This window comes from Monodelphis domestica, chromosome 7, assembly GCF_027887165.1.
Source record: "Monodelphis domestica isolate mMonDom1 chromosome 7, mMonDom1.pri, whole genome shotgun sequence".
Classification (NCBI taxonomy): Eukaryota; Metazoa; Chordata; class Mammalia; order Didelphimorphia; family Didelphidae; genus Monodelphis; species Monodelphis domestica.
In genome coordinates, this window is record NC_077233.1 from 18,034,223 (window position 1) to 18,287,661 (window position 253,439).

At 40.8% G+C, this 253,439-nt stretch overlaps 2 protein-coding genes across 7 annotated transcripts in view; one reads left to right on the forward strand and one right to left on the reverse strand.

Annotated features, from left to right (window-relative positions):
- DENND6A (DENN domain containing 6A) overlaps positions 1 to 26,155 on the reverse strand; it is a 57,859-nt gene extending 31,704 nt beyond the window's left edge. The window contains exons 1-7 of the mRNA XM_007499962.3: positions 25,822 to 26,155; positions 10,263 to 10,301; positions 10,143 to 10,185; positions 5,106 to 5,218; positions 4,441 to 4,521; positions 2,775 to 2,880; positions 1,042 to 1,121 (exon numbers count right to left, since the gene is read on the reverse strand). Coding sequence (XP_007500024.1) covers positions 1,042 to 1,121; positions 2,775 to 2,880; positions 4,441 to 4,521; positions 5,106 to 5,218; positions 10,143 to 10,185; positions 10,263 to 10,301; positions 25,822 to 26,100 — 741 coding nt within the window. The 5' untranslated portion in view covers positions 26,101 to 26,155. The remainder of the gene's footprint in view (positions 1 to 1,041; positions 1,122 to 2,774; positions 2,881 to 4,440; positions 4,522 to 5,105; positions 5,219 to 10,142; positions 10,186 to 10,262; positions 10,302 to 25,821) is intronic.
- Positions 26,156 to 74,635: 48,480 nt separating this feature from the next.
- Positions 74,636 to 243,526, forward strand: SLMAP (sarcolemma associated protein). 6 transcript variants are annotated; one of them, XM_007499964.2, is made up of 21 exons: positions 74,636 to 74,993; positions 146,064 to 146,211; positions 152,643 to 152,715; positions 156,011 to 156,047; positions 172,377 to 172,439; positions 177,030 to 177,125; positions 177,491 to 177,562; positions 178,021 to 178,161; positions 180,868 to 181,005; positions 182,850 to 183,018; positions 202,160 to 202,219; positions 208,724 to 208,804; positions 209,085 to 209,144; positions 220,230 to 220,352; positions 221,439 to 221,513; positions 225,664 to 225,984; positions 232,996 to 233,113; positions 234,748 to 234,919; positions 239,165 to 239,299; positions 240,876 to 240,965; positions 241,662 to 241,797. In XM_007499964.2, the coding sequence occupies exons 1-20, from the start codon at positions 74,796 to 74,798 to the stop codon at positions 240,957 to 240,959; spliced, it is 2,364 nt and encodes a 787-aa protein (XP_007500026.2). In that variant the 5' UTR covers positions 74,636 to 74,795; the 3' UTR covers positions 240,960 to 240,965; positions 241,662 to 241,797. The 6 variants fall into 6 exon arrangements, with proteins under 6 accessions (XP_007500026.2, XP_007500025.1, XP_056660257.1 ...); XM_007499963.2 differs by lacking the exon at positions 240,876 to 240,965 and having other exon boundaries at positions 241,662 to 243,526; XM_056804279.1 differs by lacking the exon at positions 220,230 to 220,352.
- The last annotated feature ends 9,913 nt before the right edge of the window (positions 243,527 to 253,439 follow it).

Here is a 253,439-nt window from a genome sequence, read left to right on the forward strand (position 1 = left end):
AGATTTTGTATGAGCAAAATTAATGCAGCTATTAAGAGAATAATTTGTTAACTAGGAAGAAAACCTTTCTTTGTCTAACAAATATCCTTTATAAGGATCTGATGTCTCAGATATATGGATAATTAAGAGCACTCTATAAGATTAAAGTGAATTTTCAAATCAATAATTCAATGCAATCTGATACATAAGAGAAATGTCAATGAAAATGACCCTGAGGTTTTATCTCACCCCAACAAATTGGCAGAAAGGCAGAATAGAGCAAGAGACAATGCTGGAGGGGCTGGAGAAAGCCAGGAACACAAATTCGCTGTTGCTGGAAATGTCACCTGGGAAATCCTTTCCAGGAAGCAATTTGGAATTATGCAAAGAGAGGGTCTAAAATGTTCTCACCCTCTGACCCAGAAATTCCAGTGCTAGGTGGATACCCCCAGGAGGTCAGTCTCAGAAAGGAAGGCCCCAAATATGCCAAAAATACTTAGAGTAGCAGCACGTTCTGTAGACGTCCAGAACTAGAAACAAAGTCGACAAGCACCTGCTAGGGCATGGCTAAACAAATGGTGGTACATGGATGACATAGAATATTACTACGAACATGAGCATGAAGAGAGAAGCCTGGGAAGACATAGGAAGTAACAGAAAGTGCAGCAAAAACAGAATCAGGGAGACAACACACACAACTCCAACAACGTGACCGGAGAGAACAATCGATTGTTTTGACGTCGAGGCCGTCCTACTGTGAGACAAAAAATGTGGCAATAAAAATGTATTTTAAAAACCAAATGACATGCTTAGAATGGTATCGGTGTGTTGTCTAATCCCACAGAACCCTTCTAATGTGTCTGGATGCTCAGTTTTCTGTAGCCATCAGGCTCCCACGAGCAGGAAGGGATGTAAAGATGCTCATACAAACCCTTCACATTCCTCCGGCAGAGGAAAGCAGGGATGGCCTCGGCTCTGGGTGGGATGTTAAGAACAAAATTCATGTTTTGTTTTCTCTAATGTCCAGGCTAAACAGAAATAAAGAAATGATGAGCCAATTACCTTAATAACCACCCCCATAATGGGCAAGTGTAATGTTTTCCCTGGTACTGGGGCAGGCCAGCGATCAACATCATTACAAGCTAGAAAACAAAATGAAATATCTCATTTGTATTAAGTGAAACAATTAAAGAGTTTCTAAATACATAGTTTACAAAAAAATGATAGCTAAACTAGTATCCATTTATTTCATACGACACATAAATGAAAAACACCAAGGGCTGCAGCAACTGTGTGGCGTGGTGGATAGCACAGGAATACTGTTGGGCCTAGAGCTGGAAGAGCTGAGTTCAAATTCTGTCTCAGAAACTTACAGCTATGTTACCGTGATAAGTCACCTTACTCTCTTACCCTCTGGCTGCTCATCTATCAACCTGGGACAACAACCAAACCCAGACATCCCTAGCTTGTTCTAAGGATCATAACATGCTCTGTAGAACTTGAAGCACTACATAAGTGCTAGTTATTATGATTTATTGATATCATTATTGTAAAAGATAAAAATATTAAGAAAAGATAGTGGACCCTAGTGCAAACATCAACAATATGGAAATAGGTTTGGCTCAAGGACACATGTAAAAGCCAGTGGAATTGACTGTTGGCTATGGGAGGGGGATGGGAGGAGGTAAGGGAAAAAATATGACTCTTGTAACCAAGGAAAAATATTCTAAATTGACTAATTAAATAAAATTTTCAAGAAATAAAAAATAAATTGGTGTTAGATGAGGATCCAGTCGTGGCGTTCAGCACAAAAATACTGTGCATGCAGTAACTACAAGAGAAATTTTCCTGAGGACAATAATTACTTGATGAAGTTCTCTCAATAACAACAATAAAAAGGTCTTTTCTTGAAAAAAAAAGAAAAGAAAAGATAGTGGGAGGAAAAGCAGGACTGTCCGCCTTTGATTCACATACCCAGCTCACTCTATTGGGATGGAAAGCAGTGCCTCAATTTCTAGAAAGCAGCTAAAATTCTTACGGAGGGAGCCACATGGAAAATAGCGAGGGAGTCCCCCAGCTAACATCATTCCAAATTCAGCCACAACAGGGATGAAAAGACCTCCCAGGAACAGTGAGTTAATTCCATAGAAACGATAATATAAATAGGGAATCATCTAAGGGGGGAGGAGATTCTCCAATTAAAAACTTTATTCTCAGGCACTAGGGATCTACTGAAAACTACAATCGTTGGACAATCATTTGAAAGCAATGCCACACCCTCTGGACCGCTGATAAGAGAACTGAGGAGGAGGGGAAGTATTTTGGCAACAATTCAATATTTAGATCATCTTAATAAAAAAGTTCCATATATTTCACTCTAATTCAGTATTTTTTAAAAGGCTAACATGGTCTAATATTTTCAGACATTTATCAAGTTACTAGAAGACGCCTAACTCTCTCTTCTCTCCTTTAATTCACAGTTATTCAAATCTTCACTGACTGATTTTCAGAAGGTTTATTTTTCATGAAAATGTTATTGTTAAAGGCGGCAGCTGGGTAGCCCAGTGGATAGCGTGCCAGGCCTGGAGTCAGGAGGTCCCGCGTTCAAATCTGTCCTCACACACTTCCTAGCTGTGGGACTCTGGGCAAGTCATTTAACCCTTTGCTGATCTTCTGAAATCCTGTCTAGGAATGACCCTACGTCCGAAGGCAAGGCTGGGTTGTTTGTTTTTTTACTTTGCAGTTAGATGTCTTTTAAGGCAGCAACAAGGTCACCTCAACAGTGCTTTACTCACCTGCCTCCAGGTACGGCTCACTCTTTTCGAAATACTCGGGTGCTATCTGTTTAAGCACGGTGTGGAAAAAGTGCGTATACGGCAGCTTGCTGATCAAAACCAGGGACTAGAAAACAAGGACACGAAGTCAGCCAGAGCGGAAAGCTCTAGTCTTAGTTGGATCTCGCTGTCACTTCCTGTACTCGGCGTTGCTGGAAAGCCCTACTGCCCAATGCACGGGGACCCAGACCCGAAAAGAGGCCGGTTTTAAAATGGAAATGAAAGCAGAATGGCCACAAAAGGCCAAAAGACGACCCGAGGCTCTCTGTCAGGCAGTCCTGATGGGCCACTTAATTAGAAGCAAAAATCTAGGGAGCCGTTAGAGCTTGAGGGCGGTTCAGGAAACCAGAGAGGCAGCCCCAAGCCCAGCTTCTGCTCCCACTCACGAGGGGCCCCCAGGGTTCTCCCAAGGGGTGCTAAGAATAAAGGCCCAACGAGCAACCACTGGCACACAGAGATGCTGGGGGCGTCTTCTCCTGCCTCCATGTCACTCCGGCGGCAGGACGAGCTCTTGGCAGCTTTAACTTGGATCTGACGGGGGTCAAACATGCTTTTCCTGGAAAGGGCCATCCCCAACAGCTCCAAGATGGACGGGCAGAAAGGACTGGGCAGCCTGGACAGGTGTGGGCTCCGTGGACAGAGAAAGCACTCTAGGCACCCCCTGCTAGGGATGTTCTAACAGGAAGTGCATCTTTATTTATATTTATATTTATAATATAATATATTTATATATATATATAATTATAATATATTTATATTATATATATATTTATATATATTTATTTTATTAATATATATATATATATTTATATTTATATGGTTTGTTTTTAAAAAGAAAGGGGAAAACCACCCCAGATTCAGACTAGTAAACAAGTACGTACAAAACAAATCCGTTAAAATAAAATAAGAGGAAAATTATATGTATGTACGTACAGATGAAAGGCAGCATGGACAATAAACCCTGCACTGTCCTGGGTTCGAATCCTGCCTCAGCACACCCTTACTGTGTGGCCCTGGACAAGTCACTTCATGTCTCCGTGTCCCCGGGGAATCTGATTCTGTCCTGAAGAGAAGGCCACATTATGCGCTGGTAGCGGGGGTGTCCTCACCGAGGAGGAGTTCTCTGTACCCAGGAAACACAAGAGTTCTGCAGGTGACACGCTGCCTCTACCCCGTGGAAAGAGGCCCCTTACAGGCTGTTTCCTTCTCCCTCTACAAAGGGGATGCTGTGCGCAGGACGCAGGACGCACTTCGTCAGTATTTGGTCGGTCACTAAAGTGACCGCTAGAAGAGCCGTACGGCACAGACAAGAAGGCAGCGGCCTCCCAGTCTCGCCCAGCCTCGGACCCTCCCAGGCAAAGCCCTCGACGGCCCACAGCTTCCTCGTCTGCAAAGCACTGCGAGGACCAAAGAGGTCGGCAGACAAGAGCCACGTTCTCCTGACTGAATCCTCACCCTCCGGGGCTGGCCCAGCACACGCGTGTGCGACGTGCTTGTGGCACGTGCATGCACGTATGAGTGTGTGTGGCAGAGGAGTCGCACGAGCGGCCCCGCTCAATTCTGTAACTGAAATGCTCCTGTTTAACTTCATAACAAAAAAGAAATGTGTTAAAAGAATATAAATTACCTTCTGAAAGTAGCCCCTTTTTAGTGTTTTATCTCGAACTTGTCGGAAATACACATAACCATAAAAATATGCAGGATCTTTCTGCCAAAAAAAAAGTAAAATAAAATTGCTTTTTATTTTTTATTTCAGTAATTTTTTAAAAATCTGATTCCTTTGAACACCAAAAGATGAGGCTTGAAGAGTCATAACTAACTCAAGCTTATGTCTGAAAACTAAAGAGTAGAATTCTGGACTTGGTTTTGCTTAATCTTATCCAGAAATAAAATAATTATGTGACTAAAATGCTAAAAGACAGCAGAAATGAATAAGAAAAATGAAAGGCCATAGAAAATACAAAGCCTATCTAGTAAAGGTTTTTCTTTGTGTTGCCTCAGGTGATAATCTAGTAGTAAAAAGCACCCTTGCTCAGACAAAGGGGCCGTTGACTGGGCCCAGACCAATTACATTCTAACGTCTTCCTGAAGTTTTCAGTGACATTTTAATCTGTCAAGAACTTCTGAAGGTTTCTACAAGCTCCTGAAGAATCCCACTCCTTCCTTCTGCAGCTCCTCTAAGCATTGCTATAATGCAAACAAAAGCCCAAGAATTCTGCCAAATACGACCATGTATACAGCTGGAGATGCATAAACACACAGCTGATGCCAACCATTTCCGACTTTTCTAACCTTCAAATACACAGGTGAATCTCTGTCAAACTGGTCTGGGATACAGCGCATTGACATCCTCCGGCCAGATGACTGTCGAAATCTGAAACAAAACTGTGTATCTCCAAGACAGCCTAATGGAAACAAAAACAAAAAGGGGAAATTGAGGACAGCTCAGCCTCTCATTCTACTTCTAAAAAATCACAGAATTTTATAGCTAAAATTAGCCCCACCCGCCCATTTTACAAAAGAGGCCCTGAGAGTGTCAATCTGTGACCAGGCCAGGACTAAAGCCTCAGTTTGTCTACATCATGTTTCTATGGTTGTTCATTCTCCTTTGAGGTGTTATATACTTTCTTAAAAAGTGTATATATAACTCAGGAAGAGAACAAGCAGTAAATCAATCACCGTCTTCATTCCAGATTTATTTCTGACACTGAAGTTTTCACGGACACCCACTTAATTTCACAAACTGCTCCCCAACTTAAAGTAATTTATCTAAAAGCCAGGCCAAAACAAGGGTTAACAATGTTAATACCATTCTTCAGCCCCTCAATCCTTAACACATTTTCTGAAGAAGCTACAAAGGGATTCCAAAGGACTCTCAACTAGATTAGCATGAGGACTATCAAACGTTCTGGCTACCTGGGCAACAGTCATTTGTCCTATAGCTGAAAACAAAGAGGCCTCCATGAAGGTTACAAAAAACAGAATTTGGGGCTGCCTAGATGGCCCTCTGTGATGAACCCAGAGGACTCCCAGCTTCTTCCACCCTTTTTCCCTTAGTGAAGCAGATCTCTGGAACCATGTGGATAAGGGGGGAGTTGGCATGACAGCAGGGGAACAATTACTTCCCAGAGTCTCCATCCTGGTAGAATGGAACAGGGTTTAGGGGATGTGAGACAGAGTGTCCAGGCTCCTTCCCAGAAAAGCCTGGAGGTGCCCAGCTCACTCTCCTACATAGGCCTTCCTTTACCAACAAGGAAATCCCATTCTTGGGAACTCTGAGACGTCTACCTTTCCTACGACTGTTTTCACAAAGAAATTAATTAGCAATTAGTTGCTAACTGCTCGATTTCCAGGGTAAGGAAGACCTGTCCAGGACCCCAGGAAGCATAACTAAGAATGGGCGAGGACCTGAGCTCAGTCCAGTCCCACACCCTCCTTTTAGGGGCAGGAAACACATGCAGACTGAAGTGAGCAGCCTTCTCAGGTGCGAGGGATGACAAGCATCCTAGGGCCTACATCCAAATATAAAACTCAAATCTAAACTGGCTGGGTAACCTGGGGAAAGTCTGGGCAAGGCTCTAAGGCTCGACTTTCAGAGAAGATGCCAACCAGCACGGATGGAGGGAGTTTCCTCATCTGGAAGTTCCATAGACTGTGGCTATCACAGGTATCGCCTTTACTCTATTCATAGCTTGAAAAGAAAGAATTCAAAGGGACTTTTGAAAACACACTGCTATAGAGCAAGTGTTATTACTAAAAAAGATTACACAGAACTTCTGCTCCCAGTGATGTTTTTTCTAACTCCTCCACTAACAGCCAAGAAAATCCGCATCCAGCATCTGCATGTCCCGCCCAGTGTGTGGGAGAGCACCGAGAGCTGCTTTGGTTTTGTTTTTTCTATATTACTCAAATGTCTGGCAAAATCCAAATGAAGGGGGCTGGGGGCAGCCTTTGGAAAACTGACTTTTCTACTGGAGGAATGTTTTGTATGTTTCCTTCTTTGAGTAAACTTTAGCTGTGGAAATAAATTCACTGAAATGAAGGCAGTGACTATGGTTAGGTTATCTTCCTCGATGACTTTTCTGGTTTAAAAGTGCCAAGTCATCAGGGTTGACTGGGGCCAACTTCTGGGTGGCCCCTTCCTTTCAATGAGGCCTTAGAACACGTCACCACAGCACGGGGGCGCTTATCTGGAAAGCTGCTTTTGGAATACTCAAAAAGGAGTACTATGTAGTGAGCCTTTGTTGAGGCCAATTTTCTCTGATAAGATTTCTAGGCACTGAAGCCTAAAGTTCCTCGTGTTCCTCTGATTCATCCTCGTAGGAGGCTGTAAGCTCCTTGAGGGCAGGACCTGTTTTTCCTTTGCTCTCTCCCTTCCACGCACTCAGAAGGCATCTGTAGAAAGAGCCCCGGGCTTAGGTTTCACACACACTGAGCTAGGAAATGTCTGTCGATGCCTAAAGAAAAGGTTTCTTTCATTCTGTCAGTCTGCACACACAGGACACAGGCAGGAAGGCTCCTGGAGTGGGAATCCCCAGGTCCAAAGAGTGCTAATGAGCTTAAATAAGGACAAGGGCCTGGCAGGCATCTCTCTAAGCTCTCAGTCATAAGCAAGAAGTGGAAATACTGTGTATTAGATGGAAGGGTGGGGAGAGGGGGAAAGCCTGGGGGGAGAGACATCTCTGGAGACTTTACCAAATCTTCCCAACCTGACATACATCTAAAGCAAATTTTTTTGACTTTTGGTAAATGAATGCTCTAAAATATTCTATTTTTTGTGCAGACTCCATGAAACCTAAACTCCATTTTTACTGTTTCCAGAGGCCTGCAATCCAGCTCCTGAGTTTCTGCCCACAGCAATAAGAGCTATTTAGGGATTTTTTAAAAAGTAAATCCCTTCCAGAGCTGTCAGAGACCTAACAGGCTTCATTTAACAAAATACGTGAAAAGCAACGCACTGTTCGGAGTCCCCAAAAAAGGCTGAACGACAGCACGTGCCAGAGTGTGGCCTCTCGGCTGCCTGCACTGGGGCCCATTCTACGGCCCCCCTCCACACTCCCAACCCCACTTTTCCAGAGGGATCGAGTTTACTCGGATGGACTGTGCAAACCTCAGGGGGGATGGGTCAGAGGGTCACAGGAGCAGCCCAAAAAAGACCTGACGGCCCTCTAGGCTGGACCTTTCCTTTTTTTAACCCTCCCTCCAAAAAACAGCCACTAGCTACAGTCTGCACACATGGTGATAACAGGGCAGACAGTCTCACCCTGGGGGTCCGCATCTACTTGAGTCCTAAGCCTTGGGCCCAGGCATGCTCTCAGGCCGGGAGGAGCCAGAGGCCAGGCCGGCAGAACACGAGCTGGAGAGGCCGAGGCCAGTCCTATCTGCGGTCCAGGCACTGGCCCCACGAAGTCCAGACCACACGACCCACTAAGACACGGAGAGCTCGGTGGGGAGAGTACTCACACTGATGACATCACACATCTTTCTGAAGTACTGAAGGATTTCTTCAATCAAGAAAAAGGGGACATAAGGGACAGACCCCAGCCTCACTTTCCTGAAGTAGACAGGGTGAATAAAGGGTTAACTCAAAAAATACTACTAATAAGTCAATATTAAAAACTAAGAATCACTATTCCGACGCCTCGCTCCACAGCCCTGGCGCCAGGGGAAGGGGGCATGGCATCCTCTTCCATCTTGGTATCACCAATAATAACAAGCATTTCGGGAGCACTTCAAGATTTGCAAAGCATTTTACAGATGTTGTCTCATTTGAGTCACCGCCACTGTGGGCGGTAGGTGCTATTATCCCCATCTGAGGCAGGCAGAGGTGAAGGGTGGGGAACTAAGAAGGGGTCCCTGGCCTTCCCAACAAGCCCCCTCGTTCACAGAGCCGTCCCTTCCTCCGTGTTTGTTGATATAAAGAAGGTAGAAGGAACCAAAATGTCCAGCTACAGCTCACAGGAAAGCCACAAGGGCTGCCTGACATAGTGCCGTTAGCCACTCAGGAAGGCGTCACGTGGAGCTTGCTTAGCTTGTGGGAAGCCGAGTTCACCGACTATGGGAAATGTTTTGGGGGTTTTTTAAGCTTATTTATTTAATTAATTTAGACTATTTTTCCATGGTTACATGAATCGTGTTCCCCTCCTCTCCTCCCACTCCCCTCCCACAGCCCACACGCAATCCCCCTGGGTTTCACATGTGTCATTGATCAAGACCCATTTCCATATTACTGATGTTTGCACCAGGGAGATCATTCAGCGTCTACATCCCTAACCATATCCCCTCGACCCATGCGACCGAGCACTTGTTTTTCTTCTGTGTTTCTACTATGGGAAATGTTGTTGATGTTCAATCACTCTATTTTTCAGAAGTGCAACTGCAGCCCAATGGGGAAGGCGTCTGTAAGCCTAACCTACAGGCCGTCTGATTGAGTAGTTACTAGAGTTACTGTTAATCTATAGACAACAATTCTAAATAATTAGGTCATTCTGATAAAGGGGCAAGATGGACCAATGGTTTATAATCATTAGAAACCCTTCTAGAATCTCTTGAGGGCAATAACACATGTTTATCGTTCCTAATTTTGCAAGAAATGTTACTAGTCCATAAAAATGTCCACAAAGGAACACCAATTTTATATCACTGATTTTAGAAACGATCATAGAAACTATTAAGAAGTTACAAATTTACAGCAAAAATTCAAAAGCATGGAAAAAATAGTTAAAAAAACAAACCAGGGAATATTGGAAATGGTCTTTAAAGTTCCCCCAATCCAAGAAGCAGAATTCTTATTAGAGTTCTTTAATTTTATAAGAAGCTGCATGCTAAAACACGCTTGCTTCCATGGCTACTGTCCCATCAGTGGGTGGCTGGCGGGAGCTGGAAGAGGAGGGCAGTCAGAAGGAGAAGATCCACATAAATAAGCTCCTCCGATGAATATGCCTCTTAGTGGATCTGCCCTTATTAACCCAAACAGAGCCCAAAGGCTGCCCATGAGGGCAAACTTGGGAAACCCATCTGAATGCAGGAACTACTGTAGCTACTCCATTAACTTGTCCAGCTTGCAGTTTCTGGATTTTGTGATGCCTCACTCTACCCTTAAAAACATCACAGAAAAAATGTATTCTTTAAAGTGAAATCAAACCCAATTTTCCTCTGAGAACTTGTGGGAATGCTGCGCCGCCCAGCAGGAGCAGACCATCTGAGCTCGATCTCATCTCCCTGGACCAGACTCGAGACCAGAGAACTCCCTCCCTGTTCTAGTCTAGACAGGCCTGGGCTGGACACCAAGCACACACACATTTAGAGTGATGCAATTAAAAGCATTACCTGAATTTGAATCTGGAAAAGACAAATAGCAAATATTCGTTTTCTGAAAAAGAAAACAAAAGTTATATGTGCTGCCAAGGAATCCAATGGAAATGAAAGAGGTAAAAGACAAAGACTTACTTCTTTATCACTAAGTTTCGAATGCTCAGGATAGATTACCTATAAAACAATGCATAGAGAAAGAATTAGAAAAGAAAACCATCATTCACACTCAGCAGATCCTTTAAAATAAATAACAAGGAGAGCAGCTGGGTGGCTCAGTGGATTGAGAGCCAGGCCTAGAGATGGAAGGTCCTAGGTTCAAATCTGGCCTCAGACACTTCCCAGCTGGGTGACCCTGGGCAAGTCACTTAACCCCCATTGCCTACCACTCTTTTGCCTTGGAAACAATACCAAGATGAAAGGTAAGGGTTTAAAAAAAATAATAAAATATAAAATAAAATAAATAAAAACAAAATTTCACATAGATCTCATTTTTTCTAAAAATCAAAGAAAAAGACACAAAGAATTAAACTTATGCTTTCCAATGAAAGCCCCCAGAAGCCTAGCGAAGAAGACTGGAGTTTAAAAAAGACTAGCTCAAACCTGCCTTGTGAGAAAACAAGCCACCAATTAAACCATTAATAATCTAACATTCCTCATTTTCCCCTTAAAGTCACCTACATTTGTGACAATCTGGTGTAAGGAAAAGAGATGTGAATTGAGAGCCACAGGAGACCTGTTTTCCAGGCCCAAAAGAGATGGGACTCGAGAGCCACGGGAGACCTGTTTTCCAGGCACACCTCTTTCTGTACAAGCCCTGTGAGCTCATACAGATCTCCGGAGCTCCCAGCACCTCCAATGTTTACAAAGGAGCTGGCTCCCCCAACTCTAAATGCCAGGCTCCCTCAGCATGGCTGTGAAGATCATGTGGCACAATGTCGGGTCCAGAATGGCACCAAGCCAGCACCACAGACCTTCAAGGCTTACGGAGTTGGTAGCCACCTCTCTATCCTGTAATAAATCAACCTTTGCTGCAAGGGTCACTATTCATAGGATCAGAAACTTGGAGCTGGATAGAGACTCAGAGTCTTCTAGTCCAGTTTGTATAGGAAAGGAAACTGAGGCCAAGGATATGAAGGAAATTTCCCATAGTGTCACAGATGGTAAGTCAGGGCAAATGTGACAATCAACTTTTTACAGATGAAGAGATTGAGGCTTGGCGATAAAGTGACTGTCACACAGTCACTGAGCAGCACACCCAAGAATGAAAATGCTCTTCATGGCCAAAGGAGTCTTAAGGCAGAACAAAGTGTGCCAACTTCCGCTTCATTTCCTTCATGAGTTTTCTATGACTTGTGTGCTGTGTCTTCTGTCACAGACGAGCAGTGTGGAAATACGTATAGCATGAAAGTGCTGGGATAACCTAGATCAGACTATTTGACACCCCTGGGCGGGGAGGACTCCTGAATCATAAAATATCAGAAAACAAGTGTCAAAAATTATTTCTACATAGAATTGAAAAAAAAAATTAAGTACAAACAGGGGGCAGCTGGTTGGCTCAGTGGATTAAGAGCCAAGCCTAGAGATGGGAGGTCCTAGGTTCAAGTCTGGCCTCAGACACTTCCCAGCTGTGTGACCCTGGGCAAGTCACTTTAACCCCCACACCTACCCCTTACTGCTCTTCTGCCTTGGAATCAATATGCAGAACTGATTCTAAGACAGAAGGTAAAAGAGTTTGTTTGTTTTTAAGAACAAATAATGGCATCTCTACTACATTCAGAATGAAAAATACCAATGGAAAATGCCTTCAAGGTATTATGGAAAAATATATTTGAACATCTAGCTAATTTATACTTTGAGCATAACTTGAATGTAATATAATATAAACTTGCACATAATTTGAGGAACTCCTCCTATAATTTTTATAACTGTCCCAACTTTGTTCAAAAGTGATCCAATCCTGATGGAATACTATTGTGCTCAAAGGAATGATGAACTGGAGGGATTCCATGTGAACTGGAACGACCTCCAGGAACTGGTGCAGAGTGAAAGGAGCAGAACCAGGAGAATGTTGTACACAGAGGCTGATACATTGTGGCACAATCTAATGTAACTGACTTTTCTACTAGCAGCAATGCAATGATCCAGGACAATTCTGAGGGACTTGTGAGAAAGATGCTCGCCACACCCAGAGAAAGAACTGTGGGAGCAGAAACACAGAAGAAAAACAACTGCCTGATCACATGGGTTGATGGGGATATGATTGGGGGCATAGACTCTAAACGATCACCCTAGTGCAATTATTATCAATAATGTAGAAATGGGTCTTGATCAATGACACATGTAAAACCCAGTAGGGAAAGAGCATGAATCTTGTAACCATGGAAAAATATTCTAAATTAATTAATTAAATAAAATTAAGTATTAAAAAAAGTGATTCAATCCTGATTCAATCCTCAACCAAACCTGAGTCTTTCCTCTCAATATTGCTGTAAGGTAATAACTTCAATATTCAAACTCTTTAAAATGAGAAACCCGAAGCTTGGAAAGCCTGGGCGACTTGTCCCCATTTTGGAGATGGTATGAGAGGCTGCATTACAGCAGAGAAAGAGCTGGCCTTGAAGTCAAGAAGTCCTAAGTTCAAGTCCTGCCTCTACTGTCAAACTCAAACAGAATACTTGGGGGAGGAGGGAAGGGGGACACAAGCTAACTTAGAAAACCACAAATCAACGTTCTCTCTGCTGCACTGCATTTGTATTTATTTTATGAAACATTTCCCAATGACTTCCACGTGGTGAGGTTTCTGTTCTAGGCATTTCTCTAAGGCAGAGGTATCAATAGGGCCCCGGGATCCAAATAAATGGCACTGGGAAAGCCTTACCCACAGACAATGTTTCAGCTGGTTTTTGAAGGCAGAACATGGACCCAGATGTCCACGTGACCCCACTGTGGAGCCTCAGAAGCAGCAAAGGGGCTGCCTTCCACTGGGACCACATTTCCTCCATCACTGCTTCACAGACTTGTTTGCCTCAGAACGGCTTTACAGGCCTCCAAGAGCCTCTGTCTAGGTGGGCTTTGTCTCCTGAAAGTGACCACACGAGAGGATCCGTTTGCCTGTGAGAGGCTCTTGGGGGTGCACGGGGCTCCAAGGAGCACGCTCCGAGACCTGCTACCCTGAACCAGGGAAAAGCCTAAGGCCTCCTGAGAATCCCCAGCTTCAGGGTTCTGTCCTACACACTACAAGCCTCTTTCCAATTCCCCCCTTTCTTGAATTTGGGTGGTTAACAGGATCGGTGTCTCTGACAAGCAAATGACTTCCCTTTTTATGGCTCATTTGAGAGTAATCAATTCAGTCAAATCAAAAAGCCTTTTTTAAGTGCCTCCATAACAGACACGGTGCTAGGCACTGGGAGCAGAAAGAAAGCAAAACCAGTCCCTGCTCACAAGGAGCTCAGTCTAATGGAGAGTCTGAAAACGACTCTCCACAAACAAAATACAGAGGCGCTAGACCAGAGGTCATCATAGAGGGAAAGGCTGGAATGGAGGAGGCCTGAGGAAGGCTCCTTGCAGAAGGCAGCACTTTAGTTGGCACCGGAAGGAAGCCAGGAGGCAGAGATCAGGAGAGAGAATCCAAGGTCTAGAGGGCAGCCACTGAAAATGCTTAGAGTTGGAGAAACACTGTTGGCAAGAGGCCAGAATCCCGGATCACGGAGTACATGGAGGAGAATAAGTTGTAAGACTGAAAAGGAAGAACTTTAAAAGCCAAATGGGATTTTATATTCAATCTTGAAGGTAAGAGGGACCCACTACAGTTTAATGTGTTGGATTGGGAGGGCAGCTGGATAGCTCAGTGGATGGAGAGCCAGGCCCAGAGATGGGAGGTCCTGGGTTCAAATCTGGCCTCAGACACTTCCTAGCTGTGTGACCCTGGGCAGGTCACTTGACCCCCATGGCCTAGCCCTGACCACTCTTCTGCCTTGGAATCAAGACACAGTATTGACTCTAAGATGGAAGGGAAGGGTTTAAAAAAATGTATTGGATTGGGAGGAAGAAGGGGAGACAGCACAAGGAATTTTGTACTTTTAATATGTATGGCCGACATCTCGGAGAAGGAAAGCCTGCGAAGCGGCATTTTCGCCAGCAAATCGAATGCTTTTTTAAGACCGGCCATTCCCTGTTTGTCAAAACAGAATCCATTCTATGTTTGGTGAGACACGTCCTGCGACTCCCAGCGTGTCTTGTATGCAAGGTAAGTCGTTGTGAAGCCTCTGCTCAGGGATTCGCTTCCAGAAGATCAAAGCCAATTTCTCTCCTCTCAGTCATGCCCATCTTCCCAACCCAGGAGTCCACATTCACTCGGTTGGGGGGATCTCCAGGCTCGTCTTAACCCAGTTTTCTTCTAGTCTTAACAGGACACAAGGGTTCTGCCTCCAGCCGCCATCCCTGCGGGCCTCCCCAGGCCTCTAACCCCTGAAAAGCCTGCCGGGCAGCCCTTGTGTTCGTGGCTCCCGCCCACACTCCTCGGGCACTCGGGGAGTCTGTAAAGGGCTGCCCCACTCGGCCTCGGTGGAGCCTCCTAACAAAGCACCCGACCAGCCCGTCACCCTGAGGGGGAGTCCGAGAGCCCCGGACATCAGCGGATGAGACTGACACAATAAGCGGCAAAATTCCAGATCACGTGACTAACGGGATGGTGGGTGAGCCCCGAGAGGGGCAGCAGCGCCACGGACAGCCATCCGCAGACCGTGAGGGCCGGGCCAGAGCTGAGCGGTCTCACTTCCTCTCACAGGGTCACTAGACCAGGGTGAGCAGCCTGGACGAGGCAAAGCGGGCGGTGCAGAGCCTGGCCCGGACACGGTCGTCCTAAAAGGTCCCCAGTCCGGAGCGTCCTCGGCCAGGGACGAGGCTAACAACGGCTCGCTTTGGGGCATGTTCACCTGGCCCTGCCCTGAGCACTTCACAGTCATCCTTTCGCTGATTCCCGCGGCGCTGGTATCCCCCTCTGACAGAGGAGGACGAGGCAGAGACTGAAGGGAGGAGTGCTCCCCAAGTGCGCCCCGGGCACTGGGAAGGGTGCTGAACGGGGACCCCACGACCGGCCTGAAGCGCCCCCTAAGATGGCCCGTGGGGCCAGACCCCGGTGCCAGCGAAGCACTGGTCACCCGGGCAGCAGGGACGGGCGCTTTGCTCTGCCCGTTTTAGTGCCGGAGGTGGCCCAGCGCATTCCTGACTCGTCTGAGTTAGATCGATCCTGGGAAGGCGTTTTGTGCAGAACTGCTCGGCTCTCTGTTGAGATGGGTCTGTCCAACTCGGTCGTTGTGGGGGCCGGTGGGGGGTCCTCTGAGAGCGGGCCAGCCGCCGGGCTCCTGAAGAGACTGGCCGAGCTGCAGGGGAGGAGAAGCTGAAAGAACCCTAGAGTCCGGGTGCTGCCCCCAAGAAGGGGGGCGCACAGACTCTCGTTCCACATTAGCACCCAGTATCCGAATGACTTGTATGGAAGACACATGTCACTCGTTCTGGAAGTGGAAGCCTCAAAGAAGACTTTCTGAGACGTTCCAGTTGTCCAAACACACAGGCCTGAGTCCAGGAGCCGGGAGCCCCCCCCGGGCGGTGGGCGGTCTTGGGGCGGGGGATGACCTCTCGGATCCCAGGAGTCACACTCCCTCTCCGGCCGCAGCCCCGGCTTTCAGTCCCCCCACGCCAGCTCTCCCCACGAGGCCACTGTTGTTTAGTTAGGGCTCAGCAAACCTCACTCCAGCTGAATAACCAGGACATTGGAAAGCCCCTACCACGTTCCCCTCTATCACAAGAAATTACGTACATCAAGTAACAGGAAAAAAAGGTTTCCCACCCCTCACTGAATGAAGACTTCAACGCGTCTGGTATTCGCAGATAAGCTGTGGGGGTCCCGAGAAGGGGCCGGATTTGCCCAAGGTCAGTGACCTGCTAGGAAACGGATGAGGCAGGATTCGAATCCACTTCTTTAGGATTCCAATGACGTCCTTCTATCCACTACCAAGGCTACCTTGCATGTAAAATCTTCCTTTCAAATCACTGCCTGAAGTCAGAACTCCCAGAGTTCAAGGTGGGCTTTTCCTTTCCTATCAAAGATCTGAGGCCCCCCTGAACGCCTGACGGCGTCCGAGCCAGTCCCTGCCAGCCCTCAGGGCCTGGGTTTCCTGCACCAGGGCTGTAAGCAGGATGACGTCGGCCTCCGTATCTCGCTCTCGGGGCATCTGCCCAATTCTTCCCGTTTCTGATATCAACATGCACTAAGGGCAGAGGAATGATCCATAAAGGGTGACTCAGTGGACCGTGCTGGGCCTGGAGACATGAATTCAAATCCAGCCTCAAGACTCTCCCTGGCCCTGGGATCGATGTCTGACACAGGCTCCAGGGGAGAAGGGAACGGCAAACTACGCCCGCATCCCTGCCAAGAAAACGCCCCGGACAGCTCTGGTCCAAGGAGTGACAAAAAGGAACGAGACGGAGCTACCGAACCCCAAAAACCTGCCAACAACTCGCAGGCTGCGCCGCATCCCACCATCACGGCCACCTTGTTCCGGGGCTGCCTGCATACCTCCGGTGGGCGAGAATCCAGTCTGGCCAACAAGGCACCCCCTAGAGGGGACTAGAGGCAGGAAAGAGAACCCCGAAAGAGAAAAGCCCCCCTCCTGGCCCTCCAGGCCACTGCCAGCTCGCCTCTATTCTAGGGCTCCCTAAGCCTGCAGGGCCACACGAGCAGGCAGCAAAGCCCCACGGTGTCGCCGGACACAGAGACCGAGCCCAGGCCAGGACCGGAGCTCTCAGGCCGCCGTCTTCCTTGAACTGGCCCACCTGCTCTCTTCCCTCCCCTCCTCTTCCTGCACGCCCATTCCCCGAAGAGCTCCCGGCGCGCCCAGCCTTGGCTGCCGCGCGGCCCCTCGTCGGACCTCACAGGGCTGCTGCTGCAAAGCACCCTCCCGGCCCGGCCCGGGGGACGGTTCTCAAAACGGGAGGACGAGTTTCCACCAAATAGAGCCTCTTCTAAAGCAAGGACCACCCGGACAGCCTTCGTGAGTGTCCCTCTGCCGCAAGGACAGTCCCCGCGTCGGGCTGCAGCAGCACAACTGCCGTCGGAGAGCCAGCGAGACTGGCGGGAGGCCCGAGGTTCAAGGCCTGGCTGGGAAACCTCCGGGACGCCTGTGAAGACGGCCTCGCGAGCCTCCCAGGCCCTCTCTAGCACCAACCTAGCGTCCTGGGCTGTCCCCTTGGGTTTCCCACGTTCACCATCTGGGAAGGCAACACCGCCGGACCAAGGGCCCAACCCCCCCCCCCCCGACAGAAATTCCTCCATCACGTCAGAATCGAACAAATGTCAAGCTCTAAGACAGAGACCCAGCTTCAACTTCAAGAACATAATATTGGAGGCTGGGGAGAAGACCCCGGCCAGGGGACGGGAGGCCTTGGGTTCAAATCTGGCCTGGGACATTCCCGGTGATCCTCACTTAGCTCCCACTGCCAGGCCTTTGCTGCTCTTCTGCTTCGGAGCTGGTACTCAATACTGATTCTTAGGTAAGGGCTTGAAGAAGAAACGCGTCTTAAACTGCAGGATAGTCCCTGAATCCAGTACTTCAAGCCTTCACTGAACACGTCAAAAGCATCCTTCCAAATGAGTTACAATTTGATGCTAAAAGTGGAAAGGCATAAATACGAGTTTTCATTCATTCGACATTCACAAATTTTCAATGACTGCTTATCCCCGGAGGGAGGCACAGGTCCTGCGCAACGGTGAGCATCTAGATCTGAGCCCGGCACCCTAAGGAGTCACGGCTCTCCTGGGTCTCTTCGCTTCCACCTAGCTACTTCTACAATCACATCAGTCACCCCTCAAACCACATGCAGAGTGTTTCAGCCTCAGGATCTCTGCCGTGTCCTATAGTACCCTCCCCTACTCCCCCTGCTTGACAAAACCCTACATATCCCCTGATTGACTGCTCAAATCGACCTCATCCAGGAAACCTTCTGGTACCTGAATTGATGGGCGCGCACACACACATGCATGCACACATGCATGCACACGCACATGCACACACATACATGCACACATGCGCATACACGCATACACACACACCCTATAATCTAAGAGGAATTATTTTACTGTAAGGCATTCTGAATATTCTTTAATAAGATAAAATGTGAAATCACTGTAGCATTTCTACAGCTATTCACAAAGTACTAATAATAACCAGCATTTACAAAGCACTTTTAAAGATTGCAGAGTTTTTCACATAGATGTTCATTCATCTGAGCCTCACAGCCGTCCTGGGAGAGAGGGATTATTATTATCCTCATCTTAAAGATGAAGGAACTAAAACTCAGGTTAAATGATCTGCCCAGGGCCACAAAGCTAAGCAAGGGTCTGAGGGAAGACTCAAAATCAGGTCTCCTGACTCTCAGTCCAGAGCTCTTGCCACTAAAAAATGGATGCCTCTAAAATTCATCTGATGCCATGAGATTTTTCAGGGTTATTTAAACACTAAAGATGAGTAATAATTTATCTTTTCCCTCCAAGTATAGCTTCCTCTTACTGATTCAGATGAGTTCTATAGGTCTTAAATAATACCATAAGCAACAGAGAACCATAAAAATGTTAGCACCTAAAATGGAAAAAATCCTACATCCCCGCCTTTCCTAAGCAATTTGGAGTTAGAACATGGTTTGCAAATTTCCATTTTCAAAAACTTTTCATTCTCATGCTTAATATTGCATTAACTTTTCACCCCATTTTAGTACTTAGAACACAATCAACAAAAAGAAATAACTGGAACAAGTTTTTATGGTGTGCCCTTCCCCCTTTCCTTTCTTTTTAATCAGTCTAAAAGTCAACAATGGCTTGGAAAAAGCTCAGGATATGATTCCCTGGTAGCTACCCTACCTTGAGCTCCCTTCCTCAACAATGGCAAATGGTAAATGTATAACTGGAGCTCATTCTTTCCCCAGAGCATTAAGCAGCCAGAGTTCTAGTTATCTGCATAATTACTCCAACTAGAAACAAGAAATGAACAGAACCAGAATTTTTCATTTCTCCACCAACTTCAAATGAATGTATTGTTTACTTTCTTGTTATTTTCTTAAAGCATATTGCCCCCAATCAACCAACTAATAAGCATATTATGTAGTGCCAATGGGCCAGAGCTAAAGATCCAAGAAAAAAAAAAAGGTTCCTATCCTCAAGGAATTTACCTCAAAGAATGTCGAGTTTATGTACATACCCTTTGCCCCAGAGATACCACTGCTAGTTCTTCACTCCAAAGAGATTAGAGAAACAGGCAAAGGGCCCATCTACGTTCAAAAATACTTATAGCAGTTCCTTCTGCAGGAGGAAAGAACTGGAAACTGAGATGCCCAACAATCAGGGAATGAATGAATGGGATGCTACTGTGCTGTAAGAAATGATGCAGGGGATGGCTTCAGAGAAACTTTCAGAGACTGATATGAAGTGATACAAAGTGAAACGAGCAGAACCAGAACAATTTATGAAGCATTAACAATAATAACGTAAAGAGATAAAAAAGCAAACTGGGACTCAGGAACTGTGATCAACGTGACACCTCACTACAATTCCACAAGATTCACAATGAAATAGGTTATCTACCTCCAAGTAGAGAAATGATGGATTCTGAGAGCAGACTGAAATATTTCTTGTCTCTTGTGTGTGCATTTTTTAAATAAGGCTAATATGGAAACTTGCTTTACCTGTCTATACATATCTGTGATAGGTCTTATTTTTCTTGCCTTTTGTGAAAGGGAGAGTATCGAGAGAATCTGGGATAAATAAAATTGAATTTTTAAAAAGTATTGAGTTTACTAGTTTAAAAATATTAGTATAGATATGACTTAGAACTAGATCAAAGCAAAATATGCAACAAAGGAATCAAGAGAATTGGGTTTAAATCCCAACTTTGCCACTCACTACCCAGGTCAAGTGAAGATTTGCTTATTTGTTGAAGAAAAACCGTTTTGGAAGAATCTGGGAAGATTTGCTTGGACTATTGTAAAGGGAAATAAGCAGAAGGAGGAAAACAATGCATAACATCAACACTGTGAAATGAACAATTCTGAAAGATTTAAGAAAAGTTCAAAGAAATGATTAATCACAATTCCAGAAGAACGCTACCCATCTTCCCCCAAAAGTAATGGACTAATAACATGAAGAATGAGACACATTTTTAGACATGGTCAATATAGAAATTTGTTTTGCTCAACTACTTATCTTTGTTGCAAGGGTTCTCATTTTTTCTTTTTCTTTTTTTTCAGGGGGGTGAGGAAGAGAAAGGTAAGAAGAAGGTAAAAAAATAAATGTGCAATAATTGTTTTCGATTTTATTTTTTAAAAGAGTGGGAGGAAAAGGAAGGAAAATAATTGCTTGATAATTAAAAAAATAAAAATTTCATTTAAAAAAATGAAGACAAGTAACTCACAAGATCTGAGTCTCAGTTTTCTCATCTGTAAAATGAGGGCACTAATGATCTCTAAGGAATCTTCCTGTTCTAAATCGGATTCATTCTCCCTCTCACATCAGCACACAGGGGTTCAATCTTCAAGACAACCGTAGAACTGGACTTCTTTCCCTACTGCTTTCACACACACCCAAGTCTTCCCCACCAAACCTTTACGTGACTGTCTTATCTTCCTTCTCCCTCCAGTCTAAGTCCTTGAAAAAAGCTGTCTATGCCAGCGGCCTCTGCTCCAACTCCCCACCACCTCTGGGATCAAATATAAGGCTTCTGTGTGGCATTCGAGGTGGCTTTTGAAGCTACCTTACACGCATACAAACCCCAAATCACTAGTTCAATGTCAACCGAAAAGGCCATTTTAATTCCATTCAGGGCCGAGAGAGAGAAACTGGGATGAGACTCAGTGGCTGTCCTCACTGAAGAAGTCTACAGCTAGTAAAGGCGTAAGACACAGAACGCGCCAGAGAGCTACAGCGCCTCTGTGTAAAGAGGGAAACGGCATGACCAGAGAGGAGAGTCCCGCAAGACTTCACGGAGAGGGCCAGAAAAGAGGGAGAGCACAGGGTGCAAAGGCTACCTTAGAGTACTTTCATATATAGAATAATCCTTGGATCACGGAGGTAGTCAGAAGATGCCTAATAATACTAGCCAAAGTAGTTTCTTTGTCTGTATCTCATTTGAGCCTCATAACAACCTGGAGAAGTAGGTGCTATTGTACTCCCATTTTACAGATGAAGAAACTGGCAAATCAGCGTGAAGTGACTTGCCCAGGGTCATATAACTACTAAGTGTCTAAGTAAGGCTGCATTTGAACTCGGGTCTTCCCGACTCCCAGCCTAGGGCTCTCTCCTAGCTGCTCTAATCAGACAAGGAGTCTGATTTCTTCCCCAGATGCTCAGTTCACTCCATCCTTAAATAACGGTCATGCAAACCTGCCCTCCCTTCCAACTGTGGCCTAGTCTCTCCTCCAATGCAGGACCACATTCCTAGAAAGTCACAGCCTCCTGCTTCCCTTTGTTAAACCTCTACCTTCCATCTTAGGATCAATAACTGTGTACTGGTTCCAAGGTGGAAGAGCAGTCAGGGCTGGGCAACAGAGGTTAGATGACTTGCCCAGGGTCACACAGCTAGGAGGTGTCTGATGCCAAACAAGAACCCAGGACTTTCCATCCCCAGGCCTGGCTCTCTATCCACCGAGCCACCTAGCTGCCCCCTTCCATTCACTTCTTTACCCCTTGAGATCTGGCTTTGAAGCCCCTCAAGCCACGGAAACGGCTCTCCCAAAGGTTACCAGGCCTGTCCTGATTAGTAAGCATGGCCGTCTTTCCCTGCAATTTCTAACAGTGGCAATCCCCATCCTCTGCCCCCTTCCTCAGTGAGTCCGTCTACCCCCTCCAACTGCTCTCTCGGGCTAGTTCCATGACCATTTTTAGGAAGGCAAGGCCCTGGGCTGGGCCAGGGGAAGGAGAGAGAAAACAAAAAGCTTTCCACGGCCCACCTTCATTCGTCTTTAATCTGACTGGTATTCCTACTGAAAATCCGTCAGCATCACTGCCTAGCTAGCTGAAGCCCGATGACTTACGTGGCTCCACTCTGCGATGGGACAACAGAGAGAAGCAAAGAAGTAAAGGAGAGCCTCTGCCCAACGATCCCCACGGACAGGAGCTGAGGCAGACCCCGGGTTTCAGGGGGAGCCAAGGGGTTCATGGGAACTCACCGAGGCCACAGAGGAATAATGCTCCCCGTGGATGTCAGAGGCTTCTTAACTAAATAGAAATAGAGGCAATTCCAAAAGAAAAATTGGATCATTTGGGTGACAGGAACTCGAAAAGCTTTTCCACAAGAAAATGAATGCCGTTACATTAAGAAGGGGAGTCGTTAAGTAGCCGAATGAAGGGAAAAAAATTAAGAAATTTCAAAAATTAAGTAATTAAGTCATTTCACCTAAGTATTTAGTACCCAAGATTTTAGAGAAAACTAACAAATCTAAGCCCAAAAGCCATTCCCCAATAGATAGGTGGCTTAAAGATACAGACAAACTTCACCGAAGAACCACCAATTACTAATAAGCATATGACAGAATGTTTTAGAACACAAGACAAATACACGCCAGGACCGATGAGGTGTCCCATCATATCTGGCAAGCTGGCAAAGAGGACAAAAGAGAGGATCAACTACTGATGAAGGGAGTTATGGGAAAAGAGGGACCCCGGGGCATGACTGCCAGAGCGGGAATCAGGACAACCATTCTGGAATCATGTGGATAAAGTGACTAAAATGCCCATTCCCTCTGACCCAGAGATTCCATTACTAGGCACATAAACCAGGGGGGGCACTGATGAAGGTCTCCATATGCCCAAAAATATTTATAGCAATATCTTTCATAGTAAAGTCGATACCCATCAACTGGGGATTGGCTATACAAACTGCAGAAAGTGAATGTAAGGGGGCAGCTGGGTAGCTCAGTGGATGGAGAGCCAGGCCTAGAGATGGGAGGTCCCAGGTTCAAATCTGACCTCAGACACTTCCCAGCTGTGTGACCCTGGGCAAGTCACTTAACCCCCCCCATTGCCTAGCCTTTACCACTCTTCTGCCTTGGAGCCAATACACAGAACTGATTCCAAGACGGAAGGTAAGGGTTTAAAAAAAAAAAGCGAATGTAACATAATATTCTTATAAGAAATGATAAAGATGATGAATATAGAGAAGCCTGGAAAGACTTACATGAACTGAGGCAAAAGTGAAGTCAGCAGAGCTAAGAACACAACCCACACAATGACTATAACAATGCCAGCATAAAGAACCACAAAACAACTGAAGATGAATGCTGCAGAATTAAAGAACAAGCATAGCTCCAAATAAGAGCTAGAAGACCACTTGCTGGCTCCTTCCCTCCTCCTCCACCTCTGCAGAGGTCCACAGGTGGGGAACAAGGCCCATATTTTCACTTTTTTAGATGCATTAATCAGTTTTACTGATTTCTCTTCTTTTCCCTTTTAAAAAAATGTTATTTGTGATATGGGATGGCTCTGTGAAAGCGACAAAAAATAAAGATATCAATAAAATTTATTTAAGGAAAAAATAAAAAAGCAAGCACATGAGTGGCCTCAATCCAAAGCTCGTTTCGAAGAAGTCCTTTTCTCCACTTCCAAAAATAATCCCCAAAATGATGGTTGCCCTTTGGGGAACTTTTCCCATTCAAAACTGGCCTTAATATCTTTTAAGCATATTTTATCTGAATCACAATATTCAGAGCTCTGCACTCAGTGCAAGACTTATATGGGTCCCTTCCATCCATTAAAGTTTCTGCATTCCCTAACATAGGGCCAGGTACATAGAAGGATCCAATAAAATAGTCTAAAAGCCAACAGGCTATTGGTCTTAGGTAAGAAAATCTCTGCATTAGTCAGATTTCCTCCTTCACCCTGGACAATCTTCCAGATGATCACAAGATGAAAGGAAATAAAAACCCAACACTAATACTGCACCAAACAACTTGCACCCGCCTCGAAATGCCCAGTTAAAAAGCACTCTTTTCATCTCCCAATACTGTCATCAGACTATCTCAGCAGAAAGAACAAATCAAACCCAAATTCCTTTCTGCCTAGGCACTCTGCACCAAACCAAACTGAAAACAAGACGACAGTGTTGCCTCTTCTACACCCGTCCGTTTACTTCCTAAAGATTTCAGAAGTACTCATCACTGTCAAAAAATAGCCATCAAAAGGAGAAATGAACTTAAACAGAAAATACTTGATGTGAGAGCAGCTCCAAAATTAAAGAAGCTGTAGAAGAGTGGAATGCATGAAGAATAAAAACCTGTTTCTTCATCTGTAAAATGGGGGGAAGGGGATGCTGGATGGCTCTAAGGTTCCCCTTGTGCCCACCCCCATACTGTATCATGGTTCCTTGGGCCCAGGTCTCAGCTGCCCTCTCACCTGTCCCCAACCCCAATGAAGCAGTCAAACCACAGGAGTCAGTGAAAAATTAAGCATTTATGGAACAAAGAATGGGGAATTAGCCTTTTGTCTTCATCCTCAGTCCAGTCAACGAGTGCAAAGCAAAGAGCACTAGATCTGAAGTTTAATGATCCGAGTTCAAATCTCCCCTAATACTACTTGGGGGAGCTTGGGTAAATTCCCTACGTTATCCATGCCTCAGTTTCTTAGTCTGTAAGAAGAGAGCCGTGGGCTAAAAGGCCTCTACCAATTCTAGGTCTTCTTGTGGTTCAGTCATGCCCCACTTTTCCGGACCCCACCATGGGGTTTCTGGAGTGGCTTACCATTTCCTTCTCCAGTGGATTAAGGCAGTCCCAGGTTATGTGACTTGTCCAAAGTCAATTTGACCTCCCTATCTTCCTGACTCCGGGTCGAGCACTCTAGCCACCTACATGTCTTCTGGATCTAAGATCCTATAATAAGTGGAAAGAAGCGCTCCGGTAGTCTTTTCCCACTCTGAAAAATGGTGTTCCAGGCTCGGATTCTTTACTGTGAATCCACTTATCAACTGCTTTCTTCTGCTTCATTAAGAATCTAAAGCAAACTCACTGCTTAACTTTCCCTGGGGAAAAGTCAGTCAATTCAGGGAAAGGCATGTCAGTGAAAGAGCCACTATTAATGGAGCAGAGAAAACATGCAGCCCCCTTTCACAGCCATTCTAGGCAATGACAGCTATGAGTTCAGCCCAAGTGGACCTGAGTTTGAATTCAGCCTGATACTACTTGTGTGATCTTGGCCAAGTCCCGTGTATGCGCTGTGCCCCAGCGTCCTCTGAACAACGAGAGGATCGGACCTCGGGTCTTTGACAGCTTTAGGTATGATTGGGGTGTTACCACCTGCAGTGGAGCACCAACGCTGGAAGGGGTGCAAAAGAATAGGGGGAGAGGGCTTAAAGGGGAGGGGATGGAAAGGAGCCAGAGGGGAAGAGGATGGAAGAGGGAATGGAGAGGAAGAGGACGGAGAGTGGAAGAAGATGAAGGAAATGGGGATGGAGGGATGGCAAGGAGAGGAGGATGAAGGGGTCTAGAGATGGAGGAGGGAGAGGTATACAAGGGGAGAAGAGGGGAAGGGCAGGGGAGGAAAAGGGGGAAGGGAGATGGAGGGGGAAGAGGAGGAAAGGGCAGGGGAAGGGGGAGGAAGAGGGAAGATGCCTAAAAAGGGGAAGGGAACTGAGAGGGGTACAGAAGAGAGTGGACTCACCTCCACGGCCTGACCCAGCTCCAGGTCGAAGCCCACCACGCACACGCAGTGCAGCCAGGCCGAGAAGCCGTCCCAGCGCAGCTGGTCCCGGCCCCGGCCCCCGCTTTCCTCCTCCTCCTCATCTTCCTCCTCCTCCTCCTCCTCCTCTTCTTCCTCCTCCTCCTCTTCTGTCGCGCCTGCAGCCGCCTCTTCTTCCTCCTCGGCCGCCGCCACCTCCTCCTCCAAAGGCTGCCGGGAGCCCGGACCCGGGTCCGAGCCCTCCAGTCCGCGCCAAGCCATGGGCCGCCTCCGCCGGAGACGGCTCCGGAAGATTACCCGGGGGAAGCAGGGCGCGTGCGCGAGAGCCGCCGGGAGGGAGGGCAAGGGCGAGGGGAGGGGCCATACGAGCACGTGACCTTGAGAAAGCTTTGGGGAGGGAGAGGAGGAGGAGCTGAAGAAGGAGAGGGAGGAAAAAGAAGGGCGGGAAGACAAGGAGGAGGAGGAGGAGGAGTGGTGGGAGGAGCCGGAGGTCTAGGAGGGAAGAAGAGGAGGAGGGGAAAGGGAGACGAGAAGGAAGAAACCCTTTCCCTCCGCACCTCCCTCCCATAATAAAGAATTAAGAAGAATTGATAGGTACCTGAGCACCCCGATAGGGGCTGACCCTGGTATACCACTGACAGAACTTGGATTCGAATCCTCACCCTGATACCGACTCTGTGACCCTGGGCAAAAGCCTTCAGGGATTCCATAACTTCCCTCGGAGAAAAATAGCCTCCTGGGCTCTTTGAGGATGCAGAAAACTTGGGTTCAAAACCCCAGACTATTCACAAAGACAACGTTATTATGGGGAGGCTCGTCGATCAGCTTGGACAGACAGAATTGCCCAATGCAGAGCTCTCTCAGAAGTGATGACATTACAGCTCTCGAACAAAATGGCCCCGGGGGTACTAGCAGAAAGCACGATGGAGGACATCGATGGGGCCAAACCCACTGCAGAAATTTACACCAGCCTTGAGAAATGGCCGGCCTGATATAAGGGCTTCAAAAAGGTGTCTTTGGACCAGTTCTTAATGCTAGAAAATACATCCTTGAATTGACCCCAAATCTGTGAATTCATGAGTCTAAGAAAACTCCCAAGGGCCCTGAGAATTTGCCATGGATGCCATGTGGTTGTTCAGTTTCAGATTTTTCCTGACCCCATTTGGGGATTTTCTTGGCGGAGATAATGGAATGGTTTGCCATTTCCTCCTCCAGCTCATTTTACTGATGAGGAAACTGAGGCAAATAGGGTTAAAAGACTTGCCCAGGGTCACACAACTAGTGTTTGAGGTCAAATTTGAATTCAGAAAGATGTCTTCCAAACTCCAGGCGCAGGGCTCTGCACCAGCACCCAGCTGTTTGTCAGAGATGGGACCTAAGCACGAACCAGATTTTCTGTATTCATAATGCCTCTCGGACATATACAGGATAAATAAAATCCATTATCCACCTAAATCCATCGCTAAGTCTTCTCTTTTCCAAGCTATCCCCAATTGGTTCAGCCTCAAAGGACGTGGCCGTCAGACCTTATCCCCCCTCACCTGGACATGACATTGATTTTCTTGCACAGAACGCACATGATCGCAATATTCTAGGTATAATCCAACCAAAAGCACCCAATGGGACCACTATCTCCCTTGGCTAGGAGGCGATACATCTATTAAGGCAGTCTGTGATTGGGTTAACTCTCTGGCAGCCTTCACACACTTGTGGCTCATAATACGCTCACAGGAATCTAAAACCTTCTGTCTTTTTCACTTGAAAGCCAGGCGAGGACGGCTTAGCCAAGAACATGATGGGATGTGTGCATTCATGGTTCTCCCTGCCCTTCTAGGATTACTAGACCGAATAAAGGATTAAGAGCTTTCCAAACCTCGCTGCTCAAGCTCACTAGCCAAGTTCCTGGCACTTTACCTATCTTTGGGGTTCCAAACGTGAAAAAGAATGCTGCTCCCTGAGGTGGCCCCTCTCATGGCTTTGACTTATACAAGTAAAAGAGAGAAAATGTGAATGTATCCAACGTCTTTCTTTGATTTGCTCTGGCTTAGAGCTATGAGGAACAAGCTTGTTGTCCAAAATAGAGCTCAAATTCCCCTTCCCCCAGGGATATAGGGTTACATATTTTCAAAGACTCTTTCCCCTTCTTCTTCCCTCGGCTCTGTCCATAACATGTGCAGACAGAGGTTTTGCCTTACGCCTTTCCCCAGATGTCACCGGAACATCATGACCATCAACACACACAGGAGTGACGGAGGGGAGGCAACATGCATGGTGTGATAGAGAGAGCAGAGTCCCTGGGTCCCATCCCAGCTTTGCCACTGAGAAGCTATGCGACTGAGCAAATTGATGAACCTCTCTGGTCCTCAGTTTACTCATCTATAAAACGAGAGGGTGCAATTGGATCCCCCTTGGGTCTGCCCCATTTCTACAGCTACGAGCCTATAACCCTCATTGTAACGTCATTATGTACTGTGGCATAGTTCCAGTGGTCACGTCCAGTCTTATCTCTCTATGCTCTTTAGAACACTATGACTGTAATTGAATATCAATGACTCATTTCACTCTCTGCTTTCCTTGACCTGGTCCCTGATGGTTTAAAATTCCCGTGGTCTCTTGGGGTATGACCATCCTCCTCTCCTCTCCTGTTAGCACCCAGGGAATTTCATTGAGCCTGATGCCATGCTGTGGAAAGAATATGAGATTTGTAGTCAAAGGACCTGGATTCAAATCCTGACTTTGCTATTTTTTTTTAAACCCTCACCTTCCATTTAAAATCAATATTGCAGGGGGCAGCTGGGTAGCTCAGTGGATAGATAGCCAGGCCTAGAGAGGGGAGGTCTTAGATTCAAATCTTACTTCAGGCACTTCACAGCTGGGTGGCCCTGGGCAAGTCACTGAAGCCCCGTTTCTCAACCCTACCACTCTTCTGCCTTGGAACCAGTACACAGTATTGATTCCAAGATAGAAGGTGAGGGTTTAAAAAAATAAAACCAAATCAATATTGCATATGGTTCCAAGGCAGAAGAACATTAAAAGCTAGGCTAATTAGTAACTAACTAGTTATTAATTATTTAATTTAAGTTATTAATAATAATTAATAGTTAATAAGAAGTGACCCTTGTCCGGGTTCATACAATTAGGAAGTATCTGAGATAAGATCTGAACCCAGGAACTCCCATCTGCAGACCTGGCTCTTAATCCACAGACTCACTTAGCTGTCTCCCTGGCTTTGCTCTTTACATGCCACCTATGTGTCCTGGGAAGGTCACTTAATCAGAGAGGTTAAGTGAGACCCAGAGATGATCCCAGCTTCTTCACCTGTAAAATGGGTCGGTTAGAGTAAATGTCCCTTCCAGTCCTTCTCATATCCTATAACCTCCCCTGTCTCTTCCTGTATTTCTTGAAATATAATCCTTGAGAGGGTGGGAAGGAAGACCTGAGAAAGCAGGGGTTTTTTCTGAGGACTATGGAGAAGGGGCTCCATCTTTTTGGGGTGCTGGACTCCTCTGGAAGTCTGGGGAAACCTAATGACTCCTCGAGATACAATGTTTACATGTATTAAATTCATTAAAATTCATAAAATTACAAAGAAAACCAATTAGATTGAACTAAAGATGCCATTTTTTTCCTGAATATAAATATCTCTCCAGAGGTCAGTGGAAGCCTTGTTAAGAACCTATGCTCCAAAGTGACCCATTCCTGGGCTTGAGACGGTCCCTATCCAAAACCCACAGCCCTCCCATTCCTTCTCTTTCTGATGGGTTTAACCCTTTAGCCAGACCACTAGGTGGCACAGTGGCTAGGGTGTTGAGTCTGCAGTTCAGAAAGACTGATCTGCCTGAGTTCAAATCTGCCCTCAAACACTTACTAGCTGTGACCCTGGGCAAATGGCTTAACCCTGTTTGCCTCAGTTTCCTCATCTGTAAAATGAGCAGAGAAGGAGATGACAAAGCACTTCAGTATCTTTGCCAAGAAAACTCCAAACAGGATCATGAAGCTAGATGACTAAACACAACAACCTTTTTGCCAATATAAAATTGCCTTCCCTTTTGTTAAATTTAACAAATTAAATTGTTAAATGAAATTCCCTTTTATTAAAGAGAATAAGCAAGGGCAGTAAATGAAAACAATAGAAACTGGTGCAAGGCCTTTGATTTGGGTTCTCAGTGATTAGGCCACCCTGAATTCTTCATAGGAGTTGGCTCATGTCTCTCTTCTGCCCCATCATGTTATCCATGGGAAGTCACTCTCTATATGCTTTGGAGTTGGAGCCTTCTCTAGCCCAGTCCTCTGACTGAATTCACTTCTCGGAGGAGATGACGCCCAGGAAGACGAGCCTAATTTTCCCAGCTCTATTGTTTCTCCCCTTTCCCTGGCTATGACCTCTAGAGGGTATCAGACACATCCAGTCTAGCCCTCTGAAGCCTGCATTGGTCAATCACTTTGGGTCGTTTCAGATGCTTTTTGCAGGCGGCTACTCAAGGACAGAAGGTGTATCCGAACAAGTAACAACATCTGCATCCCAGTAGCACAAACAGATGGAGGTGGTGTCACTGCAGAGGAGAGCATGACAGACCTTGGAGAGATGAGGAAATACGGTATAATTGCTCAGGAACCATACAGCACCCTTCCTTCAGCTTGTGTAGACAAGAACACTGGGGTGGCACAGGCATGCTCTCCAACATGCTTGTCAAGGCACTTATCAAGGACAAATGTGATCCTGCATCATTTATCAGAGCAGCCTCTTGGGGAAAGGGGTTGGGAGGCCCCCAGGTGGGGGGCAGACAGTCCTTTCACCCTACAGGCAGTCTACAGAGACTGACACACCCTTTGATCATCACTTGACAAGCTATTTTGGATTACTTTGTTTGCTATCTCCAGTTTCACTTTGGTCCAAAATCATGAGACAAGATGCCTGAAACCTGCCCTTGGGTGGCCTCCTAGACTAAATCAAGAAGCAATGATAGCAAATATCAATCAATCCTGGGACACGGGGCTTTCAGTGAGAAGATACTGGATCTGGCCATTACCTCTCTGGTCTTCTTAATAAGCATGAAAGTTTCTAGGGGTTCATTCATTCGGCTCTTCGCTTCATACTTCAGTACCCAATCAGTTACCACAGCTCATTGATGCTGCTTCCACCCCATCTCTCTCCCTTCTCTCTTCTCTTCTCTACTCATATCACAACCATGTTAGCTCAATATTTCTCAGCCCACCATACTGACAACAGCCACCTAATTAGCCTCCTTTCATTCAGCCTCTCCTTTTCCCATTCCATCTTCCACATGGCTGCCAAACTGATATTCCTCAAAACACTGTTCTGCAGGATGATTTCAGAAAGAGCCAGAAAGATCTATCTGAACTGATGCAGAGTGAAATAAGCAGAACCAGGAAAACACTGTACACAGGAACAGCAATACTGTGGGATGATCAAATGCAGTAGACTTAGCTACTCTCAGCAATACAACAATCCAGGACAATTCTGAGAGACTTATGAAAAAATGTTCTCCACCTCCAGAGAAAGAATTGTTGGAGTAGAAATGTACATGTATGCATATGATTTTTCACTTGTTTATTTAGGTATATGTTTGGGGGGTTGGGTTTCATAAGATTATTCACTTATAAAAATGAATAATATGGAAATATGTTTTATGTGAAAATACATGTATAACTTAGATTAAATTGCTTGCCAACTCCAGGAGGGGAGAGGGAAGAAAGGAGAAAGACAATTTGGATCACATAACTTTGGAAAATTTATGTGGAAATTTGTTATTACATGTAATTGGGGAAAAAATAGAAAGGAAGGAAGGAAAGGAGGAAAGAAAGAAGGAAGGAAAGGAGGGAGGAAGGAAGGAAGGAAGGAAGGAAGTAAGGAAGGAAGGAAGGAAGGAAGGAAGGGAGGGAGGAAGGGAGGGAGGGAGGGAGGGAGGGAGGGAGGGAGGGAGGGAGGGAGGAAGGAAGGAAGGGAGGGAGGAAGGAAGGAAGGAAGGAAGGAAGGAAGGAAGGAAGGAAGGAAGGAAGGAAGGAAGGAAGGAAGGAAGGAAGGAAGGAAGGAAGGAAGGAAGGAAGGAAGGGAGGGAGGGAGGGAGGGAGGGAGGGAGGGAGGGAGGGAGGAAGAACCATTAAAAATGTTTAAAAATACTGTTCTGACTCTATTCCTCCCCTGCTCAAGAAGTATCAATAGTTCCCTATTGCCCCTAGGAAACCCTTTACAATCTGATTCCAATCTGTCTTTCTAGGTAGGTTACATATTACTCCTTCTTCATAGCCATTTTGGCTGATTTGCTATAGAAATTCACTTTTAAAAGCATTTATTAAGTCCCTACTATGTGTCAGCATTGGAGATTCAAAGTCACCAGCAAAACAATTGTTGCTTTCCAGAAGGTTACATTCTAACAGAGATTCCACACACAAACAAGTACAGATCCAGAAAGTCTGAGGAAGGGAAAGCTAAGTGGCTCAATGGATAGAGAGCCAGGCCTGGAATGGGAGGTCCTGGGTCCAAATCTGACCTCAGACACTTCCTAGCTGTGTGACCCTGGGCAAGTCACTTAACCCCAATAGCCTTACCAGTTCTTAGCACTCTTCTGCCTTGGAACCAGTACATAATATTGATTCTAAGACAGAAAGCCAGGGAAGAAAAGTACAGAAAGAAGACGGCTGAAGCAGAATGCACTGACCACTTGGGGGAGCTGGAAAGGCTTCACAGAGAAGGTGGTGCCTGGGGTTAAAAACAGGGAAAGATCCTACAAGGCAGAGATAAGGTCTTGTGTTCCAAGAATGGAGAGAACAGCCTATACAAATGCATGTAGGCAGGTAACAGAATCCAGTTCAAGGAATGGGTCATAAATAGTTCCTTTTGGCGAGAACATCAAGTTCATGATGGGAAATGATAGGAAATAAATCTGAAAAGGTTGGTCAGAGCCAGACTGTGGAACACTTTAAATGTCAGCCTAAGGAGTCTGTTGTTTCTCCTCCAGGCAATAAGGAGCCTCTGAAGATCTTTGAGCAAGAGAGTGACCTGTTTGACTTGTCCCCTAGAAAGATTACTTTGACAACTGCATGGGAGCTGGATTCGAAAGGGCAAGAATCAAGACAACCAGTAGATGATTATCCAGTTCCGGGCTTTTGAAAGGTGATGAGGGCCTGGACCAGCGTGATAGATTTTCCAGTGGAGAGAAGAGCAGCAATGTAGGAGACTGTGTGGAGGGCAAATAGGCAAGCATTGGAAATAGATTGTGTAACGGGAGTGAAAGAGAGAAAAGTCAACGATGATGCCAAGATTAGTTGTTCTTCAGTCATTCTCAGTCCTGGCCAGCTCTTCATGATATCATTTGAGGTCTCCTTGGTAGAGATACTGGAGTGGTTTGCCATTTCCTTTTCCAGTTCATTTTACAGATAAGGAAACTGAGGCAAATAAGGTTAAGTGATGTGTCAAGTAGCTAGTAAGTGTCTCAGGGCAGATTTGAACTTATGAAGATGAGTCTCCCTGACTTTAGGCTCAGTGCTCTGTCCACTGTGCTATTTCGTGGCCAAGATTAGAAACATGAAGGATTCAGAAAGCACTATTGCCTATAGGAGAAAGAGGGGAGTTTAGAGGAAGGGTAGGAGCAAGGTTTAGACATGTTGTATTGGAGATACCGAGAGGACATCAGAAGGCGATAACTAGTGGCATGTGTTGCTGGGAGAAAGATTAAAACTGGATACTTAGATTAGGAGGTATTTGTGGGAAGATGATACTTGGACCCAGGGGAGTAGATAAAATCTCCAGGGGAAAGTATTCAGAGAGCAAGGGGGGAAAACTAAAATTAAAAAAAGTTTAAAAAAGAGAGAGAGAGAGAGAACAGGGAAAAGGGACCAGGACAAAGTCCTAGAGAATACACCAGGCACTTAATTAACATTTGTTGCCTTGACTTCACATGGGAAATGGATTCAGAAAAGGAGACAGAAAACGAATGGTCAGACAGGTGAGTGGTCAATCCAGAGAAGCCAGAGAAGGAGAGCGTATTCAGGAAGAGAACAGGATGGACAGGCTCGAAAGCTACAGTGAAGTCAAGCATGGTGGGGGCTGGTAGCCTCTTGTAGGGGGAGCAGTGTGAGAATTAAAATAAATAATAAAATATTAAAATATATATGTTATTAAAATAAAATAAATAAATAGAATGCAAAATGAATAAATGTAATAAATGTAAAAATAAATAAAATAAATAATAAATATATGTCAAGAATTATATTTGTAACATTTTTTTTAAACACTTACCTTCCATCTTGGAGTCAATACTGTGTATTAGCTCCAAGGCAGAAGAGTGGTCAGGGCTAGGCAATGGGGGTCAAGGGACTTGCCCAGGGTCATACAGCTGGGAAGTGTCTGAGGCCAGATTTGAACCTAGGACCTCCCATCTCTAGGCCTGGCTCTCAATCCACTGAGCTACCCAGCTGCCCCCTTTAACATTTATTAAAATAAAAAACTAGAGTTCAAAAGGAGCTAACTGACTCAAGCCATTGTCTTGAGAAAGAAGAGAAAGAGGGAGCAGTCACAGAAAGTTATAAACAATAATGTAAAGACACAGGTAAAGGAAAGGAAAAGGATCCTGGGAAATACAAAAGGAATTCTGGGGAATGTAGTTCAAAGGTAGAAGATTTCCACTTATACAGTGGTCACTTTTTAGGTAGAGAAGGTCCCTTGCCCTTCTGAAGGGGCTGTAGGTATCTCCTCTCATCTCCCCTAGGTGAGCTCCACCTAAGCCTAAGCAGGGGTCCTTTCCCACCCCTCCTGTGTTGTCTTGCCCTATTAGAATGTAAGCTTCCTGAGGGCTGGCTTTGGCACGGGCCTGGCATGCATTGTTATTCGACCAAGTCCCACTCTTTGTGACCCCATGGCCCAGATCGTGTCTATACTGTCCATGAGATTTTTTGGGCAAAGATATAGAAGTAGCTTGCCATTTCCTTCTCCAGTGGATTAAGACAGAGGTCAAGCAGCTTGGTCACCCAGCTAGTGAATGTCTGAGTCTGAATTTGAACTCAGGTCTTCCTGACTCCAGGCCCAGCACTCTATCCAATGTGCCACCTGGCTGCCTCCTGCCCAGCTTACTGTAAGCTTTTAATAAATTCTTGCTGACTCGACTTGGATTTAATTAGCTGTCCTCTGAGATCTCTTTTAACTCTGTGAGGCTGTGATTCCTCCATTACATTCACACACAGAAATAGTCAAGCTAAAATTAGAAAGGCCAAGAAATTTCTAAGACTCCTGGAATTCTTCAGAGATCTCACATCTCCTGATCACGTAGTAAATGCAAGGGGGAAAAAAGCCAAAATGTCCTTGCAAGTGGGTAGGAGGGGAAAAGTCAAGATTCCTAAGGCTAGGCACATTGATGACAGCCAACTGGGAGAGGCGCCTGCCATCTGAAGGATGGAGATCAAATACTATGAAAGATGGGCAGCTCGGTGGCTTAGGGGACAGAGAGGCAGGTTGGAGGTCCTGAATTCAAATCTAGCCTCAGAAATTGCCTAGCTGTGTGACCTGGGGAAAGTCACTCAATCCCTATTGCCTCGCCCTTCCTCAGTATTGATTCCAAGGCAGAAGGTGAGGATTCCAAAATAAAAGCAACCTATGAAAGTCATTATCTTTATTAAAAAGCACCAGGAGAAGGCATCATTCACATTGCTGTGGGATTTCAAGGGTCACCGGAAGCATTGTACGTGCATGATCTCATCTGTTACAGTGTCATAAGGGAAAGCATTTAGTAGGGAGCCCAGCAGCCTCTGGAGTCTCATTTGAACTTCACAACAACATTCTCTGAGCCTGCTTCTAGAAGAGCTGCCCTTCCCTTCTCCTTGCCACTGGCTGCTGAGAATCCTGGTCAGAAAAGTGGTGAGGCAGAGAGCAAAGGAGCCCCCAGCCACAAAGCACTATAAACATTTAGGCTATTATTATGGTGGTTGTTATTATTAAAGGGCACCGGGGGCATCAATGTATTAAATCACAAATCTATAATTAAGCTTAGATCCCACTGCCTGTGGGACTTTTAGCAAGTCACTGAACTTTGGCCTCAGTTTCTTCAAAGGTCCCTTCAAGCTCTAAAATTGATCTTCTCTGTTTGAAGTCACTTAGCCTCTATGGGCCTCAATTTCCCTCTTTGTAAAAAACAAAGAGGGGCACCTAGGTGGCTCGGTGGATTGAAAGCCAGACCTAGAAGTCCTGAGTTTGAATCAATACACAGTATTGATTCCAAGAAGGAAGGTAAGGGTTAAAAAAAAGAGAGAGAGAGAGGGAGGGATTGGGGCATCTAGGTGGAACAGTGGATAATGCTCTGGGCTTGGAATTAGGAAGACCATTCAAATCTAGATTCAGACACTTAGTAGCTGTGTGACCCTGGGCAAATCACTTAACCTTGTTTGCCTCAGTTTCCTCATCTGTCAAATGAGCTGGAGAAGGAAATACAAATCTTTCCAAGATCTTTGCTACGAAAATCCCAAATGGGGTCGCCAATAGTCTGACAGGACTGAAAAACAGCTGAACAACAAAATGAAGGGTTGGACTAGAGGACCTCAGAGGCCCCTCCCTTCTAGCTCTACCTCACCGATCCTACCTATGGTCCTGTTTTAATCAGGTGTGGACAGAGTATTTGGACTGAGGGGAAAGGGACACACACACACACCCCTCTTCCAGGATGCTGGCCCTTTTGGCTTATGCTCTCTTCGTGCCAATGCTGTGTATTTGTAAATGTGTGTGTGTGTGTGTCTTAAAACAAAGCTCAAGATTTAATCAGATTAGAAGCAGAAAACAAACGAGACCCTTATTTGTTCAAGAACAAGGGTCAAGCCAAAAAAGGGAAAAGAATTGGCAGCGTCAGACTGTCTGGTGAGGACAACAGAAAAGTTAAGGAGTCACCAGCAAGGAAGCTCTTTTCTTCCCCCCTCACCAATGGCTGTATGAGTGAGGACCCACCTGGCAGCCAGGTATGGGCCTCTTATTGAAGGTTCAAGGCTAAGAGGCGTTCCCTGTCAGCCCAAACTGGAAAGAGTCAAAATATTTAGAAAAACATTGCCTTTATCCTCCAGAAACTCACATTCCTTTCTTCTGACGAGCAAATTTTCCCCTCCGCTGGCTAGAGTCTTTCCACCCCTAGATCCTTGTAACTCGGGCAGATTGTCAACATTAAGTTTCAGCCCAATAGAAAGAAAACAATATATTGGGGACTGGAGGAAGAAGGTCCAAGTGTTGTTTGTATGTACACACATAAACACATATTCATGTCGATTAAATCCATTTTCCTATAGAGATCTTAGAACTTATTTAATAGGAATAAGATTTATTAAGGTTCCAATTTTTATAAATCAGCTATGGAAAAAAGCTAGATACTCCAGCAGTTCCTGGGTGATGGAGTTGCTATGCTCTCAACCCAGATCAGCAACTCTTAAGGCAACTATTCCATTCACTCGTTTTAATAGAATTTCCTTTGGGCTTTCTTAAAGCAAAAATTAAGTGGTTTTCTTTCCTGAAAGCCACAATTATTTCTACAAATAAAATGATAGAGGCTGAACTCACATTCATTTCCCATCAACGTGTAAAAATCAATTCTGAACCACTATAGCAAATGAAATGCCTTGGAGACATGTATTGCCTTTATTTTTCTCAGAGACTTTATTTTAGAAAGCTTTGCTGGGAGAATTGTTCTTACTTGACTATTTAAATCTTGACTGGGAAACAGCTTAACAAACTATGGTATACGAATGTGAGAGCAAATTATGGGGTAGTGAAGAATGACAAATATGAGGAATTCAGAGAAGGGCAGGAAGGTTTGCATGAACTGATGCAGAATGAAACAAACAAAACCTGAAAATTGATAACTACAATGATGAAAGAGAGCTGAAAGGAAGTCAAACTACCAGCCCCCTAGAAAACAAGCAGGTTGCCAGAAAACAGATAATGCAACCCTTCTCTCCTATAAGCCGAAAGGCAAGACTGTAAGGGCAGGACTCTACATACAATGCTAGACAAACCTAGGAAAGAACATTTTATATATACATTATTTTTTAATATACAAAACTAAAATATTCTATAATCATAATATAACAAGAGAAATGTGAATCAAAACATCTCTGAGTTTTCATCTCACATTCAGCACATTGGCAAAGACCATAAAAATGGGAATAGTCAGTGTTGGCGAGATCTTATAGAAAGATGACCACACTAACACACAATTGGTGGAGTACTGAAGTGGTCCAACTTTCTGCAAAGTAATCTGGAATTATGCTAGGAAAGTGACTAAACTATCCATCCCCTTTCATTCAGAGATTTCAGTGCCATCGCATATATCTCAGGAAGAAAAACAATAAAAAGAAAAATCCCAAATACACCAAAATATTCATAGCAAAAGAAAAAATGCCATTATTCTTCATGGCAGCAAAGAACTGGAAACAAAGTAGAGTCAGGGGACTGGTTAAACAAATTGTGCTGTGTCCTGTCACAAATGAAGTAAAGGACTTCTGGGCTGGAGGAAACCCTGAATATGATGAATCTCCAGAAAAGCTTGGGATGACACAGTTGAACTGATGCAAAGTGAATTAAGTAGAACTAGGAAAATAATATATACCATTACTCCAACAACGTAGATGAAAAACCATGCAAAACTGACGTGAGATTATAATGACCAACCATGGCCCTCCGAAAAGGACAGGAGAAGGCACCACCCCCTTTCCTTTCAAAAGTGGAAAACTATAGTGTGGATCACTACATATGATATCAGACTTTTTTGATGTTTTTGGTTAGTTTTGTTAAACTTTTTTTCATTTTTTTCAATTTATTACTTATTTATTCTTAGAATTCTTTAAAAAAAATTTTTTGACTTCTAAATTCTTTCCCTCTTCCAGCCCATTGAAAACGCAAGCAATGTGATATTAGTTATACATGTAGTGGTAGTCTCTTGGTGACCGAGAATGACGATTGTCTTTGTGCATTATCATCATTATCATCTATTGATGTACCCTCATGTGGCTTTGAAGTCCAAAGGCTGAGGCGCAGAGTTTGTGGCACATGGGGCCTGGGACGCCAGTTGTTATGGGAGGTGCGGTTGTGGCCTGGTGTCGGCGTTCACGCGCAACGGCAAGACGTCGACGTCGCTCATCTTCAAAGGTGGCGGCGGCCTGGTGAATGTGGGTTCGCCAGCGGCTTCTGTCAGAGGCAGCGAGTTCTAGTTGCTTTGGTGTCATGCCAGCCCACTTCAAGTTGGACTTTAGCTGATCCTTGAATCTTTTCTTTGGTCGGCCTTGTTTCCTGAGTCCAGCTGACAGTTCACCATAGAATACCTGTCTTGGTATTCGCTGTGGGTCCCTGCGGATGACGTGTCCAGACCATCGTAGCTGGGTTTGGAGGACCAGAACTTCGATGCTGGTGGAGTTGGCTCTGTCGAGGACTTCCTGGTTGGTGATTCGGTCCTGCCATCGGATCCTCATGATTGACCGGAGAGAGCGTTGGTGGAATTGCTCCAGCTGTTTCATGTGCTTCCGGTACAGTGTCCATGTCTCACACCGTACAGGAGCGAGCTGAGGACCACCGCGTTGTACACTTTGAGCTTTGTCGCGGTGCTTACACCGCTGTGTTGGAGGACTTTGGAGCTCAGACGCCCGAGTGCCTGGCTGGCCTTTTGGATCCTGGCATTGATCTCGTGGTCTAGGGACCCGTCGTTGGCGATGGTGCTGCCCAGGTACTTGAAGGTGTTGACGTTAGAAAGCTGCGTGCCGTCGGTTGTAATGCACGGCTGGTTCATTGGCCTCCCTGGTGCAGGTTGGAACAGCACCTCTGTTTTGCTGAGGCTGATAGTCAGGACAAACAGTTTTGTTGCGGTGGAGAACCTGTCCACAATGGTTTGGAGATGATTTTCTTGGTGGGCCATGAGAGCACAGTCATCTGTGAAGAGAGCTTCCAGGATGAGTCTCTCTGTTGTCTTTGTTTTTGCAGTCAGGCGGCGAAGGTCGAATAGGGAGCCATCCAGTCGGTATTTGATGTGGTCGCCCAAGTCTAGATCCATCACAGCATGTCGTAATACTTGGGTGAAAAATAGGTTGAATAGTACCAGCGCGAGGATGCAGCCTTGTTTCACGCTATTGGAGATGTTGAAGCGATCGGAAGTCTCTCCACCAGATAGGACTTCCCCTGTCATGTCGACATGAAAGAGCTCGATCAGTTTGACGAATTTTGCTGGGCAACCGAGCTTGCTAAAGATCACCCGGTCCACAGAGGGGTAGTATCTCTGGTACGGAGGGCTTGTTGTGCCCTCTTAGGGCAGCTCTCCAACCTCTGACCTTCACCTGACACCCAGCTCTCACTTGTGACTCCTAGTAGCTGCTAACATGCGGCAGCGGCCACACCCCGGGCAATGACTTCGACAGGCCGGCTAAACCTTGTGAGGATAGCCATCGGGTCGTCGACCCCTGGTGAACCAAGGCTTTGCTCACCCAGCATGTGAAGACTGCTTCGGCTGAACAGACGGAAGAAACCAACAAGAAAGTTCAACGGCTAAGAGGGCGACGCAGCAAAGCACTGTGGAGTGCTTAGGGCGTGTTGGAGCACAAAAGATAACACGGCCATCCAATGCAGCTGAGGAAGTCTCCAGGTGTAACGACTTTTTCGTACCACTGGACCCAGGCTTCCAACGCCGAGAGAGTGGGACTATCTCTGTGTATTGGCTTTTCCAGTTATACATGTGAAATCATGTAAAACATATTTCTATATTAGCCATGTTGCAAAAAAAAAAAAGAAAAAGAAAAGAAAGCAAAATAATTCTATACTTCAATTTGTACGCAGAATTCATCTGTTCCCTCTCTGGAGGGGGATAGCAGTTTTCATCATAAGTCCTTAGGAATTGTCTTAGATCTTTGATCAGAGTAGCTAAGTTGTTCATATTTTGTCATCATTATAATATTGCTTAAGTTGTTTCCCCCCTCTTTTTAATTCTTTATTAATCAATCAATTATTTTTTTAAACCCTTACCTTCCATCAATATTGATTCCAAGGCAGAAGAGTGGTAAGGGCTAGGCAATGGGTGGGTGGGGGGTGTCAAGTGACTTGCCCAGGGTCACACAACTGGGAAGTGCCTGAGGCCAGATTTGAACCCAGGACCTCCCATCTCTAGGCCTGGTTCTCAATCCAATGAGCCACCTAGCTGCCTCTCTTCTTTTACTATTTTAACTGAATCATTTTTGTTTGTGCAAAATGGGCGAAATGATAGCACCTACCTGCCAGGGTTATTGTGAGGATCAAATGCAATAATAATTGTAAAGTACTTAGCATGATACCTGGCACATAGTAAGAACTAGAATTTTAAAAAGAAGTCAAGGTTATAAAATACATTACTGTCCAAAAAATTTAAAAAGTCAGTGAAGGGATTCATTTTTTCAGTAAAAATCACTGGGAAAATTAGACAGCAAAATAACCCTAAAACCAGATCAAATTTGCATTTTATGATACATATCTAAATAAATTCCAAATGAATCAATGACTACATGTTTTTTTCAAGCAAGCAATTAGAAGAAAATGTGATGTTTAGTCATAATTATAGAGGAGAAAAAAATTTAATGTATTCATTAAATAGAAGAAATGATAGGAAATGAAACTGATACATTTTGTCACATAAAAATAACATTTCAGTACTATGAAAAGGAAAAAATGGGAAATGGGAGAAAATAATTGCCTCTGATGTAGGGGATTTTTGTTTGTTTGTGATTTTCTTTTTTCTTTTATTTAATTAATTAATTCAGAATATTTTTCTATGGTTACATGATTCATGTTCTTTCTCTCCCCTCCTCTCATCCCCCTCCTATAGCCCACATGTAATTCCACTGGGTTTTACATGTGTCATTGATCAAGACACATTTCCATATTATTGATATTGGCATTAGGGTGATCGCTTAGAGTCTACATCCCCAATCATATCCCCATTTCCCCATGTGATCAAGCAGTTGTTTTTCTTCTGCATTTCTGCTCCCACAGTTCTTTCTCTGGGTGTGGATATGTTCTTTCTCATAAGTCCCTCCTAATTGTTCTGGATCATTGCACTGCTGCTAGCAGAGAAGTCCATTACATTTGATTGCACCACAGTGTATCAGTCTCTGTGTACAATGTTCTCCTGGTTCTGCTCCTTTCACTCTGCATCACTTCCTGGAGGTCGTTCCAGTTCACATGGAATCCCTCCAGTTCATCATTCCTTACAGCACAATAGTATTCCATTACCAACATATAACACAATTTGTTCATCCATTCTCCAATCAAAGCACAGTCCTAATGTAGGGGATTTAAAAGGGGATTTCCCTGACCAATTTGGTGAACTTTCAAAGTGGTGAGCCTTGGATGGGCCTTTGTTTGGGACTTTGATTGTACCTAAATTCACTAGCAATGAGCTAATGAGTCAACCTGATGGTTGTGCTAGTCTGGAATAAAAATGGTTGGTTGTGGAATCAAGTCATTTTTATTTTTTCCCCTCCCTTTTCCTTATTCTCTTTGTGGAAACTGAAGGAGTGAAACATAGTAATTAGCACCCTGAAAATCAGCTTTGATCCCTCTTTCCCTAAAAACCAACCACTGGTCCTGAGCACCAGAATGAGCAAGCAGATACTTTCTGGTCTCTGGGCTTTTTTGGACTCTTATGGCCTAGATTCAGCCTTGATAGCAATTGTGCACATGGCCAGACACATGGCCTCCTCAGGAGAGGAGAATTACATGATAAGTCAGTCCTCTGGCGAGAGCAGGGCCAGCCTTAAAGAGGTCTGAGACCCAGCCTTCTAGGGAGAGAAAATTCCTGGACAGCATCAGCTTCTTAAGGAGAAACAGATTGTTTATGTGACCCTGTCAGAGGGAGAAGAGCAGTAAGGGACAAGAGCCATGACATAAGGAAGCGAGATACCTGAGCCTTCTCCAGTTCCTTGTTATTACCAAAAATTATTGGGACAGTACAGACCTAAATAGAATGTTGGAAGAATTAGATCTGTGAGATCTGATGGGAAAGACGTTACCTCTCTAGAAATTCCTATTTGGTTTGTTATCTACTTTTGGGGAGAAAGGAAAGTGCAAGTCAAAGTAGTATCATAAGTCTTGGATACCTGTGTGAGTCTGGGGTAAAAGTGAGTCACTGGAGTATCAAAAGAGTTCCTTTTTTTTTTTTAAGCAATCCTAAGTGTATTTTACTTCTGGGGGAGTATAAGCCCTCCTACTAGCTCCATGAAGCTGGTTGCCTAAGGGGGCAGCTGGGTAGTTCAGTGGATTGAGACAAGAGGTCCTGGATTCAAATATGACCTCAGACACTTTCCAGCTGTGTGACCCTGGTCAAGTCACTTAACCCCCATTGCCTAGCCCTTACCACTCTTCTGCCTTGAAACCAATACATAGCATGGATTTTAAGACACAGTATTGATTCCAAGATGTAAGGTAAGTGTTTAAAAATAAAAAAGCTGGATGCCTGGAGTCAAAAGGGGTGGGGGGCTCATCAGAACGTTGGGGATTTGCCCCCTTGGCAAACCCAAATGTGCTCCCTTCACAATGGGAATAAAAATAAACAGAGTAAAGCTATGAGTGTGGGAGACTAAATTGGGTCCTAGGAGAAGATGAGCCTCACTGGATAGAGAAAGAGAAAACTATGAATTATTTATGGATTACTGTGAGTCCCTTATGTTGTTTTTGCATTTTTTACCTGGTGAAATAAAGGTTATCTCGTACCTAATATGTATTGTTACCTACAGTACTTTCATGAGATCTGGCAACCTTTTTACCCATATCTATGAAGAGCTATATTGAAGCAATATTTGGAAATTTGCTGAAGAAGCACGACATCTGGAGACAACCTGGACATTTTTAACCGTGCCTGCGTGTCTATAATCTGAATCTCTGACCATGGTTTATATGGAGAGAAGTGTAACAGCCAAAATATATAAAGATTTTACATAAACCTAAGAGTAAAATAATTCCCCAATAGATAAATAATCAGAGGATGTTGATTTTTGATATAGAAATGATCAAAAACTTTTTAAAAATTTCAAACTCGGGGGCAGCTGGGTACCTCAGTGGATTGAGAGCCAGGCATAGAGAGGGAAGGTCCTAGGTTCAAATCTGGCCTCAGACACTTCCCAGCTGTGTGACCCTGGGCAAGTCACTTAACCTCCATTGCCAGCCCTTACCACTCTTCTGCCTTGGAGCCAATAAACAGTATTGATTCCAAGATGGAAGGTAAGGGTTTTATAAAAAATAAAAAAAATTTCAAACTCTTCAACAATTAGAGAATCACAAATTACACCATTTTTGAAATACTGTGTTCTATCTATTAAATTCAAAAATATAATTTTAAAATGATAAAAAAAAATTAGCTGCTGTCTGGGGCTTGAATTCAGCTACTCTGAACATAACCAGGACTTTCTACTGGGATGCAGTGACCTTGGATAGAAGAATTTAATCCAGACAAGCATTTTTGTGGGGATTAGAACAATGGGCAGGTCTATCCTAAAGCAAATCTTATTGACTGCCCCTAACTTAGATTGAAACATCTTTCTGAATTAGAGATAGCAGGATGAGGTTCAGGGATCGGAGAGTCTGGCTGCCCCCCCCCCCCCTTTTAACCCTTACCTTCCGTCTTGGAGTCAATACTTACCTTCCGTCTTGGAGTCAATACTTTGTATTGGCTCCAAGGCAGAAGAGTGGTCAGGGCTAGGCAATGGGGGTCAAGTGACTTGCCCAGGGTCACATAGCTGGGAAGTGTCTGAGGCCAGATTTGAACCTAGGACCTCCCATCTCTAGGCCTGGCTCTCAATCCACTGAGCTACCCAGCTGCTTGATTAATTGATTAATCTGGTCCAACTTGGTTAGCCACTTGTGGAGATATTCATTCATTTAAAAAAAGACACTCATCATTTGAATTGTCTACAGCACCGTGAATGTACCAAAATTATTTTTAGGACAAAATAAAATTATAAATACCAAAAGGAAATCCACACCCACTGAGTCCTCTGCCAGAAACAAAGATAAACAAATAAGGGGATCCTATGTTCCACCAGGCAATAAATGCTAAACCAAAGTTTCCTTAGATTAATAGGGAAAACTAGTTTTAGAAAAAGTTCTTTGGCATTCCATTGAGTAAGGCTTTCTGGGTGGAGGTGGGGTTATCTGGAAGTGACTGTGCTGTGTAAAAGATATCAATACAACTTTAATTAAAAAAAAGAAAGAAAGAAAACTTTCCCATAAAGTTTGGACTTTGCCATCATGACAAACACATTCTCAGTTGAGTCATTAACAGCCTTCTGGGCAGTAAAGTAGTTTTCCCCCCTGTATTTCCTAGGAAGGTTGAAGCAGAAATTTCCATCTTCCTTTTCCTAAATCATAGCATTTAAGAGCTGTCCAGGGACTATGGGCGTGGAACATTGCATACACTGTCAGACTCGGGCAATGTATTGGCTAGTTTTGCTGAATGGCTCTTTTTCATTTTCCTCTTTTAAAATCCTTGTTATGATGGTTGGCTTCCTGGGGAGGAAAGAGAAAGAGGCTGTTCTAGAAATGAAAGCGACAGGAAAGCAAAGTGATCTCTATGTAGATTACTTTTTAAAAATCATTTGAGAGCCAGAAGGGACTTCATTGATCATTCTAATCCCAACTCCTGCTTTCTACCTAGGAGGAAATGGACAGAGAACTTGTGCGCAGGGCTGGTTAATTTCCTGAGTCCCTCTATTCCTTTTGGCAGCTGCATCCCTTTGTTAGAGGCGGAAGTAAAAGAAAGTCTATTGTAACCCATTCCAATAAGGAGACTCCTACACACACTTCATCTCCCCTCTCTCATGTCCCCAAGGCGATTTGGCCCAACTTCCTTTTGAATCTGAAGTTTAATTACAGGAAGGAGTCACAATTTCTATCCCATCCCCCTTTGGGGCAGAAAGAGGATTAGATCTGGAATCTCTGCATGTATATGCAAATCTAGCCAGTCTTTAGAAAATAGACACCAGGGAAATACCTTGACTGGTCTCTGCCATCACCTCAACCTATTATCTTTTTTCTCCCATCCCTTTCACTGTGAACTTTAGAGGCATTAACACTGAATAAGACTGATGGCAGCAGCCAAGAGCTTTGCCTCATTTTCCCTCTGCTTTTTTTTTTTAACTCTTACCTTCCTTGTATTGGTTCCCAGACAGAAGAGTTGTAAAGGCTAGGCAATTGTGGTCAAATGACATGCTCATGGTCACAAAGCTAGGAAGTGTCTGAAACCAAATTTGAACCCAGGACTTCCTCTCTTCACTGAACCACCTAGCTGTCCCCTCTACTTTTCTAGGGCTTTGTTGAGGCTTCTTGTAGCCTCAAAATAATTGGCATTATGTCATGAGAGGGCTTAGATAGGTAGGTGGCACAGTGGATAAAGTACTGGGGTTGGAATCAAGAAGACTCACCTTCATAAGTTCAAATCCAGCCTCAGACACTTACCGGCTGTGTGATCCTGGACAAGTCACTTCATTTTGTTTGTCTCAGTTTCCCGTCTTTAAAATGAGCTGGTGAAGGAAATACCAACAATACCACCAGAGTGCCTGACAGAGGTCAGAAAAGAGGAATAGCAATGGATTCAAGTGGGGTCTAATGGGAAAGATGTTATCTTTTTAGCAATTCTGTGTGTTCTCCAGCCTCCCCAAAAGTGCTACCTACAGTGAGGGGGTACCTAGAGGCAGGGAAAGAGTGAATACAGTTCACTACTTTAATTTTTCTGTATGTGCAGGATTTAAGTTGACTTCAGGTTGAAGAGAGGGAGTCAGTTAGTCTTCTGAGAAGTTTTTTAGGAAGCTTCCTAAGGGGTCATTTTGTGAGTATGTTGTAGATAACCTGAGAATATGTTAACTAGCTCAGAAGTGTATTGTCGCAGGCATTTATATAATAGAGACTAGCTGACGAGAACCTAGCTTTAGAAACATTTCTCACTGGCCAGGATCTTGTTGCTATTGGAAGAACTAGGGACGCATATTCAGCAATGGAATAGTGGCAGTAGTGGAGGTGAGGGAAGAGGCAACAACTGAGTAGTGCAATGAAACCTCAATAAGACCTAGAATTGGATAATGCCCAATGGGTGGGCCTGGAACTATTGTCTTGGGTCATTTAGGGGAGTTGCTTGTTCTATCTGAGAACTTTAGAACTTGGAGTCCAAGAGTAGTGAGTTTCAGAGCCAAACGGTAGAGGAACATAGACTTGCCCTTTATTAGGACTGTGAGTTATATGGACTGTGCAGGTCCAAGTAAGTGGAGGGATCCTCTACAAGTTATTTCTTCAGTTAGGAGGGACTTCCACCCAAGCTTGTAATTGTATCTGGAGGAGGGACTTCCACCCCAGCACTGTAACTGGAGAGGAATGGAATAGTCTCTTAGAAAATATGGGGCCCACCAGAGTGCAAAGTTTACCTGAGTTCTCCTGGGTTCGAATATCATCTTTGTATAGATAATTCCCAGATATGTATATCCAGTCCTAACCTCTCTCCTTAGCTCTAGATTTAAGTTTCCAACTTCCTCTTGTACAACTTGTACAACTGAATGTCCTGTAGCAGTGATAGTGAACCTATGGCATGGGTGCCAAATACAGCACACAGAGCACTTTCTGTGGGCACAAGGCTGCCCTCCCCACCCCAGAAATCATTACTAGAAAGGTAGAGGGATTCAAGTGGAGTTGTTCTTCCCCTGTCCACTGTGCCTGATGACATTTTTTCATATCCCTCACCCCTCTGTCCAGCATCTCAGTGGGAACACACAGCAGGGAAGGTGGGCAATTCACAGGTGGCAGAGCTGGAGGGGAGCAGAGTGCCCAGGGCCACTCCCCTCCCCCTTTCTAGACTGGCTGAGGACATTCCTCACTTTATTCATCCCTTTTCCCAGAAGACCAATGGGAGTGTTTTCTGCCTCCCCTCTGTGTAGTAAAGGGTGGAGCAGGGCTCACTCAGCACTCATGGTGGGGGCAAGCATGGCACTTGGTCAAGGGGTAGGGGTGGGGATCAGTACTCCCTCTCTAAAAGGTTTGCCATCACTGTCCTGTAGAGATTTCAAACTCAACATTTCTAAAACAGAACTCCTTATTTTCCCCCCATCCCTCTCTTCTTTCTAGCGTCCCCCTTATTGGTTAAAAAAGAAAAAAAAACCCTTACCTTCCATCTTAGAATCAATATTGTGTATTGGTTCCAAAGTAGAAGAGTAGTAAGAGCTAAACAAAGGAGAGTTAAGTGACTTGCCCAGGGTAATGCAGCTAGGAAATATCTGTGATCATATTTGAATCCAGCACCTAGCCTATCTCTAGGCTTAGCTCCCTATGCACTGAGCCACCTCACTGCCCCTATTTTTCTTCCTAGTCCCTCAGGCTTACAACCTAAATATCTTCCTTGACTCTTCACTAGTACTCAACCCAGATATCCAGTGGGTTACCAAGTCTTCTCTATTTTCACATCTATCTAATGCATTTCTTTCTCTTTAATCTCAGAGCTACCATCTTGGTGCAGGCGTTCATACCTCACATGTGGAATACAGTATTAAAATAGCTTTCTGGTTGGCCTGGCTGCCTCAAGTCTCTCCTTGCTCTAATCCAATCTTCCACTTAGCCACTGGGAGAGTGAACATCTGTCCATGTCATTCTCCACCATCCCCCTGCCCACCCTCACCCCCACTCAATGAATGCTAATAATTCCTTATTACCACCAAGATCAAATATAAAGTCCTCCTTTGGGTCCTAGGAGTTCTTCATAACCTACCCCTACTTCCTTTTTGGTAATTCAGGAAGATTAAAACAGATAAAGGCCCCAGGCCAGAAGATTAAAAATAATTGACAAGGAGGTTCTTTGAGATCCAAAAAGCTCCCAGCCCAAACTCCTAAAAACTGTTTTTGTATTCTCCTTGCCCTGAGGACACACAGGTGGGTGCCAGATCAATCTTCCTGGGGACAAAGTTAACTGAAAAGAATGGAGACATGGACCACAACTTCCTACTTACAACAATCCCACCAGTATTGAGGGAAGATGGAGGTTTAACTCATGCCTTCCCAGTTCCACCAACATCCTGGTCCACCCCAAGGCATGTTTTCCTTTTCTTTCTGTCTCCATATAGAATCATTTCCCAAGTTTTATGTTTCTATAACCCCAACATCCCTTCTCTCCATTCCTATTGCACTCTCTAGTTCATGCTCTCATTGTTTTCCTCCTGGAATACTTTGAAAGCCTCCTCACTGGTCTCCCTCTAGATTCTTCCTGCTCCAGTCCAGCCTCCTAAGCCACAGTTTTAATTAATTAATATCTGATTGAAACTCTTTGGTGGCATTCAATTGCTTTGGGATAAAAGACAATCTTCTCAGTCTGACATTTAAGGCCCTCTGCCATCTGGTTTCTACCTGCCTTTCCAGACTGACTTCATGCTTTCAAGCTTCTACAGTTCAGTCAAACTAGATCACAATTATTCCCTGAATCCAACCATCTATCTGCAGTTTGCATGTGTGGACCATTCCCTTGTGCATAGAAAGCATTTCCTCTCTCTTCAGTTCAAACTCAAAGAATTCTCATCTTTCTTCAAGGCTCAGCTCAAATGCTAATGTCTGCCATGAAGTTTTCCCTGATCCATCCAGTTAAATACCTTAGTATGGGGCACTGGGATGGAGTCAGGAAGATGCTGAGTTCAAATTCAGTCCTATTGCTCATCCTGGGAGATTTTTGTCCATAAGTTTGCTTGGGGAGTGGGGTTGGGGGTGGGAGAAAGGAAAGTCTACCCAATGTTCAAGGAATCTTGCTCACTCTCTCTTGATATTAGGAAGGTTCTAGGGCAGTGATGGTGAACCTATGGCACAGGTGCCAAAAATGGCACACAGAATGCTCTCTTTGGGCATGCAGCTGCCTCCCCCCCCCCCCCCCGCCACTCCCAGGTCATTACTAGAAAAGCAGAGGGTCTCAGGCGGAGCTGCCCCCTATCCTCTCTCACTGTGCCTGATGACATTTTTTCACATCCCCCACCCTCTTCCCAGCAGCCCAATGGGAGCACACAGGGGGTAAGGTGGGTGGCTCACAGGTGGCAGAGCTGGAGGGAAGGGGAATGCTTGGTCCACTTCCTTCCCCCTCTTTACATTCCCTGAGGACATTCCTCACTTTACCCATCCTGCCCAGCAGCCCAATGGGAGCCCTTTCTCTCTCCCTGGAGGGGTACAGGGTGTGCCCAACACTCAATGAGGGGCAGGCACTGCACTCAATCTGAGGGGATGGGGTCAGGGCAGGGCCTGACACTCTCTCTCTAAAAAGTTTGCCATCACTGTTCTAGGGGAGTCCATAGGCTAGTCAGATGTTTATCTGTTATCATATGACCAGCCCATTCCCCCCAACTCATACATTTCTTTGATATTGTCCTTTATTCTACTTATTCATTATTCCACATTTATGTTGTAGCCTATTCGTACCCACCAGGACCCTTTGCATTGCCCACTGAGTGATATTTATTTTTAATTCATCAGAGACTGTAGTAGTCTATATTTCACAGTCATACAACAAAACAGCAAGGATTTGGCATTAAAAAGATGAACCTTTTGCACGATGATCAACTATGAATGACTTGACTATTTTCAGCAATACAAAGAGCCAAAACAATTCTAAAGGACTTAGAATGGAAAATGTTCTCCACCTCCAGAGAAAGAACTGAGTCTGAAGGCAGATTGAAGCAGACTCTTTTATTTTGTTTTTTTTCCCTGTGATGTTTTTTCTATTGTTTTTCTTTATTAAATGACTAATAAGGAAATAAAAATAACTTAAGACAAAAAGATAAGCCTTCCTTTCAGAGGGAAGTTTGTTCTCATCTTCCTGTTTAGAGCTGGGCCTAATGCATTGCTGATTTGAATTTAAGCTTGTCCTCCATACCAATTTTCAGAGCAATCTTTGAAAAGTGAAGGTCCAATCATTTCATCTCCCAGCTTAATAATTTTTTTTAAACCCTTACCTTCCATCTTGGGATCAATACTGTGTATTGGTTCCAAGGCAAAAGAGCAGTAAGGTCTAGGCAATGGGTGTCAAGTGACTTGCCCAGGGTCACACAGATAGGAAGTATCTGAGGCCAGATTTGAACCTAGGACCTCCCTTCCCTAGGCCTGGTTCTCAATCCACTGAGCTACCCAGCTTCCTCCCCCCACCTCCAGCTTAATAAATTTCAGTGACTCCCTATCACCTCCAGGATCAAATATATAATCCTTTATTTGGTGTTTATAACCTAGCCCTTCCTACTTTTCTAGTTTGTTTTTTTTTCAAACCCTTATTTTCCATCTCATAAGCAATATTGTGTATTGGTTCCAAGGCAGGAGAGTGGTGAAGCTAGGCAATGGAGGTTAGGAGATTTGCCCAGGGTCACACAGCTGGGAAGTGTCTGAGGCCAGATTTGAACCTAGGACCTCCTGTCTATCCCCTGAGCCACATAGTTGCCCCCCTTCCAGGATTCTTATGTCCTGTAGCCCACCTTTAACCCTCACCAACTCTGCTTTGAGTGCCATTGGCCTTCTTACTGTTCTCTATACCATAATTACCTCTGCCATTTTCACTGACTGTCTACCATGCCTGGAATGTTCTCTCCTCATCTCTACCTCTTGGCATCCTTCCAGGCCCAGCTAAAACTCCATTTTCATCAGGAAGTCTTTCCCAATCCCCTTTTATTTGAGTGCTTTCTCTCTGCTGATTATTTCCAATGTATCCTGTCTGAGGCTTGTTTGCGTGTTGTCTCCTCTATTAGACCATGAGCTCCTAGACAGCAGGAAATCTTACTTTTCTTTGTATCCCCAGTGTCGCTACATAGTAACACTTAATAAATATTTCTTGAATAACTGATTGAGTTGCCAGATCTGTCCCAGATACACACACACACACGGACAAGCTCAATGCATTCTGACATTTCTCATCCACTTGGCTTTTCCTGGGTTATAGGTAAGCCCCACATTCTTTTGGCTACTCATAAAGGTCATTTAAAGATCTCCTCAGGTTTTTGATAAGTGATGCCATTTGCACAATGGCAGTTGCACACAGGAACGTCTGAGGACTTCACTACCTAGAAGCAATCCCTCTTGACTTGAGTTCTCTGCTGGATCTTTTCCATGAGGCAGCACTGATGCTTTTTTACTTTTTGAAATTGATTGCCATTCAGCACATGGGGATCTTGTGTGTTCTACATCTTTGTAGAATTTCTCTAGAATTACTCTGCCTCTCACAAACTGTAAAGCAACCAGATTGGCCTGCTTGCTGTTCCTCATTCACGATACTTCCTCCTCCTCCATCTCAGAGCCTTTGAAGTGGCTGTCCCATTTGCTTGGAATACACTCCTCCCAAGTTTGCCTCAGAATCCCTTTCTGCCTTCAAATGCAGTTCAGGGTGTAAATCTAAAAAGTGGAGAGTTTGACAGGCATCGTCACTCACAGACCCCTCTGAAATGTGCTCTCTATTCTTGATTAACCACTTTTAATTAATTAGATATGTAACTGGTAAAATTAGTTTCTCTACTAAAAGTATTATATTTTTATGAGGTTTATTAAAGATTAATAAAGAAAATACAAAATAATACAAAAAAATACACAAATATATATTTGTATATATACACATACACATGTATATATACAAATACAATATATACAAAAATACAAAAAAAATACAAAATGCCTAGGAGGGCTGAAAGCTCATTGAATTTCACTTACTCTACATCTTAAGAGACATGTGTGCTTAGAAGCTGAAGCAGGGAGAGAGGGTGTAGGCGGTATAGTCAGTTTAAATACCCCTTTTGCTCTGGTCCAGGTAAGGACCATCAGTGAAATTTCAGGGAATTCTGGGAACTACCAAGGACTTCTGGGAATTGAAGTCTGGGGTTCAAATCTCCATTTTTACAGACAGCAAGAGTTAGCTTGCTTTTAGACAGGCTTATTTGCTAAGGTAATATAATAATGGTAGTTAGTACAATACCAAGCCTCCCAAAAGTCGGGAGCATACTTTCCCCCAAATTTAGACTGAGTCCAAGGGAAAGTGGGCTCAGACTCAGGGAACACATAAGGCAAAGGGATAACACATGAAATCCTTTTCTTCCTTTCTGAAATCCTCATGAAGTTCTCCCTAACTACAGCTTTCTGCTGGTCTTTGAGGGTCTGTGTCTATGGAGATTCCATTACCAAGAGCAATGGTAAATTCAAATCTTCCAACTTTTCTACTTACAAAACCTCTTGGATCAAAGGGGAGGGGAGAGAGATATTCAATTGTCCTCACCATTTGCTGTCCTTTAGTCCTCTTATACAGAGTCCAGCTCCTCAAAGAAACTTGACTACCTTTCCTGCTATAAGATTAAAGATCAGGATGCAATGTGGGGAAAAAAAGGAAAGGGATTCTGGGAAATGAAGTCCAAAGGTGCCAAATTCTATGTACACACTACTCAAATACTTTCTCAGATATTGTTGTCATTTAATTGTGTTTTAGTCATGTCCAACTCTTCTGTGACCTTCTTGGCAATGACATCGGAGTGGCTCACTATTTCTTCCTCCAGCTCATTTTACTGATGAGGAAATTGAGGCAAAAAAAGATTAAGTGACTCACTCAGGACCACACAGCTAGTGTCTGAAACCAGATTTGAACTCGAGAAGATGAGTCTTCCTGAGTCTAGCCTTGGCTCCCCATCCACTGCCCTAGCTGCTGTGTAATTAGAAAATCTTGTACCCTTGGACTTCATCTTCCAGCATCCCTTTCCCTTTTGTCTTCATGTTTACATTTGTTATGTGTGTATATAGTTAGATGTTTTTTTCCTCCCTCTTTCTTTTTCTTGTGTATTGTAAGATTTAAAAGAGTGGGAGCCATAAACTGTAATAATTAAAATAGTTGAGGCCATAAACTGTAGTGATTAAAATAGTGGAAGATATAAATTGTGATAGATATAAAGAGTAGATGAGTAAGTTGTGACCACAGGAAATATGTTTTCCCTACAGTGTTTTGTTTTTAAATCAAATATAAGGTGGTTGCCAGGGAAATATTCCCAATTATTCAAATATACCCAAGTCAGCTGGGTTTTATAGAGATTTTAATTAATACAAATGAGGAATTAAAGAAAAGGAGAGAAAGAGAGAAAAAGAGGAATGAGAAAAGGATAAGCCGGCCCTGGCCAGTTCTGGCCAACCCAGGCCTAAGCCCTAAGAGAAAAGATCAGTCAGTCCTTAATCACTCACCACAAGATCTGTCCAAGCAAGGATTCTAGTGACACCAGGCCAGCTCCATCTCAGCTGACTTCACCAGCTCAATCCTCAATCTGAATGTTTCAGAAAGTCCCTTGAGCTCCTATCTGAGCTCCTATTTAAAGGGCATTTTCTCCTGTGTCACCTCCCCTAAGTCCTTACATCTACTAATCACAGTGGACGTTTTTTCAAAGGACAGACCATTCTTAGTTCACACCTGAGTAGACTAAACTTTTGAGGAATTCACACCTGAGTAGACTAGAATCTCTGAGTAAGTTTTCACTCTTTGCTCCTTGTAAGTTCACAAGTTGCTTGACCTTTATAGGTACTTAGCACCCTTTTTGTATTAGTCCTAAAAGAGGCATGGCTTAAGTGTGGGTTTAAGTACTTTTCATTGTTCAGAAAAGAGTTTACAACTTTATCTTCCCCTAGGGCACGCTTAAGTATGGTGAAGTAGAGTTCTCACATTCCTGATCAAGTACCTTCACTGCCCAGATGGGGAATGGTCTTAACCCAGCCTTATGAAGTAGGGTCTGGGAATTTTTAAGGTTCACAGTATGTGGCTGGTTGAGTTCTCTCTGTTTCTCCAGCCTTTTATTTTCCTTTTTTTGCTTCATATTATTATTTAACAAATCTTATTAAATATAATGCTTGGAGTATTTTGGATATTAATTTTTAATCTACATACTGTGCCATATATTCTCTGATATACAAAGTCTCCAAAGTGGGCCCAATTCTATCAACCAACCCCAATACATTTCTTGTATTTTGTTTTTTGACTTAACCTAAATTTCTTTGTTCCTCCCAAATCAGTTGAGGGCTTCTTTACACCTGGTTTATGTCTTTGATTCATTGATTGTATAATTGCAGGAGGTGATCTCATTTGATAAAGGTAATAGAGCATGAAACCATTCAGTTACTAACCCATTGATGAATTAAGAAGTATGGACCAATCCTCTTATGCTTGCATTTAATTATTTTGTTCTCTTTATGTTTACGATAGCCATACTTATTTATCTTTTCTGTTTTCTAATAAAATGTGAGCTCTTGGGGGCAGCTGGGTAGCTCAGTGAATTGAGAGTCAGGTCTAGAGACCAGAAGTCCTAGGTTCAAATCTGGCCTTAGATACTTCCTAGCTGTGTGACCCTGGGCAAGTCATGTTACCCCATTGCCTAACCTTTACCACTCTTCTGCCTTGGAGACTCCAAAATGGAAGTTAAGGGTTTAAAAAAACAACAACAACAAACATAAGCTCCTTATTAATAGGAATTTTTTTCTTTAACCCCTTACCTTCTGTCTTAGACTCAACACAAATATCAATTCCAAGTCAGAAGAGTGGCAAGGGCTAGGCAACTGGGTTTGAGTGGCTTGCTCAGTGTCACAAATCTAGCAAGTGTCTGATGTCACATTTGAACCCAGGTCCTCCCAACTCCAGGTCTGGTGCTCTATCCACCGTGCTACAGAGCTGTCCAACAAGGACTGTCTCACTTACTGCTTTTGTGCTTCTAGTGACTTTGTACCTAGCACATAGACACACTAAACATTTACTGAACGTCTGAGTGAATTGTCTAACAGTAAAAATGAGAGCTGTCCCTTCTGAAAGGCTGCCTTCTCTCTTCCAATGCCAGCCATCATTCGTGATGTCCTCAATATGTTTGCCGATTGTTTTCATAAAACAGATGGGAAAAAATAGATAAAATATAAACATAAAACAAAAAATAGATGGGAAAGTGGAAATAGAGGTTAGTAGTGACCGAGGCTCTCTTGGGCCTTTTGGGGGTGTAATAAGGTCCTGCCTTTTGTATCATTTTCCTCAAGGAGTGAAAGAATCCATCAAGTCTTGAATGCCTCTAACAGTTGTGTCACCATTAACATGGATGATCACCGTGTGAGCTTGGTCTGATCCAGCTATTCACTCAGTGCCGTTCCTATCTTTTCTGTAAGCACCATAATAATGAGCCCTGTCATGGAGTCCAAGGGTGCTGCTTCCACTGCCCTTTAGGGGGGAAAAGAGTTTGCAAATATTTTCCTTCTTTCATCCTTTTCTTGGCCTCCTTCCATCTTAATCTTTAAATGCCCTCAGGCTGGCTTTGAACAGGTTTTACCTCCTATTGCCTCTCTCTGTCTTAAGAGAAAATACAGACTTCTACCCTCCTTCTCAATTTGATTTGACAAATGAGTGAAGTCTATTGCCGTTGGCTATTCTATCTCTTTGCTTGGCAAGTCGATCAAGTGTTTGCTGAGTCTACTCATCAAGGCAATTGGTTTATTTTGCTTAGTTATCCATACGAGGTCATTATGGCCTGTGCCCATTCCTTTACTTCTTTCCATACCCCCCTTTTCTTTTTGACATCAGTATGGAGTCGCCATACTTTCCTCTCGTAACTCATCTTTCTTCTAATTTTGAGTTAGTTTTGCTCTTTGCTTGAACAAGTCAGTAATTGGACTTTATGCAGTCAGATGATTCAGGCATGACTCCTATTTGAGCACTGAGTCATTTCCCCTGTGTTCAAACATCATCAATTTCATTTTTTGGTGCTTGCCTTTTCCTGTCCTTCTGTACCTTCCCCCATCGTCATCCCTTGAAAAGTGTTCATGGTATAGAGCTAGAAGGATTCTATTCAGTACGTGTCTCTTGGGCTTGCCTCGTTCCTTCCTTCTGACCCTTCACCTACACCCACCATTGCAGGGAAGTCACTGAGTGAAGACCTTGAATTCTTTTGAAAATGTCTCTCCCTTTTTCTTCTTTGCCACAAATTATTCAGTGAATGAGCTGCAATTGTTTTTACGATGATGGTCTTTCTGCATATACTTATCAGGAGTACCTTGCTTCAGAGTGGCCCAGTGACCTATGGAATGATGTTTCCTCTTTCTCTCTGGATGGAAGATGAAGTCAATTGGGCCCCACTCCTTTCTTTGCCTCTCCAGGGTGAACCTGGGAGTCGTCCTTCTATTGCCCTGACTCTTCCTTCTGTCTTCTGGATTGGTTTATGAAGAGCAGATCAAGATGGAGAAGAGACATTCAATTCATTCAGTTAATATGGCTGCTTGGGGTCATTGAACAAGGACCCACATTCAGAGTACCAACAGCTAGAGGATATATACACATATATATACACACACATATAATATAGCATATAATAATATATTATTAATATATTATATTTATACAATATTTTATTCTTGTAATTTTGTATAAAGTACTTTATTAGGATATAATTATATCTATTTATCTATCTATCTATCTATTTATTTATTTGTTTATTCATTCATTCATTCATCCATTTATTCATTTATTTAATTATTTAATCACTTAGCCATTTAATTATTTATTTATTTATTTATTTTTTAAGATTTATTTATACACAGTCTAAAAACCCTGGTTCTTAGCTCCTCCTAATCCCTATTCTACCATTCAGGCACTTTTATTACAAAAAGGGGCCTCCAAGGCCAACTTGATGGTTTTCCAAGATGAAAAAATTCATCACTCATTTACCATCCTATTCACACGGATCCTCTCTCTACTCTGCCAGGTGACCAGCCATTGAATCAATCGATGATTCGGACAATCAATCACAAAGCATTTAGTTGGTTCTCAGCACTGTTTCTGGGGCTGAACTTGAAGCTTTCCTGGCAGGGCAGAACCTGCCAGAACTTGTGCTCTGCTGGCACGACTTTGAGAAACCTGGGCTACCGTCAAAGCGTGATGAGGGAGGCATCAGACTAGGTCTTAGAGGCAGACGAGTCTTTTCCGCCCTCCACCCCAAAGCACCCTTCTCTTTGCTCCATTGGCCTGATGCTATGTTTTTTTTTTTTAAACCCTTACCTTCCGTCTTGGAGTCAATACTGTGTATTGGCTCCAAGGCAGAAGAGTGGTGGTAAGGGCTAGACAATGGGGGTCAAGCGACTTGCCCAGGGTCACACAGCTAGGAAGTGGCTGAGGCCAGATTTGAACCTAGGACCTCCCATCTCTAGGCCTGGTTCTCAATCCACTGACCTACCCAGCTGCCCCCCCCCCATGCTATGTTTTATCTGTTCTCTTCTCATATCCTCCTAGTAAAATATAAGCTTCTTGAAGGGATGACCAATAAAAGACCAACTCCTTGAGGGAAGAAATGTGTCAGGAATCGAATCCTGATCTACCCTACTCTGGCCTGGCACCCAGGAGGTGCTTAAGAAATAATAATAACAGTTAACGTTATATAGCACTTACTAATGTGCTAAACGTTTTGTAATTATTATCTCTTGATCCTTACAACAGCCCTGAGAGGTGAGTGCTGTTATTATCTCCATTTTACAGATGAGGAAATGGAGTCATTCAGAGATCTAGTAAGTTGCTTAGGGTCAAACAGCCAGGAAGTATCTGAAGATGGATTCAAATTCAGACACAGTGTTTTTTTTTACTGTGCTTCTAGCTGCAACAACCTCACACACAGGGACATCCAAATAGAATTTTTTTATAATTAAAATGACCAAACGATCCCAGAGAAGAGATCTGAGAACGTACCTTCCTCTCTTCCTTCCTCCTTTTCCTCCTCCCCCCATTCAACACAAATTTATTAAATGCCTTCTATGTGCAGGACACTGAGTTGGGCATTCAAACACTAAGCAGAACTCAAGTAGCTAGTCTTGTATAAGGGCGAGACAACGTGTAAAGGATTCGAGGACTCCTTCCCTGTTCCACAGAGGTGGAGTTTATGACTCTGGAACCCTTCCACAATATTGTGTCAGAATTGATAGAGGATTTTTATTGTTGTGATTCAGTCGTGGCCAACCCTTCATCATTCAGTGGTTTGCCATTTCCTTCTCCAGCTCATTTTACAGATGAGAAAACTGAGGCCAACAGTATTAAGTGACTTGGCTATGGTCTCAACTAGTAAGTCTCAGAGACCAGATTTGAACTCAGGAAGATGAATCTTCCTGACTCTAGGCCTGGCACTTTATCCCCTGTGCAACCTAGCTTCCCATTGATTGATGATTAGTTTTGCCCAAATATTGTTGTGGTTGCTGATTTGTGTATCTCTTTCTGTATTCTTTGTTATATAGGATGGCTATCAGGATATAGGGAGGGCAGGGTTACACTGGAAAATGAAGATGATATGAAAACAAAAGGTACCAATATAAGTTAAAGGATGCCCGGAAAGGCTCCTCGACTGCCTTGTGGAAGATGCCAGCAAGCTCTGTGCCACCTGTGACTTGGATTGTACAAACAAGAGGAGTTGCCTTAAGCCTCTCTCTCTAGAAGACCTCAGAACCTTGCAATTTAGGCTCACGATAGCATCTTTCGATGGGGATGTTTTCACAACCACCAATGATCTCTCTTGGATCAGCACACAGTAAATCATGCCTGCAGGAACTAGTGTTACTAAGTCTTCAGTAAGGATTTTCCCATCAGCCACTTGAGCTTTGTCTCTTTAATAGGTGGTAGATAGGGAGTTAACACAGTCTCTAAGACAAATAGGACAACTCCCTGCTCCCATCCTATACCTGATCATTACAGCTCTCCCATGCTAGGCACACCCCTTGTTTATGCCTAGAGCCTCTGCTGGGTCTTTTAATGGACTATCTTATGCCTGTGGTATTGTATGGAGTCCTGCATTTGGAATCAGGAATCGAATCCTGACTCAGACACTAGCTAGTGGTATGACCCTGGGCAAGTCATTTAGTAGATGGCTGCTTCTTACCCAGCACTTACAGGCTTTCCACAAGAGAAGCACAGAACAGACATGAGTCCTGGTTACCACCTTGGCAGGTCGTATTCATTCTCTGTCTAGGGAGCCCACACCCCTATTATGTCAGGAAAGTGGAGGCTTATCAGGGGTGTGCTCATTAATGTTTAACAGCTGGGAGAGGGTGGAGTGGAGAAAATACAACAACCCTTTAAGTTTAATCTGCTCTATGCACATTCTCTCCATCACTTTCTTAAAGTCTAGGTAATCAACAAAACAATAAATCAAACCTGGATTTGCAGCAGTTGCTAATTTCTTGAGGTGAGGATGCTCATTCTGAAATTTTAACAATCCGCTTTCTTGAGTTAGTTGGAGCTGGTTCTAGGACACCCTGTCTAGCTTTCTTCAAGCCCTAGTAAACTTTCCTCTTATCTGAGAAACTGCAGCCAACAGGACCTCCTCCTGGATGCTTTTCTTATTATCAGATATGGTACCCTATCTGTTTTTGCTTTCCAGTAGTAGGGTAGGAGAGAACCCCAAGAGACTTTTCAGGATCTTCCTTCCTTCCTTCCTTCCTTCCTTCCTTCCTTCCTTCCTTCCTTCCTTCCTTCCTTCCTTCCTTCCTTCCTTCCTTCCTTCCTTCCTTCCTTCCTTCCTTCCTTCCTTCCTTCCTTCCTTCCCCTCTCTCTGTCTCTGTCTCTGTCTCTCTCTGTCTGTCTGTCTCTCTCCCCTTTCCCCAAGGCAGAAGAGTGGTAAGGGCTAGGCAATTGAGGTTAAGTGACTTGTCCAGGGTCACACAGTTAGGAAGTGTCTGCAGCTAAATTTGAACTCAGGACCTCTCATCTTTAGCCTTGGCTCTCTATCCACTGATCCATCTCATAGCCCCAGAGTCTTTCTAAAGTACAAAGAGTGCTAGAAGTTCTTCATGCCTAAGACTCAAGCAATGAGTCTCTTGGCCTTTGGGGTCCTCAAAAGTTTCTAGGGGGGTTTTGGTACATGATCCTTGTCATAGCTTCTATAGGCTCATTCAGTCTCCTTATGTTATTATTTATCCATTCAATGCTGGAGAAGAACCAAGAGAGATCAGTGTCCCTGAAGAGAATAAAAGAATGCCAAGGAGAAGAGGGCAATCAATAGTATCAAAGGCTACCAAAAAGTCAAAGATGAAGAATGAGAAAAGACTAGATTTCATGATGAAAAGATCATAAGTAAGTAGCTGTGGGAAGAATTGCTTTAGTTGAATGATGAGATTGAAGACCAGACTGCTGAAGGTTTAAAAGAATGTAAGAGGAGCAGAAATGTGGCCTGGGATGGACAGCTTTCTATCAGATGGTAGATGGTGACAATAGTTGGATGAAATAAAGGATTTTTTAAGAATGAGGAAGATGTGTGGACATGTTTGAAATCATCAAGGAAAGAGACAGTAGATAGAATCTGAAGATTGGATAGATAGTAGACAGGTACTTGTTCTTCTGGGGGTAAGTGGTGGAAGGAATGGAGTTTTAGAAGCATAATCATGGGGAACATTTTGACAAATGTGTCCTTAATAGTCTAATCATTGGAAACCTGATCAATCTAGTTTGCTTATATATATATATATATATATATATATAACCCTTATCTTCAATCTTAGAATCTACTGTGTATTGGGGTTCCAAGGCAGAAGAGTGGTAAAGGCTAGGCAATAGGTGGTTAAATGACTTACTAAGGGGTCACACAACTAGGAAATGTCTGAGGTCAGATTTGAACCTACTATCTCCTGTCTCTAGGCCTGGCTCTCAGTCCACTGAGCCACCTAGCTGCCCCCTGGATCCATCTAGTTTGGTTTAGGGTGATTGAGGTTGTTTCAGCAAAACTCCTGACTTGAAGCCCAAATCAAATTGAAAATCTAGTTGAAAAATGTTTAACACAATAAATAAAAATACATAGATAATGTTAATTTATGGTTTTCAAAGTCAACAAAAACCTAAGAAGATCAAGGGAATTAATGGGGACAAAATGAAGGAGGGTGGCTTAGCCATTCCAGAACTCAAACTGTATCAAAAAGTGGCAACCATCAAAACAATTTGGTATTGGCTAAGAAATAGAGTAGTGGATCAAGATTGATTAGACACTCAACACAAAGTAGCAAATGACCATAGTAACTTAATATTTGACAAACTCAAAAACCCAAGCTTTTTGGAAGAAGAACTCACTATTTAATATAAACTGCTGGGAAAACTGGAAAACAATGTGGCAGAAACTAACTAGGCATAGATCAAAATCTTACTCCATATAACAATATAAAGTTGAAATGGATACATGATTTAGAAATAAAGGGTGGTACAATTAGAGGAGCCCAGAATAGTTTGCCTGTCAGAATTCTGGAGAAGAGAAGAATCTATGTTCAAATGAAATACAGAAAACATTATGAAATATAAAATAGATAATTTTGATTACATTAAATTAAAAAGGTTTTACACAAACAAAACCAAGGCAACCAAAATTAGAAGGGAAACAACAAACTGGGAAACATTTTTATAGCAATAATCTCTGACAAAAGCCTAATTTCTCAAACATATAGAGAACTGAGTCAAATTTATAAGAATACAATGCATCCTCCAATTGATAAATGTCTAAAGGATATGAATGGGTAATTTTCAGATGAAGGAATTCAAACAATATGTGGACATATGAAAAAATGTTCCAAATCACTATTAATTGGAGAAATGCAAATTAAAACAACTATGAGATACCACCTCATACCTGTTAGATTGGCTAATATAACAAAAAAGGAAAATGATAAATGATGCAGAGGATGTAGAAAAATTGGGACACTAATACACTGTTGGTGGAGCTGTGAACTGATACAACCATTCTGGAGAACCATTTGGAACCATGCCCAAAAGGCCATAAAACTGTGCATACGCTTTGACACAGCATACCACTACAAAGTTTGTATCCCAAAGAGAGCAAAGATGGGGGAAAGAACCTACTTGTATAAAGATATTTATAGCAGGTTTTTTTTTTTATAGTAGCAAAGAACTGGAAACTGAAGAGATGTCCATCAACTGGGGAATGACTGAACAAGTTGTAGCATATAATTATCATGAAATACTATTAGGTCATAAGAAGTGATGATCACAAAAACCTGGAAAGATTTATATAAAATGATGCAAAGGAAAGTGAGAAGAACCAGGATAACATTGTACACATTAATAGCAATAATGTTTGATGAGCAACTGTGAATGACAACTATTTTCAGCAATAAAATGATCCAGGACAGCTCTAAGAGACTCGTGACAGAAAAGGCCATTCAGTGCCATAGAAGAAACTGATGGAGTCTGAATATAGATTGAAGCATGTCATTCTTCACTTTATTTCCTCCATGAATTTTTCTCTAGCGTAAGGATATGTGTTTTCTTTCACAGCATGACAAATGTGGAAAATTGTATGATAACACATGTACTACCTATATCATATCACTTGCCATCTTGGGGAGGGTTGTGGGGGGAGGAAGAGAACATGGATCACAAAATGTCAAAAACAGTTATTAAAAATTCTATTGACATTTCATCTGGAAAGAAACTTTAAAAAACAAAGCCAACATACAGGAATGTGTTTATATTTGAGTTTGACATCATTGCTATAGAGATCTCTTTCTCTCTCCATATATGTAGGTGTGTATTTATATATTTCTAGTGATCATTTCTAGGTTATTCTTTTTTTAATTTACTTTGTTGGATTGATAACTTTTGTTTTTTATAACATTTTTATTTCCCAAAGAGAAATCTATCTTTCTCCTAGTTAATTAGGAAGGAAGGGAAAAAAGCCATTTATTAAGCATTTACTCTACGCCAGGACTTTGCTAAGCATTTTACAAATATCTCATTTGAATTCTCACAACAGCTCTGGGAGGGAGTTGCTTTTATTGTCTCCATTTTACAATTCAGAGGTTAAGTGACTTGCTCTAGTGGGTAACTAAGGCTGGATTTTAGCTTAGGTCTTCCTGACTCCAGGCCAGTGTTCTTTCTAACTACTGTGGCCCTTAGCTGCCTTTATGAGGCAGTGAGCCATCCCCTTTTACCCCCCCCCCCCAAATCACAAATGAAAAAGAGAAGATAAAACCCAGTTCAGTAAAATTAATCAAACTGAGTTTGACCCTGTACTCAAAGATCCATGCTCATGGCCCTCCATTCTGCAAAAAAGGGAGAAAGAGGCATTTGCTTATTTATTCTTCAGAGATAGCTTTGTTGCTATAATTATATAACATTCAGTTTCTATAGAGTATATTTCTTTCATGGACCTTTTTTTCCCTGTTCTATTTTGTACATGGGAATTGTAATTTCCATTTGCTGTTTGTTAAATTCAAAATGAAAAAATACACCTGTCCTCCTATTTTATTTCTATTGGTAAAGCCCAAGATAGCTTTTGACCAATAGTGGTCCATTTTCTGAAGGTCAGCCAGGATGGCCATAGATAGGGAATTTTTTGGTCTTAGGTACTGTCAGAGAACTTCTATGGAGATGAGGGTTGAAGAGTTGAAATTTGGGTTAGTGAAGTGTATACCCACACCAACAAAATCGCCTGTCTTTGAAGTATGGAAATAATAGTGTCTTCCCTCTTTATTATTTCCTATTTACCCTATACATGGCTTCCTTTTATATGCTGTCATTAGATTGTAAGCTCCTTGAGGGTAGGGACTGTTTTTTACCTCTTTTTGTATTCTTAGCCTTAGCTCAGTGCCTGGCACATAATAGTCATAAAGAGCTTAATGTTTATTGATTGATTGAAATAAGAAAATTATATTTTTAAGGGGGTGGAGGACTTCACTTTATAATGGTTCCTCAGTTGAACTAGCTATTTAGTTTACATTTCATATTTCTTAAGGGTTTATTTAAAAATAGATTCAGGAATATTCTAAAATTACAAACTAAGTAAAAAGGAATTGCGGAAAGATGGACAATTATTAAAAGAAATTAAATTCTTAACCAAGAAAGACATTTCCCTATAATAAATATGCACAATAGTCTATGTTGAAGATAACAGCAGATTACCACTAGATTGTATTAGAGGAGTGAATCAGATAAAGCATGGTATTCCATGTATTGGCAGATTTTAACCTACTCTCAAGCCACTGTGCTACCCAGCTGCCCCCTTAAAAGGATTATCCCTGAGAGTGCTTACTACCACAAAGGGATGTATACTTTGTCCTACAGTCATTGTGCTGGGTCAGATTTCAGGAGCCAGAGCTCCAAGATTGTGGCAGAAGCTAAGGTGTGGTCAGCATGTAATATAATACTCTGAAATCTATGCCATGCATGCTGAGCTTCCAGGAGCAGAAGCCAATTTTTCTAAGTAGTTATAGCCCAGTTTCCACTATCTTTAGAGCCCCTGGGTGGATGCCTATTGGGTAATGTGGTGGTTGGTTATCTAACCTGATCTGTCAGAGGCCAACAAGATTAAAAACCTTCATGAAACCTACTTATTTTTTAAAAATTTAGCAACTCAGCAACAAACTCATATTAACAGGTGTGGTGCTTACATGAATAGCAAGTAGTTATTTATCATAAAAAAGTAATGAATTTTACTTCAAAAGATTTTGATTAAAATGGAATGCAAAGTAGAATTATATTTAGTAAGGAGATCATATATATGCATACAAACACTTGTGTACATCTATATTTACACACACACATATTCTTCATTTCAAAGAGGACCAATGACACCATGGGGTAATGTCTTGTGAATTGTGAATTCCTGCATGTGAATTGGATTGCAATGAGTCAGAGTTTCACAGTCAGCCCCATTCTGTCTTCTGGCGTCATCAAAATTCAGTGGCAGGTCAAAAGTCAAGATGACTGGCAATGGCCCAGGTTGCAGTGGATGACCAAGCTCCAAGTACTACACAGTACCTACTTCAACTGCCTTCATGACCATTGGAACAAATTGTTCTCATCTTACCATTCCACCAGGGCAAGTCCTATATTCTTACTATATCACGTGATATGACAAAAGTTAATATATTATTATTAATAATAATATTAAGGCTGAGGTTACCACGGGCATGATCTGTTTATAGCCTTATCAAGGAAATATCAGCTATGGTTGTGAAAAGCTCATCGTTGGGGAAACAAGATCCCAGCAGCTTTGGTACTCTACCTCATCGCCATCCCGTGTCTCTGTTTTGAGGATGGAGCCATGAAGTCCCAAACCTCCATTTCTCACTCTGCTTCACTACCTTAGAACTTCTCTGACTTCGGTACTGCTCCTCCCCTTCCAGCTTCCTTGTATATGTTGTCTTCCCTCACTAGATTGGAAGATCTTTGAGGGCAGGGACTGTTTTTCTTTTTTGTATTTATTTCCCTAGCTCTTATACGGTGCCTAGCACATAACTAGGCTCTTAATAAATATTTATTGAATTAATGGATGGATGGAATAAGCATATTTTGGGCTAGGCACTGTGCTAAGTGCTTCACAAAAATGACTTCACTTGATTTTAAATAAGAACAATTCAAGATTGGGGATTTGGACTTTAAATGATCACTCTATTGCAAATATGAATGATATGGAAATAGGGCTTAAACAATGAATGATACATGGATAACCCAGTGGAACTGCTCATCAGCTCTGGGAGGGGGGAGAGAGGAGGGGAGGAAAAGAACATGAATCATGGAACCATGGGAAAATAAACTAAATGTGTTAACCAATTAAAAACAAACAAAGAAATAAAAAGAACAATTCCACACATCCCATTCCGTGAATATCGCTACTTAATTGAAGTCATCCTCTTTTAGTGCCTCCGATTTGCACCGAGGTAACCTTGATTTCCTGCAGGCCAGGCCAGTGCAGGTCCTACCAGAATAAAAAGGCTTAAAACATGTCCTCCCTTTTGGGAGGACAAGCCACATGACATTTGATAAGGCTCTTTCCAACCGACCTGCAATCAGATAAGTGTTTTAACCACAGCCACAATTAAAGACCAACCACTCAAGTCAAAGAGGGGCTGATGTTGGTGCAAGTGGGAGAAATGAGATTTGACAGATGTGTAGAAAGCGATGAGAGGGTGCTATTCCAGGAAAATGCAGGAAAGAGAGTCTTCCAGAGGAGGGGGTGTCCATAGTGTCAAGTACTGCAGAAGAGAGGACCAGGATGGTGGGGAATACACATCTGATTTAGCAATGGGGACTTTGTGGTTTTGTACTGAGCTAGAAAAAAGTGGTAGGAGCCCTTTACAAGTGATCCTCCTCCCATAGGAAGCTTGTCTGGATCTTTCCAAAGTTAATTTGCATTTATATTGTATATATTTTGTATGTATTGGGATTAAGGATTTGATCAGGGGGCCCTTGATCAATTGAGTTCCCATTTAATTAAAGAAATCATAGTAAACAAGAGTAGGTAATAGAGCTGATAAGGTGAAAAGGTGTGACCCTTTCAGACTTTGGCTGGCCCATTTGTGCCAGGCAAGGCATTGACTAATGGACCAGGGTAACTGATGTCTGATTAACAAGATCATAGAATCAGAGTTTACAGGTAGAAGGGATCTTAGAGGCTCTCAAATCCAATTTTCTCATTTTGTAGATAAGGAAACTGAGGCATAGAGAAAGTAAATTACTTTATCAAGAGTCATGCAGCTAATAATGATCTGGTGGCTAATCAGCTCTCTCCAAGCCCAATACTCAATTCATTTTATCTCCCTGCCTTTCCATGTGCCTTGTGGCCTGAATAAAAAGCAAGCCAATTCCCCTCTAACACAGTTGAAAAATGAGCCATATAGAGAGGGAGAATTCATCCTTCATTTTTCTCCTTGTGACTCTTGGAAAATGCATCAAAGTTGGGAGATGATTTCTTTCCCTTTCCTCCCATCATCAATCTTATTTTGCAGCAGAAATAAATGGTCCTAAGAAGAGATGACCGGGCTAAGGAATCTAGCTACAGAATTTAGTTGACTTGGACAGAGGGAATCAAGAGCCCAGTTCCTAGACTCCTACTCAACAGTTAGCGGGCCTTAGGCCCCAGACTTTTGCTAATCTTAGGTTATTCTGTAAGAGCATAGCAACACTCTAAATTAGGATTTCAGCTGAAATCTGGGTCAAGCTAGTAAAGATTGGGCAAAGCAGCAAGAATGCCAGGGCCAGTGAAAAGCTAATCTAGGGAATGACAGTAAGCGACTTGCCCAGCAGAGACCCAACACCCAGCAATGATGAGCCTGATAACAACTTAAAAGGTACCAGAACCCTGCAGTCCCAGAATTGCAAGCTACCTTGGCCACATGTGTTCCCTGAATGTGTGCCTCCCTGCCGGTGTACTCTATGTGCATGTCCACTCTTCCTACTGATGCTATAGAATGGTGGGAGGGTTCTTCTGTGGATTATTGAGGGATACATTTTGTTTTTGTTAAATCAGTAAATACCTTACCTTAAAGTGGTGCTCTGGCTAGCTAGAAGCAAGGTAAACACACTAGTGGGGGCTCATCAGTTATAGTTTTAAGAGGGTAGAAAACAAAGTTCCTTGAGTGAGGGGTTGTTATTCTTAAAGTTCAAGGATCCCAAAGGGGAGTTATATTGACATATGTATATGTTGTTTCCTCCTAACACAATGCCAGGCACAGAATGGGCACCTGATAGATTATTGTTGTGTTTAATTTATATAGCCTTAAAGCTTTGCGTGGAAATTTATATCTATTGTCTCATTTGATTTTTAAGTCAAACATAAGGGATAGGTACTTATAAACCCAGTTCACTTATCTTTTTATAAACTGTATTTCCCTTTTGAAAAGGAAGCTGCTGAAGGACAGGGATTTCCTTTTTGCCAGGCAAAGTCGTAGACACTGAAGACACAAAATACAAAAAGGAAATTATTGTTGTATTCTCCATCGGTGAGATACAATCTGTAAACAGAGAAGAAAATACAAAGACATACACGGATATAGCATATTACATAATGTGGGATTTGGAATAAGACAGCCCAGAACTGGATCCCAGCTAAATCCGACACACCAGCTAAATCCAAACACCCATGTAGCTTTGAGTAAATCATTTAGCTTCTCTGGGCCTCAGTTTCCTCATCTCTAAAAGCGCCCCATTCCACATAAAACCTTTCCTTAGTCCTCCAGCTGCCCAAGATAATGCACTACGTATCTTCTTTTAATTTTATTGATATTTGTTTATATAGATGCTAGGTCCCCTGATTGAATGCAAGCTCTTTGAGGGCAGAGACAATTTCACTCCAGTCTAAGTATCCTAGTCCCTAATACATACTTGTTGATTGGCTTGACTTGGATTCAGAACAAGCTGGGTTTAAATTCTGGGTCTGTGGTTTATTGTAGTGGCACTGGACAGGCCACTTCCGTTCTGGGAGCTTCAGTTTCCTCATCTGTAAAATGGGGATAATTCCCATCGTATCTGTTTCAATAACCAATTGTGAGGATAAAAGGAGATTGCATATGTATTTTGCAAATCTTAGCTAGCTAGATGTCACTATTTTTTAGAATTGGAAGGGACCCTGTTCAATTGTTTTTATGAAGTAAAAATCATGGCTTTTAAAAAAATAATTAACTAATTTATTTAGAATATTTTTTCATAGTTACATGATTCATGTTCTTTCCCTTCCCTCTTCCCTCCCTGAGCTGAGGAGCAATTCCACTGGGTATGGCTTTTTCTTGAAAAATAACCATGTATCATTATGAAAGCCAGGGTCGAACAGTAGGAGTAATCATTGGCTCTAGAATTAGAGAAAATGTTTCAAATTCTGCTTTTGATTAGTAATGCCTGAATGACTTTGGCCATGTCCCTTAACTTCTGTGAGCCTCAGTTTCCTCATCTGTTAAATGAAAAGATTGATTTAAGTGGCCTTTGAGACTCTTGCAGCTCTAAATCTATGAAGATACAAATTGCCCTTCTGATTCAGAAAAAAGAAAGAAAAAACTAACTACTCAACTTTCAGGTTTCTAAAGAACAAAATGGTGTCTTCAAAAAGATTTTTTCTTTTAGGCTCCTCTATTGTAATAAAAAACCCCAACAACAACCTGTGGCATCATAAAACTGAGCAGTGGACTATGTAGCTTCTCTGTCTGGGCTTCTTGCTTCAGTGGAAAGAAAACAGCGGAGGATCTGAATTCTAGACTCCGTTTTGCCCCAGAAATTTTTTTTGGTTGTTTGTTTTGTTTTATTTGGGGTTTTTTGTTCCTATAACTTGGGGCAAGTCCAGTCCTGATCTTCTTCTTTATCAAATGGAGGCTGTTGAATTTGGAGATCTCTAAGCTCCTTCTTGGTTCTCATCATCTATGATTCTCAGAAAAGTGCTTCACGATTTCTCCATGTCAGTGTTCTTCCTGGGGCACTTTTTATTACCTGAAAAACCAGGAGGCCAAAAATAGGTGAGTACAGGCTATGGAATGTCTCAGCTGCTCCACCCAGGACACCTGGTCAATGACGGGGTATTTCCACACACTGCAAACTGAAATAACCTCTTTATAGGAAAAGGAGGAGCAAGCTTTGGTCTTAATAAAGACAACAGACATTCTTTTTAAAAGCATTGGGTGCTTTCAGTTTGTACTTCTATCCAATCCTGAGCTAATCTCCATTTTTGGCTTAGTGGCGTTCAGTACCGACTGGATTGTCCACACGCTGTAATTACATAATTAACGTGTGCATATGTTGAGGATGAGAGTCCAGTATTTGATCATTAACCAGACTTAGAAAAGTATCTTCTTTATGTCTTGGAATTTCCTATAATTATTTGCTGGTTTTTACACTAGTGATCTTGTCAAGTAAGAATGTTGCAAGTTTCTTGTTTGTTCTTCCAAGACTGAACAGTAGCCATAATTGGGGGCTGAGAAGTGGTAACGTTGATATCCTTTCAGGGAAAAGAAAAAGGCTACTTTATTTATAAATATCACTTTTCTTAAGATTGTAAAGGGTCGGTTTTGAATAATTGCAATTTTGCATATCTAGACAGAACATAAAATTAGGCAAAGGAATTTTCAGAGTCCTTGTTTCAACATGTGAATGCTTAAGGTTAACAAAGTGTTCTCCTCACAACCCTTGTGAGATATTTATATTATTATTCCCATTTTGCAAATGAAGACACAGTGTCTCAAAGATGTAGAATTACTTGGGCAGGATCAACCAAGCATTTATTAAGCATTTACCATTTGCCTGGCACTCTACTAAATACGGGGGATTGAAAGAATGTCAACCCCCCCCCCAACTCCAATCCCCGTTATCTAGAAGCTCATAGTCAATGAGGAGCTTATGATGTCAATCAGATCTTCTGAATCCAAGGGTAAAACTCCTTCCACTTTATTGCTTTGATTAAAAAAGTATGCCTGCATTTCTCTGCAAGAAATGCTTCTTCAAGTTTGTTGGATGAAATAGTGGAGAGAAACCTTCAATAGAATGTTGGCCCTGAAATGTGAGATCTCTTAAATGACCTCCTTGGATTGTGCTGGTAGGTCCAGTCTTTTGGCAACTCAATCTCCAATAGGAGAAGGGGATGAGGGTTTGAAAATGAGGTTTTAAAGGATGGATTTTTAAAAATAGAAAGCAACTTCCAAACAGATTACTCCCTTTGCAATTATTCTATTTATTAAAAAAGCATTTCTTTTAATCAAAGAGTATATTAGTAGACTCCATTAGAAATTAGGAGACAGAGCTATTGCTGTAGGGAAAAAACCTGGGTAAAAATGCCCAGGTGCCTAAATTTAAGAATCGTCAATTTAGTGCAATGGAAAGAATACCAAAGGTGTGTGATCTTGACTAAATCACCTAATCCAGTGATGGTGAACCTTTTAGAGATGGAGTTCCAGGACTTGCCCCCACCTCACCCCCCAGACTGAGTGGCATGGCTGACCCCCCCCCCCCCCATTTACCCCACACAAGGGAGGGAGAAAGCACTCCCATTGGGCTGCTGGATGGAGGGGTGGGTGAAATGAGGAATGTCCTCCACAAGTGTGGAGGGGGGGAGGGGAGTGGCGCCAGGGCTCTGCTCCCCTTACCTCTGGTACCTGTGAGTCACCCACCTCATCCCCTGTGTGTTCCTATTGGGCTGCTGGGCTAAGGGGGTGGGGGATGTGAAAAAAATGTTGTCAGGCATGGTGGAGAGGCGGAAGGAAGGAGCTCTCTGCCTGAGACCCTCTGCCTTTCTAGTAATGAACTCTGGGAGTTGGGAGTGAGTGTCCATAGACAGCCCTCTATATGCCATCTTTGGCACCTGTGCCATAGGTTTGCCATCACTGATCTAATCTCTTGATCTCAGTGTCCTAACCCATCTGACCAATAACATCTATTCCCGCTCAAGGAATGAGCCTTGGAATTTTTCTTTCCAAGTACCTAATTCGAGATTTGGACTCAGGTTTTTTGCTTCCATATCCAAAGCTTTTACCCTAAGATCACAGAAACAAAATCATTAGGGAAGGAGAAAACTCACCTTCCTCTTTGACTACTGAAATTAGGCCACCATGATTTTTAAAAAAGCAAATAAAGTTATCTAGTAGTCCTCCAACTCTCTCCCAAGCCCTTTTTCTTTTTTTTAGATGATTTTGGTTAAGATTTTTTGAACAGGAGTCTATCTGTTGAGACTCCAAGGCCCAAGGTTTCATATGACAATAACAATAGTAAACTTTTTAGATTTTTTACAGACTATTTACAGCTTATTTTACTTACAGCTTATTAAAATGTATAGTCCCTGGACCTCAGTTTCCCAGTTTACAAAATAGGAATAGGGGATGGAATGAGAAAAGGCAAACAGGAGATTGGCCTCCATAATCTCTCTACTCATGTCTCTCTCCACTAAAGTCATTGATTTACTTTTGGAAGGGACCTTAGAACTCATCTGGTCCACTCAACTAATTTTAAAGGAGAAATTGATGTCCAGAAAGGGAAATCGATCTGCCTAAGCCATGGTCAATGATTAATGAACATTTATTGAATACCTACTATGTTCCTGGAAAGGTGCCAAGTTTGAGGGATTCGGAGAGAGGCAAAAATTCATTTGTGCTGCCCTCCACAAGTCTACAATGGACGTCTGCAGTCTAGTGAGGGAAATTAGCACAGGAAAAAGTCACATATGTACATTTGTACACACACACATATGTTTTATGACTTTGTTCCAATTTTTCATATATTTTTACAGCTAGGTGGGGAAGTGGATAGAGAACTGGTCAGAGTCAGGAAGACATCTTCTTGAATTCAAATCTAGCCTCATATGTTTACTAGCTGTGTGACCTTGGGTAAGTCACTTAACCTAGTGTGCCTCTTATTAAGTTTTAAGTTATTAAGTTTTCTTATTTGTCAAATGAATGGGAGAAGGAAATGACCAACCATTTCAGGATCTTGGTCAAGAAAATCCTAGAGTGGCAAAGAGTGGGAGGAGGCTGAAAGGACTGAACAACAAATATTTATCAATATTTACTATTTCGAAATAAGTATGATAAATTGGAACATAACTAAGAAAAGTAATAAGTGGCAGCGTCTGAATTTGAACCCACAGTCTTAAAAAGAGCCTGATGGGGGTGTGGATCGAGGGCGTGGTATGAAGTGCCAGCTTACCCTGCCACAGGTGCTTACGACAGAGAACAGAGGGAGGGGGAGGGGTCAAGGGCAGGGGAGTAGAGGGAGTAACGCCCAGACGAGATGGCCGAACTGCGCATGCTCAGCCTCTGGGTCCGGGTTCGGGGCTGCTAAGCATTTGTCCTTTGGGACCTAATTCGTCTCTCCCCCATCCTCCTATTCCGACTTTCGCTGCGCGACTTCGCCAAGCGTCGCGAGAGTGGAGTACCCACAACTAAGATGGCTGCCAATGCACTTTGCCCTTGGGTGGGAGGTTTCCCCTCCCCAAGAAGTAGCACGGGGAATCCCCCAGGCAGAGTTTTCCCTCCTCACCATCTGAAAGTCTCTCTTCATGTCGGAAAGGACCAGGGCGCACGCAGCCACGCGAATCCCCGGCCCGCTGCGGACTCCCTTTTTCTTAAATCTTCGTTGCCCTTGAGCAACATGGCGATCTGCGCTTCTCGATGCACCCCTCCCTCCCATACAGTGCTCAGCCCCGCCCCGGCCTCTCCTTGCCCACACCCAATAGGGCCCCCGCGGCGTCGGTCACGTGGTCCTGGAAGTACGGCGCGGGAGAGGGGCCGAGCGGCGGGCTAGTGCAGGTTGCGCGCTCCCGCGGCCGGCCGTCCGTCCGTCCCGCGGGTAGGTCTCCGTCAGAGTCACTATGGCGGCCGGGGCCGGGACCAGGGCCGGGGCGGAATCCGGGGTCGGGGTCGGGACCGGGGCGGAGGCGGGCCGGGCCGGCGGGATGGTCGGGGGCCCCTGACGGGAGGGCGGGCGGCGCCTCACGGCGGTTCTTGTCGCCCGCAGGTCGGAAAGTTTGGCGGCGGTGCCGCGTGAACCAGGGCGGGCGGCCGGAGAGGGCCCGCAGGGCAGGCCAGCGCGCTAGGCAGCGAGGGAGCCAGAAGCGGCCCAGCCCAGCCCCCCCACCCGGCCTCGTCCCCCCACGCGCCGCCGCGGACACGCGGGAGCCCAGCCCGGGCCGCCCCCGACGCGCGATGCGCGGCCCCCGCTAGCAGCAGCGCGAGCCCGGCTGCAGAGCGAGGGAGCGAGCGGACCCACGAGCGAGCGAGGCAGCAAGTGGAGGAAGGAGCCAGCCCACGAGCGAGCGGAGTGCCAGGCAGCCCACGGGAGGGGGGCCCTGCTCCATGCGGCACGAGCCGCCCCCTCCCACCCGGCTCGGGTCAGGGTCACGGTCACCCCGCGGGCTCGAGTGACTCCTGGACGCCCTCTCTGAGCCCCCCGCCGGGAATCTCTTCCAATGTGGTTGGAGCCCCTGGGGAATGGAGTGAGGGGGGCTCCCCACAGGCGCTCCTGCTGCTGCTGCTGCTGCTGCGGGGCTCGGCACCCCGGCCATGCCTGGACCGCTCCCAAGGTGCTGACCGACAGTGACCCCACGCGCCAGGAGAGGGGCTGATGCTGGCCTGACTGATCGAACCGGCTTGGGGGGGTGGGAAGGGACACTCGTGGCTTGGACGGGCCTCGCACAGCAGCGTGGCTCAGGAGGAGCTCCTCTTCGGACCCGGGCCTGGCTGGAGCGGGCTCCCTGAGCTGTCCTCAATGCCTTCGGCCCTGGCCATCTTCACTTGCCGCCCTAACTCGCACCCATTCCAGGAGCGTCATGTCTACCTGGATGAGCCCATTAAGATCGGGCGCTCCGTGGCCCGGTGCCGGCCGGCCCAGAACAACGCCACCTTCGACTGCAAGGTGCTGTCCAGGAACCACGCGCTCGTCTGGTTCGACCACAAGACGGGCAAGGTAAAGGGGGGCTCACTGACCCACCAGAGCTTCGGAGACCCGCCTCGTGGCCCGAGGCCCGTCACCTGGGGTCACGTGGGAACTTATCTAGATCCAAATTCTTCCAGCTTTTGGAGCTGGCTAGGAGGGGCCCGCAGGGGGAGGGCGGCTGAAGGGTTAGGCGGGGAGGCAGGGATTTAGGGACCCGTCCCTGCCGGGGGCCCTGGCCCAGGTGGCTTTGCCCGGGGCAGAGGGAGGTTCCCACGGGAGTTTTTGGACCAAAGAGCATGCCAGTGAAAGGACAGGCGTGGACCGAGGCACAGCACCCAAGTCTGGTGAGCTTCACTCTGCATAACCTCGGGAGTGGGTCCCAGCCAGGGCCCGGTCTAGCTAGCAAGAGCATTGACAGGTCTAGGACTAGTGAGTGAGTGGGAGACTTGGCAGGCCCTTGGCAGCGACAGGCTGGGAGTCAGGGCAAGAAAGTTCTCCTCTTCTCTGGCATCCCTGGATGCTGAGGTGATGGTTAGTCCTCTGGCAGAAAGGCAGCAGCAGAAGTAGCCCCAGTGTGTGGCCTCCGTGCCCACCCGCACGTGGGGTAAGCGTGAAGCCGCATTTCCAACGGCCTTACCTGCGGAATCGATTTTCCCTATTTCCTCTCTGAAAGTGTTCAGGTTGGGTGCAAATCAGACGTCCTGCAATGCAGAGGGTGGCAGAGCTCCTCCAGTCACACAGTCAGCTCTTTGCCCGCAGTACAGATGGCCAGATGGACTCTGTGCACGCCGTCAAACTTGTCAAGTGGACGTTTTCACACCACTTTTAATTGGGGAGGGCAGAGTAATTGGTAACATGAAGGCATCCTTTCGAGGACTGTGCAAAGACAACATCACAGTGGCTTAGTTGGAGATGACTAAGACTAACAGAAGTGGGCGGCTTTTTGGCTTGGGAGTTGAAGTAACATGTAAAAATGTGTACAAAAAGAGTTCTTGAAAGCTCTTCAGCCAGTTATCTTTTAAAAGGAAACCATTGGATCGGCCCTATCATTCTCCCTACAAGAGGATAATTAAATTAACTGTTTGTTAGGAAGGCCCTAATGAGCAGAATTAATCCGTCCACAATACCATGACAGGCCACATTGAAGCTCGTGGAAACAGACTTTTAGCTGGGAGTCATTTGGAATTTTGATTTTCCTGAGGTAGCGCAGCCAGTTAAATGGCCGTGCATCCGTTGGGGTTCGATGTTCTTAGGAGAAATGTCTGGGCTGAGAATAACTGACCTTTATTTCTCCCTCTTCCCTGACTCTACTCCCCTCTAGCAGCTGCTCGTTTGGGGCAAGCTGTCGACTTCAGTCAGTGCCTGGGAGCCGCTAAAGGGGAACTAACACATTTCACTTAAATACGGTCCCCAAAGGGCAGAGGGCTCTGGCTAGCTCTTTGAAGCAAATTCTAAGGAACTGTCCAGCTTCTTTGGCTAGCCTGGAGTTTGAAGAAGGAAGTCTAGACCTGGGCCCGAGGGCATCGCCTCGGCTGGGAGCAGAGATTTTGGTTCCAAATGACAGAAGAGGAGCATAGCAAGATCTAGTAGAAGGAGCTCTGGCTTTGGATTTGGTGGAGCAGCACGCCTAATGGTGACTGCCTGGAGTCAGGGCACCGGCCTCCGAGCCTGCTTTCTGGCTAAGGCCTGGGGACGTTGGGTAACCGTTAGCTTCTCTGGCCCCTCTTTTCTTTGCTGCAGATTGAGGGATTGAACTAGATGATCTTGGAGGTCATTTACAGCTTGAGGAGCTTCCTGTGAGTTTTTGAACAATACTACTAATAAAAAAATACATATACAGAATACTTTAAAGTTTGCAAAGTGCTTTGTAAGTATCTCCTGTTATTTTCATAACAACTCTGCAAGTTGGTCCCATTATATTATTCCTGTTTTCCAGATGAGACACAGCATTTCAATGACTTGCTCAGGTTCACACAGCCAGAAAGTGTCTGAGGCTGGATTTGAATTCCAGGCTTCCTGACTGCGCTGTGCCATCTCATTTAGCTCCCTCTTTCACTTAATTCCCTATGTGATGGGAAAGGCCCACAACCTCCCTGATCTGGGCCTCAGCTTAGGCCTCTAAAATGAGAGAGTTGGACTCGATAATCTCTGGTCTCTTCCGTATCTGATAGTAATAGTTGACATTTATATTGGCAATGAAGGTTTGCAAAATTGCACTTGATCCACTGATCAATCAAGCAGGCAAGAAGAATTTATGAAGTACTTCCTGTGTGCCAGAAGGAGGCAGAAGACAGTCTAGCCTCTCAGGGAGCGCATAGTCTAATGGAAGAAACAACATGTGGACAGCTTTGAATGGACAAGATGCAGACAGGACAAATCAGGGCTAATTTGGGGGAAAGGCACTAGCATGAACAGAGACCCAGAAAGGCTTTCTGAAGAAGGTGGCCTTTTAACTGGGATCTGAAGGGAAGCCAGTGGGCAAAAATGAGGAGGGGGAGAACATCATAGGCCTGGGGGACAGCCAGAGGCTGCCCAGAGCGGGGAGATAAGAAGGTCTAGTTTGAGGAGCAGCCAGGAGGCCAGAGGCACTGGATTGAGGATTGGCCTGAGAAGCCTGGAAAGATAAGGCCAGGTCATGAGGGACTTTGACATCCAAACAGGATTTTCTATTTGTTTTTGAAGTTAATAGGGAGCTACTGTGGTTGGTTTAGGAAGGTGGAACAGGAGAAGGGACAGATGAGGTTGGAAGACCAAACAAGGTTATTGCAGTTGTCCAAGATTGAGCTAGTGAGGCTCTGCCCTGTGCGGGGGCAGGGTCAGCGTGGAGAAGAGGGCCTATTGGAGAGAGAGATGTCAGGAAGGTAAAACCAGAAGGATCTGGCAACTGATTGAGGAAGGGAGCACGGGAGAGAGTGAGAAGGTGAGGGTGACACCCTAATTGTGAGCCTGGGCGACCGGGAAGATGGTGACTAGGTGGGTTGGAAAGAAAGGTGAGTTTTGGGGTAAAGATAATAATGAGTTCACTCCAGGACATGTTGAGCTTAAGATGTCTATGGAAACCCAGAAGGCAGTTAGAGGTACAAGGAGTTTGGCATTTAAGAGAGAGATTAAGGTTGAAGAAATATATCTGAGAATCTGGGGTGTAGTTGCTGTTATTCCCATTTTTCAGAAAAAGCACGAAATGATTTGCCTGTAGTCACACAATAAGTTACTGTTTGAGGCAGGATTTGAATCCAAGGCCTCCTGACTCCAGGTCCAGCTGTCTTCTATTTCCTGCTTTATTGCTTTTTGTTTCATTTGTCAACTGGTAGAGATAGACTTTTGAATTCCGAGTTTATTGTGGGCTCCTAGTGGCCTTTTTCATGTCAAACTTATCTGCAGAACATGCTATGATTGTTTTCACTCAATAGACAATAAGGATGAAGTTGAAAATATGCTCCCCCAAATGATAACCAGAGCATTTTCCAAGTCTGCCTCTGGGACTCATGCTTGTGCTGAGCCAGTGTTCTCTGTCTACCTAAAGTTTCAAATGGAGGCCGAGGAGGAGGAGTAAAGCTGAAATTGGGGCCCAGTCATTAGTGGTAAGTTGGTGTGACATAGGGACCCCTCCTTATACTGGACCCTTTGTGAGGAAGATCCAATGGACTGGGCCAGGATAGAGGCTCCAGGCTCTTTATTCTACTGCCTTTTTACCCCTCAGGGTCATGCTGGGGAATCAGGAAAGGCTTCCTGTAGGAGGTGGCTCCTGAGCTGTGAAGGAAGCTAGGGACTGAGGGGAGGCTTTGGTGAATGGTCAGGGATGGAGAGCAGATCTCTGGGAATAGCCTGCAGGCCATTTGTGCTAGGACATATTGTGAAGGGACAGCAACCTGCAGGGTTGGCCTGGGGCCAGGCTGGGAAGGACTTTTTGTGCCAAGCCCAGGAGTCTGTATTTAGTTGAGGGGCCAAGATCTTCACTGAAGGGGGCCAGACCCCTCCGTTTACTTCTTTGAAGACTGACCACAAGGTATCCCTTGGTAGAATGCCAGTTCCTTGAGGACAGGAACCATTTGCTGCTAGAATGCCAGGCATGTGGTGAGTGCTTAACATGTGCTTGTTGACTGACTGTGCTTTAGGAGGTGATTTAGGTCAATTTTGGAGTATGGATGCATGAGACCAGGGAGATGCTGGGCTGAACACAGAGGGGCCAAGAAGGGTCCACTAGAGAGGAGCTGAGGGCCCAAGCTAGGGAAGTGGGTCTGTGATGAAAGGAAAGGGGCCAGGGGTCAGGGCTCTTGTAGGAACAGAGACCCCAAGACATGAGCGGGGAGGGAAACCAAGAGCTGTGGGTGACTCCAGGCCTGTGAACCTGGCACTGAAGGGGAGGGTGGGTGCCAGAGCTGTTTGGAGGAGAGAGTGCCATTTGGACTTAGGGAGTTGGCTAGGCCCATTGTGGAGGCGAGGGGTGAGAGGGAGATCAGAAGAGAGACATGGCGGCTGGATATAGAAATTTGGGAGTCCATAAGTGACCCCTTGGAAGCTGATGATTTTGCTGAGAGATGGTGTGGAGAAAAAGGAAGGCCCAGGACAGAGCCTTGGAAAAGACTCAGGGTTAAGGTTTGGAAAATGGCAGTGATCCATCTGGGAAGGACAGTTAGGGAGGAGAAACCTCAGGAGGGTCCTGAAAGCAAAGGGAGAGGAGAATATTTAGGGAGATGGGTGGGTCATTGGTGTCAAAAGCCACAGAGGTTTAGAAGGAAGAAGAGTTGGAGAGCCATTAGGAAATTTGGATGAGGAGTAAGTGGCATAGTAGAAGCCTGCTTGAGGCAGATTAATGTACGATCATTCAGAGCTTAAGGGGTATCAGGACATAGGATGGGGATTTTAGTGGCTTTTGTTTGGAGGAGTTTGAAGAGTTAAACATTTCAACAAATGGTGGAATCTTCAGTGACTGATGCTAATGGCAGTAGGCTGATAGATAGGGTGTTTGCATTAGATATGAGTTTGAGGAAATGGAGAATGTTTATCAGGCAGTGGTTAATGAAGAATAGTTTTGAAAGCCAGGCTCCTTTTTCATTTAATTTTTAATTGCATCTCAGGATAGTGAAAAAGAAAATGCTAAAAGAAGAAATTCTTTCTGTTTAGAGGAATAACTATGTACAGGCATGAAACAGGATTAACTTTTTTTCTATCATCTTTTGGATTCTTCCTCTTGATAATACTTTTTTCTCTGACTGGTTGCCTCTTTAAAGGGATACGGCTAGGGATTGGCCCTATTTTTATTGATTTAGGGAACACCCACATGAGGAAACTCCCTCCAGCTGCGTAGGTTGGTGCTTTCTCAGCCCCTGTCACCTTAGTTACCCAGAGCAGAGGCAGCAGCCACACAATCTTGATCATGGCCTGAGCCAGGTTAATTTGCAATTGCAGTTGTGGAATATTTAACAAAATCAGTAAAGACCCTGTAAAACATAGATAATAATACTAATAAGTGGTTTTCTTTTTTCTTTTTAAATTTTCTTTTCTTTTTTAATTAAGTGGTTTTGTAAGTCATTATACAGCCTGAAGGGATCCTCATTTGGGAATTATAAGGTTCTTGTTTTTATCTGAGTTTGATGACCATTGGCCTAAAGTATCATCTTAGGTGGGAATTGAATCAGATCTTCTTGGCTCAAGCCCAGCACTGTGTCCACTGTGACACACAGATTCTTTGAGCAAAGTGACATTTCAGCTTAAGTTCTGTTGCTTTCCCCCTCTTTTACAAGTGAAAATGGTGGTGAGAGAAAGGTAGTAAGATTGATGTTCTTGATGTGAATTACTTAATATTTATTTCAGGTGAAGAAAAAAAGGATAGCAGTTAGTTTCTACTAGACCCTATCCCCAAAGAAGCCTAGAACTTTTCCTTCTAACCTCTGTAGTCTTGAGTTAAAGAGTTTTGGGTCTAAAACAGCCAGGTTCTTATAATAATCTAATACTTGTTGACCAGGCGTTTTCAGTTGTCTGACTCTCCATTTGGGGTTTTCTTGGCAAGGATACAGGAGTGCTTTGCCATTTCCTTCTTCAGCTTATTTTATAGAGGAAGAAACTGAGGCCAACAGAGTTGTGACTTGTGTAGGGTCACACAATGTCTGAAGCTAAATTTGAATTCAGGAAGCTCATCTTCCTGAGTCCAGGCCCCAGTGCTTTATCCACTGTGCCTCCTATCTGCTACTCATCTAGCATTATATGCATTTTTTAATGTTGTTTTATTCAGATAAGTTTATTGATGCCTTTTGTTTGTATATCCCAGTAATTTCTGAATATTAATCCTCTCTCTAAAGCCTCTCCCTTCATTAACCCCTTCCTGTAACATGGGAAGACAGACAAAACAGTTGTTCTAGTAACTGTGACTGAAAGTGTATGTATCATTCTGTTCCCATCTCCACTGAAAAGGAAATGCTTTTTCTTCATCTGTTGTTATTAGAATTACTCAGGCCGGTGTGATTTTCAAAGTCATTTTTCACCTCTGGGTATTTTCTACCCCAGACCTATGAGAGAGGCAGGGCAGGTGCCAGTCCCATTTGATGCATAAGGGAAAAGTACCTTAGAAATTGCAGGTGACTTATTCAAGAGGAGTGGCAGTACCTGTCCTAGATCCCAGGTCTTACGAAGAGGCCTTAAAGTAGCCCACCAGACTTTTCTGCTTAGAAGTTTTATTGTTGACTCCATATTTTGCAATTTGTTGGTAAAGAATCTTGGTGTTTTTGTTGTAATAATTGTTTTAAAAAGAGGTGTTTTGGGAGTTTTAATCTCCCTCTCCTGCTAGTGATCTACTATCTTGAACTGTAATCTAAACCATGGCTTTGTGGACAACAAAATGTCATATGACAGAATTGCAAAGACTGGGTCAGCTTCCATTTTTGACTTCTACCATTGCCCCTCTTAGAGGCAGTTTAAGGTTCCTTATCTTCTTTGGCCTCTATTTGGGGGCATGTGCATATGAAATGAGACATTGACATTGAATGGCATTGACAATTTTTATCTTTAAGACAAACTTTTTTAAAGGTGTGGTTTTCCTACAAACCTTAGAACATGGTTTAATTCGTTTTTTTCTTGCTCTATATGTTTGATTGTTAAATATGCTAATCTTTAGTTGTGCCATGAAAACATAGTTAGACATAGAAGGATTTTGTTTAAACCCTTATTTTCTGTCTTGGAATCAATATTAAATATCAGTTCCAGGGCAGAAGAGTAGTAAAGGGGGTAGGTATTTGGGGTTAGGTGACTTGCCCAGGGTCACACAGCTAGGAAGAATCTGTTTGAAATGTTTGAACCCAGGACCTCTGGTTTCTAGGACTTAACTCTCTATGCACTGAATCACCTAGCTGCTTAGACGAAGATTTTAAAAATTTTGAGATCTTTTAGGCAGATATTTTCATTTAAATTTGTAACTACAATATTGTGACTTTTGACTCAGAATGGATATAACTTCATATAGATGTTTTTTTAAGGTGTTGTGTGAGGAAGAGCATTTGACTAGGGTAGGAGTCAAGAAATTGGATTTCTAGTCTCCTGTATCACAGATTAGCTGTGTAACCTTGAGCAGGTCACCGGACTACAGTTTTTTCACCTGTAATATGAGGAGGTTGGCCTAAAAGATCATTTAAGATTCCTATCAATTTTAGCATTCCATGACTATGATAAACATGCCTGAAATGTTACTTGTATTTAATAGAATTCCATAAAATTTGTGAAGTATCCTTGTTTTTTTGCATATTGTAGTAGAAGAAATCGGCATATTTGTTTACATGTGGAAATTTTCTGTAGTAGGTTACAAAAATGGACAAATATGCTAAGAAATCTTTTAAATTGCTATTTTGCTTTTAAAAAGTAAGAAAAATGTTTATTCCCAGTAACTCTGAGATCCCTCTGATAGGCAGACAACTCAAGGATGTCAAAGACAGAAAGTAAATCTATTTACATACAGACATTTACAAAAGCTGCACTTTTGTGGTAGCAAAGTCCTGAGACAAGGTGGATGTCTGTTAGGGAGTGGCTGGACCCATGGTGGGGTCTGAGTGTAATGGGACGGTATTTGTGTTGTGAGAAAGGATGATTATTATAAAGAGTTAAGAGAAGTGTTGGAGAACTTGGGTGATCTGATACAGAACCAAGTAAACAATATATGTAATACCTATATCTCAGAAAGCATGAAAGAGAGATGAGAACAACCAATCCCCAGACAAAGGTGCCTGTACTTTTATGCTGTCTCTGTCCAGCCTAGATTGCTTCTTCATGTGCTTGGTCAGGTCTTTCCTCCCTGATTTCATCTCCCTTCTTGCCATTTTCATAACCTCCCCTTGGGGACTGTGGTGGTTGAGTCCATATGTAGTGCTTATGCTTCTGTTGCCAGTAGTGCACGTTCCATCTTGTGTTTGTTTGCTCTTCTACCAGATTCATCTATGAATGCTGGAGGGGTCCCCTGACTTAGTTGGATTTTCCACCAGGTTCTGTGTGGGTCTTGTTCCTAATTGGATCACACTTTTTGTGAGGCTCCCTGAGCTGGTGTTGCCTTTGGTGGCCAGCTCGAAGCAAATTATTGCCTGGAGGAGGTGTTTTCTGGACCCTGTCTGCCCCCTCATTCTGGGGGCAGACTTTAGTTTCGGTTACACTTTTACAAGACCCTGTGTGGTTTCTTTTTTTGCTCATTCCCCATTTTTCAGAGCTAACAGATCAGCTCTGCCTCTTCCTCACTTCTGACTCTTAGACTCCTTCCCTGAGGCCTGCCTCCTCCAGGAAGCTTCTTGATTTTGCCAGCTGTTAGTACAATCTCCTTTCTCCAATTATTTTGTATTTATCTGTTTAAGCAGTACATCCTTCAATAGAACGGAAAGTCTTCAAGGGAAGAGAGGGACTAGTTTTCATTTTTGTCTTTGGCCTGTGAACTCCTAAAGCTGAGCTTTGCTTGGAATAGATACTTCGTAGAAATGCTTGTTGGATGTAGTTGAAATTTGAATCAAGTTCTCTAGGATATCAGAAAGTAAAAGGTCAGCATCAGAAGGGTCCTGCTGAGGATATGGAGACACAGAGACGTGTCAGAAGGAGTGCTGACTTGGAAAGCAGAGGACCCACACTCAAATGCTGCCTCTTTGACCTGGGCAAGTCAGGTGATTTTTCTGGGCCTCAGTTTCTTCTTATGTAAAATAAAGGATTGATAAGATGGCTTTGTTTTAGAGGCTTCCTCTAGCTCTAAATCTGTGATCTGGGCCTTTTAGGCTAGGCAGTATTTGAATCAGTAATGTGGATGAATAGAGAGAGATGGTGTTCCAGATGGAGATCAGAATGAGCAGAAGCATGAAGGAGAGCATGAACTGGGTCCAGGAAGAGGTTAGCTGTGCTGGAGCATGGAGAAGAGTAAAGACTAGGCCTGGTTTGCCAGGGAGAGAGTCCAGTGAAATCCCCAGGTACTCAGGACTTTTGTCTAGAGTAGGTGAAGTCTCCCCTCCCAGGGGTATTGGTTTATTGCCGAGGTGAAGGGCAAAAAGGGAAGGTTTGCTTACCAGATACCTCTTTATTCTGCATTCTCTGACCCCCGGGATCTTCTCGTGATAGTTTGGATTTCTGTTCCAAGGACATTTGTTGCAAAAGCCTTTCACTTCTAATTAAGTATCTCCTTTCTACTGTTAATCTCTTTGTACAACTCAGCTGCCAAGGCTCCCTTTGCTGCAGCTCTGGCGGACTTTTCCCTGCTCTAGGTGGCAATGCCCTTCCTCCTTGTCACACCTTTCATGTAATAATACTTTCCTTTTGCATCTCTCAGATCCTTTTTGTGGGTTTATTTTGTAATGTTGTGTTTATGCATGCCTACTCCCTTGCAGACTGAAAGATATCTAAAACGTTGTCTCTTTCTCAAGCCTGGAATCTTGAGGGCACAAAAAAGTACTTTTAACATTGACCTGTCACCAACCCTTTGGGGCTGATAATTTACCATAGTGATGAGACTGGGTTCTAATAGTAAGGAGTTGGGGGGCAGGTGGCACTAGGGAGTTAGGAGTCAAGTTAACCTTTGCCAGGGCAGAGAACTCACATATCGAGAATGTGAAATTCTCTTTGCTTCGAATTTTGACACCCCCCCCCCCCCCTTAGTAACAACTAAGACAGAAGGGCAAGGGGTAGGCGAATGGAAATGATTTGCCCAGGGTCACACAGTTAGGAAGTATCTGAGACAAGATTTGAACCCAAGTCCTCCCAACACCAGCCATCCACTGTCCCAGTGCCAAGCTGAGGCCTTTTATTTTAAATAATAAAGCCTTTGACCTCTTCTTTGCTGGCTTCTCCCTTCTCTTGTCCCTTCTCCATTGGTATCTTTGCAATATATGGAGGATATAGAAGAATTCCAGCATGCTGAGAAGACTCTGTGGAAGCTTTAGGGCAAGACATGGATTAAGTGAATGTTAGGCCCTAGTGCTCCCTCCTTGGAGTGGAGGTGTCCACCAGATCAATGACTCAGAATAGAGAGGATCAGTCAAGCCCCATATTTGGGGCTGGGCCTGTGAACTTGTGCCTTATATGCAAAATAAAGAGGATAAACACAAATCAATGATACTGTTTTCCAGTTAATACTTCTGTAATTTTGGGGGACTCACACTCATTAGATGGAACGGTTGAGCTCTCAACATCCATTTCCCCCAACGGTTCTTTTGTTCTACTCCCCATCATTACACTTCAATGCCATGTTTACCACAGTGGGAGGGAAGGAAGGAGGCCCAATCATAATGTCACAGATGCAGGACAATACCTTGGAGAAAGTCTCACATAGGCAGTTGTTTAAAAAAATAGACTGAATAGAACTTTATGTGCCAGGCCATGAGCTAGACGCTGAGGAACCAATCCAATAAAAGGCCCCTTGAAGGAGGTGGCCCTGGAACTGAGCCTTGAAAGAAGCCAGAGTTTCCAGGAAGTGAGAGAGAAAGCATTTTAGATTGAGGGTACCCAGAGCCTGAAGGGGTAGGGGGTGGGAGATGGAATGTCATGGTTGGGGAGCAGCAAGTAGTCTTCTATCTAGGATTACTGGAACATGGAGTCTAGGAACTGTGACTGTTAGCCTGGAAAGATAGCCCAGACACAGGTGCCAGAGGTGTGTGTATTTTGTCCAAAAGGTATTGGGGAGCCATTGAAACTTCATGGGCATGAGAGTGAGCAGGCTAGATAGAAAGGTATAGCCTGACGTCAGGGAAACTGGTGAGGAGCATCTTGTCCTCGTACTCCAGGAGAGGTGACAGGCCTTATCTAAGGTGTTGGTGGTGTGGATGGAGATTAGGAGATACAGAGGGAGTAGAATCAATAAGAGTGGGCAGTGGATGTTTATGCCCCTTCTTTTGGTTTTTACTCTTTAGTATATGGACATCAATTTTCATAAGATCTAAAATAAGACAGATCTTTCCCCTCCAAATTGAGCAGAAGGAACACCTAGCTTTCTTTGGGTTTGCATGATCTCAGTGGGAGAGGAGTGGTCTTAGGGAGTGGAGGGAGAGCTGAGGCTGTCCACATCCCAAACATCTGGTATTGAGTTTTGCTCTAATAGAGTTCAGCCTCTCAGACCTTTTGACTTCTAGGGTTGTTGGACCCTTACACCAGGAGGTTGGAGCTCTTCTTTTAGATTTCTTTCAAAGCTTTTTAGAATTGTCCAGAGCTGTTGAATTCTTAACTTTAGAAATAACTGTAGATGTTCCTTCTCTGATCTCATTCGTGGCATGACAGTTCCATCTTTTAATACCTCTGACAGTTAGCACCCTCTGTTCCTTTTCACACCTGCTAGTGTCCCTATCCATAGCAGCTCTCTCCCCCCTGGTTCTTAGCTGTTTCTTCTCTCATGGGCTTGAAATGTGGACAATGAGATTTGTGCCAGGTGTGTGCAAAGAGAGGAGTCTGATCCATGGAAGGAGTTTACAGTGTGCTCTAGAGCTTTGAAAACATCTCTGGCCCTTTTAGCAGCCTTTTTGTGTGTGAGATAAATTAGAAGGCTAAGAATTGTTTTGTTTTCCTTTTTATGACCAAATGTGTGTATTTATCAGTGTAATTTCTGGTAAAAAACAAAACAACAACTTCCTTTGCTTTTTCTGTCACCCAGAGTCTTAAAGAGTTGACTAGAAGAAGTGAAATGACTTGTTGTGGGTCATATAGCCCATGGGTCAGAGACAGGACTCAACCAGGTCTTACTATCTTTGAGGCCATTAAGTCCCTCTGGCTTTTAAGATGTGAGTTCTCTCAAAAGGAAGTGTTAGTGGATATTGTATTTGAGATGATGTGTTTGGCTGGGCAAGTTCAGTGCCCTTCATACAACATATCTTTTAACGAAATCTATTTCTTTGAATTGGGAAACATGTATTAGAATGACATTTTAGGAAGAAAAAAACTTTACCTTTTGCTTAGTGAATTAAATTGGTTTTATTTAAAGCAGAAACATTGTTTAATCTTATTCTCCCTCTGTGAAGTCCATATAATTTGGGTTTGCTGGGTCTAATTTTACAGGTGGGGAAAGATTGAAGCTGCAATTTGCATGAAGTCATATGGTCACAATTTCGACATTTCTACCCCTTCTCTCTTATTAGAAGGCTTCCCCCCTTCCCCCAACTGTTGACTAATTGGCCAGACAGATTAACAAATTATGTTGTTTTTGTTCAGTTGTTTCATGTGTGTCCAATTCTTCTGTGATCCCATTTTGGGGTTCTCTTGGCAAAGATACTGGAATGGTTTGCTATTTCTTTCTCCAGCTCATTTTACAGAAGAGGAAACTGAGGCCAACAGGATTAAGTGACTTGCCCATTTACTCTTTAAGTGTCTCAGGCCAGATTTGAACTCATGAAGATGAGTCTTCCTGACTGCAGGTCTGATGCTCTCTCCACTGTACCCACTTTACTACCCAGCAAAATATGTGCTGATTGTCTATTCTGTGCATGAGATTAAGGTCCATTGCTGTCCCTGCATTATCAGTCAGAAGATCCTTCTTTCTTGACTTCAAAGTCAGCCTTTCTCATTGCTGCTCAACTGGTCATGAGCATGTTTCATACTCAATCTATTTTTTCTGTTTAATTTTTAAATTGTATTGACTTTTTGTTTTTATACCTATCATTTCCTGATGGACTGATTCCCCCACTGAACTCTTCCTTGTCATCAACAAAAAGTTCAGCCAAGCCAGTTGCCAGTGCTGTTCTGGTGTCCTCCTGTCTCACCACGCTTCAGTTGTAAGGTGCTGAGATTCGTCAATAAGAATTCCTCATTTTGGCCACTTTTTTCATATTATTTTTGCTTTACCTCATTTTAGTTTATTTCTGGTTATCTTGACTTGCTCCTCAGCCTCCTTGACTTGGCTCTTCCCATGTTTCTCTGAAAACCTCATGTTCATCATTGGATTTTTAACAAATGTCCTCAGTACCTTCTTCCTTTTACATTGAGGTTACTTCATAGTGACTTCCTTTTCCCATCATAGCAAAGGAAAAATGATGGAGCCAAAGGAAGGTAGGAGATCAGAAATAGCAGGGGCAGGAGATTGGGCCAGGGGGATCAAAGATGCAGAACTTTAGGGAATCTTAGAGGCCCTCCAATTGAACCCCTCATTTTAGAGCCAAGGATATGTAAGGGAGTGACATTTCTAAGTCACCCATTTTAGTGGCTGAGCCAGAATTTGAGCCCAAGTTTGAGACTCCATATCCAGATGTTTTCCATCGTACTGTGGCTCTGAATTAGTTGTCCACTTGTCAAAAGGATAAAAAAAGAAGGCTTGATGGGAAAGGAGCTGTAGAGGGAGAATCCATCCCTCTTGTTTGAACAGGTTTTGGTAAGAAAAGAGCTAAGTGAACTGAGCTGAAAGCAGGCAGTAACAGTCCTCCCTCCCCCAAACTCCCTGGGAGTCAGCCTGGATTCCTCCCTCACCTCCCATCCAAGCTGGGCCAGACTGGCCTGCCCATTGTAGGATCTCTGCCATGTGCCACCACTTTCTCTCCTCTGCCCCAACCTTGGTCTGGCCATGTCAGCCTTTGTTCAGAACTCCATTGGCTCCCTGTTACCTCCAGGATCAAACATGGAATCCTCCTTCCCCTCAACCTTTCCAATCTCTTCCCCCTGACTTCGGGTGTTCTCCCTGGTTATCCCCCAGTGTGGTGCTCTCAGCCTGGAGCACTTGTTCAAGGCCCACTTCTTTGTCAGCAAAGATGGCTCAATGAGACAGTGCTAGCCCTGGAGACAGAAAGCTCTGAGCTGAACGTGGCCTGAGACACTAGTTCTGTGACTGGGGCAAGTTACCTAACTTCTCTCTGCCTAGTGTTTTGTTTTGTTTTTAAGCCCTTCCCTTCTATCTTAGAATATCAGTTCCAAGACAGAAGAGTGATGAGGGCTAGGCTATTGGGGTTAAGTGGTTTGCCCAGGGTCACACAGCTGTCTAAGACCAAATTTGAACCCAGAACCTTTGGTCTCTAGTCCTGGCTCTCTATGCATTGAGTCACCTAGCTGCCTCTCTGCCTTAGTTTTTTCCTTAACTGTAAAAAGGGAGTAATGAGGTTGTGAGGATCAGATAAAATCTGTGTAAAGCATTTAAGCAGCACAGAGCCTGGCACATGCTAAGCATACTGACAGTGGGAGCTAAATTATTACTCTATGATGTGTTTGTTGGTTTTGTTGAAGTCTTTCTTTTTTTGTAGGGCATTACTCCTGGGCACAGGAATAGGATAAAAATGCCTCTCTCTCCCCCCAGCTCCAACACTATCATAATGATTGAGCTTGTCCAGCTTTCCAACCTCTTGCCCCTCTTGGCAGACATGGAAGAGTCTTGGTTGTGTTGTCAGGCCCCCCCCCCCCCTTAGGGTATTTGAAAGTGAAGAGGATATTAAAAGAAAAGATACCCATCAAAATTAAAAATAGACTATAGACTCTAAAATTATTATGATAACATGACCTTTAAAACCACGTTTTAGACAAAACAGATAAAATAAGTGTCTCGTTTGTTTCATAATAAGATGATGTTCCAGTCTCTTTCCTGCATTTGTTGTATTTAAAGTTAATTTCAGTAGTCCTGCCAACTTCCCTTTGAATAACAAACTGGCTTGTAAATATAGATCTCTTTGCCATGAAACAGTATGAAATTCCTTCCTAAATGAAACAGATTTTGATGTAGTGATTGCTACATGATGATACTCCATGGAGTATGGTATAGCAATGTAAGAATTGGTCTGAAATCAGAAGAGACTTGTCTCCAAATCTATTTACTCTGTGACCATGTGTCCATTACAACCCCTTTCCACTTTTTTTTCTAAAATGGGGATAATAAAGCCTTTATATATATATATGCAGTACTGCTCTGAAAATTAACTGAGGTCATTGTAAAAAGCTGTTTCAGCCCACAAAGGCCCTATATTTGTGTAAAACCTTTAAAATTTTAGTATAATCAAAATTGTCCATTTTTCATGTTGTAATGTTCAAGATCTTCTTTGGCCATGAGTTCTTCCCTTATTCATAGATCTGACAGGTTTATTTTATGCTCCTCTAATTTGCTCATGGTATCACGATACCTTTATGTCTAAATCATATATCTGTTTTAACCTTATCTTGGAATATGGTGTGACATGTTTGTCTATAGCTACTTTCTGCCATACATTTTTCCAGTTTTTATAGGTTTTTTTTTCCCCAAATAGCAAGTTCTTGTCTCCAAAGCTTGGATCTTTGGATTTATCAAACACTAGATTACTGTTGTCATTTACTTTTATGGATTGTGTGCCTAATCTATTTCACTGATCCATCACTATTTCTTAGCCAGTACCAGATTGTTTTGATGATCACCACTTTATAATATACTTTGAGATCTGGTGTGGCTAGGATATCTTCCTTCACATGTTTTTCATTAATTCCCTTGATATTTTTTATCTTTTGTTCTTTTAGATGAATTTTGTTATTTTTTCTAGCTCTATAAAATATTTTTTTATAGTTTGGTATACAAAGGCACCATATTTAACTGTTGCCTTCATTTTGTTGTTATCATATTGGAAACTTGGCATGCTTTTTGGTATCTCTACTGTCTAAATCATTGTAATCCCCCCCTCCCCCCACTTATTTGATCAGAAATGTTCTGTAACAGGTACCAATTCTGTTGTTTCTATTACTTTACCAGTAGGCAACAATATGAAGTAGATGCTTCTTATATAATGCCAGCCCATTTAAATGATTGCTACTGGGAAAGCTATTACTGTGACTTTGGTGTTGTGCGGAATCATTTATATGCGGAATCATTTATATGACTTCTTGCCATCAGTGGATGTAGCCAGAAGCGCTGGCAAGGAAAGAAAGAGAGGAATCCCACTGTCTATGCCCAAATTCACCTTGAGCTGAAATTTCCAAGCCAGTTGGGCCCTTGGAAGTCATAGGTGAAACAGGAGTGAGTTTAGCAGCAAGAAGCTGGGACTCGCAGTCTTGACTCTGCCGCTTACTTAGTTCTTAAATAAGCCTCAACGAATAGACCTCAGTCACTATGTCTGTAAAGAGCTGGACGCTTTCTCTTAAAATGTGTTTTGAGTATTGAGTATTTGTTTATAATTGAAAGTTAAATTAATTTTTAAATAAATTAAATTCTTCATAAGAAATCCAGCAGGCTTGGGTTGCTTCTCTGAACTTTTTTGATGTCCATATAAAGAAATAGCCTTTACATTAACTTTGGGATTAGATAAGACGAGGATATATTCTTCACCAGATGGATAACAGGATGTTAATTTGGTTACATATGTAAGTCCCTTGAAAGTTACTTTAAAATCATGGATAAAATTTTAGTAAAAGTTGACCAAATGGACATTTTTTTTTAGCTTTAATGATCATAAAGAGATCTTTTAGTTTTTATTTTGGGAACTATCTAGCTTTTAAAAGTAAGTTAAGAAAATATACAAACCAGGACTCAGAAACTCACATTTTAGTTCCTGAAATTAAGAGTTCATTTTAGTTACTCAACTTTGTTTCTTTTCCCATGAGTACTTCTGTTACTTTGGACTTAAGGGGGTCTATTTCATTTCTTGTCAAGTGAGTTGAATTTTAGGGTAAAAGTTATGAATACTTCCAGTGATTTTTATGAATGAAAAGGCATTTATTAAATGCTTACATTGTACCAAGAATCCTTGCTCTCAAACTGCTTAAATTCCACTTGAGGGAGGGGGCATGGAAGAGTGGGTGGAAAGTGCATGGTTACTTAGGGGATAGCAGCAGGAAGAGCCAGTGCTTGTTCTAGTCCCACCATTGGTGGTGGAGAGCACTGGAAGTACAGAATGATGTTATATTTGAACAGATAGGCAATTATTGGTTATCGCTAGGGGAATCATCTCCGAATCATCTTGTGGCAGATGTCAAAATCAACAGTAAAACTAGAAGAGAGGATAAATATATAATTGTGAATATTGCCCTCTTAATAATTACAGTCTAACCCAGTGGTTCTCAACCTTTCTAATGTCGTGACCCCGCAATACAGTTACTCATGTTACAGTGACCCCAAACCAAAAAAATTATTTTGGTGGCTACTTCAATACTGTAATTTTGCTATAGTTATGATTCGGAATGTAAATACCTGATATGCATTATGCATTCTCATTGCTACAAATGGAGAGGTTGAGAACTGCTGCTCTAACCTATTCAAGTTTATTCTAGCATTTTTTATGTTAGGAAATGGATAAAGGAAAAGATTTTGAGAGGATGCCAACATTTTCTCTAGAAATATTCAGCTATTGCCATACAATGGGAATGCCCCAAGACCCCAGCAATCACCCCAGATAAGCACAGTTTTATAATTTAATATTTTTTAATCAAGTAGAAAAACATGGCAGCCAAAGACCCATCATTTTAGAATAGAAGCCCATTTACAAAATGTTATAGATAGAAAATTATGATTGTTATTACTTTACAGAGCTCATTTTCTTTTCTGCAAGTCTTATCCAAATTTCTTTTTCAGTTAAAGAAACTCTTATTTCAGGCTCTCAGGTTTGTACCTTTGGTATGTTCTTGGCTATTCACTTGCCCATAACCCACATAGTCATTCAATTGCAAATTGTACAGTTTCTGCCCCTAAATATCTCCGACAACCTTAGTTCAGACCCCCATCACCTCTTACTGTTGTCTTGGTTTCCCAACTGGTCTCTCTTCCCTAAAGGTCTCATCTCTACACACCATCCTTTATACAAAGGGATTCTTCCCTAACTGCAGATCTAATTGTGTTACTCTCCCATTCAGTAAAAACCCACTGGCCCCTGTTGCTTCTGTAATAAAATAGGAATTTCTACTCTGTTTAACCCTTAAAGTTCTTCACACAATCTCAGTGTTACTTTGTGTTTGAGGTGGCATGTGGAGGGTGAGTGAAGATGTGTGAAGAGTCCATGACAGCAGGTATGCTGCAGCCTGGAGGCCTTGTCAGAAACAGCAAACTTAGAAGGAAGGGGGGTGGGAAGGGCTGTGGGGAAAGCTTACTGAGGAGGAGGAGGAGGGCAGGTTAAGTCTGAGACGCCTGTGGGATGTTGAGGGGGATGTATGCAGAGGGGGAGATAGAGGTATCGATGCTGCCACATCAAGGATGCAACATTGATGAGGAGACTGGGAAGGAAGTGGAGAAGAGTCCTCGGGACAGTGATAGGAGAGGCAAGAAAGAATAGAGCCCCAAAACTTGGGAGGAGAGGCTGTGCGAGAAGGGGCTGTGAGCAGTCTGTAACACTTGAGTGGCCAAGAAAGAGGAAGACTGAGGAAAAGGCAGCTGATTCAGCAAGTAAGAGAGAGCAGGTAGAGCTCAGGGGAGGGATCGGAGTCTGATGGAGTGGGATTGAGAGCAGTGGGAGGTGAGGACGTGGAAGAAACTGGTGCAGATGCTTTTTTTCTAGGAGTTTCTCTGGGAAAGGAGATAGAGGAAGGATTATTTAAGGAGGTAGGATGAGAGCGTCAAGTAGGAGATTTTAACCATTGGGGCAAATGGGGGCCTCTTGTGGATAGCAGAGAAGGAGCCGGTGGGTAAGAGAGGTAGAAATTGGGGAGAGGGAAAGGATGACTGAGTGATTTTCATGTTTTCTCCATTCTTTTCACATCAGTATGATGATGCTGTATGGCTGGGAATTATGTCCTACCATAATTTTTAGGAATCCATATTTCAGGTAGCCCAGGAGGCAAAGGAGAGCTGCACATCCTAGGCCTAAATGGGCTGTAGCAGCTTATTACCAGTGATATCTTCACTCACAGTGTTGGATGAAGATCTCCTTGATGACATGTATGATCAGAGTGTGGGGTTCAAATGGGTAAGGAGAGGCAGGATTAGCAAATAGATAGCAAACTGGAGAGGAAGGTCTTTTACTCTTTGGGCAAGCATTTGGAGGACTTCTGGAAGAAATGAACCATAGCTGTACAGGTTTGAGAAGGCTCAGAAGATAATATTTAATAGAGGCTGTACTCACATAGGTTAAATATTGAGGGAAAAATGACATTTAGGCCTATTTAAAAGCATAGAAGGTGTTCAGCCTAGTAATGTGCAGATTAAAATTTTTTAAATGTAGTTTCTATAGCATGTAAATTGATAATTCTTAAAAATTATGAAATCATGTTTGCATTTATGTATCTATTGTATGTGTATACACTATGCATGTAGAATATGCCTATTTATAGAAAAAGAAAACTTTTTCTCTGATTGCAAATCATATATTTAAGTGACAGATTAAAAAATGAATAAAAGTTTAGCTTATATTAGGCATAAAATTTTAAAGTAACTCCCCAATGAAGAGCCATGTGTAAAATATCTTCTGGTGCAAATATTTGGAACAAATGTGTGTTAATATGCTGGAAAAATGAAAGTTTATAAATTTATGAAAGGAGTAAATGGAGGTCAGAGAATATCTTTTGGAAAAAGATATACTTTCTTAGATCAAATGGATGTGGTGGGTAACTTATAGATTCATTTATCTTTTGTTTAGATAGAATGAATTAAAAAAGAGCAAAATGGAGAACTGTGAGATTGTTGAGCCATACTTAGGTGTTTTTCTTGAGTATATATTGACACAGCATAGTCTGAGATGCTTTTTACTAATTTGATAAAAGCTAAGTATTTATAAAAATTCTGCCCAATCTGTCTTGTTCATAGACAGACTTTGGGATAGGAGAATTGTAAAATGAAAGTGTATAAAAGTTTGCTTTTTACTTGTATTCTTGTTTATATGACAGAACATAAAAATCTGCACAGTCACTTCCTTATTTTAAAGTTTGCATTGCTATAAAAGTGACATTGACATATGAAGACTTGTAGATTGTTTTTCATGGCCTTGAAAAAGATGTCTATACTAGAATAAAAAAAATTCTGAGGTAAGGTAGAATCTTATTTTGGGGAATATGAACATTTTCAAGTTAATTTTAATGCTTGATTAAGTTTTAGGTAATAGAATTTGGCAAAGATTTAGATATTGTGTAAGTCTTTTCTTAGCTTTGTTTATAGTCCACTAAAACAGAAAACTTAAAATGTCTTAAATTTTTTGATAATTTCCAAATTGCCCCTCAATAAGTAACTCATAGTCAATGAGTTAAGATGTGTGTGTGTGTTCCCTTAAACTGTAGTATTATATATATATCTTTAGTGCTTATGAGATATTTTGTTGTAATTTCAATAGATAAGTATAATAGCAGTTATGTAACCTTTTAGCTTTTGCAAAGTACTTATTTTGTGTGTGTGTGTGTGTGTGTGTGTGTGTGTGTGTGTGTGTTAGTACAAAATTCCATATTGCTTTTCACTGAACCAACTCATAGCTTCATCATAGTATATTAATTTACTTCTTTTTCCTGGAATATTGAATTTTTTTCATTTTTGTTAATAAGAATTGTTAATGACTCTAAGAGTAGTGTTGCAATTTGCTTTTTTGATTTACAAATGAAATTTTTATTTTTATTATTGGCAGTTTGGCCACTTGGAGAATTTCCTCTGCTTTTTGTGTCAATACTGTTGGAAAATGACTATTGATATTTTAAATGTTTTTCACTTCATTATTTTAAATGTTAATTTTTATCAGAACTATTTAGTGCAAAGTTGTTGTCTTGTGTAAAAATTAAAATTTAGGGTAGACTGAGGCAGGTAGAAATTAGTTTCTCTCTGCAAGGAGTATTATATTTTATGAGGTTTATTAAAGGTTGAGAATTTTAGAATATACAAGTAAGAAAAAAACACGTGCCTAGGCCAAAGGCCTAGACAAGACCTCACCTACGTTATGGAAAGAGCCAGGTCTGCCCCAAAATGGAAGTCCAAAAGAGAGCACAAAAGCCTTTGCAATCAGGTTAAATTCCTTCTCGATCTCGGCCCACCTCCGAATTCCCGTGAGATTACAAAGCATTTTGGGGAAGTGGAGCAAGGGCTTGTGGGGATTAAAGTCCAGAGTTCGAGTCTATTTTTACAGTTGTCCCCCCTCCCCCAATTTTCGCCTTCTGGATGCAAAACTTTTTGTTTTCTAGAAACTTAAAAAATTTTTATATAATTAAATTTGTGTTGAAATTATTATTTAGAGATCAAAACAGTATTTTATTTATTGCTTTTCAAGTCTTTTGATTGTAAACCTAATTGAAATCAAATTTAAAATCTACTGTTTGGTTTTTAAGATTATTGACAACCTAACTCCTTTACTTCCCAGTCTTCTTATATTTGACTTCCTTTCTCATCTGTGCATTTGACAATCCAGTAGCATAGGCCTTCTTGATGTCCCTCCAATATAACACTTTTCTTGTGCTCACTGGACCCATTACCAATTGATATCATCTAACCTATACTGGACCCTCATTGCTGCAAGGTAGCTGTGCAGTTACTTCCTATTGATTTGCCATTCCACTCTCCATAACATCTATTCCAAACCTTTTTATCCCTCCCCAACCTTCCCATGACACCCTTCCCCTTTCACCTTCCTTGAAAACCTTGCCGTATACTCAACCCAGAAATTCGAGATTGTTTGCTTAGCATTCTCCCCTCTCTGTCCTCTATTTCACATCAAGACATCTCCCTTCAGGTGGCCCTTCTCCTTTCCAAAAACAAACCCTCTTCACCAACTCTTGATTCTATTCCTTTTTGACTTTTACATCAAGTTGATCCTACTCTAATATCAGCTAAGTGGTACCGTGGATAGAATATTGGGTAGAGATAGGAAGATCTAAGATCAAACTTGGCCTCGTTGCATTAGCTGTATCTCCTGAGTAAGACACTCACCCTCTGTTTGGCTCAGTTTCCTCAACTGTAAAATGGGGATAATAACAGCATCTACCTCCTAAGGTTATTATGAGGAACAATTGAGATATTTGTTAAGCATTTAGCACAGTGACTGGCATACAACAGGTGCTCTATAAATGCGTATTCTCTTCTCCTTTTCCTACCCTCCACTACCAGATCCACTTTCCCTTTTATCTTCAACCTTTCCTTGCCTATTCCTTCCTCTCCTGTTGCTTACACACTTGTCTTGTCCAGGTCTCCTTCATCCTTAAAAAACAAACAAACAAACAAAAACACCCAACCAAACCCCTAAACCCTTCTCATTTGATTCAGCTCTCCTCATTTGCTTTCTCTCCCTCTCTTTTAAGCACTCTGCCATCTGGCTTTGACCTCATCATTCCCCATCATTCCACAACATTCTCCAGAGTCACCAGTGATCTCTTCATTGCCCAATCCAGTTGCCTTTTCTCTATCCCATCCTTCTTGACTTTTCCATAAGCTTTCAGCACTGTTGAGTACAATACCCTCTCTAGGTTTGGTAATATTGTTCTTCCCACCTCTCCTTTTTTTGTCTCGCCACTCTTTCTCAGTATCTGGATTGTTCTTCCTTCAGACCATGCCCATTATCCAGGATGTGCTTTCCCCAGCTTCTGTTTAGGTTCTCTTTTTGATCTGTACTATTTTACTTGGAAATCTCATCAGCTCCCAGAGGTTCAGTTATTATCTCTAAGTAGATAATCTTCAGATAGATATGCATCCCTAATCTAAGCTCCAACATCACATCACATCACATCACCAGAGACTTTTGGACATCTCAAACTTAACATGTCCAAAACAAAACTCATCTTTCCCCTTGAAGTCTTACCTCTTTCCAGCTTCCCTTTTATTGTCGAGGATATCAGCATCCTCCCAGTCACTTGAGATCACAGACACTGGATCATCTTCCACTCTATCTTCCTCTTATTCCACTTGTCCACTATTATGGCCAGATCAGGTTTTTTCTTTCTTCTCATCCCTCTTGTACAGCTTCATCTCTCTACTCACATATCCCACTTTTTACCTGGACTTTTGAAACAGATTTCTTGCTGATCTTTCTGCCTCGGGTCTCTTCACATTCCATTCTGTTGCTAGATGGTTTTTCTAAAGCATTAGAAAAATCAGTGAACTCTAGGCATTTAGTTAGTGGCTCTTAAAAATCCTCTGTCATTTACAACCCATAACCCACTAGTATTTTCCTCTCTCTTCAGCCTTTTTACCCTTCCCCAGTTTATCTGTGTTGGCCAGTTTATAGGTCTTCAGACATGCCACTATCTCTCAAGACTGTCCCTTTTCATCGGCTGCCCAGAATTCTCTGTCCTCTTGGCTTTCTTCAAGACAACTCAAATCCCACTTTCTGCTGGAGAACTTTATCTGATCTCCCTTGTTGCCAGTGTCTTCTCTTTTCAGAAGATAATCTTTTTGTATGTATTTGCTGTGTTACCTAATCATTTGTTTCCCTCATTAGAATGTGAGCTTCTTGAAGGCATGGACTTTGCTTGTACTTTTTGTATCTCCAGTGATCCTCTTTCTTGTTTTGTCATAAAACCTCCCTTATGCATAGACCTGATAGGTAGTTTATCCTACATTCCCCTAATTTGCTTGAGATATCACCCTTTATATCATGTATCCATTTTGACCATATCTTGGTATACAGTTTGAGATCTGTGGTCTATGAGATCTATTGGTGTATGCCAGGACTGCTTTCTAGTTTTCCCAGCAGTTTTTGTTGAATAGTGAATATTTGTCCCAAAAGCTTAGATCTTTGAGTTTATCTCACACTAAGGTACAATAGTCATTTACTTCTATAAATTGTTTAATCTAATCTAGTCCATTAATCTGTTGCTCTATTTCTTGGCCCAGTGCCAGATTATTTTTGTGATTACTTTAAGATTTGTAATATAGTTTAAAATAAGGTTTGTAATATAGTTTAAAGTCTGGTACAACTAGACTGGTTTCCTAAAAGTTTTTTTCCCCTTTGATTCCTTTGATATTATTGACTTATTGTTCCTCCAGATGAATTTTGTTATGATTTTTTCTAGCTTTATAAAATAATTATTTGGTAGTTTGATTGGTAAAGCACTGAATAAGTAAATATCATTTGGGGAGAATTTAGTAACAGGTTCTCTAGCATTTTAGAGTTTGCAAATACTTTACTCTAGTTGAACCTGTGAATTAGGTACTATTAATCTCCAATTATAGATGAAGAAACTGAGCCTGAGGTGGGGAGGTGTGACTCATTCTCCTTCATACATCTGGGAAGTATCTGAGGTAGGGGTTCAGGACTTCCTGCTCTGTGTGTGCTGTGCCCCCTCCTGTGTAATCTATGGTAATACTATTCCTGACCTCAAGATCAATGCCATAGTTATAGCCTATTTCCACATGTGCTAAATTTGCTCAGCTTGTAATATGGGAGACCTTAAAAACCTTTCAAGGAGAGTTCTGACTATTTGATCATGTCAGCATTTCTGATCATTTTTTGCCTATGGCCCTCATACATCATACTGTCCTGTTCTCTTTTCCCTCTCCTTGAATGTGCCTCTACTTCCTCTGAATTGTCATGCCATAGTTTATTCATATGTCAGTAATTTGCCCCATTTGTATCTGTATACACATGTATCCAGATTGTTAGGGTAGAGAATTTGTTGATTTTTGTGTTCCCATAAAACTTTAGTTTACCTTTAGCTTTCCTTTTGTCTTAGAAGTGATCCTGCTCAGTATCTGTTTCAAGGCTAGTCCAGGGATGGCAAACCTATGGCATGGGTGCCAAAGATGGCACACAGAGTGTGCTCTGTGGGCATGCAGCTGTCTTTCCCCCTTCCTTTCCCCCAGGGTTCTTTACTAGAAAGGAAGAGAGAATCAGTGGAGCTGCTCCCCTCACCCTTTGCCCATTAGCCCGGTGAAAGTACATGGGGGTAGGGTGGGTGGCCCACAGGCAGCAAAGCTGGAGGGAAGTGGAGCACTCAGGCTACTCCCCTCTCCCTCTCTACACTCACTGAGGGCATTCCTCACTTCACTGACCCCTTCTCCCAGCAGCCCAATAGAAGGGCTTTCTCCCTCCCCTGTGTGGGGTAAGAGGGGGTGAAGTGAACACTTGACACTTGATGAGGGGAAGGGCATGGTGGGGAGCAGGCACAGCACTTAATCAGGGGGTGGGGTGGGGGCAGGGCCCAGCACTCTGTCTCTAAAAGGTTTGCCATCACCTGGCTAGAAAATTGATGTTAAATGACTAGCCCAGGGTCATATAGCCAGAAAGTATCATATGCTGGATTTAACCCAGAACCCTCTTTCTCTAGACCCTTCTCTCTATCTACTGAGCCCTACTCAGTTGCCAGTATTTATATATTCATTTCTCACTCTCTCAACATTCACAACAACCAGTTCCCCATTCCCTAAATGTTTTGTGTTTTTTCTCTCCTCAAAGGACAGTGAATTTACTTAACCTCTGTGCTTATTTTATTCCCTTTGTATCCTTCTCCTCCCAAGAACATAATCTCCTTGAGAACAAGGGTTGTATTATTTTGATACTTAATGCATTTAATTGGGGGACCTCTCTCTGCAAACAAAAAACCCCAGCAACTTTCTTTACTAGTCACCAAGCATTTATTCAGCACCTCCTATGTAACAGGCACTGTGCTTACCTACGGGGGATACAAAGACAAGAGACAATCCTTGCCTTCAAGGAGATTCCAGTCTAATGGGAGAAGCCATACACAAACAAGCTACACCCCTGATAAATAGAGAGAACCCGAAATCGAAGGGAAGTTGGAAAAGGCTTCCTGTAGAAGATGAGATTGAAGGAAACCAGAGAAGCCCAGAGGTGAAAATGGGGAGGGAGAATGTTCTAAGCAGTGAGGGACAGTCAGAGAAAACACCTGTGGTTGAGAGGTAGATTGAGAACAACTAGATGGCTGATGTCAGTGGATAGGAGAGGTGTCAGATGAGCTTGAAAAGAATGCATAGGGAATTTGCCAACCAAGGTCAACTTCTTTTGAAAGCAGAGGCCTTTTAAATTAGCATCCACAGGTACGCAACAAGATCTTGAGAGAGCTGCCCGTTGTCCAGTTTGATCCCCAGTGTGGTTTTTATAAAGATAGTTTAGTCCAACTTGATGAAACCTATGCCTTTTGCAGCTTGCTGGAAACACTGGTGGCTTCTATTGAGGCTCTGCATGTGGATCTGACCAAGCTAGCTGGAATGTATGTGCTTCTAGTGCAACACTGGATGGATTGGAGAGGGGACCATTAGTGAGACACAGATTGGAGAGGGGGCCATGAGCGAGGAGAGGGGGCTCCAGTAGGATTGCTCAAATAACTTAAACTTTAAGAAGACATCATATAGAGGTGGAAGCAGGGACCACAGGTAATGGAAGATGAATATAAAAACTCGGCATTGTCCTGTAAAAGTGGTGTTAGAAAACAGGCCAGTCAAAAGAAAGACTTTGCTGTCAGTAAGACCAAGATTTGTGGCAGCAGAAGAAAGTTTGCTGTCAATAAGACCAAGATTTGTGGCAGCAGAAGGGTTGCCAAGCTGGTGTATTCCTCTGCAAAGAAAAATGGTCCTTAGCCTGAAGAGAACAGAAAACTGTCAATAGAGAGTTTGATTTGCTAGATTAAGAAGGATTTAATAAGAGCCACTAAGCTGCTGCCCTTAGTTCATGTCCCCTGGACCAAATGAACTGGATTCTAGGGTATTATTAGAATTGGGAGGTAGGATTGATGACACACTGAAAGTAAAGATTGGAGATTTTCAAAAATAGAAGAAGAAAATAGAGACTGACTCCTGGTAGTAATAATGATGATAACAGCAACAATATATAGCATTTATATAGCGCTTTTTGTACAGTGCTGTATGTTTGTGTTCTCATTTTACCCTAAAAAATCCTGTAAGGTAGGTACTATTATCCTCATTTTATAAAAGAAGAAACTGATTTGCTGTATTACACTGTTAGTAAGTGTCTGAGACAGGATTTGAACTCGGGTGTTCTAACTTTATGACCTGAACTCTTACTGTACCAGTTAACTTCTAAACTTAGAAGTTTTCTTAAAGAAATGATTAATGATTATGTAGTAAAAGGAAACTGTGATCACAAAGAATCATTACCTGTGGTTTCACTAGGAATAAGATATAATCAACTAATTTATTTTAAGTTTTTTAAGGGATTACTAGATTGATAGATTGAGGATATCAATAGTTTAATTTATTTAGGTTTTAACAGAGCATTTGACAAAGTGTCTCATGCTTTTGTTGTTGAATAGATTAATAGGATAGGCTAGAAAAGTTGCTTGATCTAATACCAAATCATATCAGTTTAGGTCCCTTCACCAGGGCATCACTAAGGGTGTATGTCTTGAGAATGGGTTCTAGATGGACTGTTTACTATACATCCACCTTATTGTTTAATAGTAGGGGCTTACCAAGAGTTTGGAGTCCACCAATGAGATAATACATTGATGCCTAGGCTTATATGCCAAGCATATAAGGAGGGGACTGGGCAATGAAGTGTATAAAAGCTGAACTCTGGGTAAAGTAGAAGTCTGAGACCATGAAGAAGGTTTGTAATCCTATTTGTTGGAGGGAGCCAGGTCCCTTTAATAAATAGTTATCCACTTGGAGCTCTCCCTTAGTTTTATTGCAGATTGGACAAATTTCTGGCATTACAAAAAATACAGAATCAGATGCGGTTTTGGATCATGGTGACTAATGGGAATTTGTTTTGATAGGCTACAATGTACTATTATGATTAAAATTCTCTGGATACCATATCTTAGTTTACAATTTATTAAATAATGAAAAGTTGGCCAGAGAAAGAAAAAAAGTATCAGCCACATGTAGCCAGTAGCTGCCTTTTTTATGCTAATCCCAAATCAGATTACACACACCTTCTCAGTCCCTGATTCCAAGGGAAGAACATGATTTCCTCTCCCCTCTGCCAATTTATGCTCTTCATAATGTCCCTTTCCCAAGCCTCTTTGACTAGAAGACTGACTTCAGTTCAGACAAGAGGCAGGTCTTCTGGATGCTAGAAGTTACTACCATATGAAGTTTAGAACGACTGCGCAGCAAATATGCAAAATTATATATGCACAGCAAATATTCTTCTCCCCATGACTCTGCCTAGCTCATTTAATTGCTTCACTACTCAAGTGGCTTGTTTATAGATAAAAAAAGAATTTGCCTCTACCTTGCTTCAGCAAGGGGGGTGAGAAACAAGTTTGTTAGTTCAGTCTTAAGATCAAACTTTTTTTTTCCCTTTCCAAAGGTTGTCTTGGGATGCCAAAAAAGGATGCAGATTAATATTAACTTTCCACTGTACTAGTTGTTACAAGAGTTTTGTCTTTGTTTACTCCCCCACCCCCAGTGATGTTGGGGTGATGGGAGAGAAAGAAAACAAATGTTTGTTCATAAAAATAAAGGCATAGATATAATATTTATCAAATTGTAGATTTCACAGATTTAGAATGAATAATTAATATACTGACCAATAGCCACATGATTTGAAAAAGATCTTTATAGGACATTGAACCAAATTGAATATTTCAGAATTTAATAAGAATATGTAAATAAAATTTTAATCTGGATTTAAAAAGTAAAGAACTTCACAAGTACAAGTCGATAAAGATGCCTGGCTTGACAGCAGATGCTTGGAAAAATATCTGGCGTTTTGGTTATCTGTAAAGAGCATAAATCCAAAGTATCATACAATAACCAGAACTCCAATATGATCTTGTGTTGCATTAAGAGAGGTGGAGTTTCCAGGAATTTATAACAGCACTTTTTGCCCTAGGCAGACTGCGGTTAGCTAATCGTGTTCAGTTTGGGGTGCCATATTTCAGGAAGAGGATTGCTAAGCTAGAGAGAATACAGAAGAGGAAAATCATGATGGTGAAAGAAGGGCCCTGAGGTGCTGTGGAGGAAATGGAGATATTTAGCCTGGAGAAAAGAATACTACTAGGGAGGTGAGCATCATAGTTGTCTTCAGTTATTTGTGGTTGTCAGTATTTTATTAAGTCCAACCTACTTTGAAATACCATTTCACCATTTGACTGTTGTTAAATGCCCTTTGTTCTTAAGGACTTAAATCACCTCCCTACATATATTGCATATCTAACTTTTATTAGAGACACTTGATGCAAACATTTTTCCCAATTAACTGTTACTTTTCTAATTTTAGCTTCATTGATTTTGTTTTTGAAAATGATTAAATTATATGTAATCAAATTTGTCCATTTTTTATTTCTTCTTATTTGTACTTTCCTTTGTTTTTCAAGAACTATCTATAATTGGGAAAGGTATCTCATTCCCTTTTGCTTTATGCATTTAAAACATTCTGAGAAGGGATACATAAACTTTATTAGACTGCCCAAGGTTCATTGAGACAAATGCAATCTTATTTTGACTCTGGATTTTTTTACTTCTGTCCCAGCTCAGTCAGTCAATAAACATTTTTTAAGTACCAAACAGGGCAGGCATTAGGAATACAAAAAGAAGTAAAAGACCCCAAAGGAGCTTACAGACTAATGAAGGAACCTACAAGTCAAATAGAGACTAACTAGAGAGTAGTAGGAGAGGGAAGGCACTAGAATCACAACTATTGTTGCAAGGCTGCTGGTGTAGAGAAGATGGAATCGTAGGTGGAATTTAAAGGAATGTAGGACAGGCCACTGGTGGAGATGAGGAAGGAGAGTATTCAAGCCAGAGAAAATGCTCACAGTTGACAGGTGGAGTGTCTTATTCAGGGCACTGCTAGGGAGCAGCCAGTGTGTGTTGTGGAGTAAGGTGTAAGAAGCCTAGAAAGGTAGAAAGGGACTAGACTGAGGGGCTTTGAAGGCCAGTCACAGCATTTTGTATTTGATCTTGGTAGATAGTGGTGGTGATAGAGAGCCCTTGGACATTCTTGATTAGAGAGTGGCATGGTCAGACCTAGGCTTAAGGAAAATCATTGAGAGTTGAGTGAAGGATGAATGGGGGAGTCAAGGGAAAGTAGGGCAGGCGCAGCCACCTGGAGGCTTTTGCATTAGTCTAGGTGTGAAGTGTTGAGGGCCAGCCTACATCAGGTGGTCTCAGGTTCAGTGAGAGAAGGGGATATATTTGGGAGATGTTGTGATGTAAGATTGATAGCCTTGGCTACAGATGGGATATGGGGAAGGAGTGAGAGAATGAAGGTTGGACTCCAGGTCATGAATTTGAGGGACTAGGAGGATGGTGTTGCCCATTTCAATAACAGGGGAAGTGGGAGGGTTTTGGACATGTTGAAGATAGATGTCTGCTGGACAGTTTGAGTTGTCTTAAAGGAGACTTGAGAATTACCAGCCTAAAGAGGGCAATTTAATCCACGGGAGTTGATAAGAGATAACCAAGTAAAGTCATATAGAGGGAGAGAAGAGGTCCCAGAACAGAGCCCTGTGGGATCCCCAAGATTAGAGGGCATGATCTGGAGGACAGTCTGACACAGGAGACTGAGGGAGAAGTCAGACAGGTAGGAAGAGGACCAGGAGAGAGGGTGGTCTCAGAAACCTAGAGAGAATAGAGTCTAAAGGAGGATCAATAGTGTCAGAGACTACTGAGAAAAGGCAATGGCCTTTGGCAATTTAGAGATTATCTGTGACTTTTGAGAAAGTTCCCTCACTTTAAGCCTTCTGACTCTTCTGGACTTTTATCCCTTGATCCTATTGGGAGAGTACCTTTTTCCCCACTCCCACTCTCCCTTTCAGTTCTCATTTATGTGTTGTCTTCCTCCATTAGAATGTAGATTTCTCAAAGGTAGAGACTGACTCTATTGCTTATGTTTATATTCCTTATGCTTTTTTTAATTAGCACAGTGCCTGGTACACAGTAAACACATGCAAAATGCTTTATCTAACTTAATCTGTTATTCTTATTTATGAAAGGGTTAAGCCATATTAATTTCCTCTTAAGAGTTGCATCTTAAAAGTTTTGATGTGTTTTAGTCTTATTCTTTGGTGAAAATGTCTAGCTTTTTTATCTTAATCTTTTGATTTAGTCTCCATTTAAACTTGATTTCCTTCCTTTAAATATCTTTAAGTTGTTGATTTATAATCTTTATTGCATTATAGTTAGTAAGGATATGTCTAACTCTCTTACTTCTGTCTGTATTTGCAAAGTTTTTATGCTTTAGCATGTTGTCCTTTTTTGAAAAGTGACATTCACATTTCCCCCCTTAAATTTAGTAGTCACCAAAGATCTATCAGGACTATATTTCTTAACATTTTGTTCAGTTCTTTTATTTGAGTTGGTCTGAGAAGGATATATTGAATTCTCCACCTATTAGAGTTTTGGTGTTTTGCTCCTTGTAATATGATTAAATTTTACTTCATGTATTTATATGTCATACCATTTGATATATATATGCATACATATATATTGATATGTATTGATATTGTTTCAGTCAGGAGCACATTTAAGGATAATGCAATTTCTTGTTTATCCCTTTTAATTTTTTTTACTATTGTTTTAGGTCATGATTTTTTTGTTCACCTGAAGCATTATAAATTCATATTAACTATAGATCTTTATATTTTAAGCATGATTATAGTAAATAACATTGGATTTTGCTTTCTAATTCCTCCTTCTCTTCTGTTTTGTTCTTATTCAAATTCATGGATATGGTTGTTAGTTATATATTTCTCTCCATCAGAGATTCATATTTTCCCCCTTCCTTAAAAAGAAAATGTTTGTAAAAGAGAAGGAATGAGATCAACACTAATTATTTGCAGTTGAGGGAGTTTGCTTTTCTGTATTTCCCCTCTTCTCTTTCTGTACCCAGGCTCTCTTCTCTGATTCTTAGCCTTTCGTTCTTTACTTTTAATCCTGCCTTTATTAGCAATCCTCCAAAGTTGAAATTTATTTCAATTGTGAGTATTCTTTCCTTGATTCTACTAACCTCCTCTCTCTCATATTCCTTATTAAGTCCTTCTTTGTTTCATTCAGGTAAAATTGATTTTTGTGTTCCCCATACAGGTTGAATACTCATTTTTTCAGACCCTCTTAAGGAGACATAAATTTCATCCCTTTTCCTTCTCTAATGTTTTCCCCCTTATGTTCTTTTATCTCTTAAGATTATGAAAACAGAACAAAACCAACTTTAATTCTGTTTGCATTATTGAATGTCCTTTATGACCCTTGAAGACAATAGCTTTTCAAAAGTATCCTGGTCTCTCCTCCCCCTTCCCTCACATTAAATTATAAGCATTTAATCATTCCTTTAATCCTTTTTAATTCCTTAAATGTATTTTCTTTTTGTTCTGTATATTTGTGCTCTGGTCTTTTCATTAGGAACACTTGAAAGTGTTTGTGTGTGTATGTAATATCACAGTATAACAATTTACTGTTTTAATAGTAGTTGAAATGAAGTCTTGTATTTCCTTGACTGTGATTTCTAATATTGAACTCTTTTCTATGCTGGCTTTATTTCACCTTAAAGTTTTGGATTTTGACTAATGTTGCTGGGGGTTTCATATCAAATTTTCTTTTAGGAGGTGAATTCTTTCTTTATTTACTTTACCTGTTAGTTTAGGTAAAGCTTCATAGTGTAAGGGGGTAAATTTAGGGGTTTTTGACTGAATATAATTATACTAGTGGTCACCAGGGATTAATTCAAATCCCAGGTTGGGAATTTTATGGTGGTTTAATTAATATAGAGGAAAGGAATTAAGAAGAGAGAGAGAGAAAGGGGTATAAGATTTCTCCGGCCTTGCCTAAGCCAAGGGAAGTTCAGAGAACTCAGCCACAAGGCCTCCTCAGAAGATTTAATCTAGCTTGGCTTCTAGCCATGAGGCCTTCTCCGAGATGAGGGGTCTCCTAGGAGGATAGCATTTTAGGAGGTAAAGGAAAAAGGAATCAGCCTAAACACTTGCCCAGGTCGCTCAGGGAAGAGGCCTCACCTAACCCATGCTACAGAGTTTCTCCCAGTTACTTCACCAGCAAGCCGAAACCTGTCAACTTCCAAGATGCCCAGCACACTGCCACAAGCCACACCTCCAGAACAAGAGCCACATCTCCTTGAGAGAGGCCCGAGAGAGAAAGAGATGCGAAATATATAGACGCTTTTTTACATCTCTTCCTGCATCTCACATGTACCAATGGTAGCTTATAAGCTTGACTTAGGACATCCCAGGGGGTCTGTCAGTTGTTTCTTATTTGTCACTTGCTAGCATATGTCTGTCATAGGCCATCCTTCTCAACACTTAATCATTAAGTAGGGGTGTATACATTCCTGTTTTTTAGGATTTTAAAGATTTAATCAGGGTGGAGAAAATAAAAAATGCACAATAGTTTTCAGGTTTTATTTCTTGAAATATGATAACCAGGTTTTTCCTGGAGGAGAGGTGAAACTTAGAGTGGGATGTGAGGTTTTAGTTTTGACTTTGAGGCAATCCATTGATTAACTGTCTCTCCTTGACCTGTCTTTGAGGTCAGTTTTTCCTGATATTAGAGCTTTACATTCTCTTCTATTTTTTTCAGTCTTTCAATTTTGTTCTATTTCTTGTTATTTCATGGAATCAGTTAATTCAATCTGTTCCTAATTTTCAGGGAGCCTGTTATTTGTGTAAAGTTTTCCATCTTCTAATTATTCCCTTATTTACTCCAGGGCTCATATTTTACTTAGAATTAGATTTTTTACATATTTTGCTTTATTTCTTCAGGTTTTCCTTTATTCCTTCTGGACAGGCCTTTTTTTCCACCCTCCTCTGAAGCTTTGCTGGTAGTTGTAGATTTGCTTTTTTCTTGATCATTTGTAGGGCATCTTTTCTGTTTGCTCATATCTCTGTCTCCACTTGCTAATTTGGGATTTGGTATTAGGACTAGACTCCACCTCCTCCCACCTGTTTTGGTTCTGACTTCAGTTTCCTGGAGTCCTGCTCTTGGTTTCTCCTTTTTCCTCAGCTCCCTTCACACTTACCCTTTACTTGAAGGCACTTACCTTCTGGCTTGTCCACTAAGCTTGTGTTCATTCTTCTGATGGTACCTCTTCCTTCTGGCAATCTTTTTGTGCAGTCCTTAGCTGAATGAAAGCACTTCCTGGTATTTCTTGATTTAATTTCTTGATCATTTTTCATTTTCAGATTGTTGTTGGAGTAGATAGAGGAGAGCTGGGTTTTCTATTCATGCCAGCATTTGACTCAAAAGGGGGTAATGCTCCTTTTTCATTTATATCATGGTGTATAATTTACTATTATGTGAATAGGCTATAATTTATTCAGCTTGGCTGCATTCATTAAATTTATAAACTACATCAGTTGTGAATTTTTTGTACTCATTGGTACTTTTTTCTGAAGGATATTTCAGGATGAAGTACCAGCACTAGATGACAGAATCATAGATTTCCGAGGGGGAACAGAAGGGAGTAAGCATTTATATAGCATATTCTATGTGGCAGTGTTGTTCGTTGTTCATTCAATTCTATCATGTCTGACTGTGACTCCATTTGGGGTTTTCCTGTCAAAGATAATGAAGTAGCTTGCCATTTCTTTTCTCCAGTGCCTTTGACATATGAGGAAGCAGAGGCAGATAGGGGTTAAGTAAGTGTCTGGGGTCTGATTTGAACTCAGATGTTCCGATGGCAGGCCTGGCACTATATCCATTTCACCACTTAGCTCCTCTGGGACTCTGTTAAGCATTTTACAAATATTCTCCCATTTAATGCTCACAACAGCCTTGTGTGGTAGTTGCTATTATTTTGCCTGTGTTACAGTTGAAAAAATTAAGGCAGACTGATGGAATTGCGCCAGGATCACACAGCTAGTGATAAATGTCTGAGACTGGGTTTGAGTTTAGGTCTCTTTGAGTTTTGACCCACTACTGTATCCAATATTGTGCAGCTAGAAGTGAAAGGAATTTAAGTGATCATCTAGGTTCCTATTCTTCTTTTGTTGCTGAGGAAATTAAGGCCTATTGAGGTTTCGGTATTGTTCCCTAGATAAATAAATGGCAAAACTGAGATCTGAACCCATGTTGTTTGACTTAAATCTACTGCTCTTTCTAGTGCAATTACAGATGTAAATTGGACTAGCTGTGAAAGTTAATGATTTCCTGAGCCAGTTTCCTTGGGAGGTGTACTTATTATATGGGTGGAATCTAACATTTACAAGTCATTCTCAGCTGGTACAATATAATAATCTAAATCTTTTGATTTTTGATTTGACAAATTGTTAAATAAATGATAGAAATATTTAAAAGGAAAAACCTCTAGATATGTCATGTTTCATGACTGGGCAAAAAAAATAGATTGATTTTCTTTGCGACAAATTGAGTGGTATTTCTATGAAATCGGGGAGAGAAACATGGAAATATGGCAAGAAATAAGATTAAATCCTGTGTGTTAAATGTTTTTTGCTTGTTATTTCAACATGCTTGTTCAAATTTGGGATGAGTAACAACATTTTGCACATCTATCTTTGTTGGATCTCCTAATTTTTTTTCTCTCATCGGCCCCAACCTTTTGGGAGAAAAGAGTCCTTACATATTCTCTCAGTTCTGAGAAGGGGAATAGGAACAGCTCTGCCCCGAGTTCCTAACGAACTCAGGTGTGCAACTGCAATTGTGCCCACAGAGACAGCTCTATATGCCTTTTGGCACGCATGCCTTAGGTTCACCATCACAGTTATAGGGGAAATTTGATCTGACCAAAACTGAACTCGTTTCCAGTGCCATTGCCACATTCCTGCCCATCGATTTCCTTTTTTCTGCCAAGGACATCACCATCCTTTCAATATCTCAGGTTTGTAACTCAGAATTATCCTTGCCCCTCACTTTCATGTATTTATTCATTTGCCTAAATCTTACCATTCCTATCTCAGAATGTATATACTAAGCTTGTGTTGGTGAACACAGAGGAGGGGGCTGCTCCCCTCCCCCTCTCCACATGTGCCTGAGGAAATTTCTCACATCACCTGCTCCTTTTCCCAACAGCCCAATGGGAGTGCTTCTTCCCTCCCCTGTCTGAGGTAAGGGGGAGGCTCACAAGTGGCATGAGGGTGCAGTTTGGGCACTTGGTCTCTAAAAGGCTTGTCATCCTGCCCATCCTACCCCTCCTCTGCACTCAGACAGTGACCACCTGAGTTTAATCAGTTCAGGTGCTCATCACCACTTGCTTAGATGATTATAACAGCCATAAGTCTCTCTCCACTCCAGTCCATCCTACATGCTGCTGGCAAAGTAATGTTCCTGAAGCAGAATTCTGACTATATGGTTCCTCCTTCCCAGGCAACTCCACCTGTTCTGTTGCCTCAAAGATAAAATATAAACTTTTTTGTTTAAACTTTAATACTCTTTATCTCCTGGCCCTCCATCTCTATCTCTCTTTTCAACCTAATTGGACATTACTTTCCCTCCTGCTTTTCTGATACAGCCAAAATTTCCTCTTGATCTCCTCACATATGACACTGCATTTCCCATCTTTGGGGAATAAATGATGACTTTCGCATCCACCTCCCCTGTCTTGGAGTATGCCCCCTTCTTACCTCAGAGAGATTTTTTCCTCTTCTCCTCCTCCCTGAATTTTAGCCAAATGTAACCATTTTTATTTTTGCTTTTTTTCTTTTTCAAGTAAAAAGATACTTATTTTTCTTCCTCCTAGTTCTACTCCCCAACTTCCTGAAAAATTAAAAACAAATTCCTTGATAATACCTTATGGCAAAATAAATCCCCATATTAGATATGTCCCAAAGTGTCTCTTTCTGCATTTTAAGTTACTCTCTGTTTCAGGAGGAGAGTGGCATGTTTCATCTTCATTCTTTTGGACTCATGGTTTATCATTATACTAATCATTTCTAAAGTCTTTCAGAATTACTTTTCATTATAATATTATCACTATATACATTGTTCTAGTTCTTGCTTCTCTCTGAATCAGTTCATAAAGATCTTCCCATTTTTCTCTAAAATTGCACATTTCATAATTTCTTAGGACACAATATCCCATTGCATTTATATACCACAATTTATTCCCCCTAATAGGAGGACAATCCTTTAAGTTTCCAAATTTTGGCTACCATGAAAAAAACTAATGAAAATATTTGCATGTACATATGTTTCTATATATCTCCTTTTCTTCTGTCTTTTTTTTCCCCCCATAGTATAAACCTAGTAGTGGTATAGCTGAATCAAAGGCTATGAACAGTTTTTTGTTTTTCCTTTTTGACCTCATTTCAAATTATTCCCCATCAGTGGAATGGACTTGGGGTAAGTGACCTCAGCAAGACAGTCTATGATAAACCCAAAGATCGCAGCTTTTGGGACAAAAATCCACTATTTGACTGGGAGAATTGGAAGACAGTATGGGAGAAATTGGATTTGGATCAACATCTCATATCCTACACCAAGATAAACAGAATGGGTGAATGACTTGAATATAAAGAAGGAAACTATAAGTAAATTAGGTGAACACAGAATAGTATACTTGTCAGATCTTTGGGAAAGGAAAGATTTTAAGACCAAGCAAGAGTTAGAAGAAATTACCAAATGTAAAATAAATAATTTTGATTACATTAAATTAAAAAGGTTTTGTATAAACAAAAACAATGCAATCGAAATTAGAAGGGAAGCAACAAATTGGGAAAAAAATCTTCATAACAAAAACCTGACAAAGGTCTAATTACTCAGATTTGTAAAGAGCTAAATCAGTTGTACAAAAATATCAAGTCATTCCCCAATTGATAAATGGGCAAGGGTCTTGAATAGACAATTTTCAGATAAAGAAATCAAAACTATTAATAAGCACATGACAAAGTGTTCTAAATCTTTTATAGAGAAATGCAAATCAAAACAACTCTAAGGTACCACCTCACACCTAGCAGATTGGCTAACATGAAAGCAAAGGAAAATAATGATTGCTGGAGGGGATGTGGCAAAATTGGGACATTAATGCATTGCTGGTGGAGTTGTGAATTGATCCAACCATTCTGGAGGGCAGTTTGGAACTATACCCAAAGGGAGCTAAAAGACTATCTTCCCTTTGATCCAGCCATAGCACTGCTGGGTTTGTACCCCAAAGAGATAATAAGAAAATATTTGTACCAAAATATTCATAACTGTGCTCTTTGTGCAAAAAATTGGAAAATGAGGGGATGCCCTTCAATTGGGGAATGGCTGAACAAATTATGGTATCTGTTGGCGGTGGAATACTACTGTGCCCAAAGGAAAAATGACCTGGAGGAATTCCTTGTGAACTGGAACAAACTCCAGGAATTGATGCAGAGTGAAAGGAGCAGAACCAGGAGAACATTGTACACAGAGACTGATACACTGTGGTACAATTGAATGTAATGGACTTCTCTAGGAGTAGCAATGTAATGATCTAGAAAAACTCAGAGGGCATTACAAGAAAGAACACTATCCACATTCAGAGGAAAAACTGGGAGTAGAAACACACACACAAAAAAACAACTGCTTGATCATATGGGTCTATGGGGATATGATTGGGGATGTAGACTCTAAATGATCACCCTGGTGTAAACATCAGCAATATGGAAATAGGTTTTGATCAAGGACACATGTAAAACCCAGTGGAATTGCACGTTGGCTATGGGAGGGGGTGGGGGGAAAGGTGGGAAAGAACATGATTCTTGTAACCAAGGGAAAATATTCTAAATTGACTAATTAAATAAAATAAAAAAAAATAAATTATTCCCCAGATCTTGTCTGGAATATTGGACCAGCTCCATTAATAGTTTTCCCATAGCTTCTCTCAGCATTTTAATTTTCCTCTTTTGTCATCTTTGCCAGTCTGAAAGATTTGATGTTAGTACATCAGAGATGTGTTAATTTGCATTTCTTTAGTTACTAGTAATTTGGAGCATTTTTTTCTTTTCTTTTCTTTTTTTTTTTAAACCCCTACCTTCCGTCTTTTTTTGGCTCCAAGGCAGAAGAGTGGTAAGGGCTAGGCAATGGGGGTCAAGTGACTTGCCCAGGGTCACCACCTGGGAAGTGTCTGAGGCCAGATTTGAACCCAGGACCCTCATCTCTAGGCCTGGCTCTCAATCCACTGAGCTACCCAGCTGCCCCCGTGGAACATTTTTAATATGGATATTGATGGTTGTATTTCTTCCTTTGAAATAGTCTATTCACATCTTTGATCCATTTATCTATTGAGAAGTGATTGTTACAAATTTAAATACATTCCTTACATATCTTGGAAATTGCTACAAATTTCCCCCTTCCCTTCCAGTTAACTTTTTCCTTTCTAATCTTAGGAGCATTGATTTTGTTTGTGGAAAACTTAAAAATGTTAAATTATCAAAATTCCATTTAATCATCTATGCACAACTTATCATTTAAGAACTCTCCTCCCTATCCATAGATTGAAAAGATAATTTCTTTTTTGCTTTTCCAGTTTATAATATAACCTCTAATATCTAGGTCATTATATCCATTTTGAAGCTTATCTTGGTGTATGGAGTAGTTTTGTCTAAATTTAATTTCTGCCAGACAACTGTCTAGTTTTCCCAGTGTCATGGGTGTGGAAAGGATACCCTTTGGGGTTCGGGAAGAATGCCTTTTGCAAGCATGCAATGACTCCAAAACTTAGCTTAAAAACAAAACGAGATTTATTAATTTAGAAAGTAATGTTGAGAGTGGCCGGGAGGATAGCAAGGTAGAATAGCAAGATGGGGAGCAGTTCCCTGGGAGGACAGCATGAAAGGAAAGGCTGTCCCCCCAAGAGGACAGCATGGATGGAGAGGCTGTCCCCCAGGCGACATCAGTTCTGGGGATTTTATACATTCTTCACAACAGTTAGTCACTCAGGCATGAGGTGGGGTGATCATACTGGGGTCTGTCTGGGGACATAAAGATTCCTTAGTTTTAGGGGACCAACAGATGTCCGATAGGATCGAGGTGTGGTCTGAAGGTGCATCTTTCTGCCTATCTAGAGGACGATCAAAGGAAGATAGTCATCTCAGGACCCTAGAGGGGTCATTGGAATGTTTTTAGTCTCAGAGTCAGGAAAAACAACAAGGGAATTCCTCTGACAATAGTTTGCCTGGGTTTCTGGGGTACAGTGCCCATGTCACCAGGAGTTTTTGTCAAATAGTGAGTTCTTCTAGTAACTAGAGACTTGCTGCCTTCATTACTTCTTTTCTTTGATTACTTAACTTTACTCTCTTTTTTAACCAGTACCAACTTCTTTTCATGATTGTTTTTTAGAGTTTGAGCTTATTTTCCTTTAAGACAGCCCCAGGACCATCTTCTGCTTGAAGCCTTTTCTGATTCCCTCCCTACAGCTAGTGTTTTCCCTTTCAATTTGCCTTGTATTTAACTGCTTTGTTTTTATTTGCATTTAGGAACTTACTCAATTTCTCATTGGAATGTAAATGTGTGTAGAGATTGTTTCTTATTTTGTCCTTGGCTTCTCAGCACCCAACTCAGTGTTTGACATAGAGTAGGTGCTTAGCAAATGCTTTTGATTAAATAACTACCATATGATATATATATACTTTAAACTTTAAGAGAGTATATTCCAAAAATTTCAGAAAAGAATTTCTTTATAGTACTTAAGCTTTAAAGGGATGTGGGATTCTAATGAATGAAATTCTGGCCAAATATTTGATTGAGGTGAGGAAGAAAAGGGAAAATGATTTGGAGACTACTTTAGCTGTATAGGAAATGTATCAACCATCTCCTATTTTAAAAGACTTGAAAAATATTCTATTGACTAAAGGTTCAGAAACACAAAGAATAGAACATTTTGGAAAGTACATTGTCAAAATAATGCCAGTTGAAAATAACGGAACCAGAATGGAGTTCATATTACTACTATAGGAAAGGAAAAGTATATGCGAATGAATGGACAAGGAACTTTATCCAAGCTTAAGAGAAAGGATGACAAAAAGATATGATTTTAGGTCTTAAAATGAATTATTTACATGTAAATAGTTGTAAATTAAGTTTCATTGATTGTATTGATGTCCTGTGGTAAACTGGGCTAAGTCAAATTCCTCATTAAAACCCAGAAGAATTACAGTTGTTTTGAAACTTTAATATTCCAATTTGCCATTTACTCCTGTGGGTACCTTCTCTAAGAATGTAGAGTCATGCCTTTCCGTTCCTGGCCACTCTCGTTTTGTCTCCACAGGAGAGGCCCACACCTTGGATTGGGACCCTTCTTGTTCTTTTCCCATCCTGTGCATTTCTGTAGACACACACCAATCCCTTACTCTTAATGTGACCATCTCATTATTTTTTTCTTGGTCCTCATTTCTGTAGTGACACTGTTTGAACACTTCTGCTTAATTTCTCATTTGCAGTGTCTACACATGTCCTTGATCCTTTCTTCCTTATCTTTGCCTCTTTGCTTCCTTAAAGTCCTGTTCAACAGCTTACCTTTTATGGGAAGTCTTTCTCAAACTCTCTTAATTCTAGTGACTTCTCTTTGTAGTTTACTTCCTAGTTATCTTGTATTGGGTTTGTTTGTACATATTTGTTTGCATGTTGTCTCCTCCATGAGGCAGACCCTGCTTGGGCAGGGACTGTCTGCTGCTTTTCTCTGGATCCTCAGGTCTTAGTACAGTGCCTGGCATATAATAGGCCTTTAATAAATGCTCATCACCTGACTATTAATACCTATTACTTGCTTCTCCATTGCTTTTTAATCTTTAGTTTCATTTCAAAGACCATACCAGGCAGTTTTGCTGGAAAAATGCTATGTAATCTGCATTTCAAGAAGTGAATAAAATGACCCCCAGGATGTGGCTGTATCTTCTGTGGGGAAATATGGGAGGGCATGGACAGAGAGGCACATAGAATAGGCAGGTATAAATGAATTGAGCCCAGTAGGATAGCTTGGTATTATAGTGGATAGAATATTACACTTTGAATTAGGCAGATATTGATTCAGTGCTTCTAGATACTTATACTTTTCAGCCCCAGTTTTCTTTTCTATAAAATGGGTTGTAATAAAAGCACTTATAGGCTGGTCAAATTAAATAACACATATTGCACTTTTTACAAACCTTAAAGCTTAATAAGTATTGGCTCGTGCATTTTTGGAGGGATTATTCCATTTCATTTGATTATCTATTGAAATACTAGCGTTTAATATTTTTTAGTAGTCATTAAAATAAAATGCTAACGATGAGGTAAATTGGATAAGAAATCTTTTGTCAAAGAGAGAAGAAATAGTTGCATTTTAAATGAATAAGCATTCATGCCTGGATTAAATGCCTAGGTCTCCCCAAAAGTATTGTAGATGGAATTCTAGTAACTATAACTGAAAGGAGTGGCCTGGACTTTGGAAGAAGCATGGCAAAAAGACTAGAATGAGCTGTAACTTGTAATGAGTGTTACGGACAACAGAAAAGATGAAAAAAGTTAGAAGAGTGTCAGATAATTAAAGAAGACTTAAGATACTATGTGGGGTATGGGACACGGTGAGAGCCTGACAGAAAGAGAAAGGGAGACAGTAGCTTCTTTACAGTTTTGTAGTTAAAGTGAATTTGCTACTACTTTTTCTGACAAGGAAAATTATCTCTGTACTAGGAAGTATTGAGTGAAGCTATTCACTAAGGAACTGGGAATCCTAGATAACTGAGAAGAGAAAGGATGCCTGCTTGTTCTCAGGTCCACTTATGAGCACTGAACAAACTGCATCTCAGGGTATTCAAAGATCTTGTGGATATGATTTTTGAGTTAGCTCTTTCTGGTCAGATGGAGTCCAGAGATGCTAAGCTGATTTTAGACTACATTCATGGAAACCTAGTGGCCAGAATGGGGAAGGACATAGCCCTGATGTCATGTGACCTGGGTAGCCAGACCACTTTTGTAGGTGGTGACTCCTTTCTGGATGTTGTGCCTTTCTTAGTGGGAGCTATGATGGCTTTAGTCTTTTTACTCACACAATGATCATCTTCACTAAAATGCTCAGATTTATTCTGGATAGAGTACTGTGTGATCACACTGTGGACATCTTGTACTTCTGATGGTCATCTTTTGTCCTCAAAGTAGGACTTCATTTTATCCTTAAGATACTTTATCCAATGGATGCTAAACCCTCTGGTGTATCTACATCAAGAAATGAGGTTAATATGCATGAAACGACCTTGTCTAGCTCTATAATAATCTTTTCTAGGGGTTCATTAACCATCCATATTTAATATGAGAATTTTTTGAGAAATAAAATGTCATACCCAATTATTCTTTTTCCTGGTGAATTAGAGTATGCAAATTCCATTCTTCCCTTTTTAAAAAAAATTGGCATATTTTTCCTTTCTTATACCTGTGTTGTCTGGTTTTTGTTGTTGATTTTTATATCATCCTTCAGGGTTCACTGACTCAGAAGTTCTTTCCAACCATTATTTCAGTATCTTGAGATATGGTTTGTCTGTATCTGTTTACTTGGAACTCTGCACAGGAATTTAGTCTCTTTTTTCCCCCTTGGTCTCAATTCCTTACTCTCCATTTTTATTTTATCTTTTCCATCTCTCCCTCTCCATTCATTTCCTCTTCTGCCCGGGTCAAAGGTTATACTCCTTGGCCTACAGAACTGAAGTAACTGGAATTGATGGCTTCATTTTTCTTTCTAGCCTTGTGGAAAAGAGTATTTTTTTTCAGTCCAAGCTAGGTGGCCTCCATTTTTCATTTGTAAATTGAGAAGTGGACAATAATAATAGCTAGCATTTATATAGCACTTTAAGATTTGCAAAGCATGGGGCAATTGGTATCTCAGTGCATTGAGAGCCGGACTATAGATGGGAGGCCCTAAGTTCAAATCTGGCCTCAGATACTTCTTAAGTGGGCAAGTTACTTAACCCCCATTGCCTAGCCCTTATTGCTCTTCTTTGGAACCAATATACGGTATTGATTTTATGACAGAAGATACGGATTTAAAAAAAAAAGATTTTCAAAGCACTTTACAAATATTGTCTGGTTTTATTCTTACAACTGCCCTGGGAAGTACCACCACCACCACCACCACCACCACCACCACCACCATCACCATCATCATCATCATCATCATCATCATCATCATCATCATCATCATCATCATCATCATCTCTACTGACAAGGAAACTGAGGCAAATTTTAAAGGACTTATCCTTGATGACACAGCTATTAAATGTCTTGAGATCAGATTTAAATCAGGTATTGCTGAATCTAGGTCCAGAGCTCTCTCCATTCTATTAGTTAGCTACTTCTAGAACATGATCTTTGAAATCCCTTCCCTTTTTTGATCTTCTTCTTTCTCCCAATGTTAAAAAACCAAACAATCCTCTTTTTATTGCCCTTACCATTCATTATGAGTTTCTGGTAATTCTGAGCTTCAGTGCTCTTGGCTCTCTCTTTATAGGACCATCACATACTTTTACATTCATTCTTTACCTACTTTATGCATGTATTTAATGAAAAAAATCTAAGTTAGCAAATGAGCCCTTTGTACCTTCCCATTGATCTCTTTAGATAATACCCTAATTTCTCCTCATTAGAATTGCTTCTATTTATGTCTTCTAGATAGTCTTTATTTTTATTTTTCAATTTTGAGACAACTGGAAGTGAAGATGTCATTCATGGGCTTAATTTCAATGGGAGCTTTGACCTGTTCTCTTTACTAACTGGGGCCAGTTTCCTCCTGGCACCAGGTTGCAGACTGGCAATCTACCCAAACACTGATGCTGGCCTTAGTGCAGTCCTGCCTATCAGATTTAGCTTGTTTGCTGCAGTACAAAACTCCAGGGCTTAAAGGGTCTCAGGCTCCCTGCTGGCTGAGATCACAGACATGGGTCACCTTTTCCAGCCACTTTAATTCTTTTGAGAATTTTTGGGTCCCTATCTGTCCTCTTTGAAATTTGCTCCTTCCAAGTCTAAAAAATTTAGCAGGGCATTTTCTTCCTTCCCTGATACAGATTTTAAGGCCATTCCTCACAACGTCCCATCTTGGTAGCCTTCTCTGCCCCTGTCCTCTCATATCCAGGATAGAATTCTGCTGTGTATTCTACCTTTTGAGGGATGAAATTTAATAGAAACCTGGAGTACAGTAGTTGTTCAGAGAGAGATATAATGAGAAAACTCTAATAGGAACTCAGATAATGGAAGTCTCCCAACACTGCAGTATCTCACCTCTTTGTCAGAATAGTACATTTTATTGGCCTCCTTTGGTATTTGATCATGATTAGTTTTTTATTTTCATAACTTTTAAATGAAAAATTCTTGTCCTTTATCAGAGAATTTCTTATGGTTTTTCAAAACTAAATTCAAAAGTTTGCCATTTTTTTGGTTGTTGTTTATGTATATAGATTATTGTTATTTATAGTGATATTCTTAGGGCAGTGGAGCACTATTTTAAGACCTATATGGTTCAGATTTCAGCTGTTCCACTGATCTATTTATATGTATATCAGTTGTTTATTGTTGAAGTTAACTAATGGGAAAAGAACCTTAAGAAATTGACAATGAATTAAAGACCTGTGTATTATTTATTACATCTCAAGATCCTCTCCTCCTGTCCTCTGCCCTCTTCCATCCTACTCAAGTGAGCATTTTCCTTCTGATAAAGAAAAGAACAGTAAAATAGAATCTCTTCTATACTAGCTGTGTTTTACAAGAGTGTGCAGCATTGCATACCTTTTGCTTTCTACTTCTTTAGTGAACGGAATGAGGTACATTTCCTCATCTTGTTACAGAGTCCAAGATTAGTCATTAAAATTACACAGTATTCAGTTTTATTTTCCCAATGCTATTTATTTCACTAGCACAAGTGCCCTTGAAAGTGTTCTCAGAGAGGTGAACTTAATTGGTGGATATATTATTACATATATTTTAAAAAACTAAAAAATATCTATTTGTATCTGTTTATATATAAATACACTATTATGCATTCATGCCTCAATGAAGAATGATTGCCTTTTTTCTGGCTACAACCATGATAATAAACTATTTAGCCTAGTCTGGACTTTGATGGCATGAGTGACACCAGGTTCCCTTCTGGAATCCTGTATGCCTAATTGGTTAGAATTCTCCACGTTTAACCCTATCTAGATCGATTATACTGTTCTCTGGCCTGTTCTGAGCATCTGCCATATGTCCTTCCTCCACTCTCAGACTCTATGGAATAACGGCATTCCAAATCCCTCCCTGAGGCCCTCTTTTTCCTTTCTTCCCTTTTCCCTTTCCATGAATAACTCTGGGAACAGCATTTAAATATTATTGCCATTCCTGGAAAAGACATGTCAGTAGCTCTCCTCACCATCTCTGTTTTTTTTTGGGGGGGGGGACCATAATATAGTGATCCCTCACCTATGGTGGGAGTTATGGTCCAGAGACCCCTGGGTGAAAATCCATGAAGTATGGTCACTGAGCCAATCAGTGCCCAGGATAGAGAACACAGTGTTGTGGTTGGTCGCCTTTCATTCCATCAGCCAGTAGTGTGCCGTGTACAATCTCATGTTGGCAAGCTTGCGCAAGTGGTAGTGACTTATTGCATTTCTATGGTGTACAGTATGGTATTTGTCCACAAAATCTGACAATATAGCAAAAACTCTGCAATACAGAATTAGATATATTTTTTTAAAAAAACTCAAGGGATGACTGTACCTCTCTCTAGTTGTCTCTCCCCACATACCTTCCCTTCTTACAGTTTAGTATAGTGCCCAATACATAGACTCTTAGTATATGCTTTTTCATTCATTCTTTCAGTAATAGTGAAAAAAGGAGTCTTAAGACTAAAATTAAGATCAGTTTCAGTGGTTAGGTGGCAGTGTAGAAATCACGGAAAACAGTAGAGGAGAAGTCTTTAAATTGAACTTTGAAGTTTGAGGCTACTCCTTTGTAGTCAGAGGGAAAGTGGTAGGAATCCATAATGATGCTAAGATTTGAAGAGTGGAGATAGGTTAGCTAAAGGGCCTTCAGTCTTACTGTAGGTTGTTTAAAAAAAAGGTTTGGAGCAGTGGTTCTAAGATAAGAAGTTCATAGGGGATCAGCAAAAAGATCATTTGATGGCAACAAAAACTCAGCAGAGATTATATACTATGAATTTTTAGTAGGTAAAATCCCCTTCATTTTGTAGCTTGGATAGGTTTTTCCATTGGGAAATGATAAACAAAAATTGCATAAATGAGAAGGTATGGAAGGGTTCTAATTGACCTTAGTTGCTGGGGGGAGTAGTTATTGAAAGTACCTATATGCTTTCTTATTTTACAAATTAACAAATTTTATTTTTATTGTCATGCAAAGCATATTTCCATATTGGTCATTGCTGTAAGAGCATAACAACCCCTCCTCCAAATCAAACCTTAAATAAACTGATGTGAAAGACAACTCCAACAGTTGTTTCTCTGGAGGTGGATGGCATTCCCCGTCATAAGTCTTTCAGGATTGTCCCAGATCAGTGCATTGCTGAGAGTAGCCAAGTTTTCAGAGATGATCATCATACCTTATTGCTGTTACTGTGTACAGTGTTCTTTTAGTTCTGCTTATTTTGCTCTGCCTCAGTTCCTGAAGATCTTTCCAGCTTTTTCTGAAATCATCTTATCGTCTCATAACACAGCACCTATATACTCTGGACCTGTGATCTATCTTATCAATGTGACTGCGATCTCTATTGGCACAAACAGATGGCAATTTATTCACAGCTCATTCTTTGCAACTCTTAACCATGTCCCCCCATACATGATAAACTATGCATCTAGTACTGGAAGCTTTTCCTTTGGCCTCTTAACATTTTGTGGGTACCAGTAACAAAACATCCAGGCTGTCCTTTTATAATCATTCTTGGGCCATAACTTGATTTACTTTCTTCTCCAGGGTGTATATTTTCATCCTTGACTCTGCTTCTTTGGATCTAACCCAGTGGCTTTCCTCAGCTTTTCTTTCTAGTGCCATTTCTTACTCTTCAGTCAACCTTCTGGGACTGTGTTTTTAGGTCTGGATCCATTGGGTTCATTGTATTTGACTGAAAAACAACTTGTTAAAATGATTTTTACAATTTAAAAAAAAAATTTGATTCTCCTACCATTTTTTTATTTAAAGGTCCTTGAGATAAATTGACTAAATGGGATATTCTCTAAGCTTTAAATTTCTTTTATCCTCCACTGCTTGCCTATGCTTTTTTTTTTTTAATCTTTACCTTCAGCCTTAGAATCTACATATTGTATACGTATTGGTTCTAAGTGTTAAGATTAAAAATTAGTTTCTCTGCTAACGGTATCATATTTTAGAGGTTTATTCAAGATTAAGAAATAAAGAAAATATAGAAAATACAAAATAAGACAGCACGTGCAACCTAGGAGGGCCGAAAAGCCCATTCAATTTCACTTACTACATCTTGAGAGACACATGTGCTTGGAAGCAGAAGCAGGGAGAGAGCGCCGGTAGGTGGAGAGCCCCTTTAAATAATAATTTGTGATCTTGCACTCAGGTGAGACTATTGGGAAATCTGGGAACTGCCAAGGACTTCTGGAGATTGAAGTCTGGGGTTCAAATCTCCATTTTTACATAAGGCAGAAGAGTGGTAAGTGCTAGGCAATGGTGGTTAAGTGACTTGACCAGGGTCACTCAGCTAGGCAGTATTTGCGGGCAGCTTTGAATCTAGGACCTCCTGTCTCTGGGCCTGGCTTTCAATATACTGAGCCACCTAGCCACCTCCTGTGCTTTTTTCTTTGTAAGTTTTTGCTAATAGGTTTACATTCAAACCTGTTGCCTTGGGCAGCCATCCCTCTCCATAAAGGTAATTGAGGTAATTTCTAGGCTCTTGATCTCTTGTTATTTAATTTAAATGTCCATTGGTTAACCTTATGGGTAACTTAGATTGATATAATTTTTCTTGTTTATTTACCATTTTGGAAACTTGTAAATTATTTAAACATTTCAGGGTAAAGTTGCTTCATTTGCAAAATATACCTTTTTCTTACTTTGTCCCCCTTTTACTAATTTAATCTTGGCTCTGATGTGTCCATGCTCTGACTGAGCACGACTGATTCAGTGAAAATTCCCACAACAATAACAAGTCTTTTCTGGTCTGTTAGCATCATAAAGAACAAAACAAATTATATTTAATTTGTGTGCGTGTATGTGCAAAGACTATTATATCTTCCTATTTTTCTCAGAGGGAATTGTCTCATACTCATAAGCCATGGATTTCAATACAGATTAGCTTGGAAACCTTTAACCTTTTCCATGACTTGCCCCTCCTTAGTTAACTGTTTTGTTCTCTTCTTCTCGGGACTTGTCATATTGGTGCCAGACTTATTGTAGCCATCAGTTCAACTTAAAGTCTCTGCAGCTCAGATCCTTCAAACGTAAGTGAGTGATCCACCAGCCTCAGACTTACCAGCCATAGAGATTCCCAATGTGTCATCACATTTGACTCACTTTTTTTTTTCAAAGAATATGTTCACAATATAGAAGCATGAGGCTTTTGAGAATCTGTAAGTCTTTGACCTTATTATTTCTCCCTGAACCATGCTTTCCTATATATCTTCCCATCTTCACCTTTTCATACTCTTTCATTGAGGGGTGATCAAGTATCAGTGTCCAGTGACTTTCATGGTAGGGTTTTATTAAATTCTTTATAGAATTTCTCTACCACTTCATCTGTTTGGGCATAGGCTGTAGTTATTTTCATGATCTTTTTGCAAATATTACAAGAACCACAATATGTGGTGGCCAAATAGCCAGTGAAATAATGTCTCTTCTGGCTTCTTGGCATATGATAAATCCACTTGGCCATCTCATTTCTTTACCTCTCCAAAGAATAACTGTGGGGCCATCTTTCCAGTCTTCTTCTTTTTTTTTAAGCAAGCATACTAAAGGCAAGGTCAGCGTTCTAATAGTCAAATTAAAATTTGTTGATAGTCTAAAAATAGTTCTTAGTATGCTTAGCCAACATTACTGCAGAAATGGAAGAGGATTGCCCATTACTAAGCTGTTCATTATTTATTTATTCATTCATTCATTTATTTACTTACTCATTTATTTATTTGTTTGTTTTCATCAATTAATTAATTTGTTTATTAAAAAACACCAGTAGTCAGCTTACTGGTGATAGGTTTGTTTGTAGTTATTTAGGTTGTTCCTGGGGGAAACACAGGCTTAGTTTTCTTACCAAGGCTATTCTAGAAACCAGCTACCTGAAGCCTTGAAGTCCTCAGGGTGATGTCACCTTCAGACCTACTAGGGCACTGGGGTAGGGCTTTTGAAGAGAGTATTTGTTGATATGGCAGGACATCCAGTATTGGCACGATAATTTCTGGGCCCTTTTCCCTTCCTCAATTCCTCATTGTGGCAACTGCTGTCTGGTCACATAAATTTCTGTAGGAAATCAATTTCATGTTATTTGTCCATTTCACATATTTTTGCTGTTTGAATTAGTCTAGTTGCATGCTGATGAATTTTAATATCTTGATCTTGTCTTCTAGGTTTATGTCATGTGGGGTCTGACAATTTTATGACCCAAATACACAAACAGCTGATTCAAAGTTACTCTCATGCCATGTCAATCAATCATATCACAGACTTTCTGAGTTGGGAGAGACCTTTAGGACCATCTGGTCCATTCGTTTTCATGTGGAGATAGTCAAATTTCATTTGTTCTTAGTTGTTCAGTGCTTGTCATATCCAGTGCTTTTCTACTTTTTTTATTCGTTAAAAAATATAGCTATGACTCTTGAGGCCAGCCTGAGGAGTTCTTTGTTTCTTAATTTTGAACAGTATTTTACACTTTTTTGTCTCTTCTGATACCTACTTTTGTGTGGCAGACACCATGTTTAAAGTACCTACACACACAAAAATAAACTACAAACACATCCATCTCATTTAGATGATCTTATCATTTTTTTTGAAGAATTCATCCTCTATAGCAGTAAAGTACAACTATTTTTATGGACTTTTGCTTCTTATCCTGAATGCTGCAAGGGAAAATGAATCATTTTCTTTTCTTTTAAATCCTTATCTTCTGTTCTGAGCGGTAAGGGTTAGGCAGTGGGGGTTAAATGACTTGCTCAGGGTTACACAGCTAGGAAGTGTCTGTTCTTTTCTTTTTTAAAAAAAAAGATCTTGTATTGTATTTTTGCCCAATTAAATGTAGAGACAACTCTTAACTTTTCTTTTTTTGACATTTTGTAATCCAAATTCTTTCACCACTTCCTTCTCTTCCCCTTTCCCCAAGATGGCAAGCAATCTGATATTGATTGTACATGTGCTATGATGTAATACGTATTTTCATTTTTTTCATGCTGGGAAAGAAGATACATGTTGGACATGCAAGAAAAATCTCATGAAGGAAAATAAAGTGAAAAATGGTATACTTATGTCTAAATTCAGACTCTATCAGTTCCTTCAGTGGTGGTAGACAGCATTTTTCATCATGAGTCCCTTAAATTTGCCTTGGATCTTTGCATTGCTGATAATATAAATCATTCACAGTTGATCATCATATAATATTATTTGTTTTCACAGTCCTCCTTCTTCTGTTGACCTCATTTTGCATCAGTTCATTTAAGTCTTTCCGAAATCGCCTCATTTGTCAAATTCAGAAAAAACAGATATTAAATACATCTTTTTTCGATCATGGTTCAATAGAAGTATCATCCAACAAAGGGCTTTAGAAAGAAAGACTAAAAATTAATTAAATGATATTTCTTGTCTTTGGGCATATGCACAATGAAACCTATTCTGCCTATTGCTTGCTTTCTATCTCCAAGTGGAACCTGTGAGCTGTTCTTTCCATTGAGTTATGACTTCCATATAGCTTCTTTTATTCATAAAAAGACTGCCAGTATTAATGTGGTTGACTTCCTTCAGTAAAATGTTAATTTGGTCACTAGAGAGGATCTTAGACTTCAAATTCAAGCAGTTATTTTTTCTGTTTTCCTGATTTGGCAAGCATTTTTAACCTTTCTCTCAGGTACTGTGGATACAGAAAAAGGCAAAAACAAGTCTCTAGGAGTTCCCATTCTAAAGGGGAAGATAATATGTAAATAACTATGTGCATACAAGATACATACCTGGTAAATGGCAGATAATCTCCAGGGAGGGTACTAGCATCAGAGGTAACTGGGAAAGACCGTTTACATAAAGCTGGATTCCAAGAATACCAGGAGATGAAAGTGAGGAGGGTGGGGGAGTTGCCAGGCATGGGGCACAGCCAGTACAAAGGTGCAGGTATTTCTGGATCTTTGTAGTGTTTTTAATTTTATTGGGAAGTTCAGGATTTTGACTTTATTGACATCCCTTGGAGTTTTTATTTGGAGATTTCTTCAGGAGGCGATTGGTAGATTCTATTTTCACTTTTCTCTCAGTTACTAAGAGATTTGAAATTTTTTCTTTAAAGATTTCTCAAAAAAAATATTTAGGCTTTTAGGATTTTCAAATTTTGCAATGATTCTTAAATGAGCATGCCTTCATCACTTTCTAGGTCAATTGTTTTTGCTGGGAGATACTTTATACTTTTTTCCATTTTCCTAATCTTTTGATTTTATTTTAATATTTCTTATTGCCCAAATCTTCCATACTATCAATTCTTTTCAAATTGTTTCCTTTAACAGTCTTATTTTATTTACAAAATTTTAGCTATTTAAAAAAAAATTCTTACTTAATAGCCCCTTCCAGGAATTCTAGTTTGTGCCCAAACTCTTTTCTTTGAGACTTTGCTTAGGTATTTTGGAGTTATTCTCTTTTTCTAGATTTTCATCTTATAGCCCTTTATAAAAGTATCCATTTCATTTAATTTTCAGTTCTATATTCTCTCCACCATCTCCCCAATCTTCATTGAATGCAAGCAAAAAATGGGTTTCATTGCTTGCATGCATGTATGTGTTAATATACATATACATATGTATTTAGGGAGAGTCATGAAAAGCAAATTTTCTCATTAGTAATGTCCAAAAAAAGAGAGAGAAAAAAAAACTGTTTCAGTACAGATGTATTTGACTATAAATGTATTTCAATTCAAAATTAGTATATATTAGCTCTTTATCTGGAGGTAGATAGTATGTTTCATCATGGGTCCTTTTGAATTGTATTGATAAGAGTTATTAAGTTATTATTATTATTTTGCAGTTGATTTATCTTTTTATTATTGCTATTAAGTGTAAATTGTTCTCTTAGTTCTGCTCACTTCACTTTTCCTCAATCTATATGTCTTCTTGGTTTTTTTCTGAAACCATCATCCTCATTATTTCCCTCCCCTTCCCTCCCCTCCTCTCCCCTGCCCTCCTATCTAAGAATTGGCACTAGGTTTCTCTTCCAAGGCAGAAGTGCCGGGCAGTTGGAGCTAAGTGACTTGTTCAGGGTCACACAGATAATAAGTATCTGAGTCCAGATTCAAATCCAGGACCTCCTGTCTCTAGGCCTGTCTCTATCCTCTGAGCCACATAGCAACTCCCCCTTGATTATTCTTCAGTTTTCAGTTCTTTGTTTCTACAAAAAGCTGCTATAAATATTTTCATACAAATAGGCCCTTTTTCTCTTTCTTTGATATCTTTGGGGTATAGGCCTTGTAACAGTATCCCTGAGTCAAAGAATATACACAATTTAGTAGCTTTGGGGGCATAGTTCCAAATTGTTTTTCCTGAATGTTTGGACTAGTTCACAGCTCCACCAACAGTGCATTGGTGGGCTTAGTTGCCTGTCATTTTCTTTCTCTCTCTCTCTTTCCACCCCCCCCCCTACCATTGTGGTACACTCAGGGTTGTTTTCATTTAATTTAATTTTCTCTAGTTATTAATGATTCAAGGCATTTTTTCATATGATTATTAATAGCTTTGATTTTTTTTTCCCTCTGAAAACTGCCTTATTCATGTCAATAGCCCTGTTAGTTGGGAATGGTTCTTGTATATGTGGCTCATTTCCCTATATATCATAGAAATAAGACCTTTATCAGAGGAACTTCTTGTAAACATTTCTTCTCAGTTTCCTACATTTCTTCTAATTTTAGCTACATTGGTTTTGTTTGTGAAATAAACTTTTAAAATTTTATATAATAAAAATAATCCATTTTAACTCCTGAAAATCTCACTTTCTCTTTTTCCTGTCCATAGACTTGATAGATAGTGATGCTACCCATTTTGGGCTTATCTTGGTATATGGTATGTGAAATGTTGGTCTGTGCCTTGTTTTTGCCAGACTAATTTCTAGTTTTCTCAAGTTTGTGTAAGTTCTTGCTCCAAAAGCTTGGGTCTTTGGGTTTATTAAACCCTGTTATTGTTCTCATTTGTTTCTGTATTGTATATTGTACTAGGGAGCCACTCTACTTCTTGTCACTGTTTCTATCTTTATCTGGAAGTAGATAGCATGTTTTGTAGTATAGTTTGAGCTATAGTCCTGCTAAGCCCCCTTTCTTTCCATTTTTTATATTGATTCTCTTGATACTCTTGACCTCTTCTTCCTCTTGATAAATTTTGTTATTATTTTTTCTAGCTGATTCAGTGGATGGTACACTGGGCTTGGAATAAGGAAGACCTGAAACTTAACTAGTTCTGTGACCTTGTGCAAGTCACTTTACCTCTATTTGCCCAAGTTTCCATCTGTAAAATGAGGATGACAATTAGCACCTACCTTCTGGGGTTGTTGTGCGTATCAAATGAGATATTTGTAATGTGCTTAGCACAGTGTTTGGCACATAGTAAGCTGTTAGCTATTATTATTTACTTTCATATGACACTCAATAAGTCAATTATTTTACACAGTACTGTCATTTTTATTAGCATTCTTGTCTATGAACAGTTAATATTTCTTTAGTTATTTATATTTGTCTTTATTTGTGTGAAGTGTTTTCTAAGTCTTCATATAGTTCCTGTGTGAATTTTGGCAGGTAGACTACTAAGTACTTTTTAGTGTTTGTAATTATTTTAAATGGAATTTCTCCCATTATTTCTTTTTATCCCTGCTGTGTTTGTATACTAGTGATTTGTGTGGGTTTATCTCTTACAACTTTGATGAAGTTGTCTATAGATTTGATTAACTTTTTAATTGACTGTGGATCTCTAAACCATCATATCATCTGTAAAACAAACGATAGTTTTGCTTTGTCTTTGCCAAATGTTGTTCCTTCAATTTCCTTCTGTCTTTCTTTTTCTTTTTTTTTAATGCTATAGCTAGTACTTCTAGTATCATATTGAATATTAATAGTGATAATGGACACCCTTGCTTTACTTATTGGAAAGGCTTCTAGATCATCCCAATTACAAATAATGCACATTCTTGGTTTTTGTTAAATATTTCTTATCATTTTAAGGAAAACTATTTATTTTTAGTGTGTTTTTATAAAGAAAGGAATGTATATTACATTTTTTCTATAGTTTTTTCAACATCTATTACAATATTTGAGTTTTGTTATTTTTGCTATTATTATGGTCAGTTATAGTTTTGCCAGCATTGAGCCAGTTCTGCATTCCAAGTATAAACTCATCCTGGTTATAGTGTATGAATTTTGATCTTTGTGACATATTGCTATAATTTCCTTGCTGGTATTTAATTTTTTGCCATCAATATTCCTTAACATTTCAAAATAATTTTCTTTGTTTTGACTCATCTGGATTTATGTATCAATACTATATTTGTGTCTTAGATTGGATTTGATAGGACTCTTTCATTACCTATTTTTAAAAAAACCCTTTATGAGGGGCAGCTGGGTAGCTCAGTGGACTGAGAGCCAGGCCTAGAAACAGGAGGTCCTAGATTTAAATCTGGCCTCAGACACTTCCCAGCTGTGTGACCCTGGGAAAGTCACTTAACCCCCATTGCCTAACCCTTACTGCTCTTCTGCATTGGAACAGTATTGATTCCAAGATGGAAGGTAAGGGTTTAAAAAAAACAACAAAAAAAATCCCCTTTATGTCCTAGTATCAATTATAAGACAAAAGAGTGGCAAGGGTTAGGCAAGTGGGGTTAAGTGAATTGCCCAGTCACACAATTGGGAAGTGTCTGAGGCCATATTTGAACCCAGGTCCTCTCTATTCCAGGGCAGGTGCTCTATCTACTGTGCTATCTAGCTGACCAATTACCCATTTTTTTTCAAATTTATTATTCTTTAAATATTCAGTAGAATTTGCTGGGTCCTGGGTTTTTTTCCCTTTGGAGTTTCATTTATGACTTGTTAAATTTCTTTTTCTAAGATAAGGTTTTTTTAAGTATTCTATTTCTACTTTTGTTAATCCGAGCAATTTATAAATACTTAGCCAAATAAAATATTTGTAAGTATTCATCCGTTTCATAACATAGCTGAGTAAAATAGCTCCTAATAATTGCTTTAATTTCTTCATGGATTGTGAATTCACCTTTAAAAAATTTGGTACTGATAATTTGGTTTTATTCTTTTTCTTTTTTTTAAACCCTTACCTTTGTGTTTTGGCTCCAAGGCAGAAGAGTGGTAAGGGCTAGGCAATTGGGGGTTAAGTGACTTGCCAGAGTCACACAGCTGGGAAGTGTCTGAGGCCAGATTTGAACCTAGGACCTCCGGTCTCTAGGCCTGGCTCTCAATCCACTGAGCTACCCAGCTGCCCCCGGTTTTATTCTTTTAAAAAATCAAATTATCTAATTTTTCCTCCCCCTCAGAAAATACAGCTCCTAGTTTTATTAGTTGAAAGTAAAAAAAATAAATTAACTTTCTTAATTTCTCTTTTTCATAAATAAATTTAGGATTTCTATCTTTCAGGTTTCATTGGAGGTTCTTAATTTGTTAATTTTTTAGTTTTTTAGTTGTATGTCTAATTTATTAATTGACCCTTTCTTATTTTTATTGATGTAAGGGTTAAATTTTTCTCCTAAATACTGTTTTTGGTTCATCCCACAAATTTTGATATGCTATCTCATTGTTATTATTAATCAGATTATTCCATGTTTCTATGATTTGTTCTTTTGACTGACCTATTTCTTAGGATTGTTATTGTTTCCAAATAATTTTTAATCTGTTCTTCAAAGAATGTGCTTTTTATTGCATCAGGTCAGAAAAAGATGCATTTAATATTTTTGCATTTGTTTGTGAGGTCTTGTATGTCCTACATACATGGTTAGGTTTTGTGAAAGTGCCATGCACACCTGAGAAATAGATGCATTCCCTTTTGTTTCCAAGTCCTTATTCTCCTGGTATTAATCATATCTTTTCTAAGATTCTATTCATTTCCTTAACTTCTTTCTTGTTTATTTTATGTTTAGAACTTTCTAGGTTTGAGGAGTAAATTGAGATCTGTGTTTAGACTCTTCCTTGCATGCTTCCTGCCTGAACTGTCACATTGGCCTTTTGCTCTTCTCCCTGCCACAAGTCTCTCTCCTCTGTAAATCGTCTGCTCAGATGTCAGTGATTTTCTTAAAATGTAGGTCTCCTCTCAGCAAATTCTAGTGGTTCTCTGTGGCCTCCAGGATCAAATATAAAGTCCTCTGTCATTCCAAACCCTTTACAACCTGTCCCTCTCCCTCCTGCCATCTTTGCAATCTTCATTACCTTCCTGTTGGAGCTGCCTCTGGTTTTTCTAAGAGATTCAAAAGGGAGGATCTGAGACATCTCTGAAACGTGGGGACAAGCAATAAAATGTTCTATGTAGGAGAAAACCCAGTCCATTTGGGCTGGATTGTAGAGCATGTGAGGCAAGCAGTATACAGTAAAACTTGAAAGGTAAGCTACAGTCATACTCAGAATTGGAGGCCAACAAACAGTGAGTTTTGTATTCTTGCATGATGGAGGCATCCTTCTGGAGCAAGGAAATGAATGACTTGGGTGTGAGGCCTGTGCTTTAGGCTATCAGTTTGTCTTTTTAAATTAAACTTTGTTTTTTCTCAATTAACAAGAATTAAGTTTTTTTTCCTCCATTTTATACCCTCTTGTAGCAAATAAACATAGTTAACCAAATAAATATCCATATTCACTTTGCCCAAAAATGTATGTCACCTTTGTGAGGAGGCGGGCTCCCTTCTTCATCTTCATTCTTCTGGAATTGCAATTGATCATTAGTGTTCTTAGGCCATTTTTTTTTCATCACTGATGTTCTTGGAATATCAGACTGGAAGCTGAGTGGAGGATGGATTGAGGTAGGGAGACTTTTAGGAGGGTTTTGTAATAGATGCCTTGAGAGGCCTGAGCCAAACTCAGGGTTCAGGTGGAGGTGTGATGATTGTGCTTGGGAGAAAGTTGGAGAGCAGCCCTCATTTAAAAAAAAAAAGGTTATTGGCTCAAATAGATCTAACCTCTTTTTTGGAATTGAACTGATGTGGCCTTTAAGGTACACCTTGAGTGATGGAAAAGGTTTCTGGATTTGATGTGGCAGGAGGAGAGGGCTGTGCCCAGAGACTGAGACTACAGGTTAAGGCCAACCCTACGGACAGTCCAAGGCTCTGCTCCACAAATTGGCAAGAAGTAGATTGGAATAAAATGAGGTGCAATTCAGGTTCCAACCCTGATCCAGATTTCTGAACAGGAGAGTGGCAGAAGCTCTGTGCATAAGAACTTGGAGAAGGTGGGGTCCATTGGAGGCTCTAACATGTTTTCAGCCTTTCAGTTAACGAAAGCTTTCAATTTTCAAGAATTTTCAATTCTTCCCATCCCAAGCAAAGAAAGAGAAACCAAACACTGCAGTAAAGGAAGACACATTCTAAAGTCCAAAAATATGTCTCGTTCTACTATGAGTAATTAGTGGGAATGACCATGCTAGGTATGCCACACCAAGTATTGTCTGAATCTCGAGGAGGCCAGGGGGGAGTAACTCTTGAGAAGAGAGATGAAATTTTAGGGTCAAGAGAAGACTTTTTGGCTTGGGTTTTTCAGAGTTGAAACCTAACTGTGCTTGTAGTCAGAGAGAGGAAGGTAGCTGAGAAGTTAAAAGCAGATGATGAATTGAGCAATGCCTCCTGGGGGGTCTGCATAGGGAAGGAGAGAGAGGACAGTTGAAGAAACAAATAGAATTTTTTTAAACCTAATTGAGAGACTCAGTGAGAGCCTGGACAGAGTCAGAGATCAGACCAGATTCCCAGGCTTTCTTGAGTTCATTCCAGTCCCCTGGCCCTCTGGACATTATTTAATTCTTCATCCCCCTGCCACCAAAACCATTCTAGACATAGAGGTGACATCTGCAGCTAAAGAAGGGAATTGCTCTCAGGGGTCTCACAGCATTCAAGGTCAGGAAGTTCAATCCCACTCCTAACTTTAAGTCAACAGAGGGCACATAAGTGTTTTGATTGATTGATTACTCTGATGGTACTGAATCCAATCTTTTCTCCTTTTTATCCTGAATGGGAATAGACCTTATTGGGCGCATAGAATCTTAGAACTAGGAAGGAGCTTCTAGGCCATATGGCCCATGGCTTTCATTTTACAGAGGAGGAAATAGACCAAGAGAGGATCTTGATATTGTTTAAATTCAAGAATCCCAGGTATGGATTGCATTCTGTAGTTGGAAGGAAGAGGTCTTAGCGGCTGCCTGCTTCAGTCTCCTCATTTTTTTTAAACCTATACCTTCCATCTTGGAATCAATACTGTGTCTTGGTTCCAAGGCAGAAGAGTGGTAAGGGCTGGGCAATGGGGGTTAAGTGACTTGCCCAGGGTCACACAGCTAGGAAGTGTCTGAGGCCAGATTTGAACCTAGGACCTCCCGTCTCTAGACCTGGCTCTCAATCCACTGAGCTACCAGGCTGCCCCTATTTTATTTTTTATAGGTGTTTACTGATGCCTTTTGTTTGTACATTATAGTTATTTCCTTCCTCAGCTGCATTGGATGGCCGTGTTGTCCTTTGTGCTCCAACACGCCCTAAGCACTCCACAGTGCTTTGCTGCATCTCCCTCTCAGCCGTTGAACCTTCTTGTTGGTTTACAAGCAGTCTTCACATGCTGGGTGAGCAAAGCCCTGGTTCACCAGGGGTCGACGACCCGATGGCTACCTTCACAGGGTGTGGCCGCTGCCGCATGCTAGCAGCTACTGGGAGCCACAAGGGAGAGCTGGGTGTCAGGTGGGGGTCAGAGGCTGGAGAGCTGCCCTAAGAGGGCACGACAAGCCCTCCATACCAGAGATACTACTCCTCCCTGAGCACCCCATACACCCCATCCAATGCAGCTGAGAAAGTCTCCAGACGTAACAATTTTTCATGCCACTGGACCCAGGCTTCCAACGCTGAAAGAGTGGGACTGTCTGTGTATCGGCTTTTCCACTTAAATCTCTTTCACGCACAAGTATCTTTGTGCACACTCATCTATCCTAACCCCGTCCACCCTCTTCAAGACCTGCGGCGATGGGGGAGTGGCGATGCAACAGGTGGAGGTGACCACTGGCAGTTGTAGTCACGATCCTGCACGTAGGCGGCCCACGGACCAGTGGTCACTCGGCCCTGTGGGCAGCAGGGACGTTCGGCAGCATCCTGGGCGACTGAGCAGCCCTCTCTAGGACAGCACTGCTCACCCTAATCAAGGGAGGGGACTAGAAAAGGTGTCCCAAACATTGCCTGCCCTACAAACACCCGGTCAGCACACCACGGCTGGCGGGTCATCCCTTTAAGCGGTCGAAATCAAAGGAAAAATACAAAGAAACTCCTACTAGGAGCATGGAACATCAGAACATTACTTGACAGAGAGAACACCCCAAGACCTGAGAGAAGAACAGCTCTAATCGGTAAAGAACTGGCGCGATATAACATCAACATCACAGCCTTAAGCGAAACATGCTTACCAGAAGAGGGATCACTCAGCGAACCCACCACTGGATACACCTTCTTCTGGAAAGGTAGAGCCTCAAATGAAGACAGAATCCACGGTGCTGGCCTGGCCATCAAGACCAGTTTGCTCAAACAGCTGCCAGACTTGCCTGTGGGCATCAGCGAGAGGCTCATGAAGATCCGTTTGCCTCTCAGCAAAGACCTGTATGCCACAATCATCAGTGCATATGCCCCAATACTGACCAGCACAGAGAAGACCATCGAGCAGTTCTACTCTGACCTGAGTGCTGTCCTGCACTCAGTGCCCACAAATGACAAGCTGATACTACTGGGAGACTTCAACGCCCGCGTTGGCCAGGACCATGAAAGATGGAAAGGAGTGCTCGGCAAACACGGCGTGGGCAAAATGAACAACAGCGGCCTACTGCTACTCAGCAAATGCTCAGAGTTCGAACTCACCATCATGAACACTGTGTTCAGAATGGCAAACAAATATAAAACAACATGGATGCACCCAAGATCAAAACAGTGGCATCTCATTGACTACATCATTGTACGCCGGTGAGACATCTAGGATGTAAAGATCACCAGAGCCATGAGAGTTGCTGAATGCTGGTCAGACCACCGATTGGTTAGAGCGACTCTTCAAATACGCATTGCGCCTCGCCATCCAAAACGTGCCCAGACAGTTCGCGCATTTTACAACGTGAGTCATCTTAGAGATCCATCTTATTTGCAAACATTCCAGTCCTGCCTGAACGACAAGCTGTCTGCCAAGGAACCACTCACTAGAAGCTCAACCGAGAAATGGAACCAGTTCAGACTGTGAAGGAAACATCAAAGGCAGTCCTAGGCCCAAAACAACGCAACCACCAGGACTGGTTCGACGAGAACAACACTGCTATTGAAGACCTATTGAGCAAGAAGAACAAAGCTTTTATGGAGTGGCAAAATAACCCAAACTCTGCTCCTAAAAAGGACAGATTCAAGTCTCTCCAAGCCACGGTGTAGCGTGAGATCAGGAAGATGCAAGACCGATGGTGGGGAAAAAAAGGCAGAAGAAATCCAGCGGTTTGCTGATACGAAAAACTACAAACAATTTTTCAGTGCCCTCAAGACTGTCTATGGTCCATTAAAACCCACTACTACTCCCTTGCTATCCTCTGACGGTGACACTCTTAAAAAAGATAAAAAAGGCATCAGCAACAGGTGGAAAGAACACTTCAGTCAGCTTCTCAACTGACCCTTTTCAGTTGACCAAAGTGCCCTTGGCCAGATCCCCCAAAACCGCTCCATTGAACAACTTGACGTCCCTCCTTCAATAGAGGAAGTCCAAAAAGCCATTAAACAAATGAGTATAGGCAAGGAACCTGCCAAAAACGGGATCCCAACCGAGGTGTACAAAGCCTTAAATGGAAAGGCGCTCCAGGCATTCCACATAGTTGCTGACCAGCATATGGGAAGAGGAAGACATGCCCCCAGAACTCAGAGATGCCTCCATTGTAGCCCTATACAAGAAAAAAGGCTCATGAGCAGTCTGTGACAACTACAGAGGCATCTCATTACTCTCCACTGCTGGAAAGATCCTCACCCGTGTTATACTCAATAGACTCCTGTCATCTGTTTCAGAGCAGAACCTGCCTGAATCATAATGTGGCTTCCGACCAGATTGCAGCACCATCGACATGGTCTTCATGGTGAGGCAAATGCAGGGAAAATGCCTTGAGCAGAACCTGAGTCTCTACATTGTCTTCATAGACCTGACAAAGGCGTTCGACACAGTGAACAGGGATGCATTGTGGGTGATCCTCAGCAAGCTCGGTTGCCCAGCAAAATTCGTCAAACTGATCGAGCTCTTTCTTGTCGACATGACAGGGGAAGTCCTATCTGGTGGAGAGACTTCTGATCGCTTCAACATCTCCAATGGCATGAAATAAGGCTGCGTCCTCGCGCTGGTACTATTCAACCTATTTTTCACCCAAGTATTATGACATGCTGTGATGGATCTAGACCTGGGCGTCTACATCAAATACCGACTGGATGGCTCACTATTCGACCTTCGCCGCCTGACTGCAAAAACAAAGACAACAGAGAGACTCATCCTGGAAGCTCTCTTTGCAGATGACTGTGCTCTCATGGCCCACCAAGAAAATCATCTCCAAACCATTGTGGACAGGTTCTCCACCGCAACAAAACTGTTTGGCCTGACTATCAGCCTCAGCAAAACAGAGGTGCTGTTCCAACCTGCACCGGGGAGGCCAACGAACCAGCCATGCATTACAATCGACGGCACGCAGCTTTCTAACATCAACACTTTCAAGAACCTGGGCAGCACCATCGCCAACGACGGGTCCCTAGACCATGAGATTAATGCCAGAATCCAAAAGGCCAGCCAGGCACTCGGGCGGCTGCACTGCAAAGTCCTCCAACACAGAGGTGTAAGCACCGCGACAAAGCTCAAAGTGTACAACGCAGGGTCCTCAGCTCGCTCCTGTACGGTGTGAGACACGGACACTGTACCGGAAGCACATGAAACAGCTGGAGCAATTCCACCAACGCTCTCTCCGGTCAATCATGAGGATCCGATGGCAGGACCGAATCACCAATCAGGAAGTCCTCGACAGAGCCAACTCCACCAGCATCGAAGTTCTGGTCCTCCAAACCCAGCTACGATGGTCTGGACACGTCATCCGCAGGGACCCACAGCGAATACCAAGACAGGTATTCTAGGGTGAACTGTCAGCTGGACTCAGGACACAAGGCCAACCAAAGAAAAGATTCAAGGATCAGCTAAAGTCCAACTTGAAGTGGGCTGGCATTACACCAAAACAACTAGAACTCGCTGCCTCTGACAGAAGCAGCTGGCGAGCCCACATTCACCAGGCCGCCGCCACCTTTGAAGATGAGCGACGTCGACGTCTTGCCGCTGCGCGTGAACGCCGACACCAGGCCACAACCGCACCTCCCGTAACAACTGGCGTCCCATGCCCCGTGTGCCACAAACTGTGCGCCTCAGCCTTTGGACTCCAAAGCCACAGGAGGGTACACCGTAGATGAAACTGCACAAAGACAATAGTCATTCTCGATCACCAAGAGACTACCACTACACTATAGTTATTTCCAAAAATTCTCTTCTTCTGTATCCACCCCCCTCCAAAAAAAAAAAGCCTTTCATTGTAATAAAGAAAAATAATTACACAAAACCAGCTTATGGAGTGACTGCATTGGACACTGAATGGTTTGTTCTGCCCCTATTATTCTTCTAAGAAAGGTGCAGCCACCTTCATTCTAGATATTCTAGATATTCCACTCATTCTCAGTGGTTGGCAGATCATTACCTCTTTCCTGGACACTAGAAATTCCTTTGTCATCGATTTATCTTGTAGGCCGGGAATAGCTCTTCTGTCAAGCTTTGTATTTTCCACTTGAACCTGGCATCTCTTCAAAGCCCTTGTCTCCACCACTTCACTAACAAAGCTGTAGAAAAAAAGTTGTCAACATTCATTGCTTCTATTCCTCACTTTACTTTTTTACCCATTGCCCAATGACTTGCAAACCGCCCCCAGCCCCACCTGAGAGACTTTTCTCCAGGTTATCATTCATTTCTTAATATCTAAATCTCATGATATTGTCTGAGATTTCGTCATCCTTGACTTATGTAATATTTTTTGACACTGTTGAACCCTGGCACCCCCCCCCCCCCCCCCCCCGTTTTCTTTCTTAGCTCCCTTGCGGTTATTTTCTTCTGCCTTTCCTTCTCTCTGTTTTGCCTGTCCTCATAGATGTTCATCTTCATTCCTCACTTTTTAATCCTGGAAATTGAATGAAGTTCTGTTCTGTCTTTACACTGTTCCTCTGTAGTTTTGAAATTCCTGTAGCCTCCATTGGCTTTTCTTTGCAGATGGTTCTTATCTATATGACTAGATTTTATTTCTTTTGATCTCATCACTGGCCTACTGGATATCTCTCCTTGACTGTCCCTGAAGTATCTCAAATTCTACATTTCCAAAATGAAACTCACAGTACTCCCTAAAAGAGACCTTCCCCCAAGCTGAGAGTACAACCATCCCTTCAGATTTTTAATCTAGGAAGTCATCCATAACCCTGTGTTCCTAACTTACTGTCTCTGTATCTGTGAAGGGAAAAGGAGCAATCATTTATTAAGCATGTGTCAGGTACTACAGTTAAATGATTTGCCCAGGTTTGTGTTCTGTAATCGAGAGCTATTATTGTCTTCATCCTCATCATTGGCCACACCGGTGTCTTTTCTTCTGACCCTTTCCATTCTCTGTACCATCCTAGTGCAGGCCTTCTTCATCTCTCTTCTGGGCTGACATCGCAATAGTATCTTAATCCATCTTGCCACCTCTAGCCCTTTCCCTCTCAGATACAGTCAGTGAATAGAGTTCTTGCTGGGCCTGGCCAACCTCAGACACTCCCTAGTTGTCTGACCTTTGACAAGTCATTTAACCCTTTGTTTCAAGGATGAGGTGAGATAATATTTGCAAAATGCTTAGCATATAGTACTTGCTTGATACCTCATTGTTTCCTTCATTCCTCTCTCATCTCTTTGCTGTATCACTGTGAGAATCTTCTTTAAAGAACATGCATGACCATGTTACTCTCCTGCACGAGGATCTTGGTGGCTGCCTATTTAATGACCATTTACATTATTTGTAATTATATTGAACTGGAGCATTTTTCAGATTGTCTTTGGACTAATGCCCAATACAAGGTTTGTGTAAAATGTTATAGTCTTTTGAAAAAATGCATGCCTAAACCTACACCTAAATCTTTTCCTTTTTCCTTTCTGTTGAAGAACTGACAAATTTACTCTTGTTCTCTCTTTAGATATGGAAAGCCCCCAATTTAGGAATTTTTTACTGCCAGAAGCTACAGAGAATCGGAGATTACAGAAATTACAGCAAATCTTAAATCTTATTTTCGTCACAGTGTTGGAGTCTGATTATGAAGGGTTTAAATACCAGGTTTAGGATTTTGTATTTTATTCTGCAGAAAATAGCACACCCCTGAAGATTTTTGAGTAAAGGAATAACATGGTTACATGTTTTTAGGAGATTTTTAGGCAGCTATATAAAAGGTCAACTAAAGAGGGGAGAGGATAGAAACAGATAGACTTTTCCCAACAATCATGAGGGCTGGAATGATGATTGAGGCTATGTGAAGGAAGAAGAGAGGATGACTGGAAGAGAAGACTTGGCATCTGATTGAATATGAGGGTAAGGGAGAGGATTGTGCCAGGAATGACTCAATTTGAGAAGCCAGATGACTGTAAGATTGATGATGCCCTTGAGAAAGATGGGTAGTTTGGGAGAAGGAAGAGGTTCTGGAGCTTCATTTTAGATGTTCAGTAGGTAGCAGTTGGTGATGCAGGACTGGCTCTGGATCTTTAGTATCTATAGAGTTGGCAGTATGACATCATGTCACACTGGTAGGAACTGGAAGAGCTAGGATTCAGACCCTTTTGAGTCTTAAGTCTACACACTTCCCATTGTGTTGGGCCTTTTCACCCTATCTAGAATGGATCTTGATTGTAATCTGCTCCATCTGTACCACCTCCCTCCTCAAATCCCAAATTTTTTTTCTACCTGAGCTCAGATGCCCCTTCCTATATGAGGCTTTTTCTGATCCCCCCAGGTACCAGTGGCCCTTTGAAGTTATTTTGTTTTTTATTTTCAATATGTTGTGTATATCCTTATGTGTCCCTGTTTTCTCCTTCAAGAAAATATCTGCTCAAGTACAGGTATTATGTCTTATTTTTGTCTTTTTGTCTCTAGGACATAGTAAGTACACTACATAGATTATAGTTGGTGCTTAATAAATGTTCCTTGATTGATAGAGCTAGGTGACTACAGGTTGGGATTACTTCATGCAGCCAGGGTCAGGTGTGACTTTGATTGATGCTCAGAAGAGATTCTAGATCACATTTGAAGAAGTTATTCTAGAACATTAATTTCTTGACTTTGTGGTTGAAGTTTTAGATAGTGTTGTAGTGAATACATTGCTGGACTTTCTGTGTCTCTCAATAGCCTCTTCCTGTTATCTCTTTGTCTGATTGTCTTTTGTTCCAGATGAAGAAACTCCCTTCACTGGTATAGATAGGGATCACTGTTACACAATTGTATCAATCTGTTTTTTTTAAATCACCATCATTTCCCCGTGTATCCTTCTCCCACCCAGAGACATATTCCTTATTACAAAGAATTAAAAAAAATTTTTTTTTGGGGGGGGGAATTTCCAGATACTTCCTAGCCATATATCTCTGGACAAGTCATTTAACCTTGATTGCCTAGTCCTTGGTGCTGTTCTGTCTTAGAATTGACACTAAGATGGAAAGAAAAAGTGTTTTTTCTTTTTAAACACTTACCTCCTGTCTTAGAATCAATATTGAGTTTCCAAGGTATAAAAGCAATAAAGGCTAGGCAGTTGGAGTTAAGTGACTTGTCCACAGGTAGGACGTGTCTGAAGGCATATTTGAACCCAGAACTTTCCTTTTCCAGGCCTGGCTCTCTTTCCACTGAGCCACCTACCTGCCCCTGATAAAGTTATTATTTTTTTTTGGTAGTTGTTTTTTGTTTCTGGTAAAGAATTAAGGAAAGTAATGATAATAAGACCTCAGGTTTTAATATCAGATAATACAAATTATTTGGTACCAGTTAAAAAAACTATTAGTGAAACAGACTAGATTTAAAGATGAAACAAAAGTAATCAAATGCAACAATCCAATGTTTAATAAACTTGTGAGCATAAAGTATATGGAAAGGAATTCCCTGTTTGACAAGATCTACTGAGAAACTGGAAGGCAGTTTGGCAGAGATTCGAGTTAGACCAGCATTCTGTGTCATTTACCATACGAGGCTCAAGGCAGATAGATGGCCTGGATATTTAAGATTGCACCATTAAAAATGATAACAAGTCATCAATAATGGCCTGTAGTTTAGTGTCTGAAGAGAGGGGAAAGGAGGTACCCTCTCAAATCTCTTCTTGAAGACCTAGTTGGGGCATTATCATTTCTGTGTTAACTTTTGTTTTTTCTTGTTATTCCCATTTACACAGTGCTGTACTCACTTGTTTCTTTGTAGTTCCCTTTGCATCATTCCATTTGCATCTCTCCCTAATCTACCTGTATGTTCAGCTTAGAGTTGATATGTCATATTTAAATCTTAGTACAAAAAACATCAAGGCTAAATATACAAATGAAGCTATAACTTCAACATTATTTAGCAAAGACATTCAGGAATTGGTTATCTTTTTTGGTTGAGAATTAATGTAAGAGAGTTTGTCTCTCCATTGCCATTCTCCCTACCTGCCATCTGTTGCCAGTCATGTCATTTGGGACCAAATAGGGTGGTCCCTCTCTTCTCTCAGCAAGGAACCAATACCCATATTTCTAGATAGGAACTGGACCAAAGTCAGCCATGGCATGAGCAATCCTTTTTCCCTCCTTTAACCAATACAATGATTAAACTTCTCAAGTATAGAATTCTTTTAATACATTCTTTATAATAGTTGTTTTTTAGCATTGTAATATTTTGTCATCACAGTTAATCTAGCCATTCTCCATTTGATGGGCATCTATCTACTTTATTCCCAGTTCTTTGCTGCCTATAAAATTGCTGCTTTTAGTATTTTTCTGTGTATTGAATCTATGAGAAAGACAAAATAATAACAAATTTCATTTGGAGGAACAAATGTCACGAATCTCAAGGGAAATGATTTTTAAAAGTAAGAGTGAAAGGGGACAGTATGGTTAGACCTCAGGTCTACAAAACAATAGTCATTAAATCTTCTTAGTACTGCTTAAAAACAACAACAAAAACCCCAAACAAAAAAGTAAACCAGTAGAACAGACTAGATAGATTAAGGTTGAATCAGAAAGAGCTTAATTCAATAAATCAGACAAACCCCAACACCATAATTACTTGGGGAAGAACTTGCTATTTGTGAAGAATTGGATAGCAATTTGGTGGCAATTAGAATTGTACCAATGTCTTACACAATATAACTTGATAAGCTTTAAAATAGATAGAGAAACTAAACACTGGAGATCATACTTCTAAAAGATTAGAGAACCTGATTAGGTCTCAGACATAGATTTGGCTGTATAGGGAGAAGGAGTCAATAGCTGACCATTTATTTAGTACCTACTATCTGGTAGATCCTTTGCTGAACACTGGGCTTACAGAGAAAGGCAGAAGACAGGCAGTCCTTGCTTTCAAGGAGCTCTGGCTATAATGGGAGTTTATGGTCTAATTGGGGGAGATAGCATGATAAAAAAACTCTTGACCCAGCAGGGGATAGAGGCAATTACAGTAGGTCATTTAAACATGAAATTTAAAAGCTTTTGCACAAACTCAGTCAGCAACTAGGGTAAGAAGAGAAGTGGTTGGTTGACAAAAAAAATCCTTCCATTAGGTATCCTAATAAGTCTGATATCCAAATGTATTAATAATTATTAACTTGACTATAGGGAACTAATACAAATTTATTAAACAAAAAACCAGAAAACCCTTTTATGGTGTATAATTAATCGAAATATAGGAAGAAACAGTTCTCAAAAGTTATTGTATTATGTAAGTTATTACTCTGTATCACAAAAAAGACACGTAAATGAAAACAGCCGACAGAAATTAAAATAGTCTCTGTCAGAGAAATTGTTGAAAAGGGGACATTTTAATATACTCCTGTGTTAGCCGTCAACTGATCCAACCATTTTAGAATGCAGTTTGGAATTACACCAACTAGCTTGGTCATCCCTTTGGGCCTTGGGAGGTTAAAGTGGTTGTTCAGAGTTCCAGAGGGTTTATCAGAAGTGGGATTTGAGTCTCAACAGTACTGACTGACATTTCCCTGTTAGCTCTGCAATGCTGCTTCTGGGAAGCTTTCTCTCTCCCATTTCAAATCTTTATTATTATTATTTTGAATATTACAACTTCAACTTATCCTATATGAAGAAGAGCAGGGAAAAGTCTCATGTAGGAACCCACAAATCTCTTTTGTATAGCTCAAGATATTTAAAATATATTCTAAATTGAACAGGGTAGTTCTAGCACTACCATGCTTGTCATTTGCACCTAGGGTCCACACCTCTCTGCCAAAAGATGGGAAGCATGAGAATCCCCCTCTTTTTAAAGGGGCAAGTGTTTTTTTTCAGAAGCAAATTGGAGGATTATATTGAATTTCTGTACCTTATGAATTACATATAAACCATTAAAGACATTGTCTTAACAGAAGGTTATCTAGGTAACAGTATTTTTTTGATATTGAAAGCTTGTTACAGTTACCCTATTAACCTAAAAATCAATTTCCCTAGTATCAAGAATGAAACATCACTTTGATTTAACATATAACATATAAGAAAAGTTAGCTTAGAATGAGGTAAAAAGATAAAATTATATGTGTCTGGCTTTCAAACTTGATTCCAGTGACTCAGATTAAACCCATTTTTTTCTTTTGTAAGATAGTTGAAATCAGTGTTCTTAAATATTTCTTTCAGCTGTGGGAATTCATTATTAGTTGGTATCCCCTTTTGGCACCCTGAGTCAGCTATAAACCCATAGAACTGAAAGTAGCAAGCTTGAACTGATAATGCTAAATAAAGAATAGCTAGCATTCATGAAGGCCAGAGTCTTTTCCTATCTGTGGTTTTTAGATCAATATTATATTCATCAGATTTTGTACTTTAGGACTGAGAATTGACAAAATCATCAAATGAAAAGTGGCTTACCACTTTTCAAATAGGGGTGTGTGTGTGTGTGTGTCAAACAATTCTGATTACATAAACTGTAAAAATACAAAAAGATGAGAACCTATTAGATTAATTTTATGACCTTAATTTATGACAAACTCCTCATTTTTTTAAGCTGAGTTACATTCATATGTGACTTTGTGACTCAATTTGAGGCTTTCTTGGCAAAGATATTGGAGTGGTTTGCCATTTCCTTCTCCAGAAGATGATTCTTCATGATCTAAGACCCAAACTTTATCCACTGAAGCACCTAGCATCTGGTCTTAGACACTTAGTAACTCTGTGATACTAGGCATGTCACTTTATCCTGTTTTGTTTCAGTTTCCTCACCTATAAAATAAACTGGAGAAGAAAATGGTAAAACATTTCAGTATCTTTGCCAAGAAAACCCCAAATGTCTTCATAAAGAGTTGGGCACAACTGAAATGACTTAACAACAAAAAACATCTCTTCCACTTTTAGATCTATACCTATTACAGTTTAGTTACAATACCTACTATATATAGTTACCATTTTTGTTTTGTTTTTGCAGTTTTATCTTCAAGACACTAAAAGTAGTAACGGTACCTTTATAAATAGCCAGAGATTGAGTCGAGGATCTGAAGAAAGTCCGCCTTGTGAAATTCTTTCTGGTGACATTATCCAGTTTGGTGTAGATGTGACCGAAAACACACGGAAAGGTAAGAGTATGAGTCAGTTGAGGTGACCATCTGATGCATTCTACCATTATATTTTGCCCCATAGAACTACATTTTTCTTCTGGTGTCCTTGATTAATTTTCCGTCTTGGGGGGGTGAGGGGAGATCTGGTGCTAAGTGGCTGTGTGGAAATCTGAATAGCCAAGAAATCCTGGTTGAGGAATTGATTAAGAATCCCAGGTTAAGAATGTGTGATATAGGGGTTGATAAAGCAATTTGGTTGGCATTTGAATTCTTGCAGAGTGGTAAAGGATAGCTATGGTGTTTTAAAAAAGAATGTAGAAGCTTCCCTTAGTTTTATTTGATCTCCAGAATGTTCATCACTTACTGAGCCAAATTCCATTGACTACTTCAGAGCAAACTAAGAAGAATTAATTAAAGGAAATATGTGTAGTGTTTTAAATGAGAAACATGAGTTAATGTCATTTTCTCCAATCCTTCTCTGATTCTATTTTGTTGATACTGTTTCAGTTCCATTTTAGCTATGTGATGTGATAATCCAGTAGTCTGGGCTAGCTGGGAACCTATTATAAATAAAAATTATTTCTATTGAAAAATAAAATTTGAATTTGTCTGGTAGCCACAAGAATTCCAGTGCTAAAATTCCTCTCTTTCTCTCTTTGGAACTCCTGATTCCCATCACTGCATAAAACTACCCAACTAATTTTGGAACATTGTGAGTGGGTTTGGTGTAAAAGCACTAACAGGGAAAAAGGTAAGGGCAGAAGAGAGGAAACCTTGGCAAGCATCTTTTCCTCTTCCCACACTCCATCTAGTGTTCTCTTAGGTTAGGTTTCTTTGGATATCCTTTTTGATCTCCTTACCACCCTCCTCTAGAAGGCCCACTCACTGTTTCTCAATCCCTCTCCTGTTAAAGGTTCCTTTGACCCTGCTCAGATCTTAAATGTGAAGTTTCTTTAAAAAAATTAAAAAAAATTAAGAAATGAATATTACCTGAATCCATTGTTTACACAGAAATACCATTGGCATCTATGCACTTTCATCTTTCCCAACTGGATTTGGTTTAGGTGAAAAGAGGGAGAAGGTAGGAGGGAATGTTTTAAAAACTCAACTTCTATTTCTTATTCTTCCTATTAATATAATAATAAACTTTGAAAACCTCAGGCAGTGTTTTATTTAAGGAGAGAAGTTGGAAGATTCCTCTCTGTGCCTGCTCTGTAGTAGAGTACAGAACATTTGTGTTGCAAGTGACTGTGAGAACAAATTGAAAGGAAAGCATATGGATTAGTCTTGGGGCTCCCAGAGGATAATAAAGAGAGTGAGCAGGCACCCTGAAAAGTCTGCCTGGGAATTTTTACTAGCAGAAGACCCTAATTTCACAATACTTTCCCTTGACCTAGAACCTAGAGGAGAGCTTCTTATCTTTTTTTTTTCTTCTCCTCATTCCTCTAGCAGTCTGGTGCAGCCTAGCACCCCCTTCTGAGAATGTTTTTTAAATGTCTTATACTAAATACATGTGAATATAAAGGAAACAGTTATGTGGAAATAGCCATCAACATATTAGAAAAGAGCAAACTCTTGGTCTGGAGTTATTTCCCTCTTGTCCTCTGAATTCAGCAACCTTTTCCTTCCTCAAGCCAAAGGGCCAACACTAGTCTGATTCTGGGGGATTTTCTCATGCCAGCTGATCCACAGATAGGAGTTAGAAGAGGCACTCTTGGCACTCCATTTGGAACATTTTCCCTTAGAAACATTGCTCTCGTTGGTGGTTCAGCACAGCAGGTTATTTAGTTTATTCCTGTGCTTGGGGTACTTTTCTATCCACAATTCTATGGTATTGTTTCTATAGGTAAATGTATTCTAATTTATAGACTTTGGAAATATAAATTTGTTTATGAAGTTAGACACCTTATAGATCTTAATAGTTTAAAAAGTTTATAAAATTATGATTATCCATTATTAATATCATGATTTTTGAGGGAGAATAACAATGATCTCAGTAGAATGTTCTGTAGAATGCTATATAAATGGCTATTCAAATCAGTAGTGTAATGGAGAGAATACAGACTATGGAGTCTGAGAGCCTAATTTTGGAATCCCAGCTCTTAAAATTTATAATCTTTTTGGCTTTGGGCAAGTCACCTTTCACTTTGCTGAGTCTTGGTTCCTTTATTTGCAAGATTATGGGTTTAAACTAGTGTCAAACCTTTCCTGACAAATTATTTGAGTTTCCCCAGGGAGGGGCAAAGGAAATGGAGGAAAATAAGAGAGAACAAAGTGGAGGTCCGGAGGACCGAGGCAGCTGATCAATGCCAAGGCAAATGTATTGAAAATTACATCTATTTTTATAAGGTGGAAAACAAGTTGGAGTTCCAGCACAAGATTTTCACATACATAGTAAATGTAAATGATTTTCAAGGTGGTACAATGCATTTGGTTTACCTCATTGAATCTAGACAGAGTTTTCTCTAGGATAATTAATCAATATGCAACCATCTAACACAGATTCCCAGAGAGTGCATACATCAGTGATTTTGTAGGTACAACCAGTACAAACAGTAGGGTGAAAAGGAGGGGTTTGAGGCCACAGGTGAGGAGTGAGCTACGTGCCTAACTTCAGCTGATCTATGGCCTCAGTTTTACTGAGGGTCTTTGTCCCCCAGAGCTTTGCTCAATGGGGTTTTTCAGGTTTTGCCTTCTACAGACTAGATACTTTTTAAAGTCCCTTTTCCCTCAACTCTTTAATCCTATGTTTTCTGACTATGAAATACTTACCATCTTTAGAGTTGTTGTGAACTTACTGTCACTTTCATTATTTATCATTTAACTCTTAGGTATTTTCTTATGTCTGAATATCAGTATAACCCTTAAATTTTTTTTAAACCCTTATCTTCTGTCTTGGAATCAATACTATGTGTTGGTTCCAAGGCAGAAGAGTGATAAGGGCTAGGCACACAGGAAGTATCTGAGGTCAGATTTGGACCCAGGACCTTCTGTCTTGAGGCCTAGCTCTCAGTGCACTGAGCTTCCTGGCTGCCCCAGGAACCCTTAAATGTTAATGCAGGTAGCCCCTGATTTTTGCTGTGAGTTGTTTTACTTGCTAAGTAGATAATCAGCTTAGTTAAGTAGACAGTCAGCCCAAGGGGAAGAAGGAAATATAGTGGTGAGGTTTGGTGTCTAAGAATCTAGTTGGGAATCCTAACTGCGCCAGCCTACTTGGGGAATGTCGGGCAAAGCATTCGAACCTCTTTGGGCCGCAGCGTTTTCATTTGTAAATTGAGAGTGTGGCCGTGATAGCTCCCAGCTCTTCCCTCTCTGAATCCTATGAAGTACATGAGAAGTACATGACCATGCCCTTTAAAGCCAAGATGGCTTAAACCATGAATCATTCCTTCTGCCACTACTCCGGAGTGTTGGCACCGGAGTCCAAGTTAGATTTGAGCATGAACAAATGAACAGAACTTTAGTCAATATTGATAATTAGTTAAGAAAAACTATTTTCCTTCTGATGTAGATTCTAATGGCCAATATGTGTGAATTGGTGATTGTATTGATACAGTAGCTTTCATCCCTTATTTTTCTGTTAGTAGTTGTAATGTTTGTTGATTAAACTCTGGAGTCTCAGAAACTAGTCTGTGTTGGGAAGGAAGGTATAAGAAGACTGGAAAGGTAGGAGGGGGCCAGTAATGAAAGGCTTTAAATGCCAAAACTGGATCTGGAGGTGACAGGGAACCACTAGTGACAATTGATTAGAGGGAAGACATGGTGTGACCTGTGTTTTGGAATGGAGGCTGGGTTGGAGTTGGGAGAACATTGAGGCGGGCAGATCCACCAGCAGCTATTGCAGTAGTCCATGTGTGAAGTGACAAGGGCCAGCAGATGACAGTGTCAGAGGAGAGAAGGGGACGTATTTGAGCGATACTACAAAGATAGGAAGTCCTTAGGTCTTTGCACAGGCTTGGATATGGGGAATAAGAGATAGTGAAGAGTCTAATATGATTTCTAGGGTGTGTGACCCTGAGGGTCTGGGAGGATGGTGTTTCCCTCTACAATAATAGGGAAGATGTTTGGGGAAGTGGTAAGAGGGGAAGAGAATGGGTTGATTTGGCATTCAGAGTCCTTTGGGTTAAGTTTAATATGTGTGCTCGCCCTCCCTTTTGAGATATCTAAAAGGCTGTTGATGCTTGCTGCAAGATTTGGAGGTCAGGAGAGAAGTTTGGGCAGGATGGATAGGGTTGAGAACTCAGCATTGAGATGATAATTAAATCCCTGGGAACTGCTGAGCTCACCAAGTGATATAGTATAGAGGGAGAAGAGAAGAATGTCTAGGACAGAGCCCTGTGGGGAGGCCTACATTTAGAGACTGTGATCTGGGTGAAGATGCAGTGAAGGCAGCTATTGCGAAGGAGTGGTCATTTAGGTAGGAGAACCAGGAGAGAATGGTGTCTTAAAAACCTAAAGAGAAGAGTTTAATGAAATAATTATGAAAATTCTTCAAGACTGAAAGTAATATCTTATGTGAGATAATGTGGGCAATCACCTTGTAAATTGCTCATTGCTTTCGCAAATGTTAATTAAGGTGGCCATTTTAGTCAATAAATTGTATGATAATTTGAGGAAAAATAAAAGGCTATGGAAATAAAGATGCCCAAATGTTCTTACCATGAAGCTTTATAAAAATGAAAGCTTTGGGGATGGCTAGAGGGCTCAGTGAATTGGGAGCCAGGCCTATAGACAAAATGTCTTGGGTTCATATGTGGGCTCAGATGCTTTCTAGCTGGGTGATACTGCTCTTTTGCTTGGAACCAATACTTAGTATTGATTTTTACGACAGAAAGTAAGGATTATTTCTTTTTTAATTGAAGCTTTGGAATACATTTGAATTGTACACATATGTTTTGTATAATTTTAGTTTTAAAATTAGTTAGCAGTTTCATTTTGTCCATTTGAAACAACTTGACCAAAAAAGTACAGTTAAGCTCCATGATTTTTGTAGCTACCCTCTCTTGGTAGCTTTAGTTAAATTTACATTTTTTAGTCATGTGTGTTTCTTTTTTTTTTTAAACCCTCACCTTCCGTCTTGGAGTCAATACTGTGTATTGGCTCCAAGGCAGAAGAGAGTGGTAAGGGCTAGGCAGTGGGGATCAAGTGGCTTGCCCAGGGTCACACAGCTAGGAAGTGGCTGAGGCTAGATTTGAACCTAGGACCTCCCGTCTCTAGGCCTGGTTCTCAATCCACTGAGCTACCCAGCTGCACCCTCATGTGTGTTTCTTGACTTTATAGTTAACATTTTTTATATGTATAACATTCATCTCTTGGAGTTAAGTTTACTTAACTTTTTTTATGTAACTTTCAAAAAGACAGAATATTCTGGGAGTTAAAATGACCAGAAATTGCCAAAGATAACTGAATGTGCTTGTTTTTACCTCTGTGGCATGAATAAAACTTCATTAATAAAGTCCAGCGATTGTAATACAGCCTTGAATTTTCCCCAGGAAAGTGATGAGATCTGCCATAATTAATTCTAGTATTATCTTGCAGAATATAAATTGTGCATATTGAACTAAAAATAAATGATAGTATGACTAGCAAAGTATTCTCATAGCATCTGTGGATATTTGTAGAGTGCTGAGTGACTATCTTACACGAGATTTATCACGGCCAAAAGAATTCCTCATTTAATTCTGGCAATTAGCATTTCCAACAAAACAAACCTGGTCCTCAGACAGCAGACATATAGTTTTTATAGTTTGTAGAGAGGCTTGTAACTTGAAGCCTTTCGAGCTGGGTAGCAGCTGTCGGTTATTGAGTTACCCTGAAATACCGTAGGAGACCCAGGGTCTTCTCTAAGGCAAGCCGAGGCATTGGGAAATTCTCTTTAGTGGAGGGGAGACATTAGTATGAATCATTGTTATGTTTTGGTTGTGGTGATGGTTTAAGTTTGAAAAGGTTTGGATTTAGTGCTAGTGATTAAAGAGCAGAAAATAATGCACTTAATTTTCCTTACACCTAACTGTCTGTTATCCTAGATGCAGTTATTGAATTTGTCCAGTAGAGTTTTTCACATACTAGCCCTTTCTTTGGTCCCTAATATTCACATATCTTATTGAGAGCCAGGTTCTTTTTCTCCCTTGCTCTTGAGTTCTTAGCATTTTATACCTCTTCAGAGCTTATCGTCTAGTAATTTGTGTTGTTGTTATTATTTATATGTGGAACTTAATCTTTCTTGTTGGACAGTTAGCTCTAAAACATAGGACCTTGGTTCTCTCCATCCCCTTTGTGATTGGGAGGTCAGCATGAGGTAGAATACCGACACTTAAATACCCCATTTCCTCACTTCTTCTCAAGTAACTGATTCCAAAGCGCATTGGGTTGTTTTTAAATAATCTGAAGTTTTGCTTATTTTCAATGTACTCATTCTACTTTTAAATTTTTTATTTTTATTTTTCTAGTGACCCATGGATGTATTGTTTCCACAATAAAACTTTTTCTGCCAGATGGTATGGAAGCTCGACTACGATCTGAGTAAGTATTGTTCATTCATGATGTTGATGTTAATTGTTCAGACTGATATTTAGGTCTTCACAAAGCGCTTTCCTCATAACAACCTCAGAAGTATCCCTGAGGAAACTAGGTGTATAAGAGACTAAATAGTTTGGTTGAAACAAGGACTCAGGCCCAGATTGCCTGACTTGGAATGTTTGGCCCAGAGGAGAACCTTATTAGAACTGTCTCTGCCTATAGGAATGGCTGTTACTTAGGAAGAGGCTTAGCCCTCTTGTGCTTGACCTCTATTGGCTGAACTAGGTGCAGTGAGGGAAGGTGCAGGGTGGCACACCTGCCTTACAGTTAGATCACGGTGATATGGGGCTCCCTGGGGAGGAAGTGCCCCTCCCTCCCCAGAAGTCCTCAAGGAGAGCTCAGTGGCTCCTTGGCATATGAACCGTAGAGGGATGTTCAGGTGGATTTGGACCAGATGGCTTTTGAGTTCTTTTCCACTTCTGTGATTTTGTGATTTTGTGAAGAGAAGAAAGGAGAGGTAGGATGGAGAATTGAGAAAGATACAGGCCATTAGAATAGTGAAAAGAAAAAAATAAGTGAGCGAAAGCAAAGGGTAGAGGACTCTTCTTGGCAAGTGCTTTGTTTTACAGTTGCCAGGATAAGGTGAGTAAGTTGTTGGCTGTAGCTGTGATTGGAGTCCCAGGAGATAAACCTTTTTTGGAATCCTTGAAGACACAGGCCTTGAATTAAACCTGAAGATTGATGGTACTTAAAGAGCCTTCATCTTTCTTCAGTCCTTGGCTTTGGACACACCAAATAACACATGTTTTGCCTCTTGCTGTATTAGTTGGGAAATGGTTGGTGTTAACCTAGCCCATAAGGTGTAAAGCAAACAATATTCACCTTATTTCTTATGAACAAACGATGGGAAATTTACTCTCTTAAAGTAGAAATTTTTCCCAGAGAGAGAAAGCTTCTTCATTTGCTACTCACAACAATTTGGGATCTGATAAACTCTGGAATGTTCAGACTTTATTTAACAGAATCACATAATGAGAGAAAGTTTACACATGGTTCAGCAAATTGCATTGTAGACTGCTTTTGGCTTCTTTCTTGGTTCTTTTCTTTTCATTACACTTTCTCACATCAGGCAGGTAAATACACTTTGGAGCTCATTTTCTCACCTTTTTTTTTTTTAAACCCTTACCTTCCATCTTGGAGTCAATACTGTGTATTGGCTCCAAGGCAGAAGAGTGGTAAGGGCTAGGCCATGGGGGTCAAGTGACTTGCCCAGGGTCATACAGCTAGGAAGTGGCTAAGGCCAGATTTGAACCTAGGACCTCCCGTCTCTAGGCCTGGTTCTCAATCCACTGAGCTACCCAGCTGCCCCCTTTCTCACCTTTTAAAATGGAGACTACACACTTGTACTAGCTTCTAATTATACATACTAACTTCTAATCAATTTAATGAATATTAAAATAGAATAATTTCAAGTTATGTGCTCATTATGCTAATGTTAATTAATGTTTACTCTGTAATTAGTTTAATCTGTTATATATTTAAAACATTTAGGGGTCTCCCCCCACCCCCCAGTATTTCATGTATTTTAGCATTCAGGAAAAATTAGAGCTAACCGGATATAGAGTCCCATTTCCATGACCATCATGTCTAGAGTAGCAGCAATGAGAAAGAAGTGAGAAGGTCTTTTCATGATATTTTGTATTTTTATTAGGCAATTGTATTAAAGCTAAATGGGAAATGATAGATGGATGGAGGACCTTTCAGATACAGCAGTGAGTGCCATATCCTTTGTGCTGTGCACAGATATGTGTATGCACATGCCTTCCATTCATACTTAAGCTCCTGCCATTCTGGCCTACCTGTAAATTATGCTTTATTGTTTATAAAGCCCTTTTATATCTGTTACTTTTTGTTTCCGTAAGAGTCCTTCAAGGTAGACAAAACAGATATTATCGTCATCCCACTTTATAATTTGGAGATTTAGCTAGTTACTTGTTTCAATTCAATGGATGGTGATAGTCAAAGGGAGGATATACTTGATGCAGGGTGAGACTTAGACAGAACTGAGAATTATCAAGGTAGGAATAGGAGAGGGTTGAACTCAATATGTTCCAAACAAAACGCATCTTCATTTTCCTTAAACCTGTCCATCTGGACATTATTCTTTTTGTTCTAGGTCCCATCATTCTTCTAGTCACCTTTGTGACTCTTCACTCGTATTCTGTGTGCAGTCTGTCAAGATCTGTTGGCCTTCTACTGTAGTATCTCTTCCTGAATTATTGCAGCACCCTTTAAAAAAAAAATTAAGGGGGAAGCTGGGTGGCTCAGTGAATTGAGAGCCAGGCCCAGAGATGGGAGGTCCTGGGTTCTAATCTTGTCTCAGACACTTCATACCTGTGTGACCTGGGACAAGTCACTTGACCCCCATTGCCTAGCCCTTACCAGTCTTCTACCTTAGAACCAATACACAGTACTGATTCTAAGATGGAAGATAAGGGGTTTAAAAACTTAAAAAAATAATATGGAATGCCTCTTCCTTGCACAGGATCTGTGCTAATTTCCCCGGTATTATTCCAGCTTTAGTATATCTGTTGCTGAAGTGAGTGCTGCACTGCCCTTCTTAAGTCGTCTTTGCCTCTGCACTCAAACCTCCATCATAATAACCCGTGATCCTATTTCTTGGCTTCTGAGCAGAATTTCATTTCCCTGAATTTTTCAGTCAGCAGTGGTAAAAGGTTGGCTGTTGGATTACCTCAATTTCTCTCACATGAGTGTACAAACTTTAAATTCACAATCAATTTTTGCTCGTAAACACACATTTAAAAAAACTTATTATACAGTTTATATAAGCAGCTTTAAAAAGAATTTTGATTTACAGATCTCAAAATGGAGGTTATAAACCAAAAAGTATTTGTATTTAGCAGTTGTTAAGTATACTAGAAGATCCACTTTAGAGAATGCTTTCATTAGAAGATCTTCTGGTAAATTAAAAATGCAACTTGATTTATGAAAATTAAATTGATTTGTTCCTGACAAAATATCTTTTTTACTGTGGAAAACTAGGTATGTACATGTTTTAATTTGGATTCTGAGAGAATTTTGCATATTTATTATGCTTCAAAAAATATTTCAACATTGTCAAAACTGTTCAGTACAAATTGTTCTCTTATTTTCTTCAGTAGTAAATGTAAAAGTCAAATGTTTAAACTTATGAGTTACCTATTTATAGGAATTATTTTTTAACTTTGCTTTGAAAAATTATTAGATTTAAATGCTCTTTTTTTGTTTTTGTTTTCAGTGTCATCCATGCTCCATTACCAAGTCCTGTTGACAAAGTAAGTTATTCTTCTGTTTGTGTTTCTTCCACATGGAGCTGGTTTTTTAGTTGCGAAATTTTTATTAATAATGAAAAAAAATCCTACAGCTCGATTAATGGCCTTTTGTTTAAAAGTGTATAGGATAAAACATTTATTATAATATGCAAATTCTTTGAAAAATTTTTGTAGGGGAAACAGACCTATTAAAGCTTGAGTATTGGCCTGTTCTAGTGAGAAGTGAAAAAGTAAATCAGCATCCTTTTTCTTTCTCTAATTAAAAAACAAAACAAAATATTCAGAAGAATCATAGGGTAATAGACCTAGCTCTGAACCAGATCTTGGGCCTCAGAATCCATCAAGATCAACCTTTTCATTTTATATCTGAGGAAACTGAGGCCAGGAGGTTGTGACTTGCCCAGGATTACATGAGTGAAGGGATGTGGCCAAAAAAATTACAAAATAAAAATCAGTCTGAATAGAAATTTAAAAAATCTAAAGTCCTTAATCAATGGGTATAACAACATTCATACTAATTAAGTAATATTTAACAGTGACCACAATGGGAATATGGTTTCCCCCCCCAAAAATAACTTTCTTTCCCAGAGAAGTTGGAGAACATAATTTAATTTAGGATACTTAAGAGAACTTAGAGAGGCCAAGATATAATAATTTCATAATTTCTGACATCGCATTTTTTTAAACCCTTATCTTTTGTCTTAATATCAATTCTAAGAAAGAAGAGTGGCCAGGGCTAGGCAATTAAGGTTAAGTGACTTGCCAGAGTCACGTAGCTATGAAGTGTCTGAGGTCAGATTTGTACCCAGGTCCTGCCAATTCCAGGTCTGGTGCTCTATCCACTATGCTACCTACCTGCCCCTAAACAATATAGTTCAAGTAATTGTCAAACTTTGCTGGAAGTATTCCCCCAAAGTGACAGTATACAAATAGATTCTATGAGACTTGGCTAAGAAAGTGCCTAAATTCAGTAATTCTCCATACATTATAATTAAACCGCAACATTATAATGATATGACTCAAATTCATCAGAATCACATTTGACTTTGTGTAGAATACAAAGGGATGATGAAGGGAGAAATTGGAAGTCAACACCAATAGTTAAAAAGCACGAGTCAGAGAACATCCCCAGAAAGATTCTGCTCTTTGAAGGGGCATTTTCTTTCACTCTCTCTCTTGCTCTCTCTTGAGAGGGAGGAATTGGAAAGGCCTGCAGCCTGGCTAGCTTTTGCCAGAAGTTCAGCAGGCACTTCTTCAGTTAGTCTTATGAACACCAACCAAGCTTCTAGCCCCAACAGGTAAGTATTGAATACAGTCACCACTTCAAAAATGAAGGTAAAACAGTTTTTTAACAAAATAAGAAATGCTGAGAGTGTTAGCCAGGGGACATTTCAAGAAAGTAGGTTGGGAGAACTACCCAAAGGATGGAAGACATTGGGAATAAAGTAATCTCCAAGTAAGACTTTTTTTTTTTAAACCCTGACCTTCCATCTTGGAATCAATACTGTATATTGATTCCAAGGCAGAAGAGTGGTATGGGCTAGGCAGTGGGAGTTAAGTAGCTTGTCCAAGGTCACACAGGTGTGACGTATCTGAGGTTAGATTTGAGCTCAGGACCTTCTGTCTCTAGGCCTGGTTCTCAATTCACTGAGCCACCTAGCTTACCCCCTTATTCTGTTTTTGAAAAAGGAAAAATCCCATTGTAAAGTCTACAGAGGTGAAGAAACTTAGAGTTGTGAACCATAGGAGAGCTTTAAGTTTGGCTCAGTAACAGAACCGGAAGGTATGTGTTCTGTTTCCTTCACATGTAATTAAAGAAAAGACAAAAACCTAACCTCTGTGATGCTAGATGGACACACTAGATTTCTCATTAAGATTTGAGAAAACCAGTAGCGTTATGAAAATGGAATCTGACAGTGGGATGTTCCTAGGCAGTATCTTGCACTTTGATAGGCACAATGATAGGCTTCCTCCCATTTTAGCATTCACCGACCAAGGTGATACGGGGTTAGAATGTGATATCAGTCCAAGTCGCAGCCAGGCTCCAGGGGGTGAGAACAACAAAGACAGCACATTATATTGACACATTCTATTCTGCATGAGGTTTTTATCCATTTAGAATACGAATGTACCTAACAATTCTAAAGTAAGAAACAAAAGAAAACTTCAGTTTTTCAGAAATACCTAAAACCAAAATAAGAGCAGAACATTTTAATATCAAAATGTAGTCAAATCAAAACAGCTTAAAAATAATCACATCTAATTGGGACATTTAAAGAACTTAATAAAGAGAATAAGGAGTATATGTACATTTCATATAATGTGTATTAAAAATCATGATATATGCACTACATTCATTTATCATACTGACATATGACATGTCAGTCAAAGATATTTTAAAGTGACTAAAAGTGTGGGCCCAAGTAGCAAGTAAAAATAAAAAAGTGTCATGGAAAGAGGAATAAATTTTTCAAATTGGATTACATTATGAGAATGGCTATATCAAAAGCTATAGGATGTAATCAGAGTAGTACAGTACTTTTATTTTGAATTTGTAGGCTTTTATTAATGGATATTTTTTCTTTTGATTCATTCATTTCTCTGAAGCGGATCAGAATTCATCTGTTATAGTTTCAGATTCCTAATTGAGGGCATTGTTTATTAATGGTCACACATAGCTTCTATGGAGATGGTTGGAAACAGGACATGAACAGAATAATCCTGACCCCAATGCCATCCTTCCCTCCATTTTATAAAGCAGTTATAACATAAAATAAAATTTCTCTTTTAGTAAGAAATAGAGAAAAATGAATGGAGTCTGGAGTTAGGGAAAAAATATTATTATTTTCATTTTATGGGTGAGGAAACTCAGTATCTGAAGGGTTACCTTGTTCGTGTTCATGCAGTTCATGTGAACCAGTATTTAAACACAGGTCTCTGCCTCCAAATGTAGATCTTATCAATTGCCACACACCCTGATGTGTAGACCACTGCAGGCAAAAATAAGAAATCAGATGACCTGAGAAATCAAAGCTATTTTTTTAAAAGAAAACAGCAAAATTGATAAAATATACTTAGTGAGAAAACTATAAACCTAAGTCACCAAAATTTGAGAATATTAAAAAAAATCTGATTTAATATGGAAGTAAAATTTATGGTTCACAAAACTACAAATGGATGGATACCAAATTAGAGCAATTTTAGAAGAAATCTGAGAGCTCCCTAGGGACCTTTCCTAAAAAAAATGTTAGCAGGCTTTAGTGAGTCCACAGGCAGATTTGACCAAATCATTAAAGAATTTGACCAAACCATAACTTCTCTATTTCTTAGATTGTTTTAAAACATAGGAACGAAATGATAGCCTGCCCACTTCTTTATATGAGGCAGATATGGTTTTGATTCTATTATGGAACAAATACAAAACTAGAAAGGGAAACTAAAAGCTGATAATAGTAAATATTAACATAAAAATAGTGAATAAAACAATATATAGTTGAATGAAAAGCCATTTATTAAGTGCTTACTAAAAGCACAGGTATATTAAAGGAACTTAAAAATTATGATAAAGAAGAACAAACTTAAGAGGAAGCAGTTGCCACAGAGAGGAGTTTTTGGTTTGGAAAACCCGTGGTGATGAGGTGAGCACACCCTTTCCACTTGGAGAGTATGGGGTGTTTGCAGTAGTGGGAAAAAGCCTTGGAGCGGGATTCAGCTTTGGTTTCAAATCCTGCCTCAGGCTTTTTCTACTTGCTAGTCTGGACAAACCACATAACTTTTTCCTGTCTCATTTTCATCATTTATAAAAGGAGGAAGTTCACATCAGTGGTCTCTAAGGTCTTTCCTGCTCCAAATTGATGATCCTCTATTAGCAGGTCACATAGTGAGAACCTGCAGTGGGAAGGGGTTGTGGTAGTGAAACATAGATGAGTAGTCAAGGGAGCAAGAACTATATTATTTTCCTTCCTTTTTCTCTGCAGTGCTTAGGAAGGGATCTGGCACAGAGCAGGTGCTTAATAAATATTGCTTGAGAGAGAGTGACTTGTGTGGATGGATCTCTTGTCAGTTAGAGCAGTGAACCTTCTTACTTTAGAAATGACAATTTGTACCTGATTTATTATTGGGGAAACAGTGTAATAAATTATATTGAAGGAAAATACAGCTTTTCTTTGATCATACCACTAGATGTAGGAAAAACTCTTGACAAAAAAACATTTTTAATCTTGTGCAAATATGAAATCTCTAGCAATGGAAAGAATAGAACAGTTGAAAGGTCACTGGAATTAGCATTGAACAATCTGTGAGTTCAGATCCTAGGTGATCTTGGGCAAGTTCTCTCTATACCTCTTGCCTCCTCATCAATTAAATGGAAGAGTGACTAAATGATCCAGCTCCAAATCAATTATCTAATGTTCTTGAATAAAGTATTAAATTAAAACATGTTTATTAAGGCCTCATTAGGTACCAGGCATTATGGTCAGCCCTGGGGAGAGATATTCTTTGACCCTAAGGTGCCCCCTTTTTACCTGGGCAGGGTGGGGTGGAGTGCTGTGTGGGGTGATGGAGTAGATGTGCCCAGGGAAGAGTGCTTTAATTTGGAAGTCCTGGAGGTGGTCAAGGAGCCTCAGAGTAGTCTACTGATGTGCCCCTTCCAGAATCCATGGTAGGATTGATTTCATAATTCTTTCCATGTTGAGGTTATTGAGGCTGAGTACAGGACAGTGAAGAGAAGGGGCATCAAGGTGAGGTGTGCACCTAGCAGCCTGGCAGGAAGGTGGTTTGGATGACCTGTGAAAGGGGTTTGGGATCTGACTAGTAAAGTGGGCTATGTTTGCTTGCTTCTTGCAGTGCCTCAACCTGCTACACGCCACCAGGCCAGGAACTCCAAGGCTAGGGGCTGAGTTCTTTGTGGATGTTGTCTCTGTCTAGTAGGGAGGGTTAGGCATTAGTCTGGCCACTAGGCAGAACAAGCCTTCCTTTTATAATTAGGCATATTTTTGATACTAAGATTTTAGAATTAAATGCAGAAGAGGGGAAAAAAAAGTGAGCCCATTAAAAACAAGTATAAAGGTAGGTGTGTTTTTTTTCCACACACACCACTTCTGTTTGACATGGCCTTAGAAAGCCGAAAAGTAGAAATGAAATTTGAAAGGGAAAAAAGTAATTGTTAATGGAGTTAAAACTATAGGAACCAGATTTTAAAAAGAACTCTAATATCAAGAATTTTGAAAAATTTGTTCGGGAGGGTGAATTAATTCATTGCTAAAGAATAAAGGAGCCTCTGAAAAGAGTCCAGAAGTAAAGCAAGTCAGGTAGAAGTCCTTTATTGTTTCTTGGGTTCTAGGTGCTATGCTCTGTGCTTGGCGCTCTATGATAGAACAGTGTCCCCTGCCCTCATGGAGCTCACACTTTTTATATAGGAGACAAATATGAAAATATTTGCATAAGATGTGTATGTGACCTTACTAGCATAAAGTAATCTCAGTGTGACTAGTAACTGAGAGGCCAGGAAGAGACTTCTTCAGAATATGGTATTTGAACTGAATTTTGAGGGAAATCTGGGAGAGTGAGAGGAGACTGACTGGTAGAGGGGGAGAGGGTTTCTTGCTTGTGGGTCAGCCAGTGGGAGCTGAGATGGAGTGTCGTGTATGAAGAATAGCAAATAGGATAAGGTTAATAGATTATATAGTGAATGGAAGGGGCCAGATTGTGAAGGGCTTTAAATATCATACAGAGGACTAAATACTTAATCCTCCTAGTATTAGGTGCCACTGGACTTTATTGATTGTGGGAAAGAGGAAGTAATATGGTCAGACCTGTACTTTTAGGACAGTCCTGTTAGCAGCTGAGTGGAGGATTGCTGGGAGTGGGAAAACTTGAGGTCACTGTGTGAGTGGGGAGAATAGGATGTATATAAGAGGTGTTTTGCAGGTAGGAAAGAAAAAAATTGCAAGAGATTAGATACTTTAGAATGAGTGGTGATGAGAAATCAAGGTTGACACCTAAATTGTGACCTTAAATAACTGGTAAGATAGTGATGCCCTCACCAGTGCAAAAGAAAGATAATGAGTTCTCTTTTGTATATGTTGAATTTGAAGTGCCTGAAGAATATCTAGTTTGAGCTATTTAAGAGGCATTTAGTGATTGGGAACTACTGAGTAGAGCTCTCTATTAGCTGTAGATCTGGGAGTCATCCACCTAGAGATGATAATTGAAGCCACGGCAGTTGATGGAATCCCAATTGAGATAGTATAGATCAAGATGAGGAAGGCTGGGTCAAAGCTTTGTGGGCCATCTATGTTGAATAGGTATGATGTGGATAATTGCCTCTCAAAAGAGATTGAGTAGAAATAGTCAGACCTGAAGGAGAAATGTTAGGAAATATTAGGGTCATTAAGCCCTGGAGGGGAGCTTTAATGTTAAGGTTGGAAGCTAGGTGGTAGAGGTTTTAGATGTGTTGTGCAAGGAAAGAAAGAGAAGACACTGAAGGTAGATGGCTTTTTAACATAGTTTAGCTGAAAAGGGGAAAGAAGTTCTAGGATGATAGTTGTAGAGATAGTTGAGTCAAATGAAGGTTTTTAAGGATGAGAGAGAGATGAGTATAGGCAGCAGAGAAGGACCCAGAAGTGTAAAGACTCTTGATAGTAGGAACACTATGCTATAGAATTTGGAAGGGGATAGGACCCGGGCATTTTTCTTGGCCCTGGTAAAGAGAAGGGCTACCTAACTGTGAGATGGAGAAGAGACGAGATGATGTGATCCTCTGCTGGGTGAATGGGAGCCAATAAATAGAGAGATATGAAATAGAAGTGGGGAAGAGGTGTAAGAAGGGTAGAAAATGCCTGGAATGGCTACTTTGATGAATGTGAATACGAATCAGTTAGGATGGTGTAAAAGGATTGCCTTGCTGCAATGAGGGCCCAGTTAAGATTATAGAACATAAATTTGTGATAAATCCAGTCTGCATAGTTTCATAATTTTCTCTAGCTTTGTTCATTGGAATGTGGATAGGCCCCAAGGAGACAAATGGTGAAAGTAGAATTTACATTCGGCAAGATATGTCTGTCAGTAGGACAAGGGGAGTTAGATATTCCAGAGTAGTTCATGTAAGGGATCAAGAGAAGAAGACAAGAAGAGAATAGAGGCATCAGCTTTGTATGTAAATGGTGTCATAGTACAATTGATCAGGGAGAGAGTGGCTTAGAAAAAGATGGAGTGATTAAAAAAAAAAAAACTTTATCTAGGTTTGGATTTCTAGAAATCCAAAACAACTGGAAGAAAAATTTGTTTTGCTAAACAAATGGAAAATATTATTTGGAAATCATTTTGAGTTTGGTTATACTTAATATGAGACTTGAACATCAGAAAACAGTTCTCTAAAAGTAAAATCAAAAGAAATGCAAAGACTTATTCTCCACTGGGCAAAGAATGTGAACATTTTTTGGAGGAAAAATACAAACTGTGAGAAATTATTTGTAGCTTCCTGAATATTAGAGAAACACATTAAAACTCCCTCCAGATGCCAATGTAAAACAGACAGTTTGGTCAAGAAAGTGGAAAAAAAATATTCTGTGCTGGCAGGAAAATGGTTGTTGGAACTGTAGACTGGTCCAGACATTTTGGCATCATAAAAAGTCATGCTTCCTCATCTGTAAAATGAGCTAGAAAAGAAAACAGCAAGCCATTCCAGTATTTTTGCTAAGAAAACCTCAAAAATGGTAACAAAGAGTTTGACATCATTGAAAAAAGATTAAACAACAGTCATAAAGTTGATCATACTTTTTGATATAATTATTATTTTACTAAGACTTTGTCTTTAAAATGTCATTAAAATGACCAATCTGAGGGTACAGCCAAGATGGTCAAGAGAAGATGGAGGAGCAAAGGCAAGGACTCACCTAGCTTTCCCAAACTCCCTCCAAAACAACTTTAAAATACTTCCTCAAAGGGAATTCTGGAGTGGCAGAACCAGTAAAGGTCAAGGTGAGAAAATTTTCCATCCCAAGTCAACTTAGATTTGCAGGGAAAGTTTATCTCATTATGGGTGAGAATGGAGTGCAGTGCAGTACAGTACTGGCCAGGCCAGGTCACTCCTGCAAACTAGAAGCAGGTCTTGGAGGGAGAGATGTACATCAGTGTCAGTGCTTCTGGAGCTCTCAACACAGACAGTAAGGGATTCAATCAACTGGTAAGAAGGAGATTGCAATAACTCTTTGCTGGCACTGAGTACAGAATGTCTGCATTGCCCATACCAGGTTACATATCCAGGTTACAGCCCTTTATTGGAGAGAACTCCATAAAAGGCCGAATTGGCCTTGTGGAAAAAGGGTTACAGTGATTCATTGAGGAAAAAAACTTCTTAAAAAGTTCTGAAATATGTACTGAAAAAAGTATGAAATATCTTGCTGGAAAATAGATGAAAGAGAGTGTAAGACTAGAAGTGAATATTCCAAGCACTTAAATTTAATAGGATTTAATAATAACAAAGTGAGAGAAAGGAGTTCCTTCAGCCTAGTGCGCAAAGCAAAGAACCAGAGACCCAGAAGCCTGCTGCACTCGAGCCAAAGGAATAAACAAGCCCCACAGTGTGGGTATCAGCAAATTTATAAACAAACCCATGTCAGGGCACAACACAGGGATGCAAGACAAGGGAACTCCAGGAAGAGTAAAGAATGCTGGGAGATGAAGTCCCTAGGGTATAAATTTTGAAAACACACTCCGCAGCCCCCCCCCCCCCCCCCCAACTACAGGGAGACTAGTTGCTCCAATGGATCCTGCAAACATAACCAAACTTATAACTTCAACTAAAGATACATAGGATATTGCCGTTTTCAAGGGGAACTTATAACAATCTGTGGTCAAAAAGGAAACAAAACCAGTATTTTATGCTTTGGCACAAAAAAACCCCAATTAGGGGGCAGCCCCCTTTGGCATAATATTGTACTTTTTTTAAAAAAATGAAATGCATTCAACCCCTCAGAGTTCAATTCAGCACATCCAAAAGTTCACTCAGTATCTTTTGGTGCATCATGTGGTCTCTGCAGGCGTTTTCATGGTGCCTTCTGCAAGTAGTTCACTTTTCTGGATTCTCAGAGGTAGAAAGTCTCTTATTCTAAAATTATTCTTATAAGAAATTAAAGGTTGTAAATAGGATAATAATACATTCCCTTGGAGGATATTGACAAACACAGAGATCACACAGGGATACATGGCTGAGTTATGAAGTATATGAATCATTTGCCAAAAAAAAAAAATTAAATCACAAAAATCTAAAGAAAAAAGTAACTACTGGATGAAATACAAAATCTCTAAGTCTTATATGTAAAGATCCTAAGCAAAGAAAAATAAAATTATAACAGGCCCTTGAATCAGGGCCTGATTAAAGTGATTTATGTCCTAAAGGCCTGTAATAGCAATCATGCACTTACACACTCAGCAGCCAGGACTATAGTAAATTGCCACAATATGAAAGACAGAAAAGGGACTAGATTTTTAAATCAGATGGGAAATATCATTTGGTGGTCAGATTTTCTTTGTCTCTCAGGGATAGGAGAACCAGAACAAATAGAAAGTGTGGTACAAGGAGTCCATCTAACATATGTCAAATAATTGCAATCTCAAGCCTCACACAAGGTTCAAGTCCTCGTCAGGATTGGTTTGTCTCTTTGACCTGTGTGCTCAATTGACACTATGCAGGTTAAGTCTGTGCTTCCTTGACACTGTGTAGGTGAAGTCTTTGCTACTTTGTGATTCCTTCTCCTGGAATCAGACACACTCATTAAGCAAAGTCCCATAATATTTAAACAACCAGCGGCAGGTTTCCATAGTCTAAAGTGTTTGGGTATGCATTTACATTTAGTGCTAATGGACATTTTAAACTTATGCTAGTACAAAATCAAAAAATCTTTTTAGTACTGGTGATGTGCTTCATGTACAAAAATGGGAGAAAGAAAAAAATAAACTCAAATACTGTATTTTACATATAAAGGAAAACCAGTAATAAAATATATTGTTCACAATCAGTGACACATGGAATCAACAAAGGAGAGGTAGAATACAAAGGTTTCTCACATAAAAAATGAGATTCATTTCCCTTTTAGTTGAATGTGAACTAAGAATGGTCTGTCCTTTGAAAAATGTCTACTGTGATTGGTAGATGTAAGAATTTAGGGGAGGTGACAAAGGAGAGAATGCCCTTTAAAAGGAGACGAAAAGCTCTCTCTGAAAACAGCTGGGAAAGGCTTCCTTGAAGGGTCTCTCTCGAGACTCTCTCGGGGACATTTCAGATAGAGGATTGAGCTGGTGAAGGCAGCTGAGATGGAGCTGACCTGGTGTCACTAGAATCCTTGTTTGGATAGATCTTGTGGTGAGTGATTAAGGACTGACTGATCTTTTCTCTTAGGGCTTAGGCCTGGGTTGGCCAGGACTGGCCAGGGCCAGCTTATCCTTTTCTCATTATTTCCCTTTTCTCTCTTTCTCTCTTTAATTCCTCATTCTATTATTAATTAAATTCTCTATAAAACCCAGTTGACTTGGGTATATTTGAATAATTGGGAATATTTCCCTGGTGACCAACTTATATATTGATTTTAAAAACAAAACACTGTAGTGAAAACATATTTCCTGCGGTCACAATTTACTCATCCACTCTTATAATCACTACAATTTATATCTTCCACTATTATAATTATTACAGTTTATGACACCCAACCATTTTAACTATTACAGTTTATGGCTCCGACTCTTTTAAATATCACATTGGATAGTATCTGTAGGACCCTTAGCAATAGAACATTCTTTCCTCTTAATGCCTAGCTCCCCTATAAATCTCCTGGGGGAGAGATCTTTTATGCAAGCTTAAAGCCACTATAACTTGATCTATGTCACTGGAATTGCCTGAGGAATCCTTGAATTTGCTCCCTGCACTACTTTCAGACATCCAGGAGATGAATGAGCTTCCAATTTTTGAAATCCCAACTGAGTCTCTCAGGGCAACGTTGTAAATCTTGAAATCTCTCAGACTTGTGAATGTTAAAAATTTCCCCATCAGGGAATTCTTAATTGGAGCAAATTCCCTACTGAGAAACACTTCCCATTTTGATCAGAGATTCTCCAAAAGGATTTCTCCAAAAGGATATCTCCAAAAGGATATCCTCAAGAGATTCTGCTTTTTCTTAAAATATAGGGGTTTTTCTCCCATGTCACCTCCCCTAAGTCCCTACATCTACCAATCACTGTAGACGTTTTCCAAAGGACTGCCCATCTAAATTCCTGCTAAGTCGACCAATCTCCTCAGTAAGTCTGAACCAGAAAAAATGCTGCTGTGTCTACCAAGATCCTCAGTAAGTCTGAAGGAGAGAAAACACAGCTGAGTCAACTAATCTCATCAAGAGAAAACTTGCCCGACCCTTTTAGGTACCTAGCATCCCATTGTATCAATTCTAAAAACAGGCCTGGCTCAAAGAACTTCTTGCCCCACCATAAGCATGGATCCAAGTACTTTCTTTGTTTAGCAAGGAGTTTTTTTTCCCCCTAAAGCAGTCTTAAGTACGGTTGGAGTAGAGGTCCTCCCATTTCTGATCCTTGGAGTAAGTTTTTTGTGTTCACCCATGAAAGATCATATGTGGAAAAAATGTTTTCCAACTTCTTTATTACAACCACATCCTTCTCAAAAGAAGGACTATTTTGCTTGAATTTCTTAATATCTTGGGGTGTAAAAGTTGTGTGTTGCCTTAAGGTCACCACTTCTCTGTCCCTATTTAAGGTGGATACTTCCCTTAAGGGGAAAAGGCCTTTAACTGAATTGGTTGTGGTTCTTGTCTTTTGGCTGGATGTCTGTGTTGATACAGAGAAAGTAAGTGGAGGGGGGAGGGAAGAGGGAAGAGCTGGTGAGTTGAGAGGGTGGGGTTGGTCTGGGGATGGGCAGGGCTTGGGCCTAGGAACAAGGGATAGGGGAAGGTGGGGTAGCCAGGAGCTGTATAAGGCCAGAGAGGAGAAATTATAGATGGGGAGGTAGGGATATTCCTTTTGCATTTGGAGACCAGGCAAGCATTATTAAAAATCATACATCTGGGTCTGCATTTCAAGCAGACTAGATTTTTGTTGTTTAATGTTAAGGCCAATGAAAAGAAAGACTACTAGGAACATCAGGGAAAAGGCAGTCTGAACCTGTAAAGTTTTTAAACTGAATAAAAGTCCCTGGGATTATAAAATATTCTGTCTGATTTTGAACCATGTTTTGTAATAATAAAATCAAATAAAGCTGAATGGGTTTGTTTATAAGAAAAACAAAGGACCCTGACTTGGAGGTTAGGAGAAGGAAAAAAAATCTTATTATTCTCTCCCCCCCCTCCCCCAAATTTTGGCTTTAGGTCCACTCCACTGACTTGGTGTCTGCTCAGGTGCAATGCTTTTAGTCAGGAGCATGGAGAAAGGAAAAAAAACACAAACTTGAGAGTCTGCTTAAAGTTTTTGGCTATGAAGCCAGAAAGGGGGTGGGGCTGAATAGTGAGGGTGTGTTGCTCCATGCTATGTATGAGCCACCCCAGCTGCAAGCTGGAAGGTTTAAACAGTTACTGGCCCTGGAGGTGAGCCACTACTTCGGATTGGGACTGGATGTAGCAGAGACCTGGAGGACAGGGTGTGGGCCTGTGCACAGAGCCGTGCCCCTGGAACTGTGACTGGGGTTGGGCAGTGCGGATTGACTGCTTCAAGCTGTTGCTGAAAAGTGGCTAGGCTTGAAAATCCATCTGGGTGGGGGGAGGGGTGGCTGCCACCAGAAATAGTGGTAGTAGTAATGGGCACTCGACTAGGAGAACCAGGAAAATAGCTGGATGTGATATTGCAGCAGCCATAGGGCAGCGAAAACCGTGGAGCTAGGGGGTAGAGGAAAGGATTTATATTTCACCCTCCGCTTAGGATCAGGAGACTTGAACTCTGGGAAGGCAGGTGCAGGCAGGAAGGCAGGAGCAGCTTGTCACAAAAGAGCACTGGATGTGGAGCAGTGGGAGCCTCAGGGGTGGGTAGGATGGAGCAGGCAAAAAACTACAGGCTAGAATCTGGGTTCAAGTCAGTGAGAACAAATTGCAGGAGCGGGAGAGGAGCCCTGGGGAACAACCTGGGAGAGCAGCATGGGTTTCAGCAAATTTACAAACAAACCCACGGCAGGGCTCAACACAGGGAAGCAAGACAAGGGAACTCTGGGAAGAGTAAAGAATGCTGGAAAATGAAGTCCCCAGGATACACATTTTTAAAACACATGAGATAATTTAAGAATTAAAGCCATTATAAATAAAAGAGCCTAGACATATTTCAAGAAATTATTATGGAGGACTGTCCTAATATCCTAGAACCAAAGAGTAAAATAGAAATGAAAAGAATCTGCCAATCACCTCCTGAAAGAAATTTCAAAATGAAGGCTCCCAAGAATATTATAGCTAAATTCCAGGGCTCTCAATTCAAGGAGAAAATTATGCAAGCAGCCAGAAAGAAACAAGTGAAATATATCATGTAGCCACAATCAGTATAACATAAGATTTAGTAGCTCCTACATTAAAGCATCAGATTTCTTGGATATATAGTCTTCTGAAAAATAAAGGAACTAGGACTTCAACCAAGAACCACCTTCTCAGCACAATGGAGTATAATTCCTTTTTTTTTTTTAAAGTTTTTAAATGTTTATTTTATTTGGTCATTTTCATACAGTATTCATTAGAAACAGAGATCATTTTCTTTTCCTCTCCCCCCCACACCTCCCCTAGCCGACCTGAGATTCCACTGGGTATCACATGTGTCCTTATGGAGTATAATTCTTAAGGGGGAAAAAGAATAATGAAATAGAGAACTTTCATGATGAAAAGACCAGGACTGGGTGGAAAATATGACTTTCAAATACAAGACTTAAGAGAAGCATAAAAAGAGAAATAATAAGGGATTTAAAAGGATTAAACTATTTCTATTTGTTCATGGAAAAATGCTACTTGTAACTCCTAAGAACTTTTCTTTATTTGAGCATTTAGAAGGGACAGTTAGGTCTAGCTTCATAGTTAGAGAGCCAAGCCTTGAGACAGGAAATCCTGGGTTCAAATCTGGATTCATAGACTTCTTAGCTATGTGGCCCTGAGCAAATAACTTAATCCCTGTTGCCTAGTCTTTACCACTCTTCTGCCTTGGATTTTAAAACAGAAGGTAAGTGCTAAGCAAAAAAAAAAAAAAACAAAACAAAAGAAAAATGCTGTTAGGAGTATATGTAGAGGGAATGGATGTGAATTGACTATGATGGGTTAATTTCAAAAAAATGGAGTAAGAAAGGGATGTACTGGGAGAAGGGGGAAGAGAGAGGTAGAATTGGATAAATTAACTCACTTGGAAGAGGTACAAAGTAGAGGGGAAAGAAGGGGTGCGGTGAAATCTGTCTTGTCATGTGTAATTTTGGGGGACACACTCCTTAGATGGAGAAATAAGGGTCAAAGGCAGTGAGGAAAGGGTTGATGAAATGGCTTTACACATGTAAGGAAGTAGATGCAGAAGAGGGTAAAAGATAGGGCCTGATAAAAGAGAGGGTGGATTGGGGTAGACAGGGAGTCAGAAGCAAAATACTTTTGAGGAGGAACAGGGGAAAAGGAGAGATGGAGGGAGAGGACCTCAAAATTTGAAAAATTGCTTTTGCATGTAATTTGAAAATAAAAATTTTCACCCCAAAAAAAGTAGAATCAGCCTATATTCAGTACTCACAACTGCCTTAATTCCAGTATGAGGGGGTAAAAAACCCATAACTTGAAATGACTTGCATTTCTGAATATAGTAGAGACCAATTAGTAGAATATTATGTTTCCATAAACATGATAAATGTTAAACCTATCTATAAATGTAGAAAAAGCCTTTTCAAAACGAAACCACATTAATTTAGCAGAACCCAAACAGCTAATACATTGACTACATCTATGGATTTGCTTTTAGAAATTTGTTCCCCTAAAGTGGAATTTTAGATTAACAACAAAAAAGAAATATTTTAAAAATCATTATTTGGTTCTGGTTTGTTAAATGTTAGGATTTATGCGACATTTTATTCCTTATTTTGAATTTTCTCTTTATTTTAATACTCATTAAGTTGATAAATCAGTTATTTAATCAGAGTGTGTATTTTATTTTCACCTCAGAAATAGGATGTTTGTCTAATTATATTTGTTTTAGTTTTATCCTTGTCTGTATAAAGTATATTTTCAAAGTTTTAAAATTTCTTTTGTCTATATGTTGTGCTATGCTGTGTATAAATGCTTACTGCACAATTTATAAGACATCACTAAATAATTTCTTGCTGAATTGTTTCAAATGAAAATTACATAGGGATAGGGCATATTATGATATACTTAAAGAAGGGATATCAGTTAAAATATTTTAAAAGATCATTTTTAATCTGTTGCAGCATCTCATTTACTCTCCAACTAAAATATACTTAAATATGATAGTTCCTTGATATTTTTTTTTGTCTTGAAGAAACTATGCTAAGAGATATTGGTTTTGTTCATAATCTGCCCTTCATTATACAAATAGTTTTTTCATAGTTAATATTTAAGGCAGTTTATTATGGATGCTGTTTTGGTTGATAACTGATACACAATTAGGATATGTGTTTTTGAAAAACTCAGGGTCTCTTGTTTACTTTTATGTCTATATCTACCCTTTCTCTTAGATGTCTAATCATCAAGATCAACAATACAAAGAATTCTTCCAAAAATAACTAATGACATTTGTATATTTGCATTATAGCTTTTTTTTCCCCCAGTTTCCTTTTAAATGAAAACTGTATGGGGTTGATAACCATAGTGTTCCTTGGGCAGATAAATAATGCAATGGATAGAGTGCTATGTCTGGAATCAAAAAGTCTAGTCTTCCTGAGTTCCAGTCTAACCTTGGACACTAGCTGTGTAACACAGGGCAAGTCACTTAACCTGTAAGCTTCAGTTTCTTCATCTATAAAATGAGCTGGAGAAAGAAATAGCAAATCACTCCAATAACTTTGATAAGAAAACCCCACAAAGTTCTCACAAAGACTAGGTTATGACTGAAACAACTGAATAGTAACAATAGTGCTCCTTCTACTTACTGTACTGATTGAGCAGATTAATATATCTAGGATACAAAAGGTGAAGTATTTATATTATTTCAGGTTTAAACTATGAAAATAAAAAATAGTTCCTGTCCTCAGGGAGCTTACATTTTATTTAGGGTTATAACATGTACACAGATAAGTAAATATTTATTTGAATTTTATGGGTATAAAACCTTTATAAAGAACCTTCAACAAATTTTGATGGTGTTTCCTTTTGTCTATAGGTTGCTGCTAACACTCCAAGTATGTACTCTCAGGAACTGTTCCAACTTTCACAGTATCTACAGGTAAAAACTAACTGGGGCTTTTGGGAATTTAGACCCTAGAAATGAAATACACAATGTTTTAGGTCATTTAACAAATACAGAATAGGGAAAGCCTAGTGCATTGGCACAACTATAACGTAGACCCGTGTCCAGAAGGTTCAGCAAAAGTAATCAAAAGTATAAATATGAGCCCCTGTGTAGGAAAACTAAAAAACTTGTGGGTATGTTCATCTAGAGAAGATAATTTTTACATAAGAACAAGATCGGAAGTCACTACTTGATAGGCAATTAGCAAAGGCTCAGAAAAGGCCTACAGTAGAAGGTGGGAATCTGGAAGAAATCCAGGAAAACTAAAAAGTAAGGGAGTGGGGATGGTATTCCAGGTGAGGGGGGCAGCTTGGGAAGGTGATGAGAGATGGAGGAACTTCTCTCCAGTGAAAGCCTGTGGGTCATAGAATACAGAAACAACGATTTCCTGAATACAAGACTAGAAGCATTCTGAGGTGGGCTTCCCTCTAAGGTAGTTCCAAGCTCTTTCTGATGACTTAAGATAATCTGGTGAGTGAAATAGCTATGAATCTGTCCAGCCTTCATAGACTTTGCATTGCTATCTCTTGCTCACAGTGATGCTGGAGACCAGGAATTCTTGCTCTACTCCACACATTGAGAAAGTGTGATGTGGTGGTTCATGCTGAATGTGAAGGTTCACGTCCAGCGACTGTATATGTATGTGGGCACTCATCTAATCTCTCCAAACCTTGGTGTCCTTACCTATGACATGGGAGTGATAATGCCTACCTCACATATTTATTGAGAAGCTCAAGGGAAGATAGCACATGTCAGAGAATTATCTGAATGCTGACTGTCCCATCCCATGTCCAGGAGTCCCAAATTCTTCTCGCCATAGGAAACAAGGCAGTTGGAGCCACTTCTTCAAGGACTCAGGCCAGGTTTTGGTGATTCCCACTGCTTTCTCTAAGTGCTTGCTGGGCAGCAGTACACACAGTGTGGAATCCCCTCCCCCAGATCGCCACTCATCATGCTGACATCTTCCATATCTTTGCATGTCACCTTGTTCTCATTCAGTTACTCTCAGAATAAGGCGCCATGCAAAGGATCTTGTCACCCGAAGTAGTACTGTATGCGAGTGATGCTGCGCTTTCAATGCTCCTCTCACTGACCACCAATGAAAGAGGTGCCCCTTCTGGAAGTGTGGTGGGGGCCAGATAAATGGCCTCAGGGGGGCCGCATGTGGCCCATGGGTTGTAGTTGGGGACCTCTGCCTTAGGCTATCAATTAGGAACTCTTTATTAAGCGCCTCTCAAATTTGAGGGCCAAGAAGCATTGCAGTGTATCAAAACTGGGTACAAATCCTCTTAGTGCTGCTTTCTGGCTGTATCTTTTGCCCACCTCCTGCTGCCTATACCTTCCTCTCCCTACAATACTGGTTTTTAGGAAATAATGTCAAGCATTCTGCTGGGTATTGAGTTTATGGAGACAAAAATGAAAAAGTCTTGTCCTCAGGAGGTTCATGTTTTTACCAAGGGAGACAAGCATGTATTTATTTCAGTATGTACACTTACAAGACAGAGATTAATACAGTAGTGTCTGGGGGATCTGCAAAGGCCTTAAATAGGAGGAGACACAAGCTCAATTTGTTTTTGTTTAACATTGATTTTTTAAAAATCTTCATTTCCAAGTTCTCTCCCTCCAACCCACTGAAAAAGCAAACAATATGATTATATTACACCCATTATACATGTGAAGTTATGCAAATTGTATTTACATGTTAGCCATGTTGTAAAAAAATAAAAAACGGCAAGGAAAATTTTAAAAGGATACTTCAATCTGCAGTCAAGAGTTCATTAGTTGTCTCTGGAGGTGGATAGCATTTTTTAGCATAGGTCTTTTAGAGTTGTCTTGGATATTTTTCTTGATCAGGGTAGCTAAGTCTTTTTCATGGTCCATCATCATTGATGTTACTGTATAATATTCTCAGGTTTCTGCTCTTTTCATTTTGCATTAGTTCATATAAATCCTCCCAGATTTTTCTGAAACCATCCTGCTTGTCATTTCTTATAGTATTCCATCACAGTCATACACCACCACTTCTTCATCTTTTCCCCAATTGATGGACATCTCCTCAGTTTCCAATTCTTTGCCACCATAAAAAGAGGCAACCTTAGTTTTGAAGGAAACTAGAGGTTTTAAGAGGTGAAGGGTGTGGAGAGTCTGCTTTCCAGGCTCAGGGTCAGCCAATGCAAATGTTGACTTCGAAATAAGATTAAACGGTGGTTTTTCTGACTACCACTGTTTAATCAGGAATAGTGATAGGTTCATACTTTGACCACCACACAGAGCCCAGCGTCAACTACCACACAGGACCTGCACCCCAGGGACTCTGGGAACTGTATCCCTTTGGGGGAAGGCACTCCGCAAAATACTAGCTCTAATGCCTACTCCACTCTGGGAGAAAACAATGTGCTAAGTGCCACTCCGAAGAGAAAAGAGGGTCTCTTATACCCTCTGATGAATTTGCTATGGTAAACCTGCAGAGATAAACCACAAAAAGGTTGCAAATCTCTTTGCAGTCAGCCTTAGGGATATCACTTAGGGGTCAGCTATATCACATCAAAGGCAAGGGTCAAACTCAGGAGCTGGGCTCCTAAGAGGAGACTTAACACAATAAGGGAAGCCTTCAAAACAAATAAAAGGTACTTAACATTAGCTATGTCCACAAATCCCACCTATGCTAAAGTTCCCAAACCACTCTAAAGTCCATATTCAACCCAAAACCAGGGGTGCTTGGCACTAAGGTTCTCAAAGGGTAGAGGTGACACAAAGAACCCTTAATTTGATGTATTGAGTAATAGATGGATTGCAGAGCCTGGTCTAGCTGAGTATTTTGGATCTGTCTTTTGTCAAGATAAAATTAAGAGAATATATTTGTTGTAGGGTTTTTAGGTTAATATCAGAATAGTTTAATAATACTAGAATAGTTTTTATCTGCTTTGGAATTGGAAACTTTTCCCTCAAGTTGTGGTTGAGATGCAGTTTTTGTTTGGGTGCCTCAAATGAATTCAATGAAGTATGTTCCACCATCTAGTGGGAGAGGAGTTTAAAGATTTTTTAGAAGTGTTATTTTTAAAAAAAACTTGCGATACCCACAAATATCCCATACACTAACATGATTTCTCTTTTGAAGTAAATGGCTCATTTCTGAGAATAAGATGCCCTTTAATGTTAGTTGTGAGTTGGCATGGATTTCACTTAAGAGTTCTTCATTTTCTTCTTTATAGTTGGGCTAAAAATAGGAGCTGTATCTTAACTAGTGTTGATTATCGACTTTTCCCAAACTTGATTCATCAGTTATGTGGAAAGCCAAAATCCCCATTTCTAGATTCAAATACTGTCTCTTTATTAAATTGGACTTTCTGTTGACAATGCTTTCATTCATATATCAAAATAGTTTTGTAATAGAAACAAATACAAAAGGTGTTGAAATCTGGAGGAACTTCTCAGTCATTAAAGACCTCTTATCTATCCATCATCAGCCTGGTTATTGACTGAAGGGAACCCTCCCAATAGCCCTTGGATATTAGGTAGCATTGTAGCTGCCTCACATCATGATCTTAAAATTACTTCTTTAAACCTGCTGGATACTTAAATACTATTTCCTGACTCTTTGCACCCCCCAGCCCTCCACTCTCCATTGCAGCTGTTTTTAGGCTGGCCTCCCCTGTATTTTTGACAGTGTGATCTCAGTGACTTCTCCTGCCAGGAGGCGAGGGTTGAGCCAGAATACCTGTCTACACAGGGGCTCGCAGTATCAGTTTTGCCACTGAAGCTCAAAGGATGGGCTCAGTCATCCTTTCAGTTCAGCTGGAGAGAGATGAAAAAGTCATATTTCTGATATTTCTAATTTCTTTTTTTTTTTTAACCCTTACCTCCGGTCTTGGAATCAATACTGTGTATTCCAAGACAGAAGAGTGGTAAGGGTAGGCAATGGGGGTCAAGTGACTTGCCTAGGGTCACACAGCTGGGAAGTGTCTGAGGCCAGATTTAAACCCAGGACCTCTCATCTCTAGGCCTGGCTCTCAATCCACTGAGCACCCAGCTGCCCCCTGATATTTCTAATTTCTACCTTTATTGAATGAATTTAGGTAAAGGCTCTGCATTTTAAAGCAGCTTTTATCAGTATGTAAACCATTTTTAAAATTTATGCAATTATGCTTTTAATTTTCATTACTTTTGAAGCAGTATACTATACTTGCATTTAAGCTGTATTCTTAATATATAGAATGACATTTAGTAACAAATTTTATGTAGTATTTTCAAAGATTTTTATATCAGTTATGAACAGTTATTCATAATGTGTTTTTATAATTGCATTTAAAACCAGATGTACTTTAATCTCAGTAAAGATAGGCTAAAAATAAGAAATTCAAGTGACCTGAATTAACTTTGCAAAAGTTTGTTAAGCATATTTAAAAAAAAGTTAATGATAAAAATAGAATCTTTCCTTATTTGATAAATACAAGAAAATATCAAATTATAATTTTCCAGAATATTCTGAAATTAATTTTTACAATTTTTTTCCTCCAATATCAGGAAGCCTTACATCGGGAGCAAATGTTGGAACAAAAGTTGGCCACTCTTCAGAGGCTGCTAGCCATCACGCAAGAGGCTTCTGATACGAGTTGGCAGGTATCTGCAAGGATTACCTGCAATAAGGACAGCCTTTTCCTACATAAAGTATTATAATTTGAGTCTTTCGTGTGGAAAATCAAAGTATTCAGGGTCACAACAGATTTTATAATCCCTGAATAAAATGTTTTGTGTTAGAAGAAAGTATTTGATTGAGTAATATTAGTTAACCTTGTGATTCCAAATCTATACTTGACTATGGAAAGGTGTATGTGTGTAAATAAATGTGTGTATGTATGTATGCATATATATATATATATATATATATATATATCATCTCCCTATAAAATCTAGTTTCAGAAAAGAGTAGTGCCTAGTAGCCATGGTAAAATGTTTTTATGCATTTAAAAACTTTTCTTTTGTAGGCTTTGATAGATGAAGATAGACTGTTATCACGGTTAGAAGTTATGGGAAACCAGTTACAAGTGTGTTCTAAAGTAGGTACACCAACTCGTTTGTATAGCACTTAAAAGATTTTTACTGATTTTTCTCTTGTCTCTCTATATATCTATATAGACTCCTCTCCCTCTCTTCCCTTCCCTCACCCTGTTTTTTAACAACTACCTAAATTCACCCTGAGAAGCCCAGGTTTCTAATCAAACCTTCAAATGTCCCTATAGTTGTGACGCTGAGAGGAGATCCCTGTTTAAAGGCCCCTGTGCATCTCTTTTGTAATTAATTGGGGAGTGATATGCTTGAAGATAGATGGTCTCCTCACATCCAGACCCTGCACAATAGCTGGTTCTTTAAAACTTTGGCCTCTGTGAGAGCTGTGGCTACTCTCGGTTTTGCCTTTTCTTGGGGACCTCCAGCACACACATAGTGTCTAGAAAGTACCGGTGCTTAACAAAGGCTTATGGGCTGACTGATTTTTATAACAATTTTTCGTTCTTAGAATCAGACAGAAGATAGCTTAAGAAAGGAACTTGTAGCATTACAGGAAGATAAACACAACTATGAGACGACAGCCAAAGAGTCCCTGAGGCGGGTTCTTCAGGAGAAAATCGAAGTGGTCAGAAAGCTCTCTGAAGTTGAGGTAGGTAGAGGTCTTCATTTGTTTCTTTTTGGTTGAGTTTTATGCGTTACCTCGTGGATGTTTGTGGTATAAAAACCATTCCCTTCACCAGATTCCTCTGTGCTTTGAAGGAGCTCTGGTGCTTACTGTTTGACAAAACTCTCCTAAGATAAGGCAGGTGCTAAAACCAAACCTCTAATAAATTTGGTTTTTATCTAACTGCTTGAAATCACCAGCTTCTATCTTGTAGTGCGAATAGACAAGGTGTGAAGCTACTAGAAAGTTAATCAAGGCATTTTAGAGTTTGTACTCTGTGAATCGGTTTGAGCTAGGATACAGAATTGATCTTTTGATATTATCCTAGTTTGCAAATGTGCTTTTCTTTCTCACCTGATGGTAATGGTAAAGACACATAGGAAGTCTATAGAATTGCCTAACTTCTGACTCATGTGTTGAAAAAGAAATCAAACAGGGTTTGAGGTTTTTTTCCCAGCACATCTGTAACAAAGTTTATTTGTTTTTGCCACATGAAAATGTTCAAACCTATTGTTATAGTACACATGCTTAGCAAATGTTTACTGAAATGTTTGGGACCCAAGTTATCTTGGTTCCAGTATAAACTAGTTCACAGGAGAATAAAAGATAAGGAAGGTTGGATTGCTGATCTTCTTTGGTTGCCAAGACTAAAGTATTCATCATTAGATGGCCAGGCTCCTGGCAATGAAGATCTTTATACTTAGCTAGGCTTGGAATCCTAAAGCCAACTCATCTGTGGCCAGCATGGTACTCAGTCTTATCAGCATGGGAACTGCTACTAGGGTTGACCTGATGGCTAAGGTAACCTTCAGAGACCCAGGGTCACCTCCATGCTTTGATGAGCCATTGAGGTATCTTAGTGTATGATTGTATGATTGTAAAACCTACCACAATGCTGATATCCAAGAATTAAAAATAAGTGTCATCAAAAGGTTACTAGAGGAGTATGTAGTAGGGTTGAAAAGACTGAAACATAATAAATAAGCAATTTCCAAGAATTAGATCTGGTATAAAAGGACACTGAAGTTCTGTGTTGTAGGATCCATAAATAGGCTAGTCTTATGGGGTTTTGGTGAATGGTCAACACAGCCTCTATGCTTCCCTGCTTTAATTGTAATGTCTGTAGTTCAGGGATCCCACCGGGTCACATGAAATCACCTTAATATATAAAGGGCTTGAAGCTTTGTGTGATAGAGAAATGCTATTATTTTTGGTTTTATAGATGGTTTATAATCTGTATCCTTGGACATAACATCCCCCTAGATCAGATCATGGTTCTCTCAGAGCAAGACCTCTATTTTCCCTCACCCCTAACTGAAATTGAGCATTTCCTTCAATTATTTAAAAACATTCTGAAAAGGGTCTGTAGCCTTCACCCAACTGATTGCCAAAGGGAGATCATGACAGAGAAATGGTAAGGAATGCTTGCATTAGTGTGTTTCTGAATGAAGATCATCGTTTTTGTGGTTCTAAAGCAGTGATGGTGAACCTTTTAGAGATAAAGTGTGCTGTGTGTCCGTTCCCCCCACATACTGTGTAAACCCTGAGTACCTCCCCCCACTTTATCCCACATAGGGGAGAGTTGCTGGGCCTGGAGGGGTGAGTGAAGTGGGGAATGTCCTCAGTGTAAAGAGGGGGATGGGAGGTGGCCCAAGCACCTTGCTCCCTTCTAACTCTGCCACCTGTGAGCCACCCCTCACCCCCACACTCCCATTGGGCTGCTGAGCAGAGGGGTGTGTGAAGTGAAAAAATGTCAAGTGTGGTGGAGAGGGGCAGGGCAGCAGCTCTGCCCAAGACCCTCTGCCTTTCTAGTAACAAACTCTATGGTAGGGAGCAAGGGTGGCCGAGTGATTGCCCACAGAGAACTCTCTGTGTGCCATTTTTGGCACCTATGCCTCAGGTTTGCCATCACTGCTCTAGGGCATTTACCATGAAATTTCATCTCATGTGAAAGATTAGCCTATTCTGGGGAAGTTGACTCAGATGGCACCTAATTTTATTGTAACCAAAGTAAAAACAAAACAAAACAATTCCCCAAGCCCTACCCACTCACCTCTTTGACTTAATCTGGTTTAAAGGTTGACAATAAAATGTCTTCTAGGATTAAAACCATATCTATTTTTAAAATACAGAGTATAAAAGCAACAATCTCTTCCCTAAGCTATTTGTTTTCAGATTCAGAATTAGAAACCCTTCAAGAATATGTATTAAGTAATTTAAATCAGAACATTAAATTGTCTCCAAATAAGAGTTTCTTATGGTATTTGCTAATTTATGACAAATACAGAATTGAATTAGGTATTATTTATTATTCATATTGCCTTGGGAAAAGAATAAGCTTGTAAATTTACTTTAATTTTATTCCTCAGTTTATTGTAGTACATTTTATAATTTACCTTGACATATTCCATTCTCAATAACCAGTGATTACTTTGAAGAATTCAAATAAATAAAAATCTAGATTTATACAAGAGTAATTAGAAAAATTTATTTCCTTTAACTTCCTTCTAAATGGAAAATCATTTAAGTTTCTTCAGTGTATTGTGCAAAATGAGCTTTTGTATGCCATGTTTTGACATTTATTAAATGGGTCCCCCCCCCAAATAAAAACACTAAACAAGATAATGTATTTTAATTCTCTTTTTGTAAGTTGAATTTGGAATTTATACTAAATGAGTTACTTAATTTCAGCGAAGTCTGAGTAATACTGAAGATGAATGTACCCACCTAAAAGAAATGAATGAAAGGACTCAGGAAGAATTAAGAGAATTGGCCAATAAGTATAATGGAGCGGTTAATGAGATTAAAGATCTCTCTGATAAACTAAAGGTAAGTGTTCTATGCTCCTGTGATATGCCTCTTTGTCCCTCAGGGCCCAATAGGAGAAACAGCTGGTGGTCAGTTCTTAGATGCTGATCAGGGTTTAACAATTATAGCTAAAATGAGTCATAGTTGATATCCAAGACAATTACTTATCCTTGTGACTTCTACCTTCTATATCAGGTCACTGAAAGTTGGAGACAAGGACAACATTTTATGATAGTGATGGAGGCAATCCTATAGAGAAAAGCACTGTGGGAAAGTATTTATGACCCCCAGTTTATATATTATCTCCATTCACATTACTCTCTAGTCTTCTCCCTAACTCTAACCTCTCCCTTTAGCTCTATACTTGCCTTTCCAGTTGCCTACAAAGCACCTGACTCCTTCCTCCCGGAGTGGTCTTGAGGTTCAGAGGCCGCAGCACAGTCTTCAATTCTTGGGACTGTGTTTTTGACTAGGATGTTGGGTATACCTCAGCATGTCTAGAAGGGAACTTATTTTCTCCCAGGGGTCCCCCAATCCTTGCCTTACTGTGTGTCCTCGTTACCGCCCCCCCCCCCCCCCCCCTTTCCTCTTGCTGCTAATCATTTTATTGTTCCTTCATTTATCCAGGCTTTAAACCTGGGCACCATCTTTACTGCTACCTTTTCCTTTGTTTGTGACATGAAATCAGATGCCACATCCTTTCTGATTTACTACCACAATATTTCCTGCCTATCTTCCTTTCTCTTTACCTTTTAGAGTCCTCTCTCCTCACCTTGCATCTTCCTAATTGGTCTTCCTCATCTACTTTCTTATCCAATTTCTCCTTCAGTTACTGCCAAAACAAACCCATACCATCTAGGCCCACCCTCCCTTGCCAGACTGATTTCATCCTTTTCTGCTTTCTGGGCATATTGCCTTATTGGAAATTGTGTTAAATCTTGAGTTAGGAGGGCTCAGGTCTAAATCCTGGGTCTTGGACTATTAGCCAAGTCCTTATTGTTCTTTGGGCTGTTGATTATGACTAGTCATGAGGCTCTAATGAAAGAACTATGATGTGGGGTACTTTTCTGCCCACCTTAATTTCCCTTCTCCAAGGGGACATCCCCCTCCCTTTTCAAACTTGGAATATACCTTGTTCCCCTTTGCTTTGCTCTGGCCACATTCTTCTGCCTTCTCTCAGAGCTGCCTGTGTGTCTTAACCCACCATGAGGTTCTAAATCCCTTATGGTCAGGGACTGTTGTTTTTCTTATTTTGATCTCTGTTGCCAAATGTTGTACCAGCAGGCATTAATAGTGGGAAGCAGGGGGCAGCTGGGTAGCTCAGTGGATTGATAGCCAGGCCTAGACACAGGAGGTGTCCTGGGTTCAAATCTGGCCAGCTTTGTGTTTCTGGGCAAGTCACTTAACCCCATTGCCTAGCCCTTACCACTCTTGGAACCAATACACAGTATTGATTCCAAGATGGAAGGTAAAGTTTTAATAAAATTTTTAAAAATAGTGGGAAGCAGATAACAAATGATAATTAAATGCTCATGGATGATGAATATCAAATTATTGATAGATATGATGTTAATAAATATTGTAAAATATAAATGAAAGCCAATTAACTAGTGGGTATTTATTAAATCTTTGTTTGAATTGAATTGAACTGAGCAAGTAGAAAATTGGGTGTTTTGCTTAATGATACAGCAAGATACCTAAGGCAGAGAAACTTTAAGAAAAACTATATGAGAAAATGGCATTGGCAGAGAAGATGGGCTACAAGGACAGATGGAGCTTTGGAATAGTGAGAAGCTTGAGATGATTATTCAGGTATTTTTCACATTTCTAGATCCTTGATTTTTATTATTGATTTTCAAAAACAGGCAGCTGAAGGAAGACAGGAAGAAATCCAGCAAAAGGGACAAGCTGAAAAAAAGGAATTGCAACATAAAATTGATGAAATGGAAGAGAAAGAGCAGGAACTTCAAGCCAAAATTGAAGCCTTGCAAGCTGACAATGACTTCACCAATGAGCGGCTAATGGCTCTCCAGGGTAAGATGGTCAGGGGTGCATCTCTCTTCTTTTCTCTGTGAAATCTCTTTCTTGGAATTTTGTTTACAGAACAGTTAAATCTTCAAGTGAAAACTCTTTAACAGGCTTGACTTTGTGGTTCAGATTCTCCATTGGAGTTTGTCACTAAACTTTCAGTGCCACTTATTTCAAAATGTTTTCTTCTCATCTTCCCTCCCTCCATCTTTCTCTCCCTCCCTTATTCCAAACCCTTACTTTCTGTCTTAGAATTGGTACAAGCTTCAGTTGCAAGGCAGAAGAGTGGTAAGGGCTAGGCAATTAGAATTAAGTGACTTACACACAGAGCTGGGAAGTGTCTTGAGGCCGGATGTGAATCCAGTTGTCCTAACTCCAGGCTTGACTCTATCCACTGAAGTACCTCCCTACCCCATTTTCTTCTTTTCAAAAAGGAAATGACTGATTTATTAGAGAATCCTAGTTTAAGAGTTCAATGACCTTAATAAAATGAAGCCACCACCAGAGGGAGTTACTGTTTAGTTTTTGAACTATCTCAGAAGAATTGTATGTATTCTGATTAGAATCCTTCAAGACTCTTTGTATGGGAAACAGTTCTTCCTGGTCGTTGTATGTCTGTTTCACATTTCGTGTGCTTCTCATTCAAAGCAATGATTTTTTTAACATGTGTGACAAGAAATTTGGGCTGTTTTGTTTTGAGTAGTACATGGTACTAGGTTGTTTTTTATTGTAAATTAGTTAAAAAAATACTCTTTGGTCAGGCAGTGAGACATTTTTTAATCCTAGGATACAAGCTGATGCCCTCTTACCTAAAAATTAATGTGAGCACAGAAAAAAGTAATATAAAAAGATGAAATATTTTCTTTATAACATCCCTCTCTCTCTCTTTTTAGCTGGAAAACGAGACCAGGCTTTTAAGTATTTTGAATGTTTGTAGATTATCAGATTCTAACTTTACAACTTGGCTAAGTCCAGCCTTTAAAACCAAGCATTCTTTTAGTTTGTGATGATTAAGGGTAAATTCTCTGGTTTGTTTTTAGATATAGGCATTGCTTGTTGCATAACAACTTGGTACATTTTCATTTAAAAGTAATAGACAAATTAAGGAAAAATTTCTGGAACCCTATTAAATTTGTTTTTAGTTCATTTTAATTTTTCCATTCCTATATTTGTACTACTGATTTGCTACTGTGGCTATAGTGACTCTTCCCCTTCTTCCAGGAAAAGTATCATCTTTCCCTGCCCTTATCCATTCATTGATTCAGAGCTTTAAGTAGATAGGGAGAGTTATTATTAAATTTAAGAAGCCCACTGTTAAGTTTTTGGGACTGTGATCCTATTCTGAGCAGCTAGCATTACCTCTTTTGGCCTTCAGGCCCAAAAATATTGCTTCATAAAGTCAGAAGACTGACCTGTGCCAGCCATCTAGATTCCATTCTTTCTTATTTTTTAAACCCTTACCTTCTACCTTATGTTCAATACTGTGTATTGGTTCTAAGGCAGTAGAATTGTGAGGGCTAGGCAATGGGGATTAAGTGACTTGCCCAGGGTCACATAGCTAGGAAGTGTCTGAGATCAGATTCAAACCTAGGATCTCCCACATCTAGGTCTGACTTTCAATCTACTGAGCTACCCAGCTGCCCCCTCCATTCTCTTTTTTAAATAGTTGTGTTGCTAAAACATGATTACTCTGTAGCCAAGGGATTTTGTGTATATAGTAATGATCTATAGTAATGATCTTATTCTTTTTTTAAATAATAAAAGTTCTATAGAGTATATATTAGAAGATATTGTTCTGGAAGTCAGGCAGTTTCTTTGTCCTGTTGAGAATCAGTTGATCCCTGATGAAATCCAGTGGCTTTTTAACATGCATTAGTAAGAGAGACACAAATAATATGAGAGACAAGAATTGGAAGTTGAAGACATGAATACTGTCTTATATAGGAGACATTGTAAAATGCTCGAGATAAAGACTTTTAGGTTTTATTATTCCTTGTTGATATTATTTGGGTAGACTTTATAGTAAAACATACTGATTTGAAAACTTATTTGATTTGGTTTCTCTTGATATAATTTGGTTATTTTTTTAAGTGTATATTTTTTTACTAATTGTACTTCTTAGTGCAAATTTCTATCACTCATTAATTACTAGTCATCATTTTTAATAAACTGGGCTCAATCTATATATTTTTGAAAGCTTATTTTTTGATAATGTCTTTTTTATTCAATGGCTTTTTTTTTTAACTAAAATCCCTTATCCTCTTGACTTTTGATCACAGTCTTATTCTTGGCTTTAATTGTTCAAAGTATAGGATATCAAACATTTTCAGAGTTAAGATAAACTTTCTATCTATGTCTTCTTCCCTTATTTTAAGGGGAAAGGGTTCCATCTCAGTTCATAGTTTAGTTAGTTTTTTTTTTAGTTGTTGCTGCATTTATGCCACCTTATTCAGAATAGGGTTTGTCCTTCATGAATAATTCATGAATAAACAGTATGTCTCCTCTTCACCAACACTTAACCATATTTGTGTTCTATGAGTTTTTTAAGACTAAAAATGTCATTAATAGCTTCTCTATTGAGTGTATTAGCTGGTCTGGTCCTTGGGAAATAGACGTTGTTGTTGAATGCCTGATGAGATGTTCTGGAGTCTGCCATGCTGACCTGACCTTCTAGAATCAGGGTCCCCAAACTGACAATAAACTCTCTAGGGACTCCATTTGAGTATGAGGATTTTAAAAAGAGTGATCACATGTTTTAGTCAATAAATTGCTGGACTTAAAATCAGGAAAAAGCTTTGTTTGGAAGCTGCTTTTAACACTATCTGAATGACCATGTGCAAATCACTTGACTTTTCTGAGCCTTGTTCTTTGTGATCGCAAAAATATGGGTTTCAAGACTGTGAATTGCCCAAACTGTAAAGATAATTTTTAGTGTCTTGATTTTATATCAAAAATAAGTGGTCGCCATGGGAAAAATTCCCAAATCTGAAATACCCAACTCGGCTGGGTTTTATGGAGATTTTAATTAATACAAATGAAGGAATTAAGGAAAGGGGGAGAGAGAGAGACACAGAGGAAATAGTAGGAAAGGGTAGTAGGAAAGCTTTAAGAGAGACTAGTCAGTCTTTAATCACTCACCACAAGGTCGTTCCAAGCAAAACTCCAGAGTTCGGAGAGACCCTCCAATTCAGCTTTCAGAGCTGAATTAAATTGAACTCCCCTGAATTGGTTCAGACAGCTCCTTTTTTTTTTTTTTTAAACCCTTACCTTCTGTCTTGGAGTCAATACTGTGTATTGGCTCCAAGGCAGAAGAGTGGTAAGGGCTAGGCAATGGGGGTCAAGTGACTTGCCCAGGGTCACACAGCTAGGAAGTGGCTGAGGCCGGATTTGAACCTAGGACCTCCCGTCTCTAGGCCTGGTTCTCAATCCACTGAGCTACCCAGCTGCCCCCAGCAGACAGCTCCTTTTAAAGAGAATTTTCTCCTATGTCACCTCCCCTATGTTTTCACATCTACCAATCACAGTAGACGTTTTTCAAAGGACAGACCATTCTTAATTCACATCTTGTTATCACCTTCTTAATTCACATCTTGTTATCATCTTCTCTGGGTAGACTAAAACTTCTGAGTATTTCACATCTCTTTGCTAAGCTTGCCTTTATAGTGATAATTTGACCTTCATAGGTACTTAGCATCCTTTTGTATTAGTTCTAAAAACAGACCTATCTTAAGGGCTTGGCCTCTATAAGTATGGGTTAAGTACTTTTTCATTGTTCAGTAAGGAGTTTTACAACTTTATCTTATTTTAGTCTTCCCCTAAATATGGGTGGAGTAAGGTTAAGTTCTTAATACATTCCTGATCAAGTACCTCCATTGTTTAAATGGGGGAATAACCTTAAACTTAACCTTAAGATACTGTTCCAATATTGACTTCAAAGCAGAAGAGTGGTAAGGGCTAGGCAATGGGGATCAAGTGACTTGCCCAGGGTCACACAGCTGGGAAGTGTCCAAGGCCAGATTTGAATCTAGGACCTCCCATCTCTAGGCCTGGCTCTCAAGCCACTGAGCTACCCAGCTGCCCCCGAGTTGAGAATTTTTAAGATTCACATCTTCATTTGTAAAATGGCGATGACAGAACATACTAGTAGTAACTTCATACTTGTGAGCCATCAGAGATGAAGTCTGTGGTGTGTGGTGCTAAGAGTGGTAGTATTATTAGTGAAAGTTCACAGACCATTGGGAACATGCCATCCAACTTAGATTGTCATGTATTTCTTTGTCCAAACCACCAGAGTTTTTACCCAGTCCAAATAAGTGTTATAGCGAATTTTTGTGGTAATCTCACTTTAAAATGAGAATTAATTGAAAGGTGAATTTTGTAGGGAGAGTTGAGTGATTGGGACTCCTACCCCTTGGAGCCTAGGGGAGTATAAGCAAACAAGGAGATGGATAGGAAGAGGGTAGGAGTGTTTTTTCTAGTTGATTATAAGCAATGGTCATTTATTTCTTAGGTTAAAATCAGAATAGAATTCTTAGAGATTTAGGAACATCATTATGTGCTACAAGGTCTGAAAGATGAGCTAATGAAGGTAAATGCTTTGTTTTTTTTACAGCTTTATCTGGATATGGCAGCATTATCACCCTTGCTCCTTGAGTGACATTGCCTGCTACATAATTTTTAGTTTTAGCTTACTTTCCTGTTGTGTTTAGCATTTTCCCCCTTTAGGGGGCAGTATCACACATTGAAATAATGAAGTTGTTTTGTCTGCAGTGGTCCTTCTGTAAAATCTGGCTTTTCTAAGTCACCTTTTTGGGAAACTTTATCGTTGTCTTGTATCTAGAGGGCCTGTGACCTGTAGAAAGTCAGTGCAGCACTCTAGAACAATAAGAGAAAGGTCTGAGAAGAGATGAGAGATGATACTATAACAGAAGTGAGGCTAGGGATAGACTATTCAGAGGTCAAGGCTATTGGAAAGGAAGACTTGGAAGCTGGTGACAAGTCGTGACATTTAGTCAACAATGGGTTGATGCCACATTTGCTGTCTATGTTCTCTCGTTCCATTTAGATTATTTACAGAAAAGAATTAGGGAAGAAGAAGGGAAAAGAGGGCTCCTTTAGCCACGAACTGCTGCTCTCTTCTCTGCTGAATTTCTTTAGGGTGGGCAGGTAACATCATTGGACCAGGGATTCTTTTGATATGGATACTCCTAATGTCAGTTACAGGTTGATCCCCATTCGTGTCTTACTGTCCTGGCTGACTATGGGCACTATATTCCCATATACTTTCTTCTGAGAGCACACCCAGCTCTGCTGCAAATAAAAATGAGAGTTAAAAATAGAAATGAGCATATAGCTGGTTATGAAGTAGAATGATCCAATGTTAGAACAGTTCCTTCCTAGATCTTCTTTTTTATATCATAAAGAATTGAGCTTTATAAACAAAGCCAATACATCCAAGATTAGAAAGGAAACAACAAATTGGGGTGTGGGGGGATTTATAGCAATTGGCTCTGACAAAGACCTTATTTCTCAAATATGTAGAAAACAGACTCAGATTTATAATGATACAAAGCATTCCTCAGTGGATAAATGGTCAGAGCATTTGAACAGGTAATTCTCAGAGAAAGAAGCTAAAACTATCTTTAGGCATATGAAAAAATGCTCCAAATCACTGTTGATTAGTTAAAACAATTCTAAGATACCATCTCTCACCTATCAGAGTGGATAATGACTAAAAAGGAAAATGTTATGTGTTGAAGAAAATAATGGGAAAAATAGGACACTGATGCACTGTTGGTGAAATTATGAACTGATACATTTAGTAGAGCAATATGGAACCATGCCATGCCCAAAGGCCATAAAACTCAATGCCATTACTAGGTCTTTATCCCAACACTATTAGAGATAGGGGGAAAGGACCTATTTGTACAAAATATTTGTAGTAGCTTTTTTTTTTTTTATGGTGGCAAAGAATTGGAAACTAAGAGGATGTCTACCAATTGAGAATGACTGAACAAGTTGTGGTATATAGTTGTAATGGAATAGTATTGCACCATAAGAAATGATGAACAGAATGAGTTCAGTAACACCTGAAAAGACTGTATGAACTGATGCAAAGTGAAGTGATCTGAGCCAGGAGATCAGTCTCTACAGTAACAGAAATACTATATGATGATCAATTGTGAAGGACTAAACTATCATCAGCAAAACAAGGTTCCAAGATAATAACCTCAAGGGACTCATGATTTGAAAAACAACAAAAATGCCATCCACAACCAAAGAAGGAAATGATGGAATCTGATTGCAGATCAAAGCATGCTGCCTTTCACTTTATTTTTTTCATGATTTTTTAAAAATGTATGTGTGATGTGTCTTCAATGACAAGGGGAATATGGAAATATGCATGAAGGCATTGGTGTAACCTATCTCAAACTGTTTATTGCCTCAAGGAAAAGGGACCGAGGGAGGGGGCAGTAAGGGAGAAAACCCAAATTACAAAATGTTAGAAAACAATTGTCAAAAGATTGTTTCTGCATGTAATTGAAAAAAAAATTTTTTTAAGTTAAAAAGGGAAAAAGAATTGAGCTTTGTTTCTGATGAAGCCAGAATACAAATGTAAAAAGAATACCTTTTAGTAAAGGCAGCAACAAGCCTGATGCTTAAGGTATTTCTTTATTAGAACAGTTTTTCAAAGAGTGGTGGGGAACTGTACTTTTATTCATTAGTTCCTTGAATGTCAGAGTGAGTATAGAGTGTTTTTCCAGGCAGAGTGGAAGGTGCCTGATTGACTGCTTGCATGACCTTTTTTGTGTCCAAAGATCTATGCCAATGGAAATGATTGTTAATGTTTGGACTTAGTGAAGGAAGTGTGGGGTTTTTGTTCTGTTGTACCAGAATGAAGGAAGTTTCAGGAGTTTTAGGAATTTATTAAAACTAATACTGTACAGGGACAGCTAGGTGGCTTAGTGGATAGAGAACCAGGCCCAGAGATGGGAAGTTCTGGGTTCTTGATTGATAGGCAGGTTAGGTCCCCAGCTTGTTTCTTGCATCTTGGCTTACAAGTCCTCTCTCCATGCCTCTACCACACTGGTGTAAAAGGGAATTTTTAACTCCCTTTGTTTATCTTAACTTAAGTACTTGGAGTGCCCCTCCTTTCACTTTTAGTCAGGTACTTGAGGAACCTTTTATTAGAAAAGGAAGTTCACACCCTGGACAGTGCTAGACAAATTAAGGAACTATGATTGGTTCCTAAGATGTGACATGGGAGAACTGTTGGTTGGAGAAAAGGTGAGACCCAACAGGAATTCAGGCATTCCCATTTCGGATTCTCATTTTGAATTCGACTTCTGATTTTGGCTTCTTTATTCTGACTTTGGACTCTGGTGGACCTTCAGATTCTGTGTTGGATTCTGCATTGGTGGCTCTTGCCGAAGATCTCCTGGTTGGAGATCAGAACCTGAGGGAGCCTTTGTTGGAGTTGAGCTGGATTCCCCTGGATCAGCAATTATACAGTATTTAGCTAGGCAATATTTTCCACTTCCTTCCTACATTTCCCCCTTTATTATCTCTTCTTTACTGTAATAAAACTACTAAAGCTACTAACAACATCATGACTTCAGAGTTAATTTTTATAAATGGCCACCACAACTTTTTATAACTTTTAATTTGACCAAAACCAATTTTAGCTCTTATTCTAGCTGGGTGAACCTAGGCAAGTCACTTAACACCAATTACTTAGCCCTTGCTCTTCTTTCTACCTTGGAACCCATAGTAATTCTGACAGAAGATAAAGATGTAAAAAACCAACAAAAAAAAACAACAGAAAAAGATTAATACTGCACAGTTAATAAAAATGAATTTCACACTTTATATACACTTTCATTCTCAAGTGCTTAATAACAATTAGATAATAAGGAGGCTTTCTAATATTTAATTATTAAACCAACAGGTCACTTTCTAAGAGCACAAGACATTAGGGATGAATGTCCCAGTAGAGGACATTTACCTGGACTACCCCACCTGGGGAATATCACAGTCTGAGCCAAACTTCAGTTTAGACTTGAGAAAAACACATCTTGACCATAAACTGGTTTCCCTTTGCATAGAGATAGGGAAGCAATTGGATGATTTTCTTATAACTCGAACTTTCCAAGAAAGTAGCAGTAACAGACTACAATGGTTCATTATCAAAAACAGTAATGGAAGTCATTCATGACTATCATATAAGGAAGAGCCCTGAGAAACATCAGGAAGGCAGGACAGACTCCTTGCAGAGCCTGAGGAAACTCTGATTTAGGGTCAGGATCACTGGATGCAGTGGAGAGTGGTAATTTGTTGATATTTGTCATTTTAGCCTTGTTTAATAATAAACTTCATTTTGGAAAATGACATCTTTTTCAGGTGCTTTCTTCAATAATTTCCTGTCCTTTCCCTTTTGGGTTTTTATGTTTTTGCTTTTTTCTTGGTTATGAAACTCTTATGGATGGATGGATGGATTTCTCTCTCTGAGTAGGCCTCTGGGCCCTCGAATTTTACTCTTAATTAGTGGCTAGGGCTTTGTGGTGAGTCTGTTCATTAAAAGCCATCTTATTGTGGGCCTCTTGCCAGTAATCCCTCTTTTCTGAATTTATGTTGATCATCTGTCTTTCTGTCCCCTCTCTAGCCATCCCCAGGAATCCCCCCTCCCTCCCCCCCCCCCCACACATCCCCAGGGACTACTATCTCTCTCCCTTTTTTTTTTCTTTGAATATGAACACTGAGTACAGTGTCATGCGCATAGTGGTACAGAGTATTTGGATTGAATTGCACAAAACAGAAGAAACTCTGTGTTCTAGATGAGTTTATTGGAGCTACATAGATACAGAAAAAGAAACAGCCAGTTCTTGTCTTCAGGGAGTTTATATACATATAGAAGGAGAATAAAGGCAAAATATAATTAGGAAGTGAGGCCACTAGCATTTGGAAGAATTAGCTATTCACCAGGAAGGCAAAATTTTATAGTTTTGTTTTGTGATTTCTGTTTTTGATGACCAGGGATGGCAGAGAGAAGGGTATGTATTGAAGTGTCTGGGACATAGTGGAAGTATAACTGTCAGCATCTGTTGAATTGAAGAATATCTGGTAGGAATTCTTGTTTTATGGGTTGTCTTATGGCAGAGGGATCTTTGAGGTTTCTTATTATCTCTAGAATAAAGTATCAGCCCTTCTGTTTTCCTTTTTTTTTTAAAAAAATTTATATTTAGAATATTTTCCCATGGTTACATGATTCCGAATCCCCCCCCCCCCCCTCTCTCCTTCCCCCTCCCAAATTTGACCTGTTTGGCTTTTAAGGCCTTGTAGAACAACTTAGCCGCCCCCCCCCCCCCCCCCCCCCCCCCCCGGCTTTCAGCCTATTTGGATATTATATCCCTTTCTATGTGCAGTCCAACTACACTGGCTTTCACTCTTGGTTCACAACTCTCTTTGTCTCTGGGGCTTTTGCACTGGCAGCTCCAGGTGCCCAGAACACCCTTCCTCCTTAGAATGGGAATCAGAGTCATGTCTTCTGCAAGAATCCTTACCTGATGCCCTTAGCTACCAGTAACTTCTCAGAATAAGTTGATTTAACTCCTTTGGCTGGATCTTCTTTATGTTGCTGCATTTATGACTTATGAAAGGGAATTTTTCTTAACTTAATCAAGTACTTGGAGTGTTCTACCCTTTTAACTTAGTCAGAAACTTGAAGATCCTTTTGATAAAAGTTCACACTCTCAGAGGAAGGGAGGTGGATTCCACAGGCACTGCCCCCTGGACAGTGACAGGCAAATTAAGAAACTTTGATTCCTGAGATATGATGGGGAGAGGTGGTCAGTGGAGAAAACTGTGTGTAAGGGAGCCTCTGGCTCCCTCGGGCTCTTTTGGCAGCTCAGTCTTTGAGGCTCAGTCTCTTGTGGGCTCAGGGTCTTTTGTGGCTTAGTCTGGTGTGGCTCTGCTTGATTAGGCATTCAATTCTGCTTTGATGACTCCCTTGGGTTGAGGAGACTCTTTGGCTCTTCTCCTGTTTTTGGTGGAATGCTTTCTTTGGTCTGGAGGCACTTGGATCCAGACTCAGGGTATTTAGCTAGGCAATATTTTCTACCTCCTTCCTACATTTCCCCCTTTACTATCTTTACCTTGCTATAATAAAGCAACTAACAACCTTGTGACTTAAGAGTTAATTTTTATAAATGGTGACCACAAGAGTTTTTTAAATTCTTATATTTGGCAAACCCATTTTAATTATTATAGACTTTAGGTACTTGTCTCTTTCTAGAACAGAAAGCATCTTCCCAAGAACAATGGCTTCACTGTTTGTCCTTGCACCCACACTAGGATATGTTTTGATTGATTGTCCTTTAGTCACATTTACTGGGTATTTTCTTTTTCTTTTTTGTAATTTTTTTTACCAATTACATGTACTAACAAATTTGCTCCCTTCCTCCTCCCCTTCCCTCTAAGGGGGTAGAAATGTGAGGGGTTTTTATAAAAGGTTGGATTGGATTATTTCAGAATAGAGTCGCCAGGAATTTAATTAATTCCAATGAGATTTATTTTTAACAATTTATTTATAAAATATAGAAAGAGTGAAAGTAAGAAAATCAGAGAGAGGATAGGGCAAGACATCTAAACTACACACTAAGTATTTTGCTCCAATCCCTGGCTCAACCCCAGAGGGCTAATTAGTCCTCAGCTGGAGGGGCCTCAGCCTTGAGCCAAGGACCAGGGGATACAGGAAGCCTCTCTAAAGAGGGTAGGTCTCTCCTGAGGTAGTCCCTTCAGAAAATCTAGGAAAGGAGTCAGCCTTTTTCATTCACCACGTGTCAGTCCAAAGGGATGCAGTTTGAGATCTCAAGCCTGAGCTCCTCCAAAGTCAAGTCAAAGGCCAAAGGCTGAAGAGAGCACTCACAGGAAGTTCTTGCATTTTTAAAAGATCGTTCCTTTTCATCACTTCCTGTGACTTTCTTCCATTTGATGTATACCAATTACAGCTAAAGTTTTGCTTAGGACTGCCCAGAAGGCAGTCATTCGATTCTGATTCGTCACCTACTATCGCACACGTGGGCCACAGACCTCCCCCACTCAAGTATGAGTGGGGTGTATACGCTTTTGGTGATTGAATCTAAAAATAGGCAGGGGAGAGTTAATTTTATCTTCACACCTCTCCTGGAGCTAGCAAGCAATTTGATTTGGGGTTATATATACTGGATGTTTTCTTTAAAATTTTATAGTATGAGGATGGGGATAGGACTGGATGTGAGGTTTGATTGATTATAAAGAACTCTCAGATGGGCAAAATCCTTGTCCCGATCTGTAAATATTGATTAAGCCTTTGCTCTGTTCCAAGCTCCATTCTAGCTGGGACTACAAAAAGAGCCCAAAGACAGTCCCTGGCCTGAAAGGGCTTACAATCTACCAGAGACTACAAGCAAACGAGTAATACACAAACAAACCAAATACGGGGTAAACAGAGAGTGTCTAAGAAAGGGAAGGCACTGGAATTGCAAGAGTTCGGAAAGGTTTCCTGTAGCAGATGGGATTTCAGTTGGGGCTTTGTTAGAAATAAAGAAATCTCTGGGCCATCATTCTGAGCTGAAGATACAAACTGTAATTGTAGAAATTAAAGCTGGATATCTTACCATGCCCAGTCTGGGGCAATGACTCCCTTTAGATGTCAACAGTATGTTTTATAGTTTTTTGACAGTTAATTAGCATAAATGATGCACAAGACAATGTTCAAAATATTTTCAAAACATGTTATAACATTTGTAACAAGTTTTGGTAACATTTGATGAGAAGTAATACATTCTAATACAAGGTCAAAGTAACCTATTTTGGCCATAATACTCTGGGGAGTCTATAGTGAGTCTAGATCTTCACATGATCAAATAACACCCAGACTTGCCAGGTTTATTTTCCTATGATCTCATCAGGTCAGCTGTTCATTCACCATTCCAGATGAGCACAGCTTCCTTCCTACTGCATGGGTTTCACCTTCCCTAGATAACTGTACAAAACTGAAGTTTTTATTCTTCCAACAGTAGCTCTTAATCTAGTTAGTTGCTATAATATTCTAATATACCAAACTATATCCTTTCTAAAAGTATGGTTAATATTTTATTATTATAATTGATATCTTATACATAGTTTAATAACTGGGTCTAACTCTTTCTAAAGTCATAGTGGCAGTTACCTACCTAAGGGATTACATGTGGCCACCTAGTTTATGATCAATAAAATAAAAGCAATCAAGGCAATTTCTGTTTCAAACTAAAGGAGGCCAGAGAGTCAAGAGGTGAAGATGAGCAGGAAGAGCTTTCTATGCTTGGAGTACAGCCAGGGAAAATGCCCAGATCTGAGAGAAGGAATGTCTTGATTGTGAACGGCTAAGCGGCCAGTGTCACTGGTTCAAATAATATATGGTAGAGAGTAAGGTGTAAGAAGCCTGGAAAGATGGGAGGGGGTGAGGTTATGAAGGGCTCTGAATGCCAACTGGAGCATTTTGTATTTGCTTCTGGAGGCATTAGGGAGCCACTGGTGTTTATTGAGTAGAGGAATTACACAGTGGGACCTGTGCTTTAAGAAAATCACTTTGGTAGGTGAATGGAGAATGGATTGGAAAGGTGAGAGCCTTAAAGCAGACAGACCCACAAACCACTATTGCAGCAGTCCAGGTATGAGGTGACAGCGGTCTGTACCAAGGCAGGGGCGTTGTCAGAGGAGGGAAGGAAGCATATAGGAGAGATGTTGCAAAGGTTAATTTGATGAGCTTTGGCAGCAGCTTGGATATATGGGAGGTGAGTGAAAGTGATGAGTCCAGAGTGACTCCTAGGTTGTGAGCCTGAGGGACTTGGAGGATGGGGCTACCCTCCCTAGTAATAGGGAAGTAAAGAAGGGAGAAAGAACATGAGTTTTGGACATGTTTAAGCTGTCTTCTGGAAATCTGATTGTAAGGCAGTGAGATAAGAGCTTTGAGGTCAGCAGAGAAATTGGCAGGATAGGCTTAAGAATCATCATAGAGGTGGTCATTAAATCCTTGGCAGTTGATGAGATCATCATATAGTCTAGAGGGAGATGAGAAGAGGCCCTGGACAGAGCCTTTGAGGGATACATATGGTGAGAGGCTGTGGTCTGGAGCAGATCCAGCAAAGGAGACTGAGGAGGAGCAGGCAGAGAGGTAGGGAGAGAACCATGGAGTGATGGTCCAGAAAATCTAGAAGTAAGAGAATATTGAGGAAAGTGATCCATGGCATCACAGGCTGCAGAGAGGTAGAGAAGGATGAAAATGCAAGTTGACTCCTTTCCTGAAACTTAGGATCTTGGAGAGTTGCATAGAGCAGGTGCTAAGAGGCAAAAGAACTCCCCTTTGCTGTGTGCTATCTGTCCGGGCCCAATCTGCTTCAAGTGAAACTTGAATTTCAAGTTTAAATCTTAGATTTCAGTATAATGAAAAGAGATTATGTCACATGTTAAAGCTGTTTGGAGTATCCTGGAGCTAAAAAGTTTGAAAAGACAATTGAAATGGATAGATACAGTTATAAAGAATTTTTATCTTGAAGTGATTTCAGAATTGGAGAGAAGACAGACTAGAGGCTTGAAGACTGGCTAAAGGCCTATTCCTCTGTAAAGCTGCTTATTCACAAATTGATGACCTTACTTCAAGATGAGGGCTTTCTGAAGAATGATAATTCCAATACTCATAAATGATTTGTAAAGTCAGAATTTAACTTAATTATTTTAAAGTTATTGAACCTCATTAAAGCTTGTTTTTCCATTGTAGGAATACTAAGAATTCCTTAGCAAAGTTATTAAAAAACAATGGCCAGCTACTTGTTTTTTTTTCCTCCTAGAAAAATAATCTCAGGTTTGGTAGTTTTTAATTTTAATTTACAGTTCTAAATTCTCTCCTCTCAACCTTCTTCTCTAACATCTGAGAAAGCAAGAAGTATGATACTCATCATACATATGAAATCATGCAAAACATTTCTTTATCAAAAATTTCCTATCATGAATTTGAAATCTTGCACCATGATGATTGGTGATTTTTCTCCCTACTCCAGTTTTCCTTTAACACTTTCTTCTGGCTCTCTCCTTTGCCCTCATTATGCCCTACCCTGGGTTATAATGATCTGAGTTCATTTCATCTTTCCTCCCAGTCATTCAAATTAGAATTCAAATTAGAAAGGATTAGAGACCACCTGGTCCTGCCATCTCATTTTACAGATGAGAACAGAGGCGATGAGAAATTAAAAAATGCCCAGGATTATCCTGGGAATAAATAGCAGAACTGGTTATCTGCCTCCATGTCCAGGTGGGAAACCTTGTGAGGTCTTGAATAACGGGATGATAGAGCTGGATGTAAGAAGTAGTTTTGGAAAGAATATCTTGGGATCTGTATGGAGAAGAGTAATTGTCAGGTGATAGAACCCTCTTTAAGTGCAGGTAAGAGACGCAGAGACCAGAACAAAGAAAATGGTTATGTGAGTGACAGACAGTGAGGAAAGAGAGAGGAGAAGGACCAGAGGGATGGAATAAAGACTATTTGTCTACTATGTAGCTTAAAGGAGGAGCTGAGGATTTCTTTTATGTATTTCTCAGATGATCATTGTTTATCTTTGTATCTCTTATATCTTATACTTAAGTAGGTGATTAATAGATCTTTATTGAATTTTGCTTTCCTTTTTCTTAAACCATCATGTAAAACTTATATTACTGATGATTTCAATATTTTACTAGTTTTCCATACAATTTGGGTTTGAAAACACCAGATTCTCAAAGTTGGAAGAGACGTAAGAGCCCATCTTGTCTATTCCTCATACCTGACCAAGAAGTTCCATCACAGTGGTGCTGACCAGAGCTAACCCACCCTTAACTTCTGGACTCCCATGGGTGGTATGCCATTGCCTCCTGAAGCAGCCCACTCATGTTCAGGCAGCTCTAGTTGTCAGAAACATTTTCCTCAAGTTAATAAGTCTGTTTTTGGCATTCTGCTCTCTGGGGCTAAGCAGATAAGCATCCTAGTAATGGTGCATGACAATGATAATCAAGTTGTTAAGGGTAAATTTTAGGGTTGAGACTAAATATATTTTTTAGTGGTCGCCAGGGATTTAAATTCTAAATCCCAATGAAATACTCAATTCAGAATGGAATTTTATGGTGGTTTATTTACAATAGAAGGAAGAAATTAAGAATGAGGGAGAGAGAAAGGAGAAGTTCTACTCTGGCCTGGCCTGAGATAGGGGGAGTTCAGAGGCCTCAGCCAAGGGGCCTTCCTAGAAGATTAAATCTAGTTCAGCTTCCAGCCACACAAGGCCTCCTCCAAGATGAGGGGCCTCCTTGGAGGCTGGTGCCTTCAGAAAGGTCAAGGGAAAGGGGATTCTTCATTAACACTCACCACATGGTTGCCTAAGGGAAGCAGTCTGAGGTCCCCTGCTGGAGCTCATCCAAGTCCAATACCACTGCCAAGTCTGCAAAAGTCCCTCTCACAGGACGTGACACGAAATATAAAGGCAGTTCTTTACATCACTTCCTGTGTCTCACATGTACCCATGGTGGCTTAAACTTGGCTTAGGACAGCCCAGGGGGTCAGTCAGTTGTTTCTGATTTGTTACTTGTTAGCACACGTGGGTCATAGACCATCCTCCCCTACACTTAATCCTTAAGTGGGAGTGTATATACATTCCTGCTTGCTAGAATTCTCAAGACTAAGCAGGGTGGAGTAAATCTAAAATTCACAGAGTGGATCTGTAAACTCCTTGGGGAGTAGCCCTTTACTCTAGCAAAATAGATAACCGGAAGGTGGGAGTATGTGGTGCCATGATGTGAAGAACCCTAACTGAATCCAGGTCTGCAGCTAGTTTTTTTCCTGTTTATTAGAAATATCCATTTCTTTCTTTCTTTCTTTCTTTCTTTCTTTCTTTCTTTCTTTCTTTCTTTCTTTCTTTCTTTCTTTCTTTCTTTCTTTCTTTCTTTCTTTCTTTCTTTCTTTCTTTCTTTCTTTCTTTCTTTCTTTCTTTCTTTCTTTCTTTCTTTCTTTCTTTCTTTCTTTCTTTCTTTCTTTCTTTCTTTCTTTCTTTCTTTCTTTCTTTCTTTCTTTCTTTCTTTCTTTCTTTCTTTCTTTCTTTCTTTCTTTCTTTCTTTCTTTCTTTCTTTCTTTCTTTCTTTCTTTCTTTCTTTCTTTCTTTCTTTCTTTCTTTCTTTCTTTCTTTCTTTCTTTCGAAAGGCAGCATGATGAAGTAGAAAAAGAGTTGGCCTGGAAGCCAGGAAATTCTGGATATTTTTAGACTTTTCCACTCTGAATAAGTCTTGTAACCTCTTAGTGTTCTAGGGACTCTCACAGTGTGGGTTTCTGGAGGAAGTCCTGACTCAGGCTGGTTGTGAAGTTACCTTCCTTGGTTTCTCCTTCTGCCTTTTAAACTACAAATTCTACATGGAAATGGGTTTTGATCAAGGACACATGCTGTACCCAGTGGAATTGCGCGTCGGCTATGGGAGGGGTAGGGGAGGAATAGAAAATTATTTTTGTAACCAAGGAATAATGTTTGAGATTGACCAAATAAAAAGAGTCGAAAAGAAAAAAAATATAAAATTAAAAAAAAATAAACTACAAATTCAGCCATCCTTGCCTTCCTCTTCTTGCCATTTCTCCTCTTCCTTAGCAGAGGCAGAGATAACTATAGGCTTGGAATAAATAAAGGAAGAAAACCCGTTTTCCTAAGATCATTGATCGGTGAGCTTAGAAGGGAGACAACACCCTGACAAAAAATGCAAATATTTACACGCCATCTTAAATCATCAGAGACAGTGGAAGCTCTGCATTTTGGTTCTGATCCCAGCCCAGATGTGCTTCTGAGGGAAATGGAGAAACAGTTAAGAAAACAAAGATGGCAAAAAAAAGCACAGCTCTCACACCATACTCAATGGAGGATAGATAGGGCATACTGGGTGGACATTGTTGAGTTAATCAACTTTTCTTTTTTAAAAAATTTTATTTATATTTAATTATTTAATTTAGAATATGTTTCCATGGTTACAATATTCATGTTCTTTCCCTCCCCTCCCACCAATCCCCTCCTGTAGCTGATGTGCAATTCCACTGGGTTTTACATGTGCCATTGCTAATCAACTTTTCTTGAGGGGAAGGAGAGACCTCAAAATATGGTACAATCTCAGGCCTTATTGCTCTCAAAAGGCATCTGAATAAATTGCCAATGTTTCTATTTTTCCATCTTCGTAGAATTTTTATGAAAATAACTGGTATGTGCCATTTAAAGCTTTCTATCTTCCCTTTCTTATGTTTAATTAAGAATTCTCCTAATCACTTGATGGTAGGAGTAGAAAGACTTATGTATGTAGATATATTCATACACGAGCATATTATAAGAAACTGTGTCAATAAAAATTAGATAAAATTTTTTAAAATTCTGCCTCAACCATGGTTATGGAAACTAACTTTACCACTTCTTCTCCCTCTTCCTTTCTCCCTCCCCTTCAAGACCCCCCCCCTCCATTTTATCACCCATTCTGAGGTTTTTGTCTAAATTGAATTGCTTTTAAACTCATTTCCAGTTTTCCCACTGTATCTTGTCCAAAGAAATATCTTTCTCCAAGTGATTGAGTATCTTCAGACTCAGGGCTTCTGTTTCTTGTTTACCCCAACTGTATCATCTTGTTGCTTTTCTGTTTTGTAACCAGTTCCAGATTATTTCATTACTGTTGTTTTGTAATATACTTTGGCATCTGGAAATGGTGGGGCCCCTTGGATTCATAATTTTACTCCGTGGGATACTAGACTTGTGATTTCTCTCCATGAATGGTGATGATTTTTCAGTATTGTTCTCTGAAGTATCAGAATCTGTAATGTAGAGATTCAATTGGTTTATCAGTGTCTGTAAATAAATCTGGGTACTATGTCATTTTGATTATATTGGTGGAGCCAGCAATAATCATTGAATGTTCATAGTATCATAGGTTCATAGATCTAGAACCTAAAAGGATTTTCAGAGGCTGTCCAGTCCAACATTGGACCCGGTTGAAATGATTGTTGGGCAGAGAAGTAAGTTGGTTATGTACATGCTTTAAGACTTTTGGGGCAGCTATGTGCCATATCTCTGGCAGTAGATATTGAATGTCTAAACTAGGGTTGGGTTTAGTAGGAGAGAAGAGAAGGGGACAGACTTGGAGAAGAAATCCAGAAGATTTGGCAGCAGATTAGTAGCTGTGAAGGGTAAGAGGTAGGACAGTGGTTGGATGAGTGGAGGGTTAGGGCAGTACCCTCAACAGAAACAGGCATGTTTGGATGAAGGATGGTTCTTAGGGGCTCAGCAAAGATAAAGCTCACATATGTTGTATTCTTTTAATAAAATCATTACATTTCTAACATTCTAAATAGGTCTAGAATTTGAAAAGTCATTCTTCCTGTTTCTTCTTACAATGCATAGATGTACAAAGTCATCCCTAAAACTTGTAGTGAAATAATTTTGGTTGTGTAAAAAAAAGAATTATTCCTTTTCAAAGAAGCCAATATGTAAAAATATCTTAAAAATATGTTAAATCTTAAAAATAATAGATTATTTCCATTACAGCAAAAAAGACAAAAAAGAAGATTTGCCCCATTTCCTTTTAAATAGCCAATCTTCTCTTATAAACTTATTTGATTTATACAGTTATGGCTTTCATTCAGCTCCCTGAGCACAGCTGTATATTCTATTTAGTCTTAATTTGTTGGCACTAAATATTTTCATTTAAGAGACATTTTTTGGAAATACTCTTTCCATTAACCTAATACCTGTAATTTATTCTTAAGCTCTTTAAGAAGTAACCTTGACAAAAGGCACAACTATTAGTCATCTCCCTGGAGGCTTGTAGTCAAATGAAAGCCTAACCCCCCCCAAAAAATAAAGAAAAGAGAGTATTTTAAATGTTGTACATCCTAGGTTTTGAACAAAAGCGTGATTGCTTGCTCGTTGTTTAAATTGCTCAGCCATCTTCCAAATTTTGTTTGAGTTTGGTAAGAAGTATGAGTAATATTATCAGCTTTAAATTTGGTCATGGAATGTGAACTGCATAGCTGCAGACAGAGAAATGCTTGCTCAATTTGAGCATGGATGTTAACATTTATTTTCTTTGGCAGACAAGCTCATAGACGAGGGGCATTTAACCAAAGTGGTTGAAGAAACAAAGCTCTCAAAAGGTAAGCTTTTTTGCATTTTAGTTTTGCTTAATTTTTGAGAGTTCTTTGAATTTTAAGATAATTAATTGTACATAGTCTGAAGTTCATGTACTGGCTTTACCCCTCTATTGGTTTCAAACAGATTATTAAAGTAACTAACATAAGCCAATGAAAGCATTAAATTATGTTTCTGTGCCAACAGACAGTGAGGACAATCCTATTTTTTTTTTGAAGTCTGTTTTGTTTCTTTTTTCCATAAAGATGTATGTATGTGTACTTTATTAACTAATTGTTTTAAAAGTAACTTATTGTATATTAGCCATGAAAGATCTGGAATTTCTTGATTTGACCTCATTTACTATTTTTGTCCTGCTTTTGTTCTGTTCTTACTTTCTCTTCAAATGAGAGCCTTCATTTTTAGCCCATGACTATAAAACCTTTCAATTCTTTGACTCCTAATCAGAAAGAAATTCACTGCATCAACTGCTAACAAGAGATATAATGTTTACAGTTTTAAGATCATGTTTTTAAATGTTAACCTTGTTTATGGTAATGCTATTTTAGAGATAAATAACGAAAAGTTGATTTTTATTTCAAATACATAACCCTTTATTTTTTTAACTTTTATAAACAAGGACTGCCATATTTGGGAAAAGAATGCATACAGTCCTTGTACCTAGCATCATGCTGGCATACAAGGCTTGGGTTTCAGAATAGTGAACTATTTTTAGCATATATGGTCTTGCTGGGTGATGAGAACAGATTTTAAAATAGTTTTTACTTCATCTTCTTAAAAGTGATTGAAACAAAGCTTGTTTGAAAGCCTGACACTCTAAAAAGGGAGGATAAACTTCATAGAATAAGTCTTTAGGAAAAAATATCCTACTGCTTAATGTTTTTAAGTGATAGTGGTATGGAGCTGCTTGAAGTATGCTTTTGGCTCATTACCTAAAAATTCAGTGCAGCCTTCAAAATGAATTTTTATGAAGAGCATGTAGAAATTCTTAGCTTTCAAATTTGACTTAATATGTTTCAGTAGCATGCAAAGATGAATCTAATAGAAAGTAAAATGGAAAAGTCTAAGTAAAGTGTTAGTTAGTGGACTGAGAACTCATACTGTTGATTCCCATTATGTTTTAGACCTTGAACTTGAAAGCCTGTGCTAATCTACATGGTGCCGTTGGCATTTTGGAAATTCCTTTCTGGTTTCAAAGAATTAGTTTGAGTGTATGTACAAAAATCAAGTCAAGTTAACAGGCATTTTTCTTATTATGTCCCATGCACTGTGTTTAGCTTTGGCAAAAATAGTCCCTGCTCTCAAAAAGCTCTGGGTCTAATGGGGGAGACAACATGTGACTAATGGTTATCCCCAAACTTTCACGTTTTTAAAACAAGAAAGTTTATCTACTATGGAGTGCAAGAAGTGACTTGATGTTCAGGACCCCAAATGAGCAAATATACATGAATTTGTGCCTGCTTGCGTCCTGTAGATTCTTTTATTCTTGTGAGTGCTGAGTCTAACAATATTGCAAGATAACATATAGCCAGGATTTTAGGTTTGTCTTTGCCTGGTGTCTTTGTTCTCGTTGTACCCATGTGATGGGATTTTAGTGTTATGACCGTCTCTATTTAGAAGTCAATGTAATTAAGCAAACTTTTGTTATTAGTAGGTCACAAAGTCTTTGTGATTACTACAGATGGTTATTTTCTCCCCATCTCTATAATTCTAAAACTCTGGCTATTACTGTACAAACCCCATTATTCTGGCTTTAACTCTATCCCCCACTGCCTACTTCCTTACTCAACCTTTCCTCCCACATATCCCATTCCAGATCTATCCACCCCATATCGCTCTGATCCTTGGCCATAGCGAAGTTGTTTTCAATCTAAACTTTCTCCTTTTTCATTCCTCTCTTTTTCTGGCTCCCATTGAGACCTGGCAGCCTCATGATGGTGAGGCATCCCTGGACACCCTTTCTTGTATTGCCTGTACTCGTATCCCTCAACTCAGTGGTCACAGGAAGGGGAGTCAGAATACTTCTTGCCCTTGCAAGAGGACTTTTCTGGCCCTGGGCCTTGCCCCAGTTGTTAGTGCCTTCTCAGTGTGATTCCCTTCCATTTACACTGTGTATGTCACGAATAGACTTAGTTGTTTCTGTGTTATCCCTAGCCTCTGCCAAACTATGTATGAGCCTTTTGTGGGAAGAGACCATGCATGTCTTTGCCTTTTGTCGTGTTCCCAGCATGTGGTACAGTGACTGGCCAATGTGAAGTACTTCATAAATGCTTCTGATTTTCATCATTGTATGCCTAGTGCCTAGTACAGTATTAGCATGGAATAAGGACTTAGTAAATGTTAGTTCAATTGAATATGGTAATTTAACACCTGAAATTCCATTTGCCTTTATTGACCTTCCATGCAAATTTGCTCCCTTGTGTCAGTCGTTCCTCTCTTACAAACTGAACTCTTCCTTTTGACAAAACAAAACAAAAAACTGTGAAATCTAAAATAAGGGTCAGGCCTAACACTGTATATTCTCTCCTTGTAGTCCTCCAGTAATGAGATATGTTTCATTATCTTTTCTCTGGGACTATAATTCTGATCCTTTTAGAGACATATATATCGTTTGAGCAGATCATATATCTGGTCATTTTGGTTTTCATACAAGTCTTCCCTTGTTTCTCAGAACTTCTTTTTTAGGGGGCAACTAAGTGTCTCAGTGGATTGAGAGTCAGACCCAGAGATGGGAGGTCCTGGGTTCAAATCTGGCCTCAGACACTTCCCAGCTGTGTGACCCTGGGCAAGTCACTTGACCTCCATTGCCAAACCCTTACCACTCTTCTGCCTTAGAACCAATATCCAATATTGATTCTAAGACAGAAGATAAGGGTTTAAAAAAAAAAAGAAAAAGAACTTCTCTTTTGTCATTTTTAGTATAAAATAATATTCATATATATATGCCACTTTTTCAACCATTCCCCAATTGCACATCTGTTTTGCTGCCACCTTGTGAACTCCTATGCCACTACTTTGAACACTGTGGTATGTGTTAAGCCTTTGTTCCAGTCTTTATTATTTTGTTCCCCATGCCTCAGTATTATATTGGTTTACATCCAAATAGGATTATTGATCCAAAAGTATGGTCAGACTAGTTAACTTCTCTCACAGAATTCTTACTTTAAATCCAGAGTGGTCAGACCACTTCACCTCTAGACCATGTTTCTGTCTTTCCACAGCCCCTCCAACATTGAATGTTCTGTCTTTTGTTATCATTGCCAATTTGTATAGAATCAAGTGAAGCTGCCTGTTAAATGTCTTTTATTATTAGTAATTTGGAGTATATTGTCATGCTAGTCAGTATTTTAATTCCTGCTTTGTGCCAGGGACTGTTTTAGATCCTCGGGATACAAATAAAAATAAATGAAACATCCCTATTCTTAAGGATACCTTCTATCAGGGGACAACCTGTGTTTTTATTAGTATATTTGAAATAAATATAAAATAAATATAAAACTAACAGTCATGGGAATCTGGAAAGGCTTTATGTTGAAGATAAAGTCGTCTTTATCTTCTTGAAGGGAGAGAGTGAGTCTTTGATGCAGAAATGAGGAGGGAGGACATGCCAGACTTGGGGCATGGTCAGAGCAAGAAAGGCAGAGAAAAGGGGGGTGGAGCATCATACTTGAAGAATAGAGAGAAGACTAGGCTGCACCACATGATACAGGGAGTAGTAGATAACAGGACTGAAGAATATGTTGTAAAAGGCTTTAAAAACCAAACAGATATTTCTCATTTAATTCTAAAATCTATAGAGAGTGATACAGTCAGATTGCCTCTTCAGGAAAAACACTTTGGCAGCCATGTGGAGGCTGGTTTGAAGCAAGATGGGGTATCAATTAGAAAATCACTGCTATAGTCTGCAAGAGATCATGGAGTTCTGAACTAAGGTTGTGATTGGATGTTAGTAGAAGGGAGTTGCATTGGATAGATATGTGAGATGAGTAGAAGAGGGAGAAGTTAAGCAATTAGTCCAGCTAGATATAAAGACATTTGAGATGACTATAGAACATCTAGCTCAAAATATCCAATAGGTCATTGGAAATGTGGAATTGACTCAGGAGAGAACTAGGGTTGGGATGTATAGATTTCCAAGTCATCTTTATAGATATCATAATTGAACTCAAGGGAATTGATAAAATGACCAAGGAAGATGGATAAAGAAGGAAGAGGGCCTAGGATAGTCTTAGTGAAACAGAAATTAGGAGACCTGATATAAACCTGTGGTGGCAAACCTTTTAGAGACCATGTGTTGTGCCCCTACCCCCCACCCCAGACTAAGTTAGCACTCCCCCATCCCAACCCCAGACAGGGAAGGGGAATGGCCTGAGCACCCTCCTTGGGAGGAAGTAAGCACAGGGAAACAAAGTGAAGAAGGGGAAGGGAGCCACTCTGCCAGAGTCCCTCTGCCTTTCTAGTAACTTAACTCTGCTGGGGATGGCATGAGTGCCCACAGAGTTTCTGCATGCCATAAGTTCTCCATCATGGATATAAACATGGATATGAGCCAGAAAAGGAGACTGGGGAATGGTTATATAGGAAGGAGGGAAGCAAAGAGGGAAGAGTGTCAAAAGAATCTCAGAGAATATAAAACATAGTACCCAAAATAGCATAGTCAAATTAGATTTGGCAAATAAGAGATTATTGACTAGAGAGTTACAGTGTATATATATATATATATATATAATCTTTTTCTTTCATTCTTGTACATGGAAATATTCATGTTTGTTGGCATGTCACATTCGTAATAGAAAAAAAAATTAAGTTGCTTAGGAAAAAAATACTCTGGTAATTTTGGAGAGCACAGTTTCTGTTGTGAAATGAATTTGGAAGCTCTATTCCAAAGGTTTAGGGAGACAATCAGATGAGAAGAAGTGAAGGCAGTGTGGAGGTATCTTTCCCCCAACCCCCCCTCCCCCATTGTAGAAATGAGAGAGAGGGAGAGGGAGAGGGAGAGAACGAGAACACAATAGCTTTGTGCTTAAATTAGGAGACCTAGGAATGTGTGAAGGTAACAGGAAAAAAAAAGAAAGAACAGATAGATCACTGAAGGTACAATCTACTGGGAGTAGAAAATGGAATGTATTTACATTTTTTCTTGTTCTCAGCAGTTTCCATAGGTTTAGTTCTTTCTATAACAAAATCCAGTATCTATAATAGTAATAATAGCCAGCTTTTGGCACTTTTTGGTTTGCAAAGTGCCTTTATACTCATTTTATCCTCACAAGAACTCTGGAAAGTAAGTGCTATTATTATATTAATTCAAGATATTATTGGCAGTCTTTAAGAGAAAGAGATGTCTCATTCAAAACAGAAACAAAATAGTTAAAATGATCTAGGAGTCAACTATTCAAATGACTGGAGAGCTAGTTAGCTTTTTTTTTTTTAAACCCTCACCTTGTATTGGAACCAATAGGCAGAAGAGTGGTAAGGGCCACTAAGGGTAATGGGGGTTAAGTGATTTGCCCAGGGTCACCCAGTTAGGAAGTGTCTGAGGCCAGATTCAGACCCCAGACCTCCTATTTCCAGGTCTGGCTCTCTATCCACTGAGCCCCAGCTGCCCTTCTGGTAGCCTTTTTGATTGAGTTTTACCAATGTGTGTTGCCTTCATTAACTGAGGGATTCCAGTAAGGAGTAATTTCTTTCAAAACCTCACTCATACCTATGAAGCTAAATCTTTATAAAATAAATTATTTAAAATAAAAGTCATTACCAGTAACTTTTGTAAACTGTGGGAGCTTTTTTTTTTTTTTTAGGATGTAAAGTGAGAAAAAGTGTCTACTACATAATACCTTTAACTTGGTTAAATCAGTTAGAATGGTATATGGAAAATGGAAATGTGGGAATCATTTCCTTTCCCTGATATTTTTAGAATTCTCATTTTAGTACCCAGCCCAGGTAGAGAATCCATGATCATGGCTTCTATAACTGTTTATAGGAACAGTTGCTGTCTCCTTTTATGAGCTTCCACTGAGAACATGACTTAATAATGATGCTCTCCTTACATTTTTTTAAAATTGCTAATTTAGGCTGTTCTAAAATGAGTTGACTTTAAAAGGCAAGTATTTTGAGCTTCATTTTTCATTATTCCAGTTCGTAAATAGTACTAAGAGCTTTTCATCCTGGTACAATAGCCATGTTGTTCTGCAAATTTGGATATTTTTTTGTCATGGTTTCCTGACCACATTAGCAAAGTTTGTTTTACATGGCATTTCACTTGGCCAGGGTACAGCTTGGAGCACAAGTCTGAGCTCTGTGGGCACCAGCTCTGAGCCATGCTAGTGTTTAATATTAGTTGTGACATTCCATTGTGGAACAGGGTTTCAAAGGAAGGAGACGCAGAAGGCTCTGCCAATTTCATGAGTTCTATAGATAGCCAGAGGCTCAAAGGACTGTCAGCATAAAGTCAGCTCTGCCTAAGTGGTTTGATGTTAGTAGGCTTTTCCTTTTGTTTTCTTTTTTGGCAGAAAATCAAGCAAAAGAAAAGGAGTCAGATTTATCGGATACTCTTAGCCCCAGTAAGGAAAAGAGCAGTGACGACACTACAGGTAAGTATTGATGGAGCATTTGTTTGTAAATGGGCTTTCTCATTCAGCACATGGGGTTACCGGATAATCCAAATTTGTTTCATTTTAAAGAGAAATGGCATGGTGTGTAGTTACTCCCTCTGTAAAATTCTGGGACATTTCCACCTAGTTCATTTCAGCTCTTAAAAAAAAGAAAACGTGTATACATTGTGCTTGTTAGTTATTCCTCGTTACTTGTTTTAATGTTGTTAGGTTGACTACTATTGGTCTGAATGCTGTTAATAGTCATTTTCCTCCACAGACGCCCAAATGGATGACCAAGATCTAAATGAGCCTCTTGCTAAAGTCTCTCTACTAAAAGGTAGTTCATGTTTTTCCTTAGCATTTTAGATTTACTGTGCAAATAAAATATGCAAAGTTTTGTGTTAGTTTTTAAATAGTTGTCAAAATGTTACAGTAATGTTATGCAAAATAGCAAGGGCTAGATTTGAAAGCAGCATCTCAACCTGGTATCTCAACTGAAATACATATCAAGTGATATACTTAGCAACAGTAAGGCATCTGAGTCTCCCTACAGTGAAAATGGGGAGAAGAGAAAGGCTTCCTCATGGGCAATGAAACTTATTTTCTGCACTTGGTAGAAATCCCAAACCATTGGATCATTTTCTTTTCACAAAATCCCGGGGTTTGACAACTATTTTTGTAGGGAGTGAAACCCCTTCCCATGTAGGGGGCGGCCCCTCCCCCATGAGTAAAAAGGAAACCACTCTTTGGGTCCCCTTCCATGTCATCCTCCCTTCAGTTGTTTGCTTTAACAAAGAAATCAATATATCCAAGCTCCAGGGTTTCTATTTCTTTTCTAGAGGGTTCACTACTCTTACCTATCTTATTTTTCTAATATCAGAAAAAGAAGTGCTGCCTATTGTCTGCTTGTCCTCAAATTAATTGGAGAAGACAGGAAAGCTTTTGGAGTTATTTTTAGGTAGTATATTAGAAAAGCAGTCATCTCTTCAGTATTGCTCTATTACATATTCCCCATAAGTTACTACTTCTTGTCAATTTAGGGGAAGAGCACTTGTTAATTGGTCTTTCAGTTTTTTCTTTTATTCTGCCTTTTTAGTACCTTGAGTGTCAGTGGGAGCTAAAGCAGAACTAAAAATGCACTGTTCATTGGGAGGCTGAAGGCTTAGGCAGTCTGAGGAGTCAAAGTAAAGAATGGGATAAAGAAAAAATTGTAGAATAGAGAGTGAGAGGGCAGGGGAAACAGGTGGGAGTATTGGGTGACAGTGGGATGCAGTGGGGAATCCTGATCGTAAGTCCTGGAGCAGTTTTGTTCACACTATTTTACACTAAGGTTAAAGTCAAGGGAGAGAAGTACAGACTTGCCCCTGGATACAGCTTGTCTCCCCTTCTCTGAATAAATCTCTGCCTTGTCAGCAATTATGAATTATGAAAACGTTTTGTAACTTGATTTTAACAATAATCTTTGGAGCTAGTTGGTGGTAAAAAAAAAGCGCAAAATCAGAAGCAGGTATATTTTAGAAAATGAATGGCTACTGGGAATGCTCAGTAGAATTGTAATTGATAAGAGTGGAATTCTCCCCTCCTCCCCTTAATCAGCTGCTTTTAACTTTTGGTCCAACTTAAATAAATTGAAGAAAATGATGTAGCTACTTTAAAAAAATTAGTAGCATTTATTAAATTTTGGACATATAAAAAAGATTTATCATACTTTGTAACCTGTTTTTGTAATTAGCTTCAATAGCTGACAGTATTCTTCTCTTAAGGTAAAATTCTAATAGGCCAAAATAATAGGTTTAAAAGTTTATAGATACAGAAGAGAATTATACTGACATAACTATGCTTTTGCTACATGGCCTTTTTTTTCCCCCTTCCCTTCTTATGAGAACCTCAAAGTTTATGTTTTCCTCCTAGGATTCTGAAAATTTTTAAGTTGAGTGTATATGTCCAGGTGGGAATAAAATTCTTCTGGCAATCAGGTTTCCAAATTGGTAGGCATTTTCCCTTCAATGGGCCCTATAAGGAAAAAAGGCGAAAAATCAAATATAGCCATGAATTTTGTCCTGAAAAGAAATTTTGAGCCACTAATAAGTGACCTCAGCTAAAGGTGGTAGAGTGCTAGAATCCCATGCCTCCCTCACAAAGCTTTTACCACAGTGTTGGTGATTTTTTAAAGCTCTATAGAAATGTGAGCAGTCTTGGTGGGGGAGATGTAGAGGTCTGTGGTAGCTTTGACCTCTTAGTGAAACTTGTGGGTCTTCCTTTTAGCTGTCTCTCCCTTGTCATTTTTAATGCACCTCTCTTCACCTTTCTTATCTACATGCTCTTTATCCTGGGCCCCTTGTCCCAGTAGGCAGGCAGACTTCTATCTGCCTTGCTTCTCACAGTAACATTTCTCCCTTTGAGGTTCATTCCAGCAGCAGTCTATATTTATGTCGTACATTAGTTCAGGCATCTGCCGGCCTTCATTCTCTTCTTAGATTTTCTTTTCTATTTTTAATTATTTAATTTTATTCAAATACTCTTGGCTTATATAGTCATTGATTTCTATTTGATCAATTCTTGTTTTCAGGCGATATATAACTTGGGTAAAATTTTCTACCTTTTCTTCTATGTTATTTATTCCTCTTCCAGTTCTTTCCTTCACAGCTTTTATTTCTTTGTTTACCTCCTAAAATCTTTGAGGTTCAGAACTCGAAATCCTCAGGACCCTCTCTGACATCCCAGCACACATTTCTATAGATCTCGGAGGGCTTGGTTGCCCGGGCTGTAGCATTTTTTAATACCATTGTGCCAGACTATTGCTGCCGTTCTTCAGGACTCCTAAAGTACCCTCTGTGGGTGGAAGGAGTAGACTTTCTGGAGTCTCTGGGACTTCTCCAGCAGGAGGGGCCTCTACTCTAACTGTCTTTGAAGTCAAGGTTCTAATAGTCTACACAGATCTCTAGGTCTCTTGTTTTCAGTGAAAGGCTTCAGCTTATTTGCCTAAACCAGAATTTCCTTTGCTATTGTCCACAGGTTTCTGACTGACTCCTGGTCCAGTTCTGGAAGGAAAGTTCAATTAAGTTCTTGATCATTATTCAGCCTAATATGAATTTCAGATTTTTACTTGCTTAAGCAAGAAGTAGGCAGTCTGCCTCCATTCAGGCAGCTGTCTTAGACAAAAGCCTCTGACCAGGGGGCAGCTGGGTGGTTCTGTGGATGGAGAGCCAGGCCTAGAGATGGGAGGTCTTGGGTTCAAATTTGGCCTCAGGCACTGTGTGACCACCCTGGGCAAGTCACTTGACCCCCATTGCCTAGTCCTTACTACTCTTCTGCCTTGGAACCAATACACAGTATTGATTTCAAGATGGAAGGTGAGGGTTTAAAAAAGCCGCTGTCTATTCTCAAGACCTGAGTACCTGGCTTACAGTATTCTTTGGGACTTATCACCTTCAAGTCTTATGATCTACATCTTTACCTCACTTTTAGCCTCTCACTGGGATGGTTATATCTTGAATCTCACAGTCACCCATAACTCTGCTACCTCCATGGACTTCTACTTTCAGGTTAGAGCCTTCACTTTCCCAACACACTTTTGCTGAGTTCTTGCTATGGCCATTCTATTTTCTGTCTTTATCCCCTCTGCCTCTGCCTCTGCCTCACTTCATTGTCTTCCTTTGTGACTATCTAGTGCAGCTATGCATTTGGCCCTTTTACTTAGCACTGGTTGCCAAACGCCAACCCAAGGGCTCTCACTTCTTTTCCACTCCTCTAATAGAGCCAAACACTTTTGGGGAGAGTCACATTATCTTGTCAACAAAATCCCCTGCATGTATATATTCTCAGATCTGTGACTTTGTCATTTCTTGCCATACCGTCTGGTAATAGTGCACATTTGGATCTGTTTCACAAGTTTCAGGAAGGATGATCATGTTCATGTGTCTCAAGTATCATTTCTACTGAGGAGTTACTCTTAGATTCAAAAAACAGAAAATTTATATCTGGGTGAACTTTTCATCAGAGCCTGTAATTCTCATTTGAAGTGGTGGTGATAGAGTACGGAAAAAACTTCTTCCTAGAACATATGACATTCACAGAGGAGAATCAGTCAGCTATTTCCTTGTTCTACCATCTTGTTTTAAACAATGCAATCTCAATTACATGAGCTGTTGACATTATGCCGAACATTTAAAATGCCTGAAAATGATTCTTTGTTCTTAACTGAGTATAGAATGCCTTGGGAAATGCAATGTCCTTTGACTCTGCATTTAGAATGCTATTTAAATTATGGAGATGCACATAAAATAATTTTGTGAGGCAGACCTCGCAGCATAGTGTTCTCCACACAATAGAGCTTAATAAATGTTTGTGCCTGGACTGAACTGGCTGCCACTAACTTAGCTCTAGGTAACTTCAAACATAACAGAGAATTGCTTGTGAACATTCAGATCCACACTGTGGTGCCCTCTTTACTGTTAAACAGAATAAAACTGAGCTCTAGTTATGAATTGTAAATAGCCCAACCCCTGTGCCCCAGCTCCCAAGTGGGGCCATTGATCTCGGTGAGTGACTCAGTGGGAATCTTTCAGCTGTGGCTTATCCCCAGTACTGGAAGAATTGTATCCATATTTATGGACATAAAAATTAAATGGATTTGGCCCACTCGTTTTATCTTGAACCAGTCTTTTGTCAGAGTATTTGCCTTGCCCTTTCACCACCAGAATTAGGGCCCTGTGAGCCAGGGTGGGTGGGAGAGAAACTAGGCAATAGCGTACAAATGAAGCATTTTCCCACATCAGTAGCTGAAGCGTGATAAGTGCTTGTCCAACTCTAGTGGTGCTTAAAAATGGTCTCTTTAGTGATTGGAGAAGTTTTGACCCATGTTATTCTCTTATATTGGTTACAGTCATTAAATTATGCAAATGTTTGTGGTTAGGGACTTCCATCTTTTGTGTCTCTTAATAAGCAGAATATCTTTGTGCTTGTATTCCTTAATAAATTCATCTGGTAATTTATTTCAAATACAATTATGACAGGTAGAAAATATTTCATTTTAGTAATTTAAGTGAAGAATAGCTTGTGTCCCACAACTCATTATAATTCCAGTTTGGAGATACTGTAGGCAAAACTTATGTCTTAAGACAAGTACCATACAATAAAAAGCTGTTATTGTTAGCCTAAAAGTGAAGTATTTGTTGTAAGCCCTTCACCCCAGTATTAGAGAAAAGGGCTTAAGCTATATGGGCACTGTGCTTTAAGAAACCCTTTGAAAAAAATAATATTTAATGTATTATAATTACCACTTGTAAATGATAATATAATTTAGTGGTATTATAAAATATGTCATGACCAATAAGTAGTCATTATTCACTGTAGGCCCCTTTTCTTTTACAAAAGGATTTATGACAGTACTCTTTTAGCAAGCTCTCCTAGTATTTTTTTCCCCCCTAAAACCCTTACCTTCCATCTTTGAATCAGTGTACTGTGTATTGATTCCAAGGCAGAAGAGTGGCAAGAGCTAGGTAATTGGGGGTTAAGTGACTTGTCCAGGGTTATACAGCTAGGAAGTATCTGAGACCAGATTTGAACCCAGGACCTCCTGTCTCTTGGCCTGGCTCTCAATCCATGGAGCCACCCAACTGCCCACTCCTAGTATTTTAAAAAATAATTCTGTTTATAAAACCTCAGTGTCATCCCACAGCCTTTGAAGGACATGTGTTATACTGATCACAGTCAGATTTTTAGTTTCTCCTCTGTGCTCTGCATTCTGTGAGGCACTGGGGGACATTCTGAAGACTGCATCAGCCTTGCCTCCAGGGAGTTTATTGTTGGGTTGAGATGATCTATGAGCTCCCCTCAGGCTCCTCCAAACAGATTTAGTAAAGTCTGTGAGCACTGGGGGTACCCAGAACACCGTGGTGCTGCAAGAGATGCTGGGCACTACAGGATGAAGGCACAGGTGCCACTGGTAGCTTTGTTGTTCACTATCCATTGCTAGTTCACAGATGCAGCATGGATTAAGGAAGGGTACCTGCATTCAGAAGTAGTGTTCTGGGATAGAGAAGCAGCAAAGCATATAGCTGTTTAGAAATAATTGTGTAGCAGGATGATTCTTAGCCTAGGAACAGAGCAGGATTTCAGTTGCAAATTCTAGCCCAGTCTGCAGCCTGACAAGGAAGAAGTAGGGCAGGCATCCCTAACCAGAGTGGTGGCCTACAGTTCTGTGCCTCAGAACTAGCACATCTTCTCCTTACGTCCAACAGCATCTCTAGTTACTCAGATCCAGACATAGGTCAGGAACTTGTAAGAGATCAGCCCAACAGAGGAATTCCTGGATCAGACCACTTGGGGAGCATTGAAGGTTTGTTGCTCCCCTGCCTGAGCTGTTTCTGAGATCCTGGAAATACACAATACTCAATACCCCCAGGAAGCAGCAAAAAGTAACCAGCCCAGATCTTCCTTCTAGAGGGGTACAGAGCCCAGCCCTAAATTCATGTGTGTGCTCCTTTAAAGAATGAGCCAGTAGACAAAAGAAACCTCATAATAATGAGCTGTGCTGACAGCCCAGCAGCTCAGAAGAAGAGCATGGTTCTGAAATGCAGAAGAGAATGCCTCAGTAAAAACACAACTTAGGTATAAATTCAGCTAGAATTCTGGGAAAGATGAAGCAAGAGCTTAAAAATAGAGTTAAAATATATTTATAGGATAGGAGTAAGAGCCCTTAAATAAAAAATCAGAAAAGAAATGAGAAGTATGTAAGAACAAATTGGAAAACAAACTTAAAAAAAAAAATAGAATGGCCAAATAGAAGCTAGTGACTACATGAGGCAGCAAGAAAAATGAAAACAGTCAGAAGACTGAAAAGAGAGAAAATGTATCTCATAGCAAAAACAACTGTCCTAGAAAACAGACTTAGGAGTCATTAGACTGCCTGAACACCACGACTGAAAAAAGAGCCTAGACATCCTCATATTTCAAGAAATGTTAAAAGAAAATTGTCTAGATCTCTTAATACCAGAAAGAAAAGCCTACATTTCAAATCAAAACTTCCAGAAACATTATAGCTAAAATTCAGAGCTTCCAGGATAAAGGGAAAATATTGTAAGCATCCAGAAAGAAAAAATTCAAAATGTACCAAGAACCATAATTAAGATTATACACAATTTAGCAGCCATCAATATAAAAGAAAAAGAGCTTGTAACATGCTATTCCAGAAAGGTAAAAATAGAAGCTTATAGCCAAGAATAATTTCCCCAGAAAAAGTGAGTAATTATCTTGGGGGAAGGATGTGGGGGGAGGAGAATGGACCTTTAGTGAAATAGAGGACTTCTAAGTGTTCCTGTTGAAAAGATCAGAGCTGTATAGAAAACTTGGATGTTCAAATACAGTTAAGAGAAATATAAATTGGCAAATATTAATAAACATTCATAAGTGACTAAACTAAGATAAACTGATTACATCCTAATATGGGGAAATGGTATACATGTCCCTCTGAATCTCATCCTGATTGGGGTCATAGAGGATATCTAATTATACAAGGCTTGATCTTGTTCTTAAGATTGGAAAGAGAGGTTCATGGGAAGAAAGGATGGGAAGAAAGGAAGTTTAGGGCAAATTGTCTCACATAAGCGACTCACTTTGAGGTGGCAAAGAATGGGAACCTGAGGAAATGCTCGTAAATTTTGAAATGCCTGAACAAGCTATGGTATAGAGAAGTAATGGAATACTATTATGCAGTAGAAAATGATGAAGGGAATGATTTCAGAGAAACCTGGGAAAGTGTGGATGAGTATATTCACTCTGATATAGAGTGAATTTAATAGAAGCCCAGGAATCATAGACAATGACAACATTGGGGTCAAGACAAATGACTTTAAAAGACTCTAGAATTCTGATTAGCATAGCAATCAGCCACAATTTCAGGGTTTTATGCTAATGAGATTATGAAGCTCACCTCTGGAGAGAGACATGAGAGACTCAGAGTGTAAAATGAGGGCTAGATTTTGGGGGAGACATGGTCAATATAGAAATTTACTTAACTTCATGTTTGTCATTAGGATTTTTATTTTCTTTCTTTCTCAGTTGAGGGGTGATGTTGGGATGATTAGGAAAGGAGATGGATTTTTGCTGATTGAAAAAATATATAATTTAAAACACCCAAAAGATGTTTAGTTGAGGAGAGCAAAATGAATTATGGAGTATTTAAGTACTGAATTGTGCTGTTGGCAATGTTAAAGGATATGAGAGGAGATGAGACTCACAAGATGGTTCAAATTGATTTAGGTAGATGGGGAAAGCCTTGCAAACATGAAAAGGATTAACAAAGAGGTAGGAATGTATACTTTTTTTTTTTAACCCGTACCTTCTGTTTTAGAATCAATACAAATATTGATTCTGAGGCAGAAGACTGGTAATGGCTAGGCAATCAGGATTAAGAGATTGGTCCAGGGTCACAGAGCTAGGAAGTGTCTGGGGCCAGATTTGAACCCAGGTGTCTTCTGTTTCTAGTTTTGGCTTTCTATCTACTGAGACTCTAACTGCCCTGGAAAACCTTATTCAAGACCAGTTTGAAAGCTAGGAAGGAAAGGAAGGAGGGAGGGAGGGAGGCAGGGAGTAGTGGACAATTGGGTTCAAGAAGGCTGATGTCTTGGTATTGGTGGCCTGAATACCAACCTTCTACCATGGTAAAAATAGAAATGGCAAATAAGAGGTAAATATGCATAATTGGCATAATTTGATGACATTGATTTGTTAAAAGACAGTAAAAATCCAAAGTTGTTGCTATAATTTCTGGCCTGAGAAACCAGAAGAAAAGTATGAATATAGAAAAATCATGAGCTTGGGTGACTGAATGCATGAGGGAAAATCCTGCCTTTGTTCTTCATTAGACCTATGATTTGATCAGACCTCTCAGAGTCTGAATGTTGGTTTGGACTTAGGTTCCAAACTTGGGACAGTGGGGGAAGGGGGTGAACATAGGGTGACTTGCTCTTGGCTTGCTCTTCCCTCCCTGCTACAACTCCCGTGTCACCCCAGTGCCCCAGAGGTTCTCTGCCTACTTTTTGGGCTTTCCTTTCTTGAAAGTTGTTTCACTGTCTCCTAGTTGGTTCTTTCACTCCTGTATTTGTTTGGTGCTGATATTTTCATTTTAGTTGGGGAGGATTCTCATGGTGACTCGGAGCTATTCTGGTTTACTCTGCCTGAATGGACAGAAATAGGGAAGAGACTGTGTCCATCCATCCATGTCACCCCCCCCCCCCCCTCCCCATCCCGGTTTTTGCCTGGCAAGCCCCGACATGTCATTTCAAACCAGAAAGATGTTAAGTATGGGACCTTGTCAATGGGCTTGTATCAGAGAGAGGCCCAAGAACAGATAGGCCAAGGCCGTTGAAGGAGAGCTTCTCTGGAGAGGTGTGTGCGTGTGTGTGTGTGTGTGTGTGTGTGTGTGTGTGTGCGCGCGCGCGCGCGCATGTGCGTGTGTGTGCGTGCGCGTGTGTGTGTGCGCGTGCGTGTGCGCAATTATTATTCTATCAGAGGGGGAAATGTCTATTCTGATGACGAGCACAGTGCCGGCAGTATTGACGGAAGTACGTAACAGGACGTAAGGCAGATGGTTACTGATTACATAGACAGGACCTGGGTCTGACCTCCACGTTCTGTGTAACATTGGAAGGCCAAGACATAAAGTGAGTTCCCACTTGTATTGTGAGGGTTACTTGTAAGAAACTTTTATTCCAGAATATACTTCAAGACACAGTGAACACTCACTTGTGACTTGAAACAACTCGTGACTGAGGAGGTTTCCAAAGTTCTGTGGTGTCCCAGTAGGTGCGAAGTATTCCTTGACATTTTATCATGTTTGGTGCTTCCATGCTTCTGCTTATGCCCATCGCCTCCTTTAGGCTGGTTTTATATGTCTTGTTTCTATGCTTTTTTAGTTCTGAGAGTCTTGAGACAATCAGGAGCCTTAGAAGACCCCTAGTCCAGGCCTTTGTGTAACCAGAAAGCACAGACATTGACTTTGGCCTTTTGTCCTTTACTTGGCTCATTCTTTTTGATATTGCTTTGAAAAGGCACAAGTGGTGTCGAGTAAATTACCTCAAATTTGACAGCTTTAAAATGTTACATGATGAGCACTGTGCTGTCCATCTGTGTAAGTAATTAAATCAAAAGAAATACATTGTTTTATCAAGCTGCATCTCCACCATCTACTTGAACATCACATTGGGCAAGTCTTTTCACCTCTTAGTGCCCTTGGCATCTCTCCCAGACTGAATTGCAGTGGAGTGCCTGCCTTCACCAAAGAGTTCCTCATACCAATGAAGACACAGGTCTGTTTCCTATCCTGTTACCTTCCACCTTGTCTCAGCAACTTCCAACTGGTATCTTAGCATTTAGAGCTTGAAGGGCAGCCATTCTGACTGTCCTGTCTAACAGATGAGGAAACGGAGGCTCGGGGATTCAGAGATTAGCTCCAGAGCAGAGCCACAATTTGAACCAGGACCTCCTTCAAGTCCAGGACTTGCTTCACTGCACTCTGGTGCCTCCTGAGCATTCTTGTGGGTGTTTGTTCACCTGCGGTGGTTTCTCTTCTCTACTAGTGCTGTCTAGAATGGTTAGGAGGGAAAAACAGTTTGATAGAGTTTTCAGATGAAACTGTTTTATGACTGAAAATTTTCTAAAATGTATTGCCTAGTTTAATAAATCCATTTGGGAAGCTGGGGTAACTCAGTGGATGGAGCATTGGACCTGAAAAAGTTCAGAAAAATATCCAGCCTTTGACACTAACTGTAACTCTGGGCAAGTCACTTAAATTATTATATTTTTGTTATTAATTTTATAACTTTTGTCATTATAAATGTTTATTTTCTGCTTTATTATGCTCTTTTCAGAGATTTCTGAAATATAAAGGACTCTTTAGCCCTCTTACTGTGCTTCTCCTTCATTATGATCATTTTTCTGTTGTACATGACCACTTCTTTGCTTTTCCATTGGGCCTGCTCCCCGCTTGTTGCCATTTTTACCATCCACTATGTTCTTTTAGTCTTGGATTTTCTTCTCAAACTTAATTTTTCTGATGCTTCAACATTGATGGTGCTTGGCACAAACAGCCATTACATCCAGCTTTAAAATGTGGCCCTCCCCCTTTGACTAATTGCATTTAATTATCTAGTTTTACATTTGATGCCACTCTTTTTAGGGTTCAGAGCACTAACCCTCTAAAAGCCAGATAATGGAGATGTTGCTATCTTTTGTTGCTGTGCTATGCTGAGATACTTACCTGGATAAAAAGAACGCACCCCTAGTTAACTTTTTAACTTGCAATTAACTCATTGTGAAGAAGTACTGGCGCTAAACTGCACGCCTAACAGGAAAGAGGCTGCTTCTCATTAGGAGGAATGTGTTGTGCTAACTTTGGCTTTAAACCCCATGTCTTTATCAGATGAATTGCAGGGGGCCCAGTCTGAAACTGAGACAAAGCAAGAGATTCAGCATCTTCACAAGGAGTTGATTGAAGCTCAGGAGCTAGCTAGATCGAGTAAACAAAAAAGCTCTGAACTTCAAGGTGAGACTGAGATCGATTTGCCTCTTCACTGGCTGCCGCGTTAGCAATGAGATGGTGAAAGGAGAAAAAGACAGGCTAAGCTTCTTGGCCCCATCTGGGACAGAGAAGGATGCTAGACTCTTAATATCTTCAGATTGCTGTGGCCACGGCCCTTCAAGTGACCAGATGTTCCTGTCACTAACTTTGCCTCCCTGCTGATGAGTAGCTCTCTATCTAATAAAGTAGAGACCAATTGAGGAGGCTGGGGGGGGTTGAACCTCCCTGACAGCTTTTCAGGCTAGATTGACATGTATTGCTAAAGGGGAACAGGGGAATTCCCATTATTGTTTCCTTCTCTTTGAGAAATTACTGATGTTTCCAGAGCTCTATTCTTTCAAATGCCCAAGCAAAATGTTATATTAAAATGAAAGATTTGTGAGCCACCTCAAAGTTTCTTTTAAGGGGCCATAGATATTTTTAATGGGCAAATCGTAAATTAACATTGAGCAGGCAAACCCTTTGCCTTACTATCTGTCTTTTATATGTCTACAAGTCAGTAAATATATGGCACTTGTTATGTACCCAGCACTATCTAGATGCATAAATACATATTTTTGTTCCCAGTTTTCTGTACTTAACTCTTTTATATCATATTCATTATAAATAGCATATATCTTTGAAATATGTTGATTAATAAGCTTCAGAGTCAGTCTGGTTATCCAGGCATGAAATTTATACCAGTTCAACAAAACAGAGGACTGAGATCTGAAAGACTAGAACACAAAGTAAAAATATGAATGAATACCAAGAAGAGAGGCATAGACAGAGTCCTGGGTGAGAATGATCAACTCATTGCAAATGATGGGTTCCAGGATGGGCCTTCCGTCAGAAGGAAGGAGTATTTCCACTGGTTCTTGACTACTTTGTTCATTTGCTACTAAAATATTTAAATTGCTTGCCTAACCACTGAGATTGGTTACTTAACTTTGGTGTCCTGCAGTCAGCTTTTGAAGGACATTTCACTTAGAAATGTTCAGCTGGTCAACTCCAAGGCTGTTTTTGTCATTTAATATGTTAAACTAGATACATTTTTGCTTCCACTTTTAGCTCTTCTGGAAGAAGAAAGAAAAGCTTATCGATCACAAGTTGAGGAATCTACAAAGCAAATACAAGTCCTACAAGGTATGAAACAATTATATTTGTGAAAAAAAATATTTGGATTTCCTTTTTATTTCTATTGTTTAGGTGAGTGTTTTTGCATGGTCATATTCTCACTGAATAAATATTATCTTAATCATAGAGTTACAATTAAAAAATATTTGAGACTGGTTTTTGGAAAAAGAATATAACTTCATTGATTAGGTAGCATTCAAACAATAAATTGGTAGTTTCCTATCCTTTCGAAAACCAAAGACCAGAAATTTCCTTCAGGCAGGTCTATATATAACATTTGGGAGCTCATTATTCAGCTCCTTCCTTAGACTTTCCGAGATATCTCTGGTTGATAAAAAGCTAACGAGGAAATGGGCTTAGAGACCTCAACTCTTCCCTTATTACTTCAGCATAGGAGAAGTGAGTCCTTGTCTATAGAAAATGCTAGCACACCCTTTCCCTGCTGTATTTTCAAATGGATCCAAGTTCACTATGGCTGATCAGCCCTGCCTTTAGTGCTTTCAAGGTCTTATCAAAAGACAAAAAGTCCTAGCCCAGTTTTATAGCTTGGGGGAAAGGGGTGGGTGGGAGTAATCTCACCTTGAAAGTAGGCTGTTTCAGCTTGACCTTGAGTGGCTAAGGGGGAAATGATTTCACATAGAAATATTACTAATATATAATATAGTTCATTATTAGTTTTTCATACCACATAGGGAATCCTTTGGATTCTGTGCAGGTTATTGTCTATGCTGGTGATGGATAGCTTTGTTTTATGCCTCTTTTGATATAATTAAAGGACCAATGAACAAATTGCATGCATAAAAACTATCTCATGCTAGACTGCCCTTATATAATTGAATGGGCATATCATTAAGTTATTCAGTCTACAAGTCTTATAAAGACACTATTGTTGGACAGTGATCTGGAACCAGAACTGAATAGGCAGAAGAGAAAAGATCAGGTTGTTTAGTAAAGTAAGAATGGTTTTGGGGATCCTGTGTTAGTCCTTGACATAAATAAAAAGCCTATTTTTTATTACCAATATTCTTCTGTTGGTGCTATGTAGCTGTGAATCATGGAACATCACAGTTTTCAGGCTATCAAGTTCATGATTAATCCTAAGGACAATAGAGTGTCATGTAATTGATTTTAATAAGCATCAGGATATGACTAATCATGACTTTCGCATAAAAAGTGAATTAAAAAACTTCTAGGAAATAAAGAAAAGGAAATGTGGCATAGAACCAAAGATAATAGAGCAGGTGACAAATTCCGTTTCCTATCTGTGATAAAAGATACAAAGGAGGGGGCAGCTGGGTGGCTCAGTGGATTGAGAACCAGGCCTAGAGATGGGAGCATCTAGGTTCAAATCTGGCCTCAGACACTTCCCAGCTGGGTGACCCTGGGCAAGTCACTTGACCCCCATGGCCTAGCCCTGACCACTTTTCTGCCTTGGAGCTAATACACAGTATTGACTCCAAGACGGAAGGTAAGGGTTTAAAAAAAAGATATAAAGGAAGCCCTATAGCATGTTGAGTAGATCCTAAAGTAACACTGAGGGTTGAAAATGGACAGAAATCACACATAATGAGAAACTACAGGACAGTTGTCATCAGGAGCATTGGAAGGCAATCTTCATAATTCTCCCTGGATCATTGAGTCCTTGAGGTTCTAAGGTGAGAAGGGTCATCTGGAGTAGATATTGGGGCATGGAATAGTCATGTCGGAGGGCATGGGATTGTTCTGCTAAAAGGAATTGAACTAGAATGAATATATAAAGTTTTAAACTTTGGTTTATAAAAGCTGCTTCAGAAGTACAAGTTGAGGGATATGGATATGGCCAACGAGCAGTTCAGCATGCCATATTACTAGTTAGAGAGATAAACACAGAAACAAAAGAGTTCCTGAGCTCGAGGGGCTTATGTGTTACTTGGAGACAGGGAGAAAGATGCTACACATTATACTCACATAATGTAGTGATTGTAAGAGGAGGAGCACTAGCAACTTTGAGTCTAGTACCTGAGCTAATTGAATACAGAAAAGGATTCATGATCACAGTATGTAGAAAGTCCATTCTAGGTGAATTCATGGATGTAGATAGTGGAAAGTCACATTTAAGGAAAAGCTTCTATAGAACATAGGATGTGTCGAGAAAAAATGTGAAAAGGGTTGGAGAAACAGATTAGAGCCAGAGGTTAGCAAATGGTCATTCCAAATTAGGTGGAAAAATTCTTGTTTTGATTCAGAGAGATGGAGTCAAAGTGAAGTTTCTTGAACCGGGAAATCACTTCTTCAGATCTGTGGAAGATAGATATGAGAGGGTGAAAGAAACTAGCCCTTATACCAGGTGATGAAGACCTGTGCCAGTAGGAATGGAGGGAAGGATAAAAATGTGGAAGTGGTGGGATTTTGGTATAGGGAAGGGGAGGGAGAGAAAGGTCACAAGTTACTGTCAGGTCCTGAACCTCTGTGACAGAGAGATGATGATATATATTTTTTAAGTCAGGTAGTTTTGAGGAAAGAAGGATTCGGGGACAAAAATGATGAGTTCATATTTTGAACCTGTCTTGTTTGAGTTGGCTATGCAATCTCCAGCAAGCAATTGCAAATAAGGGATTTGGAGATAGGGAGAAATATTTGGGCTAGATTATCACTTTGGGAGTCAAGTAAGTAGAAATGATATAAGATCATTTAAAAGGGAGAGGTTTATAGAAGAGAACCCCTAGAGAGCTTTGCATGATGTCCAAGTTTAGGGAATTAGAGATGGATGATAATCTATACCAGAGGAGTCAGGACAGTTAATAGGTGAGAGCGGTGTCTTAGATTCAAATATTACTGTTGAAAGCATCAGGGATGTCCGAGATGATGATGAGTAAGGAAAGACTATTAGATATAATAGATATTGTTGGTAACATTTGAGAGCAGTTTGATTCAGGGGTTTTTAATCTGGGGCCATAAGCATATTTTAAAATATTTTAATAACCTTTTTTTTAATTGGAGAAGAGATCAAAATATATATTACAAGAAGCTGGGAAATAAACTAGCAGCCAGGAAGTGGAAGCAAAAGGTGCAAAGCCTTTTTATCTGTTGTGGGGGAAAGTATGAATGGTTTGGACTCAGAGAATCTGGTTAGTTCTTTTGATTAATATCTGTTAAATTTTGAGTGAATTACTTCTTACTTTTCTTTTCCATAAAATAAGTGGGCTGGACTAGATGATGCCAGAAAGTCCTTCTAGCTCTAAATGTTTACGCTTTTGTGAAGGATGACAGGCACAGATGAAGGAGGGGTGGGTATGAAAAAGCATGAATGATGTGCTAAGGACTGGAAATAGGGTTAGAAAGGGGATAAAGGGAGGAGGAGAGTACAAGGGGAAAGTTTAGGAAATGTTAAAAGATATCAGTTCATAATACGTGTATAATCCAGTTTGAATCACCTGCCAGCACTGGGAGGGGGTGGTAGGGAAGATATCAATGCAAATTTGTTTTAAAAAGAAAAGTGATACAGTCATTGTTCTCATGGGGGAGACTGCACATCCAGAAGGGTTCAGTTGAGTATCAACTGGAAAGAAAGAACCAGCGATTTTTAGGGTATCGCAATAGGACAGACTTTATGTATTTCCTTTAGTGTTGATTTCATCTATCAAACCATATATACTATATATATTTCTGACCTTGAATCACCTGAAAATCTTTGGCAGTGAGAATTTTCTTTTGGGGTCTTTATTAGCAGTGGCATAAGGAGACAAAGTTATAGGCCAGGTATCTACAAGGTTTGTCTCTCCTTGCTGTGCATGGACTTAGGACCTCAAGGCCCCACTAATCTTGGTGCTCTTGGATGATTGGTCTTGAGCAGCCTCTAGGGGGATCTGAAGAGAAGTGATGGCCATGTTAAGCTCTCTCCTATCTTGGAGATTATTGTTTTCGGTCTTTACTTCTTTGATACCCTACCAATTATCTTGTTCATTTGAGCTGCACTTTATCAGAAATTTGAAATTTTGTATGCAAAGCTTCATGAAAGACCATGGTGTTGTCCAGGATAGCTACTATCTCTTGGTTCCTTGATCAGAGAGGAAATACTGAAGTATTTCCATGAACTCTGCCCCAGGGTAGCTGAACTTAGCTTCTGGATTTCATCATAGTAGTGTGAGAAAATAATTGATGCTATCCATTTCTTTTTTAGCCCAGTTGCAGAAGTTACATATTGATATTGAGAACCTTCGGGAAGAGAAGGAAAAGGAAATCACAAGCACGAAGCATGATTTGCTCAGTGCCCAGGATGAAATTCTGCTGCTTCGACAAGTAGCAGACAAGGCTGCGTCTGAGCGGGACATTGACATTGCTTCCTTACAAGTGGAACTTCAGAAGGTCAGGGAGGAGCTGGAGCGGTGGCGGAAGGCAGCCTCAGAGTATGAGAAGGAGATTGTCAGCCTGCAGTCCAGTTTTCAGCTCCGTTGTCAGCAGTGTGAAGATCAGCAGAAAGAAGAAACCTCAAGGCTGCAAGGTAAGCCAGCATAGTGAACACTGGGTCAGAAGACACTGGAGGCAGGAGTGACTGCTCCCATTTTATCCCTGTAATGTTTAACTGCTTTTCAAGTTCAGTCATTCTGGATCAAAAGCCTTTTTCTTTTAAAAGAAAGGCTTTTCATTGTGGGTGCAGCAGAACACTATGTTTCTGGCTCTTGATTCTTTGTGCCAGGACTCATTCTTTAGGCTACATGGAATGTTTCCTTTTTTGGATCCAGAAACACCAGATTTCTGTGTGTTTTCAGTTGGAGTTTTCAAGAGGTGACCCACAGTGGATTCTTTCTGTTTCCACTTTGTTCCCTGGTTCTCACTCCTGGGTGGTTTTCTTTTAAGATTGTCATTTATTAGTGATTTGTGCTTTATTTATTAGAGTTATAAAATGTTATGTTCTTTTATTATATGTTTGACACATGCTTCCCCAAAAGGTCAAAAACAAAGGGAAAGTATATCAACATTTTTGGCTTAGAAAAAAATTGTAACCGATTGGGCCATCATCATTTGTGGAAAGGTCGAACAGATTGTGCTAGATAAATGTAATGAAATAATACTGTTTTAAGAAATGACCCATATGGTTTAGAACTACCTGGCACAATGGATAGACTGCCAGGCCCGGAGTCAGGAAGACCAGAGTTCATATCTGGACTCAGACACTTCCTAGCATATGACCTTGGGCAAGTCACTTAATCCTGTTTGTATCTGTAAAATGAGCTGGAGAAGAAATGACAAACCCCTGCAGTATCTTTGCCAAGAAAACTTCAAAAGGGGTCACAGAGGATCAGACATGACTGAAAACAACTGAGCAGCAAAGCAAAACAGCAGACACAGTAAAAAAAAAAAACAGCAAACACATCAAATAAATAAGAGGAAACAATTCTGATCAGTGGAGTGTCCTTTCTACTCCAGGAGACCAATGATAAAGCAGAGAGATACTGATTCAGAGTTGTAGAAGACATCATCCAGGTGTTTCTTGCTGGTTTCAAGGAAGAGCTTCCATTTGGGGCTGGCAGGAGTTCATAGGAAGTTGAAGTGATTCAAGATAAAGGAAGAAAAGAAAGAAAAAGAACTGAAACAGTTTTAGAATGAACAGAAGAGGATAGAGAGGAGGAATAGATAAGATGATTTATTCTGTTATATCAAACAGAATAATACATGCTTCAAAACATGTAACAGAAGGTCACATTGTTCATACAGTATCTTATTTTGTATTTTGTTTCATATTTATTAACATTTCAGTTCATGATAAAATAGTTTAAAACTATTAGATGGAAATCCTAAGAGGTTAAGCAAACTAAAAGATAAGTTTATAGCGAACCAACCTGTGTTTCCTATATGATTTTCCCTGTGGGTAATAACCTGAGAAGGGGAGAGGAGACTAAGGAAATGGGTGAATAATAAAGACTGAGACAACCAGTTAGAAGATATGGGGAGTGGCGCAAACTCCGATATTATTTCCCACTGAGAGCTAATGGGAAATATGAGGAATAAGAAAATACGCGGGGAGTAACAACTCCTTAATGCCTCCTGTGGACAAGAGTGCCAGAGGATTAACAGGAAGCATTGGGGCGACAGTGTCAAGAAGATCAACAGGAAAAGATAGGACAGAGCACTTTGAAGATACAGGGAAATAAGAGTGTAAGAGAAGAGAAGGGAAGAGAGAGATTCACGCTTGTTCCCCAGTATTTATTGGAGGTTTTAGGAATGTGGATTAGGAGGAGATCAACACATAGGTAACATGGCATAGGTCTTAACATTGGTTGAATGGACAATGACAAGATCAAAGAGGTGGAGATTAATCCAACCAGCACTATGCAAATGAATGTAGTCCTAGCCAGGGCAGCATGGCTGTCAAGGCCCAGCTTTTGAATTTGCCCATCCTTTGCTAGTCCTTTGGACTGTCCCTTTCCATACAATGAACATCAAGTGATCTGACCATGCGTTTGGTAAATGAATATACAGGATACAATATCAATATATCAATTATACTTCTCAGATGCTAACATGCCTGGTATGCTACAAATTTAATAAAATTAAGAGCTACTTTTCAAAACAATAAAACAGCCTATTAGCTAATTTAATTTAAAAAATAAAAATGGAAAAATGTTAACACTATCCAGAAATGAAAAAGGTTTTTAACAAATAAAGGAATTAAGGAAATTTTTACAAACGATTTTGTCCAATTCTATAACAATAATATCACTAATTTTAAAATGTTGGATGAATATTGAAAAGAATATAAAATGCCCATATTAGTAGAAAAATAAATATATTTAAATACATTTGAATTTACAAGTCTATTAAACATTAAAAAATAATCCCTTCAAATATTGTATAAAGTTTTTCCAGAAAAATACAAGAAAGTGATATTTCAAATTCCTTCTTTGATACCAATATAGTCTTGATACAAGGAAAACCAAAACAGAAAATTTTGGACCAATATGCCTAATAAATATTAATGCAAAAATTTTGTTCAAAGCAAAAGCAAAGAAGCTATATATAGCAGTGTAGTAATTATAGTAAAAAGATCATACAATATGACCAGATTGGATTTATACTAGGAATATAAAATTTGTTCAATTTGAGGGAATCGATGAACATAAAAGATCATATTAATAACTGGAATAGCAAAAATTATATGTTTATATTACTAGATGCATAAAAAGTTATTTCCTTCAAATACAACTTTTTTTTTTTACTGAAAGCATAGGAATAAGTAGACTTTTCTTTAATAGCAGTAATAGTTATCAAAATCAAGACCTAGTAATCTATAGGTAATGACAATAAATTAGAGGTCTTTCCAGTAAGATCAAGTGTGAAAGCAGGGATGTTCATGATCACCACTGCTGTTTGATACAGTACTAGAAATGAGAGCTAGTGCAAAAGAGAAGAAAAATAAATGGAAGGACTAAGGGTAGGCAAAAAGACAAAACTATTGTGAGTTTTTCCTTTTTCCTTTTTTTTTTGGCAAATGATAGAATGCCTTACTAAGAGAATGAATCTTAGCTAGCAAAGTAAAAATTAGTTGAAACAATAATTTTTATCAGTGTTTTTGGATATACTATAAACTCACATAAGTAATCACCATTTTGACTTATCAATACCAATAGGAACCAAAGGAAGAGAGAGAAAAATGCCATTTAAAACAACTACACATGTATAAAATACTTTGAATTCTACCTTCCAAGATACACATAAGAACTACACAATTCAACTACAAAGTTCTTTGGAGACACACCTAAATTATTAGATAACTATTAATTGCTCATGAGTAGACTGAGCCAATAGTGACAATACCACATACATTAATTTGCTTGCTTGTTGTCATACTGACCAAACTACTAAAGAATGATAGAGCTAGAAATAAATCAAAAGGTCAAAAGTGTCAAAACAGGATTTTTTTTTTAAGAAGTGGAAAGGAAAGGAGCCTTGGCAGTACTGATTAAAAAGAGAGGTTGATCAGTGGAACGGACTAGATCTTGAAATACAGAAAGAAACACAGTAGTCCATAAGCCCAGAGACCCTTGACTATTAGCACAAGAATTCACTATTTGATAAAATTACCAGGTAAATTAGAAACATTTTTTGACATGTTAGTTATAGAACAACATCTCACACTATATACCAGGAAAGTTCCAAATAGATGGATAATTTAGGTATAAAAGATCACATTTTAAACAGATTAGAGGAACCAGCAAGGCATTGCCTTTCAGAACTATGAATAAGGGATTCATTATATCATTATTACTGAATCTCAGAAGGCAAGTTTTGATTATATGGACAATTGACTATAAGAACAATGAAAATGAAGGATTTGCACAAACAAAATAAATGCAATTAAAATGAAAAAGGAATCAGTTAATTGTGGGAAAAAAAACTTTAATAGCAAATATCTCAACGATTCCGTTTCTAACATATAAGAATAAGAGCAAAGAATAATGGTCAAAGGATATGAACAGGCAGTGTTCAAAAGAGAAAATCCAAAGTATTAATAGCCATATTAAAAAATGTACCAATTCATGAATAAAGTAATACAAATTAAAGCAACTAAAGATTCTCTCTGATACCCTTTAGATTGGCAAAATTGTCAAAAAAAAGACATTTTTTTCTACTTTATTTTGATTTTATTAATAATAAATTTTCACATAAATTTTCCAAAGTTATATGATCCATATTGTCTTCCTCCCTTCTTCCCTCCCCCCTCCCAGAACTGACAAGCAGTTTAGTCTGGTTATACATGTATTATCTTGCAAAAGATATTTCTATCTTATTCATTTTTTTAAGTGAATAATCTCATAAAAACCAAAACATATACCCAAATAAGCAAGAGATAAATTATGTGTTTTCATCTGCGTTCCTAATCCAACAGTTCTTTCTCTGGAGGTGGATAACATTCTTAGAAAATGACAGATGTAGACACTTTGAATGCATTGTTGGTCCAGCAGTTTGGAACTATGCTTAAAAATTTATTAAATTTTACATAATACCTTTTGGCCCAGAAATACCATTATTAGGCCTATTAATTCAAAGAGTTGGAATTAAGAGGCAAAAGATCTATCTATACAAAAATATTTGTAGCATTTCTTTTTATAATGGAAATAACTATAAATTACAAGAGTTGGTCAACAGCTGGCAAATGGCCAAATTTTGGTTATATGAATGTAATGGACTATTATTGTACCATCTGAAATAATAAAAGGGTTTTGATGATGGTTAAAAGATGGTTCAGAGACCTGAAAAGACTCGTATGAACTAATGCAGAGTGAAGTGAGCAGAACCAGGAGAACAAGTTATACAATAACAATGCCATTATAAAGTTAAACAATTTTATATATATAAAGTTTTGGGATTCTAATCAATACAATGTCCAATCATAAGTCCCGAGGACCATTGATGCAGCCTGCTACTCACTTCTTTTTTATTTTTAAAACACTTACTTTCTCTCTTGGAGCCAATACTGTGAATTGGCTCCAAGGCAGAAGAGCAGTAAGGGCTAGGCAATGGGGGTTAAGTGACTTGTCCAGGGTCACATAGCTGGGAAGTATCTGAGGCCAGATTTGAACCTGAGGCCTCCTGTCTCTAAGCCTGACTCTCAATCCACTGAGCCACTCAGCTGCTCTCTCGCTACTTACTTCTTGACAGATGATAGAATCAAGATGCAGAATGATTTGGCATATATTTTTGGACATAGTCAATAAGATTTTTTTCTTTATTATGTGTATTTGTGATAAGGAATTTGTTTACCTTACTTATATTTTTTCCCAGTGAGATGAGGGAGGTAAGAGGAAATAAATGCTTGTTCATTGAAAAAAAAATTTTTTTAAATAAAGTTCTATTAGATAAAAGATCTAATGTAGACATACTTCACTGGGAATAATAAAACTTTTCATTTAATGTTTACAAAGTAGATACTTTCTTAGACTTTTCTTTTTTTTTTCTTTTGTAGGCAAAAAAAGATTATGTAATAGGAAATTGAATTTAAAATTTGATGACCCCATCTATTTTCATTTTCTAGCAGCAATAAGATACCAATCACAGAGTCTTTATTTCTCATTTTAAATTGAGAATTCATTAACCCATTGTGTTTAAAGCATTCAGCTTGGGGGCAGTTAGGTGACTCAGTGGATAGAGAGCCAGGCCTGGAGTCAGAAGGACCTGGGTTCAAATTTAGCCTCAGATACTTTCTAGCTGTGTGACTAGACAAATCCCATAACCTCCATTGCTTAGCCCCTCCCACTCTTCTACCTTAGAACCAATACTTAGTATTGATTCTAAAACAGAAAGTAAAAAAGCATACACTTCCATAAAAGTAATTGGCCGAAAGTAGGCAACTGCGTACATTGAAATCTCATAATCAATTGCTGTTTGAAGCATGTAGCAGAGATATTGGAAACCACAGAAGGGCAAAAACTCATCTCTCTAGAGGACCTAATTCACTAGCCAGATCTTTACAAGTAACCATCTAAAATCTGCATATGGAGCCTGCTGGAGATATCTATGTCAGATTATAGATGCTACCTATAAAAGGTGCAAATTATATAAAGAAAATATCTCATCTGTGTTTTAGTTCCACTCCAAGAACATGAGGCCAGTGACAGTATAATTTTAAAATGGCAGTACTTGAGTACTGGCTATTTCTAGAAGCTAACCCTGGATACTCATGCCCACCATTCTGGACAGGAATCATCCTTCAATGATTTAAGAAAAAAATTAGAATGAAAATGGCCTACAGGCTAATAGTGTTCAGGAAGATGTATGATGTGTTCCTTGGAGACCATCTTTAATGCTTCCTAGAATTTCCAAGAGCTCTCTATTAGTCTCCTTATATTTCCCAAAAGGATGGATACATAACTATTCCCATTTGTCCTTATAATGAGATCCTTTCATTGTCAGCAAAAAGAAAAATATCAGGCATCGATTAAACTGAGTAAATAACTCTTTTCTTTTGATGAAATATCACTAGTGGAGAAAACTTTAACATAAAAAGAAATCTCATTTCTAGATGAATATTTCTGTAATTTAGGAAAGACCTGGTGGCTTGTGTTTCTTTGTTTCTTTTTTTATTTTATTTATAAGTTTATAAATAAATATTCTTTATTCCAGAATATAAAAATAGAAAGCATTTTTAATGGAGACACACTACGTGGGGACTTTGTAAAATGATTTTTTCTATATTTTTATAATAAATAGATTAAATAGAACCAGCAATAAGCAAACAAACCAAAAAGCTAATTGCTTCTTCAAGAGATAGTAGTAATTCTGACAGTTGGGTGGGAAAGAGGTTAGCTTCTAAACGAATCTCCAAATATATCCATTGAATATGTGTCTCACCTATCGGTCAAAATAATGGTATGAATAAATACAAAGTTTCTGACTAAATTTAAGGAAGTAGTTGGATATTTTCCCCCTTCTCAGTTGTCCTAAAATGTATTCACCTACACATGCCTACATATTTGCTTACAATATGGAATAATATTCTTTGATTGCTTTGTAGGTGAACTGGAGAAGCTGAGAAAAGACTGGAGTGTATTAGAAGCAGAATGCCTTTCTCTAAAAAGGGAAAATGTTTCACTGTCATCAGAACTTCAGCGACAAGAGAAAGAATTGCATAGGTATGTAAATTCAAAAGGGAAAAGCAGAATATTTCTTTATCTTCATTTTTCTTTAAAAAAACCACCCATACTTTTTGTCTTTAAATCAATACAACATAGTGGTTCTAAGGCAGAAGAGTAGTAAGGGTTAAGCAATGGGATTAAATGTCATACCCAGGGTCACACATATAGAGAGTGTCTGAGGCCAGATTTGATCTCGGGACCTCCTTTCTCCAGGCCTGGCTCTCTCTACTGAGCCTCTCCTCGATTTTTATGTTAACTTTTTTTATAGTTATATACTTTTTATAACGAAAGGTTCAATATAACTTGAGGAATTCAATAGTATTGATTAAATAGCTATTTTGTGCAAGGTATACTTCTAGATCCTGAATAATGACTATTTTGCAGATTATCTGTAGCCAATATATTAACCCACCTGGTTTCATCCTGTCATGAGTGTGATCCTAGATTTCCTCAGAGAATGCAAATCCACTGGAATGTTTCCCTAAATAAAGTATCATTATGAAAATGATTCTACTACAGAGATTCAATCTCATATTAACTTTCAAATGCAAATGAATTTTGCCTTCTCCATACTACTGCTTACATACCCCCACATGCCCCCAAACTGCATGTGTGGGGAATATAATAGGTCCCACCACTGGAATTCCATCAAGCCATGGGAAGAGAGAAGAAACAAATAAGAATGTGAATCCTCAAAAATACAAGCATTTGTTGTATATTGTATATTGCTTAATACTTAGCTGTTAAAATCAATTTTGTCTGCTTATTGACTATGAAATTAAGAGAGGTTTTCAGCTGGAATGGATAAGATAGTACCCCACTCCCATCACCCCTCCCAAAGAAAAGAAAAAGAAAAACTTATTGAAGCATTTTTTTTTCACTGTGTACAAGGAAGGCCAGAAGGTATTAGTGACAAATAAAAGAATTTTGAGAGTTAAGTATTGAGTGTAAGAAGAGCAAGCAGTACATAATAGACATTTGTATTTTACATATTTTTTCTTACTTTTTGGAAAAACTTGTTTAGTTTGGGGTTTGGTTTCAGAATAAAATAATTTTAAATATACACAGAAAGAAAGCTAGATGGAATTATTGAAAAGCAGGATCACTTTAAAAATTATATAAATTATATAAAGAATTTATTATACGTTTTAAAAGAAAATCAAGCTTTATATAATAGAAATTCATAATTTCATGTATAATCTTCCTTTTTCTATTTTATCATGCATATCGAAGTGCTCATTCTCCTTGAATTTTTGTTAAAGTAATAAAAGTCTTTGAAATACATAGACCCCTTTAGGCCTCTATATAGTTCGTTGTAGTTGTAAAAATTAAATTAGTCTCTATTAATAAAAATGTTATATTTTGAGGTTTAGTTAGGATTATTAGAATCAAGGATACAGAATAATAAACCACGTGCCCAGGGCTGATTAGCCCATTCATCATTGCAATGGAAGAGGGAGAGGTAGGTGTTACTGCCAGTTAAATACTAATTGTGATCTCACCCAGATGGAGACTCAGGTGAGATTATAGGGAATTCTGGGAAATACCAAGGACTTCTGGGGGATTGAAGTCTAGGGTTCCAAATCTCCATTTTACATAGTATAGATCATGACTTGCCTTTTGTGTTACAGCTCTCAGCAGCAGAGCTTGGAACTCACTAGTGATCTGAGCAGCCTCGAAGTGACCCGGAAAGAGCTGGAGAGTAAAGTGGGATCCTTGAAGGACCAGCATCTAAGGGACTCAGCACATTGGAAGACCCTTCTCAGTAAAGCCGAAAATGAAGCAAAGGATGTTCAGAAAGAGGTAAAGGGAAGAGACGTTGTGCAAACCCCATTGTGATGGGTCGTCCTGGCAAAAGCAGCTGACCTTTCCCCGAGTTAGAAATACCAAAGGAAGCAGCAGCGGCATTAGATGTCACTTCAGACGATGCCTGTAGTGCTTAGCATTTGTCTGTTCTCATGTGTGTAATGCATGTGGAAAGAATTGAAGTGGACCCAGTACAAAGCATCTTATCAATTTGCAAGGTTCATGTTTCCTTTTTGATTCCTGGGCACCAGTTAATACTCTCCAGTACTTTTAAGCTCCCCAAGGAGCCTTTTCTCTAAGCGATTATTTAATCTGTCCCTGATCTTCCAAAGTTAAGAGTTTACAATCTGACGAGTTCTGCTTGATCTTCACTCTGTTGCTGCTTTATCCTTTTCTTCAGTTGTTCTGTTCTCTTGGATGCGTGGGGAAGACTTCCCTTAGATCAGATTTCATTCCAAAGCATAAAGTAGCCCAGAAGAGTTCTGGTTCGATTTACACTGCTCATTTTTATTATACCCAGGAATGTGTGCACTTTATATTAATATTCAGATTAAGGGACTTTTTTTTTCTTCAGTAATCTCTTCCTTAAAAGTAACAAGGTATTAGGTTAATCCAACCAATGATTCCCAATCCTTTTATGGGGATGAGCCTTTTTTTCTGGATCCTTGAAATGACCGGAGGTGCTGATAAAAAATAACCCTTCGCATACTCCTAATTATCAATATCGCCAGTTGCACATCTCTTCTAGCAAGGAATCTTGACAGTCCCCAGAAAGGGGAGGATTAGCTTGCCCTCCTACTAGCTAGGGACCCCTGATCTAGGGTCTTTTTAATGAAGAAGTTACAGCAATGAGAAAGATATTCAAGAAAAACTCTAGTCCTTATCCAGCATTGTTACTAGAAGATATTTGTTCATTCAGTGTAAATTTTTTGTTTCTATTTTTCTTTCTTTGTAGTGTCAAACTTGGAAATGATTGTTCTTCTGTCTTCATGTCTGTTCCTAAAAACCTGTAAATTTCTTTGTTTTCTGTGGGCATTTTTATTCTGTAATATGTTCTTCCAGTCTTTGTTAAATATGTTAAATCAGAGAGAGGCTTCACTTACCATTTTCTGGATTACAAATGATGTGCCAAATTACATATGCCGTTGTTTAAACAATCTCAGCACTTTGTAGCCATCTTGTCATCCATATTTCATAATTCTTCTATAATCTGGGGAGAATTATGCCTTTGGAAGATGATTTAGTTGTATGTGAATATGAAGGCTTTAGTCATTTTGTTCCATTATTTTTATGAATATTGTGGTCATTGAACAGTAAGTCAATACAATAAAGCTTTAACTGTCCATGTGAATGGCAGTAGCGTGCTGTCCCAACCTCTCAAGTGTTGGTAGTTAACTGGATTGCATTAAAAGCAGCCAAATATTTGACTATGTCTGATCTCGTCAGTGTAGTTCATGTGCATTTCCCCTTCTGCCTGTTTCATGTTAACATGGCGTAATTGTTTGGAATCATCACATTTTTATAATATAAGGTGTTTTCTCCTCCCTTTTGTTGTGATTTAATTCAGCTTGTTGTATATTATTCTATTGTCCAAAGTTTTGTGAATGTGTCAAGCTTCGTGTATGTGGAATTCACTCAAAATTAACTGGTCTTGCTTTTTATGTCTGTCTGCATTTCTCTCCACACTCCCTCTTCACCTTCCTTTCTCTCACAGTATAGGCACCAGTATTAGGATACTCTGTTCCACTCTGATATTTCAAACTAAGCAAGCTAGACACTGGTTAGGTGTGTAAAGAATAACTCAGGCTGTTGGTAATGCACCCACCTCACATACTATTTCCCTGGTTCAGCTTGGAGCTAATAATCTTAAGTTATCAGTCATGCCAAACTAGGTCGTGGAAGTTCATCCCCCAGCTGCTTTCTAGTTTAGCTGAAATATTTCATATATATGGGAAATGCTTACAAATCTTAAAGGGCTGGAGACAGAAGAGCTATTATTGGTGTTGCCATTGTTGTTCTTAATGTGAGGATGAAGCTCTAAGAAGCCAGTGGTGAGAACTCAGAAGTGTTTATATTTGGCTTAAATAATAGGAGCTTATCTGGCCCTGAAGCTCTCAGGACTTGGGACCATGAGATTGAAAGCATGGAAGACAATAAAGAAGACCACTCTAGTCCAGTCTCATCATTTAAAAGAAGCGAAAACATAGACTTAAAAAGCTGAGGTGATAGCCAGGAGCAGAGGCAGAGTTTGATCTGAGGTCTTCTGGCTCCAGGATATATGATGGACAATGTTCTAAGGAGCCAAACTGTCTCTTAGCCCAGCTCTGTCACAGATCCACTCCTGGCCAAGACTGGGATTATGGAATTGAGTGCTTTGATTGAAAAGGCTTCCTGTTGAACCTCAGGCGTGGAGGAGCAGTCAAGAGGCAAAGCCACGACTTCTTCACAGTTGCCTGATCTGCTCGTCCCAGTCAGCTCCCAAGCTGTCGTCGCAGTGCGCTGCTTTAGAGAGTACTCAGGGTTGCTAGGGCCTCTTTCCTGGGCAGGGCCTGGTAGCAACTGCTGCTGGAAAGATCCTGGGCCCAACGAAAACAGTGGGACCTTTCTTGGGTGTGCCTTTAAGCTTAGCCCTGGGGGGCATTTTAATACAACCATAAAATTTCTTTCGGGCCTTTCTACCTCCTTCTGGGTTCCCCCTTTTGATCTCTTCAGTGTCCCAGAAGCTGTTATTACCCTCTTGCCTTGTGGCTGCCCCAAACCTCTGCTCCCCTTCTAAAAGGATCACAACCAACCAGACACATTTTCTTATGTTAGTATGAACTAATCAGTTTTCCAAGGTCTTGAATCCCAGGACTGACTCTTGACATGGACTCTCAGCATTGAGTGGACTTCAGGAAGTATTTAGTTCAGTGCTCCAAGAGAAATTTACATTTTAAAAAACCATAATAATCCTTAATAAAATTTCAGGCACTGTTGACAAAATGACATTCGTCTTAGACGATATTGGAGAGTACTTGGAAGTCATGGGGGAATGGGAACTGTACTCAGGATGTTTAATTTATTTTATATACCACTTTTGAGTATTTCTCTCCCCTTCTTTGTTCTTTGGTTTCTTTCCCTTGGGGCCAAGAAAAGCAGGCTGGGAGAAGGCCATATGTAGAAGAGGAGGTTCATTCTCGCAAGCCACAGACACATCTTTCTGTCTGTACCGAATTGCTGCGTGTTTTTGTCACTAGCTCACGCTGCTTAAGAGAGCGAAAGCCTGTAGCGATTACATTCTGTTTCAGAACCGGGTGGAAGTCAAGTTCATTCAGTTTATCAAACATGCTTTACGACCTTAATCGAGGCAAGGCACGGTGCTTAGGTTCTAGGGCTAAAGAAGCAAAGAGCTTTCATTCTGCTGGGCAGCAGTTACCCAAATACAGAAACAGACCCACAGAGTTAAAGAAGGGAAAGTAAACCACGGCTGGGGAAGGCCCCCTGGGGGAGGATACTCGGCCTTAAAGAACAGGAAGCATTCTACGAAGTAGACAAGTAAAGGCCAAGAGCATAGCGGAGAGCTCGGGCACAGGCGCTGAGACGGGGCTTAGGATGTCACCTCCAGGGAGGAGGCCAGAATGCACATGGGATGGGGGGGCTTCATGCGACATGCAGCTGGCAAGGTAGTTGCAGCCAGATTGTGTAGAACTTTTCATGCTAGGCTGAAGAGTTTGTGTGGAGAGGCTGCATAGAGGGAGATCATTTAGGAACGTAGTAGACAGTCCAGGGGAGAGGACACGGGCTCGGACTGCGGCCCTGATAGCGGAGAGAAGACTGTGAGAAGAAACCAGACGATGTGGGCTGGGAGAGCACGAAAGGGGGGAAATGAGAAGCGGGCCAGAGCTGGGCTTGATGGTGTTTGGGGGTCAGGAGGTGTGGCAGCCTGAAATGCCGATGAGATTTCAGTGCTTTCCGCTTCAAGACTCCGAGATGATAGGGCTCAGGTTGTTAGCCGAGTTGTGGAGTTCTCTGACCTTTTTACACACCGGAAAACTTCCATCTTCGCTCAGAACTGTGGCAGGGCTGGGGAGGGACCTGCTTTAGAAACCCACACGAGCTCAGTGGCTGCTGGTAGATGTTCCCAGCCCCTGGCCACAAAGGGCCGCAGAGAAGAAACGTGGTGAGTGTCCTGCCCTCCACGTAGAAGCCCAGCTCCATGCCTGTTCTAAGTGGGGCCTGCCCCTGTTTTTTCTTTGCCCGTAGTATGAAAGGACCCAGACTCAGCTCGCAGACCTGAAGGCGAAGCTTGAAATAACCGAGCAGGAAAAACAGTTCGTCACCAATGAGCTCAGACAGTGTCAAGACAACCTGAAGCAGCTACAAGAAAAAGGAAACAATGTAAGTCTTTACAAACTTGGGGTCTCTTTGGATGAGGGACGGAATAAGGGGCTTCAGCAGTGCCCCACGACCCCACAACACTCCTGGAGCCCTCCATGTCCCCACGGTGCCACCCCGGGGCCCAGCAGCCCCCGCTGGACACATAGGTGAGTGCTGGGGCTCTGGGGGGGCAAACACTCTTCCTAAGGAAGAGGCCCCTCATGAGGTACCCCCTCCAGGACTACCAAATCTTGCGTGTGCGTGTGTGTGTGCGTGCGTGCGTGTGTGTGTGTGTGTGTGTGTGTGTGACTTGCCCAGGGTCATACACCTAGGAAGTGTCTGAAATCAGATTTGAACCCAGGACCACCTGACCGCAAGCTCAGAACTCTCTTCATTGGATATAGCTATATCTAGCTTGCCCTGCCAACACCCAATGACTTGTGTGACCACCAGAAGATATTCATCCTTTTTTTTTTTTTGGATCTCTTTCTGTCTTCGTAACAGCTGTAAGGCAGAAGGACAAGGGCTAGGCAAACGGGGTTAAATGACTTGCCCAGGGTCACACGGCTAGGAAATGTTTGAGGGACGTTTATTCTTTGTTTCTGAATACACGATCCCAGTGCCCAGATGGGGGGCGGGGGGGGTCTTCTCCTTCCTCCGTGATGGCGTGATCCTCTCTAGCTACAGTTAGAAAGAGGGGAGGCGACTCCTGCCTTTTTCTCTTTCTCAAATACTGAAAAACGTGTGCTTCATCCGGGGTGTTAGGATAAAAATGGTGCACAGCAGCAGTTTGGATTCCTATTTGCTCCTTAAAAGGAGCCGGAGTGGCCCTTCGTGTCGTCCTGTGTCCTGGCTGATGGCCGACGTGAGCTTTGCCCAGGGGGTGTTCGTCAGGGTGACTGACTGCCGGCGTTGGCGGCTGTGGCGGCTCTGAGTCTCCTGTCGCTGCTTGGGGCCCGGCACACGGCTTGCCTGGCAGCACCGGCGCACACGTGCTCACGTTCAGTCCGTCCTTCCCAGAGCCTCCCTGATGGCGCGAGTCCAGTTGTGTTTCTTACGACAACCGACCCTACAAAGCATCTCGCAGGATCACAGTGGCAGCCCCGCGTCCGCAGATCGCCAGAAGCCCCTCAGAAAGGGCCTCAGTCAGGGGCCTGAGCGTCTGCCCTGGGGGTCTCGCCCCTCCCCCATGAAGCGGCTCCAGGGCCTGCTCTGCACGCACGGCTCACGCAGCCAGGCGGCCGCCACCCTCATCAAAGTCGTTTCCGTTGTAGCAAACAAACTCCTTGAGAGAAACCATTCCCTGGAGTACTTTCTGCTGACGGGCGACGTCTTTCCCGCCTCTATGGCCCGCGGCCCCCAGGCTGAGCAGGCTCCTGCCCTCGTAGCAGACCCCACCCGGCCCCGTGTCCTCGAGTGTCTGCTGGGAGGGTCCCGTGCCCGCGCGGCGTACAGGCCGCCGACGTTCTGTGCTGTGTCGGGTGTCTTTCCTGCGTGATGCGTGCCCAGATGGATGCTGTGCCCTAGTTTGCCCCCGTCGGAATCCTCTGGTCCTTGTGGAGCACACAGTGACTTCTCGTTCCCTTCCCTTCTTTAGCCGTCCATATTCCAACCCGTCCCAGCCGTTTTCGTCGGCCTATTCCTGGCTTTCCTGTTTTGGTGTTACGGTCCATTGTGGTAGAGAAAGGTACAAGCTCCCTGTTGAGTCGTGTCTGTCCGTCCCTGTCTGTCCGTCGTGCATGGGCCAACGCCGCCGGTGTCGTCTCCCGAAGCAAACCCTTCATTTGTGCCCCACGACCGACTAATCCCTAACGCTGTCTGTGTCCTCTGTGGTGCCGCTAACCCCCACTTACCTAAGCGTTCAGTGTTCGGCTGGGCCCGGCCTCGCGGAGGCAGAGTCAGCCTGACGTCTGCAGTGCTGCGCCTCTCCCTGTTCAGGCCGCGCCCGTTTCCTCCCCGACTCCCCCGTCGGGCCGTGCCCGTTGGGGGCGCTTTTTCTCTTTTCACTGGGGCTGTGAAGAAGATGAAAAAGGGAGTCCTTGGAGGACTGGGCCCTCGCTAGCCTGCACGGCCCCCCTCTTCCGCCACACCCCGACCTTCCCTCGCGGGAAAGCAGCTTTTGGTTTGGGGGGGGGGCAGTGAGGAAGGACTTCCGGCTGACTTCGGGCCTTGGCCTTCTGCCGGCCTGGCCGCCGGGCTTGTGCCTGCTGGCCAGGCTGCCTCTTGTCTTTACATGAGCCTTGAAGCGGTCAAGACTTTCGGACAGTGAGAGGCAGACGGTTCCCCGTGCTCGGGGATGAGTCTCTGCACCGAGGGCCCGGTGAGCTGGCTGGTGTGCGCGGCTGGGGGAAACGGCCTACTGACTCTTGGTTTCTCTCTACAGAGACACTGGCCTTGGATGCCCGTGCTGGCAGCTCTGGTAGCCGTGACAGCCGCAGTGTTGTACGTGCCCGGCCTCACCAGAGCTTCACCGTGAGGACTGCGGCTGGTTCCAAACCGCCCTCCTTAGAAGCCGGCGTCGCACTCCTGCGGGGAGGACCGATCCATTTTCTTCCTTTTTACCTCTCAATACAACGAAAGTGCAAGAGAAGAACAGTCGGGTCATTGCTTTAAATTGTATAAAATGTATCTGTCTATAAAGAGGGAATAAAATTGTGACTTTATGCTACTGTAAGCAATAATTTGCTTGCAATTTTTCATGTAATTTTTTAATTAGTATATTGAGATTCTAAATATTATGGTGGCCTAAAGTAGGCTTCTTGGTACCAAATTATTTATAACATTTAGGTTTATGGCTATTTTACTCTAGATGCTGATTGCCAGATAATTCATTTTCTGATTGGATACCTTCCCAAACCAGACAACTGATAAATAAATGGGAAAGAGGCACTGGGTGCTCAGTGCCTACCATTTTGAAATAAATATATGCACATATATTTTTTTTACATATTGACACCATTTTTACTTGCTATAAACCACTGAGCTATTGGGAACAAGACTTAGAGACAACTATGACTTCCATAGATTTTTCCAGGATAAAACACATTTGGAGAAGGTTCCGTTTTAGCAGTTATTCAAGAAATAGACACGCTTTTGTGCAGCCTTAATGTGACTTCAAGATGTGGAGGGCATCGACCTTGGAAAACTTTGTAAGAGTGTGGGTATTTTCTTGAGTGAACTGAAGAATTTCTGGGAGCAAAAAGTGAATCATTTCACATCTACAGTGCAGTAAACCAAACTATTCGATTGGAATGTAATTTATTCAACATTGTGCATTCAAAGTAGAGAGACCTTTTCTTTGCTTTCTCATCAACAGCATTTTAGGAAGCATGATTTTGTTTTCTCCTCACTGATTCTTCCAGACATGCTTTAAAGAGGAAAATGTGTCTCCTTTGGATAAATTGCTGTTGACTTAACTCGGTTAGGAGGATTGGGAGTGCATCTATAGCTAATCGGTCTCCCGGACGAACGAGGCGAATTTCTGTCCACCCAGGGAATCCTGCAGTTAGGAATGCAAATGGCTTTGGGGTTTTGGGTTGGTTGGTTTGTTCTTTAACGGAGTAGTTTTGTTCATAAAAAGCACTACTTCAGTGGGGTCCCAAGTGTATGCGTGAGCCCTTAAGCCATGTTTTGCATTTTCAATTCAACGCCCGAGTCAGGGGGAGGGAGCTCTGGTTTTGTACAGCTCCACGGTTAGGTCAATAAAGTTTACTGAAGTATTAACCCAGTGAAGGTTTTTTAGAAAATGGAGATGAGGAAAATCTCAGTGAATTGGCTTGGATTCTCCATGGCAATCTGCAGGTCACGCCAAATACTTAAGTAGGAGTTTAGCATACAGTTTGCCTTGTGAGGTTTTGGGGGTCATTGTCTATATGTTAAAGGTTATATTTTAAGCTGTTGGGGATTTGCTGTTGGGAGAACCGTTAGATTTATGGAAGAATTAGTCCACAGACGACTTGTAGAAAATCTCACTGTGTTCATTTCACCGTTTTATTTTTCTGTTTCAGGAAGCTACTCCCCCACAGAATGCTCATATGCCAGTGGTACTCTGTACCTCTTGTATATAGGTTATTGCAAATATTGTTCTGAAATGCTTAACTTCAGAATTACATTTTTTAAAGTAAATAATTGTTTTAAATCTATTTTGTAAAGATATAAAGTACAATAGAATTTCTGGAATACAGATTAAACTATTTGCACTAACACACGTGATGTGCATGATTTAATAAAATAACTTTACTCTCCCTATGCATGTTTCAGTTGGATGTCATTTGAAAAATCTAGGGTGGCTATTGCTCCTGAGCTGATAGGCTGCTGTCCTAAAATGGCAGGAGGACCATCACCTACCACGAGCACATTGGGTGTTTGTGGAGCTTCTCCTGGTTGAATTGACCTTTGATAAGTCTTCTACACCGTCACATTTCTTTGCTTTTCATAATTGATGCTGTTGTAACCCATTTGAAAGATCCAGGCCCTTAACTTAAAATAATGGCCCAGTTCTTCCATGCTCCGGGGTTTTCTTCAGGATGGGACCGAGTGTTTGGAAGCAACGCCTCCATTTCCTTGTTTCCATTAACTCTGCCATTTGGATATTCCTGTCCCAAATCATGCGGCAACTACTGCGATGTAAGTGGGCCAGATCACTTGACAGCCGTCTCTACCAGCAGATGGGAAGCTGTTTTAGGAACAACAACTGTACACGCACACGCAAGCGGGCTGTCCTGCCTGAATACCAATTCCCTGCTCCCATGGTAACTCAAGTCTGCAAGAGTCAGTCACCTACTTTTAAAACGAAGGAAACTCTTTGAGTGGTTTGACTTGTCCAACGTGAGTTGAACTTGCGGTTTTGAAGGTAGCCGTCCACCGCTCATGGATACAAAATGTGCTTCGGGAGGAGGTTGATTTTTTTTTTTTGAGCAAACACCGTAAATGAGTGGCGCCCCCTGTAAACCGTACTTTCATTTAAGCCGCGCTATTGTTGCTGGAAGTTACAGGGGAAGCTTGGAGCTGTGGTTAGAGGCTGACACCCGGGCGCACACGCAGGCGCACACACACCCTCCTCTTCCTCATTAACTGGTCAGATATAACCACAAAGCTTGGGTGTGGTCTTTCTTGGTTTTGAGACAAAAACGCTGCTTCTAAGCTTGGCCTCTAGGGATGACTATTAAAGCAAACAGAAGAAAATGCTTGGACTCCCAAGGCAATCCTCAGAAAGGACCTCCATCCAACAAGCCCGTGTGGGGCTTTGGAGTTGTGCAGAAATCAGCACTCACTGTCCCAAAGGAAACTTTTGGACATCAACTCTGAGGCAGATATTTTTTAATCCTATTCTTTGGTAACAGTGCCGCTTCTTGGGAGGAACCTTATTATCTTGTCCAGTCCTCTTGTTTTGCAAGTGAGGAAACTGAGGCAACCTGAGTAAAATGATTTTGCCTAAGTCATAGACCTTCCGTGGCCACTAACTAAAATATCACACACACACACACCAAGCATCTATTATGGACCAAAGAACTCATGATGAATGTTTGAAGAAGAAAACTGATGTCTATAGGGGTGAATGACTTATCCGAGGCCATATAACTAGTATTAGAGCTGAGCTGAGAACCTGGATCCCTCAGGGCCCTTTCCTCTATAGCCGAGTTCCAGTCTTGCCCCCCGTGCTAGCTAGTACTTCATTATCCTAAAAAAGAACTTTCCTAAACTAACCCGTTGCTAATACGAGGACCAGTGACTATTGGGGACTGTGTTCGACTTTTGCCAAAGGACTTTTTCGTTTAATTACTTAGGCAGACAGTGAGGACCATGTTTGAGATCATTCAGTGAAGGTGACCTGTTTGAAGTCATCTTTTCATGGCTCACGATATTTGTATTTCTCTGGCAACATCCTCCGGGAATGCCCTTAAGCTCTCTTCCGCTGGGAGTCTTAAAAGCCGCTGCTGGCCAGTTTTTTGACTCTTAAATTTCATCAGAACCAGAAGGCTCATGGCTTTTAGAAGAACGTCTTTTCTTCTGTCACACTTGTAAATGCTTAGTATGCTCATTAGGCTTATTTTTCTTGTCTAGCAATTTGCTTATTCTAAATTAATATCTAAATTAAATTAGATATCTAAATTAAAATGCCATCTATGACATAGATTCTTTTGAGGATCAGTGATTGGGAATAAGAACAATAATAGCAACAACTAGCATTTATAGAGTGCTTTAAGGCTTGCAGAATCCTTCACAAATATTTTATCCTCACATCAACCTTGAGTAGAGTTGCTATTCCTATATAATGGATGGGGAAACTGAGGCAAGCCCCAATGAAATGACTTGTCCAATGGTAGTTACTCAGCATTTACTAGTATTAGAGCTGGGTCTAGAACCTGAATCTCTCAGTGCCCTTTCCTCTATATCCGAGTACAGCTACTGTCTGAAGCTATATTTGAACTCCTCCCCTTCTGACCCCCAAGACCAGCTCTGTACCCCCTGGACCATCTAGGTTTGAGCTCACACCTTGAAGCTGGCAGTATTCATTTTATTTGTCACTATTCCTTGGAGCCGGTGGTCATCGTTTTGATTCTCTGCCCCCTCTCCACTTCAGCTCCCTCTGGGATAAGCAAGTATGCAATTGTCATGTCTTCCAGCTAGTGGGTGCCTGAAGCAAGATTTGAACCCAGGTCTTCCTGACTCCCGGTCCAGCATGCACCACCTCTCTGTTACACACAGCACGTAACAACGCACAGTCCGTTTAGCACGTCTACCTTCCTGGCTTTCAAAGCATCCTGGTTTCCTCAATCCTTTGCCCTCCAGGTTACTCTTTAGCACTTGGCCAACAGATGCCCTAAAAGGCTGCTCTCCTCTGAGGGGGCCTCGGAATAAACAGCCGTGAAAAGAAATTGTTGCTTCAGGCTTCTGTGCCGTGTGTGGAGACGATTCATTCCGAAACCTGGAGTTTCCAAGCCCTGGCCCAGCTCAGACGCTGTTGGTTTCCTCTGAAATGATTGGTGCATGAGGTAGAGATTTCAGAGCTGGGAAGCCACTCGAGAACCATTAAGAACAAAAAAGGAATTGTTTCTGAAGAAATTTTAGGCCAAAATGGATGAAATTCACTTTTTCCCCAGGACTTCTGATCATTTCCTTTTGGGCATGAATAAAATCAATCAGAGAGAGAGAGAGAGAGGGAGAGAAGGAAAGGAAGAGAGAAGGAGGGAGGGAGAGGAAGAGAGAGAGAAAGGGAGGGAGGGAAAGAGAGAGCGTGTGTGTATGTGTGTGTGTGTGCTCAATAAATTTGTATCTGCAGACCATGAGCTTTGGTGCTGACTGAGGACAGTGTTGTTATGGTAAGTAACATTGAGAAAAGCTTTAGAGACTTGTTCCCCCTCCCTGATGTGGAAAGGAAACTCAAGTTCTGGACTTTCTGCCACTGTGTTTTTCAATTCCCCATCTTTCCCTATAAATATTACACTGACAATCCCTAGAGGTAAAGTTCTTCAGATTATCTTTGCCAGGGGAAGCTAGGTGATTTAGTAGATGGAGAGCCAGGCCTAGAGACAGGAGGTCCTGGGTTCCAATCTAGCCTCAGATACTTCCCAGCTATGTGACCCTGAACAAGTTCCTTAACCCTCATTGCTTAGCCCTTTAGGCTTAGAGCCAATACACGGTATGGATTCTAAGAAGTTAAGGGTTTTTAGAAAAAGATGATCTTTGCTAAAAATGTCCTATTTTACTGAAGTTCCCTAAAAATGAACACTTCATTTCCCGGGTCTTCTTGTTGAGAAGCAATCCGGCAGGAAACCAAGAAGACGCGGCTTCGAGTTTTGCCTCCCAAATCTACTGGCTGATTGAATTTGGGCAAACGAATCCCTTGGTAACTCAGAAGCCCAGACAAAATGTCTGTGCTCTGCCTTTGTTTTCGAAGAGAGTCAACAGAGGAAGTTTCTGATTTTTCATTCCAGACGTTCCTCACCAGGGAAATCCCGGGTCTGGATGAAACTGGCCTCATTTTTCTTTTTCGGCACACTCAGATCCACCTCCCTCAAATGTTCCCCCAGTTGGTCTTGGATCTACCTAGAGCCAAGCAGAACGAGCTTACTTGGCTTCCTCTAGCGCAAGATTTTGCCTCAAATAATCTTAAAAGAGAATCACTCCAGCTGCCTCCACCCACCCGTTGTCCTGGGCGCCACTCTGGGTCCCCTGACAGCCCGGCTGCCTTCTCTGCCTTCCATCTTTCTTTTTCCAGGCTGTGTTTAGTCATCTAGAGCCACACAGGGCTTTTGAGCTCGCCCGTGGCATGGTCGACTGCTATTGAACCTTGATTCAACAAAGTCCTTGTTCGTGTGAAACGCTTCCCCCTTTCTGTATTTGCAGCTTGTATGTGTTTGAAATGCCCAAGCGAGGGATTGTTTTACACCGATAAAACGGAATCCTATTCTGTCTTGTCTGTCATTTTGAGTCTTTTAAAATCCTCCCTCCTCGCCTACAAGCTTTGCAAAGACAAGATAGTCTGTCTCACCTTTGTGTCCTCCAACCTGCCACCCCCACACAACCCACAATAAATAAATTGACTTCTGAACTGCATCTTGTTTGAGCTGTCGGACACGCGTGGCCTGGGAGATGCGTGTTTGACGCTTCTGGACCCAGATGACCTCTCCTGGCCCTCCAGATCGCTGACCCCACGTATCCGTGAAACGCCCCAAACCTGGGTTTTCCTGGAGAGCCCAGACCCAGCCTCTACTACGTCAGTCAGTCAGTCAGCGAGCTGTTGTTCAGCCCCAAGTGTGGGCCAGAAATTGGTAAGCACCCATTGATAGGAAGTGAAAGCCCATCTCAGTCTGAAGGGGGAGACGTGTAAGCAAGGATCTGCGGGCAAACATACCGTGGCTAGAATAAGCTGGAGATAACAAAGGGAAGGACTAGAAGGGGCCCATTTAACAGGAGGGAGAGAAGATGGAGAGAATTCCAGGCATGGGGAACAGCCAGTGAAAATGCTCAGTGACTTGTGTTTTTTATAGGAGGATCATGGCAATGACCAAGCACAAGCAGGCGACCAAAGGGGATTAAAAGGGAACCAAGAAGAAAGTGGTCCATCCATTATTAAAAAAAGGTGGTAGGCTGTCAAGGCGCCGGCTATGCTTGCTAGACACAATATCGGCAAGACCCCAGACAGAAACTAAAGGGCTGAAAATTGCCTCTGATGGTCTCAAGGGGTGCATTTTTCAAAAGTGGCTGCTGATCTACGCAATGACGGCATTGCTTTTCTTGGGTTTAAGCTGATCACTGAAGATGCTCCGGTTTAAATTGGCTCCTTTTCACAGAGTGGCCCTTAGTGATGCAAGTTTTCCTCATAGTAAAAAAATGGCGGCCTATGATTGGATCCCATGTTGATGTCAAAACCACCAGTGGCTACTCATTCCTCTCTGGTGTTGGTTCTACCAAGAAGTACAACCAGCAGATCCTTAAGACTTTTATGGTTAGCACCAAGTCCATCAAATATGAAAGGAGGGGAAAATGACAGAAATCATGATCTGGGAGACAAATGACCTGAAAAAAGTTATCAAGGGGGCAGCTGGGTAGCTCAGTGGATGGAGAGCCAGGCTTAGAGATGGCAGGTTCTAGGTTCAAATCTGGCCTCAGACACTTCCCAGCTGTGTGACCCTGGTTAAGTCACTTGACCTCCATCCACTCTTCTGCCTTGTAACCAATACACCGTAGTGATTCCAAGACAGGCAAGGATTAAAAAAAAAAGTTACCAATAAACTGACTCCATACAGCACTGGAGATATGTAGAAAAGATTTTCCATTTACCCAAGTTGAAATTGGGAAAACGATTAGAATTTCATCTTGCTGGTGGTGGTACTGGCAAATCTTCTGGAGCTGAAACCAGCAGAGAAATAAAATGTGGGAGGCGAGAAGAGGCCAGCTCATACAGGGCCAGAGGCTTCCTGTACTTGATTCTGGAGGTAATGGGAAGCTACTGGAGTTTATTGAGTAATCGAGTAAGCTTCAAGCTCAGTTTGACAACTGATTAGATGAATTGCAGTGGGGAGAAATTTGAAGCAGGGAGACGAATCAGAAAGCTGTTTGGCAATCATCTAGGTGGAAAGTGATGAAGGACCCGCACCAAAGTGGGGCTCAGAGGCGAGATGGGAGTGGAGCTCTGTGAGAGGAGCTTTAAGGACAGAAATGATCCCACGTGACAACTGTTTGGCTGCGAGCTGATGAAAGAGAGCGAGGAGGCAAGGGTGACTCCGAGGTTGCACGACTGGGTGACTTGGATGGTGTCTGTAGTTTTATGGAAGTTTGAAAGGAGGGAGGGCTTGGAGAGAAAGATAATGAGTTCATTTGTGGACATGCTGAGCTTTAGATATCTATAGAACATCTAGTTCAGATGCCAAATAGGCCATTGGAGATGTGAAAGTGGGGTTCATTAGAGAAATCAGGTTTGCATAAGTAGATCTGTGAATCCTTGGCATTGAATCCATGAGAGCTGATGAGATCAAGCGAAATTGCACAAAGAGAGAAGAGAAGGGAAGAGAAGAGAAGAGGATGGGAGAGGAGAGAAGAAAGAAGAGAAGAGAGAGAAGAAAAGAGGAGAGAAGAAAGAAGAGAAGAGAGAAGAGAAGAGAAAAGAGGAGAGAAGAGGATGGGAGAGGAGAGAAGAAAGAAGAGAAGAGAGAGAAGAAAAGAGGAGAGAAGAAAGAAGAGAAGAGAGAAGAGAAGAGAAAAGAGGAGAGAAGAGGATGGGAGAGGAGAGAAGAGAGAGAAGAGAAGAGAAAAGAGGAGAGAAGAAGAGAAGAGAAAAGAGAAGAGGATGGGAGAGGAGAGAAGAAAGAAGAGAAGAAAAGAGGAGAGAAGAGAAGAGAAGAGAAGAGGACACCCACAGTGAGTGGGCATGACCTGCATGAATGAAGATCCAGCCAAAGGGTCTGAGGAGGAGAATCAGGAGGGAAGGGTGTCCTGGAAACTCAGAAGAGATCATAGAGGAAAAGAGTCTGCATGATTGACATCAAAAGCTGCATCCATGCAGAGAGGTCAAGAAGGATGAGACCCAAGAACAGACCATTAGGTTTGTCAGTTAAGAGACTATCGGTAGCTTTGGAGAGAGTGAGAGGAGAGCCAGTGGAGGCTTACATTGCCTTCTCAAGTTGTCTAGCCACAAAAGGGGGAAGGAAAGAGGATGTTAGCTATGAGATGGTTAGACCAAGTGATGGTTTTTCAAGAATGAGGGAGACATGGGCATATTTGCAGTCAGTACGAAGTAGCCAATAGTTGGAACAAGGAGCAACTGCGTGGCTTAGTGGATAGAGCACCATGTGGCTGCAGATGGGAGGTCCTGGGTTCAAATCTGGCCTTCCTAGCTGTGAGACCCTGGGCAAGTCATTTTAACCCCGGTTGCCTAGCCTTTATGACTCTTCTGCCTTGAACATATGCTTAATTCAATTCCAAGACAGATGGTCAGGTTATTATTTTTAAAAATTAAAAAAAAAATAGGTGGGTCAGATTGGAGATAAGTGAGAGTAAGAGTGATAGAGAGAAGACAGAGTGAAATGGGATCACTTGTGCCTGCTGAGAGCTCACCTTGGCAAGGAGAAGAGCCACCTCATGTGAGACATCAGATTATGCCGGGGGCCAAGCAGGGACGACTCCCCCACAGGACAGCTCTGCTCAGCCTGTGAACACTTGGAGCCGTGGCTGCCAAAACTTCCCAGATCATTTTGGGATTTGGCAGGAGCATCCGTGAAAGTGAGAATGCCTTTCTGTCATCGGCTTAGAGCAGCCAATGGGAAATGTCGCCTCCTTACAGTTTGCCATGCAGACTACACAGCGCCCATGTTCCCCAGCCTGAGGACACTCGAGGAAGGGTGAAGGATGATATGAACTGATTTGAACTCTGAGGCTCCCGTGCTTACAGTCCCAGGCTAGTCTTGCTTAGGATTACCATTCTTGATCAGGTTGTTAACAGCCAGGTTCTGCTCCTTCAGAAACTTGTCTCACTGTAGAGGAAAGCTAAAGCTTTTAACTCATCATAGACTTGGCCTCAGACACATCCTAGCTGTGTGACCTTGGGCAAGTCACTTCACTTTTGTTGCCTAGAGCCCTCCCTGCTCTTCTGCCTTAGTATTTGGATGCTAAGACAGAAAGTAAGGGTTTAAAAGAAAGAAAGACAGACCTCCAAGGTCATCTAATCCAAATGAGGAGTTAGAAGACATACCTTCAGAACTTAATTAGCTCACTCCTTCATTTTTCAAAAGAGGAAACTGAGGCTGACGGAGGCACCCAAATCCCACCCATTCAGTTGCTTTCTCTGCAGACATCAATGCAGAGTAGCTTGGAAAAGAGTAACATATTTGGATCAGGAAACAATATAGGAAAATGTAGAGCAAGTCAGTCCCAAAATGGTGATTTTTTAAACTGGTAAACCTGACTGTTTGGGGCCTGAGCAAGAACTACACCCTTCATGGATGCCTAACGAGAGCCTGAGATGCCTCCAAACTCATAAGCTTTCTTGGGATATTCATTTAGCAAATTCAGTCTGGATCAAGCTCCTCCTAACTAGAAGGGCAGTGTGGAGAGAGAGATGTACTTAGAACCTGTGTGATCTTCAGCGAATGGTTCGTGTCTCTGCGCTTGCGTTTCCTCACGTGGCAAATGAAGGGCTTGGACTAGAGGGACTTAGTCCTAGATTTGGATCCTATAAGTAAAGCCTGGTCTTTCCCTCTGCTTGCTGTGGGCCAGGCAAGGAAGAAAATGAAAAGAGGCTCTTTTAGCTTGCGGGAGGGCCAGACGTGAACATAATTAACCCTTGGAGTTTTGAGAGACCTTATTGGTCAATGCAGAAGAAACAAAACTGATACCAATAACTTCTACATCTTACAAATGATCCCTTCATGAACAAACATCTAAGGGCCTGCCGTGTGCCAGGTGTGCAAGGTCTTCGTCCAAATACCAAGGGCAATAAGCGCTACTCTCAAGGAAGTTCAGTGGCAAAAGATCATTTGGGGGAAATTACACGGAGTATCTCAATTGAGCTTTGGAGGGTTTGGGGATGAGGACATTGTATTGGCCACGAGCCTCTCAGTTCTGAGTTAGGCTGATCCTTGGAAAGGGCCAGACTCTTGGGACCCAAACGCAAAGGCTTCCTTTCCATCATGGTAGGCATTGCCAGAGGTTGCCTGCCTGGCATAGCCTTCATGCATTCTGGATCATCTTCACGTCAATAAGAGGCAGCTGTGGCACCATGTCTGCTCTAGAGAAGATGAGCAACGTTCCTCTGAAAGGGTCATTAAGCTCCCATTGTGTGCCAGACAATTCTGCATGTTTCGAAAACAGACCCGAGCTTGTGTTCCACTCAAGCAGCTGTTGCTTGTCTCTGTTAGAAACAGATCCATGGCTTCATGGGGTGCTCTTGACTTACACGGAATTGGATTGAAGTGAGGCAGAGTTTGTTCAAAGTCGTCAGCCTCGCTCTCTTCCAGAGTCATCCAAGGCCAGTGGCAGGATAGACGTCTGGATGACCAAGCTCTAAGCACCTCATAGCACCTGCTTCAGCCATCTTTATGCCATTGGACCAAGTTGTTCTCATCCACCCCCCTTTTTGAAAAGAAATATTTATTTTAACAGTTTTCCAAAGATCCAGCTTGTCTCCCTCCTTTCTTCCCCCTCCCCGCCCCCCTAGAGCTGACAGCCAATTCGATCTGGGTTATATATATATTGTTACTAGTAGAGACGTCAGTTACATTTGATCGTGCTACAATGTATCTGTCTCTGTGTACAGTGTTCACTTGGTTCTGCTCCTTTCACTCTGCATCAGTTCATGGAGGTCATCCAGTTCACATGGAATCCCACCAGTTCATGATTTCTTACCACACAACAGCATTCTATCCCCATCATATGACACAGTTTGTTCAGCCATTTCCCAATTAGGGACACCCCCTCAGTTTCTGGTTCTTTGCCACCATGAAAAGAGCAGCTGTAGAGGTTTTTGTGCAAGTGTCCCCCCTTCTCCTGGAGGAAGTCTTCACGTGCTTGGGGCAGACACCCTCCTTGCTCACCAAGAGATGGTTGGCCAGATGTGAGCACTTCTTGGAGCCACAGCTGAGAGTTTCGTGAAGGGGGAACCCCAAAGACAGAGGAGCAGCCCTGAAAAGGGCTGGGCAAGCTCTCGCTCTGGAGCTGCTGG

Excerpts from the sequence above, each read along its gene's own strand:
- SLMAP (XM_007499963.2), top strand. The coding sequence starts at position 74,796 with ATGCCTTCGGCCCTGGCCATCTTCACTTGCCGCCCTAACTCGCACCCA. Across the intron at positions 183,019-202,159 it reads GCGGCTAATGGCTCTCCAGG|ACAAGCTCATAGACGAGGGG; the intron begins GTAAGATGGTCA and ends TTTCTTTGGCAG. Across the intron at positions 225,985-232,995 it reads AGAAACCTCAAGGCTGCAAG|GTGAACTGGAGAAGCTGAGA; the intron begins GTAAGCCAGCAT and ends ATTGCTTTGTAG.